At 46.1% G+C, this 277756-nt stretch overlaps 3 protein-coding genes and 1 long non-coding RNA gene across 7 annotated transcripts; 2 read left to right on the forward strand and 2 right to left on the reverse strand.

Moving 5' to 3' along the window:
- Positions 1-50683: 50683 nt before the first annotated feature.
- On the reverse strand, positions 50684-58302 carry LOC115320219. 2 transcript variants are annotated; one of them, XM_029980337.3, is made up of 3 exons: positions 58186-58302; positions 54334-54720; positions 50684-50912 (listed from the first exon to the last, which is right to left on the reverse strand). In XM_029980337.3, exons 1-3 carry the CDS (start codon positions 58223-58225, stop codon positions 50698-50700), a joined length of 642 nt encoding a protein of 213 aa, XP_029836197.2. In that variant the 5' UTR covers positions 58226-58302; the 3' UTR covers positions 50684-50697. The 2 variants fall into 2 exon arrangements, with proteins under 2 accessions (XP_029836197.2, XP_040357880.1); XM_040501946.2 differs by lacking the exon at positions 58186-58302 and adding an exon at positions 54804-54909 and having other exon boundaries at positions 54334-54744.
- A 7905-nt stretch (positions 58303-66207) lies between these two features.
- On the forward strand, positions 66208-175035 carry LOC8035163 (pyruvate dehydrogenase phosphatase regulatory subunit, mitochondrial). Its single transcript, XM_029980335.3, has 19 exons — positions 66208-66458; positions 68449-68624; positions 71900-72030; positions 85236-85317; positions 87249-87330; positions 91774-91855; positions 111200-111318; positions 122979-123093; positions 125475-125609; positions 130870-130994; positions 131917-132109; positions 137440-137607; positions 146070-146206; positions 147316-147464; positions 150761-150968; positions 159693-159782; positions 160738-160917; positions 166164-166358; positions 174642-175035. The coding sequence occupies exons 1-19, from the start codon at positions 66450-66452 to the stop codon at positions 174831-174833; spliced, it is 2568 nt and encodes an 855-aa protein (XP_029836195.2). The 5' UTR covers positions 66208-66449; the 3' UTR covers positions 174834-175035.
- On the reverse strand, positions 68539-79943 carry LOC115320223. 2 transcript variants are annotated; one of them, XR_003918613.2, is made up of 3 exons: positions 79730-79943; positions 71815-71974; positions 68539-68610 (listed from the first exon to the last, which is right to left on the reverse strand). It is a non-coding gene; the product is annotated as an uncharacterized LOC115320223 (long non-coding RNA). The 2 variants fall into 2 exon arrangements; XR_005715882.1 differs by having other exon boundaries at positions 68606-68678.
- Positions 175036-178370: 3335 nt separating the features above from the next.
- LOC115320217 (tRNA methyltransferase 10 homolog A) lies at positions 178371-188975 on the forward strand. Of its 2 annotated transcripts, XM_029980334.2 has the most exons (7): positions 178382-178719; positions 179486-179636; positions 179703-179774; positions 181010-181081; positions 183873-184019; positions 184895-185000; positions 188476-188975. In XM_029980334.2, the coding sequence occupies exons 1-7, from the start codon at positions 178511-178513 to the stop codon at positions 188610-188612; spliced, it is 894 nt and encodes a 297-aa protein (XP_029836194.2). In that variant the 5' UTR covers positions 178382-178510; the 3' UTR covers positions 188613-188975. The 2 variants fall into 2 exon arrangements, with proteins under 2 accessions (XP_040357882.1, XP_029836194.2); XM_040501948.1 differs by having other exon boundaries at positions 178371-178719; positions 179486-179774.
- Positions 188976-277756: the final 88781 nt, after the last annotated feature.

The raw sequence follows: 277756 nt of genomic DNA on the forward strand, positions 1-277756 counted from the left end.
GCGATACACTTTTACAGATATATTTCAGTAACAGTACTTAGGCACTATTTTAATGTATCCCAGTATTTGTATTTCCAAATACATTTTTGAGTATTTCTGCCCAACCCTGTATCCAGACATTGTTATGGCTCGGCTATTGTCGTCGTTGCAGCGATTGGACACGGGCCACTACCCGAATGTATGTCGAGGCATCGATTGTCATGAGCCCAGATCGAACGCGTACGCAGTCTTCGCGTCCACCGTGTGAACAGCATTTGAATACCGTCACAGCTAGGATCGTAAAGCTCAATGACGCATCCCGGGGATCGTACTGTTGCCATTGTCCCCACAGCTCCGTCGTCATATTTCGCGAAGGGGCAAAAGGCGGCTTTGGAAGGAGAGACTGAAATAAAAGCTTTGCTTTTATCCTTTGAGTGATGTGCGGAGGGGGGGAGGTCGACGCCTTGTCAAGCATTTAGCTGCCTTTTGCGACGGCCCCCTAGACAACTGTCTGATGTATGTTTTCTGAATAAAACATTGAATGAATGAATGAATGAATGAACGAATGAATGAACGAATGAATGAATGGATGAGTTCCGCGGCGACGAAGACGCTTCTTGGTCAGTGGTGTTGCGTTCGAGTGTTCTTGGGTCCCACTAGTGCCAGGAAGCTTGTGTAATGTAAGAAATATTCCTACCCAATGTCGTTGAACAGCCCCTTTAAGAAGTTCCTAACCTTCAATTAACTGTAACACCTTTTAGTTTTATCACTAAATTAAAACAAAAAAATATGACCCAGAAGAAACTAAAGTTGAGTGTCTCTCAAAATTAGAGCCTGACCTTAAGAGATGCGAGAATTATGTCCAGCATTTAGGAAGAAACGTCACTGCAATGGCTGCAAGGGTTGACGCCCTTGAAAACCGGAGCCGGCATAACAACCTCATTATTTACGGTGTGGCGGAAGACTCTACTGAATCACCCGTTTCGTTGAACCAGAAAGTGGTTACCGAAATTTTTGACAAGAAGTTAGGCGTGAAGGTATCAACGATAGAAAAAATACACAGGCTCGGAAGGCATCTGGACAATAAAACACGACCAATATTAATACGCTTTTCTTCTCTAGACGAAAAAGCTGCACTTTTGAAGAACGCGTTTAAATTAAAGGGTACAACGGTGTCTCTGTCGAACGACTACTCAATAGAAGTAAGAGAAAAGCGCCGCCATCTTTGGACATACGCAAAAGCTAGAAGGGAAGAAGGTATCAGCAAAGTAAATCTAATGAACGATAAGCTTGTAATTAATGGGAAAATGTTTACTTGGAACAGTGAAAGAGAGGAGGTTGTACCTGTGCAACGTAACTGACGTCAAACGAATTCAAAGAAAGCGGTGCAAAAGGATATCACTGTGATGGTCGTGAATTGCAGAAGCGTAAAAAATAAAGTAGAAGAATTATCGGGTTTAATCCTATCTGTTCAAGCCGATATCATTCTCGGCACTGAATCATGGCTTGACGACTCTATCTTAGATCATGAAGTATTCCCTAGATGCTTTAACGTCTACAGAAAGGATAGGTCGTTACACGGGGGAGGGGTTTTTCTGTTGGTTAACAATAATTTGCAAAGCCACCAACTCGATCTAGCTGAAAACATAGAATCCGTATGGTGTCGGGTCAGGCTGCCCAATAACCTATGTTTTACCGTAGGAGTTTTCTACAGGCCTCCAAATTCTGATTCTACTTGTATAGACACCCTAAACGAAATAGTTTCTAGTGTTACCAACGAATGTGTGGTACTTGGTGGCGATTTTAATCTGCCAGACTTGACATGGAGCGATGACGGGTGTGCCTGTAAAACAATGACTCGACTTAATATTGATATGAAGTGCATGGTTGATAGTCTAGGTTTTACCCAGCATGTACTTGTACCTACGCGCGGACACAACATACTCGACTTGTTGTTGTGCAATCATCCCGACATTGTTAAACGAATCGATGTCATACCGAGCATAAGCGACCATGACGCTGTAGTCGCGACGCTTCGTTTTCAATCTGCACGTGTAAAGTTGAGTTCAGATCGAAAGGTGTTTTTGTATGAAAAGGGAAATTATGAAGGCATTAGCTCTGAGCTTTCTAGTGGCTTTCTTTCGTTTGAATGCGTTGCCGAAGAAACAGATGTGCACAACACGTGGTTACTGTTCAGGCAGAGAGTGATAAAGCTAACAGAGAAATACATACCATGTATTGACGCATCCAAATTAAAAAATAGAGCCAAACCATGGATCAACGTAAGTGTTCTACGATTAACAAAAAAACGAAAGCGTGCTTACGCACGGTACAAAAAGAAAAAGTCAGCAGTAAACCATAGGAAACTGAAAGAACTGACGACAAAGTACAAAGTCACCGTGAGGAAAGCAAAAGGCGATTACCTACAGCGGCTCGAAGACGGAATGAAAAATAACAATAAACAGTTCTGGAAGTTTATGAAACGTTGCGGAAATGACCAGATGGGAATACCTGACCTATTAGTAAATAACGAACTAATTACAGATGCCCGTCAAAAAGCTTGCATCTTTAATGAATATTTTCAATCGGTATTTTAGCCTGCGAACAATATAACGCCAGTAACGCTTACAAACAGATACGATGATATGCCTCCAGTTGAGGTTGGTGTCGAGGGAGTCCTAAAGCTACTAAAAAATTTAGACGAAACTAAAGCGATTGGCCCTGATCAAATTTCGCCTAGGGTTCTGAAGCGCTGTGCTCACGCCATTGCCCCATATCTTTTTATAATCTTCAACCAGTCTTTGCTTGAGGGGTCATTACCGAATGATTGGAAAGTAGCTCATGTAATACCAATACACAAGAAGGGACCCAAAAAAGATGTTACAAATTACAGGCCGATTTCTTTAACATCAATTTGTTGCAAACTACTTGAGCACATTTTGTACAGCCAGATAATGCAACATCTTAGTTACCATAATTTTTTCATAGATTCACAACATGGATTTAGGAGAGGTTATTCTTGTGTCACGCAACTAACCGAGCTCTATCATGATCTTGTCATGTCCGTAGATAAGGGTGAACAGACTGATTGTGTTTTTCTTGATTATAGGAAAGCGTTTGACACAGTGTCGCACTCGTTCTTACTTCACAAATTGAATTGTTTGAGCATAGATATTACCACACTAAAATGGATTCAGTCATACCTGAGTTCGCGTCAGCAATGTGTAATTTTAAACGGCGAGGCGTCTCATTTTGTTGAAGTTACGTCTGGTGTACCACAGGGGTCGGTTCTGGGGCCATTGTTATTCTTAATATTTATCAATGATATTCATGTCAATGTAACTTCCCAGCTGAGATTATTTGCTGATGATTGCGCTGTGTATACGCGTATAAAGAACGGGGAGGGTTCCGGACAACTGCAGGCTGACCTAGATCGAATAGAACAATGGTGTGGTGAATGGGGGATGCAACTTAACGTAAAGAAATGTGTTCATGTTAGCTTCACACGTAAAAAAAATAAATTTGACACACAGTATTATTTAAGCAATGAGCTAGTAACGAATGAGAATAAAGTAAAATACCTCGGAGTCATTTTGTCATCCGACTGCACGTGGGATTCGCAAATTGATGATGTCATTATGAGGGCGGGTCGCGCACTGGGCTTTGTCCAAAGAAACCTAAAAAACGCTACACAAAAAATAAAAGAACTAGCATATCTTGCCTATGTAAGGCCACTTCTAGATTACGCATGCACTGTGTGGGACCCTTCCAAAAAAAAATCGCATTGATGGCTTGGAAAAAATACAAAATCGTGCCGCACGCTTCGTCCTGGGCCAGTACGACCGTTTTTCTAGTGTAACTAACATGAAACAATCACTAGGATGGGCGTCATTGGATCTTCGGCGAAAAAATTTACGGTTGAAATTTTTATACAACATTTATCATGAAGCTACTGGTATTTATAGCTCATCATACCTCTTAAAACCAAATTATTTTTCCAAACGTAATGATCATGTGCACAAGATACGCGAATACTGTACTAGGACGGAGCTCTGCAAAAATTCGTTTTTTGTGAGGACGGTCAAGGACTGGAACGCTTTACAGGAATGTTTAGTTTGTGCTGCAAATGTTGATATGTTCTTTTCGTTATTATTCGCCCCCTGCAATAATGCCTTCTGGGCGCTGCAGGAGTTCCCTGAATAAAGAATAAAGAAAGAAAGACGAAATGTGTTTTGCACCACATGCATTTACCATCCCATCTATTATTACAATCAAGCATTAACAACCGGAAGACTATGAGGAAACTGAAACCTTGTAAAAAGGCATTCAGCCTGATAATATATAAACATGAAACTGGACAAGAGCTAGAGACAAAGTTCAGCTGAATGAAAACTTGGGTAGGGCAGAACGCGTATGCCCAAGTGTAGTTGGCCTTTAGACCCAATCTAGTTTACATATTTTAAGTGAAGTGAAAGATGTCATTTGAGGTTTTACCACTGATCTCTACTATTGGGGGCTGGATGGCGCTTAGCTGCTCTCCGAGCCTGGCGCAAATGAAGCCACTGGAAGTTCGATGCTTGTCCCGGAAGTCGGGCGTGCGCTGGGCTTCCCAGTGCGTTCAGTTGAAATTTGGACCATGTTTTTTGTGTCTTTGATTGGGTTCTGGATTAAATCCCTAGAATGAGGCATTTGAACTTGGGACATATTCACAACTTGATCAACTAGAGTCTTAAAATGTTTACATTGAAGGGTTTCCCATGATACTTCTCGGGTCCGCATGTGCTCTTACTGCGCAACAAGCAGGCTTTCTTGAGGGAACAAGCGAAAATCCAGCGCCCTTGACGCTTTTCGAACCAGCACTCAGACCGGTTACAAAGCCTGCCAAGCGCTCACTTCCGGTGGCTTCAAACCTGCTTGCTCAATGCGCCATCCAGCCCCTTCTAGTGGAGATCAGTGGGTTTTACTGATAGCATATAAAAATAATACATCACAGGCACTATAGCAGATGAACGAACTCATGCATGGTGAGATGCCTTTGACCATCTCGAAGATGTTGGGATATCATCATTGCCACCGCCGCCGGGTGAGCCTGGGTCCTGCCCGCCGCTTCCGCGTGCGAACCCTTTCTCCACCAGATCGCAACCAGACATGGTACGACGCATACCTGTATTGCTATGCTAGAATAAACCTACACAGTTCAAGTCAATCTTATCTCGACGACGACATGACTCAGCAAGGAAGACAGCACTGCTCAGGTGAATACACTCCTGTACGCCATGGCACGCGAGGCAAAGGCCGCTTCGGCCTCTCTTAAGCTCAGTGACGAACACAAGCTCGACTACGACTGCATGAAAGATGTCTTTGAAAATAATTTTCTCCCGCTGCGAAACACTATATACGAACGTGCTACGTTCAACCGCAGAAGGCAAGAGCTTCACGAGACAGTCGAAAGTTTCTTTGCCGACCCTTCAAGCAGGAAAAGAGATGCCAATACGGCGCCATGAAAGACCTCAAGGGGTCCGCCAGTTCTAAGCAGTCGCCTGCGAACTATTCCCAAACGGCCTGTTGTTCAAGGGCAATTGACTCGTAATACGGGAAGCCCTATGTTTTGAATTCCTGGAGAATCTTCACACAGGTCACCAGGGTGTGTGCACATGCCGCGCCAGAGCGCTATAATCAATCTGGTGGCCAGGCATTCGCCTCCACATCGACAGCTTCGTCCGAAGGTGCCCCGTTTGTCAAGACGAACGGAAACCGGGCACATCGGTTCTCGGCCTAAATGTTAAGAAGAAGAAGAAAAAAAACACTATCGCCTTTTTGCAAATAATAGTCGTTCTGTACACATATTAAACGGCCACTGACAACCCCAGCATCGAAATTTTTTATTGTTGCGAACTGCTTGAAATAATTCGTAGGGGTCGTCCTAAATATTTTACACGTGAGAAATTTCAATTTTTTAGAGAAAATATATTTAATGCCTGATTTTTAATTCTTTCTAAAATCTATGTCGTACAGGTCGAAACGGTGTACTCCTTGCCTTTTTTATTTACTTCAAAAAGGAAGTGTTGTTTAAAAATCTTCCTTTTCCTCTCTCCATTCACGGCAGTCACGAGCGCTCGCGTCGGCCAACCAGCCATTCAGCGCCTATTTGGCTGTGCGCTTAATTACCACGGCACCTCTCTCTGCGTGCAGACTAGGGGGGCCCAGTGGCCAAGTGTGTTACCGCACCACATTTCGGAGCGCGTGTAGCGAAAGCTTGCTATTCAGGGATCCCGGGTTCAATTGACTTCTTGCAAATCATAGCAATCCTAGTGGCATTGTGCCGTGCAAAGCATATTGTCACCCCCTTCGCTACATTTTCGATTTCAATGCGAAAGCATTAACTGTCCCATGGAGCGAACCGGCAATATCAGCTTTTGAAGCTGCGTGCCAAACGGCTCCCTAATTCCCCGTTCCCAACGGAGCGAAGCCTGTTGTCTGTGGCAGCAATCTGATAGATAGGCTCCCATTGGCTGACGCGCGTCATAGTTTCAAGGAACGAGGCTCCCATTGGCCGGCGCGCGTCATAGTTTCAAGGAACGCCACCCAATGGCACTGCGGGCCTCGCGCCGGCAGCGCGCCGCGGTAAAAGGAACACGGTGGCGCGCGCTCGGCCTCATCTGCTCCTCTCGACGCCGACGAGCATGGCGGCGCCTCAAGCATCTACATCGTCGGCGGCCGCAACCTCGGAAGTAGTGAAACCTGCCCGTCTACGCAAGTACACCGCGAACGAACCAAGAGAGCGTAATAACGCAGCACAACGAGCGAAGGGGCAGGCAGCGAAATCCACCATCGTTGTCAAGTCTCCGAATACACAGCGGGCAGAACGAGAAGCGGTGCAACGTGCTAGGAGATAGAACAAAGCCTTCCGAAAGCGTGAGGCGTAAGCGGATTGCGATTCAAACCGTCTCATGCGGCAAGAGGACGGAGCCCTTCGACAACACGAGGTGGAAGTATACGTCGCAGGAGGCATGCTTTCGCATTCACAACTCAGAAGAAGAGCTTAGGCCTCCTCGTACTTTTTTTTTATTTGCCAACCTTACTTCACGAAATCTTGCCCTTACAAAATACAGTGCTTGCATTTTCAAATATGTGACCTTCGTTAAATTTATGATACTGTGGGTGCTTCCTCCCACTACGGTTAAAATGCTGGGGGACGTTTCTTGGGGGGGGGGGGGGGGGGGGGGGGCGGGGGGGGGGGGGGGCTCTTGACGCGCCAGTGTCTACGCATGTAAACATGACTACAAATGCACATGCAAGACGTGTACTGGGCCAGTCATCCTTTTCACCTCCTCCTAAATGGGCTTCTTAATTGATCCGTGAGCCGGGAAGGTTCTGCTACCCTCAAGAATAGTAGCCGAGGTCGCCAGAAAGGTATGGGAGGCGGCCGGCCGTACTCCTACTCCTGTTTAAGGTTGGGCAGGTCCTTACGGCCGCTGGAGGTCCGTGTTTCCACGGGGACTCTCACCAAGATGAATGAGTGCAATGCGAGCTAGTGCTGACTTTATGCACTGCTGAAATGCATTACTTCGTCAACGGGGCAATCGAAATAAAAACCAGGCCACTCCTCCACATGGCCAAAGAGGTCCCATAATGCAGAGTTCGCAGTGTGGCATGCAGGTATCTTCGGAAGTTGTCTATCTTCGAAAAATATGTTTTGATCTAGATGAGCATCATGCCGGCGTGTGGTCGTGTATCACCACGGCGTCGTGCAAGTTAAAGTCTCCAGGCTAGCGGTTGTAGTGCACCAGCTAAATTTCTCATCGGCAGCTAAGAGACAAGTAGCCTATCTACGCAGACTAACTTCGGGTTGCCTGGACATAAATATAACACAATTACTTACAATTACGGGTAGATTAAGCGTCAATTTTTATTCCCATTTTTTTTTTTTTGCAATGTTCCGTTTGGGTGTCTTAAGTGCTTCTTACATCAGTAAAGAAGAAATGGACGTACTGCAAACTGCGATGAGCGACGAGAAGGATAATTCAAACTTTTTGATCTCTCGTCTAATGCTCTTTTGAAGTCTGACGAGGTTATTCGACGTCGAATGAAACAACTCGTCCGAGCCTTTGCTAACCTACCCATTGTCCTTATACATCCTAACGCCCTCAGTACAGTCACCGAGTGCCAGCATGTTGGAAATAAAAATAACAGCCAGAAGACGGCTGATGGATCGTCACTAGAACTTCCGGCTCTGAGTTGTTATATTTCGAAGTCACCGGCACAGTGCGTTTACAATTCTAGAAGAAAGATTTGTTGGGAGTTGTTATTAATTCTTAAAGACAACATGCAACTCGTAACGTCACTAGATCTTTAAAAAATGTACTTGCCAACTGCGTCATCGAACAAAATAGCAACTTTGATATGGGTAGCTCAAGCTATCGCCGCCCTATCTGGCCTCCGTTCGTTCCCCGAGAAATCCCACGATCAACCAGATGGTAATAAACATTTTACCGTTCCTGGTGTCTGGTGTTCTTGGCCTTCCACGCCGGTCCTCGCTCGTCGTGGACAGCTGTCCTGGATACGGTCGCGTCGTCCCAGGCTCGTCTTCGCTGCTAAACTTGTCAATTTTTTGCGATTATTTTTTTTTTTTTACTGTTATATCACGCTCTCTTGAAATTTTTAAGACAGGGCTACAAGAGTAACCTTTTATTATTGCAGCAATAATTAACATCACATTCAAGGCCATACGATGGCTTTATACGCATCTTCCTCCAAGCCGAGGATGCCAAGGAGGCGTGTCTCTTATGATCTCGGCAGAAGTCCCTTTCATAAGTTTAAGCGCTGTTCTTGACTGTTCTTGACATACACTGTTCTTGATGTTTTCCAACTCAAACAAGTGCTACCAAAATGTGAAGAAACAATTGGCAGCGACCTTTATCTTCAAAGTCCTATAGTGTAAAAAATGCAGTACCAAGGAGCGATTGTTTCAATAGTTTAAAAAAAAAAAAAAAAAACGTCGTTTTTCTTTTTTTTGTGTGTGTTTTTTGTGAGGAATTTGCATTTATTAATTTTGAGAAAACTGAATTAGTGTGTCACGTGACCAGGAAGGCGGGGGGGGGAGGCAATTCATCATCACCTATACATGTTTGCAGGAACGGCTCCTTTGTGCTGCCATTTTGAGCGATGCAAGTGCCGCGTAACGTTTTTGCCAAGTTGGAGTGCGCTAGGGGCAACGCTAGGGGAACGTCATTGGGGTGCGCGAGGACAAGATGGCAGCGTCTGCTGCATCGCCGACGGCCAGCGTTAGTGACGCACTTACTGTTTCGGTACGTAGGAGGAGGTATCCACACAGAATCGTACCATCAACTATTGTAGGAGGCAGCATGTGAGCATACATCATAACGATCGCCGCCACTGTTCCAGCGCGCCATGGAAGCCAGAGCTGCCGGAAGCGCAGCCACAGTAGATGCAATGGCTATGCGGCCTCTGGCGCGTTCTGATAAGCGCTTTGAAACTTGAGATTTTTTATTTTATTTTTTTTACTGGTTTAGGTATTTTATTTTACCGTTTGTGTTTATTTCCCAATCAAAGACAACACCTATGTGTTTAAAAATTATGTTTAATTTCTTTCTCCGCTCACTGGTGTGTGCTTCACCAAGAGACAATTGGCAACAGTGTACTTACTACAAGCAGCGAACGAAGGCGGAGCTTCTAGTATAGTATGGTGTCTAGAACGGTGAATGTAACGGGAGCCTTATGCGCGCAATGATAAAAAGAGGGCGCGAGACGCGATGAAAATTTTGAGAGCCTAGATTGTGGGGAGGGTGTGTCTCGAGCCGTGGTGAGCGTTTGCATTTAAGGCGGCGGTCCCACCCCTGGTTAGTGTGATTCTGAACCAACAGATGGTGGTGGGATCGCCTTCTAGGCCTGTACATCAATGCGAGAAGTCGTGTGTGGAGGCGCTTCGATACAGTTGGATATTCTTCTATATCCAGAATTTGACATCCCTGGTCCCTTGCTTGGTTTTCTCTACACGAGCCTTCTTTGGAACGCGCTCGGCTGCGCCAGTTCTCGTGCAAGGGTGCCAGTTGCCATGCTCCGAGCTCACGTCTCCAGCAAATGTAGGCAGAACTAGGGTGCCTTCATGTGCGCTTTGCTTAAGGGCACAGGCAGAGCCTTTTATACTGGGAGAGTTCGGCGGTTCTTTGATCCAGCCGCCAGTCTGGCAGCACTGATCAAACAGTCTGGCAACTGTGCGCATCCGCCATGATGTGCCTTGCCGTCTAGCTTGATTGCACCTTTGCATTTAATTGCATTATAATTTTAACCTTAAATTGCAAGCTTCACCCTTGTTTGGTGTAAGGCTGGTGGTGGCTGATAAAACCCGTTTGCCCTACTGACTCGAGCCGGCAGTCGGCTCGCTAGAGTCCATGGAGCGAGAGACGACGATGAAAATGATCGTTCTGCGCTGCGCTCTGCCAGACGTTAGATGAAAAAGAAATGGGGGGCTGCAGTGCCGTTGGGTGCTCGAACAACGCGAAAAAGGGGTTCAGGATGTACCGGTTCCCGCAAGGAAAAGAAAACCGCGCAAGGCACAAGATCTGGGAAACCAAACCAAGAAGGGCTGACTGGAAGCCGAGTTCTCGATTGTGCGAGGTAAGTTTATGATTAACGTATGATTAACGTAACAAAATGCTTGATTTTTCGACTTTCTCCTTACGCCAACAGAAGCGCAAAGGGCAAAACCTACACGCGTATACATCGCATGTCAATGGGGACCCACTCGCCGGGAGGCACATCATGGCGGAAGCGGCGCCCGCTGAGTCCGCTAGACCTAGCGGGCCGTAAGCCCCTCCCACCCGCCGAACTCTCCCAGTATAAAAGGCTCTGGGCACAGGGTAAGGTAAAATTGAAAAAAAAATCGATTTTAGTTTTTTTCGCAATTTGAAAAGTTTAGTTCTTTCTGCACATTTTCCATTGTCCCAGTGTTTTTAGAAAGCTATATTTCGCGCTGAAAATCACTTCTTCCGAAAGCAAGTAGCAGGTGACCACGCCTCCTTCTGAGATACACTCCCTGTTTATCGATGAATTCTCCAACAAAACAAAATCAACACAAGACCTAAAAGCTTGTCCAGTAACAGATAATCTCAAAAAATTATTTCGCAACTATTGCATAGCTTTTTTTCAACCAAGACAATCACGAGACGCTGTGCACGTTTTTCCCAGGTGTGTACGGTGTGTACATTCAAGCGTTTGTATTTTCTTAACGACAAAATGGCGCCATTTAATGCTGTTCCTTTATTCAATGCTGGCAGCATTGCACAAGCCAATGTTTTGAAGTTTTGTGGATGGAACCCTGTTTGGAAAGCCATCAAGTGGCTGAGGGAAGTTGACGTCACTCGAATATACTTTACGGACCAAGCGACATGGCAGGTGACAAAAGAGGCCCGGCAAGCAAGGCGATAAGCCTAAAGGCGAAGACATGACTTTAGCAATGCCTTTCAAGCTGGCGGCTATTGAAAAAATGACTCTGAGGCTGTTGGTGCCAATAGAAATTCGTTATTCACCAGTTTTTTTACTTTAATCTCAATTATCTCAAAACAGTGTTTTTTAATACATAGGTACCATTTTGTTCTTAACCTGACATTATAGAGGGTTGATTTTTTATTCCTACCACATACATGGGTGTTCAAAAATACGGAACTAAAATTAAAAATGTGCACCTAGCAGTTTTTGAGTTACAAAGTTTTTAATAGATGAAAAAAACTAAAATTTCAGTACTAGAATAAAAAAAAATAAAAAAAAACTTATTTTAGATTAGTTCAAATAATTCTAGTTCAGTGGATAAAACACAATATTTTGAACAAAATGATATATACATGACAGGAATACTCCTAATAGTCACCGAGAAAAATGTTCCTCAACATGGCCTCAAATGCATGGGGAGTAGGGTGCCTTCATGCGCGCTTTGCTTAGGGTGGTGGCATCTCGCCATTTTGTCACACACGTTTATTTTTATTTTTTGTTGAGAAGCGCGTGAAAGAGCGTGTCCCTGCACGCGCTTGTGGCGCTGACTGTGCTATGGCGACATTTTTTTTTCGTCGATTTCTTTGTATTTTGCCCGTGAGCGCGTGCTGTCGGCATCTGGTACTACAAAGGGTGGCATCACCCTAAACAGAAGGACATTGAGGCACCCTAATGGGGAGTATAGGACGTACCCTGTGCCCTTAAGGTGGTGGCATCTCGCCATTTTGTCCCACACGTTTATTTTTAGTTTTTGTTCAGAAGCGCGTGAAAGAGCGTGGCCCTGCACGCGTTTGTGGCATTGACTGAATTATGGCGACAAATTGTTTTCGTTGATTTCTTTGTATTTTCACCGTGAGCGCGTGCTGTCGACATCGGGTACTACAAAGGGTGGCATCACCCTAAACAGAAAGACATTGAGGCACCCTAGGCAGTACAAAACGCGAAAGTCGTCCTGAGCCAATGGCGAGACATATGCAGAACAAAACTACCGACGCGTTGAAAAATATAAAATTTCTTGTGCGCCGTTATCGGAGATTTCAGAGGCCAATGACGCATATTACAATGTGATCGGATTTATACTGATACGAATGAAGGTGACGAGAGGACGAACAGTGGACTAAAAATAAAGGTTTAATCGGCGAACTTTTTCCAAACAAAAGAAAAAAGTAAACAAAGAGCGTCGAGGCAGCAGAAAAGCAGGCGGCGATTCGGCAGCGTAACAAAGAGCGAGAGCGAGACCGACTCGACAAGGTCGCTGGCAGCTGCTTATATATAGTGCGTCACGTCACGATCTCGAAAGTTCGGCAAAGAAGGTTCGAGCGTCGCGCGTTCGGGGCGAGGATGAACTGGCACTTTCGAGGACAAGAAAAGAGGGCGAAAGTTCCGTCTGGTACAAGAATGAACGCGAATCTTCCAGAAGTCCGTGACCGAGCGTTGCTTTCTCGGCTCTGCGGGCGGCAATATGACGGGCCGGCCCTGTTATCATGCATGTGTTTTGATCTTTGTGGAAAGCAAAACGTGATGACGTCATAGTCTGGTTTCCAAAATTCTAGCTTGAGGAATTAACTACCTAAAAGAAAAGACTATTTTTTGGGCGGTCAGGTGTCTCATTTAGGTAGCTGGGTGTTTATTTTGACCCAAACCACGAGACTGGAAAACAGAAAAAATGACACTCAGGCTTAGATGTTGAGTTTGGTAAACCCAAAGTAGGACTGGTGCGGGGGTCATAATAAAAAATGCCGAGGTTAAAAATAAACTCACAGTAATAAAGAATAATTATTAATTTTAATACGAATTCGGGGATAAATGCAATGACTGACCATGCAAAGATTCTGGGTCTGCTGATAGCTTTTGCACATAGTTTAAGCAACCTGCAGGGTGTCACAAAAAAATACAGGGTTTCTTTTTAGCGCAAGAATAAACTAGGCATCGCCGAACGCTCATTCTCCGCCCATAGGTAGCGCTAGAGGTACAACCAGATGTCAAAGTTTCAGCCCAATACGATAATTTCTTCAAAAATTATAAGTGATTTTCTGAAAAGTTCAATGGGAAAATAGCGGCCGACGAAGTTTTCGAATACATGGGGCTCTATGGCACCAGAAACGAAAAACAGGCAAAAATGGGCTCCATTTTTCCCATTGGAATTTTCAGAAAATCACATAACCTTTGAATAAGGTGTCCGTTCGGGATGAAACTTTGGCATCTGGTTGTGGCCTAGCGCTACCTTTGGGCGGAGAATGAGCGTTAGGCAATGCGTAGTTTATTTTTGCGGTAAAAAAAAACAACCCTGTAAATTGTTTTTGTGACATCCTGTGCCAGTCTTAATTTGATGATTCATGCGCGCAAGTAGTGGTGTGCAAAAATGAAAACGATGCAAACGGGTAGGCTTTGACGTTGTATAAAATATAGTGTAAGCACGCACATGGTACGCTGATTAAGAATGAAAGAGCCCTACGTTTTACACCAGCGTTGAGTGTGTCGAAAGTTAAGGGTGCATCAAAAGCTAAAGCTTGTACACATATACTGCTCAGGCCATTGTGTTTGAATGCTCCATAGTAATTTATTACCCTCAGATTTGGTGTAAGTTGTCTTCTGATTGCTTACAACAGAAAGAAGGAAACATTCTAACTCTGGGTTGGTAGAAAAACTCCACCTGCTGACGGCCACCAATCATCTCGGCGCCGATTATGAGTATTCACTGCATGCCAACGGTCGCGTGCTTAGAACGAGTTTTTCCCACGTGATTTCATACGATCGCAATTGTTCTTGACAAACAACAATGTTTAGTCAGGCAAGCGGTCATATGTGAAGCTTAGAATATTTTCTATTGGTTGTGGCACACGTAACAAGTTGCATAGTTTTTTTTTTTGTTTGTTTTTTTTAGAATCCGCGAAAAAGAATGCTCTTGGGTTAACTTGGTCTCTAATAATTCATATAGCACACAAAAGAGCACGAACTGAATTGCTGTGGGAAGCGAAAACAATAATGATAGACAAGCGTGTAATCACGCGAAAACTGAGGGCATTGCACATATGCAGAAGGTAAGCTTTGTCTCACTAAATACATTACCAATAAAGTATTTGGTTTTATCCTGCGACCGAAGCGGAACATGCAAGTGCGAGCATACTGTCCTGAGCTACACTTCCAGTGAACAAGCGCACCATCCAAAGCACCGAGCTCGCTTTTACATCGTTTGGTGCGCTCAACGATCCCCCACTGGAACAAGCGCGCCATCCAAAGCACCGAGCTCGCTTTTGTAGCGTTTGGGGCGCTCAAACCTTTGAAAACACAATTATAATCAATTCTATTATTTCAATTATTTTTATTAAGTGCGACTGCGTTTTTCTTCTTCTTTTTTTTTACTTTTACGTTCACGTGCCATTTTCTTAGTTATATTTTTCCAGAAGTCTGACAACTATAGTCTGTTTCCTTATAAGTAAGAGCCCCATAATCAAAGATGTAGAGAAAAAATAAAAATAAAAAAGAAGGCGAACACACATTAAAACTGCGATGTAACGGCGCATTCAAAATTAGTCGTTAGTTTTTTAGTGAGCAGCAATTTCGTAGGACGACATTGTTACGCGATGAAGGTTATAAAAAGTGCAGTGCAACTGTTAGCTCCGGGTCTTTAACGTGCATTGCGCAGTATATGTGATACACGATCGCACGACGGTAGGATGCAGATGGGCGACTGAACCCAGGGTCCCTGCTAAAGCCCCTTGATAAAGGCGTTTTTTACAAGTACCGCCAACCATTATTGTGAATACGCGCAAGACACGTGCCACGAGCGGGCGCTCCGCCGCCATTCGCTTTCAAGGGCCAGTCGTTATATACCCGTGCCCACGGTGCCCGTGCCACACGGGCAACTCGAATTCCATTTACAATGAATGACATTTGAAGGATCGGACAATCAGCGCGCGACACTCCGAGCTGGGGGCGTTTCACGCGCGACAGATCGCGAGCCGATTCGTTGATCACATGAATGTCATTCGTTGTAAATGACATTCGAGTTGCCCGTGTGGCACGCGTGCCACACGGGCAACTCGAACGTATTAGTGCTGCGTCGCGATTTGTGTCCAAGGGCCGGTCGAGACACGAGCCTCGTGCACTGGCACTTTTGAAGTTATTTGAAAGATCAACGCAAATACATCGAGGGGATTTAGTCCCTGCACGCTCTGCAGCGCGAGTTCCGTGCTTTGAACGGAGCCCACGCTCCAGCATTTCTCTACGTGCTCTGATCTGCGGTGCCACAACACACTCGGTCAACGATCCCCCACCGCACTTGATTTATCCTGTGAGCTAGACCAAATGAGCTACACTTAAAGTATCGGCAATTTTTCCCCCGATATTGTTTTGGGCGCCGCCATGTTGGTGGTTAGTAACAAATCAAATGCAACTGCCGGTCGTCATGATTCAAAAGTGCGACTTCCTCAGCAATAATTTCGGTGTCAGGAAGCTCACGTGATATTGCTTTGCTTTGTCGCCAACTGTTTAAACATTTGTGGAGGACGGAAAAGCGTTTCCTGTGATTTCAGATAAAGCTCCAGATAACTGACAACCATCATTTTAAGCATCCATATCTGTATGAAGCGTAGCTTATTTAGTGGGTCTAGTTTAGCCCGACCGCATAGGCACAGAAAACGAACGAACAGCTTAACTTCGCGCTCTTGGCGTTGCTTCAGTGGCTTCATCAGCCAGTAGCGTTGGTTGCGCGCCGAACTAAGGTAAAGCGAAGCAAATATTCAGATCTTAGGGTTTCACAAGCCAAACAAACAAAAAGCACTTAACACGCCCAAATAAAAAAAGAAATTATTGCTGGTTTATTTTGACTAACCCTAGATCTTTTGACGTGCAACCGAAATCTCAGATTGGCCTCCGTCGGATTGCGGGCACCTCGGCCGATATTTAAACCCGAAAAATATAAATTCATAGGCCAGCGCGTTGGCTGAGAGTAACTGAGACGTTTTAATGTCATTGCCACTTAAGAGCCACCGAGGTGGTTTTTGAAACAAAATATAGTCGAACCATTCCGACAAGCATAGTTTGATATCGTAAATGATTTACGCAAGTGATAAAAACATAAAATGTTTTCGCATACGTGGCGGAATCTGAAATGACAGAATGCATTTCATGGCGCCATTTCATTTGGATCGCGTCGGGCATGTGTACCGACGCACAGCAGAACGCGCGCAAAAGTAGCTGTGGTGCACCCGCAGCCTCGCGCTTGTTGTTCTCACATCTCTGGCTCGCTCACTGCAGGCATCCAGGCATGACACCCTGACATCTGGCGCTTTTTTTGTCTTTCACGTGGCGTTCCAAGCGGCACACGACGGAAAATGCACATCAAGCTGTTCTTGAACACGTGTCGCCATCTGTACTTTATAATAAGAAACTACAATTCGCCGTAACTGAATGGGAAACGTTTGAGGTGTTATAACATTCTGAACGTGTAATATATCGATATGGAAGTTCTGGAAAATGTAATATCGAAGAATGCTTCATAATTTAATGTCTCGTTATTTTGATTAGTTGACGTGATTCCGTTTTTATAGCGTCATAAAATATTACAATTTTAAACTTTATTTTTTATTTTAAAATATACATTATCTGTACAATTTGTTGCTTACTTTTTTATTTTATTGCATCTAACCGAACGCTCACGTAAAATATCGTGGACGATGGAACGTTATAACTCGAGAAATATTTTTTTCAATATTAGAGACTGTGGTCTATTAAAAGCCGAATATTTAACTAACAACTAAAAATAATCGTGATATCAAGACATTAAAGCATTGTTGAAAAACTGCTCTTTAATTTGACACTAACTTTATAATTGTAAGATGCATAGAAAGAAAGTTATAAGCCGTCGGAAAAGAACCAAAACGTCATGCACGGTGGGGTTGCACCTTAAGAGTACAGTGAAATGCAAGGGCCTCGGGCCAAAGGAGAATAAAGACAAGTTTTTCATCTACACAATGGTGTCTGGTGTAAAAGGTAAGCGATTAATTGGTCTAACAAGCAAGTAGATTTCACTTGTAGAGATGAAAAGCCTGTCTTTATTCTCCTTTGGCTCGAAGCCCATGCATTTCACTGTCCACTTCAGCGCGAATGGAGGTCTTTGACGTCATTTTCGTTGCGTGTGCTCGCGCACACCGGCGGCCGCTGGCTCGTGGAAAGAACGTGCGCCAGTTATTATGGGAATTAGATTCTTCGGATCAGTAGCATGCTCCTGGTAAACATAGGAACTCAGCATATAAAATATTAGAAATGCAACGCCACCCGTTTTCTTCTAAACACAACTTGACTGTGATAAAATTTCAAAGAATTCCCTTGACGCGTTCTTGGTTTTCTCAAACAGTGTGCAGGCATCTGATATATTATTTTTTTTTTAGTTGTATGCTAGAGGAACTGAGCTGGCTCACTATAGGTGTGAATTTTTTTATTCATATTTGTTTAAAATAAATTTAAATCATGGGACTATTTTGAAGTTCGACACTTTACGCAAGAAACCGGTTTCAAAGAAGAGGACAGCTCTTTAAACAACGATTCTTTAATTAGAGCTTTTATCGTTCCAATTAAAATCACTTTTTATGATTGTAAATTTTTTGAAAGCATAATAATTTTCCTAAATAATAAAAAGAACCTATGTTGTAGCAGACAACGCGCACTTGCGCCATCTTTTGAAATGTGGCTGAAATTCGAAGTTGAGAAGTTCAGGGAAAGTGGCGCTGATTCTGTCCCTGACATAGAGTTATTTAACTCTATGTTCCCTGATGCAGAGGTAGAGTGTACTATAAGTACCGAGTGGGGCGACCGGAGTGCTATTTAGGTACCTCCGCATGTGGAAAAAACCGGCTAATCTAAGCCACTTCGCTGGTAGCGCCCTTGTGGGCACTACGAGCGAAGCGGTTCGGATTAGTCGGTTTTTATGAAGAACGCGTTGCGTTCCAACGCCAAGATCGTTCCACAAGCGGTTGCGCCGAAAAAACGCTCCGGTCCGTCCCACTCATAGAGTTATTATAATGTACGCTAGAGGTTCAACTGGCGCTAGTGTGCTGCTGCAAATCGAAGCTGACAGCAACCAGTCCAAAATTGACTTCCGGTAATGCATTTCTATGGGAAAAACCGCACGCATTTTCTCTCTGCGCTCGGTTATATGAGCAAATATCACGAATATTTCGTACGTACTGGCACATTGGAACATTTCTCAGTCACGCAGACAAAATAATTGGTCAGTTACGGCGTTTTTATTTGAAATTCGTGGCATGAAAAGCGGTGCTAAAACCGCTTCGTACATGTATTTATGTGCACTGTCGGACACTGTTAGCGCGAACACGGGACCGGCGCTTTCCAAAAGACACGTGGAAAACCAATAGAGGCGGCAAGAACTATGCAGTAACACTGGATAAGTAACTCCTTGTGCATGCAGGTGATCAAAATAAATTTTGCAATAAATAAGTACTGCTTTATTCTTTCTGCTCAATAACATGTGCAAAGATGCATGTTCTGGGTTCCAATCATCAACCGCACGCCTGCGCACGCTCCAAATCTTTGCAAATAGGGAGAAGTCCGATAAAAACTGCCCGGCATAGGAAATAATAAAAAGGCACACCTTTCGCAGTCCACGTTTTTTTTTTTAACCGTCGTAAAGAAGCACGAAGGAGTCATTTTCATAGAGTGACAGGACGGGCATATTAGCAATAGATAAGCGCCACTGCAATGCTAGCGAACCTTGAACACACTCTACATTCTTTTCGATCGTTAGTTTTAGGGGTGTCGCGAACCGGCCGCGGTTCGAGTTCGACCAGGTTCGACTTTTTCGAACTTTTAGTGAAAAGGTCGGCGAACCTCGTATTGAGGTTCGACTCGTGTGCGCATGCGCGACAGACTGACCAATTGGCTTCGGATTGGATGGTGATGGCTGAGGGATGAATCAAGGGCAGCGCAGGATGGTTCTTTCAGTTAATACAGTACAAAAAAATAAGTTATTAGCTTCTTCAGTGATAAGAATTGATTTCTTTTAATTGCAACTGTTCATAAAATAAAATAACGCATTGCATAAAAAAAAATTCTCCAAACCTAGACATGCTTGTAACAAGGTCTGGCCACAGTGTCCACAAAGTCGAACCGGTCGAATCGTGTGAAAAGTTCGAGGGTTCGTCGACCGGTTCGACTCAGTCGAACCCCGAAAGTTCGACCTAAAAATCCGGTTCGACAAAAGTTCGCGACACCCCTAGTTAGTTTGCTTAGAATCGTCGCTCGTTTTTACATACCTGCCATGAAACATAGGTTTGGGCCTGAAATATAGCGAAGCTTAAAGCGCGATCCAAACCAACGCTTCTTTTTGCGCCTGTAGGTCGTGCGGCTGCGGATGTGACGTATTTTCGTGACGTCGCGCCGCTTCTTCGCTCCTTCCGGGCGCGCATAAAAAAGTTGGTTGATTTCAACTTCTTTCTCAACGCGCACAAAAACGCGCAGTGACGTAGTAGGGCGCTCCTGTGTCCCGGCCAATCGGTGGAGGGCAAGCTAGTTCCGGCTCCGCGTTTCTCGCCGTCTGGCTGCCCTCTCCTCCCCCCCTTTTATTCTCTTCCAACATGACAACGCATCTCTCTCTCTCTCTCTCTTTCTCTCGCCGTCTGGCCGGCCAGTCTGTCGCAGTTGCACCTTGCTTGTGCGCTCGTGCCTGCGTGCGCGCGTGCGCGCTCGCCCGAAGTTTCACCCGTCCAAACCAAAGCGCACGGTTCTGACTCAGAAAGCGCGCCCGGAAACAGCAAAAACGCCACGAAATGCGTCACATCCGCAGCCGCACGACCTACAGGCGCAAAAAGAAGCGTTGGTTTGGATCGCGCTTAACACCGTTCAGTGGTAAAGAAAAATGCTGTAATTAAAGCAATTACACTTTTACAATGTTAATAAATGTACACACTATCCGGTACAACCGAAATAATAAAAGTTATTTATGTTATTTTCCGGCGAAGAGACACATTTCACGCGCGTTTTCCCATAGGAATGCACAGGAGCACCGCAAAAGTAGACTGGTTGCTGTCTGCTTCAATTTGCCTCCCGGAAGTCGCATAGACACTAGCGCCAGTTGAACCTCTAGCGTACATTATAATAACTCTATGGTCCCACTCAGTCCTTTCTAGTACACTCTACGAAGGTGGCGCTGCGATCGAAGTGGCTTGGGTCCACCTGATCGCTTTCCACATTTTGAGGTACAACTGAAAGCATGAGCGGAGCCTGTAGCTCGTCCCACTCGTTCCTTCTAGTACAGGAAAAAAGAAGAAGTTCCTCAGCTCCGACGCATTTTACCCCAACGGCTCCGCGTATTTCCTCAAATACCGCAGGTCAAGAACCCGCCTCTCTCCGTAAACAGTCACGATCGACGGCCAACGACATCGGGAACCCGATGAACCCAAGTCAGCCCAAGGTGGGCCAATATTTGCCGCTTTTTGGGTCTATATCCATGAGGACCGACAGATAAGCCTAACGCTGAGGGCCGAGCCAAGCGCTGTGCGGCGCATCGGCGGCGGCGCTCCTCTAACGCGCCACTACCGGGGCAAAAACAGGAAAGGTAACGCTCCGACTGTCTAGCCTAACAATGCAACCGCACGCCGAAACCGAAAAATGGACGACCATTTACCGTAAGACGAATAAGACGACTACCCCCATCACTATTATTATACGACCCTCTGGACTGCAAATAAGCACTGTTATGCCCTCTCAAGTTATGCACGCCATCGCCACAGCCGCTAGGCTCACCCCCACCGAAACCAACGACACCATGGTGCGCCCGAAACCGCAACAAAACCTCATCACAGTGTTAACCTTTCGACAGTCCGCTCGAGACAAGATCCTGAACACCACAACCATCAGCATCCAAGAGAAGCTGTACCAAATCACAGCCTACGAAGCAGCATCGACCCAAACTTGCAAAGGGGTCAAAGGGGTCATTCATGGAATAGAACGCGGAACCCCCCCCCCCCCCCCCCGACGTTCTGATGCGCCATCTCATAACAACTGGAGCCCCGATCATAACCGCCAGAATGATGGGACAGTCCTTATCCGCTATCATCACCTTTGAGGGTACGTACGTTCCATACTACGTTCTCTACCAGCAAGCAGAGTACCGATGTCGTCCCCACCGCCCAAAGGCCCAAATATGCCAGCGATGCCACGGCATCGGACACCGGGCAGACATCTGCACCAACCAAAGTGCACCACCCTTCATATGTGAAAAATGCTCAACATACCTTGAAGAGCAGAACCAACCACACGACTGCGATGCAAAATGCAAAAACTGCGGAGGTCCGCACTCGCCATTGAACCCAACCTGCCCCACCCGCGTACAGGCGAACACTGCCGCGACGCAAGCCGCATACTGGAGGCGCCTCCGAACCCGACAGGACACAACACCACGCCAACAAGATCGGCGAAGATCGATGACCCCGCGCAGAAGATCTCGGTCCAGGAACATGACGAGGTCTCGCTCAAGAACACCGGCACCGAGAAAGCAACCCTTGCCTCTACCTCCATGGTCGAAAGTCCGCATAATGCAACGCCCAACCTACGAGCGAAGAGAAGTACCCCCTCCCTCCCCCCCACCCAAGGTGAGCCAGCCACCTCCCAGTCCCTCAACCCATTCCAACCCTATAACGACATCCCCATCATATCGCAATGCCCTAGCCCCCTCACCTATACCCTCAGACATTCCACAAACCATCCCTGAACTTTTTCACTTCATCAACAATAAACTCGACCGCATGATGTCGATCCTTCAGGACCATAGTCACAGAATTGAAGCCTTAGAACAGGCAATTCAGTCCCGACCACGTAAAATACCTAACCGGGTTATCGAACCGCAAGACACTTTTATCCCTGACCAATCAATGGACGCGCAATGCCGCGACGCCGACAACGACGTGGTAAGGGCAAGCCCAGCCTTATAGTCTGGCAATGGAATTGCAGAGGACTCAAAACAAAACTCGTATCACTTAAAACCCTAATCAACGTATCGCACAACCAACCTGACCTCATTATCTTACAGGAAGCACACCTCATACCGAGCATTCCAGGATACGAACCACACTACAACATTTCAGCAAACAACCGCCCCATCGTAGTAACACTAATTAAGAAGCACATAGCATGTACGATCCTCGAAGACCAATCCAAGAAACACGAACACCTCGAAACATTAAGTCTAAAAATAAAACCACACCCGATGACAAAGAAAGAAGTGGTGGTAACGAACATATACCACCGACCGAACAAACCCATACCCGAGGTTTCAAAATTATTCCCCCAACAATCCCGCAAAAGTACGGAATATTTAGTATTGGGGGATTTCAATTGCCAACACGTAGCCTGGGGGTATCACAATACAACCACCGCAGGTAGGAAGCTGGAAGAGGCACAACATCAGGCTAAATACTCTCTACTTAACGACATAACTCGACCCACCCGTACTGGCAACTCCGTGCAGCGGGACACGAACCCAGACTTAGCTTTCTACAGAGGTACGGCTAACCCGACGTGGGACAATATGGAGGAAAACCTAGGTAGCGATCACAATATCATAGTCATCTCAATACCCCTTACCACAACGGAAACTCACAAACCCCGACCAACAGCTATCACGGACTGGCACAAGAGCCGCCAGGAACCATCCCCAACACTGAACCTTGACAACCCGGACGAATGGACACAAGAAATCCTTGCACAGACCGAAAAACACACTACCTACATAAATACAACTCCAGATATCCCCTACGTTGACCACCACATCCTAACCTTATGGGAAACGAGACGGGCACTTATCAAGAGATGGAAAAAAAGGAAAACAAATCGGAACCTGAAGAAACGAATACGCCTCCTGACCGAACAGGCGCAAGAGTATGCCATAAAATTAGCGTACCAAAACTGGTGTTAACTATGCGACTCATTAAATCCCCACATGTCAACCAAAAGAGTTTGGTCCCTACTCCGAAGCATGATTCAACCGACAATCCACCGAGACCCGTTGACTAAGATCAAAATCAACCAGGATTTATCAGCAAAACACCTAGAACAAAAACTCAGGGAGACTTACTTTCCGGAAAGCACAACAACCCCCCAACCGGAACCCAGTCATCCTATCCTCCCACCGCATGAAATGGATAGCCCGTTTACTCCGATGGAACTCCGCAGGGCGCTGGCATCCATAAAACGCAGCACGACCCCAGGAAAAGACCTGATGACATACAAAGTCCTCAAAAATCTGAATGACGAAAACCTTACCAAACTCCTCGACTTATACAATCACGTGTGGTCGATCGGAAAACTACCAATGCAATGGAAACATGCCGACATTTGTTTCATCCCCAAAGCCGGCAAAACCCCAACAATTGAGAGTCTGAGACCCATCTCCCTAACTTCTTGCCTTGGGAAGCTTATGGAAAAAATGGTCTTAACTCGCTTGGATTGGCACCTCGAATCAAGAAACGACCTGGCCCCAACACAAACTGGTTTCAGAAAGCACATTTGCACGCAGGATACACTTATATGCATACAACACGACGTATACAATCCCAACACAGTTTCACTCAAAGGCATGGTAGCACTCGACATTCACAAAGCATACGATAACCTGAAACACGAAACCATCCTGTCCAAGCTCGCCAACAGTGGGTGTGGACAACGCATATACAACTATGTGCAGGATTTCCTCACAAACCGGACGGCCTCTATAAACATGCCCAACGAAACAACTCCCACCTTCTATCTCAACAGGGGAACACCGCAAGGATCAATTATATCACCCACACTTTTCAACCTCGCAATGGCAGATCTACCAAGATACCTAAACGAAATTCCCAATCTCCATCACTCAATTTATGCGGACGATATTACGTTATGGACAACACAAGGAAACCCCGGACAAATCGAAGAAACTCTTCAACGGGGCTGTGATGCGGTCGAAGTCTACACCTCCACAATAGGACTCACCTTATCTCCCTCTAAAACTCAACTACTGGTCACATCTTCCAAGAGAGGACCCGACCCCGACCGAAAACTTATCAAAATCAAGCTACAGGACAAGGAAATTCAACAAGTTGATCAAATCAAAATTTTAGGAGTAGTATTCCAATTCAACGGTAAACCGGAAGGATCACTCCACCGCCTTCACACCCAAATCAACCAGATCGCACACCTGATACAGCGGACCACAAATCACAGAACCGGACTCAAAGAGCATAATCTACTCCATATCATCGACGCCTTCGTCATATCTCGTCTCCTATACACACTACCATACCTCACGACAACATGTACCCAAATCAAAAAGCTCGAAGCCAGTCTCCGTAAACTGTACCGACTCGCCTTGGGAGTGCCGCGCCACGCGTCCAGCGAACGCCTTCTCAACACGGGAACTTTTAACACCATTACAGAACGCATACAAATGCACAAAGACGGGCAAATATTACGACTTTCTACCTCAAACCAAGGGCGAACAATTTTACAGACATTAGATATCAACACAGACTCACTTCCCCCAATCCCCATACCTCACCCTCCATGGAAAAGCGCCAACCCAAATGTTACAGTGGAACCACTACCGAAAAACATGAACCCCGACAACAACCCCGAGAGACGAAAACTCCGCGCCAAAGCCCACGAAAAGCGAATACGCTACCTACATGAAACGGAGCATGATACGTATTTTGCTGATGCCAGTCACCAGGTCACGCATGGCAAAATAGCTTTCGTCAACACACGCACTAAAACACATTACTTCGAAACCTTCACAGAACCCCCAACGATCGACGATTTGGAAGAATACGCCATCGCCAAAGCCATGGAACACGCAGCCCAACAACCTAACACTAATCCCACGCTAATCTTCACGGACTAACAGCGCGCCCTACGAAACTACACCGATAACACATTACACTTTATGACAGATAACCTAGTCCGTGAAATACATGTCCGCTACCCGGACAAAAAATTCCGCCTCGTATGGACGCCTGGCCACCAAGGCGTGGAGGGAAATGAGACAGCCCATCGTCTCACCCGCGAAAACTCCCCGGGTCCCGTCACGTCATGGCCGGCTATCTACTCGGTAGGCACAACAAGAAACGCTCACCGAGCCCTGCGGAAGTCGAGATTAAAAGAGCAACGTGAAGAGCGGACCATTTACCCTCACCCACCAAAGACCATGTCTAGGCAACAATCCTCCCTCGTCAGGCAAGCCCAGACCAACTCTCTTCCATCGCACCACATCTTCCACCACATCTACAAACGACCCGGCTCCCCCACCTGCCCAAAATGCGGAGAATACCCTTCCATCCCTCACACCTACTGGTCTTGTAACCCACCCACCCTTCCCCCAACCCTCTCACATATCAATTCTTGGGAGGAATGGCTGGCTCCACCCACGGGCACGGACATACCCACCGCACTAGAAGGACTAATTAATCACTCCGGTCCCCTCGCGGAATCCATCCGCGAGACGTGGGCCGGACGGGCCGTCCGGACCAGGACGTAGGCCCTTACAGAAAATAAAGTTTTGCTTGCTTGCATCTAGTACACTCTAGCAGAGAATTCTTTTCTCAAATATTTCCTCGCGCTATTTCCTCGTTCTTGAGTGAGTCACAGTTAATCTTGCAAGGAAAAAAACAACAACGAGAAGCGCGTCAGAAGGGTCACGAGCAAGTTCTCGAAAACAATGCTGCCCGCTATGTTCCGACACCACGAAAGGTCAAATACTGACCTCCATATGATAGTGGCGACGAAGGGGAATTTCTTTCCCTTTACTCCAAGGTTTTTAAAATACTTTTTTTTTTTAAGGTTCCAGCTTTCCAACCGCGCTGGTTCTGTTTGGTTCCCCATCGTTGAGGGATTTGAGATTTTCAGTTTTAACCATAGAGTTATTATTATAAACGCTAGAGGCTCAGCTGGCGCTAGTGTCTATGGGACTTCCGGTTGCAAATTGAAGCAGACAGTATGTAGTCTACTTTTCCAGTCTTTCTGTGTATTCCTATGGAAAAACGCGCTTGAATTTTGTCTCGTCACCGGAAAATAACATGAATAGCGCTTGTTATTTCGGTTGTACCGGATAGTATGCACCTTTATTACTATTGTGAAAGTGTAATTGCATTAGTTACGGCATTTTTCTTTTACCACTGAACGATGTTAAACTTCGCTATATTTCAGGCCCAAACCTCTGTTCCATGGCAAGAATGTAGAAACGACCGACGATTCTAAGCAAAATAGCGATCGAAAGGAATGTATAGTGTGTTAAAAGTCCGCCAGCATTCCGTTGGTGCTTGTATATTGCTTATATGCCTGTCCTCTCACTATACAAAAATGACCCCGTCGTGCATCTTGAGTGGCTAAAAAAACGTTTGAAACGTAAAGAATAAAGAAAATGGCAATGTTGTGTCGGCAACATTGCCATTTTGTATGTAGAGCATCCACACCGCGATAAAGATCAGATTTTGGGTTCGCAGCTCGCGGCGTACGCATCTCTTCTTCGTGGTCGCTATGCCGGCGACCAGGGCTGCAATATAATATTGGCGACGAGGAGAAAACCATAAAAAACCAACATGAACTTCGGGCTGACGCCGCCGCTGCCGTTTCTGCAAACGCCAGGCCAGCCTCCCGTTCCATGGCCGCAATGGGAACAAACGTTCCTCAGGTTTCTTGAGGCTACTGGCGCGGACGAGTTCAAGGCGTCGCGGCGTGCAGCCATCCTGCTTCACTGTCTGGGAGTGAAGGGACAACGGCAGTATAACGTCGTGGCCACGTCGACACCACCTCAGCAGCAGCCGACCACAGAGGCGGAAGGCAAGTCTGCGACTGCGGGTGCGACGGAAGAAAGCAAGCCTGCCAGTGGGGTTACCTCGGACGAGTTCACTACTACGCTGAAGCTCGTAAGGAGAATTTTTGCAGCCACAACTAACGTACTCGTTGAGCGACATCGATTCAAGCAGAGATTACAGCAGCCAGGTGAGCCGATGGAAGGATACATCACGAGCTTGCGCGAGATAGCCGCCAAATGCGAGTACGATAGCACCACCGACGTGATGATTCGGGACCAGCTCGTATCAGGCATTTCATCTGGCAGACTTCGGGAATGTCTGCTGTTTGAAGGAGCACCGCTGACACTAGAAAAGGCCGTATCAATGGCAACGCATTACGAGGACACCCAGCGCGACCTGAAAGAATTTGCAGCTGAGGGGGCGGTGCATCGCGTTACTGACAAGTATAAAAAAAATGAAGAGGAGGTGACGGAGCGTCGTTGTTACCGTTGTGGGTCGGCAAGTCGCGTGGAAAGTTCAGTGAGCTGCAAAGCGCGACGAGCTATGTGCCGGAAATGCAAAAAGACCGGGCACTTCGAGAAGGTTTGTAAAAGCACCACGACGCAGGACCTGGACGTGAAAGAAATCAGCGAGACTACGAATTGTGACGTCGTGCTTCTTCAGGTGAAAACTGACAGCGGACAACGTGGCATCTACGCCGATCTGGAAGTAGAGACAGTGAGTCTGCGCTTTCTGGTAGACACAGGCTCTTCAGTGTCCGATGACATTTATCGGCAATGGTTCCGCGAGCGACTGGCTTTGGCACCGCCGTCTGTCAACCTGCTGGACTATTCGGGATGCAAGATCGAAGTGAAGGGACGATTCCTCGCCAACGTTCGCTACAAGGAGCGTTCGACTTGCGTACTATTTTACGTGGTGGCGAAGGGGACGACCCTCATCGGATTAGATGCAATCTGCAATTTACAACTTCAGATTGAAGGAGGAACCTTGCAATGTCTGCACACGCGAACCGATGAGAACCCGCTACCTGCTGACATGAAGAAACAATTCTCACACTTATTCACCGAAAAGCTGGGTCTGGTGAAGGGCTTCGCTCACCAGGTCAAGAGGCGGGAAACAGTTAAGCCCGTGGCGGCAAAATTGCGGCGGCTGCCTTTAGCATTGCGGGACGCCGTGTCCGTGGAACTGCGCCGATTGGAGCAAGTTGGAATCATTGAACGGGTCGAAGCCTCTGAATGGATATCTCCAATTGTGGTCGTAAAGAAAAAGGACGGCGCTATCAGGCTGCGTAGATTTGCGCGAGCCGAACAAGGCCATTTTAGTGGATGGATTTCCACTCCCACATACAGAGGAGCTTCTTCACCAACTTGCAGGGTCGACTCACTTCTCGAAGCTAGATTTGGCCTCGGCCTATCACCAAGTTGAACTGACAGCAGACAGCCGGGAGCTGACGACATTTGTCACTCATGACGGACTTTTTCGTTTTCGAAGAGTATGCTTTGGGGTGGCGTCAGCTCCGGCGGCGTTTCAGAGAATGATGACCACGATCCTGGATGGCTGTAAGGGGGTGCTATGTTACATTGACGACGTGATCATATTCGGCAAGTCCGAAGCAGAGCACAGGGGAAATTTGTAGGAAGTTCTACATCGCATTTCTGCTGCTGGACTTCAGCTTAACCAGAAATGCGAGTTCAACGTGCAAGCACTCGACTTCCTGGGACACACCGTGAGTGCAGAAGGACTAACCCCTCTTCACTCCAAAGTAGAAGCGGTGGCAAAAGCTCCCGTACCAAAAGATGCAGCTGCTTTGCGGTCGTTCTTGGGACTTGTCGGATACTACGCAAGATTTTTGCCAAATTATGCAGAAGTAGTAGAGACTCTAAGGAAGCTGTTTCGTCAAGAGGTCCCATTTATATGGAACAAAGAAGCAGAACAGAGTTTCGAGCAAGTCAAGACATCGCTCTCAACATGCGGTGCTATTAAGATGTTTGATCCTGCACTACCGGTAGTTGTCACTGCAGATGCATCCGTGCATGGGCTCGGCGCTGTGCTTTAGCAGGGTGTTGGCGATGACTTGAGAACAGTGGCGTTTGCCTCACGAACACTCTCGCCGGCTGAACGGAAGCACTCTGTGTGAGAGAAGGAGGCCCTTGCCTGCGTGTGGGCGTGCGAGCATTGGCACGTGTTTCTCTGGGGACGGCGGTTCAAGCTACGCACGGATCATCAAGCGCTAGTAACTCTCCTATCCTCTCAAGGGAATGTCCGAAGGCCACTGAGGATCTCAAGGTGGTCATCTCGCCTTCTTTATTACAACTTCGAAGTTGCATATCACCGAGGAAGCGACAACAAAGTAGCAGACGCTCTGTCAAGGTTGCCATTACCTACCGGTGATGAAGAAGAGGAAGAAATTGTATCATTCGTGTCATCTTGCATCACAAAGCATGAACTACAAGAGGCTGTACAGACGGATGAGACATTACAACTTGTCATGAAGTACATTTCAACCAGGTGGCCAGACAAGAAAAGCTTGACTTCCAAGTTACTCGCATTCTTCCGAGTGAGAAACGAGTTGGCAGTGGTGGACAACTTGCTGCTGCGAGGAGAACGACTGGTCATCCCAGCGTCGCTGATGGCCACCATGATTGAGCTGGCACACGAGACCCATCCTGGCATTGTCAGGACCAAGCAAAGGTTGCGCGAGCGATATTGGTGGCCGGGTCTCGACCAACAGGTGGAGCAAGTCATCAGGAACTGCTGTGAATGCCAGTCTGCAGACAAGTCTGCCAAACCCGTCACAGCACCACTTCAGCCAATTCCGCTTCCAGAACGGGCCTGGCAGAAACTGGCTGTGGATATTGTTGGGCCATTCAGCAGAACTGGGAGTGGACACGAGTATGCCATTACCTTGGTAGACTTTTACTCAAAGTGGCCAGAGGTATGCTTCGCATCAGTTGTGACAACGCAGACGGTGATTAAATTTTTATCTGTTACGTTTAGCAGAGAAGGCTACCCAGATGAAATTCTGACGGACCATGGGTCGCAGTTCAAGTCGGCAGCCTTTGAAGACTTCCTGAAAGAACGAGGAATATGTCACCGCTGCTCGTCGGTTTATTACCCACAGTGCAACGGGCAGGTGGAGCGGTTTAACAAGGTCTTCAAGGGGTTCATCCAGACGGCAACTCTGGAGCACCGGCCCCTTGAAGTGGCCGTCCTGGAGTACCTGGGCGTTTACACGTGCACACCTCATGCCACAACGGGGGTGCCGCCTGCTCTGCTCCTGCATGGTCGAGTTCCTCGGTCGAGGCTGGACATTGTGGGGTTCCCGTCATCAAAGTTCTTTGTGAACCCTAGCTCTGAATTAGCTTACCTCAGAGCGCGAGTACAGCAGCGGCAGGCTTACAGCAAGCACTACACAGACTCCAAGAGGGGAGCAAGGGCGCCCACCTTCAAGCCGGACGATTTCGTCAGGGTTCGCAAGCCAAACATACCGAAGAAAGGGACATCGCACTATACGCGCCCAATGCTTATTACTGGTACACATGGACCAAGTTCTTACATCCTCAGCGACAACCGGACCTGGAATGCGTCGAAGCTTTCCGTTTGTGGAGAAGCGGGGAAGCGCCTGTCGACAGCATCACAGCAAGCGGCGTCAACGCTAGAGTCGGCTGATGCGGCTGTAGCCGAGATCCCAGAGACTGGTCCCGTGGCTTCTTCGGCGACAACCGAGACCGCGGAGATGGATTCCGTTTCGGCTTCAACGCTACCGGCGGTACCCGAGACCTCAGTGGCTTGTTCGGAGTCAGAGGCAGCTTCGGCCCAGGTCAATACAAGGACAACGAGAGCACCTCTGCTGAGGAGAAAGCTTGCCTGGCAGAGAGACTTTGTAATGAACTAACTATGTTTCTGTTATTTTTTTGCTATCAGTTGCACTGTTCCTTTTTTATTTCTTTGTATTTAGTTTCTTGGGTTGTTGTTTTTAGGGAGGGAATATGTTGTGTCGGCAACATTGCCATTTTGTATATAGAGCATCCACATCGCGATAAAGATCAGATTTTGGGTTCGAAGCTCGCGGCGTACGCATCTCTTCTTCGTGGTCGCTATGCCGGCGACCAGGGCTGCAATATAATATATGCCTGTCCTCTCACTATAAAGGTCTGTTCACACGATGCATCTTTTAGGCGCGCAACAGTTTCGCGACACTCAAGTTTCGCGAAATGTGCTCGTTCACACGTACCGCTTCACGTGCAACAACGATGACGTTTGGGCTCGCGAAAATAGTTTGGGTGTTGACCATAAAGTGGCGCTTCAGTTGAAAGCCAACATGATCATCATCACCGTTAGCCATTCAGCGTCGTGTTCTCCATTCTCCCGCCACATTCTAAAAACCGCCAGCATCGCCGGCAGCTCCGCCGCCGCTGGTTCGAACACTCCTCCGTCCCCGCACCGTCCCGTTTTCGGCACGGCGCCCACGGCGCTTTCGCCGGGACGGGGCGAGACGCCGGCTGTGTGAATGAGGCCTAATTGTCTTCGTCCATCGCTGGATTTTTCCCCGATATGCTACTCACTTTTCCTTCAGTGGTGCTTGACGTGCTTGCGGAAGTGCCGGCAGTATCCATCGTTCGTGGTTTCGGTTTTTTTTTTTTCGGATTTGGCTCGGCTACAACACCGGCAGTGAAGTGGTCTTCTCAAACAGCTCGCTCCCCCCTCAAAGGCCACGTGAGAGCGTTTCTGAGCGGCCATTGGCGGCGCCCTCAGAGTGATTGACAGGACTCGGCAAAGTTTCAGCAAAAGCTCGCTCCCGAAGCGAGGTGTGCGCGCAACTTTTTTTAGATGCGCGCGTCCCTTCCGGACTCGTTCAGACGGCGCAACCATTTCGCGAAACTACGTTTCGCGACACTAGATGCGCGAGAAAAATGCATCGTGTGAACGGGCCTTAATGGTCTGTTCACACGATGCATCTTTTAGGCGCGCAACAGTTTCGCGACACTCAAGTTTCGTGAAATGTGCTCGTTCACACGTACCGCTTCACGTGCAACAACGATGACGTTTAGACTCGCGAAAATAGATTGGATGTTGACCATAAAGTGGCGCTTCAGTTGAAAGCCAACATCATCATCATGAACATTAGCCATTCAGCGTCGTGTTCTCCATCTCCCGCCACATTCTAAAAGTCAAAACGCAGGCGAGCTGGTGAACAATCATAATTAAGAAATAAAACTTTAAGACAAGGAAACAAAAAGGGACATACACACCAACGTGTTAAAACCAGCACAGCATACAGCTGTCATTTACTTCCATTTACTTAGTTTACTCTTAAATTGTCATTTACTAGTTGTTGAATTGTCATTTACTGTCATTTACTTTATTTACTGTTGAATATGTATAATTTGGATGGAGGTTGACAAAGAAGAAGACTGTTGTGGAAGTAAATGAGAGCTGTACGCGGTGCTGGTTTTGTGACGGTACTGTGTACGTCCCTTTTTGTTTCCTTGTCTCAAGGTTTTATTTCTTAATTATAACTAAAAATAAACGCGAATTATCATCATCACCAATTACGTCTTCGTCCATCGCTGGATTTTTTTACGATATGCTACTCACTTTTCCTTCAGTGGTGCTTGACGTGCTTGCGGAAGCGCCGGCAGTATCCATCGTTCGTGGTTTCGGTTTTTTTCGGATTCGGCTCGGCTACAACACCGGCAGTGAAGTGGTCTTCTCAAACAGCTCGCTCCCCCCTCAAAGGCCACGTGAGAGCGTTTCTGAGCGGCCATTGGCGGCGCCCTCAGAGTGATTGACAGGACTCGGCAAAGTTTCAGCAAAAGCTCGCTCCAGAAGCGAGGTGTGCGCGCAACTTTTTTTAGATGCGCGCGTCTTTTTCGGACTCGTTCAGACGGCGCAACCATTTCGTGAAACTACGTTTCGCGACACTAGATGCACGAGAAAAATGCATCGTGTGAACGGGCCTAAACCCCCTTTGCGTGAAGTGCCCCATTGAAAGCGTTGCACATGTGCGAAACCCTCTCTAGGTCGTCTTTCTTCGGATTAATTTTTATTTCATTTATTCACATAAGAACAATGTCAGACGATCAACTTTCATGGTGTTGGTTTAGTAATGCAACGACTCCAAGCTTCCACTTCGCGCTTTACACCAACCACGGCTCTTGTCCTTTGCAACTAATTATAAGCAACCAGGGTAGCTAAACTCGTCGAGCACAACTTTGTGTCCGAAAGTTGCGGGACGCGCTAATTGGACTCTCGCGACGCTGACGTCAAGCCGAGCGAGGTGTCAATCATCCAAGCACTCTCGGTGTTCAAATTCCAGCGAGAATGTAGCGAGCTCCATCGAAGCGCGTGCGAGCAACACCGTGGTGCCAGGCGATTGAACGGCTGCACTGATGACGTCTCGCCCGAGTGTCCCTACATCCCTACGCCGCGTTAGAGTCAATGATGCGTAGATTGTACCTAGTCGGGCTGTAAATACTCTGAACTTTCTCGTCGCAAGATCGTCGTTTGTGGAAGTTATTGGTGACGACAAAGTGACGTTTCACAACTTTGGGAAAAAGTTATTTGAGGCCAAAATCTTCGCTTCGGAATCGAGACGAAGATTGAACTTTGTGATGTTGTGGAGCCGTGCGCGGTGTACGCGGGCGGCTTTATGGAGCTCATCTTCCACCACAATCAACAACGCCACCGGGGTCACCCACAGGCGGTTTGTGAAAAGCCGAAGAAAGGGAAATAAAAAAAAATTAAAGGCGTTTACAAATCTTTGTAATGCGAAATTAGAGCTCAACTCTTGAGGAGGAATAAGGGAGGGTACGGAGAGGAGGGTATGCCCCTCCTCCTCTCCTCTTTCTCTCCTCCCCTCCTCCTCCGATTCAGTTTCTCCGCTAAATTTAGCAGGGAATGACAATCTAGCGGAGAAGTGAATTGGCGTTGAAGTCATGTAGCTGGGAATGGAATTGGTGTTGAGGTCATGTGACGTCAATTTCGAGCTAAATTTAGCGGGCCGGTTACGCCGACGGCGACGCCCACGCCGCGAAACCCGGAAACGGGCTCCGAAGAGCTGCGCTCTAAAGAAAGAATTAAGGTACGACACACACACACACACACACACACACACACACACACACACACACACACACACACACACACACACACACACACACACACACACACACACACACACACACACACACACACACACACACACACACACACGCACGCACGCGCGCGCGCGCGCGCACGCACGCACGCACGCACGCGCGCGCGCGCGCGCACGCACGCACGCACGCACGCACGCACGCACGCACGCACACACACACACACACACACACACACACACACACACACATACACACACGCACACACACACACACACACACGCACGCACGCACGCACGCACGCACGCACGCACGCACGCACGCACGCACAAACAAATAGGAATCTCAGGAAGGGCCCTAGAAATTGTTCGGGAGAGAGAGAGAGAAGAGAAGAGTTGATGGGTGGTGAATAGGGGGGATATTCCTTCCTCCTAATATTTTATTATAACTCTCTGAAATTCTATGGTGGTTCGGGGCTGGGGCGATACCCCCCCCCCCCCCTTCCCCCTTCCAGCCTTATAGGCCTCCTGCGCTGAAGCTTTGAACAAACTGTGGCGCCCTCATTTTGGGTAGTACAAGCTCACCTGATTGAGCATAGCCCTTTTTATGGCACGTTGGTCGAGCTTTTTCAATTCTATGTGGTGCTAAAGAGCGAAGAACACCTTTGGACGCCAGAAATCGGCCAAACTCAATGTTGCAAGAGAATCGAAAGTGCCAAATTCATGACACCACCGCTAGGGCACGCGTCTCTTATCTCTGCGTGCTGACGTCACAACACCTGTGTCGCGACACTTTAATTTTTTTTTTCTTTTTGATGTCTACTTTGGAACGCGTGAAAGGGCATCTCTTGGCTCACGCTCTCAGCGTCTTAGCTTTGACGGCGTTCGAATTTTTGTTCTGTCTTTGTATTTTCATCGTGATCTCGCGCTCCGCACCAGAGCAGGCACGCTTCTGCATGCGTGACAGTTTGAGACGCTAAAATTTGTACTACCCAAAACAAGTCCTAACAAGTCTTATTCGCAGCACCCTCTGGGCAGCGCAGGAGGCCCATGCCCCTTGCCCCCTCTTTCGACGCAACTGGGGGAGGGGAGGCTAAATCCCCCCTCCCTTCCCCATCCTACTGTTTCGACGACCCTGCTTAGAGGTGTTCCAATGAGCAATGACGAGGAACAACACAGCCTGCGATTTTCGAAATAACGGTTCAAGAGATTCTGGAATTAAAACGGCCCGCGTTCCATGAACTCAAGAGTCGCCATGACAGACTTTCAAGCGAAAGACTCGTGCCAGGGTACGTATATAGTGTGCGGGCGCGTTCAGTGACGTGATTTTATAGTTGACACCTTTGACGATGGAGTCAGGATTATCAGTTGTGAACGACAAATTTGATGGTGCGTGTTCAAATCGACGATGTCAAGTTTAGTGTCCTTGCGTTCTTGAAGCGTCACCGCCAATATTGACAACCTGACATTACTTTTATTTCCTTATTTCCGTTGATAAACATACTTAATCCCAAACTGACTAATCTACGAATGTCGACCATAAAATGATTTCATCCCGCCGATGAAGGGACAACTGCCCGGAGGCGAAATTCGCCCAAAAGTGGACAACGGTAGTCGGCTGGTTGTGACCTAGCCACGTCGGGCTACACTTTGGCCAAGGCCGAGATAAATCAAAAGAACGGCAGGGACGCTTTTTAGTAAATTCTGCTTTTTCGGCGGAAATAAGAACGATAGGAGACTATCAACTTCGACGGTGTTGATCTTAAAATGCAATTCCCAAGCATCCATCGTGCTTTTTAGAGACCATCCGACATGACGGTCGCAACTGATAATCTTTGTTGTGACGTCACACGTATGAGCCACGGCCGTCTCCGCGCGCTCTCTAGTGCTGCTCTTGTTCGGTGCCTAGGGAGGCGTAGGGATTTTTTGTCCCCTCAACGAAAAACGTCACGAAGACAGACGGATCTGCGGGTTTGTGAGAAAAGAAAACTTCGCAGCAATCTTTCGGCTCCTCCCCCCACTATGTCATAACACAAAGAATATTTTTGTTGACGAGTTTAGCGACCCAGGTCCGACTGGCTAGAAACAGCGTCTCAGTTGAGGCTGTGGAAAAGAAAGCAATCCCAAAGCCAGCGCTCGATCTGAGGGAGACTCAAGCCGCGTCTCAAGACAGTCGCGCGCCCCACCCTTTGCACTGCTTTTTTTTCACTCAGTCTCAGCTGAGACGGAGTGAAAAAAAAAACAGTGCAAAGGGTGGGGCGCGACTGTCTTGAGACGCCGTTCTAGCAAGCCGGCCCAAGATCACAACTTGTAAAGTTTCCTCGCGCTTCGCTTTCGTTTTTGGGAACCCCGCAATGAGTGTTGCGAAATAAATCAAGCGAAATGCTCAGTGCTGCCCAGACATGTTCTTCCATGACCGGGCTAGAGAGCAGTTTTCTTGTGGCTTTCACTCTCGCCGAGGAGCAATGGGACTTCTGTAGCCGCGTGGGGGTGCGACCACACAATCATGCCCAACGCAGCCTGAGCCATCCCGAAGAACTGTTCCCCGACAACTGTGATTAAAAATGTGTGTAATTGTACTTGCTTGAAATAACTGTAGTGAGCCGTTTAAAATAGGTTTCGGCTTACAATAATTAAATGCCTGTCTATACAAACTAGTTTCTTAAGGAGACGAAAAAAAGACGTGTTCCGCATAAGTCCCTGAAGGCGGCCGGCCTCACGACCTGTAGGTCTAATTACTCTAGAAACATATCCAACTCAACCCCGGAGCCAAGAGGACAACTCGGTGAAGAGGACGTGCTTCTCAGAACCAATCATAGCGCTGTAGGAGCGGTAGGGTTACAGCTACCCCTCCAAGCAGGCACCGCAGGGAGCAACTACTCCCGGTGCAAAAGCCGTAAGAGATCGCACCTGCTCACTCTAGCCCGGCCATTGCTCTTCAAACTGCTGATCGAGGCAATGTCCACTCACATAAAGGAGCTTGCTCGTGTTTTCCTAAGTTGCGTTATAACTAGGTATGGGCACTTGATCTAATAACCTACCAATGAGTCAATTAATGATTTAACCGCGATTAAACTTTTAACCAGTGAACACCCGTTCAATTTTGACAAACAAAAAGGTAAAAAGTTAACGCTTTCACCACGCAGATGTGTATGAGTACACCTGTTTAAAAGCAAACTTTAGGTGAAAATTTGACCTAAAGTAAACTGTAGGGCGGGATGTGTGACTCGAAAGAAATGGAGAAGGTTACATGAGCCCCTAGCCACTTCAACGCCCAACCATTAAGGAGAATGCAGGGAATAGTGTTCCACGCACCGCACGTGCTGGCGTCTGCAGCAGTAACTGTTCTAAAGCAAAAGCCTAAAACAAATGGCACCTTGCACGCGCTTTCATTAATGCTTTATTTGGTTATTTATTTCGAATCTTTTATACGAGGAAGGCGTGCGCATGCGGTGAGTGTAACATCATTCCCTGCATTCTCGTAGATGCTTGGGTAATTTAGCAATAGGTCTATTGTGAACAATAAAAGGAGTTTCCTATTGCTTTAAAATATTAAAGAACGTGTTTGCTTCTGTGGCTGAAGTAATAATTTCAGAGTGTGGCTGTCTTTCGACTGTTCTCAAATACACATCAAATACACATCAAAAATGATGCACGCACTAGGCACACCTTAGTCAGCCAGGACCGTGGAGCTGTGGAGTCGGGGAAGCTTGCCCGTCTCGCACCCCGGAGGCCCGTGTTCGATTCCCATACAGACCGAAATGTACCAAAGTTTCTTTCCAGAGCCATTCATTTACTTTTTTCGCAGGAACCTTCGTGAAAATTGTGACGTCAATCCGAGCATTTCTAACGTGTTTTCGCTCTTTCCGCCGTCGGCCATTTTTGGTACCATCGCTCGGTTATGCCGCCGACGCCGCCACCAGATTTTCGCGTAATGGGGCAAATAATCTTTTCGCATTAAAAAGTCTTCTGACCAGGCCCCAGTGTCAGCATAAAAAGCAAATATAAATAAAGTAATCAAATTTACATTAGCTAAGCATCGTAATCACAATAATTAATATCAACATAATCAAAAGTTTCAAATAGAAATCATTCACATCGACATCATTGACATCACACTCCTTAACATACAATGTCAGCGCACGGCCGGACTGGAAGCGCGCGCTCTCTTTCTCTTTTTACGGCCTTTACAATTGGGGCAATCGCCACCTCCCGCCGCAATTCGCGGGGGCGCTGTCACCTCACCCCTGGTTAACCCCTGGGCTACCCTTTGCCGTTTGCAGAGAGCGCGTCTGACAGTGTATTTCAGCGCTGTCGCAACTTGCGGCCGAGATTTTTATAGCCTTCGACACCTGATCCTTACGTTTAGACCCTTAGCCACTATCTAATTCACTTCTGATGAGCCCAAAACCGTGAATATTCGACGCACATCTCCGAGAGATTCGTTCGGGAGTAAAAAGTAGTAAGTAAAGACAGCGAATGCAGTTGCGGAAAAACTATAAACGTCTTCACCTCCGGGACTTCTGTTGCAACTGAAGAACAGGAGGAGACGGACCTCTTGTGCGTGGAGGAACTTTAAATGATAAATAATTCGTACACTCTCGTAAAATGTAAGCAGGCCCAATCATTCTATTGCTGTGGTTTGCATCATCGTTTCATAGGCCGCACATGAAGTCGGTCAGCTGCTCTAGACGAGGGTGTAGTAGCCTGTACAATTTTCGCACAGTGCATATTACAGCCTAAAGTGCCTCCTCTTGGGCTTGTGCACATGTCCAGCTGATTTTTCGTTTCTGTCCGTGACCGTCTTTGCATGGTTGATCAGAGGTATTCTGAGAAACCCTCGCCAAAACAACAACCTACGAAGCTCGAACAACAGCGCAAAGCACCTCGAAGGGACTCTCCGAGTGGGGTGAAGTGGGGCGAGGTGGTTGCGCCCCTGGCGGCAAGAAAGTGAACTACATACGGAGAAAAAATGCCATTGACACCCGGGCGATTGCAAAGGCCGTAAGAAGAGAAAGAGAGCGCGCGCTTCCAGCGGCCGTGGACAGCGTTACTGTAAAATTCTTCATTTCTGCTGCATTCAAACAGAATGCAGTAGAAATGCTGCATGCTTCACGGTGATGAAGGTCACCGGACTCAGCACGCTTCCCTGAGGCAACCCTCTGTGGAGTACACTTGGGGACGATACTGTGCATTGTGCAGAACAAACTTGTATTTTTCGCCCTGTCAAGAAGTTCGCTAGGAAGGCTTGGTTTTTGCCTGTAAGCCTCGCCTCGGTCAGTCTGCGGAGGATGGTGGAAAGTGGGACGCCGTCGTAAGCCCGCTCCACATCGAGAAAGACTGCAATCGTCTTTCTTCGTTTATTCTTGTTTTCCTTTAGGTCACTCGTAAGGTCCAAGATACTGTCCTGGGCTGACAGACCTCTCCTGAAACCAGTCATGCACTCGGGGAGGATACAGTGTGCATCCAGATACCAGCGAAGGCTGGTATTTGGACCACTCTTTCAAACACCTTGCTTACGCATGACGTTAGCGACACCGGGCGGTAGGACTCCGCCTTGCCTGGGGGCTTTCCTGCCTTGAGTAGGGGCACTACGGTTGCCAATTTCCATCCATTGGGTACGTCGCCAGAGTTGAAACAGGCGGCGAGGACTTCTTGTGCATCATCCGGAAGGTTCGTGAGTGCTTGGTATTGGATTCCGTCGGGTCCCGCTGCACTCTTTTTCCGGCATCTCCGGAGAGCATTCTCAAGTTCCTGGACGGTAAAAGGTGCGTCTATAGGGGCGCAGGGGATAAATTTGGAGCTCCCGGTTTTCCTGGCGCTTCGGCAGGGGCGTACAGAGCACACATTCTTTCTGTTGCCAGCAGCTCTGTTATGTTGGCCGCGAGTGCTAAGACCTGCAGAGCGTGCCTTGTTCTGCAGCTTTCTGTCATTGCACCTAGGACTCTCCAGGGTTTGGGCAGCGATGAGTGAGTGTTGATGTTCCTGCACATCAGCTTCTATCGAGCTCTCACCAGCGTCTAGGCGTGTCTTCGTAGCTTTGCCGACACTCTGTTAAATTGGGTCTTGTCCTCCGGGTTCTTCGTTCGTCGGTACTTTGGTCGAGCCCTTGTTCGCGCCGCCTGCAGGTTCAGGAAGGTGGGGTCGGAATTTGGCAGCCATCCAGAGATGCACGTCGTGAGTGTTGCTTCCTGCAGAGCCTGAACGATGGCTGTCGCAATGTCTGCACGGCTTGTGTCCAACGCTACGCCGAAAACGTCCCAGTCTGTGCATGACCGCACGACCTTCCTGACCATCTGGCACCCCTTGACGTTGATGTGGATAGGGAAATAGTCGCTCCCTCTGGTGTCCGGGGCAGTTGCCTATGCCAGCTCGAGTGTTTGTGGATGCGCCGTTACATCGATGGCGCTATACGTGCTGCGAGGCCTGAAAAAGATGGGCCCTCCGTAGTTTGCCACGACCAAGTCAAGCTCCTCCAGCATTTTTGTGACGGCGTCCCCCCGCTTGTCCGTTTTTCGACTGCCCATGCTTCGCCGTGCGCATTGAGGTCGCCGTACAGAAGTAGGTCCCCGTCGATGTTATTGCACCATGTCAGAAGGTCATCTGTCGGCCACTCCGTGACGTCCGGACGCACGTACGCCGCGAGCACATGGAAAGTCCTTTTGCCGATGCTGACTCTTGCGGCCACAAACTCCTGCGACAGGCTACACAACTGACTGGTGTCCACTTGAAAGTAAGGCACTCCTTGTCGTATAAAAAGCGCCTCACTTCCATGGGGAAAACTGGGGATGGATCGCGTAGTAAGCTTCACGTACCCAGGTAGTGTCTGCTTCTTCAGAAGGCCGGTTTCTACGAGTGCCAGCACTGGGCTTGGGTAGCGTTGCAGATGCAGGGTTAGTTCGCTGTGTCTGGCCGTAAGTCCCCGTCAATTCCACTGTAGCACGGTTGGTACGTCTTGTCCCCCCGTCCTATGGCTGGGCTGTCGCCCTTCCTCCAATGTTGGGGTACTTGTCGAGTTATCTTGCGTCTGTCGACTCACGATACCCGGCTTAGGCATTCTGTGTGATGATTCCTTCGAGACTCTCCCCGACAGCATCTAGTGCCTCCAGGGCGAATTTCGCTTCCGGTGTGTGGCGCCGTGCTTGTGCAAGTTGTCACAACGCCCTGAAGAGACGTGAAACCATCCGTAGGGAAGCGTCTGTAGCCTCTCCCATCGATGGGGTCTTGTAACGTACATCTCGTGTCACGTGGGCAAAAGACTGGCGCCTCTCCACCTGCGCTGTTCCTTCTGGTTGACGTGCTCGCTTGCTTTCCGTTGGTTAAGAGCGAGTTACGTCTTTGCGCCCCGCCATCTTCTTCGCCCCGGTTCGTCGCGCTACTAGCGGCGGGAAATCGTCGTCTGGCAGTCTTGACCGTCCCTTCGAACTCTGAGCTCCTGAGGCTGCTGTAGGAGGTGCGCCCCGCCGGCTGGCTACTTTCTTCGTGTTTTGTTTTCGTACCGCTGCGCTCGCTTCCGTGTGGGTGGAGGCCGACTTGGCGTGCTGCTTGCACACTTTCCGCTTTTTTTTCAGGACGGGACACTCCGAGGATGTGGCGGCGTGGTCTCGCCGACAGTTGACGCCGCGAGCGGTGTCGCTCTCGCACGCCGATGTTTCGTGATTTCCTGAACATTTCGCGCACGTTCGTTCTCTCTCACAGGCCGCGGCGATGTGGCCCATTCTATTGCACCGGAAACACTGCAAAGGACGAGCCACAAAGAGTGCAACCGGGTGACGCACGTATTCCATGTGGACATATTGCGGAAGGTCCTTGCCTTCGAAGGTGACCCTGACCGTCGTCAAATTCCCCAGGCGCCGCACGCCGAGGATGTGGGCTGGGGCCCGCATGATGTTGTAGATGTCTTCCTCGGACAAGCCTTCATCTACGTCTCGAACAACTCCTGCGATGTGATGTGTCGTCCATGGTACGCGGGTCTCGACCGGTATGCCGCCGAGCTTCTTGACGAGTAGAAGTTTAGGCACAGCATCTTTCATGTGATCGTCGACCGCTATCACGTTCTTTCGGCCGTTGACCCGTATCTCCTTCACTTGGTGAGGAGCGATGACGTCGAAATGAGCGTTTAGCTCTACCCTGTCGAACTTCCGGACGTTTGCTTTGTCTGTCGGCCAGAACAGCACTGTAAGCCGGGCTTCCGTGTTTCTGGAAGCCGGTCGCGACTTTTTGGAGACTACTGTGTCGCCGCTGTTGGTTGAGCCCCGTCGACTTTTCTTCGGGCCTACGAGGGTGAAGCCGTCGTCTCCTTCGCCCTTGTTGCTGGCATATGCGTTCGTCCCTTCTTCCAGTGCCGACTCAGCCTCGGAGGAAAAGGATGCTACTGACGCATTCGATGACGGAGCGGGGCTCAAGTTAATAATAATAACTTTATTCACCATATCACATATGGTGGGAGCTGGAGAAAAAAGCTGACAAAACAGCTTGACGGGTCTCCAGCCTCCTCAACAGGTACACAGCGGGGCCAAGCTTCATACAAGCAAGAAAAAAGCAACAGCAAAATGAAATGAAATTGTTCTGCCCAAGTAGCCTGTGTCGAACAGCATAGCCCCCTCCTAACGGTTATTTCAATTATTGTACTTAGACTAATTATCGCAATAAATTGTGTCAAAAAGTAATTGTTTTTCTGATCCTGAAATTTAGTGGTTTTACGAACTTTTGGGGGTTGGCAGAACTGTTTATAAAAACTTGAAAACAGCGCAAAATAGATGAAGGACAAGAACGATAAGTGAACAAACACAACGCTGACTGGAAACTGAAGTTCATTTCTGCAAGGAACAGAAAGGAAAATATAAAATATAGGCAATCATACACCTGACCATCGCTTAGGTAACAATAAAAAACGCTATGTCAATTTCTCTTGTCACTTTGTTGTGGTGACGAGCCGAAATCTTAATTTCCGTGAAAACCAGACAGCACATACACCTATCACAATGAACTGCAAGGTGTCCCGACGGTGAAGAAAGGAGGGAAATGGAATGCTCCCTGGTTCTAACATTAACACACCACCCCGTCTGACCTATTTTCACCCTCCCACACGACAGAGGGATCAGATACACGACGTCCGTCGCGCACAAAACTCACCGTGTGTGGTGGCTATCCACACACCAAGAGCCAGACAACCCGACACGATTACCTGCAGCACAAAGACGGGACAACTTCGAAGGAGCTAAGAACACAACAGGTACGTCAAACTTCTCAGCCACCTGCTTGATCCTATGCGAAAAGGTGTGTGCCTACAGAAGAACGGCCTGGAGGACCCATCCTCCTTTTTTCCTTCAAACTCGAAAGGCCACTAAACACTTTCAGAAGTGATTCCGCAACACCCACGACCACAGCCAACGAGAAGCCAGCAGAATGCAACCTGCTGGTCTGAGACAGAAAACGTTTTCCGCAGTTTTGGTGGCAAGATTTCACTAAAGAGGAGCGTAGACAAGGCACGGCAATGGCCCTTTTAACAAGTTTGGAAGGGGCAGAATCATACCCCAACAGCCCCTTCTTGAACCAGGGTTCATATGACCAACACAAATGCGAGGCCTCAATCCTAAGGGACAGGTCCGAAAATTGCATAGCGCCCTCAGAGGGAGTCTCTGGCTTGACCCTCAGGCCCCGTGAACATCCCGAAAACAGGTCGACCATATCCATGACCACCTCCATGTGTTCATCCAAAATTTGACCAGGTGCTAAAACAATAAGGTAATCATCCTCATGCCTAACCTTCAAAATGGGCTCGTCTTTCTTCTCAGCAATAGCTCGATCACACTTTGCCGAATAAATGGTGCTCATAATCGGGGCAACACTATATCCGTTGCAAATTTCGCTCTTTTGCAAAAAAAAAATATATATATATATATAGAACTCTCAAACGTGACAGACGTTGAATCAAGATAAAAGCTCTACAACTCTACAAGGGAATCAATCACAATCCCCGCTGAGCTCGACAAGGCAACAGACCCGCATATGTCAATATATTCCTCAACAGCCTGCATACGTTCACCATGAGGTATCGTATAAAACATGTCCTCTTCATCCAAGGACATAAGGTCACAAGGTCCCGGGTTCTCTTTTAACAGAAACTCAACCACAAACTCAGAGTTACCACTCATAAAAGGATCCTCTAACCTAAGAGACGACAGGCGGCGCTGAAGTAAAGATGACACAAGAAGCTGCCACGAATCCTTTTGGGTAACAATAGGTCTAAATGTCATCAACTCTTTATGCGTCTTAACCTTGAAGAAAACATGCAGACACAAACCCTTAGCCAAGAACCCGACCTCCTAAGACTCCCCAGACAAAAACCTTCCCAGAGTCTAACAGCACGAGCAGTGGCCTTCTTCAAGTCTATCCCCGAAAAAAGCTTAAAATTCTTCAATACTGCTTGTTTGGCTCGTTCACTACACATGTCTTCAGGTACCACAGCAAATCAACCCTCTTTGTCGAAAACCGGCAGCTTCAGATTGGTCTCATTGAAGAACGATACCAATGCAACAAGTCTCATCCTCCGCATGGGTCTTCTGTCCCCCTTCATGAGTCCGTCCAAACAGCCGTTCTCTGTTAGCAGGTCTTACTTTGTCGGAAACCTGCCGCACAGGCGCCAGCATCTCAGGTGTCTTGACCGAAGGCTCCGTAGCGAACTTCGGGCCCTTTGCCAAAATGTTCACCACCGAAGCAGCAGCAGATGCCTCCCCTGGGAACACAACATTCCCGTCTCCACTTTGTACACCCCGGGGATTCTTTGGAAGCGAGGCACAGAGACGCTTCCAGATCAAAATCGTGACTTGGGCAGACTCCCTTCCACACCGCTGAAGCTTCTCAGCCGCGTACTCGCCTCGCGAAGTCCTGTAGCACCAAACTTTTAAACAGACTTCAAGAAGCCTAACTTTCCTCAATGATTCGGAGCGAAGGATCTTTCATAACTGATTATATTAGGGGTGCCGCGAACTTTTTTCGAATCGAAGTTTCGATGATCGAATCAAGCGGTTCGAAAGATTCGAAAGATTTCGATTTTTCGAATTGTCTACATCGTAAAATTCGACGGAAGTCGAATTTTCGAACTTGTTAAGCTAAGAAGTTCGACGCTTTTCGAACCGTCGAACTTATTACGCAAAAAAATTCGATCTTTTTCGAACTTTCGAACTTATTGCGCTGCAAAGTTCGATGCTTGTCGAACTTCCGAACTTGACTGACCAAAAAATTCGATGAATTTCGAACTTTCGAACTTATTTATCAAGAGAATTCGAAAAGTTTCGAACTTTCGAATCCTGAAAAGTCAGAAGGTCGACGAACTTCGAACTTTTAGGATAAAAGTTCGACGTTCGTCGAACTTCGAAAGACCGGCGGACGGTTTCATTTGAATTCAAGTAGTGAGGTATATTCGTAATTTTTTTCTTTTCGATCATTTACACGCGGTGCTGCGTTCCTTACGAAAGACAATGCCGTTTGTTTCAATGTTCTGGCATGCTTAGTTTTAAAGAAATAAATTCCCGAAGGGGCGAGGAAGGACGACGGGTTTTTGACGATCGTCGTTTGTGCCAGATTTGAAGCGCGCTGTAGCCGAAGCTATTTATGGTAGAGGTGTTATTCAACGTGAGTTTTGAAGAAATGTCCAAACATGTATCTACATGCAATTATGCCCTAACTTGATATTTATTTTCGTCTAAGTTGTTTGAGGTATCGCATTTAAATTAACACCACGGACAGTACATATCATTGCCATCTGCAGAATACAAAATAATGTATTTTTTGTTTTTTTTTTCACGTAATTAACTCATGGGAGAAGATTTCTAATAGTGTTCAAGTTCAGCACGTCATTAAAAGAAAACTTTTTTTTTTCGCTTCACGTTCCTGGGAAGTATTTCTTTTAGCCCGTACACATTTTGGTAAAAGAAACTTGTTTCGAAGTTCTGAACCTCTAAATATGCAAGAATACAACACTTCCGGTGAATTCGTGATAGTTTTTTTTTTTTCAGCTTTTTATCTCCGCATTTATTTTTATTTATGTATATACTTTTTTTTTTTTTTTACTATTGGCACAGGTATTTAGGTTGAAAAGGCATAGCTTTGAACTTCCGAACCACTAAGCATGTGACGAGTAGTGCCTTCTGACAACTAGTTTCTAACCACTGATCTCAATGACAATCTCAATCTCAATGACTGTCATAGAGATCAGTGTTTCTAACAATGACCATCTACGCAATCTTTTATGCAATGAAGAGCGACAGTAGCTATACATATGCATAAATAATTTCAGATTAAAATTAGCTCGACCACGCCCTCTTTCCCCGTATTGTTTTCTTTTTAACAGTCCGAAATATCTAGAAGAAAACCGAAGCCCCCCCCCCCGCTACCCTCTTTTTCCCGTTTTTCCTCTTCCGACGCCACTTGTATGGTAGAACGCACCTCGACCTCGAGTTGTGTCGGCTTTTTGCGAGGCGATTGCTCCGTTCCTGAAAATAAACCTCCAGGACAATTACAAACTTAACTTACTATATGCCAGCGTCATTCGGGCGGCGTTCGATCGGATTACTACCAGCGTGCAAGGGGTGGCGAGGTAGTTTGCCAGGTCGCTACAAGGTTTTTCTAAGCCTCAACCAACTGTTCGCCCCTGGCCGTTTCGAACTGGATGAGTCTCGTAAAACAGTCTGTTCGTGTGATCACTACTGCGTGATGCAGGTTAAAGTCCCCCTCCCGCCCCCGGGCTGGCGGTCACAATTATTGATCTATGGTCACACGTCACTCTGCACTGCCAAATATTCCAGCACCATCTGGGACACTCGTCGTCTCATCTAATTGCCTGACCAACTTCGCAGAATCTAGATATCACACCCTAACTTTTCTAAACTTGATTTTGTGAAAACCAGCGAGTTGTGAAAACGTTATTTGAAACAAACTGTGGAGGAACTTGAAAACCGGACTTCGAACTTTGAAAACTTGGACTAGAAAGAAATTCAAAATCTTTGAGTTTTTTTTTTTTTTCGAATTTAGCGTTAAAAGAGAATCGAAACCTTCGAACTTTTCGAACTTTATGCGGAAAGAAATTCGAAATCTTCGAATTGTTCGAACTTCATGTCTATAAAAATTCGAAACGTTCGAAGTTTTCGAATTTTATTCCAAAGATTTTCGAAATCTTCGAATTTATCGAACCTGAAGTAAAAAAATATTCAAAATATTCGAATTCGAAATTTTAGAAACCGTGAAAGCTGCAAACCTTTCGAAATCGAAACTCCGCTGAGATGGAAAGTCGCGAATTTTTCGAATTCGAACCTCGGTCGGTACGAAAATATCGAAATTTTTCGAAATCGAACCTCAGTTCGCTTCGCAAATATCGAAACCTTTCGAAATCGAACCTGGGGTGGTTCGCGACATCCCTAGATTATATGCAATGAATGCAAAGGTGCAAGCGAGCTGGACAATAATGATGAAAATACTCCCTGGAGAAGGGGAACAGGGACAAAGGACAAACACAGATCTCCAAACACAACTAGGTGACTGGTGCGCGACCGAAAAAATCCGCCTGGTCGGGGTATCGAACCCGGGACCTCTCCATTACAAGTGGAGCGCTCTACCGACTCGGCTAACGAGGGGTTAGACGTCAGTAGAGCAAACGGGTTTTATCAGTTTTCAATTAAATGAAAAAGTGCAAGCGAGCTGGACAATTATTGTCCAGCTCGCTATTGTCCGCCTGGCCCGGGTTCGATACCCGGACCAGTTGGATTTTTTCGGTCGCGCACCAGTCACCTAGCTGTGTTTGGAGATCTGTGTTTGTCCTTTGTCCCTCTTGTTCCCCTTCTCCAGGGATTATTTTCATCACTACTGTCCAGCTCTCTTGCACCTTTGCGTTTAATTGCATATAATCATAACCTTAAATTGCAAGCCTCGCCCTTGTTGGTGTTAGACTGGTGGCGGCTGATAAAACCCGATTGCTCTACTGACGTCTAACCCCTGGTTAGCTTAGTTGGTAGAGCACTCCACCTGTAATGGAGAGGTCCCGGGTTCGATACCCGGACCAGGCGGATTTTTTCGGTCGCGCACCAGTCACCTAGCTGTGTTTGGAGATCCGTGTTTGTCATTTGTCCCTCTTGTTCCCCTTCTACAGGGATTATTTTCTTCATTTCATAACTGCTTGGCATGTCGATTGGACGGGGCCACCAGTCCGAAGAGCCCCACGACTTCCGTAGGATAGTTACCTTTTCTGGCGGTATATCCAAAGTGTCGAGCCTTACAGGTGCCACATGCGATGGCGTTGATGTAGAAAATAACTTGTTAAGGTGGACTTCAAGAACACATAAAAGGGCCCGATGTAAAAGGAATTAACTGCAACAAGGCATTCCCATTTCTTCCGTTCTTCACCGTCGCGACACCTTGCAGTTCACTGTGATAGGTGTATGTGTTCTCCGGTTTTCACGAAAATGAAGGTTTTAGCACGTCACCACAACAAAGTGACGAGACAAATTTACGAGGATTTTTTTTATCACTTGCTACCTACGGGCGCGCACTTGTGTGGGTTTGACTTTGGCGAACGACGAAGTTGCTTTTATCAAGAAATTCGGCAGATCTGTTTAAATGTTTGCAGGCGTGCATCAAGGGGTTTGATTATCTTTTATCTATAATGTTTGTTTTAAGTTTTCCTTTCTGTTTCTTGCAGGTATAAACTTCAGTTGCCGGTCAGCGTCGTATTAGATCACTACTCGTTCTGTCCTTCGTATATTTTGCTCTGTTTTTAAGTTTTCATAACGCACCGACTAGACCAACTTGATGCCTTGTTGCATATCTATTTATTAGTCTGCGTCCAATGAAAGTACGGCAGTGACCGATAAGAACGCCAAAGAGCGAAAACGAAGGGACGTGAACATGATGCGCCTTACGTTTCTTCAGCGGTCAGTTGTTAGAGATTATGTTCGACAATATATATATATATATGGTGGAAAATGAGAAGGTGAGGTTTTCTCTTTACACTAAGCAGACTTTAAGACAAAAAGAAACAAGATGCCTCACTTACGCAAACATAACTAGACGAGGCTTTCTGCCTGCATGGCTGTCCTAAAACTCGGTGTTCAAAGTGATAAAATTTAAGACCACGATCGCTTCTTCGTAAATATAGATTAAATTTTGATGACAAGAATATCCATATATTTATTCAGCACATATTAATGTCAAATTACAGCCATGTGGGGGTTCATACCCCCCATCCTTCACGCCGCAGATGTGCCAAGCGCCTGCTTGCTGCCTTTCTCCTAGGCATAAGTTTCTTCGACCAGTTTGCGCAAACCGTATGACACGCACTAGAGTTTTATGGAACCGTTTTTCCTCTACGATCGCTCCCGATACAATGGCCAAACGGCGTGAGAAAAATATGCCCTCGTTTCAATCACAAAAATACGACTTCGCTCTACGAAACAGGACGAAGAGGCTTGATGTATGCGCCAAATGAATCGTCTCTCCGTACGTGAGTAGCGACCTGTGAAAGTTTTGCAGAAGAAAAGTGTAATAAACAAAATTTAAAAAAAAATACAGAAAAGTCCTAAGCCTATACTAAAGTGGTTCATATACCCCCTGAACCGATTAAGATGCTACTCTGGGCTGGCAGCCCGACGACAGGGATCGAGGTGTACTGTGTCAAGTCAATGAGTGTTAATTCTAGGGTGCCTTCATGTGCGCTTCGCATAGGGTGATGCCAACTACCTGTTTCCCTTTCCCACACCCTCGTCCACCGCCATTTTGTTCCTCATTGTTTCCCCGTGCACCGGAAAGTGGCCTTTGTGTCCATCGGTCCTCCCATCCGAGGGGGAAAATGCTTATCCTCCCTCCGTGGGTTCCACAACGCTGCTCCGAACTTGTGAGATAAGGTGCTTGTTTCCGGGATCCGAGGGCCAAAATGGCTGCTGGTTTGTCGGCGAGTGGTATTACAAAGGCTTGCATCACCCTAGCAAAGCGCACATGAAGGCTCCCAAGTTAATTCCCAGGTCTAAGAAGCTTAGTTTTTAAGTTGCATTTTGATTTTTTTTTATGTTAAGACACGGTTAGCGCACAAGAAAATATATACATGTTGGGTAAACGAAGATGTCCATATTATCGAGCCATCACTTATTTTAATATAATTACACATTTTCTACTCATCGGCCTCAAGTCGGAATACACATCACTAAGTACTAACCTCACTTTTGCTTCGGTGGTTAGTGGAACTAAGACAGGTTTGTTTTACATAAAATACAATGTAAAATTTTCTTTTAAAAAATGACAACGTACACCACATATAATTATTTATTGCGGTATAGGCAAATAAATTTTAGAAAAAGCGACAGTGAGTACGTTCGGAATAAAATGACTCACAAGAAAGTGCTTTAGTATAGATCGAGCAGTGCTGACCAATTGTTGGTCGTAAACAGGCTTGGAAACATCCTTCAGGTGAAGGTCTGTTGAATAAACGAGCACAAGGTTCAGGTCGCCGAGATCACATTCCGCATGAACATGTCCTCCTGGAGAATAAAACAACAAAATTTTCTTTAAAAAAAAGCTCTGCGATATAGATTAGAGGCACCCTAGTAAAATTCAACAACTAACTGATGAACAAGAAAGAAAAAAAAAAGGTTCCCAGATGTCAATTTTCTTTACTACGAAACACACAAGTACTCAACCGTGCAATGATATTGACTAATAATAGTGTGTCTTAGTCTATATAAGCTCATGGGTACTAATTGTACCCACGTATACTCAGTCTCGCTACCGTCCAAGAAGTTTCGTTGCCGCCGCGAAATGGATCCTTTTCAAGAACCCTCAAGCAACATTGGCCTTCGCTATCTCTCAGGGAGTTGCAGACGAAACCAAACGCGGCAAATCCCGTGCGTTCACATCGGCGGTTTCGAGAAAAAGAACAGGAGAGAGAGCGACATTAGACCGGAGAAATAAAGCGGACGAACGGTTAGGCGTGTTCGTTTCGCCGCGACGAGTTAAAGTTGCTCCCGCGTATGTCAGCTGTATTTAGTTGTATGCAATACCCGATTCCGGCGTTTTTAGAGTTATTTCGTAGACCGCGTTTCCCCGTCCTCTAAGCCCTCCGCAACGAAGAAGCCTCTACTGCGCCTGCGCGCCGATGGCCTTGACTGTCGAGTTCCGGGTGTCGTAGCGGGTTGCGGAAAGCGTTGCGGGACGGCGAAAACGATCTGCGAAGACTCCCTTGGCTTCAAAGAAAGAAATGTGCATACTTTAGTGCATACTAAGACGTCGCCAGCGATATGGGCCCATCGGGACCGCCAATGTCCGCGTCTCTATCCCGCCGTTCCCAAGCGGCCCCAACGCATGGGACCTTTCCCTCTAGGTAATTATACTTACTCTATGCCATTTCTTGGGCACGAAGCGTGTGATTATATCAGAGTCCCTGCCGGGCCCGAATGCAGGCCTCGTATACAGTGCGTGCATACGTGTCCAAACAGTGGTCAATCTTCCCCCTCATTGGCCTCCTGTAGGTATCTACAAGATATAGCACTACGGCTTTGTTTCAAAGATTACGCTTGGCTATGTTACGTTGGCTGTGCTCCAAATCTTGCTCGAGTAGATCCGAGTTACTTCCGCGGATCACACAACGTGATCAAACATAGGGCGACGTTCTACTCTTAGCAAAAGCTAAAAGAGCGACCCCCGGGCTTCCCGTTAAAAGACCTCAAAAGAGAATGACAGAAAAGCTAAGAAAGAAAGCACACAATAGGTTAGGCCTGTACAATTTGCTGCTACAAATGATTAAACAACTTGTTAACTTTTTTTTTTTCTTTTTGGTATTTACGGTGCGCGACGCCGGTATTTTTCTCGAAGATAAAGCTCGAAAACAACTGGGTACAGACCTTGCATGTAGTGATGTATCGCTGCTTCATCGTGTATATTAAACCGCCTAAAATTGTAATATAGCGCAGAGCATATATATCTTCGTGCTGCTTCACATTCTGTCTTATCAGTGCCTTCGCACAATAGTGCAAAACAAATCGAATACATTTTATGAAACACAACGGTTCTTTCAATTTGGATAGGACTGCAGTTATCCCAGCCGTCACGAACCGTTATCTTATTTTTAGTTTGAATAGGTGTTATAATGCGACAGTTCTAGTTATGATCCCTGCACGGACCTTGTTTGCTCGTGGTGGTGTTATCGCACCCTAGCAAGGCCGTGGGAAGAACATCTTGGGAACATCAGCGCCGTCCTGTCCCTGTTTGTTCCTTTATTCTTCGGAGCCGTCCTGTCATGTTTGTTCCTTTGTTCTTCGGAGCCGTCCTGTCATGTTTGTTCCTTTACTCTTGTCCAAGTTTCTTTGCCGCTGTTTATTACCAAGATGTTCACCTCAAACCAACTAACCCAACACGTCACATTGTTGCCGTGGGAAGAGAGTTCCAACTACGGGACAGAACTGTTTATTTCACGTCGTAGCGCGAGCGACCAATGGCGTTGCGCCGCGGGGAGTAGAAAAGGGGGGGGGGGGGGGGGGGGGGGGCGCTGAAACTACCCCCCTCTCTTCAGCTATGTAAGAATGGGAGCTTTGTAGTAGGATAACAACAGCGTATTATAATAATATTCTAGCCGACGCGGAGCTATTTTACGGTCAGATTGTATGATCGACATTTCAGAGAAAACTCCGTCATCGAGAGCTCTTTGTTGCAGTAGGGAATGTCTAAACCGAACAATTTTTTTAAAACATGTAATGCTTCTTAACAAAAGAAAATGAATTCCAGAATTTTGCCTGTCGATCCGTCCGTCCGTCTATTTCCCTCTAAATTTAGCGTTGGAATAAACGCCATTAGACCTATGTACTCGTTGTCACCACGAGAGCCGTAGTTAAAAAAAAATTGGGCTCCTCAGAGAGGAATAATTCCCCATTAATGTGGATAATTAAGTTATATGTAGGTGCATATATTATTCAAGTGTGATCTTAGCTTATCAATACGTACACTTCTCAAACGCTTAAAATATAGGTTCTTCCTCCGACAATCAAACATTCTAAGAACTACTTCGCGTTGCGTACGAACAACGCGCAAAACTTTTTTTTTCTCTCTCTCTAGATGACAACGAGTATAGACCAATTCTGAGTCATCTCTATATCTTGCGAAAACATTTACCTCCCGTGACCTATAGGTAGGATATTCCGTGTTTTCGGAGTTTCTTTCTCTGGAAATTCTGAGGATGTTTTTCGGCGTTTATTTTTCACTAATAATTCGGGGCTTATCGCAGTTTATCTCGGTTCGATTCCCAGTTCTTTGAAATTCTGAGTGAAATTATACAGTGTTTCCAATTTTAAAGCTTCGAAAACAAAATGAGTAAAGTCCGGGACCATGGCCCTTTGTCCTGAAAGAAACTCTCTCTTGTCGGTAGTTCAAGATTTCAAAAGAGACTGATGTGACCTCTCCTCGGGACCAATTACAATGTTCTCTTCTAAAATAGTAAAACGCCGTCTTTATTTTTTTTATTTTTTTTTTTTTTTTGTGTGTGTGTGTGTGTGTGTGTGATTTTAAAATTTGGAGTTTTTTTTTTATTTAAATAATAAATTTGAATTTGCGGAAAATTCACCGGTGAGTGTTTCTCGTAATTTTTCGGATCCATGCAAAACACGGAACATAGAACAGTTCACTTTCCTTCTACATTTAGCGGCGAAATTTACGTCACGTGACGTATACAGCAATATAGTTTCCTAGATAAAGTTAAACGGAAAAAATGGACATCACGTTACAAAATTCACCAATTCAGTTTCCCCATTAATTTTAGTGGGGAAATTATGAAACAATACGCGGTACTTCTTCACTCCGCGAAACGGCTGGTATAATATCATATCAACAAATTTAAACGTCCGCTATCTTAAGAGTGCATTCCCCGCCAATAAGACTTCAAAGATAAAGGTCGTGAGCACATTTTTTTTTTACCTTTCTTTTCAGTGTGAGTCAGAGAAGCGGATGAGTTGCGCAGCACCAGCCCCAGAGCTACTTCGCGTTCCGCCGTCAAGTCTCGTCCACGAGCGTTGCCCTGGAACGCGAGCCGCAGTCCGTCCAGGTCCAGGCCGCAGCGCATGGTCAGGGCGCCCGCTTCCCATCGGGTCGCCTCGCAGTCTCCCCGGCGTTCGATGAAGCTGGCGAGACCTTGCAGGATCCCCGACTCAAACTGGACGCGGAAGTCCCCGGTCCTGTGTTTGACCGTGAAGCCCGGCAGGGGGGCCAGGCTCAAGTTGGCCTTGCCGACCTCCAGCGGCAGGACGACGCCGAGTACCGTGTCCAGGTAGAGGTTAGCTTCGTACACCGACTCGCGGCAGGCACCTGTTCCGGGGAAGACGAGTCGCTCTACGAAGCGCATTCACAAAGTTTGTCCTTACTCCTCGTCGAGCGTCAGCGCATTTTACCGCTTGGGGCGGACGGCGGAATCCACAAACGATGACACGAACGGGCCTTGTCTGCTAGGTGGTACTGATTGGCGTCGCCGCCTGCTAGCATCGCACACTCGTGGGAAGACGCTGCAAGACCAACGTCTCTCCTTTAGATCGTAAGGCCGTAGCGCAGGACTTTCAAAGTACCCCCCAGGGGGCGAGCATGGAGAGGCACAGCAAGGACACGAGTGCATGCTGTGTCAGGGTTCGGCCGGGATTTGAGTTTTCACTCACTGCGTTTCTGCCGTGCGTTGACATAGCATCCGTGACCAATCCGTGCCTGCCGTTGACCCGGAAAGGTGACAGCCCGTAAAGGGCCTGCATGGAACAGGCTATCGCCCTTCCGCGGTGCCACGGCTTTCCTGAGCCAATGGGGATTACTACTATTACGCGTATGGGTGGCTTCAGAATGCTTCGGCTTCTGTTAGATATGGGTTGCTGGCAAGACGCGCTCGATACGACGCAGAGGCAAGATAGGCGACGCTGCAGGGATTCATCATGCATAGCCACAACGAGTTAGAGGGCAATAAACTGATATCCCGGTCACCGGGCAAAAGTGACCCCCACTTGGTTGCCACCATGTTGTACTACCATGTTGTACAATTTTGACCACTAGGCACGTGACCGTACAAAATCCTGAGGCTTTTACGAAAAACTGAGCCGAGATTTGCATTGCGGTCGCTGTAAAAAAAAGTTATAAGTGATTTTCTGAAAATTTCAATGGGAAAATGGCGGCCGATGTAGTTTTCAAACACATGGCGCTCTATGGCACCAGAAACCGAAAACGGGCAAAAATGGGCTCCGTTTTCCCATTGAAATTTTCAGAAAATCACTTATAACTTTTGATTAAGTTATCGGATGGGGCTGAAACTTTGGCATCTGGTTGTGACCTCTAGCTCTACCTTTGGGCGGAGAATGAGCGTTCGGCGATGCCTAGATTATTTTTGCGGTAAAAAAGTCCGTGTAAATTTTCTTTTGTGACACCCTGTATAAAGGAGGCTATGGCAGTAGTAACTGTTCAAAAGCAAAAGCCTAAAGCAAATTTTGCCTCTCACGCACAATCGTCAAAGCATTATTATGATTTTTACTTGGAATCTTTTATATGGGGAAGGCCAGCGAGGGCGCGGAGCGTAGAATTACACGATCAGCATTCTCCTCGGTGCTTGGGTAGTTCGGTAATAGGCCGATTTTCACTGGAGCCGAATTACACTGTCTTCAATTTATGATGGTGTTATATACGGTTCTTACATGCTGGCGGGCGGTACACCGGCGGGGTGTACTGCCCGCCTTTAGCCGCTCGCTTCTGCCTCATCGTTTCTAGGACTGAAATTCGTCGTCCCCTTTAGAACTTGGAAGGAAATTTCAACCAGGCTTGTCTTCACTTTAGACAGTCGAACACTTCAAAATTTTCCAAACAAGGGTTAATTTAGTTTTACCTTACCCAATATTTTTACTACGAGCAACAAAAAGTTTTCCTAAGCTCAAATGTATGCCGTGCTGCGTCGCGAAACCCGCGCGCGTTCTTCGGTTCCCGCTTTTCGGGATTTTTTACACAAAAGCCACTTATATTCGCTACAACCTTTAGGTGACACCAGCTACAACCCCATAATAAACCACGAAGCTATCGCTCATCCAGCCCTCGTCAAAATTGGCTAGGTACTTGTAGGTGCCTAGTAGGGAAGGACGGTTAACTTTCTACTGCGGTTAAAGTTAACCGGTTTCCAGCAAACAGGCCCAGGTACACATTCAATACTTCTTTGTCACCCCTAGGAGTAATGCCATCATGTGAACGCATTATTTCTTAACAGAAATAATCTCAAATTATAGTAAACCTGGCGCCCTCTGGTTTATATGTGCAAGTCACGGCTGTCGACAGGATCTGATTCTTCTCGGATGGTGGGCGCCAACGCTTGGAGAGACAACCGTGTCAGGGGTGCTAGTTTCAAAAACCCAAAGCCCTTTCTCAGACACCCAGTTAGGTCAAAAGCATTCAATGCTTTCATTATTTGCGTCACAACCATGCCGAGCTAGGTAAGAAATATTCCCTGCGCTACGGACGACGCAGCTGAAGCGAGAAGCGTGTTGACACGCGACGCGACAGCGTGGCATTGACAAGAAGCAACGCAGCAGCTGGTCTGAAAGGACAATTCAACTTGACAGTTGGCCAACTCTGCGGCAACTGCCGTTTTCGAAACTCTTTTTTCGAACACTTTTTCACGCCGAAGGCTAAAGCCACCAAGAAGGAAAGATCTCATATTTTAACGCTACCAATGCATAAGCTCACATTTGCCTTCCGCCCCCACCGTTGCTCTGAGGGCTGAGTGCTTTACTGCGCGTATACTCACTCATAAAAAACAGACATATTATGATAGCCCTTTGTAGGCAAGGCGCCTGGATTTTATCCTGCATTATGACATTTCAAGCCCTCAGGATATGTTCACTGTTCGGCGTACAACGTTGCCAAGTGATGACTTTACCCAATATTATTTAGAAAGTGCCTATTACAGCCTAGTCTCTTAGAAGACGAAGTCACTGAGGCAGCTTATCTGCTAAAATGCAAAATTATATATATTCCAAGAATTAGAGTCACTGAGGAATTATAGATGTGTAACCGTTCAAAGTTCTAATGCTAAAGTGATACTTTGTTTCTTAATCCTAAGTGTAAGAGTGAATATATTGCCTCACTGCACCCAATTCAGCGCCCTCGCTGTGTTATTTTATTCTCACGCAAAAGCTAAAAACAACAGTATGGTGAAAGCTCCGTGGCCGGGAGCGTGATGACGTGCTGAAAAGAGGCGCATAACTGGTTCAACGAGGACGTGGCTTCCACTCTAATCTCAGCCTAGGGATGAACGGAGTATAATATACTGTCTAATTTGAAAAATAGATGCGATATTGTGTTACTCAGTGATGTTTGTATGCACTTAGCCCCAATGTGTACTGAAATCAGTGGTTTACAAAACGCAGCAACATGCCGTCATAGAATGAAGTAAAAAGCATGTGGGCATAATCAATCTTCTTGATTCCATTTACCGCCAAGTCATAGCACCATCTTACCCTGAAACAATATCTTTGTTCTTAGGCTAAAACAGGCTTGTTAGTCTTGGGATAAAATTATTCATGCATTTTTTTTTTTTTTTAGCCAGATCGACACTAACTAGGTAAATTAGTACAGTGATATCTCGTTAATATGGACACTTCCGCTCCCCTGAAAATTGTCCATAATGTGAGTTGTCCAAAATAACGAGACAAAAATACACGTAGTTTCACAGTTTGTCCCCGAAAATGGTGTCCATATAGCGGGGTATCCATATTAACGCGGTTTGTTTCTATTCGCACAAAAAAAAAGTGCACCTACCGAAAGAGAAAAACCCAAGCAGAACCACAAGGATATTCATCTCAGCGAAGCAAAGTAGTGGGTGGTTAAACGGACGAACAGGTGAGTACAAGTGAGGGAAATCTCACTGATTTCCCTGACTCTTATAGCGGACGCAAGCAATGTGTGACGCGTTTGAGTCCAAAGACCTGCCATCTGGCAGATATCATCTGGCTCCGTGAGAACGGCCACTGCTGTGGTGGCAAAACCTTCTCGCCAAGGACACAATTGAAGTGCAGTTTTTGCTTGCGGTCTCACATCGCACGAGTTAAGTAAAAAACCCGAGTCCCTGGTTAATTTCACTCGTTTCGTGCGTTTAGTCCGGTGGTCCTCAAATGGGGGCCCGCAGACCATTCGGGGTCCGCGAAGGCATTCTAGGGATGCGCGAATCCCAGCCTTATCAGTCAAGCCCGGAAATGAAAGTTGTCTTTTCTCAGACTGAGAAAAAACTTTCCAATTTTCGGGTGCGTTTTCTTGTATATACGTCAATAAGAGAAGTTTACTTTCCACTAGCCCTTAGTTATATCTGTGTATTAAATCACTATCATAATTAGCCTATACTTTCCCATCCCCACACCACAAACGGGGTCCTCCATCATCTCCGCCGATCCACAAGGGGTCCGCGAAACATCGATGATTGAGAACCACTGATTTAGTCGATAAGCTTTCAGAGCGTCTCCGAGTAAAGTCTGCGCAAATTAGCGTGTTTTTTTTTTTTTTCTTCTTCTTCTTGTGGAGAATTTTAACATTTTTCACAGGCGCATTGTCGTCTCACACGGTTTTGACAAAGTTATTTATGAAAATTGAAGCGAATGAAACACCCCACAATATGAACGCTATCTGTTAATTGTCAATGAAAGTACAGCATTGTGAGCTTTAATTCGCTTTAATTCGATAAATCCTCCAAAGCACGAAGTCACTAGGACTTCGTGCTTTGGATGGTTTATCTTTCTTAAAACTCCGAGCCGGGGGGGGGGGGGGGGGGGGGGGGGGGTGCGGGGAAGGGGGGGGGGGGGGATATCACCACCTTTCCACCTTTTTGCAGGTTCGGTCCTTTTGTGTACCTGATTTTAACGTTTGCCAAAAACGGACTGTTTTATTTGAGCTTCAGTTCAAGAAAACAGGACCTGACCACGCTATTCCCCAACGTACAGGGAACATGCGACTGGCTTGATTACTTGGAGCACATCCACCGATAAAAGAAGGAAACTAGAGAGGGGTTTCCCAAGAAGGGAGCAACCTCGCAGAGCACGGCCGGCTGTGCTCCGGGTCATCAAAAAGAAAGCTGTAGCTAAAGACATATTTCTTTCCGTAAAGTTGTTGTTTTTGTTTGTTTGTTTGTTTTTTATGCAAGGGTAATTCTAAGTAGAGGTTTTCGGTGTTCCTTGATTTACTTGAACTCTCGGGGATTACTTTTTGGAGTACATCGTTATATACCTCAGGAAAAACAAAAAAAAAGAAAAGAAAAGGAAGTTTTGCGCATTGTTCATACACCGCGCGAAGTAGTTCTTACAAGAATTGGTTTTTGGAGGAAGAAGCAATGCTTTTGAGGTTTGAAACGGTGGACGCCCTGATAAGATAACATATATCGATATAAAAGTCGGCGGGAAATCCGGCGGCTCTGATTGGCCGGTGCCAAGGTCAAGTGCGGCGTTGGCCAATCACGGCAGCTAAACATTTCTCACCGACTTTTTCACCAAGTGTACAGATTAGGGCCTCAGATCTCGATCCGGATCCGAGAAAAGTCGCTCCGTCGATGTCGGCGGATTCGACCGGATGCCAGCCTGCCAGCCCCAGGCGCGCACACGTGACTTCCTTTCTCGCCGGGCATCTCTCCTCGGAAGAATTCGTAATGGCCGCTCGCGAAGTGCCACCCGCTTTACTGCTGCGTACTGTTGCTATTGCTTGATGACAGTTCGTTGCCAAGTTGCTCGAGCAGCTCCTCCAACAGTAGCGGCTCGAGTAGCAGTGATGGTCAGGATTGCTCGTATGTCTCGCGTGAATTCGACTGCCTTTTCGGACCTCCACGGAAAAGGCCGAAAATCGGGGCGTCCATCCGATGAAGAGGCAAGTGGGCTACGCTGATGCACATCGCTTATCGACCGGCACGTTTCACGTCATGATTAACCTCGCTCGTGCGTTGAACGCAAGTTGAACACGTGTTGCGAAAAAGTATGTGCTTCGAGATCCGGGACCGCGGTAAGGGAATTCCAGGAAGGTGAATGACGGAAAGGCATTTGCCAATTCCGGAGTAGTGGCCATGTTCCACTGGGGCTCCGGAAACGGAACGACTCTGTTTGGATCGCGCGCTCCATCTCGGATCTGGTCTACCGATCCCGGCCCGCGCCAGAACGACCTGTGGAATTCGCCATTAGAACCTGTAACCAGGATCCTGTGTAGCGTATATATTAGCGTACACACAGGATCCTGTGTAACCAGGATCCTGTGTGTGTGTGTGTGTAGCCGTATATTGGGAGAGTTTGGCCAGTGGGTGTGGCGACGAAGGCGCCAGAGAGGAGAAAAGTAAATGAAAGGGAGGAGAGCGCCGAAGGAGCGAAAGAGTAAGAAGGGAGCAGAGAGGAGACGACCGCCATTTTTTAGCAACGCTGTCGGAGAATGGTCGGAGAAGAGCACTGCTGAGGCTACGCGTCGTCTGCTACGGGCCGACTTCTTTTTCGCCTGAATAAAAGTTTGCGGCCATACACCGAAAAATCTTCATTTATTAGCTTTTTAACCCACCGAGGGATAACAGAAGGTAATTTTCTTGCAGAGCCAGCGATATAAAAGGCAATAATCGAGATTTAGATGCCGATCCCACGCATTCCGCCGGGAGAATGATCGAAGATGGCGGCCCTTCCCACCCAGGTGGGAGCAGCAACGTTGGGTGCAGCCGGGAGTTCACGCGCATGCGCTCATGCCTCTTGCTCTACGCCGCGTGCTGATTGGCTCACTTGAGACGAGAGCGTTACGGCGGCGAGATCCATACACTAACCAAACTCTCCCCATATACGGCTCTGGTCCACTTTGACCTTGAGCGCCCCCGTCGGCTTCCGCGACGAAGCATCTCCGTTACCGTGCTTATCTTTGTGTTTTATTTCTGAACGCGCATGCTTACATTTAGGTGACGTTTCGCTCAGCCAATGGGAATGGCACATGACGCATTGCAGCCACTTTAATTACCGTTTCTCTGAGGGAGGAAATTTCGCAGTCGTTTTTTCGCGGTTACAAACTTCCGGCTGGCGTTCCATGGGACAATCAATGCGGAAGGCATGCGTCCACTTTTGGGCTGTAGAGTTTGTTTCCAACTGATTACAAGCAGTTTCATGGTGTCAAACGAATGCTTGGGAAGCTCACTCCAGTACCCGCGCAACGGCTCTGAAGAAATGTTCGTCATAGACCCTTTTTTAGACTGTCTGCTCGACCTGCAAGCCTGCCTGCCACTGACATCATGGCACTGAAAAGCGCGGGAATATTTTGATGCTGGTTTTGGCATAACTTTCATTTACCGATTTTGTTGTGTCTTAGAAGGTGGACGCCAGCCTAGTGGTAACACTAACAACAACTTGGGTTTATAGACCCCTTTCGAAAGACTGCCCTTCTGTTGGCAACTTTGCGATCCCTGCACAATGGCGGACTAAAACCGCAATGTCACGGCAAACTTTAAGTGTTTTGTTAGAAGGCTAAAATGCACTCACGGAAAAAGGTGCCGATTGCAGTGACGTTGCACTTTCAACGCTGTTTGATTGGTTTGTCGGTTCCTAGCGTTGGTCGTGCTCCTACGTTCGCTATCTTATGGAATGACTTGCACGTTCCAGAATGTCGGTTGTTCCGCCATTGTGCAGTGGTTCAGCCCTTCTAATAACCGGCACGTGACTTTCGAAAGGTGTCCATAGACCCCTTTCGAAATACTGTCCTCCGTTTGCAGCTGTGGAATCCCTGCACAATGGCGGACTAAAACCTCAACGTCATGGCACACGAAACAACACACCTAAAGAAAAAGGCGAGGAACGCAGAGACTTTGTACTTTCGACGCAGTTTGATTGGCTCGTTGGCTTGTTGTGTTGGCCACGTTCCGATGTTGCCTATCGTATAGAATGACTTGCACGTCCCTCATGCAGTTGTTCCGCCATTGTGCAGTGGTTCCGAACTTCTAATAATCTGCTAGTGAATTTCGAAAAGGGCCGGCCGTCAGACCGCGCGTCCCGGTGATCAAGAACTGCTCGTACAAAAAGCCATGAAGCGCTTATATCAAGATAAGAGCAGGAGGAAGGGGGGCGGCGCCCTAGCATAGACACGTGGCGATAACCTAGCTATTTGTTTATCGGAATACAAACACCACAGATTTCACGAAAACTATTCTAAATTTCGCGATACTAAACACAATATCGGAAAGAATAAAAGCCGGGGATCCAGAAAATATAGTTGGGGTAGCTCACATATTTGTCGGAGGACCCTTTCAACACCGTTTTTGATCGTGCAAGCAGCTACTCTTTTGACGTGCTTGCAATAAAAGAAACATGTCGGCTTGAAGTCACTCTATTTGCACACCTCTAAATATAGTATTCGTTGCGGTAATACTAAGGAGGACAGCTGGGTTTCCGATTTATTGAAATGTTTGAGGAAGCAAGATTGAACGACAGCTATCCAGCATGGCGGGACTCTGCTCTCTTGTAGTTTTATATCGTTAGAACCGGGCATAATATTATTCTGAGGGCATTAAGGTACTAAAGAAATCAAACATAGAGAAAATTAAGGAATCTACTAAACCCCAATTAGACGCACATCAGATGCAAGATGTTATGCTTGTAACATTAATGTCAAATTATCGTTAAATAAACTGCTCTCGGTCATAGTAGTATATGTGTGGGTAAGTTTGAGCTAAATAAAGTGACCCGTTACGTCGGTTTGTTGCTCTTTTCGCCCTGCAAAACTAAGTACGTATGACGCTTTTTTATGGCTAAAATTTATTATATGTCTGCACCTGTACATATACACAAAATAGTCAATATAATAATTTATGAAGCAGTCTTTGCGGAATAGAAGCGCAACAAGCATTAGCCATGAGCCGCAAAGCTTTTAGTAATAAATATTTATTTTTTGTAGATTCCAAGTTATGGTCATGCTATTAAGTCGTAAAAAATATTATTTTTACCCTTCCCAGCTCTACGTAACGGGGCATTTAGGAACCCCCTCGCCGCTATCCAAACATCTTTCCTTGGGTTTCAAAATTACGAAAATAAAAAAGACTACTGATATCATGCAGCACAGGATATCGCAGCCTAACATATAGACTTGCATGATTTCTTTCTTTTTTTCTTTTTTTAGTATCTGACGCGCGCGCGTGCACCACGGCGTTGATCTCCGTTAGTGATTTCCACCGATGTCGCTGTGGTAAAGCGAGATTTAGTGTTCACGAAGAATAGGTGCGTCCATTCCGCGGGTGTTGCTGTTCTGCAATGCACCAGTTCATGGAGAGAAGCGCACTCAACGGGGCTGACGCGCCCGGTCAATCCTACGGCAAATTCATTTTCTGAAATGCACGCGCCCTTCATTTTCAATTTTGAACTTTTATTTTAGATAGTGATCTCGCTGGTGAGATAGGAATGGCAAAGGAACTGGACGTTATGTACTTGTTCGCACACTTTATTGAATTTGATTGCACCTTGAGGAACAGCGGATCGTTGCATGGATTGCTCTTCGTCCACTCGCCATTAGCTCCGAGAATTTCTTTTTTTTTTTTAATTTATTTAAAACGAAAATAACAATGCACGTAATCCTCTGAGTACTGGGCGTCGAAAACCACATTTCGGGAAGGTATCACTATACTTCGTTTCAGCTTAGGTCCGAGCGCGGCCGATGTTATGAGCCGAAGGGCCAATCAAACAGCGAAAGAGGCACAACGTCATGGCGTTGTGCCTCTTTCGCTGCAGTTGATAGGACTAGCCGGTATTCGCCGTCTCTGTTGCCGGCTTGTTCTATCAAGCGCAGAGAGCACGCCATGACGTTGCGCTTTTTGCGCTTTTTGATTGGCCCTTCAGCTCATAACATCGTCCGCGCTCGGACATAAGGTGAAACGAAGTATAGATGTCGGCCGCAGTCCAGACATGGAGCTTTCTCTTGACGATCGTAGAGATTAATAGGAATCTTGGACAGAACTCTGCAAAATAATCACTCAATTGTTTTAATAGAATCCATATAGAGTACGCGTGTGTTTGAATTCATTTTGATGGTTGCAATTCGTTATGAACGTTAAAGATATTGTAAATTATAAACACACACACACACGCGCGCGCACGCACGCACGCACGCACGCACGCACGCACGCACGCACGCGCGCGCGCGCACACACACACACACACAAACACACTTGGGACCTTTCTGTTTGGGTTTGCATTTGGGACAGTTTAGTCCGGTGCCATTTTAGGAATCTTCGCAAGCGAGCGTTCAAAAAATGTTGCACATATGAATATTCGAAGGCGAATGTTCCGAGAACATTAGGCATACGAATGTTCGCCAACGAACGTTCCTAGAATGTTCTGAATGGTGTTTTTACGTTCATTCAACATTCAGAACACCCAAGGAATGTTCGCACGACATTGGGTGCTACGTGGGTTGTGTGGACCTCACTTGGTAACAGTCGGGTGCAGGAGAGCTAGTGGGCATCGATTCCTCTTCTAGTGCCCGAGACTATCGTACAAAATTAGGCAAAACATTTTCGTCGAAGGAAAGGACACATCAGAGAGAGGGACGTTTCAAACTCAGCTACTTTCTTTGCTTCCACGAATCCTCATACACCCAGAAATCTAAGGCCGACTACAGTCATCACTGAAATTCCACGAAGAGACCTACAGTTACAACAAAAGAACAGGTTATTAAATATCGAACACACCCTTGTATTACAAACATTGGTCACTTTTCACAAAAATAAACTTTTATTCATTCTCCCTTTGTCCCCCACCTTCAAACTGAACAACGAATCCAACCTTCACGAAAAGGGACTTGTAGTTTTCAAAACTGACCTTCCACAAGCTCTACCCTCTTCTCCACGGGCTCGTCTTGCGACAGCATCGAAAAGCAACTGTTAAGTTCAAACAAGGGACTTTGTTAGATTGAAACGAGTGAGGTTGTTGTAAAACGCTCGTACGATGTGGGGTAACTACATTTGGCTGGTCTGAATCGCCCGCCACAAAACATAAATATGGCTAAAAGCTGAAATTTTTTCGCTTGTTTTCGTTTCCTGGTGCCTTTCCATCACGGCATTCAAATGTGTATGTTCCCATCTAATAAGATGTATATACAGGGTGTCACAAAAGAAAATTTACACGGTCTTTTTTACCGCAAAAATAAACTAGGCATCGCCGAACGCTCATTCTCCGCCCAAAGGTAGCGCGAGAGGTCACAACCAGATGCCGAAGTTTCAGCCCGATCCGATAACTGATTTTATGAAAATTTCAATGGGAAAATGGCGGCCGACGGAGTTTTCAAACACATGGGGCTCTATGGCACCACAAACCGAAAACGGGCTAAGATGGGCCCCATTTTCCCATTGAAATTTTCAGAAAATCACTTAACTTTTGATTAAGTTATCGGATCGGGCTGAAACTCTGGCATCTGGTTGTGACCTCTAGATCTACTTTTGGGCGGATAATGAGCGTTCGGCGATGGCTGGTTTATTTTTGTGGTAAAAAAGACCGTGTAAATTTTCTTTTGTGACACCCTATATATATATAAACTTTCCTCGATTTATCTAAATATGGTAATAAGCAAAATACAAATGTAACGTATATGTAGCGATACGTTCCATTTCTTTAAACTGTAACGGGAACGAGTTCCAAAAGTCAGGAGAAAGGAGGAACGATTTTTCGTTCCTTTTTTTTCTTTTAGGAACGTGTACAACACTGTTCGAAAGTCGCGCCGACCAAACCGAACGACGGCGACTGCGGCGGCAGCAGCGGCAGCGCGCTCATAGCGCTGAAAGATGCGACGCAAAACGCTTAGCGGCGACGCGCGCGCACCGGCCGACGGTTATGTCAGAGCCAGAGCCATCGGAGAGAGCCGCCAAACCAAACTCGGTCCAGGTCCAGGCTCGGGAGTTGGAGGGGGTTCGGTGGAGAGGTCGAGCGTTAGATCGAAGCGCTGCTGGATACCCGGTCCCCGTCGAACATCGAACTATTCTGTTCTAACAGAAAGTATCAGTGCATTGTGGAGCTTTCGAGAAGAAGGCAACGAGCCATCTGCGCATAGGGATGGCCGCCGTAAGTAACGTCTCTGCGTCGTTTGGTCGTCTGCGTGATGGGCTCATTTCACGGCACGGAGTTTCTTCTTGCCAAAGTGTCATCGTTGTTGTTTCTTCTGAACGTTTCGTCGATTCTCTGGCGAAGTGTCGCGCATCTTGGCGAGCGGCATCTCGCAAAAGAGTCCACTGTCGCGGTAAACAACTGTTTTGTTTGTCGATCAATAAAAACTGATCAGCTTTGTGGCAACTCGAGCAAAACTTAACAGTGCGACTTGTTTACCAGTGTTTTATTCTGTGGAAGGTTGGCATGTCAATATTGAATTCGAATTGTGTAGTACAGTGATACAATCAACAATATAAAGTTTCGAAAATTCGTACATGGCTACAGTAACAGTCTCCTACAGTTATAATCCTGCAGTTATAATCCTGCAGTGTAACGGGTCGTGCATTATTAGTTTCGGTTTTGAGAAAAGATACACTTTAGGCGCAAGCTTGGTGCAAATTCGTTACATTTTGGTAGTATGAGAATATACAAAAAATAGACGGATCACCTTTCCCCAACATCTTGACGTTGCAACAGCGGTAACACTTTCCTTCTGCGTTCGCAAGCAGCAATCGAAAGCAGCAATTACTAGCTGAACCAAGGTTCGCTACGCTTTAGCAGCATTGTCATTTCATTTTGTTTAATTTTTTTTTTTTTTTTTTTGCGCTGTTTAGACAAAAATGTACCCGTCAATTATATTTTTTAGAAATATATCTTCAAATAGTGTTATGAGTAACAACTGATCTGCAGAAAACCCTGTTTAGCCGCAAAATTGATTAATTGCATGCAATGATTGGGGTACCGGTGGCTGATCAAGTTTGTTGGCGCACTACAGCTTGGAGCGTGTGGAACGAAAAAGTCACAAGTCAAATTGGACGTTTGAGTGATTTATACAGCGTAAGGTTGGTCTGCCAGTAGGGGCGACACTGGTTTACACTGTAGATGAGCAATTTAGCCCGTGGGGTACAACCGCTAGCCTGGAGTGTTTAACGTGCACCACGCAGTAGTGATACACGACCGCACGCCGGTACGATGCTCATCCAGATCGAAACGGGCAGGGGTGGGGCTCGAACCCAGGATCCCTGGGTTCGGCAGCGCGAGCTTTCGCTCTACGCACGTCGAGCTGGGTGTGCGCTTCAGCCCACTCGGCCACCGATCCCCCATGTGTGGAACGAAAACTCGCCCTGCAGAACACAGGCATCCTGGGTTCAATCCCCACCTCCGCCCGTTTCGATCTGAACGAGCATTGTAGCGGCTAGTGGTCGTGTATCGTGCGGTGCACGTTAAATGCCCCAAGATAGCAGCTGTACTGTACTGACTAAATTTCTCATCAACAGCTGAGACACCAGATGCTCACTGAGGCTATCTAAACATGCACTCAATTCAATTATTAATTATGCAATGAATCGATTTCGCAGTTAATCAACAAAGTCATACCTTGTGTCAATTATCATCACCACGACAAGGGGTACCATGAAAGGATCCTGTCCCTGATTGGTTGCTGCTGCTCCAAACGTTCTTTGAGCTCCTAGTCAGTTTCAATTTGGGCCTGTCGCTGTGCAAGCATCTATAGTTGGTGAAAGGCTAGGAATTTAGTAGAAGCTCTGCCTCTAATGCACACTCGCGGCCTTCCGACACTCTTTAGCTGCGGGTGCGGCAAAGTGTTGTTGAAGGCAGAAAGCTCGCACTGCAGGCGGAACATCTTCTAAATTCTTAACCTGTCACTGGCTACTTGGAACAACTCGTCAAGAGCCCTATTGCCGTTGCTGCATCTGACGCCGGCCTATGGCCGGCGTCAGATGCAGCAACTTTTACCACCCTATTGTCATTGTGACACCAGTGACATGGGCCTTCACATGCAGCAACTGCTGAAACTCGAATTGATGATTGCAAGAGGCTGCAAGCCTCGTGCAGTCGTCGGTTTACAGTGAGCGACATTGGTCTCTATAGTGACACTTGTGCCCAGATGGCCGGGCGGTCCCTGCTGCGTCTGCCGGCGTGGCCAAGCTGTCGTGCGGCATCCAGTCTCCCCCAGGAGGCCCGGGTGGTGGTGTGCGGGGGTGGCGTGGTGGGCTGCTCGGTGGCCTACCACCTGGCCAGGGACTTCGGCGTCACCGACGTGGTGGTCCTTGAGAAGGACGTGTGAGTGGGCCACCCTTCCAAGTTGTTTATCTATTTGATAGTACTACTACCCCACTGCAGGGATAGGGTATAGTAGGAGAAAAGTAGAGACAGTAGGGTATTTAGTAGATTGTTTCGATAACTTCTATGTTCGATAGTTCCCCGGCACCTTTGCGGATGCATCAGATCATTAACAGGAGTCATTATCGGCCAAATGATCTACTAAAACTCCCTAATAAGCTAACATTGGGGAAATTAATATGTGAAGTCATGGAAATGCTGTGCCATTTGCACCAAATTGCACCATAAATTGAAGTCTGCAACGTCTTGTATCAAACTTCCATTTCTGCTAAGAATTGTGACACACCTGCGCCAAGATGGGCCTGAAGAAAAAAAAAAAGTATGATTTGTTGGAATTGATTATGATATTTAGGGAAATAGGAGGGATTTCGAATGGTACAGATATGTATTTCACAATGCCTGTACACACTGCATAGTTCGTTTCGTCTTAAGTTTGAGCACAGTTGAGGGTTCGGGCAGATGCAATTAAGAACGCACATGCTAAAAGCACTAATCACGGGGCATTCGTGGTGCTTGATTGATAAGCCGGTGAAATAACACGTACAGAAAGTTGACGAATGCCATGATGTCGCACTTTTGACGTTGTTTGATTTGTCCCATTGGCTCGTAAAATTGGCTGCACTTTGACTTAACATCAAACAAATTAAACATAGATATTGCACTTCAACTGCGCTAACCCCGTCATCGTCTGAATTGCCAGACGACGTCGGCAATGTCAGAAACTAAGAGTCGCAAGAAAAATTTGCGAAATGGTGGGATTGCAACTAATGGGTTAAGATAAAACCAGGTTCCTTTACACCTGATGTGGTCACTTGATTATCACGTCTGCCACATGCTTTCATGCCGTGGCTACAGTGTACAGTGGCACTTGCGCTGCTCACATCTACCTTCACCATCTCACATCAGCAGGCGCGCGTTGAGCTTCACTGCTTTGCACCGGAGTCCTAGGAGCAGCGGCTGTCATGGGGAAGCTCTTGGGTTAGCGTGATTGGCTTGGAAATTATGCTCGATACTATTGCAGGTCTACTCTCTTTGGTTAATTAATATTAAGTTGACCTCTAACTAAAAAAAAAGAAAAGAAAGAAACTGTGCTGAAAAAGAAAAAAAGAAGATAAATGTGGGCTTTTATTTGAATAAATAGGAGAGTCACGGTAGTTGTCATGCAGCAGTTGATCAAGAGCAAACTTTGACTCAACTCTGGTTCCAACGCCACAAAAGTGCAGTGTCATTTTTAAAGTGTAAGTGTAGATTTTTACAATATTTGTGAGTGGTTGTTTTTGCAGTTTATGGTATTAGAATCTTGAGTTTGGTAGATTTATAAAAGTCGGGGGAACATATTTTTATTGTTGTATATTTTAGTGGATATGCTGGTTTTTGCCGGCATTTGACAGAAATTATATTTCCAGGCTAAATAAACTATGGGCATGTTGTGCTATGGTTCATTTTTCAACCGTTTTTTTAATACCCATTGTAAATGAAACTACTCTGACCTTATTTCTAAAAAGAAGGCTGTGTGTGTTCTTTTTGCATCCTACCTATTTTTATTACAAAATGTAATAGGTAATATGCTTCAATATCAAAGAGAAACTCTCACTCGTTATCAAAGATTGACTCCCACTGTGCAGCACAATCATCGTTGAATTTTCAAGTGATATACCATTTACTCGCAGAATGAACGCACTTTTTTTCCCGAAAAATCGATGCAAAGTTAGGGGGGGGCGTTCATTACGCGAAGTAAAATTTTTGCGTCCGTATTTACTCGCATAATGAACGGACCTTTTATCCTGAAAAATCGAAGTAACCTCTTATCTCTTTGCGCGGGGCGCCCGACCCCGTAACCAAACTAAGCTGTGCAAAAAAAAAAAGAAAAGAAAAAAACTTTCTTTTTTTTTCTCCTAGTTCCTTTTTTTTTTCCCGCCTTTCGCTAGCTGTCTTGTTTGCTTAGGCGAGGGCTCTCCGCTTATCTTTCTTATCTTCTTGCGCGCGGCGCGCGACGCACGACCCCCCCCCCCCCTCCCTTTAACCAAACTGCGCTGTGCAAAAAGAAAAAAAAAAAGCTCATCTTTTTTTTTTTCTCAGTTCCGTGTTTTTTTTTTTTGTTTTTTTTTTTTTGCCGCCTACTTTTTCGCTCCTCTTTCTTACCTCCTTGCGCGCGGCGCGCGACCCCCCGTAACCAAACTACGCTGTGCAAAAAAAAAAAAAAAAAAAAAGCTCCTCTTTGTTTTTGTTTTCTTTTAGTTCCCTGTGTTTTTTTTTTTTTTTTTGCCGTTTTTCGCAATATGTTTTGTTCGCTTAGAGCGCTTCTCTTTTCCTCCTTGCGCGCGGCGGCGCGCGAACCCAAAGTCCAGACTGCGCCGTGCAAAAAAAAAAAAAAAAAGCTCCTCTCCATGTTTTTTTTTCTTGATTCCGCTGGATCTTTTCGAATTTTTTTTAACGCCTTTTGCAAGGCGTTTTGTTCGCCCACGCTGCCCATGCATTCGCGACCTCGCTGCACCAGGATAGAAAAGTCCGTTCATTTCGCGCGCGTGGGGGGAGGGGGTCAACATTTTGACATCCGAGTTGGGAGTGCGTTTATTACGCGAGTGAAAAAAAAAGTCGAAATTTTGAGAGCCGACTTGGGGGGTGCGTTCATTACGTGAGTGCGTTCATTGTGCGAGTAAATACGGTACTAACAGATGTTGCCATCTCCTCCAAAAGCGTCAGTGGCTGCTCCAAACCAATATTTCGCCTGCTACGAAACTTGCTACAAAGGTCAAATGCTACCTCCTAATATAGAGCTGGAGAAAAAAAAATGTTTAAACAAGCGATCCGATTTAAACAAGCGAAACAAGTTCAAACAAACAATGTGCATGAGCGCACGGATACCTGCAGCTTTGGCTTCACTACCAGAAGACGTTATACCTAAGTATAGCTCCTATTTATTAACTACGAAGAACATATATCTTGACTGGGAGGAACGCACGAGTGTGCACATTCAGTGTTTATACACAGCCAGGATTGTTGTTCTTCGAATATGATAAACGGGAGCTAGTTCTGAACATGCTCTGGGAGCCACGTCCAACAACATGGCATTCCGCGAATGTCCCCCGTAGGATGCTAAACGCACTAGTTGAAGACACGATCTAGCCACCTTGGTTCCATTGCTTGCCCGTCAAACAGTCGAGCCAGAAACGTGTGGCAGGAAGCGGGGAATGACACGGTGCCTCTCCATGCAGCATTGGGGGCGGCTCCACCCGACATGGTGCTGGCATCCTAAGCCAGATCAAGGCGACCCCCCTCGAGAGCCGGGTCTGCAAGTACAGCATTGCACTCTACAAAGAACTGCAGGGCAGCAACTTGGAAACAGGTACTGTTCGCTTCTTGCTGCCCCCAAGGAGTGGTGCTATCAGCATGGGCGGGCAGGGGTTACGAACTGTTAGTTTCTTTGTGCGTGTTGCACCTCAAAGCGCCTTCTTTCTCTAGTCGGTCGGCTGAGGTCATTTAGAAAAGGACAGCTGGCTCCAGAGAAAACGCTTAACGCTCATTGAAATGGTTTGCATCGGCCGCATTTGTGGCGACCAAAATGACAGCAATGACGAAGTCACCATGCTTGTCGTACAAAACTTTGTGTGTTTATGTTTAGACAGCAGGAAGTTAGTTGGCCCCAATGAGCGTCTGTTGTGTCCACTGTAGATGAGGAACCTAGTCAGTGCAGCACCACTACTAGCCTGGGATCCTGAACGTGTTCCACACTGTAACACACGACCGCATGCTGGCACGACGTTCATCCAGATTGAAATGGGCTGGGGTGGGCATCGCTCAAACTCCCTGTGTTCCACAACGCGAACCTTCGCTGCACGTGCTTTGAGCCCCGATGCTCAACCACTGCTTTGGGAAGCAGTCGGGGGTCGCCATTGTCCCCGTAACCCTGTTGTTCATTGTCGTTTAGGTCCCTACTGGTGCAAACTGTCGACCAGCCTTTACCTTCATTTCAAACCTGTTCTCTCAGTCTTGCGCTAACCCTCTTCCTCTAGACAGTCATTCCGTGTCAGCCACCATTTGGTATAGTATTAAATATGGTGTGGTGCACACAAAACTAGAGCGTTGTCTTAAACTTTTATTTCTTTTGATTTCTACACCAAGATGTGAAAAATGATAGAGGTGAATAGGGCCTCTCTGTGTGCAGACCATCCTGGAAAAGAGTTGAGGCTCCCAGCGACACGAGTCAACTTGAACGATAAATACATATCTAACTTGCATTCCACTGTCGGGACTTACGGACATGAGCAGGATACCCTCTTTTCCGCCTAGGTAGTTGTACAGCCTGGTTTTTTGAGGATCTGTTGAATTCAAAAAAGGCTTCCTATCGGCAAACTTTTACTATAGTGGTTGAAGTTTACGGCGAAAATTTTTGTTTTCTGGGACCTGGGACGTTGGCTCACTTCCACTCAAGGTGCCACAGGTGGTGGAACTTGTTTGAAAGTTGTACGTTGCACATCCACTTGAGTCATCATTTCATTTATTTAAAATACTCTTCCCAACACAATGTGCTCCTGATCAAGATCAAGTGAGAATGAGTTGTTTGAACATGAATTGATCACCGTGTGGCATCCGACATCAAACAGGCTGGAGCACAAGTATCATGCCTTAATTATGGTCTTTAGATGGCTGCTAATGCAGAAAGATCATAATGGCTAACTAATTGTAGCTTGTAAAAAGTGACAGTACACTCTAAAGTCTGGTTCAGACATCCGTGTCAGTTGCGACCGAAAAGACAGCAGCGACAGAGTCACTGAGACAGGTGTTCACTGTAGACCGCATGGCAAGTGATGCAAGAGGTGGCTTTGCAAGGCTATCATGAGTCACGGTTGTTCCAGTGTTCTAATTGTCTGCCGGTTGGGTTGCTGCGAATGTAATCATAGTAAATGTGTCGTCACAGCCCCTATGAACCAGCATTCTCCGCTATTCTACAATGAACTCAAATTGCGTCGTGCGCACTCATAGCTGAACCACCTTCTCCAAGAGTCCCAAACGAAACCCCATTTTTCGTCGGTACTTATTTTATTGCAGAATGCTCTAAACTTGCGTTTCATGGCACAATCTGCATTGACATTCCCCTACAATGTTGACGAAATCTCAACCGAAAAGTTCGCGAGCTTGTTGCTCTCGTTCGAAGCGCGAAAATTATATTACCCTGGATGCTAAAAGGTAGCATAGTTATTATCATTACCTACTAGTAGTCATTATTTAAAAGCTGGGTGACGCACATGTTTGACTTGATTAAGAAGCCATCAAGATTGGCAGTCGTATACTGTATTGTCACGGAGAGGTAGACGAATGTAAATGTGAAAACAAACCTTTTGATGGGGCAAACTTGCACCCAGAAAACCTGAACACTAAAGTACAACCCATTTTGCGTCACAACGGTAGGGCTACCTACCCGAAGCGGCAAGTTACGGCTGCTTTGTACACGCAGTATGTTTGGGGTTGTTCCAAATGAGAATGCACGATGACAGCCGAGAAAGGGCTGGAATGCTCCGGAAGAGTACAGATTAGTAAACTTAAGAACCGGGTTGAGCGCGGTTTTAACCCCCCTTCTCTGTGCGTATTGCCAACTGTGCCATGCGTGCTGCAATATGTGTGTCGATGCATTCTCAATCAATGCCACTGTCGTAGAAGAAAACTTAGCTTTCAACCTCGCAGCGTTCACGCCAGGCAACAGAGCTCCGAATATATTCACCTCGAGATCGAACCTTGTCGCCGCCATGCGGCTGAAATGGGAAACATGCGAAAGCGGGGATACCGCTGTGCATCGGCTGCTACAGGCGCACATTCAGAAGCACATGGATCTCGACGACGCACGCCCGTTTCCGGCTGAGCTGAGCCCTCCTTATTAGACGCTTGTTGTTTTTGTTGTCGTTTCTTCCTACTAAATGTCGTGTTGTATCATATCACATGCGGGGAAATTCGGCAAAGCGATTATTAATTCGGATGCTCCCATAATCTTACTGTAGTGTTGTGGTTTGCATCCAACCGCTGGTCGCAGGTATTTTGTTACCTCGCACAAACCATAGCTCTCATAAATTAGTGAATGTTGATTGAAGCTGTGGTTTTATTAAAACATTAATTCAACTGATCGCTACCCTTTAATAGACTAATCGATAAATCCGTTAGTTGATTTTTGGCTGGTCATATATGACCGGTGAAAAATCAGACGTTAAAACTACACTTCATTTTTTAGGGATTGGCGAATATTCTGTTATTACGAATAGCCAATTGAATTCTGTTCTATTCGGCATTCGCTTCGAATCGAATTTAAGTATTCAACAATATATCGAAATATTCAACAATATAGAATTATTCGACCTTTCTAAATACAGTCAAATCCGACTATATCGAACCCGCTTACATCGAATCATTCCTTATTCGTGACTCCAGCAACTTATAGGGGGCGCCACCACCAAACAAACATGGCGGCTGAGCCCAGGTCGCGTCGGCTCGGCCGCGCCGCCTGAATGGGTGGCGCATTCAATTTAACAAATTTTCTTTTGTTGATTTCCCAATTTTATGGGTATTTGAACTGAGACAGTTAAGTGTAGCCGGTGCGCATAAACTTGCCGAGCATAGTTTTGTTTTGCCGGTGTTTTTTGTTCTTTTCATGTCAAACTTTCGTTTCGGAGACTTCAATCAAAACCGAAACTATGGGCTCCGGAGAGACGGTAATATACTAATCAGTTTTGATCATCTAAGAAAAGCGGCGATGACTATAAAATTGTTCCACAGAGAGTAACTTTTCAGCTAACTCGCATGCCTCAACCATGTGACTTATCTGTCCGCGAAATTGAGTTTTTGTGCCTGTTCGCGTTTCAAGAAACAGGTCTAGTCGTGTGCTCGGTCAAGAACACAGGCTGCAGGAAAATTACAAAAATTAAGCAAGCGCTTCTTGAGCCAAGGAGCATGTCAACTCGCTGGCGCTTCACTAAGCAGCTGATACTCATATTTCAATTCAGGTTTTAGTAGCAATCGAGAAGTCATTTTGACGAATATGCGGATTATGTATTATATTACATACTATGTCCCACTAAAGCGATATTAGTATATTCTTCGGGTTGAAATATGAACTCGGTTAACTAACTATTAGGTGAACTGCTGAATCAAAGTATATTTGACAGACAGAGAGATACTACTTAAACTTAGCCAAATGGTTCTAGCCGGTAGAACGGAGACGAGTGCGGACAAACTGAAGAGAGTCTTCATTGGAGATTCACGCAGAACCTCTCTGCATTGAACTTGACCTCGAATCCTGAACGGATAAAATGAGTATTTTTTTGTGGCCGGTCAACCTGAGCAATGTAGACGTATATTGCTGCTGGCTTCGACAGGGGTTATAATATAAATATTGGAGGCGCGATAGATCCTAATGTCGTGACAGCTTCTAACTTTGCGAGACACGTCCCCCACCTTTTGAAACCAGATAATTTCCCTCGTTAATCATATGCAGCGAGCAGGCTTTCTGAATTAAGTAATTGCGAAATTAGCCCAACTCCTTCAATGTAGTCTTTTTCGGCGAAAAGCCGCCAAGATGAATAGCCAACGCACCGGCCGGCGTTAGTGGCTAAATTAACTTGAAGCTAATCGAGCACAACCAAACTTAAGGAAAGCAGCTATCGAACCTTCCCATTCACTTGACTGCAACATTGGTATTCTATCCAGTAAAACACTTCGTCTGTCGACCTCAGTCCACTGTTCTACATCCTTATAAAGAAACCACTTATCAGTTACCAAGCAGTCGTCACTTTGAGTGGGATTAGAGACAGATGAGAAATCAAAACGTTTTTCCGTGATTCCTCCTCATCCAAAGATTGAAAGCACGCGATCATGTGTTGTGGAGTAAAACGGGCTTTCAAACACGTGATGGAAAGAAACAATCTACTGAGGCTTCACCACACTAATGAACACTCAGGCAAACTTAAGAAATTTTAGGACCTTCGTCAAATTACATTGCTCGCCCCCGCGCCGACAGCACGTGTCCGCGAAAGCCATCAGAGACGCGGCGGGGCGCGGAGCGACCTGGACCAACTGGTTCCCGGTTTTCCCGCTTGGCGGCGTCCGTTTCGCTGGAGTCGCGAATATGGAACAATTCTTTTGCACAGTAATGTTACAGTGATAACATACAGCAAAAACTATGGTTACATCGAACAAAAACATCAGCCGCTACCGATATATTGAACTGCCAAGAGCGCCGTTTTGCTCTGCAAGCTGGCTTTGCCCCAATGCGAGCGGCCGTATTGGGGGAAAACCAGCTTGCAGAGCACACTGTTTTTTGTTTTTTTCTTTCTGGGCAGTCACGTTGAACGTTTGTAAGGAAAGGAAAAATATCTCTTGCGGAGGGAGCGGAGAGAGGGTGCTTCGTGCTCCCTCTCCCCGCTCCGTCTGCAAAAGAGAACATTATTTTTTCTTCCAAGCGGTTAGCGCAACCGCTCCCCCCCTTCCCCCCCCCCCCCCCCCCCAAAAAGAAAAAGAAAAAAAAACAGTTTGTTTTGCTATTTGGCTTCCAACACAGCCACCTGTCTTAGGGGAAAGCCAACTTGCAAAGCAAAACGGCGCTCTGCAGGAGAAGGTGCTCCTGCTCGGACGTACTCCGTGCCAGGGCCGTAACCAGGGGGGGGGTTAGGGGGTTCTGACCCCCCCCGAAATTTTTTTCTGGGTACGGCCCTGGTCGGTGCACTTGCAGCCAGCCGATTTTAATCTCCACCACTGCGCACGCGCAGTGGCACCGGTCGGCTACCGGGTACCAAACCGGGACCGGTTCTTCGGTTTGCTATAACTCTCCATTATATGCCACCGATGCACATGATTCATAGGCGAAAATAAGACAAAATGGCCGCCGTTGTCCCCGAAAACCCCCCCCGAAATTTTTTTCTGGGTACGGCCCTGCTCCGTGCTCTCGGCATAGTTCGGCGCTAATGCGTGAATATAGAGGCAGCTGCCTCAGCATTTTGTGTCCGTCGATAGCGTAAAAAATATCGTTATCGCGGATGCAATGAAGAAAAAATAGCAGAAGGTGCAAGACTACTTCATTGTGTAATATTTCAGCAGAAAGTGGATTTTTGAGTCAAACTCATTAAAACTTTTATATTGAATTACCCGCTATATCGAACTAGTAGACCTTGTTTGCGAGTTGAGTTTGACTTACTCTGGCTTAAATTTCCAGCCAGGTGGCGCAAGCTTCCGACCATTTTGACCATTTCCTGCTCCCGAACCCAATGCACTTGAAATTAAAATTTACGGTACTTCTAAAACTAAATAAGGGCAAATATAAAACTATAGTTTAAACATATCTTGTGGTATTTGTTGCTTGTACTATTTGAACTATTCAATTCGCAATTATTCGACCAAAATCACTATTCGAACCCAAAATCCTCTATTCGCCCATGCCTGCTTTTTTAACTATTTCTATTATGTCATAAATGGCATATTGCATTCCCCTTTTAAACTTCACGTTGTGACGACTACAGTGATATGAACACGGGAATCTTTTTAAAGTGAAGTATTAAGTTATTATTTAAACAGTATAATCGCCCTCAATGACAATCACAAGCATGCTGAAGTGGTTTGCTGTGCAAGCTTGTGTCCTAAAAAAAATAACGTCAAAAATATTAATGCAGGAATTTTTTTTTCTGGCCTTCTCCAGCACAAGATTCCAATTAAATGGAAAAAAGAAAAAAAAAGATATCGTAATTAAAGCATTATTTGAATAATCTGAAGGTTAATCGATTAACTGCCCAGTCCCGATATGTGTTTGAGGGCGGAGGGTGATCGGAAAGTCTTGTGAGAGTTGCTAGCCCTCATCAGGAAAAAAGTGTCGCTGCAGCTGATGCCGTCTGTGTTGTGATGCGAGTCCTTTGTTGGAGTTTCAGAGTCTACTATGTTTGAATAGAAGATTATTTAGCCAGAAATTTATACTATCAGTCTCTTGACATTCGCAGCCCTCACCGAGAAAATTGAAGCAGGTGAACCTACACTACCGAGAAAAGCATCTAATAACACACACGCTACTGCATTGCTTGGTTAGACCTGTTAGTTCCACTCGCGGCAGATATATTAGAATAGTTTGTTTCACTTGTCTCAGTTGTTCTGCCAACATATATTTCCTGGATCGTAACTAAAAGAGGAACTTTCTGCTCATCGTAGCGTACTAGGATCGTTCTGACTCCGAAAAACTTACCCACATCCTGGCACAGTAAAGGGAAACATTGGCTGCAGCGGAGCTGCATATAGCATGGTAATTTCCAATGCAGCACTAACTTCTCTCCATGCTTAATATTTATAGTACTGCAAAAGCTAAAAGTTACAAAAACAAAAATGCATAGAACCTGCAATTTCACAGTCCACAGTACCTTTATGCTATCCAGGTTGGAATTCACTGTTTTGTTGAATTCTCACGCTGGTGGACCAGTGTTGGAGGCATTACCGAAAGAAAGTAATGAAATACGTTACTCGTTACTTGCAAATAAAAGTAACGTGTTACCGTCCTACATTACTTCAAAATAAAAGGAATGCATTACCGTTACCGATAAAAAGTAATGAATATTACTTTTGCGTTACTTTTTTAGTTATGTATTAACACATTTTACTGTTTTGACGTTACAGGTATGCATAAGCACCATATTTCAAGAAACGTTATATCTATGCAGATACTGAACATAATTACTTTATATTTTTTATGTTTCACTTGAATACTCACAAAAAAAAAAGAAAATGAAGAGCAATGCAAAATCTAATAAATCCACATGGCTTGCTGCCTAAAAACACGAAACAAATTGAAGTGTACCTTTTTTTAAGCCTTGGGAAGGAAAGTTACGGGTAAAGTAACTCCGTTACCCGTTGCTCAAATTAAGTAACGTAAGTATGTTACCTTTACTCTTTCGAAAAAGTAAAGAGTATGTTACGCGTTACCGAAAAAAGTAACCTATTACCGGTAACACCGTTACTTGTAACACGTTACCGCTAACAGTGTGGTGGACTGATACATCTATTTTAAAAGAAACAGATATATAACATACATAGTGCAGTTCACCCGGAGACGGGCATCCGTCGTGGTAATCCATGCTTCCCAGCAGATGACGCATCCACACAACTGATTATATAAATTTAAGCCGTACGCTGGTAACACGATTTAATCTTCACTGAAGCACCAAACGGTACCGCACCCTTTTCTGCTAAAATTGTTTTCCCTTCGATAATGTGCAACAAAATGAATGCAAGAATCTACACCGTCTCGCGCACGAACTTGGAGAGCCTATGGGGCCGCCACGCTTCTATCCCCGCTCTGATGATGAAGAAAGTGTGACAGTAGCGCCACCTCTAGGTCGATCTTGAGGCTAATACTGGCTGTTGTTCTTGAGCGCTGTTCAGGCGTAAAAAATATTTATAAATAATCCAATAAACTGAGTGCAGTGAAGCTTTCCACAAAAGTGTCTTTAGGTGGTGCCTTTATCATACTCAAATTTTACGAGTGGGTTTCAGGAAGAAATATTTAGGCCTAAGAAAAAAAACTGTTTTTCTCTCTGTACAGGGGTGAAAATGGCAAAAACTGTCTGGTTGACCCTGCTACTTGCAGACGGCACGACATAAGGCAAATCTTTTCAGGCTTAAATTTTTTCTCTAAGACCTATACTCATAAAATTTGAGTATGATACATGCACCACCTTAAGACATCTTTGTGTAATGTTTAATTGCACTCTGTTTATTGGCTTATTTATACTATTTGTTTGAGGGCTAAGTAGCGCTTGAAAGCACCCCGCAGTTGTTTTGGACGAGTCAGCGAAAATGGCTGGTTTGTCCTATATAGCGGAAATGTTGCGTGCTCCATTTTGACACCTCGGTCGTTCTACATTTCAGTGGCTTGCAACTAAAACTTGCATTTGCCGACAATGTGGGCACAGCCACTGCAAATAAACTAAAAGATTTTGGTTTGCCTCCGTGACCGTTGGTGCATGTATGCAAATTCGCTTAGCTCTATGAGTGGGTACAGTGTGAAAACCACTACATCAGTAATTCTTAGAGAGAGTTTGAGTGCGTGAGGAGCGCAGTAGTGCGCTCAAGTTACCACTCGTGCAGCAGCAGCAAGGCTACCAGTGCGATAACGTGCTCGTGCGAAATTACTGTCTCCTATCATAGTCCCCACCCTTGTACCTGCTTCATGAGTGGTAACTTTAGCGCTGTCTTGGGTAGTAACGCGTTACTAGTATTGCGTTACAGTAATTTCGTTACTTTTTTGGTAACTTGTAACTGTAACGAGTTACTTTTTTAAAATGTAACTTGTAACTGTAGTTCTATTACTTTTTTCTGAGGTAACGATGAAAGTAACGACGTTACTTTTGTCGTTACTTTCCAGTGTTTTATGAATAATATATCACTGAACGAGACTCAACGTACAATTCAGATTTTCCTTGCACTTTTCAAAACGTCTATTCCGACATTTCGAGTGTGAAGTTTACCTTGCACAAACTTGTGAATACGTCCTTTCTCACGATTCAAGACCCGAATGTAGCCATGTTTAGATTTCATGAAAAAAAATATCTAGTTATCATTACGCACGCGCTTGAACTTTGTAACTGAACACTTAAGGCTTGTTCACACAGACCTGTTTTCTTACGTTTGCGTTACGAAAAGTCACCGGAAAATGCGTGCTTCGTATTAAGCGTGGCTAGCAATTCAAGGAGATAGCCTGGCACGCGACATTTGAGACACGAATGTTTAGGTGACTTAGATGTAACGTAAGAAAACGGTGCTGTGAGAAGTTGAACCAAGCTCAATTCCTTACGTTACGTTACAACGAGCCTTGTGTCCTTGGTTGCCACGGTAACTCACCTTATACCTCTTTTTGCAATCTAGTCTTCCTAACTGGGGCCCTAGAGAGCATCAAAGTAGTCGTAGCTCGTCGTCACCAAAAAATTTGTGTCGAATGCCGCGTGCCAGGCTATCTCCTTGAGTTGGTAGCCACGCTTAATACAAACCACAGATTTTCCCCTGACTTTTCGTAACGTAACATAAGAGAACGGGTCTGTGTGAACCAGCCTTCTGTGTGAAGGAGCCTTTACATCTTAGTGTCTTGAAGCACTATCTACGTTGTGGTTTTTCTTTTTTTCTGTGAAAACGCTTTTTAATCGGGTGAATCAACCGTGAAACAACAGTACACGCGAAGGGCACTGCGCATGTTTCGTATTTTGATTAGCGCCAGTACTCCGCACTGCGCATGTTTTTCGTATTTTGATTTGCGCCACTACTCTGGCGTGGAAATTTTCAAACACTAATTTCGAGAAGCAACTTCTACTAAGTTACAATATGAAGTAAAAAGCATACTTTTAATTTGATGCAATAAAACTTGGTGAAGGGCGTTTTCTAGTTTTTCCTACTTTTTTTGTGTTATAGAAAAGTAACTGAAAAGTAACGTCGTTACTTTTTAAAAGTAACTGTAACTGTAACGAGTTACTATTTTGTTGCGGTAACTGTAACGGTAACTTCACTACTTTTTTCTGAAAATAACTGTAACTGTAACGAATTACTTTTTAAAAGTAACTTACCCAAGACTGCTTTAGCGCACTACTGCACTTCTCACGCGCTCAGTTTTTTTTTAAATTACCAATTTAGAGCTTTTCGATGACTCTGGGCAAGTTTCTAATTGGAACCATGTCTATTGTCACTAATTAAAAGAAGTTAATAAACAAATTTTACTTAATTAACCATGTGATTGTTACGATTAGCCCTCATACTGTCCCCCTTGTCCTATATCTCGCCTTCACAAACCGCACAGGTGTAGCTTTCACAACTTTTTTTATACAAATTCGTTAAAGGGGTACTGACAGGTCAAAATAAATTTTTTTTATTATCCGAAACGATTGAAAACAATGCCCGGACACTACCTTTAAAATTTGAAACTTTGGAACTCGGTATCTATGAAGTTAAAAAACAATTTTCCAAAGCCGAACTTGAAGTTCCGGTGCAATCCGGGCCAATGCAAGGACGTCAAATATTGACTCTTTTTGCAACTCGAGTTTTTCTTACGCCTCCGAACCGACGTAAAGTGTCATGTTAGCCCACATCCCACTATCAACCACTTGCATGCCGCCTATCACTGAAAGCAGATGAAGCTGCACTTTCGAGTTTGAAGTTCTTTTAGCGCTCTTTTAGCAATCTTAAAGTTTTTGAAATGGTGTGAGGTGGAAAAGAATGCGCAGTGGACTTTTGTGAGCGACATGAGGGGCCACGTTGCGCCGGTTCTGCATGAAAAACTGCCTCGGTGGAGTTGCAACCAAAACTACAATACACAGACACCAAACTTAGTTGTTTTGACCGTTTGATGATTTACTTTCTAAATCTGAGAGGTTGTCGGGAACCTAAACAAGAGCACTTCGTCCGATTCCCCGACTCACCGATCTTCCTCAATGTTACATATGCCGTCCAGGCGGCGTCGTCACTCCAGACCTCGATTTCCGGTATTTAAAAAAAAAGTGCCCTAGTGCGTTTGCACTTGCATTAAAAATAATGTTTTACGAATGCTGTTATTAAATATTATAGAAATGCCACTTACAAAGCTTTTTAAGTGTCATCATTTTCGACATCACAAATTAAAATAAGCGAGGATCTAGAAGGTGTGCGCACCCATGGGAGATATTTGTCGCGTTGTGGTATTTTTTTTTGCGTGTCTATGGCTACAACTTGCATGATTTTGGCAAAAAAAAAAAAAAAAAAGACCTTTGAGGTGTCAGTGCCACTTTAAGCTTAAAAAGAAAAGCACCTTGTATAGTATATTGCAGTCTTGGGTAAGTTACTTTTAAAAAGTAATTCGTTACAGTTACAGTTACTTTCAGAAAAAAGTAGCGAAGTTAGTGTTACAGTTACCGTAACAAACGAGTAACTCGTTACAGTTACTTTTAAAAAGTAATGACGTTACTTCTCAGTTACTTTTCTATAACAGGAAAAATTTAGAAAAACTAGAAAACGCCGCTCACCAAGTTTTTTTGCATAAAATTAAAAATTCGTTTCTTTACTTCATATTGTATCATAGCAGCAGTTGCTTCTCGAAATTAGTGACTGAAAGTTACCCTCGTTTGATGGCGAACACGTCCCCGCCCCTGCTGAACGAAGCCCGCGCAACAAGAGCAACGAGCAAACCCCGCGCAAACAGCAGTAAATTTTGCCTCGACTTAACACCACGAAGGAGTGTGGTGCAAATCAAAACAACATACATGCGCAGTGCGGATTAGTGGCGATAATCAAAATACGACACATTCGCAATGCCCTCTGTGTGCGTTGCTATTTCACGGTTGACTCACCCGATTAAAAGTGTTTGTGCAAAAAAAAAAGAAAAAAAAAAAGAACAGCCGCAACATAGTGTTTCAAGATACTAAGATGTAAGTGTTCAGTCACAAAGTACAAGCGCGTGCATAAATATAACTAGGTTTTTTTTTTTTCATCACATCTACACGTGGCTATTTTCGGGTCATGAATCGCGAGAAAGAACGCATTTACAAGTTTGTGCAAGGCCAACTTAACACTCAAAACGACGGAACAGGCAGTTTGAAAGTGCAAGGAATAGCTAGATTGTGCGCGTTCAATCGTATATTTTTAATAAAAAACTGGAAAGTAACGACAAAAGTAACGTCGTTACTTTCGTAGTTACCTGAGAAAAAAGTAATAGAATTACAGTTACAAGTTACATTTTCCAAAAGTAACTCGTTACAGTTACAAGTTACCAAAAAAGTAACGAAGTTACAGTAACTCGTTACTAGTAACGCGTTACTACCCAAGAGTGGTATATTGCAGGGCAAGGTCTTCTCCCAAACTCACAACTAAACAAACAAGGTAGTGGCGAGTTCAGTGTTTTTAATTTTTAGGGGCGAAGCTCTTTAGGGTCTAGCCTTGTCCGTCCGGCATCCATGCTCACATCAATCTTACTGGCGCTCGTGATCGTGCTCGTGAGCTCTCGTGCTCACGTGCTCGTGTAGGGAAAAAAAAGAAATGTTTCCGCAGTTGACAGGATTCGAACCTGTGCCCATCTATTGGGGAGACCCCAATGGATTTCTAGTCCATCGCCTTAACCACTCGGCCACAACTGCGGGACGAGTAGCGGTCTCTTAGATATGGTAGTAACTCAAGAGCTGGGGATGTCATAAATAAAACGTTGAATGTAGCCTCTCAACATCTATACAGGAGAGAGCGCTGTGGTCAATTGCGTATATAATCGCGTTAAACTTTGCATGCATTGGCTCAACTTTTATAGACGAGAGGGCGCTGCGGTTTAAATGCTCAAATGCGTATATAACCACGTTCCATACAACACATTCTCTTTCTGACATGGATGAAAACGAACGAAAGGCTCGGCATGCTGTGGCTCAGCGTCTACGCAGACAAGCACCACCAGAGCTTCGCCCCAATCAACATCATTTACTACGTGGAGATGCGGTCATTTTTTTTTCGGGTCTTCACGCTCTTTTGCACGCCACATATTTTTATGTTAAGCGTGAACCGACTTCACTTTGACATGGAGTGCTGCTTGCCCCTCAGGATGGAAGCAGTGTGGAAGTCTGCTGCTGGCCAGGACTCGTGAGCGTCTCTTTTCCTTCAGGAGACTGGCAGCCATGGCAGCGTGAGTGGTCGCTCCAAGGGGTCTAGGGGAGAGTTTAGGAGCGAGAAGTGGAACCCTGGGTACGGCACCTGGATTGTGCTTTTGATCCATGTGTGCAGCACCCTGAAAGGGTGTTTCACAAAATGCCTCTTTATTTCCAGTAAGCCGCATTCCGTCACATTGACAGGCAGCGTCCACTACTACTTTCCTCGTATTTTTGCGTGCAGCCGATCTGTTCTCGGCATCACTATTAGTGTTTATAAAATGCTCAAGCATGATGAGCGGCTTCGTCTTGACAGAACTCGATTAGTACTAATATCAGGGGCGTATTTGGGCCACGTAAATGTCCGATTCTTTCCCTTTTTTTTTACAGCGAAGCTGTTATGTGCTAGGATCTGGGAAAAAATGCGTCCACAGATGTTGACAGAAAACTCCCCATTGGTCGTGGCAAGTATCAATAAATAAACATAAAAAGAGTAGGCAACCAGCATGAGTCAGCTGTCCTTGGCTTTATTAGATAGTGAGGTCCTGATCCCTTGTTATCATCGCCAGACATTGTCCTCGAGGTCGTCCTAGAAGTCGTCCTTGAGGTCGGCCTAGGCGTCGTCCTCGAGGTCATCCTAGAGGTTGTCCTCGAGGTCATCCTAGACGTCGTCCTTGAGGCCGTCCTAGAAGTCATCCTCGAGGTTGTCGTAGAAGTCTTCCTTGAGGTCGTCCTTCAGGTGTTGTCCTCGAGGTCATTCTTGAAGTCGTTCTTGAGGTCACCCTAGACGTCGTCTTTGAGGTTGTCCAGAAGTTGTCCTTGAAGTTGTCCTAGGAGTTGTCCTAGACGTCGTCCTCCAGGTCGTCCTAGAAGTCGTCCCAGGTTGTCCTAGAAGTTGTCCTTGAGGTTGTCCAAGAGGTTGTCCTCTAGGAGTCGTTCTCGAGGTTGTCCTAGACGTCGTCCTCTAGGCTGTCCTAGAAGTCCTCGAGGTCATCCTAGAAGTCGTCCTTGAGGTCGTTCTAGGCGTCGTCCTCTAGGCATCGTCCTTGAGGGGTTCCTAGAAGTTGTCCTTCAGGTCATCCTAGACGTCGTCCTTTAGGCATCATCCTAGACGTCATAAAAATAACAGCTTCGCTGGTCCTCTATCTTCACGTAAAATAGAAAGGCTCTACAAATTTTTTTTTTTTCTGAGTTGCCTTGGTGGCATTTACTGGGGCCATTTTAGGCATCGGTTCGCCTGCACTCTGAATAAAGGCCAGTTGTTGGCTTTCCTCCGATTAACGAAACTTTTAGGAAAATTCAAAAGACTTTAATACTGGAAAGTAAAATTAAAGTTACACTTGCAGCGAATGCACACTTGCGTGCCGCCATGTTACCCGCATCCCTGGCTCTCTGCCCAATGTTGCCTTCCTTCGTTTTCTGATTCAGCTAACATGGTACATATGAAAATTGAGTACCAAACGATTCTTTCTTGTGCCATTGATTACTCTGGCAGACGCAGTTCGTCACAACCCAAGTGACCTTGAGCAAGCTGGAAAGCACCACCTTCGCGCATAGAAATGCGAGGGGCGAAGCATACCGTCGTGGATTCTGCTAGAGTTCAAACCGTAACTGTGTCGCACGAAACTGCCTTATACCGCCCATTAATCGAAAACAGCATATATCCTGGCGGTTGGCCGTAGAAGCTCCAGCGAAAGGAGACGAACGGATGCTGGTGTCGCTGTTGTCGCAGCATTCCAAACTAAAGTTTCTATGGTGGATTGTCGAGCTGGAAAGCAACGAGGCGAGCAACTGCACGATACAAGTGTGATGTCGTCGGGCCGATATCGAGGGATCGAAAATGAGGATGCCATAAGCACGCCGGCTGGAGAAGCATCCTGAGCAGCGTAGGTTGGGTTGAACTCGAGGAGCTGGCGTTCCAGCGTCGTTAACCAGTCGCACGCCGCTGACGCCCCACTCTGGTGCGCAGGGCGTTCAACCTGGAGTGCGAGCTGTGGTCGCCGGCCGAGGCCCAGCGCAGGGCTCCCAACATCACCACCGACTGCCTGGAGGTGAGCATCTCTCGGGGCGGACGTTTGCGGGCATACCTCTGTCTCGGGGCTTGCAGACGCTCTGTCCATACCGTTCAGCATACTGGGCTTGCATCTTTCCCCCTCCAACATTGTCACCAGCAGGTCCACACGGCACGGTCTAGCCCGCGTCCGCACCCCCGCACACGGATCTTGCGGCGTCTCGCAACAAGCTCAACACTAGCAGACGGTGACACCGAGTTTTGGCTTTGCGGCATGCTTTCGTCAAACTTCTGCATGTTTGCCGCTTGGGGCTAGTTTGGGCTTCACTAGTGGTGAAGTAACGTGCAGACCTTGTCTTCTATTAGCCCCAAGAGGGAACACAAGCGTCTTGGTCGCTGCATCTCGATTGGGTGAGCTGTACCGTGACGTCAGGCAAAGGACTCTGCTTCGCATTTTGGCGTCCGGCTCGCTTCCCTGTGCCCGTTTCCTCACGACCGTAGGGTTTGTGATCATGCTGACTTCTTACTGTAAAACCCTTAATTTTTGTGAATTGGTGAATTGAAAAGTTTGCAAAATTTAAGGGTGGGCAAAAATTTCGGTCTTTAAGAGTTTCAATGCAGGCTTCTGGAATTCGCGAAATTGAATGGCCGCGATTATGTTCCTTGTGACCGATTCATGAAAAATAGGGGCCACCAAAATAAAGGGTTTTACAGTATTCAGTGCTTAGTGTAAATCCCCAAAAGAAGTCTGTGATATCTTTCACCACCCAAAAACGTCGAAGTTAAAGAAAGCACAGACAATTAAACTAAGGACGGGAAATGCACCGTCAGTGTCTGCCGTCGTTTGCCGTAAGCACTTCGAGGAGCAGGACTTCGTTTACCCGGCGTACAAGATGCTGGGTGGGACCGATTCCGACGGGCTTTCCGTACCTTTTCTAAACGCGTTTGTCACATTTACCATATTTTCCGGACTATAAGTCTCACATCTGTATATCATTGGCCGTTTTCCTGGAAAAGTTGGTATATAGGTCGCACCTTTGTATAATTCACACCTCTTTGCATGGTTCACGCGATAAGCTCTTTAGTTTACGCGCATTGGTATCGCTAAATTGGAGTTTCGCACAATTGCTAGATTGCACGTACCATTTGACGCGCATTTCGACTCGCGAGGAATGCCCATAGTATGGTGCTGTCTGGCGGAGTTGATAGAGTGTTTCGCAGCAAAAGGATGTAAAATGCGCAAAATGAGAGGGTAGTCGACTTTGTTCAAGCGGACGCATGCCGAGCGAACGAAAGTTTAAGGAGCTAGGTACTCGCGAACCAAGCTTTGGAGCACTAGGCCTAGCCTAGGCCAAGTCCCGGAGACGACGCGAGCATCTCTGCACAGGCAGAAAGATAAACCTTGACATACTTTTTTTTGGTACCTCTAAAAGATTGGCTAGCCACAATCCTTCCTTTTACATGTAGCAGCACGGCTGGAGCAGGGCACAAAAAAAAACTGCTCATCAACTGGAAACTAAGAAAGATGTGAGAAAATATTCTGCAATGCATGTATACCAGTCCACTTACTTTTCAGTGTTACTGGACTGAAGCAAAAGAATACGGAACCATGGCTGAACTAGGCAACGTCAGTCACATGCTGTATAAGCTTTATTCACACTGTCTTGCCTATCCACACTGAGCCGCTTCGGGGAAACCAGAAAAATTACAATATCTCGAATTCCGAGTCAAAATAATGTAGGGAGGCTGTAGTGAGGGTGGGCGCAACTCAAAACCTTAGAGCGTTTGCAATATAATGGCGGCGCCTGAGGGAGAGGATTCGAGAAAGGATATGCGCCAGTGTTGCCTGCACGAGAGCAGGCGCCCGCTCTGTTGCAACTCTGTTGCTCCATGCGCCTTTCCTCCTCTCGCCTCCCATTGCAAGCAACGAGCGCCTTGGCGCAGCCTCTCTCGCTTCCTTCTCGCTCCGAGAATTGCAAACGTCGAGCGGAGAAAGCAAAGTTGCCAGACAAGCAGCAACGTCCAAGGTGGCGGAATTTACCATTTTTCGCGTTAAAAAAATACTTAACCTATCGCAACAAAACTGGTGGCTATGGAAAAGTAATCACTTATACCTTGTGTAAATTATTCAACCACCTTAATGGGCTTTTATGACCCGAGTTAGGAAAGCAAACAACCTTTTGCCCCATAGACTCCCAGCAAAATTTAGCAATTAAATGGCGTCCATGTCCCGTGATCGCCGATCTAGCAGTTGCACCCACCCTCACTTGAGCCTCCCTAAAATAGTGTGGCGACAGCAGTGCCCCCTGGAGAGCGAAACAGCACCTATGACTACGTAGTTATGGTTTTCTACGAAAGATGGCACGCAACTTATAAAAGAAAATGGCGTCTCACCTCGCAAAAACAAAAACAAAAACAAAACTCTTATATAAGTTGCATTGTTTATAAGTCGCACAAAGAGAAATGTTTGAAAAAAAAACGCGACTTATACACCGGAAAATACGGTACCTTTTTAATTAGGTTATAAAAAAAGACCAAAAGCTGTCGGCGGAGGCAATTCCGTTGATGAACCTCCCCGCCCGTCCACACGACAGAAGGCAATCGTGCGAGGGGTCGACGAGGTGGCGGCGTAAGTATTTAAAGCGACACTCACACCCCCCGAAATTTTTGTTGTATTTCTTGCCAGGCGATTTATTATGGTGTCAGAAATCTACCCAATCAATAAATTGCTACAGCATCACATATTTTTTTTTAACAAAGTAAAAAAACTCAACTGCTCGAAACCAAAACTGACTGGGGAGGGAGAAGAGATATTAGAGGAAAAAAGAATTGGCAGAAGTCACATGGCTAATCAACTTTTTTTTTCTTCAATCAATGAATTGGTGGCTTTTTAGAAGCCACAAAAAATGTGTATCATATTTTGCTTCTATTTCTAAAATTGAATGTTGTTTCTTAAAATTAAAATATTTGTTCCTTGCTTCGATATGAAGCAAGGAACAAATAATGTCCAGGCATATCTGTCATGCAATATGAGTTAACAGCAATTCGTGATTGCTACGAACTGCAGACAATTACGTGGCTGCCTAAGGCTTAGTAGCATAGCATACTGGGGCACATGCAGTGTTAGTTAATTGACATCGAGGACATTGACGGCCAGCTAAGCACACCTACAGTGAATGCTTACCTGGCTTGGCAGGTCCACGGTCCTTAGGTAAACTATGGACTTTGAAAATTTTGGCGGTTTCCACTCTAGTAAATTTCGTCACCTAAAAAAAACACAATTTTTTTTTTTCAGTAATTTTGTTAAAGCAGATGTTGCACCCTTTGCATGGCGTTTCAAGTATTCCGAAATTGTACAACATCTAGGACTCAAGTATAGATGGTGTTTCCAATCATCCATCTTTTTGACAGGTGCGCAAGGTTTTGCGAAAGAGCAGATGCACCGGGTGACGACATATTAAAAACAGCGCACAAGCAGTGAGGAAGAGAAGAGAAGGAGAGCACTGTGTGTTCTTTTCTCTTTCTCACGTTCTTAATATGATGACATCTTACCAACTAACTCAGCTCTCTACTTTACATCAAGCGACTTCCCTCACGGTGGCTTGTCCAAACCCCCATCCATCCGTTAGGTTCTCTGAGCGACCTGATTGGTAGACTCCCAACACCGACAGCGCTCCTCCCTTGCTGCACTTTGTTTCTAGGGAAAACTTTGCCCTAGTGCACAAGTTCTTATTGTGGGTTCCCAGGAACCCACCGGATCCTCAGAGTGCCTACACTCGGGCTTTTTTTTTTAGCATCTCAATATCCTCGACCGTCCCTCGCCCCAACTGGCGTGTTTTTTTCAGTTTAACTTTAGCAGATCTGAGCCACCCGTTGATGCCTAACTACGAGTCTTGCAAGCATTCTCTCGTTTCTGCATTATCGTGCGCAAGGTCTGTAGGCTTCTGCACTGCCTTATGCGGTGCGCAAGTTTGTCTGCTTGTTGCACCAGGGGTGGCGACGTCAGTATGTCGAGCTCTTGTTGGCTGATTAAAAAAATAGTGGGTAGACCTCAAGGCATCTAGCATTGAGGTCTACCCACTATCCTTCCAATCAAAGCCTATCAGAGCTCGGCGTCATTCTGACGTCACCGCAACTCCTGCGCAAGAAGCAGACGACTTGCTCTCCGCATTGCATTGATGCTAAGGCCGTGAGTGGTTCCCCGATTGACGCCCAAGGCGGGTAGGGGATCCTCAAGATCACAAAGTTTGATAATCCCCGCCACGGTAAGACGAAAGGGTTCCGGACCGGTTAATCTTAGGACGTGGCAGAGCCTCCGTTGCTTTCTGCAACAGTTGAGTCCCTTTCGATACAAGAGGTAGCGCCACAGGCGGCCGCTTGTTTGCGTACACATCCCGTCCTCGTTGCCTTTCCGCCGCGTGGTCCCCGACCCGTCACTTTCCGAGCGGCAATCGGTTTGACCTTGTGTCTTCCCTCCCCGCAGGGTGCCCTGTGGGTGCCCGGAGACGGTGTGGCCGACCCCTCCCTGGTGTGCCAAATCCTGTCCTCCCAGGCTGCCGAGATGGGTGGGTGACCCCCTTCTTGCACGACTCGCTCACTCTTTTTTCTGTTTGATGCCTCGTTTGTTTCTTGTGACTAAGGTTCCTTTTTTTTTAAAGCTAATCATTTTGCAAATTTGGGGCTGTTTATTAGGGAATTTCTTTTTTCCTTCAGATTACCGTAATAACCTGAGTCTTTTTGGGGGAATATTGATTTTAAAAAAAAAAAAAAACGGAGAGTGATTGTTCACCACTGCAAATACCCCAACGCGCACTCTGCAATCCACAAACATTCATCCTACCCGAATGACATGGCCATGGACCTTCAGTTGGAGGACGTCCATGACAAAGTAAAACGAAGGAGGGAAAGATACTTCTCTTTGTTCGTGCATTTCCTCACCAATTTCGGTTACACGAAAGTAATATTGTAGATGCGTGCGAAAGGAAAAACAGTGGAGATAACAAAATGAAACTTTATTTTGCTTACAAGGTAGTTTGTTGAGACAGAAAAACAGGGTCCGAAAGATAACACAAGCAGTAACACGTTTGGGGATTGCGAGGTCAGCAAAGTGCCCCATATCCTGGGATGTAACCGTGAAGTGTAAGGTCAAAGTCTGTCCCCACACAAAGAAGGTCACCGCAGACCCCCTTCTTCTCACGGAACGTTACGACCGGAGTTTGTAAGGTTGTGCAATGTTTGAGACAAAGCCAACGGGTAAGTAAAGATTTGCTTGAACGCCGCACACAGACGTTTGTAGAGCATCCCACTTCAAGCACCGTGTTCGTGATGCCGTCCACGCCGCGCACAGATGCAAACATCATACTTAGATAGTAATTCAATTACAGTAATTGAAGTACTGTAATTTATTTACTTTTTTTTGGTAACTTGAAATTGTAATTTATTACTTTCGGCTAAAAGGAATTGCAGTTGTAGTTTAATTACTTTTTAGCATCAGTAATTGCAAAATTTCAGGCACAATTACAATTACTTTTGCAAGACTGCGGCACTAACGGAAACTCTGAAAGCCTAAGCTTTCGCACAAGCGGCCCAGCTCTCGGCGACACACTTGCACATACGGAGACACACGCACACGAAAGCACAACAAGAATAGCTTTGCATTGTTTGTTTTGTTGTTGTTTACACCGCGGGTTTAGAGAGAATCCTTTTTGAAGCCTACCTTAACTGCGCCGTGTAGCGCCATCTGCGGTGAGCAGAAAACAATTGCGTGAACATGCCAAAATATAAAAAAAGCTTCTGTTATTAGCTGAGGCTGGAAAATTTAATTGTCTATAAAGTTTTTTTGTTTTTTTTTTGCCAGTTTTTTACATTCCTCGTTTTTTACTGTCGCATATTTGTATGTTTGTATTATTCTGAAGTTTATTTCCTGTTGGTGTTAGTTCGGATATTATTTGCATAAGCATTTTGGAGACTGACCTCACACCTGTGTATATGGTCACCATTGATTCAGGAGCCACGATTCGGTTCTTATATATTTCTGAGCCATTATCATTTCAACTCAATGTAAATAATTTACAATAACATGATGTTTGTATGTGAATGTGGTCGTATTAGCGTGTGGGAATTTTTGTTTTATCTTAACACTTGTAAAATATTCCTATATGACTAATTGCCGCAGTTTCATTGGACTGGCTAACAAAAGTCGGTCAACCCAATTTTTTCTTTAGCAATATGGCATCTTCCAGCGTATGAAGTAATTTATTATTTAATAAAAATATAAAAATGTAGTACTTCATTGTCCCAAACTGTCAAGTTCTATTATGAATTCAGCATAATTCATAAAAGGATAGTACAATATGGGACACCTATGCTTAAGCCTCCTCAAACATTGGGGTAATGAATGAACAAATGTGTTGCATTCTTTTAAAGTTATGTGGCCCAAGTCGGGTCGCCGACAGAAATAAGTAATTGTAATGTAATTGCATTACTTTTTATTAGTAATTTCTAATTGTAATTAATTACTTTTTATGTAGTAGTAATTGTAATTGTGATTAAACTACTCTTGCAGGAAAGTAATTGTATTTGTAATTAAATTACATTTTGGAACTAATTTACCCATGTATGACTCATGTATGCGCCGAACAAGGAAGTTGCGCAAGAGCCTGCGCCTTGCGGTTCACAATGTGCCCGGCTTGGCCCTACGCCAAACTATTTGCCAACGCGATTGCCGGCTTTCCGTCTTCCCCAACATCCCTCTTCGTCACCTCCTTCGTCCGCTCGCTCGCTCGTTGGGCCTGGTTAAATTTTCTGTTTTCTTGTTGACTTTTTTTTAGGTGTTCATTGTGCATATGCATGCAACGGACTTTGCGACAATAAAACATTCTTTCAATGAAACAATGAAACTAATTTGTACTTCGAGTTTAATCTGTCTCTTGTGCAGCCGTGCTAGATGCGTACAGAAAAATGGGATTTTTAATTTAGCTTTTTCTAAACTTCTTGTGCTTACCCAGTGAAACAACGCCCACCCCAACTTTTTTTTATGAATTTCAGGAGGCAGGGGAAGGTGGGCGATGATTCTGGATATTACGGTAGGGTATTTTTCGGCATTGATTTTCGGCTTCGAACAAAATAATCAGCGTTTAAACAGGGCTTACGTGTAACAAAACAGGACACAGTCGTGAGACTCCCCGATCTCCACGGAATGTTTCTGTGACCCGAATCAGTTAACCCCTTAATCGTTTTGGAAGAGCCTAGGTCGGTCAGCTTAAAGCCGTCCCCAAACTGTTCAGGACAAGTGTAGCTCGTCTGCTTTCCTCGGTTCACTCACTCAACCGTTTTAAACGGCTCTGCCAGGAAATGGCAATGCTGAATATTTTAAAATTTTGCTCCCATTTTTTGTTTGTGGCTAAAACCTTTATTTGAAGGCAACAAATGTAATTTTTAAGACAAGTAAGCAGTTCAGGGTGAGAAATTCCCCAAAACTAAAAGCGGTTAAGGGTTTAAAGAACATCTCGGTTCCAATAAAAACAATTAGCAGACCTGTGTCAGTCCAATGTCCAGTCACAGCGGCAGCTGCGACGAGACACGGCTAAGTCGTCAGACAACAGCGTCGCATTCGCCCGCAGTGGGGTGCGTGAACAAAAAGCACTGAACAAAAAAAAAACATCTGTCCCGTAGAGGGCTATAGAGAAAACAGAACCACACAGCGTAACCATTTGGTCAAGACCCTGCATTCCATTTTGTGAACGCTGGCAGGCGTGCGCAAAGTTCCAGAGTGCGTGAAAGCTCGTCTCCCTTCATGAGCTCTCGGAATTGACGTTGCCCCAACGGCACCTTGTCATCGGCCATTCCTTTTTCCCGGAGAGCGTGCGCAGTGAGCATCAGGTACTACAAAACCCCCAAGTTTAAAGCGACTTGTTAACGCTGTGGCGTAGTTCACTGGTGACGTCTCTGCTTTGCAAGCAGTGGACCGATGTTCGATCCCCGCGGGCAGCGGCGGGCAATCTTTTTTAAGGATTTTGCAACGTCGACGAGGGACATCCTACATCGCCAACTACAACATCAACAACGGATGTCATTTTGAGTGGCTGGAAGAGCCGATAACAACTGTCTCCGTAAAAATAAAATGCAACAAGGAGTGTGGTTCTCCCCCCAAAAAAAAAGGCAATCTCGCTGACAGTTTATGCAGTGCAATCTGTGTTCCAGGTAAACCCAAAATGAGGCTATAGATTAGGATATCATCCCACGAAGCTTGGGATGGGATTTCCTTATTCGGGGAGAGCCCCAACTTGGGGATTTTCAGCTTTCCCCAATTTTCGTGAGACCGGCTCGGGGGTAGCTTTCCGGGCTTGTCAGTATATACCAGGGGTCTCAAACATGCGGCCTGCGATTAGCTGGGTCGCGGCCCGCAGGGAACCAGCTAAGAGTCCCGGTTCCCATGTCTCGAGCGCACTCGCCATCGTGATCTCATCTCGCCGATTCATTTTTGCTTGAAAAGTCGCTCCGCTTTTTTAACGTGTTTATATAGTTTTTACTTGTTTTTGTCCATTTGCACTTTGTTTCGCTTTATCATTTGCTTCCCAGCTTTTTGTATTGACAACAATTGTGGTACTAGGCTGCAAGGGCGAGCTCCTGTGAAGGATGCATCTTGGATGCGCAAAGTCTAGATCAGTAGGAGCAACTGCCAAAGATGAAGCTACGAGCTCAAAATTCTCGGCTTAAAAAAATATCCCTATTAAAAGACAAGTGTGGGTGATGTAATGAAATCGTCAGGAAAGCAAGAACTGTCAAACAACTGATTGTTTTTAGAAACATGTTGAGCTTGGTTAATTCTTGAGTGAATTGAGCAACGAGAACGACAGTGTACTTGCTTTCTTGTTCTATTAAAAATGCGAGCACGTTGGCGGGACGGTATCATTGCAATTATTGTTATCACATCAGGTCAGGGCCCAAGGTAGTCTTATAAACAAATCAAACATAAAATGGGCACTGGCAAAACTGAGTTTTGCCAGTGCCCGACCTCACTTCACGACGTTCCGTTACTGCCAAGTGCTTACATTCCAGAATAATTCGACTTAAATTTATATTACGATGTAGGCGTTGCCTATCGATACGGATAAGATGCTGGGGCACGTTTCTCGGGAAGCTCCTGACGTGCCAGAGTTTGTGCGCACGAAAACAGGACTACGAAGGCACGTATGGTAGAAAAAGTGTAGCGGTCCAGTCATCCTGCTTTATCTCCTTAATGGACTTCTTAAATTATCCGTTTGCCAGGAGGGTCATGCTTCACTCCGGACTGGTAGCCAAACCGCAAGAAAGGTGCGGGACGTGGCTGGTCGTACTTTAACTCCTCATTTAGCCTAGGCAGGCACTTACAGCCGCCAGAGGTTCATGTCTCAATGGGGGCTCTCACATAGATGAACAGATGCTGTTCGAGCGAGCGATGACTTTACTTTCACACAGTGTCGCAATACCATATACCACTTTGTAACAGGGCGATCAAAACCGAAACCATGCCGCTCCTTTCCGTGGCCAAAGAGGTACCGTAATGCAATGCACGCAGCGTCGCGTGCGAGGATTTTTGGAAGTAGTAGTCTATCGAATCCCCCGACGCTTGACGGCGGTGCTAAAATCAAGACTGTGACGTATCGAAACCATAGGGCGGCACTATCTTGTTTGGGTTTGCGACGGGTTCAGTGCGTAGTACGGCTCCGCTGTATTGAATGGATTCCATTTCGTTGGTTTAGCTCGTTGCTGGGTTTTCCTAAAGCCATTTTATATGGCAGCTTTAGCTGCCATATACAGTGGCTCTAGGCTCCTGCAGTTTTGTGTCTTGTTTTCTTGTGCACATTGAAGGCACGCGCAATAAAATACACAATGGTCGTTCTTTTGTGCTTCCTATATAATAAACAGGATGTCGGCAGAGCGTCTCACGAAAATTTTCTACTTTAGAGTCGGCATGGTCTCAGCTTGCGAAATACACCGAGCTTGACTGTGCAGTGTCGCTGTCTTCACAGACTTGCCCAAGATTATTTGGGACTCTCGATTGACCACACAGGGCTGCAGCCTTCACCGGCTAAAACAGGAGGTTTAATTAAAGGCCCCAGCTCTCCAAGACACAAAGGAGTTGCAAATTATTTTTGTGCCTCATCAGCTTCTGCGGAATATTTGCACCCGACCTGTCTAACGTACCAGAGTCTTTGGATAGGCTAGTAAGAGGAGGAGCACGTTGGAATTATTCTGGAGAGCAGGAGAATGCCTTCCAGAAAGGAGCTGGTGATTTCAGCTGGTGTTCCAGCGATACAAACCACCACAAGTAGAGCCGTAATGCTTCACCCTGTGAAATCTGAGCGGTGCCGGTGCACCGGAAATCAGTGGGTGAAGAGGAGCCCATTGGTTTTTTATTGCGACTGTTGCGATGGCAGTAAAACAAATCTACCACTGTGTTGCCTTGCACCGATGTTTGGTATAACCAAGTTCCATCAATACCTTTGAAATAGACTGAAATTGAATCTACTACAGTACACTCTCGATAATTTAAACTCTCTTAATTTAAACTAACATGCACGTCCTGTCAAAGTCCTGTGTATTTGATTAGGAGAAAGCTCCCAGTAATTCAAGCGCACAAAAATCTGAAATTGTTCAAACTACACGCTGCCATACATGACTGGTTTGGCTGCACTGCCTACCGCTAGATCGCCCATCTCAAAAGAGTTCTGCTGTATCTATCTATTAGTGCTGTGAGATTCTTTGAGATTTCAACTATAAGTTTTGGGAAATTCATCATTCCATATTCGCTTTGAGATGAACTGCACTATTAATATTTTTTTAAGTGTTGGTCATGGCAGGTTAGCCATGTTGAGCGCGCTTCTTACCGAGCACTGGTGCGCTGCAGAGAAGAAACACTAGAAGAAGCAAGCTTCGGTTTTTTTATATCGTTTAGTTGTACTATAAGTTTACTTCATGTTGAAATATAGCACAATAGCGTTAAGGACAGGAGTGGAAGCGCTGCGCCGATTGTGCCATTGTGCACCAGTCTACTTTTGCTGCGCCATCCTGCTCCCAAGCGTAAATGTTGCGCCAAAACTAGCCAAAAACATTTTTTTTAAGATTATTAAAAGTCGATTTTTGCTTCATGAAAACAGGTGTCAAGTAGAATGATCATGATTTATTCTGAACCAGGTAAAGAGACTTCCGTTCTGTTTAATGGTCTCATGTTAATGATCTGTTAAACGCCAGCGGCACGAGGGAGAACCGTGCGAGTTGGTAGTTTGTTTCGAACGCGAAGAAAGGTAAATGCTTTTATTGTTCAGAAATATACCGTATTTAAATGAATATGAGCAACACACAATAAACGTTGTGTGTGTATTTCCGATCCCATATCAATGCCTTCAAAGCACTTCTTTGAACGCGTTGCTTTGTGCCATCAGTGCCACAGCTCAGCCAATAATGGAGTGTGGGTGTCTGATTTTCGAAAATGAGACATGCATAGGTGGATTTGTCCAAAATACTAAAGTATCAGCTACCTTTGGTAGCTGATGCCTATGGTATAGCTTGCTACATTTTAGACAACAAAAAAAAAATATGACCTTCGGGGTGTCAGTGCTTTTTTAAGAAAAAACGAAACTCTGGTAAACTCTCGAACAAAGGGCTTTAACTCTATTTACAATCTAACATAATTTTCTTCGAAAACACTGGCAACGATGGCATACTCGTATATACTTGCGTATCGGAACTCTCCACAGAAAGCCCCTCAGCTGCGAATTAAAAGTTGTTATCGTTCCGCACTGCTAAAACAACAAGACGCATCAACTAGAACTGAAGCGTATGATTGGGCTGGTAACGCGGCGCGTACGGGTGGAGATTGGAAAAGGTAACCGGGAACTAACCTTAGTATGGCTCCTGAAAAAACAGGACGCAGGCCAATTACTGCCAGCCATACCTCGGCAAACCTGCACTCATGAGGGCCCTCACTCACCCTCACTCACCCTCATCTTCACAGGTGAGGTGAGGGTGAGTGAGTTTTTGAACCAGGAAAATTCATGAGTATGAGGGTGAGTGAGGGCCGTGAGGGCGGTGAGGGCCGTGAGTGCGTGAGGGGCGTGAGGGCGGTGAGTGGCGTGAGGGCCATGAGTGCGTGAGGGGTGTGAGGGCCGTGAGTGTGTGAGGGGCGTGAGGGCGGTGAGTGGCGTGAGGGCCATGAGTGCGTGAGGGGTGTGAGGGCCATGAGTGCGTGAGGGCCGTGAGGGCGGTGAGTGCATGAGGGGTGTGAGGGCCATGAATGCGTGAGGGACGTGAGCGCGTGAGGCCCCCTTCAGACGCAGCATCTTTCTCAGCAATTTTGGTGTTGATGGCGGGTTGTTCTCTAGCTTTCCCTAGATCAACACGAATTGCTGAGATGGGGTCTGGCTCGAAATAATCAAGCAACTCGGAGCAATTCGAAGACATTTGAAGCGGCTGCATCCAATCAGGGACGCAATATTTTTACGTGATACGTCGTGCCGGAGATGATGGCACCGAAGGACTTGGTTCTGGTTTGAAATCGATCGTTTTCGGAAATAAACTGTTTCAGAAAGGTACATTAGTATTCTCAACGAGATTTAAATGCATAAAAACACGTTTATAACGCGTAATTGTGTCTAAAAAGTGCAAGAAAAATCAAATTTTATGATGATGATGACAAATTGCAGCAATTGGTTGCTGCGTGTGATCGCGGGCGGCCCGTGTTGCTGGTATTGCGACGTCAAGTTTCTGGACGAAATTGCCCCATCTGAAGCGGGCCTGAGTGGCGCGAGGGCCATGAGTGCGTGAGGGCTGTGAGGGCCGCGAGGGCGGTGAGTGCGTGAGGGGCGTGAGGGCGGTGAGTGGCGTGAGGGCGGTGAGTGGCGTGAGGGCGGTGAGTGGCGTGAGGGCGGTGAGTGGGCGTGAGGGCTATGAGTGCGTGAGGGCGGTGAGCGGCGTGAGGGCCATGACTGAGTGAGGGGTGTGAGGGCGGTGAGTGGCTTGAGGGCAGTGAGTGGCGTGAGTGGTGTGAGGGCGGTGAGGGGCGTGAGGGCCATGACTGAGTGAGGGGCGTGAGGGCGGTGAGTGGCGTAAGGGCTATGAGTGCGTGAGGGCGGTGAGGGCCGTGAGGGCCATGAGTGAGTGAGGGGCGTGAGGGCGGTGAGTGGCGTGAGGGCCATGAGTGCGTGAGGGGCGTGAGGGCCGTGAGGGCGGTGAGGGGCGTGAGGGCTGTGAGGTTCAGTGAGGTTGAGTGAAGGGCTGAAGGTGAGTGTGACTGTGAGGATGAGGGTGAGTGAGGGGCTGAAGGTGAGTGTAGCTGTGAGGGTGAGGGTGAGTGAGGGGCTTAGGTGAGTGTGGCTGTGAGGGTGAGGGTGAGTGAGGGGCTTAGGTGAGTGTGGCTGTGAGGGTGAGGGTGAGTGAGGGCGACCTAAAATGCCGACCTCTGCTGCCAGCAGATGACTTAAGGGGGGTCACTACCTTGAATTGCACCTTTTTTTTCCAGAAAATGCATATTCAGAATTGCAGAGTTTTGGCATGTATGGATAACAAGGAACACTCTCACAAAGTCTAGTCAATGTGCACTGACAAACCATATCAAAAATAATTATTCTTTATATGTTGGTGAGGCGTGCTGCACTGCGTAGCACTCGTCATCCGCAAGTGAAATTAGCTGAAAGCAATGTCAGTATATCAGGAGAAGTTTGAGGAAGACATCACCTACTCTGCTCGAAAGAATTTTCGACATTTAACAGGGTGTCTGGCGACGGGGAAAACCGGGAATTGTCAGGGAAATTTTAATCACTGGGAAATATCAGGGAATTCTTAGGGATATTGCCGAAAAGCGAGCCCAGTCAGGAAAAATGAGCCAGAAACGCCATTGAGTACCCTCAGCAAAGACTTGAGGACTTGGGGGCAGCAAAATATGCAATAAATTGTGCTAAGAGCCGGAGCGCGGGCTTTGCTCACCACCCAATGTTTAGTGTGCTGCGGATGCAAAGTGAACAGCCGATAAATCCAGTCCGAGCCTCGGATTGGATTGGGTTGGATTAAGGGTGCGACACTAGGTTATATGCATTTAGAGCTACTGATATAGCACCAAATGGGAAAGCCGCAGACCCCAATCCAAGCCTTAAGCCGAAGGTATTCGAAAGCGTACGTCTGGCGGTCATGCTGCTATTCGGTTATTGATGTATGTGGTTGAGCGTCGGGTTTTCATTGTGTTTACGCAAGTGACCTCTTTACTGACGATGTCGGCGACAAGAAAGTGCTTGTTTAATCTGAACTGGGCGAACCCGAATATTTCGGAATACGTAAGTTGGATTAAGCCAATGCAAAAGGATCCTCACAGTGCTCAATGCTCAATGCCTTGTGTTGTAATGTTCTTATATATTTAACCGCCTCTACAGTGGTCAGGGAATTTCACCTGAAATTGTCAGGGAAAACCTGGAAAAGTCAGGAAATTTCAAAATAATAATTTGCTAGACACCCTATTTAAGATGCAAAAAGAAGTTTTTAAAACTTCATCTTGAAACTTCAAGTACATGCATTTATCTCAGCTTCAGTTTTTGGCAGCAAATTCCGCTTAATAAAACTATTGTTTCAGTATGAAATTACCGAGAGACTTGCAGTGATGTGATTGCTGTGCCAATTATGCCAAGTGGCTAACCTTTCTACATCCTACTATATTTTGCCAAAATATGAGTAATCTGTGCCAAGCCTGCACCAAAAAAACAGTTTTGGTTGCCTTTTGAAACCGAAACTAAGCTGTGTATCGTAATTGAGCATGCGTGTGTTTTGTGGCGCAAGCGGCCGCCCGACACAAAGTACCCTGCATCACTTGTCTATCCGGTCTTGCGTGGTTTTCCCGCCGTCTCGTGTTTCGCGCTCTCTTCGTTTCGTATCGTGGGACTCGTCTCACGTCTTTTTTTTAAATATTTTCAACAATACACGCAGGTGTGTGCGGACGCTTCAATGCTAGCGTGCCAGGTACCAGCCATGCCGTCATGCTGTGAAACGAAACCACATGTTTTTGCACGGCAGGAGTTATTTTATGAACTGAAGCACTCGCTCCTGAAAGCAATGGCCGTGGGAAAACTATATTTGGTCCCTGCCTTCCAGTCACCGGGGTCGCAAGACGGTTTTTGACGCATTTATATTTATGTTGGAGCGACAAGATTTATACAAAAATTACCGTTTATCGAGCAGGTATTTGCACAACTTCCTATCTTTTTACAAGTTCCCTATTGACGTCATGCCGCACGGCTCTCATGGCCGCCGTTCACGGCTGTAGGTCGGGAAATATTATAATTTTTGCCTCGCGATTACGCAACGGAATCGCAAAGTTTTTAAGGAAGGAGATGTGCTTTCTGTCCTCTGTGACAAGATAAACAATGTCAAAAGTAGAAAATGCAAATTTTTTGAATGGTAAAATTGTTGCATAGCTTCTTTAACAACTTGCTATGTAGATACTAGAAACTCTAAAGAATACAGTGTTTGATGTGCTTTAGAGGGTGAAATTTCTAGTGCTTTTACAACACATTGAAGTTCAGTGTTCAGTGTGTGTCTGCCGGCAAGTAATAAAATAATGGAGAAATTAAAACTTGGCAAAGGCTACATTCACGTGCGGGGACGTAGCGAAATCAGGAGCAAATAAGGCTCCATCCATGCAAAAGGTCACGTGACTTATAATATAAGGACATTATTTGTTTTTGTGTACATATTATGCTTTCTTATAAGTAAATATAGGATATAAAAATAAAGAGGTTACATTTTATTGTTGTTTTAAAGTTAATATGTCACGTGACCTTACAAATTTTTAGACAATTTATAAATTTTTTACTGTTTTCTAACACTAACAGCAAATCTCATGCATCATAAAAATAGTATCAATAGATACCTTTATAGTTGAGTTGTTTAGCAGTCACACATGCGAGTGGGCGGCGTGCGTGCCATCCGTGCGTGTGGGCATGCGTGCGTGCAGCTATGTGGTGCAGATGTGGCCTCCGGGCCTTCGCCCACACGTGCATCGATGTAGAGGAGAGGCGGTGGGGCTTTGACGTGTGTGTGGTTGGCATGGTTCGAGGCGTTTTAGTGTGAGCTTATGTGCATCAAAGGAACAAGTGCGAGCCCACCGCTCCGTGCGTTGTTGACTTGCGCGCACGCTCGCAGTCTCACAAAAATTGTGAGAGAAGGGAAAACATGCATTAGTCCCAGTAATAACAAACATACTGAGAGCATTTCATCGAGGAAACTGCTTAAAAGATTTTAAAAACGGTTTATTCCATGACAAATAAAACAGTAGCTGATGCAAAGACGCCACTTGTCCGCGGGATCACCGATGAACACGAAGCCCTTCTTGCGGCACAGCTCCTGCAGGAGCCAGGTTACGTCTCTGTTACTATCATTCAACGCCTGGTTCTCGGCACTCTGACTATGCTGACACTGCAACGAAGAGAACCTGTTCTCCCGCCTCGGAAGGACGGAAGAAAAGGCGATTTGCATCGTCGGATTCCGTTCCAAGATCTGAGCGGCCAGCCGACGATACTTGTCAATGTATGCGCTGGCACAAACGCTGGTGTTGTTTGTGTCAACGTGCAAAATGGCAGCATAAAAATTGGGCAGGGCGTCAGAAACCTTGAAAAACGAAACCTCGATCCTAATGCCACTAAACATCCGCACTTCGACAGCCACCCGGTTATTTGATGGGAAATACTGGGACAAGTATTTCACCATCGAATCCCCGGCAACCGAAATTCAAGGTATGTCGGAAGCACGACCATGCTAATACGCAAAGGGCCAAACCCCTTGACCAAGAAAACAGCAAAAATAAAACGCTCCCGAGAAATTCAAACCCACTTGCGGAAAACCAGGCAGGAACAGCAGTCCGGGCAGGGCAGGAACGCTAGGAGCAATGGTCGCCGACCACATGGCAAAACAATGGGAGGCAAGACCGGAAGTTGGGAGGCAAGGCCGGAAGTTTATTCCTGCATGGACGGAGAGAAGACGGGAGGAGAACTGCCTCCGTCCACGCAGGAAGTGACGTAGTGCGTGGATGGAGCCTTCTCTCCTCCCGGCTTGGCTACGTCCCCATGCGGGGATCTAGACACTTCCTTAAAATTTTCATATGAATATCTTAAAGAATCTGTTTTTAACATTGTATGATTTTCCCTCTTAATGTTTTAACAATTTTATTTCTGTCTGCCCTAGGTGCTGAGATATCCTTCCTTCAAATTTCCTAAGAGTCAAAAATGGGTGTTGAAAAAGACCATTTTAGTATAAATTTTAGCGCAAATTCAGCCTGCATTGAATATATTATAAATTGATATTATTGCTCAAATATTGTTATAAAAAATAAGAAACTTGACAGATCAGAAGAAAAATAGCTGCAAATTTCAATATAGCAGCTTGCACAAAAAACAATTTTCTATGGGGTTTTTGGTGTCAAAGATCTATGTCTCCCCTTACGCTCTAAAGATGCTTCATCATCTCATGTGATGCCAACACTTACCTTGTCAGGACACTTGTGATACTGGTTGTTTGCAGCAACTAGACATGCAATTTTAATTAAGTCATACTAGGCAGCTTGGCCGGGAGAGCGGCATGCAAGTTTGTGTAACGCGAATACTTGCACTTAACTGTACTAAGCTGAGGAATCTTGGAAGGATACTGTGTCAGTCTGCATTGCATAAATACCTGGAATGATACCATGTCAGTTTGCATAGCATGAATACCCGCATGGCTGGGAAACATTGGGTGCGGAATATTTTTGGCTTTATGAAAGCCCTTTCCCCTAAAATGGCTTTTTATGGGAAGGAGCTTGGTAATGGCCTTTACCTACTAAAAAAGCTCTCAGCAGTAGGCACAAGTTGATTGCTGGTATATATATATAATGTAACATACAATATAAGTAATAAGTCCATCCTCTACCAAAACAATCGGTCTAATCCCTTTGTCTTTTTCTCCTAATCTCTATCTTCTTAGTTGTCTTGGGTGCACCCTGGTCTATGTCGCATTTTGTGCCATTAAACACTTTATCATTCTCATCTTCTGAATTGTTTCATTTCAGCCATCGTGCACTAGAAGTGGCTCTCCACTTTTGCTGGTGTGTATACGTGTACCATTGAAGGTACAATTTCCGTTGCGTCGAATGGGCAGGAGAGATTTGGTACCCCTGACCATTACAGAATTCCGGCAGATCTTCGAGGAAGTGACGGGACCTACACATCATTTAATCTCGTCGGGTCCTCGGTAATGCGGAACCAGCTTTTCTCCTTCAGTCTGCCAAATCACGGTCCATATGTACCGGTGTTGTCGCATTGCACTGGGACCCGCCTGATCGCACCAATCACGATTCCATAAAATGACAAGTCAACCTCATACCCATGCACGAGACATTTCGTGCGTATACTTAGAGATGATACTCATTAATTTGACTGTCTCACGGACAATCGAAGCCAGTTTTTCCGGGGTGTGCGGAAGTTCTTTCATAAATAATCCGAAGTGGAGTTTCCTCGCTGCTTTTAAATGCCATTTTAATGATATACCAATAGAGCATCCAAACCCCGTCCACTTGATTTGAAACGCAAATCATACAAACACTGTTAAAGCAAAGAAATTGAGAATTGTAAAGAGTCTCCCCATTGAGGAGATATAATCTTGATTGCATCTGTGTGACTGCTAATTAAGGTTGTCCACTGAGGTTACCTTGATGGAGTCGGCTCAAAATGCTAAGCGAAATCCCAGGAAAAATTAAAGGAGAGCGGTTGTGACGGCGAGCAACCGAATGCCTTGTTGAACCCCTTTACCGCCGGCAAGGCGAAGTTGCACAGCATCTTGGAATGCCTCTGCAGCCTCGCCAGATTGCTGCAGGCAGTGAAGCATTTGACGAGGAAGAATAGCTGATCGCCGGGAATACCTTCAAAGCCCTTGGGTGCGTACGTGGCCACCCCGACACTGGCGTTGGTCGTTGACAAGCCGTGGGCAGAGAAAGCCACTGCAGTTGCGTAGCTTTGCAGGACGATCTCTCGCACCCGGTTGTTCTGAAAAAACCTCCCTATAATCAGAACTTCCAGTTGTCGATAAATGGTGACCACATCTCGTAGATATTTCCCGACTCCAGTCGGTCGTATATCTGTTTCGTTAAGCGCTTTGAAGTTTGCATCGTAGAGGAAGCTGTATTCGAAAGCCTGTAAAATATCCAAGGCCAGCTTTGTCCCCATCACGGCAGCTTGCACCGGGACTGGATGATCGGACAGCGTTACGGGTGGCGCCATGAGATAAGAAGAGACAACAGATTCTCGAAGCACCAGCATGCGGTATAACCTGATCGCTGAGACGCCCTGCAGGTGAACGATGTTGTGCTGAGGTGTGAGCAACGAGTCCTTGAAATAGGCTGTGATGTTGGAACTAGCCTTGAGGAAGATGACGAAAAAGGACCCAGACTGCGTGATGTCGAGAAACTCATACATTTTGTCCAGTAGAGCTGAGGTGGCGCTTGAGTTGAAGGCATTCACCATGATCTGCTTCGCTGATTCTTTCAAGACCGACACGACTTCCTTGCCATACCTCGCACTGTGCCTCTCTATGGCCCTCTGAACAAGCGCTAGCTCTCGAAAGATTGCCGACTTGTCTTTAACCAGGTCCGATTCTACTTTCCACGGGACTAGTGGCATGACCGTCTGCAAGGCAGCGATACAGCGCCGTGTTACGTATTCTTCTTCGATCTCGGAGTTTTTCATGTCCGCCAGCATGTGGACAGTCAGGTGGCGGTACGCCAGCGGGGACAAGTCCCAGACTACAAAAGCCCCTACGTAGAGCTTGAGATCTTCTCGATCCGCCGCCGTCTGCAAGAACGTCTCATTGAATGCTTTGAATAGCTTGGGCTGCAAGTTGACGATCTCGTCCGTCGGCCAAAGCTGGGAATTGTCGGGAAGGTGGCCGTTTATCGCGCGGCGCAGTTCGGCATCGCTCAGGTTCATGTAGGAGGGTTGCCTGAGCGGGTTGTAGTGTCGCGCCTCCAGCCTGAGAAATTTCTTGTGGACCTTGACGACGTCGTCGATCATGCTGCTGTAAGACTGTCCTGTGCCGCCGAGTATTTCTGCACAACGGCGAAAGTACCGACGCACGCTGCCTTGTTTCTGCAGGGCATCTAGCGTCCTGAAAAACTCCCCTACGCTAGCCGGTAGTTCCAGGTAGAGGGTGTTTTCGGACGGATTGAGCGGGTGGCGTCCCACGTAGAAGGCCCAGATGGCCGGCAGTCCAAAGTCAAGGGATGCCTGAAGGAGGATGTCCAAGAGCTGCTGCCTGGAGGTGTGGGTCTTGTGTGGCCATGGCAGGCGCAACGCTCCTAGGTACGATGCCAGCTGGCCGGCCGTGTCCAAACGGGAGGGATTGTGGAGGCAGCGAAGAAGTAGGAACGACGCCTTGTCCTCGCTCCTGCGTGGATACGGCGGAATCTTCCGGTTGAGTAGCGTCCTCACAACCCGATTTTCGAAGGATGCCTCATATTTGACGAGCGGATTTGTATGCTTGAGTGCCTGGGACCCGTCCCAGCCGCTGCACACGTGTTCGTAGAAGTCGTCGCAAGGGTGCACTTCGGCATTGAGGGACGCGACGAGGTCCTTTTCAAGGGATGTGCAGAGCGAGCTCTGTCGGCAGGTGCCAAGCCTCCTGAAGATTGCCACCGGCGTGGCTACCAGGGAGACCGTGAGAGCAGCCAGTCCGGCCACAACGAACGTGCCGTAGGGAAAGGCGGACCGCAACCGAGATGTGTCTTCAGGGCACGGCCAATGGCCCTCCATATCCAAATGACAGGAGAATCAAACGCTAGGGCTCTTCCGTATTGCGTTCTCACGTTCCATCATCGCTGGCTCTCTCACCTGCATGTGATGCATGCAGTTTCTTCTTCTTTGTTTTCTGTCTGTTGGATGCTATTTGACAGTTTTCCAATCAGCTTATGCCTGTCTCTGTATTTATTTTTATTGTAACATACATTAAAAAGTAATAAAAGTTCATCTACCAAAGGAATCAATCTAATTGTTTCTTTGTCTTTTCCTAATCCCTTTCTTCTTCTTTGTCTTCTGCCGTTTCAATGTGCACAATAAACTTGGGTATCGATAGCTTGTGAACTAGACTCCCTCTTTCCAAATTTCTTGTTTTTTTTTAATAAAACGGCGATTTCTCGCGTCCTAGCTTGTGGACTTCAACTACGGGAATACAATTTTATATATTTTTGAGGTCTCTGCAAGTGGACTATAATTTGGTGTATCTCGCAATCACCAGGGGGGCTATGTTGCGCTTTTTGCACTCCCAGGAGACTAGGGAGAAGGAAGTGACGTCAACAACACAGCAAATGCAGATTGGATGTTGATTTTGTTTTCTTCAGTCAACATCCAATCTGCGTTTGCTCTAGTCGTTGACGTCACTTCCTTCTTCCAAGTCTCCTGGGAGTGCAAAAAGCGCAACATAGACCCCCAGGCATACCTCAAGATTTCTGCCAGTTATGATCTAAAGCAGTGTTGTATAAAGTACACCTAAGAAGTACCTCCTTGAAGCAAAGTACATAGTAAATGAGAGGTTATGCACTTCAAGTAAAGTAGTAAGTACACAGGGCACAATGTACTTAAAGTATTATAAATGCCATGTACTTTCAAAGTAAAGTACAAGTACTTTTTAACACAATCCTTTAAGATGTCCTTCCAATTTACTATGCAGTGTTTTTTTGTTTTTTTAACTGATATGCAGAGCCCTGCGCAGATAACAGTTTGATCATCCGATCTGTATCCACATCCGCCAAATTTTTAAATAATTGTATCCGATCCGCATCTGCAGACTTTGTATCCTCATCCGCAAAATTTGGAACAACATTCTATCTTCAATCCGCACATTCATTTTATATCATAAAATCAAACATAAATCAAAATGAAAAAAAGAAAAGCATCTGGATGGTATTTTATAAGCCGTCTGCTTACCTTTGTGCAAAGAGCTCTTTGTGTTAGAATTGCTGTGAAAGCCATTTTATCGTATTTATAAAATAAAAGCTATAATCCTTTATCCTTGTAGAGACACTTCCCATTGCTTGAAAGATAATTGCAGCTATGAGATCATCTTGGGAGTCTGTGACACTGACACGCTGTCCAAAAGATGCGCTCTAAAGGAAGGAAATTGTAATATTTATTTTCCTTTCATTTTCCATTGTAATATTTATTTCTGCAACAGTCTGCCCTTTCCAAAGGGCATACTGTTGCGTCATTTTATTTAGGCCAAACAATAGAAAAGTGTGGAGAGGAAAGGCACTCACTTACTGCAGCAAAGTACTCATGTATATGCGGTAAGGCACAAGTACACCACTGGAGAAAATATCACAATGGCAACACCTTCATTGAATCATTCATTTATTAATACTGTCAGCCCATACAGGGCTCTTACAGGGTGAGACAAAAATACATAATGAACACATACAGATCGCTGGTTGAAGATTAGAATTTTCCCCTATCAACAAATACAATATAATGTAATATGGAACAAGAAACAAAAACAAGTACCGTAAAATGCCGGACAAACGCCCACTCAAACTTTGTAGATAATTTCAAAAAAATGGGGGTGGGTGCTTGTCCGGTCATCAATTTTACATATAAATGTACCGTGCATATTTTCTCTGATCTTACAAATTTGGGGATGGGCATTAATGTGGAATGGGCGGATGTACGGTATTCTACGGTATACATAAATTATACTCCAAATGTACATTGCTCAAAGATCGGGAAGAATCAAAGGAACACATCTCCACAAGTTGATAGGTGTAGTGAAATTTATTAAATGTAATGAGTAGCACATAAAACAGATATTTCAATCATTTTAAGATATGAACTTAGTGATACTGATGAAACAGTGGCATTCGGTAGCATGCTCTATTTGTTTATGGCTCTAGGAAAAAAACTTAATTTAAAACAGTCATTTCATACAGACGGTCTTGGAACAAGGAGGTTATAGGTACTAGGAGGGGGCACGTTGCAATATTGGTGAAGCCTAGTCATAAAAAGTTCAAACGATTTTGTGGCCAACGTGACTGTAGATCTCTCTGGCAATTGGTGCGCATGACATGTCACGTGTGAGATGGATGGTTTATTGTAGAAGGATTCCTTGCAGGCTTGCATGCGTGCCATCTGGTTGGTTTTATCAGATCGAAGGCTAGACGAAGGCTAGCTACGGTCACGTGATGTGGTCACGTTGGCCTGATAAGTGAGGAGAGTAAGGAGGAAAATGAGAAAGAGGCGAGGCGTCAAGGGAGCATGGCTTGTGGAGGCTACGTGGCTGACGTCATGCCCTCTCCTACCCTTCTGTACATGTACATGGTGTGGCGGTGCCTTGATGATTCATTGGAGCAAATTTCGAAGTAATCGGAATGACTTATTTTTACTTGATTATAAATAATCTGAAAAAAAAAAAAATTTCATGCGGTCATATTTTGTTCTAGATTCAAAATTATGGAGCTTTGCGAGTGCACATAGTTCAGTGGGAGAATAAGCACAAAACAAGCTCCAAAGCGGAAACACGAGCCAGACTCATAGTCCGACTTCCTGGTACATAATAGACGGGACAAGGTACTCTCGTACGTGATTAGTAGCCGAAAAGTGACGACAAATTGCGTTACTATTTCTTGAACGTTTTGAACTGCTAGTGGTCAGCCATAAAGCAGTCATTGTCACTGGTAAACGGCATCGGGGCTCCTTTAGCCGAATAGCTTTTATCGGAGAGGACGCTTGGGAAGGTAGACCTCTAGGCCGTCGTCTGACGTGGGTTCAGGCTGCACGCTTTTTGGTTGTGGCTTCTTTTTCACTCGCTCGGACCGCCCCGGTTGCAGCAAAAACGACTTGTGGCGCAAAAATGGGCATAGGATTTTCCTGTTCCAGGTGTCCACGTGGTTGAGGGCTGCTCAGTGGAGAAGACGCACAGGCGCGGCCACGGTCACCTCGTCCACACGAACCTGGGATCCATTGCTTGCGAATATTTCGTCAACTCCGCCGGCTATGTGAGTCGCCTTTTCTTGGATGCATTTGCAACAATGGTGGTCCATCTATCATGTTTCTTGTAGTTTCCCACCAACCTTGATTGTAAGCTCGAGACCTGAGATTCTCAAACTCTTCTATCTTGAAGAACCCTTACCTGCCTCGACTGAGAGCGGGGAACCCATCCCGGTCTTGACATTGATGCAGTGAAGCAGTTCAGAAGCTTTACAGAGCTTGCCAACAGTAATGATTATTCTGGAGAGTGTTTTACTCATAGTCATGCGTCAGCGGATGACTTAGCTCTGCTGAGTAGTAGTGCTCGAACTGGGAAAACACTTTACTTAGGGGCAGGGACGGTCAAGAAACCTTGGCCTCACTAGGTCTTTGAGGACTGTGAGTCTGGAGAACCCCCGTGTGGAACCTTTGCTCTAGGCTCCAGCCCGCTGGCCAAATCTGGCCCACAGAGGTTTTTTCATCGGCCCGTGGTTGCCCGGGGTACTCCCAATGAAGCCCAGCCTTCGACCCTCTTTAAACAAGCCCACTGCTACCGCAGTGCAAAAATAAGCGAGCATAAAGGAATGGTGCCGCAACGCTCACCAGCTGCATAAACAGAGAGACAAAAAACCAAATGTAAGAAAACTGCCATCGTAAAGCATGTCCTCATTATATGTATTATTCATTGGACAGTGTCATCATCAGCATCATTATTCTTAGTCCCCTGTTTCATATCTCGGTAACTAAATATGTTAAAAATTTCCTTTCACTCTGGTGTATATTGTGCTCAGTGTCCTGTGTCGTATCTATTGCATATTGTCAGCATTAGTTCTCTTATTCTCTTTAGTCTTCTGATGTGTGGGAACATGCCAAAGTTCCTACTTTAATTTATGCCTGATGAGTAGTTCTTGAGTCCCAAGTATTGTGTAATGTCATGCATATTTAGCTAGATATTGGTTTTCAAAAATAGAGTATATGCATTCATCCACTATTGATTTTTTTTTTTTTTTTTCACTCTAACTTTTAATTTTGTATTTATATAGTTATCTAGAATTATTTATTCAATTTTTTTTCTCATTCATATTAGCTTATTTACTTTCCAGTCATCGAGAGAGTGAAAGATTGCCAATCCCAACCCTTTAGCCTAAAAAGTTTGGAGACCCCTGCTCTAGATATTGCATTGCGGTCGTGGCATTAAACTTGGGACTCAACTTGCTTCGCTGTCCAGTTGCAGAATTTTTGCTGCCTATTCCATCTACTGTTTTATATTCTTTTCATTCCTTCTTTTATACCAAACTCCCTTTTCCTGGTGCTGACAGTTCTTATGCCTTTTTTGGGCTCTCTATAATGAGTCTTGTCACTTTCGCCCTGTGCTGTGCTCTTTAAAGGGACACTGACAGGGTATTTATGCTCGCCGAGGTTTTTAGTTGTACGTGACATACGAGAGCTCAACTACCCAGAACACAATTTGCGGCTCGAAATTCGGTTTCTCTCTGCGACGAAAACCGCCGATCAAGAACTGGCCGGTTCGAGTCTCGCTCACTCTCTTTTCCGCGGTCACGGGCCGTTTTCTAAGGTATCGATGCGACCACCAAATTTAAACAAAGTCGTGGGTTACTGAAGGCACACACTCAATATTAAAAATAGAAAAAAATATGAAACCCATTTTTTGCGGCTTCTAAAAAGCTGCAAATACGTTGATTGAAAAAAAAAAAAGTTCCACAGACAGCCGGAAGCATTCAGTGCGTTCGTCGTTTCGCGTATCATGGGACTCGCGGGGACGGCGATGGCAGCGGACGACGGTCGTGGGACCTCTATTTCAGAACTGTCGTTCGCGGTACCGGCGAATTCTGTCTACCTTTAAAGAAATTTGGGACTGATCAAAAGAATTGGTATTCATCCCGTACGACACGCCCGACCACCAAGCCGATTTGCACGAAGACGTCGCCGAGCCGTCGTTCCCTTCTCGTGGCTGAAGACATCGCTCGCGCAAACGTCAAGCACGACGTGTCTACTTCGAGTTCAATATGCACGCGTACGACTTTCTTTACTAGGTGCGAATGTCGCCAATGCGTGGTGCTTCCCAACTTCGACCCGGGAGTGCTTTTGCTAGAGGAAAATCGGAAGCAAAGTTTTCAACTTATAGTTTACCGGCTAAAATATTACTAAGGAAAGAGATACTCCAGTAAAGTGATGCCCCAGTAGCTCAGTGGGAAAGACGTCCGCTTCACGCGCGGTAGGACCGGGTTCGATCCTGCGAATGATTGAAAAAAAAAGAAAAAGGTAAAACCTTTTTTTTTTTCAAACATTTTTTGATGTGTACATATCTTTTTTTTTTTATTTCTACAATTATCACTGGAAGAAACAAAAAAAAAATAACAAACAGATGTTGTGGACGACACTTCGCTGAATTAAATGGTATGAGATTTCCTTTTTGACACCTGCGAACTCAATGTAATCACTTTCCACAAAATGCAAGGAGCATATAAATCAGGTACCGTCCGCTTTCCGAGGTGCCTGTATATGTTCTACAGGAATTGCAGCCAGCCATTGGTCCCGATCGCGTTGATCTTTCAGAAACTTTGTCGCACAATGCCCCTTTTTTTTCGGACGCAGGACATGTGAGCCAGCTCTTCACGCAACATCATGGGTGTATTCTTTTCGGAGCCGATCAAGGAAATTCACCACGGGCACTCACTACTCATCTCCAACTCCTCAATATACAAAACAACTTATCTTGGAGTACAGAACAACGAGCGGAACAAGCATAACTGCAAAATAATCGCACGGCGAACAGTTCCCGTACGCCGCATGTCGTGTTGTCTGCTACGGAGAGGAGAAAAAAAAAAAATGCACGGTCGGGTGTAGCCACGTGACTTCTGCCACTCACTCTCTTCTCTTCACTTCTCCGATCTCCGTTGGGTTTCGGTTTCGAGCAGTTGCGTCTTTTGGCTTTATTAAAAAAATACGCTACTCTGTTGCAAAATATTAATTGGGTAGTCCTCCGACACCATAATGAAGCGCCTGGCAAAAAATGAAAAAAATTTTTTGGGGGGTGTCAGTGTCCCTTTAAGGGCAACTCCACTCGATTTTGAAGATTTCGGAATAATGAGTGATTTCACATTAAACGGCCCTAGTAAAACACACTGCGTCATCGGCTTTGGGAAAAATGGGATATAGTATATTTTTAGACCTAATTTTAAACACGAGCCGAAATCGAAACCGAAACTTGACTCTGTCCGGCAACGTTGGCCTCGGGCCGCCAGGAACATGGCTATCATGTAGTGTGAGATGTCACGTGGTCCCCTGTGCAAGGACGGGCGGGATTAGAGCAGGCCCGTGCCAGGCGCCAGTGTCGTCTGCACCACTGCGGCATTTGTCTGCGCACGTAATATCCGTAGTGTGGGCGAAACTCCAAGAGACAATAATCACAAGAGGTGAGACGACAACGGCGGTTGTGACGCCGGAGATGGGGTTAATGACAGGACCATGTTGGAGCGGCCGAACGGCGCCCAAGAAACGCGCTGCGCAGGTGCGTTACGCCAATCACGTGGACACCGATGAGCGCCGAGAGGAAACGTTGCTGACATCACCCGTTACGCTTGCCTGAAGAAGTAAAAACAAGCAAAAGAAGGTAATGCATGTGATGGACGTTTAGCACAATGTTGGCTACGCCCACGCTGTAGCGTTGACTGCGCTGTTGGTTGAGCCTCGATGCGCCTGCTCAAGTCAGCCGATTGTGGCAACTTGGCGAGTTGCAAAGTTTGCGGACTGTTTAAGGGGGGACACTACCCGGAGAAAAAAAGATTCTTCAAAAAACATTGATTTTGAAAAATTACATATTTACATCCATCTACATCCAGAGAGTAGTACTCCCAGAAATTTTCACTAGTTTACACTGCATAGTTAATTTTTTATAAATTATTTTCTGTCCACCAAAGCTAAAGAAAAGGTAGGGTTTGGAGCACTTTGAACACATTTTTCTACGTTCCACCTTTTTGTGTAAATTCCATTTTAGTCAATCTATCGTTTGAGAATGGAAATACAGGCAAGGCTCATTCTTCACTTTTCCTGACTGAAATTTAGTAAGGAATGCGCCTATGGAGTTTGTTTGTCACTTTACGGATCTCTTTTATAAAAAATGTTGACATTTTGTCGGAGACACAGAAGACCAAAAAGTTGACCAATTTCGCAGAAGAGAAAATTGATAGAAATCAATTACTTTTTACAAAAGCCTTTCTATAGGCGCACCTCCTAGGCATTCTGTTACATATCTAGCAAATAAAAATCTTTAATATTGTGACAGTTTTCTGACGATAGATTAACTAAACAGTGTAGGGGTGTTGCTGATAGAAGCTGCCCTAATTTCCTTCCCACTCAACCAACAGACCTAAAATTTTGTCATGCACCCTGTAGCATGACCACCAGCCTACCCTGTAAATTTCATTAATTTTCAGCCAAGGGTTCAAAAGTTGACCCTCCCAGGGGGTGTCTCCCCTTAAGAAACATTGAGACAGAACTACGTCGTAATATCTGATGTGTCGTCTTCCTAGGTAATACAAAAAAAAACGGCATTGTCTTTAAAAAAAAAAAAATTAAAGACATTTACAATTACCTGTAATGCTGAATGAGAGCGCAGCTCCTGAGGATTAGGAGGGGAAAGTACGAAGAGGAGGGTATGTCCCTCCTCCTCATCCGTAACCTGTCCTCCTCCTCTCCTGCTCCCCTCCCATTTAGTGGGAAGTTTTTGCTAAATTTACCGCTATATTTAGTGAAAAAAATTCCCTGCTAAATTTAGTGGGGAATTTTTTTCGGTAAATTTAGTGGGAAATTTGTTTCGCTAAATTTAGTGGGAAATTTTTCCCGTCAAGTGTAGCAGAAAATTTTTTCCGCTAAATATAATGGGGAAAATTTAGCGGGAAATTTTTTCCATTAAACATAGCAGGGAATTTTTCCCGCTAAATTTAGTGGGGAATTTTTCCCACTGAATTTAGCAGGGAATTTTTTCCACTAAATTTGGCAGAGAATCTTTTCCACTAAATTTAGTGTGGAATTATTTTCAGTGGGGAAAATTTTCCACTAAAATTAGCAGGAAACATTTTCTGCTAAATATAGCGGGAAAATTTTTCCGCTAAATTTAGCGAGGATTTTTTTCACTAAATTTTGCTGGGAAATTTTTTGTTAAATTTTACGGGCAAATTTATCTATAATGTAACACACAGGGACGTCACATGTGACGTCATTACGGAAAATGTTCCATAATGCAACCCGGGGCTACGTCGACACCGCTTAAGCCAGAAATGGGCGCCTAAGAGCTGCGCTCTGAAATGAAGCGGAGTTGTCCCTTAAAGGGATACTTCAACAATATTTGAAATATTCCCGTCGTGTTCAAAAATAGGTTGAAAATGATCCACAATATCCGTAAATGACAATCGCACGTTTGTATTTTGAGTCTGATGGCTGTATTTTTCGTTATAAACGGCCCACTCTGGCAAGCGCTCGGAGAAGGCCCAGTGGAGACCACGTGACATCCAACGCAATCGTGACGTAGGTCGTCTCAAGACGAGCAAAGCTACGGCAAGGCTGACGTCGAGAGGATGGCCTAGTCGTTCCAGCAAATTTTGAGTGACGGGTTAATCTTCTGTAATCTTGTAGGGGGACAATAGCGACTTCTGCGACACACAAAAGGCATTCTCGGGAAGAGGGGAGTTCCTCCTGCCCCTCTTCTCTCGTCGTGGCTGGAGACGAGACAACCTCCGTCACTAGCTGCCAAGGTTCCTAGACGGGCATTACAAGCGAGGCGTTGGCGACATCCACCAGGTGCTCTTTGCTAATCGTTTAATTCGTTTTAAAATTCCTTTTCGTGACTTTTTTAACAAGATATTGGTATGTTCGATGTGATGCTGCTCCTTTGAACATATATAGACCAAAAAATAAGCGCCGAAATTTCGTTGTAGTATCCCTTTAATGGAGCAATGCGCTATGACAAACAGAGTTAAAAAGAGAGAAAGGCATTTTAATGTTTTTTCCTGCATATTTACGAAGGATATTTGCCACATTATACACCAAGACATCTTTTACGATCTTCTGATCTTCTACCGTTTCGTAGTGCCATAGAAAACCCCAGCAGCACCTGAAGACGGCATCTGCTACTTTGACAGTAGCTGTTGCTTCAGTAAACCACTCGCTTTTCTCAGCAAATGGCTACGAAGCAGACGAGCAGATGTCTTTGTTACTTCATGGTTTCACATGATAGCAAAGCACAATGACCTCACGTGATCCCTGGCATGCTGATGCCGTCACGTGACCACTGTCCGCTAAATTTGGTGAAAAAAGCATTCTGCATATTGCCGCGCGCGCAGCTGACCAAGTAGGCAGCGCGCGCGTGGCCTAACGGTTATCGCGCGTGCTTTCCACGCTGAAAGCCAGGGTTCGATTCCTGGCCGCGGAGGCGCATTTTTGTTGACTCTGTAAAGTAATATTCTGGTAAATTCGAGAACCATGTTGCTTGTTCGAGGTCAGAATGTTCTACGCGCCGAACCTTCTACGCCGAACGATCCAGAAACCCACGAGGGTACACAAGGGATTCCGCAAGGCGAACGGAGTCAGTTTCGCACCAGCGTTCGACTCTGCTGCTACGCCGACTTCGACGCCCGCGACGCTCTATTATTATCTTTTGTACTCGTTTATTTTTGGCACAAGTTCGCTACATTAAACGTTTATTTCTTTTTGTTTATTTCCTGTTTTTTTTGGTCACCACCCGTGACATTTTGGTGGAGGTGCGGATTCCGGGTGTAGACCTTGGGTGCGACGACTGAACCGGATCTCGGAAGTGCTTTCGTCGGTTCTTCGTGGGCTAGGCGTCGGACTTGCACTGCGGGCCTTCGGAGGGGTACGCGGCAGGGGCATGCGGTACCCCGCTCAGTATTGAGTGGGAGGCTCTCTCGCCACCTTCGAAAAGTCACGACGCCGTGGGATGGACCGCAGATACGAACCGCCGGAGGACACCTCATCACGCCTGTCGGAAGGTGCACCGCTCGCGTCGAAATTCACGGCGAGACGTGTCCTGTGAAATTCGTCATTCTACAAGACTGTTCCAGAGACGTCATTCTCGGCATGGACTTTTTGTGTGAATACGGCGCAGTCATCGACCTTGGAGAAAACAGACTGACGCTGCGGACACCTGTTCCGCCTTCAGAGAAACTCCAAACTGCGTCAGCCGCCGTCCGAGTCGCTGCCGACCACGTGAATCTACCGCCGCGATCAAGTGTTGTCGTACCCGTCGTGACCGATGCAGCTACCCGTAGCGAAGTTCTTCTGGAAGGTAACCTCCAGTTGCTCCTGGGAAGAGGAATAGGCGTCGCACGAGGAGTGGCTGAACTTCAGGATGGCCGCACTGTGGTCCTCGTGACGAACTTCCGGAATGAAACGCAACACCTCACAAAAGGTGCAGCCGTTGGCCACGTCGAGGATCTCCGAAACTCCGCCGAAATCGCTGCCATTACTGATGAATCCTCGCCACCTCAGCAAGACGGTACGTCGCCAGCGCAACTTGACATCGACCCTAAGCTTCCGGACCCGAAACGACGGCAGCTGATTAACCTCCTCGCCGAATACCGTGACTGCTTTGCGACATCGTCGAAGGTACGCCAAACAGCCGTTGCGAAGCACCGCATCATTACCGAGGACGACGCGCGCCCTGTGCATCGATCACCATACAGAGTCTCCGTTAAAGAAAGGGAGGTGATCCAGGAGCAAGTTCAAGAGATGCTGAACGACGACATAATCCAGCCATCAAGCAGTCTGTGGGCCTCTCCGGTCGTACTGGTTAAGAAGAAGGACGGAACGCTTCGGTTCTGCGTGGACTACCGGCAGCTGAACGCGGTGACGAAGAAAGACGTCTACCCACTCCCCCGAATCAACGACACGTTAGACCGGCTGCGCCACTCTCGATACTTCTCATCGATGGACCTGAAGAGCGGCTACTGGCAGATCGAAGTCAACGAACGGGACCGAGAGAAGACAGCTTTCGTCACGCCGGATGGGCTGTACGAGTTCAAGGTAATGCCCTTCGGACTATGTACGGCGCCAGCAACTTTCCAGCGTGTTATGGACAACGTACTGGCAGGACTGAAGTGGCAGAGCTGTCTGGTCTACCTCGATGACGTCGTGGTATTTTCCAGCGACTTCGACGAGCACTTGCGACGACTCCGAGCTGTTCTTCAAGCCATACGGACCGCTGGACCCACCCTCAAGCCGTCAAAGTGTCGGTTCGCCTATGACGAACTGAAGTTTCTAGGTCACGTGGTTAGCAACGAAGGCGTGTGCCCAGACCCTGAGAAGACTCGCGCCGTCGCGTCATTTCCAGCGCCGACAGACAAAAAAGCCGTGCGAAGATTCCTTGGACTTTGCGCCTACTATCGTCGCTTCGTTCGGGATTTCGCACGGATTTCCGCACCGCTCACAAACCTCACGAAGGACGCCGAGAGGTTCGAATGGGCCGAGGAACAGCAGCTGGCATTCGACGAGCTGAAGCGACGACTCCAGACGCCTCCGGTTCTTGGACATTTCGATCAGGATGCGGACACCGAGATTCACACTGACGCAAGTAACGCAGGACTTGGCGCGGTACTAGTTCAAGTACAAGAAGGCACCGAACGAGTCATCGCCTACGCAAGTCGGACACTGTTCAAGGCAGAGAGAAATTACTCCAAGACTGAGAAAGAATGCCTTGCGGTCGTCTGGGCAATCACGAAATTTCGTCCGTACTTGTACGGAAGCCCGTTCCGCGTAGTCACGGACCACCACTCGCTCTGCTGGCTTGCGAACCTCAAGGACCCGTCAGGACACCTCGCTCGATGGAGCCTCCGGCTACAAGAGTTCAACATGACTGTGGTTTACAAGTCAGGACGCAAGCACAGCGACGCTGACTGCCTGTCCAGGGCCCCTGTCGAAACACCTTCCGGCAGCAACGACGACGATGATGACGAGTGCTTTCTAGGGGCAGTGAACACCGATGACATGGCACGACGTCAACGAGACGATCCGGAGCTGCGAGCCTTAATCGAGCACCTGGAAGGGCGCGGCGGTACCGTACCCCGTGTTTTCTCACGAGCCGTGCCGACCTTCGCCATTCGACAAGGTGTACTCTACAAAGAGAACTTCGGGGACAGCAACTCGCCGTGGCTGCTGGTAATCCCAACCGACCTTTGAGGGGAGATTTTTCAAGCATGTCACGACGACCCGACGTCCGGACACCTTGGATACAGCCGGACACTGGCCCGTATTCGTGAAAAGTATTACTATTACTGGCCCAAGCTCCCCAAGACCGTCCACCTGTACACACGATCATGCCACGAGTGCCAGCGACGCAAGAAACCTCCGACGAGGCCGGCCGGACTCCTGCAGCCTATTTCTCCTCCAACTGCACCCTTCCAGCAGATCGGAATGGATCTACTTGGTCCTTTTCCGCCTTCGACGTCGGGGAACCGCTGGATCATCGTCGCCACAGATTATCTCACGCGGTACGCCGAAACGAAAGCTCTTCCTTCGGGGACTGCTGTGGAAGTTGCCAAGTTTTTCATTGAGTCCATCGTCCTCCGGCACGGCGCTCCAGAAGTTCTGATTACAGATCGCGGATCATCCTTCATGGCACAACTGACCCAAGAAATCCTCCGACTCAGTCACACCAGCCATCGTCGTACAACTGCGTACCACCCGCAGACCAACGGGCTGACGGAGCGACTCAACAAGACAATCGCCGATATGATCTCTATGTACGTCGACGTAGAGCACAAGACGTGGGACGAGGTGCTGCTCTACGTCACGTTCGCCTACAATACGGCGGTTCAAGAGACCACTGGATTCACCCCTTTCCAGCTGGTACATGGTCGGAAGGTAACGACCATGCTGGACGCCATGCTGCCCCATGAGCCATCTGGCAACGAGAGCGACGACGCCCAGGCGGTTGCTCAACGCGCCGAAGAAGTTCGCCAGCTTGCCCGACTCCTGATTCAAGACCAGCAACGCGTCGACGCCGGCTGCTACAACCTTCGTCGCAGGGACGTCCACTTCCAGCCCGGAGATAGGGTGTGGGTATGGACGCCCATCCGTCGCCGCGGCCTCAGTGAGAAATTGCTGAAACGATACTTTGGACCCTACAAAGTGCTTCGTCGACTCGGGGATCTGAACTACGAGGTGATGCCCGACGGAACAAGGACTTCGTCACGCCGCCCTCCACGACCGGAAGTCGTCCACGTCGTGCGACTGAAGCCGTACTACGCTCGATAGGACTGTGGACCTTATGTGACTCTTTAGTTTACCGTTCTGTTTTATTTGCTTCATTTTGTTTTTGGGTTGCATCGGGACGATGCACTTTTTTAAACGGGGGAGTAATGCCGCGCGCGCAGCTGACCAAGTAGGCAGCGCGCGCGTGGCCTAACGGTTATCGCGCGTGCTTTCCACGCTGAAAGCCAGGGTTCGATTCCTGGCCGCGGAGGCGCATTTTTGTTGACTCTGTAAAGTAATATTCTGGTAAATTCGAGAACCATGTTGCTTGTTCGAGGTCAGAATGTTCTACGCGCCGAACCTTCTACGCCGAACGATCCAGAAACCCACGAGGGTACATAAGGGATTCCGCAAGGCGAACGGAGTCAGTTTCGCACCAGCGTTCGACTCTGCTGCTACGCCGACTTCGACGCCCGCGACGCTCTATTATTATCTTTTGTACTCGTTTATTTTTGGCACAAGTTCGCCACATTAAACGTTTATTTCTTTCTGTTTATTTCCTGTTTTTTTTGGTCATCACCCGTGACAACAAGATATTGGTATGTTCGATGTGATGCTGCTCCTTTGAACATATATAGACCAAAAAATAAGCGCCGAAATTTCGTTGTAGTATCCCTTTAATGGAGCAATGTGCTATGACAAACAGAGTTAAAAAGAGAGAAGGGCATTTTAATGTTTTTTTCCTGCATATTTACGAAGGATATTTGCCACATTATACACCAAGACATCTTTTACGATCTTCTGATCTTCTACCGTTTCGTAGTGCCATAGAAAACCCCAGCAGCACCTGAAGACGGCATCTGCTACTTTGACAGTAGCTGTTGCTTCAGTAAACCACTCGCTTTTCTCAGCAAATGGCTACGAAGCAGACGAGCAGATGTCTTTGTTACTTCATGGTTTCACATGATAGCAAAGCACAATGACCTCACGTGATCCCTGGCATGCTGATGCCGTCACGTGACCACTGTCCGCTAAATTTGGTGAAAAAAAGCATTCTGCATATTTCTGACATTATGCATTGGATCAAGAAGTTTTGTACAGCTGTGCTGCCACCTCACTTCTTTCTCACAACGTCTTTCTATCAGTTTGTGTACAGCTCGTTGCCATTTTTAGGCCCATATGTTCCCTCAGTACTCGTTTGTGATTCCTCGAGTTAAAAACAGCCCAGACCTTACGGAGAAAATTTTGTGCTATTACTCAATTAATGTAGGAGCCACATACACACTTGACTGCCTCATTCCTGCAATACAACATTTTTTAGGTTCATCCCTTGCTCGACGAATTCATTCCAATTGACCTCAGCCAAGCCAAAATCGTTTAGAGTCCCACAGATGCATACAAGAATTGCTTGTTTGTCGAGGTTCTTTTGCATGCGGCTTACTCGATGATTCGACGGGTGCAGCTGGGGCGTCACGTGGGGAAGATGAACCAGCCGGAGGTGAAGGTGCCCCTGTACCCCTGCGAGCACCAGTTTCTGCACACCATGCCCGTGCAAGGCATCGACCCCGACATGCCAGGTATGCACCACACAAACTTTTTGGCATCTGGCCTATCTATGCCTATGTGCCTTTCCCACGCGGGCGTCGCCATCCTAGAATGCTGAACAGTGCACCCTCTAGGCATTCGTGTCCAGGGCTTGAAACCTAGCGCCGCAGTCACCCAGATCGCTTCCCATCATCATAGTCATCGTTCTCATCGTCGTCCATGACACTGGTATCAGCATCATGAACAGCTCTGTATCGGCACCGTCTTGTGGAGCTCTGGAGGAGCTCCATACGCTCCTTCTGCTGGACAAGCGAGCGTTTGGAAGGGCCGGAGGAGAGCTTTGCGCGCCAGAAATCTTGGAGGCCACGGCTGGACCTTGCATCTGCCCAGATTGTCCGTGTGGAGAGCCAGTGTACAGCCTGCCCAGCTGAAAATTCCCATTAGGTCCAGTTGGAATTCTAACTGGTTTTAATTGGAACCAATTGGTTTTAGCGGGTTCCAATTGGAAGCACACTGGCCAATGGGTCTCACCAATTGGAAAACATTTTCCAGTTGGAATCTTAATGGGTTCCAATTGGTTCCCATTGCAGTGACCAATTGGTTGTCCCAAAACCTAGCTGGTACCAATTGGAAATTCTAATTGGAATCTAATGGGAATTTTCAACTGGGTGGGGTGGGGGAAAATTCCTTGGACTTCCTTTCTTTCGCAGCTGCACAGACTCTCTAGAGCAGAAAACTCCTTACAATTTAGAAACTATTCTTTAGGGTTTGGATCCGAGATCTCCCCCTCTTAAAATTAAAGGATCTAAAATTATATGATCCCCATGGACAGACCATGAGAATAGCTTCAGTGCAGTGTCATATTGGGAATGCATCAGTGAGGCTCTTTGGACCTGCGTGATTACAAGCTCTTTTTGTTAGAGTCTCAGTGCCTGCCTCATTCTGCCGTTCACCCATGACACGACGCATGACATGACAGCGTAAAGTGTCACGCCAAAGTCTATTATCCGCGGTAAGCTTTTGATTTGTTTTTCTTCCTGCTCTTTGAGGTCAATGAAACTGCTTAATGTCGGCAAGTGCTCCCAGCTCTCGCCTGTCACCCGAATGGAACCGGCATTTAATAAATGGCATTTTGTCACCTTCAATTGATATGTTTATGCTTTAAGTTATCTTAAAAACCTATCTCGAGAGATAGCCCACCTAAAATCGAAAGCAAATAGGCGGAAAATATGGAGTGGCCTCAATGTACAATCGAGAAAAGTTGGAAAAAAAATATTTTTAGGTCGCGTGTCCCTGCCAAACTTGTTATCGCGGCATGGGACAATGAAGCAAAGATGACTGTACTTCTCTATCAGCACTGCTTGTTATATCCCACCATAGCTAACTAGCCGCATTTACAGCAAGTCCATCATTGATCTAGACACTATGACTGCTAAAAATGGGGTATCTTTCGGTGTTTAAAAGAAAATAGCAAATCGAACCAGAAATAGGGGGTAGTTTATCTTTCAGGGTGGGGCATCTCTTGGTACGTTACGGTAGTTTTATCAGAACTGTAGTAAAATATGTGATTCCATTTTCTGTTTTATTTATATCACACACTATCAGTCCTATGTAGAACTATAATAGTTGGGGGTTAATAAATAATACATAAAAAGAACTACCGTAAAATCCCGAGAGATAGCCCACCTAACATCAAGAGCAAATCGGGTGAATATATGGAGTGGGCTTACTTTCGGTGTATTATCAAGAAAAGTTTAAAAAATTGCTATTTTTAGGTTGCGTCCCTTCCGGCAATGAAGCAAAAATTACTGTACTTTCGAGTCAGCAATGTTTGCTTATATCCCGCCATAGCTAACTAGCCGCATTTACGCCGAGGCCATCATTGATCCCAGCACTACTATTACTAGAAGTGCGGGGATCAATCTTTTGGTGTTTAAAACAATATAGCAAACTGAGCTAAAAATAGGGGTGGGCTATCTTTTTGGGGTGGGGTATCTCTCGGGATTTTACAGTATACAACGCATCATCACTCAGGTATTACAATAATTCCACAAAGTACAAACATTTAGCGACAGTGACACACTTCTGCATTTTTCTGCTTGTACACCAATGCCTCGTTAATATGGTCCACGTTTATATGGATACCCGACTGCATAGACAACATTTCCAAGGACGAACTGGGTAAAAGTCTGCATATTCGTCTCGGTTATTACGAACAACTCACATTATGGATGGTTTTGGAAGGAACGGAGGGGTCTAGTATATATATTAAAGAGACATTACCATAACGTCGGAGTATTTGATGCGTGCATGCATGCGTGTGTTTCTCTTTCGTCTGCGTTGCGACGCACCACTGGGAAGGCACGTCGCCGTCAGTGGGCATCGATAATTAAACACAAGCACCCGGCCGCAGTGATTCACGACTGTGATGGCCACTTCTACCTGCGCGTGCGCGGAGGCGCCTACCTGGCCGGGGGCTTCGAGCCACGGGGCAAGCCCGTCGACCTCAAGGACCTGGGCACCCTGCCCGAGGACTGGGACCAGTTCTGTGAGCGGCTCTTTCTTTTCCCGCGAAACTGGAACCCGGGCGGAACCCGGAGAACGGATTGCGGCTCCTCAGGCTTGCGGAACAATCTGCGGCCCTTCTGAGGCTGTTCTGCGGCCATCGGTGTTTGGCGGGGACTCGTTCGATCAATGAGGACACAAGTGCCAGCCGAATGCTGGTGTAGCACTCGTGTCTTTGTACGTCTCGTGTCGGTTTCTGGTTGGTGATATAGAAAATCCAGCATCATGACCTAACTCTGGAAGGCAACACCATGAACTAACTCTAACTCCGGGAGGCAGCCTCAGCTATCCAGACTTTGGCCCACGGAAGCCTCTTCGTTTGCCATCACAGTTAAGATCCAGCTCCGTTGCAGACTCCACTGGAGCACCACTCGCTCCAACGGGTCAAACTTGCATCCAGCGGAACAATTTTTGGTTGCTTCTGAACGAAGAATGTTCATAAACAAGCACCGAAAACCTAAACTGCCCGATCACGCGTGTCAATAAAAAAAAAAAACATAGTTTGCGCTCCAGCATGATCTCGATACTTGATCAAACAACGTGCGACCGTGAATCGTGTGGAAAACTGCGAAAAGAAGCCGTAGGGAGTGAGGCGGGAAGTTGGGCTGTTCCAGCAGCCATTCTGGAGTGGCTCTTCCAAGTAGTGGCGGCACCCGCGGGAGTTAGGCGCACTCTATTCTGTTCCCCGTCGTGCATTCGGGCTAAATTGCGAGTCGCAGTAAATAATACTTGTTCGTGCAAATTTACAAAAAAACCTGTAAATCGATATCTGTCGAGACGAGAAAGCCATGTTTCACAGTTCGAAATTGATGGCGCTATCACAGTTGACCCAGAAACCATATCTTCAGGCTTCAATTATTTTTTTCAGTCTGTATTTTCTAGAGCCCTCGAAGATGAATGTGAACCAGAAAATATTGAAGTGCCTGTAATGCCAAACTTGGAGATTACTCAGCCCGGAATCCTATCGTTACTACTGAATCTAAACGTAAAAAAGTCTGCTGGACCTGATGGAATCTCTGGCACAATTTTAAGAAGATATGCAGAGTGGCTCTCGCATTATCTATGTCTAATTTTTGTTGAGTCACTGCGATCCTCACGGCTACCGGATGATTGGCGTTGTGCTAAGATTGTCCCGATTCACAAGACAGGAAATAAACACTTAATCACTAACTACAGACCCATTTCACTGACAAGTACGACAAGCAAGTTAATTGAACACATAATATGCAAGGCGATAACTAAACACATAGAAGAAAACAATGTTCTTTATTCACATCAACACGGGTTCCGGGCAAGATTGTCTACGGTAACGCAACTCCTAGAGGTTACCCACGATTTTGCGCTTACTATTAACGATAGACAACAAACTGATGCCATTTTTATAGACCTATCAAAAGCCTTTGACCGTGTGCCCCATCAGAAATTAATAAGTAAGTTGCAGTCAGTTGGAATTAGTCATGCTTTGATTTCCTGGATTTATGGTTACCTTGTCAAACGCAAACAGTATGTTACACTGAACGGTAGTACCTCTGGGATGCTGGATGTGTTTTCCGGAGTGCCACAGGGGTCAGTGCTTGGCCCATTGCTATTTTTGATTTATGTAAATGATTTGCCGGCTTGTGTTGATCCAACTGTGAAAGTGAGACTCTTCGCCGACGATTGCGTCATATATACAACCATAGCTGGACCTGAGAGTCAGATAATTCTTAACAAATCATTGCAAAACATAAGCCTTTGGTGTAAGAGATGGGGTATGAAAATCAATCACGACAAAACTGCTGTTATCACTATCACTAACAAGAAAAACCCGTTAGACTTCTCATATATGTTAGATAATAAAACTATTAATAAAGTAAATGAAATAAAGTACCTGGGAGTTACAATATCCAGTAACCTTAAGTGGGAGACACATGTCACAAACGTATGCAGTAATGCATTTAGGAAGTTGGGCTTCTTGAGAAGAAAATTAAAAAACTCTACGTCTGCAACTAAACTGTCAGCATACAAGGCACTGGTCAGACCAGTTTTGGAATATGCCAGTATTATCTGGAGTCCGTATCAGGATTACCTTGACAATAAGCTGGAAAAAGTTCAAAGGATCGCAGTAAGGTTCATCTATTCTAATTACTCATGGAGGGCTAGCGTTACCGCTATGCTTGCGAACGCAAAGTTGGACACCCTAAAAGATCGAAGAAAAATTGCTAGCCTAAAGTTTTTGTACGCACTGTACCAACAACAAATAAATATAGAACAAGAAAAATACCTCAAGGCCCCCTTTGTGCACTCAAAGCGAACCAACCATAACAAGACGATCAGGCCGTATTCAGCCAAAAACAACTTGTTTAAATATTCCTTTTTCCCCCGCGTTATTGATGATTGGAATAAGTTACCAGAAGAAATCGTAAATAGTACATCAGCGCAGTCTTTTGCCGAGACTCTCACTTCTATGCTCTAGCATAACATTCCGCCTATACGTTTTTCTTTTTGTGTCTTTTTTTTTATCGAATGTCTTATACCGCTGTAGTGCTTCTTGTTTGTACTAATGTCCACTTCTGTATGGGTCTTCAATGACCTACAGTATTGATAAATAAATAAATAAATAAATAAATAAATTGAGCGCATAGAATAGCGCAATGCTACAGGTACAGCCGGCTGAACTCGTAACAAGTCAAGGTGTTTTTGATATCGCAATTGTTTTGTTTTTGTCGGTTGTGAAATGTGTTGGTTCGATTTTAAGTCAACCCACCACTTCAGATTTTAAAAAAATTTAGAAATGGGTCGACCTACATTTGTGTAAATACACTAATACCATCTTTCTGGCTATTTGTTTAGAAAATAAAACTCTATCTGTCAGGTGCATTCACGGGGCACTAACACACTTTCCGCTTGCTTTCTTATACAGAATGCATCATAAAATTCTAAGGCATTTTTAACTGCATATTTTCCGAGAATTATTGTTTGCTCTAATTCTGGGTCCCATGGGCACCTATCCCAGTCCACTGCCAGATTGCCCATCAGGGACTGTTTTACTGACTGTGCATGTTATCTTGCTTGCTTCTAGTCTTGTTATGAGTGGCCCGTGGAATGATTTGGCGGGGTGCCGAAAAAGGTCCTCGTCGATACGGAGCGCAGTCGACGACGCAAAACCGCGAAAGTGTCCCACCAACAGTTATCCCTGCAAAGCAGCTACTTCGGCAGCTCAGAGGTCCCGATTGAGATGGACCGCTACAACGGAACGAGTGCTCAGGGAGATTCCGGAGAACGGAATACTTCGGCACCCCCTCCTATGTCTCGTGCCCGGTAACCTTACACTCTTGAGCTTATGTGTAATGGAGTGGACATAAATTATAAAGCAAATCCCAAAACAAATCAAAAAACTTTCCTTTTCCCGCCGCTCTGTCAGGCTGTGTTTACCTTTTTAGGCACTCTCATCGAATGCTGCTTTGTTTTGCAAAGACATAAAAATCTCTTTTTGCCTGGTGCAGCTATTGTAGCACCCTGGCACACAACGGGTCGAGCCACCCATTGAAAACCGTGAGAAAACACCCCATTAAAAGTCTCGTGCTAACCCGAAAATTTCCGAACCCGTGCACACAACGCACACTGACACGGACGGAAAACAGGAGAACCTCAGGCACCAGAATGCACCGCGGGAGGGGTTGCGTCGCGCAACTCCCGGTGAGATTGATCTATTGAGGCACTAACATAAGTTCTAAAGTTTGGTGCCCGCTATTACCTTTCCAACGTAAAACTCGAAAAAGCGCCGATGTCGTGTTCGCGCTAACATTGTCCAGCAGTGCGCATTGTGAACTTTGAACGTTTTCCTGTTGCTTCGATGTCAAGCTTGTGTGTTATTAAAACAAAAGTCTAGCCACAAGAATAATGCACAACGATCTGTCAGGAACCGGTCTCGGAAAAACACAGAATCTCAAAGCGCACACGTGTGCTTCCTGACCATCATGTCGCTCGATGGCTTCGTCAAAGCCTCTCGGCGTGACGACTGTCCTATATACTTAATATATACTTAATGTAAGGGTGCAAACGAGCTGGTAAGTATTAAGCACGACAAAGAAACTCTGAGACTGCGGGTAAAAACAATGCATACACTAAAAGGTCATGTTTATAGGGGGATCGGTGGCTGAGTGGGCTGAAGCGCACACCCAGCTCGACGCGCGTGGAGCGAAAGCTCGCGCTGCAGAACCCAGGGATCCTGAGTTCGAGCCCCACCCCTGCCCGTTTCGATCTGGATGAGCGTCGTACCGGCGTGCGGTCGTGTATCACTACTGTGTGGTGCACGTTAAAGACCCCAGGCTAGCGGTTGTACTGCACTGGCTAAATTGCTCATCTACAGCGTGTGACTCGTCGCAACTTTAATGGCTGACCAACTACACGCTGTATAAATATCCCCACAACCCAATTTTATTAGGTCATGTTTACCTGCAGTCTCTGGGTTTTTGTCATTGCAGACATAATTTACCTGATTTTGAACCCATCACAATTCAACTAACCATACACAACAACTGTTGCGAATCGCAGCTTTGACCACTAATGGTGGTCGGAAGAAGATTTCTCTTCCTGGGATGCATCGCCTCAAGCTAAGTAAATACCTTCTGTTGTGCACAGGTTTGAGTAGAAGGTTGTTCTTCTTTCCCGGAAAAACACCGTCTGCTGTGGTGTGTACTCTACCTCGCTAGCTGCGCGCTGCGTTGCCGAAGGTACGGAAGTGAGAGCGTTACCCGCACAGTTGGAGAGGAGGGGAAGGAAGAAATCCCTATTTTTGTTAACCCCACATCGTTTTGCTCTCCCTCGGAGGTTAGCATATCACTCAAGATTCCTACAAAAGTGGCTTTTCTCTCTCTCTCTTGCCTGTAGCTTCCACAGTACTGTGCCCAACTGGTAAGATAGAGTGGAGGTGCTCAAAGTGGGGCCACAGGGGCCTAAGGAAGCCGAGCCGCTGATAACTTTGATACTGTTCTAAAGGGGTGCAAGGGAGATGATCACCAGACGGCGTTCAAGTGTTTTAGGGGTCGCAGGCCTGAAAAGTTTGTGCATCTCTGAAATAAGGTATAGTTTCGTAACCTGACCGGCTTGTCCAGAGTTCAGCAGTTACCAATGCCTCTGCCAGACTTTTTTTATGAAAGGGGCAAATTTTCATCAAAGACAGTCATCCCGATCGAACATGGACCCTCTTCGGGCGAGCTCTGCCACTCCGGCCGTGACGGCCAGTGGCCTTTCTTCTACAGACGTGCTGCTGAAGGAGATGCTGTTCCGGGTGCCCAGTCTAGCCAACGTCCAGGTGGACAAGCTGTACAACTGCCCCGAGAGCTTCACCGCCGACAGCCGCTGGATCATCGGAGAGGCTCCAGAGGTGCGTTGGTTCTCGGAAATGTGATAGCGGGTCGAGGGCTTGCCATGCTGACTGACACAAGCAATTTAGAAGAGTGCAGAGTAGGCTAGACATGGCCTGTCTGGATTGCTGCTTCAGTAATCCATTTCTATATTTTATAGTTTTCTCGATAATGCTTATCAATTAACGAATTTAATATTTTATGTAGAGGTTGCTGGTTTTGTGTCAGCAACTGGGCAGCAAATGGCACCCTCTTGTATCTATCTATGTAGTACAGTTGAACCTGGATATATTGAATTCAAAGGAGATAGTAAAATAGATTAATATATCAGTAATTTGATATACAAAAATATGTTCACTTAAACTCCATTCAAAGGAGATAGTAAAATAGATTAATATATCAGTAATTTGATATACAAAAATATGTTAACTTAAGCTCCAGATGAAATTTCCGAGCGTCTTTGCTAATACCGAAGGCTGCGACAAACGGGACCTTCCCAAATAGAGCCTCTAAGAGCCGCTAAATACAGTAGAGCTTAGCTGGTGAAGATCACAAACACCACCCTATTTACTTTTACGCAGCGCCGACAACAAAATCCCTTCTATCCTTGGTATTGGTGCAGTAAAGCAATGCAAAAGTCGAGAGATCTCGTAAACAATATTGCATGTACCATATGGAGTGTTTGATTCCTATAGTGGCGCATCAGTGGGTGGCAGGCCTGCTTATATAGACTTCAATGAAAAAAAGCAATTTGCTTAGGAGCAGGAACTGTCGAGGAGATTTGGGACCTTGGAAACCCAGGAGGGTACTCTGCGGAACCCATGAGGGTACTCTAAGGAACCCACAAGACTACTCTTGGAACCCATTTTGAGGACCCATGCTCTAGAGACGAGTGGACAACGCCGTGCGTAAAATAAAGCAAACGTCTTTGGGTGTACCCAGGTGAAGAACTACTTTGTGGCCTCCGGGATGAAGTCTGTGGGCATCGAAGCGGCAGGGGGGCTGGGCCAGGTGACGGCCGAGTGGATTGCCAAGGGGGAGCCCAACCTGGACCTGTGGGATATCGACATCCGCCGCTTCATCGGGACCCACAACAATGGACAGTTCCTCAGAGACCGCATGACCGAGGTCCCCGGTGAGCCCCTCTCTCCCCTTCCCTCGTATACAGCTCCCTCCTGAATGGTAGGTAATACAGTCAAACGCCTTTATAACGAACGAGGCGTTCGTTATAAAGGCGTTTGACTGTATTACCTACCATTACTACGAAAACACCCATTTAACAAAGTAAAATAGAATACCAACCTAATACAGTCAAACGCATTTATAACGAACGCCTCTACTACGAAAACACCCATTTAACAAAGTAAAATAGAATACCAACCTAATACAGTCAAACGCATTTATAACGAACAACTCTACTATGAAAACGCCTCTTTAACAAAGTTAAATAAAGTCCCAGCCTAATCTCATGTTCAGTGTTTTTCTTTGACTACCACAACAAATTCCTGTTTGACAAATATTTCTGTTTAACGAAGCAATTGCGCGACCCCCCAAACGAAGCAATTGCGCGACCCCCCAAAGGCAGAAATGGCCGATATGTCAAATTTTCTTGGTGAAAAGTATTCAATTTCACGTAAATTGTCACTCAAGTGACGTGCATAGAGAACAGAGATACTGTGGCAGCGACGATGGTCAAAACCGCCGCTGCAACGCCTTCACCACCGTCGCACGTTCTCGGTTTTGGGTCAAATAATTTTTTAGTGTGCAACCTTTTGTCTAGCTTGTGCTAGCTATATGACTACATTGCTGCAAAATGCCAGTGTGCTCTTGTGCAAACTTTCAGTTTGCTCACACTGTTGAGTGCATGCTACTCCGCTCCAAGTTTATTTCTTTTAACAGCAGTAGCTGTTAGTGCCTCTTCCTGGAAAAAAATGCTCATGTACAAATGCAATACTCCACTCTACAGCAGAAACACTGCGCTCCCGCTTCTCATCGTCCCTCGCACATACACGCCAACTGGGGTAAGGCTCTCTCTCACTTCCTTTCCCCCCTCCCCTTCCCCCTGTAGGCCTCCGCTATTCCAACAAACCCATGTGATCACGGGAAGAGCACTCTGCACCTTCCTATCGTTCCTGCTACATCCATGTACCCTCAGGTGATGCTCTCCCTTTCCACTTAAATACCCACGTAAGGGTATTTACCCACATGGTGGCAGCTGCAAAGCTGCGTGGTATTTTGAAGCTGCTGTTCCAAAATGCCCACATGGTCGCACTGTGCAGACACGCGCTCCCTCACCTCCCCACTGTTGTCACCCAGGTTCCATTCCCGTGTCTCTCTGTCCCTGTACAGAACAATTCGCATACATACTTTCACTTCTTCCACCACAGGGGCAGTGACGGGTGCCCCCATCCTGAAAGAATGTTTCAACAAAAAGAAAAAGGCTCGAGGTGCACCTAAGCACTTCTTATGAGTTGTGAATGCGAAGGCATGCACGCCGCTCTTCCACTCCCTTCTTTCATCTGCGGCATACTTCCGTCGACGATCAAGAGCGCGCGCTGTCCTCGGCGTACTGACCTTGGGCATGGAGTGGTGGAGCCTCTGCCTCAAAAGTGCCATGGGGTTGCAGTCGTTGAAACTGACGTGCTGCGGCCAGTGGTAGCCTCGTCGACGCCCGCCAGCCAATGGGACTGAAGCCAAAATCCATCAGCTTTGCTCCGCTCTTTTGAGATCGGTGAAATTAGGTGCCATTTGACTAGGCTTTTCGCGTGGTTTCGTAACTGGGAGCTGCAGCTTCACTTGGAAAAAGGATCTAAGGTGCCAATTGGCGCAGCTTCAAAGCTGATGACGTCGGCTCGCTCCATGGGGCAGTTAATGCTTTCGCATTAAAAAGACATAACTCTGTGTCCTTTTTCAACACATGCAACATTTCATGCTGTCGTTCCACCGAGGCACGCATCTCAAATGCGTCTCCTACAAATAAAATATTTTCCTTATTCGAAATGTATTTGATTCGAAAATTGCATTTTCGAAAGTTCCCGAATATTTGGCCAAAGCCGAATATTCGGGAAAGACGGCAAATATTCGCACAAACTATGAATATTTGAGCAAGTAATGAATAATCTGCTTGCCACGCATTCCCCTATGACTATGTTTATTCACTGAAAAAGGCGTATGATGCTTGCGTTTTGGTCTGCTCCGTTTCCATCTGTCCGATGGCAGCAAGACAGGATCAGTTTCGGTTTCTTTTTCGCCAAGCCCTTTGTTGTGTGGCGCTTTTATAGTAATATGTGATGTAATTGCACATTCTATAAATTGATGCAATAACATAAACCTCTAGAGTGAAATATAAATATAAAATAAATCTTGGGAGTGTTACCTAATTTAAATGTTTGAAAATTAAAAAGAAAAGAAAAAGCTAGGTGCGAGCAGAACATTGCATCGCCATCGACAACTCCTGCCACTTCCGCGCAGTCCAAACTAGGGATGTCGCGAACCTGCCCAGGTTCGAGTTTGGCTAAGTTAGACTTTTTCGAACTTTCAATGTGATGTTCGACAAAGGTTCTACTGAAGTTCTACTTTCGTGCGCATGCGGGAAAATTAAAAAAGAAACTAGTTGACACCTGGCAGAGAAAAAGTGCAATATTTGTTGGGTCTATTGGCATCACTGGTTCACATTAATAACTAATGAAGGAGATAAAAGCGAACATTTTCGCTTTTATGTGGTGTAAACAATGGTAACCATTTTATAAAATATAAAATAAACTAGTTTTTAAATTATGTGTTTCCCATAATTCGAAATATTCGTTTAGCAGCCGGGAAATAACACTGTCCATAAGTCAAACTTCTTCGAACTTTGGTGACATTTCGCAGGTTTCCCGATTAAAGGGTCTTTCTACTAGTGGAAATGTTGTCACGGCACGTAGGGAGCGCTTACTTTCTGAACACGTTAAACAGTTAATTTTCCTGCAGGATAATTTGTAATAAGTGCACTACTAGAAGCATCTTTAGCCTGCTGCAGCCCGGTAAAATGCAGTTGCATTGATTTATTTTTAAAAGGCAATAAAACCGGCTGTTACCTCTTGTTTTGCAATTTTGTGTTACAAGACAGATATTCGATTCAATGCTCGAAGCCCGTTTTTTGTCTTATTCGTATTCGATTCGTATTCGAAAATTTCAATATTTGCACACCCCTACAAAAAGCCCATTTCAAACATTATATAGTCAAACCCGTATATATGGAATTCAAAGGGGATCGTAAAATAGTTCAATATATTAATAATTTGATATACAAAAACATGTTAACTTAAGCTCCAGTTGAGATTTCCGCACGTCTCTACTAATACCGAAGGCTAAGACAAATGGGCCCTTATAAGAGCTGCTAAATACGGTAGAGCTTAGTTGATGAAGATCACGAACACCGCCGCATTTACGCTACAGTGTTTGCAATCGTTTACTAGCCAGCTGCATAAAAAGAAAATCTAGATCCATGGAATAAAGTTAAGCAAGCAACAAAAAAGAAACCTCACTAAATTCAGGCAGCAAAAAAAAGGAAGGAAAAAGAAAAAAGAAAAATCGGGCAAAGCAAAAACGGCAAAAGAAAAAGTTAAACAAAGGTAAGGGGTTCAAAGTGTGATTGCTCAACCATTGTTGTCAACACACTCAACTTGACGAAGACATATCTTTTTTTTTTTGCTTATTTCATTTTGGGGTTAAGGAGTCGCGCAGCGACAGTGGTGTTCGGGGAAAGAGCACATGCTACCGTTCCAACAGCAGGCACTCCCTGCCCTCTCTATGCGCGCGCGTGCCCTTCCCCTGCTTTTGCCATCCTCCACTTTTTTCTTTTTTTTTTTACAACTGCTCTTTCACTGCATATCCCCGTGCGCATATGCTGGCTTGGCAGTTTGCCAGCCCCGCAACGCGAGCTATGTACTTTCCGCGGCCTGCGCAATCCACCTCAATCCACCGCGGGAGAAGTGGCAGGCACCCGTGCTAGCCGCCGTGCTTTGTTCTCTAGTTTGCTATATCGACTGTCCCCGCCATGGGAGTTTGGTACACAAAAACAACGCTCCTATACTATTACATGTGATTTTCAAGTGATGTTTGGACTGTTCGATATAAACAATAATTCGAAATACCCCATTGTGACATAACCGGGTTCGACTGTACAGCACACTGGCTGAAAGCAAATCTCCTTTAACGTGCCTTTTCACAACACAGCAGCTACCGCTGTCAATCGCACCGCACTTCGCCTGGTCATTTGCAATGTTGTTTTGTTTCACATACAAATGGTGTGAGCTTGGAATGTATTCTTTCGTTCTCTGGGCGTCCAGGCGGAATTGGTGCATGCAGATATCTTTTGAGACTTCCTTCTATTAACAGATGTGGAAATTTTGAACACTGAAGGCACATGATGCTCAAAAGGCTATCGCAGTGCTTTCAATCTCCGTGCCCGTCGTGTGATTTTCGCAGTTCTGCACGCACGAGTGACTTGCCCCGTAATGAAGGCCCACACCTCTCCCTTCTATCCCCTTATCCAAAAGAAAAGAAATAAGGAACAATAACAAGCAGCATCTGCATTGTTGCGGAGCCATGGAAACCATTGAGTTTGGCTTGGCTTTCAACATCAAATACCAAAACCAAACCAAACGGCAGCAAGTAGCACTGTCGGGTGAACCTGCGTGATATTTCTGATTTGGTGATATCGATGGTATATGGTAAGATATGCGAGTCGTGATATTTTGTTACATTTTCAATCTGTGATATCGGTGATATTTCATGATATTTGGGAGTTGGTGGTATTTGTGAGTCAGTGATATTTGGTGATATTTGAGTCGAGGATATTTTATGATATTTGTGAATGTGATAATTCTTGATATTTGTGATTCGGTGATATTGCGTGGTATTTTGAAGTTTTACTTTGGTGGTATCGACGATGTTGTTGATGGAAGTCGCAGGTGATGTGAAGGGTCGTGAGTTTTTCTATCTTGATAACCTCTGTGATTTGAGTGGCGGTGACTTGAATCTTGATGGACTTACCATAGTATGACTGGTGGTGACATTTGGACCTTGGAAAAATTTGTGATACCTGTGTGAATGAATTCTGGAGAAACTTTGTGAATGTGACTCGGATCCAGAGTGCCGACCTATGACCACTAGTATAAGGGTCGCTAATCGAGTGTATAGTTTACATGGTACATGTACTGGGTTAAGGTTTCATAGGAAAATGTTCCCAAAAAATGTAACACAAAAATGTAAGAGAAATGTAACACAAAAGTGTAACACATGATTTCCCCACTACATCTAGCTTAAAAATTTAATTGGTTTGCAAATATACACCAATTTAATTAACTCACCATTGGAATTACCTATATCAACTGGAGTGTTTGATCTCCAATGAACCTGTGGCCTCGTATAAGGGTTTTTATTTCAACGTTTATTTTCCTTCATTTTTATCATGTTGTGCAGGCATGCACTACAAGCTGTGCTATCCCTTTGCGGAGTTTGAGACTGGCCGGGATCTCCGGATGTCCCCCATCTACCCGCGGCTCAAGCTCGCCGGGGCCGTGTTCGGGCAGACCATGGGCTACGAGCGGCCCCACTACTACACTTCGAGCGACCCCTTCTTGACGCCAGGTGCGATCTTCCGGCACAAACGGACACCAGACCGGAGTTAGCTTGTTGCTACGCACAAAGTCTGAATTGACGTAGGTATGCCCAAAACCTTTCTGATCACAAAGCCGTAGTGCTTGATTTTCTACGGGGCACAGATCGGGCACGAGTGCTGCATTAGCATTTGATTGGGGCTCATGTTTGATCAGCGAGGATGTGAGTCCCAGCTGAGTTTTGATGCTGCTGTCATATCTGTTCCCGATGCTGGCTTCCAGTCTCCAGCACTCTCGCATTGTTATCAAGGGGGCGTTGAATACACCTGCACCTCATTGTAGACTTTAAAAAGATGTAACAGAAAACTTTTATAGTACATTTTGAGCACCAATTAAGTGAAATAATTCTCATCACCTTCAAAAAATCTAAGGGCGCCTCTTCTACTTTGCGTCGATCCCGCTTGAACTAGCACTCCTAAATCTGTTAAAATGGAGAGGGTGAGCAATGCCATCTGTATGTGCATCATTTCGCTTGGCAGCTTTGCTCCAGTGATCGACCATGTTGGTCCACTGTTCTGTGTAGAGACCAGTGCCAGACAATCTCAGCTGGGTCGGATGGGCGAAAACCCGCTGCAGGCTTTATTCATGACCCATATACAAAATGTATCAGTGAGGCGGCGCCCTCTATGATATTGTGTTAGAATCAGGTTAGTATTGTTAAGAGAGACACCTGCCGGTAACAAACAACACTACATTCTGCGTCGTGAGGGAGCGAATTTTTGCGAGTTTCATCGAAACCGTGTCGTCTTTCTAAAAAGCCATTTTTATTCCTGCTGATTGGTGGTTTGCTCCTAAAATAATATGATACCACGAAATGTGCTTTGTGATATTCTATTTTAGTGATACTGTGACTTTTCTTCAACCGAACAAGTAGGGTTCTATTTTTCCTTCAACACTCACTGTTATACTGGCATCTGGATGGCTGCCACGGCACATGAGGCTGCCAAATCTCATGTATCACCAAATGCCTTTATAAAGACATTTTCTGGACAGACGAAAATGTTTGTACTATAGATCTCTTCGTTGTACAGTCAAACTCACTTATAGCAATCTATCGGTTATAACAACCAGCTTTTAGAAAATATATGAATTCAAGGCCCTACCCATTAAAATTGGTCCAGATAGAACGACCGTTTTTTAAAGCATCATACTGTTACAACAAACACTCCAAATCCGCTTTCAAAAAAAAGAAAAAGAAAATCCCGCCCGCGAAAGGGAAAAAAAAAATTAAAAGAGCCACATTTTGGACGCGGCACTCCGGGAGATGCTCAAGGTCATTTCCACAGCTGTGCGGAAAACAAAACTACAAAAGCAAAAATGCCCTCCTGGGTCGCGTAGGGAGAAGAGGGGGAGAAGGTGAAAGTCAACTCTTGCGGTGCTGCGTTCGTTCCTTCGTTCTATGTAACTCAATGCTTGGTATAAGGTGGCTAGCCCCATCACCATCATGATTGTTTGTTTACGTTTGCCATTTTGGTACCCGTATCAACCACATTCTCTGGCGTCTACGGACTCGTGTCTCTTTTTAAGATGGAAAAAAAAGAGAAATCCACTATACTAGTTTTTATCTCAAGAACCATAGTAACTTAATAGGTGGGAACAGCGCAGGAAAAAACCGACGAAGGACGAGTAGAAGAAGTGCACAGACACAGCGCTGACTAACAACTGAATGTTTATTTTCAAGCGAACCAGAAAGTAAACACTGGGTGTGGAGAGGAAAAAACACAGAAGCCAAAAAAAGGAGGGAACCCGATAAAACAAGACACTACCACGCCATATCACTATCACACACGTCTGCCACAGTTCTTGATAAAAAACACTTCGTCAGCCCCCAAGTTAACCGACGGAGCACTGACGCATTCTTCCTCCCCCCTTGATAAAATATAAAAGGCCTCATCAATCTCCCGGGCAGTCTTGTTTTTGTTGCGCGCCAAGATCGTCAACTCATTGAACAGGGGAACGCAGCCGCACCTACTACAATGTACCGCAAGGTGGCCAGAGGGTGAGGAACGGAGAGCAAGGGAATGCTCCCTCGCCCTCACGTTCACACACCTCCCTGTCTGTCCAATGTAAACCCGACCACATGTGAAGGGGATCTGGTATACAACCCCTACTGCGCATGAGACAAACGGATCGCGGTGGTTAACATCACAGTGGTTATCCCTGTTCAACCCTCGGTTAACGGCGGAGCATAGTTGAGATAACTTCCGGGGCGCCGAAAACACCTCAGGCACCTTATACTTGTTGGCCACGCGCTTGACTTGATGTGAGAGGGCGTGAATGTAGGGCACCACCACTGGTCTGGTTGTCGGTTTTTGCCTCGCCTTAGGACTGGCTCTACCTCCGAACACCTTAATAAGGGACTCAGCCACTCCCACAATCATCGCCACCGGGTATCCCGCAGAGGTCAGCCTAGACACCTGTGAAAGCAGGCTGTCCTCACACCTATGGTGGCATGACTTGAGCAAAGGGGCGCGCATACCCGACGTAGTGATCGCACGCTTCACAAGCTTTGAGTGCGCGGAGCCGTACGGCAAAAGCCTCTTCTTAGAGCGTGGCTCATAGGCCCAACAGGTGTGTGACGGCTGAAGAGTGAGCCTCAGGTCCAAAAACTGCAACCCCTCTCCCGTAGGTGTCTCGTACTTAAACGATAACCCGGGGGAGCATTCCTTAAAGGAATGCTCCCCCGGGTTACTTCCATACACACACTATCCCGGTTGGGGCCCAGGCTATCTTTAAACACAACAAGGTAGTCGTCAACATACCGAAAAACTCTCAAAACCCGACAATCCAACGACTCCGCTATGGCTCTATCACACCTCGCCAGATATAAATCACTAAGGATAGGCGCCACACTCGGATAAAGGTTGTCGGATAAAGAGGGGGGGTTTGTTGTGGTGCCTGAAGGTATGTTTCAGGAAAGAGCGAGACAGGCGGTGCTTAAGAATTTCAGAAGTGTGTCGGGAGTGGAGCTGAAGAGGGTAAAGGCCAGGGCAGTGAGGCTTTGCGGTCAGCTTGGGTTGGAGGGCCTCGGGAAGTCTGTGTCGGGGGCCAAGGGCCTCAATCTCGAGGTGTTCTTCTCCGTGAAGACCCATAAGGAGCTCAGGCCTTTTAGAGCTATCGTTACCCAGAGAGACTCCTGGCAGCTTCATGTATCTTCTTTTCTTCAGCGCCACCTGTGTGTGCTCACGTTGGATGACCCTTTTCGTATTTGCAATTCTGAGGCCCTTGTGGATTACCTCCGAGAAGACAATCCGGGAGGGTGTGATTTAGTGTCTCTGGATGTCGAGGATATGTTCTACTCAATACCCCATGGTGAATTGATGAAAGCGGTGGAAGAGTGCATTCAGTCCAGTGGGTCGGTGGCTTTTATGAACTCGACGGGTTTGGCGGTGGAATCCTTTTTGGAGTTGTTGACTTTTTACTTGAGTTCCACCTATATCACGTTTGAAGGCGAAATTTTCCTGCAAAAGAGTGGGATTTGTATTGGGTCGAGTGTGGCGCCTATCCTTAGTGATTTATATCTGGCGAGGTGTGATAGAGCCATAGCGGAGTCGTTGGATTGTCGGGTTTTGAGAGTTTTTCGGTATGTTGACGACTACCTTGTTGTGTTTAAAGATAGCCTGGGCCCCAACCGGGATAGTGTGTGTGTGGAAGTCATGGCTTCCTTTAAGGAATGCTCCCCCGGGTTATCGTTTAAGTACGAGACACCTACGGGAGAGGGGTTGCAGTTTTTGGACCTGAGGCTCACTCTTCAGCCGTCACACACCTGTTGGGCCTATGAGCCACGCTCTAAGAAGAGGCTTTTGCCGTACGGCTCCGCGCACTCAAAGCTTGTGAAGCGTGCGATCACTACGTCGGGTATGCGCGCCCCTTTGCTCAAGTCATGCCACCATAGGTGTGAGGACAGCCTGCTTTCACAGGTGTCTAGGCTGACCTCTGCGGGATACCCGGTGGCGATGATTGTGGGAGTGGCTGAGTCCCTTATTAAGGTGTTCGGAGGTAGAGCCAGTCCTAAGGCGAGGCAAAAACCGACAACCAGACCAGTGGTGGTGCCCTACATTCACGCCCTCTCACATCAAGTCAAGCGCGTGGCCAACAAGTATAAGGTGCCTGAGGTGTTTTCGGCGCCCCGGAAGTTATCTCAACTATGCTCCGCCGTTAACCGAGGGTTGAACAGGGATAACCACTGTGATGTTAACCACCGCGATCCGTTTGTCTCATGCGCAGTAGGGGTTGTATACCAGATCCCCTTCACATGTGGTCGGGTTTACATTGGACAGACAGGGAGGTGTGTGAACGTGAGGGCGAGGGAGCATTCCCTTGCTCTCCGTTCCTCACCCTCTGGCCACCTTGCGGTACATTGTAGTAGGTGCGGCTGCGTTCCCCTGTTCAATGAGTTGACGATCTTGGCGCGCAACAAAAACAAGACTGCCCGGGAGATTGATGAGGCCTTTTATATTTTATCAAGGGGGGAGGAAGAATGCGTCAGTGCTCCGTCGGTTAACTTGGGGGCTGACGAAGTGTTTTTTATCAAGAACTGTGGCAGACGTGTGTGATAGTGATATGGCGTGGTAGTGTCTTGTTTTATCGGGTTCCCTCCTTTTTTTGGCTTCTGTGTTTTTTCCTCTCCACACCCAGTGTTTACTTTCTGGTTCGCTTGAAAATAAACATTCAGTTGTTAGTCAGCGCTGTGTCTGTGCACTTCTTCTACTCGTCCTTCGTCGGTTTTTTCCTGCGCTGTTCCCACCTATTAAGATGCTTAACCAACTCGCCCAACTCTCTGCCGTGTTGAACCATAGTAAAACAAGTCAGGCTCCTCACGGAGCATTACTAATTTCCCCCTTTATGTTGATAATTAAGATATATGTAGGTGCATTTTAGATTAGATATATGTTATCTTATCAAGGCGTACACACTGCAAACGCCAGAAGCACTCTTACATGTGCAGGAAGCGCGGCTTTTGAAACGCTTCAGACCAAAGCAAGTATTATATACCTCTGTGGACGGCAAAGAACCATCGTCGGACTAGTGCACGGCATTTATTTTTGTGTTGGCGTGCGTTTCATAAAATTTGTTCTACAGTAGACTCTCATTAATTCAAACTCCAGGAAGTCACAGATTTTAGTTTGAATTACCAGAAGTCTGAATTATCAGAAATTCATCTAAATGTGATACTAGACAACATTATGATTTGTTACACATACAAAGCAGATTTTTGCCAGTTTCCTCTACATAGGCCTAATTACAAGCAAGTACAGGTATAACACGTTGGTGAAAGAAGTGTGACGTTAAGTTCATTCATCCGGCAAAAAAGTTGTCGATTGTGGACTGTTTAGTCAGTGCATGAGATCCCAAACAAAATTTTCAATACCAGCCAACGCAAGTAGCTCTTTACGGGACTCTTCCTTTGCAGACAGAAACTTCCGGAGCTGAGCGATGTGCTCAAAGGCCTTTGCGGCTGTGACAGTTGGTAGTCGGTCATTTCTTTCTTCACCATCATCTTCACTCTCACTGCTGCACTGTGCTGGCATTATTTCCTTATGTCCTCTAATGAGTCATCACAACAAACACACACATCGTCGTCAAGACTAGCATACTCCACCAGCTCGGCGTTCACATTATGTGCTTCATGGCCAGAAAGCATGATGCCAGTGAGCTGTTCCTCATCCTCGATGTCGTCTTGGTCATCATTGCTGGTCTTGAAGCACATAATGTGAATGCCGTTTTTCACTAATGTCTGCCTGCTTCAGCGCTGTTGAGTGCGCTTCTTTCCGAGCACCGGTGCACTGCGGAGAAGCAACACTCGCGAAAACAAGCTCTGCGGGTATTGCTTCTCTGCGGTGCACCGGTGCTCGGAAAGAAGCGCACTCAATGGGGCCGCGGGAACAAAAAAGTATGAATTAAAGGGCAACTCCGCTTCATTTTTGGTTTCGTAAAAACAATGCAGTCCTCTTCAGTATCGCCTAGGAAGACCACACGTCAAATATTACGACGCAGTTCTGTCTAAATGTTTCTTAAACGGTCCGGCAAACTTTGCAACTCACCAAGTTGCCGAAATCGGCTGACTCGAGCGGGCGAATTCAGGCGCGACCAACAGCGCAGTCAAGGCTACGGCATGGGCGGAGCCAACATTGAGCTAAACGCCATCTACATGGCCCCCTTTTGCTTGTTTTTACTTCTCCGATCGAGCGTAGCGCGTGACGTCAGCAACGTTGCCTCTCGGCGCTCAGCGGTGTCCACGTGATTGACGTACGCGCCTGCGCAGCGCGCTTCTTGGGAGCAGACCAACCGCCCGCTGTGGTCCCGCTGTTACCGCCATCTTCCGCGTCACAACCACCGTCGTCGTCTCACCGTTCGTGATTATTGCCTCTTGGAATTTCGTCCATAGTATGGACACCACGTGCGCAGAGTCCCAGACTTATGCCGCAGTTGTGCAGACGTCGTCGAATGCCGTAGACACCAAAACGTGGTGAAGAGTGCGGTGCAGACGACACTCGCGCCTGCCGCACGCTCGCCCGCCCCCATCCCGCCCGTCGTTGGGCCGAGGATCACGTGACCTCTCGTACCACGTGATGGCCATGTACTTGGCGGCCCAAGGCCAATGTTGCCGGACGGAGCCGAAGTTTCGGTTTCGATTTCCGCTCGTGTTTAAAATTAGATTTAAAAATATATATCCCATTTTTCGCAAAGCAAAAGACGCAGTGTCTTTTACTAGGGCTTTTTAATTCAAAATCACTCATTATCCCGAAATCTTCGGAATTGAGCGGAGTTGCCCTTTAAGCGAAAACGCCGTTCGAATTAAGCGGCTTATAAATACATTAAAAACATAGCGGGACAACCAAAATTTTCAGATCTGTTTGAATTAACCGGAAGTACGAAATATCCGAGTTTAAATTCTCGCGAGCCTACTGTAAAAGGTATGTGGTAAATCTTCATTATTTTACTTGCGCAATAAATTTGACAGCAATTTACTTTTTCATTATCTGAAAGCTAAATCCGCTTGCACGTTAGAATTGGGGGCGCAGTAGAATCATGCAAGCAGTTCCTTTAAATAAAGAGCTGGCAGAGTGAAACTACCAATACCAGCTTCATTAGCCTTATTTATAACATGTTTTAAAGGTAAGTCCAGATATAACGAACAACTGATAAAACGATCACTTTTCATGGAACTATTGCATTCGTTATCAGTGGGTTTGACTGTAGTTAAGCACGAAAAATCTAACATGCAAAACCAAGTCTGAGCCATGATGTGCCTGTGCAGCATTTGAACTGTTCTAGGAAATGCGACAGCGGCAAATTTAGTATGAGTGACGTTAGAAACAAGGCTAATTGGTACATTTAGATCTTTTTTTATCAAACTGTTATCTTTCGATAATCACTGTACCAATAATTTTTTAATCTGTTACTTTTCCCCTAGAGAATTTGTAATAATGTTCATTTGTGCCTTGTGGAACTGTGCATTTTGTTCGTTAAATGAGGATTGTCACAAGATTTGTAGCATACTAATCATGGTAAATAAAAAGATTGAGGTACACCTAAGCATTTCTTATGAGTTGTGCATGCGAAAGCATGCAAGCCGCTCGTCCGCTCCCTTTTTCGCCTGCTGCGTACTTTTCGTCGCGGGTCGGCGCGTGTGCTCCCCTGGTGACCTTGGACGCTCCACGCTGATGGACACGCAGCGCCATGGGGTGAGCGGTCGTGGAAACTAACGAGCACAGTGGCCAATGGGAGCCCTGTCGACGCGTGCCAGCCAATGGAACTGAAGGATCGGGGAAACTATCTGCCGTTTTGGCGCTTCAAACTGATGACGTCAGCTCGCTCCATGAGACAGTTAATGCTTTCGCATTAAAACAGACGGGACCATCGCAAGAAAATAAACAACCAGTAAATCAAAATATTTACAGCAGAATATGAGCAGCGTTTGATGGATTGTTCACGGTCCTTGGTTGGCGACTTTGCTATGCTGATGGTAGTTCTTCCGACCTGTCATCTGCGCTTGCTTGCTAAATGTGGGAGCGTTGTGGTAAAGCATTGGCATTTGGATCTTTAGGTTGCACTCTTCGAGGGCCTTATTCGCCGGACAGGGATATTCGCCTTGAGATCGAACCGTGTTGCCACCGTGCAGACGAAATCGGAAACATGCGAAAGCGGGGTATTCGTCATAGGGATATTCATTCATCATCATAGGGATACTCATTAAACAGAAATTTTTTGTAGTGGTCAAAAAAACACATTGAACACTTAGCAAATCAGCCGTAATTTTCGTTTTACTTTATTGAACATTCATTTTTTGTACGTAGTACGGGAATTCGTTACGAATGTGTTTGACTATAGTTTTACGATGGGCCCTTCTAGAAATAGTTGCTTTGTTTCTTCTTACGCTGCCTCGGAAGTGTTTGGCAGGGCAGTGACGATCGCTGTCGTCCGGTGCAGGTCCGGACGATGCCCCCCCCAAGGTGGAGGTGTACGGGAAGCCTCCCTGGTTCGACGCAGTCAAGTCGGAGTATGAGGCGTGCCGCGAAAGGGTGGCGCTCCTCGACTACTCTTCTTTCACGAAGCTCGAAGTTTGGGTGAGTGGAGCAACACGCCGATTCGTCGGTTGGGTCGCACGAAGGCGCATATCAGCATGGCGGGTTTCGTGTCCAGCGTTGGCAGCCGATTCATTAGTAGTCAAAATCTAGGAAAAGTTTCAATCGCTGTAGTTTTTATACCTGATAACAACATGTTCTAATCTGAAAAGTACCGTATTTACACGATTGTAAGTCAGCTCGATTGTAAGTCGACCTCCGCACAATGCACATCAGCAAAAAAAAAAAAAAATCTTTAGATGCGCATTTTACTGCGAACACGGGAGAACGGCAAAGTATCTGTTTCGAAAGCCGAGCCTGCAACACGCGATCGATGCCTTCTGGCGTGCTTTAACTGTGCATGCACGCGCGAGGTGTATGCAATGCCCAGGCGTTATCGAAACTAGGAAGTTCACGCTGGAGGCGAAACAACTGAAGCTGTTTCAATATTATGATATAAATATAAAGCAATATTATTTGTTTTTGCGAAAACTATTTGTGAGCCGAAAACAGGATTGCTATACAGTCGAGCCCGGATATTGTTAAAAATCCAAAGCGCAAACATCAAGAAAAGATGAGGGGACAGGGTGGAGTGCTTACTCTAACTGAGTGTTTAATGCATTCCTCGAGGAAGACATACACACAGTTACAATGTCACCTAATTCGCACCTCGCCGTAACCTCTGGTAGTACTACACTGTATGATGGTAACCGCATGACCGCAGGGCATCCCTTTGCAATCCATGGCCTTGTCGCATTCTAGCACGTGCGCAAACAATTGCCGGATCTTTGCCAAACTTTCCTTCAAGACTCTTAACTTCGGCAAATTCGGTCCATCACTAGTAATAGAAGTTCCGGTCAAAAGTGTCGGCCAACACTAGTGTCGCTGCCGTAGCTTCCGTGGACTCTCAAGCTACCGATTTACAGTGGAACAAGCATCAGCCCTAGTTACTGTGCCACCTCAAGGATCACAGAAGGCAACAACACGACAAAAGTGTGACGTCATCCGGCAGAGATTGAGCGACTCCGAACGAGAACGCGCTAAACACGCCAGCCGGAGATGCGTTCCGGGTACCATACCAGGGCTCAAACCGGGCTGTCTTCTGCTTCCAGTCGCCAGGCAGTGAGGTGGTGGACCTCCTGCAGCACCTTTGTTCCAACGATGTGGACATCCCCGTGGGCTCCATCGTCAACAGCGGCATGCAGAACGAGTGGGGCGGCTATGAGAACGACTGCAGCCTCATCCGACTCGAGAAGAACAGGTATGGACTGGATCCGGATTCGGTTTGAACGAGCGGGTTTTCGGTCGTGCGCAGATGAAAAGCACATGCCGTCGAGGTACAGTCACACAGAAACTAAATAGCTCCAAGTGAGTGGGTGTTCTCCCCTTTTCAATTAGACCACGCTGAGAGTATGTGGATGATAACAGCTGTTTCTTTGCGTTGATGGGCTCCCCCCTGTCTGCTTCACATGGGCGAGTCCTGACGTCAGCACTAGTACGAAGGAAAACTGCCAGGATAGCGCTCCTAAGAAAACAAACGCTCGCTCGCTTGGAGCTATTTATTTCCTGCGTGACTGTACCTCTAAAAGGTGTAGTAAGTTGCGAGTAAACAGTGAATTTTAAGGTTTTGAGCAAAATTTGTTTTTGATTTTTTTATACTTTTTTTTTGCAATATTTAAAGTACCATATATTTACTCGCACAATGAACACACTTTTTTCCCCCAAAAATTGGCACATACTTGGGGGGGGGGGTTCATTACGCCGGGTAAAATTTTTGCATTTACACCCTTCGTGCAAGTGTCATATTAGGTGCCAATATGGCACGGCAAGGTACGTGCCACATCTCCACTGATGGAGGCGCACCCGCAGCTGGTTGGGGGCGCGCCATAGTAACCATGCTTTATAAATTGCAAACCTTTTTAGGACACTTTCGGCATGTCTTTTGCCGAAGGAAAAGCGTCCTACGAAGCTCACTCAGCACGGAAAAAGACGCGATCGTTCTTAGGCTTAACCACTTTTATGATTTCACTGTCCGAAAGCGGACCATAGACGACGGCGTGTTTGTTGACATCAATGCATGCGATAGGCGAAGAATGTCCGAGGCTGGGCAATTCCTCGACCCAAGCTTCGTCAAGTGTGCACACCTCTCAGTTTCGTGGTTAATCACTTCCTCAACTTCGCACTTGCAGCCATTATGAGAGCAGCTTGGCTTGGCGGCAAACGAAAATTGGCTCGATGAGTTGGGTGCGATTCGAGACTCGCGGAGCCGAAGATTGGAGGCACGTGCATTCATTATGGGAGATGAAAAAAACAATGTCCAAATACTGGTACCCATTGGGGGGGGGAAAGGCGGTTTGCATTCATTATGCAAGTAAATATGGTACAGTTAGCTCAACCTAGTCGATAGACTACTTCCAAAAAATACCCGTAAGCAACGCTGTTTGCGTTGTGTTATACGGGATCTATTCGGCCGTGGAGAGAAATGGCATGGTTTCGGTTTCAATTGCCCCAGTGACGAAGTGGTGCACCTCGGCATTACACGAAAATGAAGTTGGCGCTCTCTCGCATTGCACCCATTCATCTTCGTGAGAGCCCCGATTGAAACACGGACCTCGAGCGCGGCCATAAGGACCCACCTAAGCTTAGCGAGAAGTATGAGTACGGCCAGTCGCGTCTCGTACCATTCCAGAGTCCTATGGCTACCACTCCAGAGTGCAGCATGATTGACCCTACTCATGAATCATTTAAGAAGTCTCGGACATTAAGACAATGGAACAGGATGATCGGCCCAGAATACTTCTTTATGTGTTTACCTGTGCACAAACTCTGGCATGTCGGGAGCCTAAGAAAACATGCCCCCACATTCTGCCCATATTGATGGGCAACAACTACAGCATTATAAATTTAAGGAAAGTCACATATTCGAAAATGCTAACACTTTATTTGGTCGGGACGGAATGACGTGAATTGAGGTTGGCAAATCGAAACTGAAACCGCGACCAATGGGCTCCCAAGATGCTTTGTGCGGCACTATGTCGCTAAGATAGCTTCGATTTTGCGAGAGGCCTAATAAATAAGCTTATTCATTCTCTTGAGTCTCATGCTCATGTGTATTCAGGCCGACCAAGGCGGCGAAGTGCAGCATATAGTTGCTTGTCACACTTCAGGCAGAGCACTGTCGTCTTCTGCTCGTCTCTTGAGATTGTTTGCTGGAAACACTGCCGAGGTGCCGTGTCTTGGTGACACCGATCGCATCTTCCGACTCCGCGACGCGACGCTTTCGTTCATCGCCGAGTAATCTCTCCCATTCTTTCTTACAATTATGATAGACACCACATTTTCGACCTACTGCGCTTGGAAATACTACTTTTTACGACAGGTCACTAACCCTAAAGCTTCATGGGTCTTCCCCTTGACTCGAGGGAGTCTTCCGAATAGAAGACTCCGCCGAGACACCTCGTACTCTGGTGTCACCGGCGTTAGTCCCATTGCTCCAGAACATTGATCCTAATGCACCCATTGCACGTCCTTGTTTTGCGAGGTTTTAGGTGTGGCAGTCGCGCTTATTCATTCCGTTTTATTCGTGTACAACTCCAAAACTTGCCGTTTTTATCTGCCCGAAAGGCTAAGCCGTTACAGTGAAAATTACTTACGGGTATATTTCTTTCACCTGCAATCGGGTTATTGTGATCCTTTGACATCCATGAGACTGCAGCTATAGTCCATTCACCACCGTGGCCAATGCTACAAGCACGAGAGCACAAGGTTGCGGGTTTAAAACACTCTTCTGCCGAAAGAGCACTCGCGCCAGAAAGGCACATCTCAGGGCCAGGAACACAGCTCGCACTTGCAGCCTTGGTCGCAGTCTCAGCGCAATGGTTAACACGGTATAGTTGTTAAAGAAAAAGTATGCCGCCTTATTTGCCAACATTGTCTGCACTGCCTCGAAGAAGCGAACTAGCCGTGACTAAAGTCACTGTATAGTTGATAGATTATCGCATTTGATAGCGTCCGCTGTTACTGTTCAATTATAGCTTTGATCGGCCATTTTGGCACCGAAACATATATGGTGGAAGGGGTTTTAGGGATGCCAACCCTCCCCTCCCAAGTGGACGCGCTGCAAATTACCACCGAAGTTAGGACGCCCCCAAGTCGGGCTGGGCTAACATAAATCACCGGTGAGACATTGTTGTTTAAAAACAATATTAATTGTGCTGCAAAACCTTGTAAACTAGAATTTTATGAAAACAATGCTCTCCCTTCATTTTTTACTGATCTCCAATAAAAGTTCCTACAAAAGGAGCTTTTTCCTTTTGTTTTTGCGCATTGTTTTTGTGCAAAAACATGCTTTCTAAGCACTCATGTTGACCGCAGTAAACATAAAAGATTGAGCCACCGTCTTGGCACCTTGAGCCTGGGAGTTCCGGTACTCTGGGAACATTCAGTGACCCTAGCCGCGACCTCGCCTTATACCGTCCCCGAGCACGCACCGCGCGCCCGCTTTCCGCGATCTGCGCACGTGGGATCGACACTTCATTGCGAGGAGGTGTGTGGCAGGTACCTGATCATTGCGCCCACCAAGCAGCAGATGCGGTGCCAGACGTGGATCCGGCGCCATGTGGCACCCGACAGCCCCATCGTGGTGGCGGACGTGACATCCATGTACACGGCCATCTGCATTATGGGCCAGTGGGCCCCCGACCTGATGGCCGAGCTCACAGACTGCCCGCTCGGCTCCAAGGACTTTCCACTCTTCACCTGGAAGGTGGGTGCCCGAAGTGCACGGAATGGGATGCGTCGCCAACCAGTGGAATTTTGGGCGTCCTGTGCAGCAAAAGGGGTCCCGAGATGGCAACATACAACATAGTGAAACAACGCATAAAGTTGGGCGAGTTGGTGTGACATCATGATAGGGGAACAGCGCGAAAATAAACGAGGGACAAGTAGAAGAGGTGTTGACAGACTAGCAACTGAAAGTTTATTTGTGCACAAAACACGAAATAAACAGGAAAACACACAAACAACCCGTCAAAACGGTTCCACGCAGACACTTATCTGCGATCGAACAAACTTTCCACAAGTCATGATAAAGTTCACATCGTCACTCTTTAAAACTAAGGATGGCGCACTGATGCACGCTTCCTCTCCTTTCACAGATATAAAAAAAGCTTCATCAATTTCCCTCACGGCTTTGTTCCTGTGTCGGGCTAAAATTGTGACATCATGGAAACATTGCGTCAGTGCGCTGTCCTTAGCTTTAAACAGTGACGAGGTGAACTTTATCATGATTTGTGGCAAGTTCGTTTGATCGCAGATAAGCATGTGCGTGGAACCGTTTTGAAGGGTTGTTTGTATGTTTTTTCCTGTTTATTTCGTGTTTTGTGCACAAATAAACTTTCAGTTTCTAGTCAGCGCGGTGTCTGTCGTTACCTCTTTTACTTGTCCCTCGTTTATTTTCGCGCCGTTTTTCATAACCCAGTTGTGGGATGGTCACGGATGGTGGTGACCGAAGGGTTCAGCGGCGGTCTCTATTCGGAAGACGCTAAGCCTACTCCCACACTCCGCAACTTTCTCTCGAGAACACCGCTACGGGCGGGTCCGAACGTCAGCCGCACAACTGATCGCTTCTCTAAAAAGGAGGAGCACGTATCACAGTAGGACTGGGTCCAACGGTGTTTATTGGAACACCAAAAGACACACTGTCCCCAAAACCCCCGCGCCGACAAGGTCAGATTAAAGGCTCACCCTGTCGACACCGTCCCGAGAGTGCAGTCCAGAGCGGGCAAAGGAAGTCCTTCGCGACACGTCCGATCTCTATCGCATCCGCGGGAGGAGTCCCCCACATTCCCGGTGTTGGGAAAGCGCGTCGACCTCCTCCCCCCGCGGGTGTCGTCCTCACCCAAAACAACGAGGTTCCCGGATGAGCGGGGGGACGGAAAAAGGTCCCCCCGGGAGAGAGTGAGGAGGAGAGCCCCCCCGAGCCAGGCGGCTTTCCTACGCTTCACGAACAGGTTGGAACTCACGGCACCCTGGCCGCGCGTCCCAAACCACGGCCGTTATACCGGCTATTGGGGAAGGGCGACCAACGGTCCCCACACAGTGAAAGCAGGAGCATGAGACTACTGAATGTCTCGATCCTGGCTATTGGGCATAGAAATACTGGAAAAATTATGCGGACTTGACCATGCTTATGATAGACCTAAAAGCGCACAATATGTCCCACAAAATAAAAAAAATAAAAAATATTTAGTGGGCCTGCATTAATTCATGGTACGATCATAGCGACAGCAGCGACACGTCACGGTGAAGTCATTGGGCCTCGACATCACATTCACGCACCATGGGGAGCGTGATCAAAAGCGTTTGGAATGAAATATGCATCTAACCACTTGGTTCCGAGCGTTTTAGTAACTTTTTCGTTCCGCAGTGCATGAGTGCAAATCTCCCAGCACGAGCTCTTTGCATGACAGTGCTAGGATGGCATGTTTCGTTGGCTATTTCTCTGTACTTTTCCAGAGAACACATGCAGTGGGCATCGGGTACTACAAATTCTTAACGCTTTTGATTTTTTTTTTATTTTCCGGAGCACTTGAAAGCACTTCTCCCTGGCATGAGCTCTTGGCATTGACAGTGCTACAACAGCAGTTTATCAGCTATGGTTTCTTTTTAGGAGAGCGCGTGCAGTGGGCATTGGGTACTGTAAACACCCAGAATGTAGAGGGGGGTATTAACGCTGTGGCGTAGCTCAGTGCTAACGTCTCCACTTCACACACAGCAGATCCAGGTGCGATTCCCGCAAGCAGTGGCAGGCAATCTTTTAGAGCGCAGCTCTTAGGGGCCCGTTCCCGGCTTGAGCGGCGTCGGCGTAACGAAGGTCACGCGACCCCCCAAGGTCATCCCAAGGTCACGTGGCCCCCAAGGTCACGTGCCCCCCCCCCCCCCGAAGTCACGTGACCCCCCCTCCCCCCCCCCCCCCCGCCGAGGTCACGTGACCTCCCCGATGACGTCATCGTCACTGATGACGTCACCGGCATCCGCATCGTCATCGTCATCATCACTGATGACGTCATCAGTGACGTCACTGATGACCTCACCGGCATCCGCATCGTCATCGTCATCATCACTGATGACGTCATCAGTTACGTCACTGATGACGTCATCAGTTACGTCACTGATGACGTCACCGGCATCCGCATCGTCATCGTCATCATCACTGATGACGTCATCAGTGACGTCACTGATGACCTCACCGGCATCCGCATCGTCATCGTCATCATCACTGATGACGTCATCAGTTACGTCACTGATGACGTCATCAGTTACGTCACTGATGACGTCACCGGCATCCGCATCGTCATCATCACGGATTACGTCATCAGTGACGTCACTGATGACGTCACCGACATCCGCATCGTCATCGTCATCATCGCTGATGACGACGTCATTGGAGTCCGCATCGTCATCGTCACTGATGACCTCACCGGCATCCACATCGTCATCATCACTGATGACGCCATCAGTGACGTCACTGATGACGTCACCGGCATCCGCATCGTCATCGTCATCATCACGGATGACGTCATCAGTGACGTCACTGATGACATCATCAGTTACGTCACTGATGACGTCACCGGCATCCGCATCGTCATCGTCATCATCACTGATGACGTCATCAGTGACGTCACTGATGACCTCACCGGCATCCGCATCGTCGTCGTCATCATCACTGATGACGTCATCAGTTACGTCACTGATGATGTCATCAGTTACGTCACTGATGACGTCACCGGCATCCGCATCGTCATCGTCATCATCACGGATTACGTCATCAGTGACGTCACTGATGACGTCACCGACATCCGCATCGTCATCGTCATCATCGCTGATGACGACGTCATTGGAGTCCGCATCGTCATCGGCACTGATGACGTCATCAGTGACGTCACTGATGACCTCACTGGCATCCACATCGTCATCATCACTGATGACGCCATCAGTGACGTCACTGATGACGTCACCGGCATCCGCATCGTCATCGTCATCATCACGGATGACGTCATCAGTGACGTCACTGATGACATCATCGGGACCCCCTAGTACCCTTCTCTCCTCCTCCTCAAGAGCTGCGCTCTAATTCGGTGTTACGGGGAGTTGTAAACGGTTTTCACTTTTTTTAAGGATTTTGCAACATCAACGACGGGCGCCCTAAATCGCCAATTACAACATCAACAACGAATGTCATTTACAGTAGTGGCAAGAGCCCATAACAGCTATCGCTGTAAAAACACGCTTCATGTGTGGTTTCTGCTAGAGTTTTCAGTCTTTTTGTTATATATATATTTTACTTATATACTTCTTTATTTGTTTTAATTTTTTTAGTTTTGTTTGTCTTCTCTTTGTTATTCTCAACTTTTATCTTTTGTTTTATTTTTCTCTATTTCATTGTTTTTTTGTTATTTATATTTATTATTTCATTTAGTTTCAGTATTTTATTATTTTTATTTAAAATGTGTTGTTTGTGCCTTTGCATTTAGGTAAAGTCACTTACCCTTCCAGAGCAGTTGTGCTCGCAGCTCAGTGTTTATGGTATCCAAATGTACTGACCCAGGTTTGATACCTGCTGAGGTGTTTCTATCCGATGTTGATTTGATCTGGGCTTTTGTAACCTTTATACAGTGTAGACCGCATAAAACGTATGTCGCGGGAGTCGTGAAAATCTGCACTATAAGCGGTACCGCGTTATAACCAAAACATCAATTTTTCAGGCCAAAATACATGCCATGAGACAACTTACCTTTGTAAAATAATTAATTTTATGTTAGATGAAAAATAAAGCTTAGTTTGAAGAAAGTCTTTATTTCACCAGACTAGTACACTTCTCTCTCAAGTGTGTCACGCATTTCGAAAGAAATGAGCGACTTTTGCCTGGCGCAGCCTTTTAACGGCGTCGCGGGTTGCGGACAGACGTTGCGAGCGTTCAGGATTGCTAGCCCTAATCACTTTTCTCCGGTGATGAAAACGCGTGAAAATTCGCATCCTTTATATGGTACGCGCCAGTAATACCTTCAACTTGAGCACAGGCATGAAATGCTCCAAATAAGAAATCCGGGCGATGCTCGAAAACACAAATGCTTAGAAAGCACCACTGTAGTCGAAGTAAACAAACACGACGACACGGGCGTTTCTGCTGTCTTGAGAGCGCCGCCACGACATCGCCGCATGAGTAGGTGGATCTTCCTTTCTAGTACGTGCTGGGTTATCATAGCGACACACGACGAAAATTCACAGTCAAGGATAGCGCTTTTACGCGGAAAGATGAGCTTCCACAACGCTGCCTACGTCGACGATCACAACCGACGCCATATTTGCGGATAGAAGAAGCCGGCCTGCGACCGGCATGCAACGCGCACAAACACTTCTCCTCGACCTGCGATTGGTTTGTCGTTGCGGTTGTTTCCAACCTTCCCAACGCAGCGGAGGGACGCACGCACGTGAACGACACGTGCGTCCCTCCGTCGCTGTGGCAACTGAAGCCTCTTTCTTCGCTTCTCCCCGCTTCCCCGAGCAACCTCCTTGCCCCGCGAGTGCCGCTTGCGGCTAGTGCCGTCATCTAGTGTCGCACAGGGAAGCGTGCTCGCTGCGCTGGTCGGTCGGCGCGGTCGGTGGGCTGTTCCAGAAACCGCGCTATAACCGGTATTTCCCTTCGCGCCTCTGCATTTTAAGCGGTATGTAATTACATGGAGTTCTATGGGAGGCGAACCGGTGGTTTAAAAAAGCCGCGTTATACCCGGTCCTGCACTATAAGCGGTTACGTTGTAAGTGGTCTATACTGTATAGGGTGTTTCCGAAAGTGCGGGGTAAAATCGCTCCTGAGAAAACTATGCCTCACACAGAAAAGAGGTTGATGGTGTAGTGGCCTGTACCAAAGGGCCTATTAAGAAAAATGATAAGCCTTCGCCATAATTTGGTAATTAATTACTTTTTAGTAATTAAAATTTAAAACGACTCACTTGATGTGAATCGTTAAATCTACTAAATCCACTCGTATTACAATAATATAAGGCACGTGCAGTATTTTACGCCATTCCAAGAAATTGCTCAATGTGGACGCGTTTTTAGGTTTCGTTTTCTTATTGGACCGCATCTTCGTGCCAGCAACCTTGCCCGCCCCTCCCCTCCATAGCCAAAACGTGCATTGTGCATGCGCTGCCATGCATCACACTTAAAGGGGTACTCCGCCGATTTTTGAGATACCTCAACTAACTATATTTTCTGACTCCCCGGCCTTTGCCCTTTCTGGTATGCTATTTAGTATCGTGAAATTCATAATAGTTATTGCGGAATCGGCAAATGAAAATGATGCAAAAACAAACATTCAAATATACCCGCCCTTTTCAGGGCCGTGACGTCACTGGAAGTTTAGCTTGCCAGTCGGGAGAGCAGTCTAAAAATAGAATATGATAATCATTTGTTCCGTGCTGGAGCGCGGGGACTGGAGCGAGCTTCCAAAGCATTCATTTGACACCATGAAACTGCTTCGAATCAGTTGGGAACAAATTCTACAGTCCAAAGAGTGAACCCCTGCACTTCCAATGACGTCACTTTTTCATTGTTGCCAGTAGAGACTTTCAGTTTGAAAAACACGGTGAGGACTAAAATTGTAAATTCAATAACTTCGTGAAAAAAAATTTTTTTGACCTAATATTTGGGATACTATTTTGGCGATGTTGTTTGGCGAGTTTAGCAAAATTTCAAGCAAATCGGGGACCATGAAGAAATCGGCGGAGTACCCCTTTAAGGGTGCATCTTTACACTGGCACCGACGCCAAAAAGGCAAACCTAAAATGGCAGTGCGGAGGCTTTCTAATCTAGCCTCTTCTCCTGGGTGTCTCAAGTAGTGGCCAGGCTCTTTCAATCGACCGCAAAAATCGGTTTCTTAACTGTTGCACTACGATTTTGTGCAGCATTGCCCACAGATGGTGCATTTTTTCTATGAAATTTGCAAAGAGCGAACTTACCTGAGGAGAACGTAAAGAAAGTAAGAAGGCTTAACTCCTAAGGAAATGCAGCGAAGTCACCGGTCTTCAAACAATAGGGCACCATATTGATTGAAGGCCGGTGGCTTCGCTGGGTTTCCATAGGAGTTAAGCCTTTTTCTTTTTTTACTTTTCCTTCAGGTAAGTTTGCTTTTTGCAAATTTTATAGAAAAGTTTTGCACCACCTGTGGACAACGCTGCACGAAATCGCAGTGCGATAGGTGTAAAAAATTATTTTGGCAGTCGATTTAAAGAGCCTGGCCACTATTTGAGACACCCGATAGGTGCGGGGCTTGGCGGTGCACATAAGTTGTGCGTTTTGGCCTTGGGGAGCGGGATTGCTAGTGCACAGATCCTCTCCGGTGAGAAACGAAAACCTTGAAACGCGTCCAAATTGAAAATTGTCTCGGAACACTGTAAAATGCTGCGCACGCCTTATAGCGTTGTAATGTTGGTGGATTTGGAAATTTTCGTTGATGTCCAGCAAGTTTATAATTAAAACCATGCCTTCCAAATGAATACAGATAAGTTTAATTACTAAAAAGTAGTTAATTACCTAATTATACCGAATGCTGATAATTTTCCTTAATGGGCACTTTGGCACAGACCACCGCGGCATCCACCTCTTTTCTGCACGATGCGTAGCTTTTGCAAAAGCTATTTGGCCCGCGTTTCCGGAAACATCCTGTATCCTGTATAACCTTAACTTGCGTGACCCTCGCAGCGCATTGGTCTTTCCCGACGCTCGTTGTTGACACTCGTCCACGGCGCTCACCCATGACGCTCGTTCATAACTATTTTCTCATAGAAGACGGCGCATAAAACACATTCTTCATTAAAAATCACAAGAGAATGCGAGTGTTGCCGTCGTTGCGGCATCCAAGCTTTCAATTGCCAAAGCTTCCGTGGACTCCCAGTTCAAAATTCTCATTAGGTTCCAATCAGAATTTTACCATGGTACCAGTTGGATTTTCAGGCAACCAATTGGTTGCTGCCAATAAAAATTATTTGGAATCCATTGGGGTTCCAACTGGAAAAATGATTACAATTGGTGTAAACCATTGGCCAGCTTGCTTCCAGTTGGAACCCACTACTACCAATTGGTTCCAATTAAAACCAGTTGGAATTCCAATTGGATATAACGGGAATTTTTAGCTGGGCTATCAGGCTACAGAGCCACCTGCGGCAGAACAGGCATCCGCCGCATCCATCACCGCTGCTGCAACACCTCCGGCATCACGGCCGACGACGACATGATAATCCTGTGAAGTCGTCGGGCAGAAATTGAGGGACCACTTTCGATGAAGCGGCAAACACACCATTTGAAACGCGTTTCAGGCACCAAGCAGGGAGCGATCGTTGCCCGAAAACCTGAGTTGAGGGAATATTCGACACTCCGAATAATTAGCAAATAATGTTGCCTATTCCATTCGATTCGCAGCACACTTTTACTGTTCGACGTTTTCTATCGTTCAGAATATTCGAAAAATACGAAATAGCATCTTCAGAATTCCTTGGTTTCGTGCGTCGCGCCTTGCAACTTCGCACCGGCGCCCTAGCATCGAGCTTCTCCGCTTCTTGTCGGCTCACGCGCGTTTCAAGCATCGCCGCTTTGTGCCGGTGTACTAGGAGAAACTGTCGACGCGTCGTTGCGTCTCGGTTCACTTTGTAGGCTTGAAAGCCTTGCTCGCTTTTGTAGGTCGGCCTTTTTCGATCACGACTATACTAGTTCAACCCCCGTTCTAATTGTTTTTTTGTTTAATACGCTCGTCGACAGCGCCTCGAAGTGTAGTTGTTCACTGAAGAAAATGTAAGTAGTACACAATATTTTAGAAGCACTATTTTTTAGGTTCGTCGGCCAAACGACGCTGAATGAATCCGGCCGGTGCTTAGTTACTCTACGTTCTTGCCATCCGGAGTAACGACATTTCAGCCATTCTGCTTGCTTAAAGTTATGGTTTCCATTTATTCGAAGCTTCATCTAAAAGACAGGATAAGCTCCAGAAATGTTACAACTGTCCGTGAAAGAGTAAATGGACATCTCCGAGCTTCCTAGCACCGTGTCTAAAGCCGAGGAAGTGGCATTTTCGAATCGCACCTATCGCCAAGTGCTCCCGCTTCTCCACCAGCCAACAAAATGGTGGCACCCACGAGACAATCGGGTAGTGCAGTGTTGATACTCTAAAGCGAAGGTTATTTTGCGGCTGTGGGTAGGGCCAGTTGTCAAGCTTAGGAAGAGGCGGGAGCGAAGCCAGGTCGGCCGGACTCTAGAAAGAAAGGAGGCATCAAGCAACCCGAGAATGTTCCGACGGCGGCGGTGAATAACTTCCTCGCTCCGTCACGTGGCCCTAGCGTAGCTCGGGACTTTGTAGCACTGCCATAGACAGTTCCAACGGGATGCAGCTCGAGAGCAATCTCGGAGGTGCGCAACTGAGCGGGCTGTTCTCCTTCAGGAGCTGGACATTGGCCTGGCCAGTGGCATCAAGGTCTGCCACATGACCCACACGGGCGACAGGGGATGGGTGCTCTACATCCCCAACGAGGTGCGTGACACGCATTTTCTTGTGTGGAGAGAGCACTGGACTCTCTCTCTTTCTCTCATATTTTTTTTTGCATGTCCTCGCATGAAGAGTACTTCCCTATCATATTTTCCAGTCTATAAGTCAGAGTGCTGTGTGAGTTGCTCCCCCCATGAATGGCCGTTTTCACAAAAAAGCTGTTATATAAGTCGCAGCTTTCTAAAAGTCGCATTGTTTGTACGGTTGGTGGAGTCACTATAATTGCAGAGCTATGGCTTCACCTATGTCGTCGAGCCATGGGTGGGTGCTCTGCAGTTCTTTGTCATAAATGTCTACACGGCCGACTTACCAATCCTTCAGAGGCCTCTTTCAAGGGCATTTCATGAGGGGGGGAAGGGGGGGGGGGGGCAACACAGTAAATTATACAATCCAACAAGAAAGAACAAAAATAGCACACACACTCGTGAGAAAACTGAAAGGGGGAAGGGACACAAAACATTACAGGTCTACATAAATTTAGCAAAATTCCGTAGAATTTGGTTCTTAAAAGATTGTCCAGCTCACAGAGAGTCATTCACATTCGTGCAGTGATGTTAAGGCCGGTTTACATATTTGCCTTTAAGTGTGGTCGACGAGAGAACACACCTCCACCGTTTGTCGGGTAGCCCCGGAACATTGACTTTTTACGAGTCATCCTTTCACCCTGCACAGTAAATAATTCTGACAATGTTATAAGGGACTATTTCTCATAGATGGGGCCTAGATTTAATCTCGCAACTACCGCGAAACCTTCAATCTAGTTATAGGCAGATCAGGAGGGTTCTAGGATTACCCAACGGATGGCGCCAGTCTGCTAGCATTATCTCGTCGTAAGCAGTTAAAAGCAAGCACAGTGCACTCAATCACACTCGGATGCGAATGTAGGAAGCAGCCTTTAGCAAGCACAAACGCCAAAGGTGGTCTCGCCATGTCCTCGCAGTATGCCCTGCACGTGTACGACCGCATCCTGCAAGTGGGGCTCAAGTACGAGATCCAGCATGCGGGCTACTTCGCCATGAAGACGCTGCGCATCGAGAAGTTCTTTGCCTTCTGGGGCAAGGACCTGGACTGCACCACCACACCCTTCGAGTGCGGACGGGCCTTCAGGGTCAAGTTTGATGTGAGTGCTACCCGGCATTGGAGGATGCAAACTGGCCTATAGTCTACTGCAGGGTAAGGAAAGCAGAATGAGCTCTTTCCACTTGAGCGCAGCGAATGTTGGAGAAAAGCTGAGTAGACTCGCCTCCTCTTCAGCATTTGCTCTGGTAAAGTGGAAGGAGCTTGTCCTGCTTTTTAGAGCGCAGCTCTTAGGGGCCCGTTCCCGGCTTGAGCGGCGTCGCCGTCGGCGTAACCAAGGTCATCCCAAGGTCACTTGACCCCCAAGGTCATCCCAAGGTCACGTGACCCCAAGGTCATGTGACTCCCCAAGGTCACGTGACCTCTCCCTTAGGGTCACGTGACCCCCAAGGTCACGCGACACCCAAAGTCACGTGGCTCCCCAAGTCACGTGACCCCCGATGACGTCATCAGTGACGTCACTGATGACGTCACCGGCATCCACATCGTCAGCGTCATCATCAATGATGACGTCATCAGTGACGTCACTGGCATCCGCATCGTCATCGTCATCATCACTGATGACGTCACCGGCATCCGCATCGTCATCATCACCATCTGCATCGTCATCATCGCTGATGACGTCATCAGTGACGTCACTGATGACGTCACCGGCATCCGCATCGTCGTCATCATCACTGATGACGTCATCAGTGACGTCACTGATGACGTCACCGGCATCCGCATCGTCATCGTCATCATCACTGATGACGTCACCGGCATCCGCATCGTCATCGTCATCATCACCATCCACATCGTCATCGTCATCATCGCTGATGACGTCATCAGTGACATCACTGATGACGTCACCGGCATCCGCATCGTCAGCGTCATCATCACAAATGACGTCATCAGTGACGTCACTGATGACGTCACCGGCATCCGCATCGTCATCATCACTGATGACGTCACCGGCATCCGCATCGTCATTGTCATCATCACTGATGATGTCATCAGTGACGTCACTGATGACGTCACCGGCATCCGCATCGTCATCGTCATCATCACCATCCGCATCGTCATCGTCATCATCGCTAATGACGTCATCAGTGACGTCACTGATGACGTCACCGGCATCCGCATCGTCATCGTCATCATCACTGATGACGTCACCGGCATCGTCATTGTCATCATCACTGATGACGTCATCAGTGACGTCACTGATGACGTCATCGGTATCCGCATCGTCATCGTTACTGATGACGTCATCGTCATCGTCACGTGACCCCCCTAGGTCACGTGACCCCCACCCAAGGTCACTTGACCCCCCCCCCCCCAGTACCCTTCCCTCCTCCTCCTCAAGAGCTGCGCTCTAATTCGGCGTTACAGGGAGTTGTAAACGGCTTTCACTTTTTTTTAACTTGCAACGAACTATAGGCCAGCTTGCTAAAAACTTGCAAAATACCATTCAGGGTGTGCAGCTACTAACAAGGGCAGCGGTTGCATTGTTGAAAGATGTGCTTTGGAACGTAATGCTTTAGAAGCTTTGCTGTTAGTAAAATAGTTGTAGGATATGTGTGAAAGGCGCCTAGCTCTGTCTCTAACTAAGTCTGTAGCCAGTATTCCTGGCCCTCTAGGCACTCCAAAGCCCTTGAATGTAGCCTATTAGTGCCGAGATGTTTCGGTGGTGCCCTCTTATGTTTCCTGCTCGTGACATCACAACCAGAATATGCCTCACCGTGACTTCATAAGTCGTCTATTGTTTGTTACTTATCATCAGTTGCGAAGTATAAATTCGATGGTATGCGTAAAAATAATGATAGAAGCTCGGAGTCGTCGCTTTCTTAAACCAACATCGTCACAGTTCAAACTCTCACAATGTGCCGATTTCCATCAATACAAGAAAATTGAATCCAAATAAAGGCATCACAGTGAGTGCTTGACCAATCACAGATTGAGACCATGGCAATGCTGCTAATAGGCATATGACAGTATTTCACACATATGCTTCGGCACTCCGAATTGTGATACCCGTCCGTGCAGAATCACACGCGAGGACATTCTGTTAACTCCTAATCCTAGGAGTAAGCTCCCCTAGGAGAGACAGAATATGCAAAAGATTTCGAGCTACAGTGAAACCCGTTTAGAACGAACCCACGTACAGCGAATTATTGTCGATATCGAACTCACGGAAAATTTAAATAAAACTGCATGGAAAAAAGTACTTTTATGACGAATGACATATTGGCTATATCAAACTTTTTTCCCCCTGGAAGATTTTTAAATGCGCGCAAACAATCGTTTTCTAGCCTGTCCCCCCCCTCTATAAAAAAAAAGGTAGGAAAGAAGGAAAATTTCGAAAACTCAAGCCGGGAACAAAATTGAGCGAATAGAAGCGATTCAGAAGGGAAGAAAGCTAAAAAAACACTGCACACACGCAACAGCGATTCAGGAAAGGAAATAAGCTAAACAAAAAAAAAAAATCTGCATGCACGAAAAAAAAAATTAAAAAATTAGCGTTTTGTTACAAGGTGGAAGCAAAGAGATAAAAAAGAAAGAGAAACTTTCGCCTTACAACGAACGCATCGGGGAAGTTCGTTGTAAATGGTTTTTGCTATATCGAACTACTTGCTATATCGAACTGATCGTAGCGTTTTCTGCTGTTCATTATAAACTGGTTTGACTGTACATTGGGTTTTTATTAGTAATACTTTGTTATAGCGAAATCGTTTTTTTTTAATTATTGCTTTTATCGAAGTTTAACGTGGTCCCGACCGAAATGCACGCATTTTTAACCGGATTATTCAAAGTCTACCCACGGCCAACCACTCTTATTACGAAGGTCGCGGTGCCGAAAGTATGCAAGCCTACGCGGGGATGCACGGAGACCCTTGCGTTCTCTCCCCCTTTTCCACCAAGGCAAACAAGAAAACAGAGTAAACGGGTGACAGAGGGCAGGGCACGCAGAGCTCTGCTTCCGATGCAGATGTGCCGTCGCGGGGACGCGGGCAGGGAGTTCCGACGCTACTCACGGCGCCCGCGGCCGACGCTGCCCGACTCCTGTCGGAGTCATGTCAAGGGAGCGATGGAGTTCGCAGGAGATCATCTGTTTGGGAGCCCCCGACGCACATGCCTGCGGCATACTACACGTGCACGTGCGTCGTATGGCAGATTGGGAGTGTTTACCAAAAGTTGCTTAGATCAGCGAGGTTGAGAAAAGTGGCCAGCCCAAGTCCGAAAGCGCCAAAGAATTCAACATTCCGACATCGGCTGTTTGACACTGTCCACCATTTTGCAGAACAAGCGAGGTATAAAACGGGTTTGAGAAGTTCCTTATGCATAGAGAAAGCGCACCCGCAACTCGAAGATGAAAGGTCGCCAGCTGCTTTGCGAACGTTGGATTTTTTCTCGCGAGCATGCTGCCGAGCCGGCGCAAGACTCCTAGGGCTACAACAATCTCTAGAGGAGTGTGTGAAAACATGTTGGAAAAGCCACTGAAAATAACTGATTCGTTCGCGCTTGTCGATGCGGTTGTTGCTCTTGCCACGGATGCTGCTATCGTAGACCTTGCGTGCTGCCAGGGTAAACACAAAGCGACGTCGGAGAGGCACCTCGGGAAACGCCGACGGCTGCAGAGACGTGAAACATCCTACGGCTGCTTTGAAACAAAGTGGAATGCAGCGATTGTGACTGTGTTCTAGCGATGCTTGGAGCAGCTCGAGAAGAACTGATGCCCAGATGAAATTATTATTATTTACTCGGTGAAGCTGCCGCGAGATGTTTATAACCAAGGTTTGTTGATTTCAATCAAATTTGCATTGGAAGTTTATATGAGCAGCAAAACCATCCTTGCCAAATTTCATTGTTCTATGTCAATCCTGAAACTTGTTACGATGTGGAAGTCAGTGTTTCCTTATAAAAACTATTGTTTTAATATAAAATAAAAATGTGTGATTTTTACGTGTAATATAATCGTAGGAATACCCATAGCACATACCCAGCTTGTTATTTTGCTATATTGCATTGTGTTTCGTAAGTATAACTCCATAAGAAAATTAAAAGTGTCTTTTCATGTGTGCGCTTTTTTACAAATGTAGGGTTTTAGCATAAAAGAATGTTAGTGTAAGAAAACTAACTAGCCAGGCGTGTTCCTCACATAATTATACCCCAGAAAACCATCTAAGAATAATTCTCCATTGTGTAATAGGAAAACGACAGTTTTCCCAAAGTGAAATTTATTCCAAAGAGTGGAACATAGAAAAATGCGTTCAAAGTGCTTCAACCTCTACCTTTTCTTTAGCATCGGTGGGTCGAAAATAATTTATAAAAAATTAACTATGCAGTGTAAACTAATGAAACTTTCTGAGAATGCTCTCTAGATGTTGGTGGATGTAAATATATATGGCATTTTTCAAAATCAACTTTTTTTTGCAGGAATTGTTTGGGGTAGTTTCCCCCCTTAAATATGCGGTCAGAGTGTACTGTAGTGTTCTCGTCCACCTTCTAGGCTGCTGGCACTGGTTTTTTGGCTCTATCGCTTTTATCCAATTACTGCTTATGTCTAATTTTTTTGCCGTCCCATCGAGTTCATCAATACCGAGGGATTACTGTACTTGGCTGTTTGTTGCAAATGTTTCAGGCTCACGTAATCGGCTGGAATGCTTACCTACCTCTCCTGCCCACGCAATAAAAATGGCCTGGAGTGACAAGGAATTGCGTCACACGAGCCGGCATGTCGTGCCGTCAGATGTCGCAATTCTGCCGGTTGGTCATAGAAATGCCGACAAAAAAGCCGAGCGGACGCTAGAGCCGTCATCATCGCCGCAGCGTCCCGACTAGCTTCTGCTTCGGTTTCCGTGGACCGTTTGACTGCAGAGCGACCTGCAGCAAACCGGGTGTCTGCCACGTCTTCCTCCGCTGCCATGACCCCGTGAGGGGTCATGGCAGCAATAGCAATGGCAATAGCAATAGCATAGCAATGGCAATGGCAATAGCAGTGACAATAGCATGACACACTAGTCGGAGACATGCTTCAGGCTTCATACCGTAGAATACCGTGCATCTGCCCATTCCACACTAAGCGCCCACCCTCGAAATTTGAAACACCTGAAAAAATATGCAAAGTACATATATATGTGAATTGATGACCTCACATGCGCCCATCCCCTAAGTTTTTGTGATTATCTTCAAATTTTGAGTGGGCGCTTGCTCGGTATTTTACGGTAGTTGGTCGCGAATGTGACGGCTGTGAGTGCAGCTTTATGAAGTAACAAGTGGTAGAACCCTGCGGGACCGCCGTTTTCTCTGCAGAAGGACTTTGTGGGCCGGGACGCCCTGTTGCGGCAGAAGGAGCAGGGGGTGCGTCGCCGCTACGTGCAGCTGCTGCTGCAGGACCACGACCCGGACTGCGACCCCTGGCCCTGGGGCAGGGAGCCGATCCTGTGGGAGGACCGCTGCGTCGGCTTCACTTCCTCCACCTGCTACGGGTTCACCCTCGGTGGCCAGGTCATTGCCCCGACGCTCCTTTTGTTCGCGGTGTTGACTCGTGGCTGAGCCTGTTTCCTAGTTTCTGGTCAAAGTTATTTTTTAAAAGATTTTTTTTTTCTTGATCTGCAAGCCACAAACAGCATATATTGCAAGTTCGACACTCAGGAAGTGCACATTTATACGGTTACACGTACTCCGAGTTTCTTATCCAGGCTGTGCGCAAACATGTTTTAAAGAGCTTTCTTTCTGTTTTTTCAGAGTTTGTTTTCTCATCACTACACAAAGTTTTGCCCACGGCATCTTTGGATCTAGAACTTGGACTTGAACACTTTTTTAGGGGTTTAATGTCTTATAAATCGGAGAGTTCAACAAGACTACTATTACTGGAAAACATTAACTACAAAATGTTCTAATTGCTAAAGACTTTAATGAGTCGTTTCTAATTATCAGCAAAAAAAATTTAGCTTGCAATATCATTTTTGAAAATGATGCTAAAATCATAGCGATAGTTTTTTTGCACTCTCTTTTGTTTGTAGAACATACTTTGTGCCACATTTTTTGATGGTGCATTGTATAAAGCTTGGACAGAAACATTTGTGATAAAGTTGAGGTTTTCTTGAAAACTAGAATTGATAGGGAAATAATGAGCTAATGCTTTTGCTTAGCATAAAATCTCGTAGCAGATGTGAAAGGTTTACTATACATTGCATCAGAAATGAGAGAAAAATCTTCAACACCAGTCTTCCCTTGAAGCAGTGTTAACATCAGGGTGTCATTTATTTGGAAAAAGAGGAATCGTCAGGGAAGCCGGTGGTCTAGTAAGGTCCGGGAATTGCCAGGGAATTTTGGCTTTAATCAGCATCAATCAGGAAAATTGAGCTCTTCTTTCTCTGAGCAACAGCAAAAAACGTGTGTGTTGTGTCACACGTTGCAGGCAACTCGGCCAGCGTGCCGATCGTTCTGTCCTTTAATGGACTGTTCCTGCATACTGCACCTTTGCCAAATGACTTCATGACACGAGAACTCATCTTTCAAGCTTTCCCGCTCGCCCCTAAATGACCTGTTTCTACAGACTGCCTGCAGTATGACAGTTGAGTTCGTTTCTGCTGCTCGGGCGAAACCATCTTGAAGCTAGAACTGGGGAAGGCATCAACTATACCAGTGTTTTCACATAAGATCTGCACTTCAGACACATCCTGTCCTTTTAGGGAATTTCGATAAAATAGTCCGAGAATCTGAAAATGTAATTTTGGTTAACACCTTGTTACATGGGGAAGGAATCCACGGAGGTTTGCGTGACGTCATCAGAAAGTGGAATCCCCTTCTCGGCTTCGTCATTCACACGGAAGAGATGCCAATAAGAGGTATATCAGCACTAGCAGTCTAATTTAATGGTTTCTGCACTTGTCACTAAAGCCTTCGACGACAAAATATTCTTAGAAGCAACCTGATCAGCCGCCGAACAGGAATTGCTTCTCTCGCACAAGCGATCCCTCCGCTGCAGAGGTGATTTCACCACACCGCATCTCAAAAGCGAGACATGATGCACACTTCGAGGACTAATCTTGGAGATTTTTACCCCGTGTGAATACCGCTGTTGCACTGGAATATCGGTATTTCGAGGCCAAGGCCTGTTGCTCTCCACTAGAGCCAACTACAACTTAGAGGGATTGTCTGGTCAAATTTTGTGTTCTAGAAAATGATTGAATATCATTGTTATTGCCTCGAAATGCATCGTCCATGCAATATCCGAATTTTATATGCCCCTCTGCATGAATAATTGAATTTTAAACTGCTCCAATCGCATCCTAGCGTAAACAGTGCTCTTGTTGGCAACATTGAAGCTCTGACGTCACATACTAATGCAAAGCAATAATTTTCGTCTCGTCGTTTGCCTGCGAGTGAATGCACCAGCGTGCTTCATTTCTGTTGTGCTTGACTTGTGTCGTGGATGGGTGGGATTTGTGCTGTGCGGTTGGGTGCCACAACCACTGCGCAGCACCTGTGATCCGCAAGAGGCGCAGCGACGACCAAAATGGATCGTCGCCGTGCGTAGGGAGCATTGGGTTCCCGTCAAGATCGAGATCACACTTATGCAGCAATCATTTCACAGAAGAGAGCTACGAGCTGAGCTCTAAGCGAATAGAAAACTCGTAAGCAAGGGTGATGCGACGCCAACAATCTTTAACGACGTCCTCCCACCCCTCGCCCTATTTGTATCAGTCGATTCAATTATGCAGCGAAATAACTGAAACCAAAAGCTAACATCTTGAAACGATGCCAAAACTTATATTTAGCACGCGTGCAGCCTGATTCTGTTTGACCCGTCTGTGAAAATGGAGCGTGGTTACGATTCACTACTCGTCCTAGTCAAGTCACGATCTAGAAATGTTGCATACATTTTGAACGATTCGCCGTTTGCCTTACCCGTGGGCGTCGCCTCCGTGGGCACGACCCGCAGCCGTATCACCGATCCAGTGGGTCCGGCAATATGTGGACCCAGACGCCACTTCAGAGGCCAAGTCTGCATGCTTCTCTTTGCCCAATCGGTGGCCGTCGCAGTTGTGTATGTGCGAAAAGTCATATGTTTGCTCAAAGCTAACTGCTGTGTTCGACTAATATCCTGCTGAAAGGTGCAACTTTTTTGCACGCGCTTGGTAAGTGCAATAACAGAAACATATTTCAGTATGGTACAGCCTAGGAGACTATATAATTTGAAACAAAATACAAGACATCCATCGACCAGCGCTTGTTATCCCAAAAATCCTTTGCTTTATGCCACGTCACGCAGACACTACGGATGTCAGCCATTGGCACTGGCGAGATTCAGGGTGCAGTTACAAACACGTGCTCACGACAGGTTTAATTAATATATGGACATCATATATCAAAATAAAAATTATGTTTGTCTATATGAAGGCTCCTTTGACGTAACAGCGCAAAAACTTTTAAGTACTTTCGGTTTTGACCCGACAATCCTATTAAAATACATATCAGATGCACAATTTTAGAGGAACTCATCTCTTCTCTCAGAAAACAAACCATGCAGCAAACTCATATTTTACTCGGATTAAGCTTCTCAAGTCTGCAAATTCTCAAATTGGTTAGGGTCGTTTTTAACATGAAACATTCTTTGGCTAGTTGCTCCGGATTTCGTGAAGCCGCATTTCGTGAAGCCAGATTTCATGAAGCCGTGGCCTGTCATGTCCCATAACGCAACACGTGCAGTGTTGCATTATGCAACATCGCAGACCAACACACCAATTCAGTTTTTTTGCTAAATTTAGCGGGGCAGTTGAATTGGTGTATAGATCTGGGACAGCCAATAACTAAACGCATGCTGTGTAGCATTATGGGATGTCACAGAACTACACACTAATTCAGTTTCCCCGCTAAATTTAGCGGGGAAATTGACGTCACATGGACATCAGGTCACGTGGTGCTAAAACATTTCACGTAATGCAACACGATTTTCCAGCAATTTGCCATACAATATTTCTTAATCTGTTTAAAAGTCCTTTGTAACCAAAATACAAGCTTCTTAAAAAAAAAAAAAAAAGATTGGTCCTACATATTTGAGCAGACAACAATGCACATAAGGGCTGGTTCATACATTTGCATGAGGTTGTGACCGACTTCATTATGACTGCAGTGCTTACGACAACATAATGCAATGGCACAGTTTGTCAGGTAGCCCAGCCCACTTCCAGTCTACATGAGCTTCAGTGGCGTACCAACTTGTTTTTGAGTGGGGGGGGGCAAACCCGACCCTCTTCCCCCCCCCCCCCCTTAATCGAAAATTCGGCTCAACTTTTGTCGAAGTTTTCTAAAGATGTGGCAATGATTCGGCAAAATTACAACGTTACCAGACTTAACATTGATATTTTGTTTTTTCTCACGAAAAAAATTTTGCTTCTTCTTCTTAAAATAAATACAACTTGTAGTGCCTATTGAAACAGTTATGATTAAATAAGGTGATATTCTATAAGATAATTGTATCGATGTCGCTTTTGTGTGTTTACTGGCAATTTTAGTGTTTGCTTGCAGAAAGTGGCGTGACAACGAGGTTGGGTAGTAGCCGGAGCAGTCACGAATCACACTACGAGAGTTTTGATTTTGAGGCTTCATCAGCGCACGCCTGCAAGTGTGTTTACATTGTTAAAATAAAGACAATCACTGCGTTCTTACTTTCTCTGGGAGTCACCGTCTCGTGCGCGAAAACGGATGCAACGGTTGTTTAGCCTTCACCAGAAGAGATAACAATACTGTAAATATGCATGTTTTTCGATTTGAGTCACTTGACGTCAGCTTTGCATGAAAGTGCGCGTTCCATATTCGCAACGTGCCGTTTTTAACCTTTAAAATTCCGGTTTCTGGTGTTAGGACACACACGGACGTTTAGGAAAATGGGGAGAGTTAGGAATGTCGGATGTGCAACGTCGAGCATGATAGTTCTGTGTTTAACGAATACTTTTCATCAGTGTTTACTAACGAGTGCTTGGTCTTCGTCCCCACTCTCCCTGAAGAGCTTTACGAGCGCATGCATCCTATTAACGTTAACTCCGCTGGTATTAAAACATTGATTGATAAACTAAAACTTACTTCGTCCGCTGGAACCGATAACATCAACCCTAAAATTTAAAAGAAACACCCGTGTTATTTCTAGTGAGTATTTGAAACTCATCTTCATTCAGCCCTCATCTCAAAGCTGGCTTCCATCTGACCAAAAGGTGGGAAGGGTAATTCCCAGTCTTTAAGCAGGGCAGCCGCTCTTCCGCATCTAATTATCGCCCTAATTCATTGACTTCAATTTCTTGCAAACTACTTGAGCATATCCTCTACTCCAATATCATGAGGCACCTATCATCCCATTTCTTTTCTTTAAACAGCAGCACGGTTTTCAAAAGGTACTTTCCTGCGAAACGCAACTCTGCGACTTCATCCATGACTTGCACACTAACCTTGAATGTCAAGTCCAAACTGACGCAATTTTTTTTTTTTTCAAAAGCGTTCGGCCGTGTCTTTCATCAACGCCTTCTTTCTAAGCTATCATCTTTTTGCCTCGACCAATAACCGTTTGCATGGATTCGTGACTTTCTTTTTTCCCGTGTACAGGTCACGTCCATGATGATCATGAATCTTCCTTAATAAATGTATCTCCTGGTGTTCCCCTGGGGTTCGTACTCGGGCCCTTACTCTTTTTAATATTTATTAATGACATTCCCATTGGGATTTCTTCAAAAAAACGCTTTTTCGCCGACGACTGCGTCATCCATAACAAAGTAACTTGTGTGCAAAATAATAACCAGCTTCAGGAAGATCTAGATAAAATTAACAATTGGTGCAAAGAGTGGATTATGTCACCAAACAAGTATAAACGCAAACTAATCCACTTCCCCAAGAAAACAACCACTCTGTCATTTAATTACTTCTTGGACTCCGATCTGATTGAGACCGCTACTGTGTATAAATACCTTGGTGTAAGACTAACATCTGACCTTCCCTGGAATAACCACATTGAAGTCATTACCGCCGATTCATCTGGAACTCTTGGACTAAGCAAACGTAACTTAAAAAATCGCTCCACCCTTTGTCCGTAAGCTAACCTTTAACACGTACGTCAGAACAAAAATAGAATATGCTTCAACCATCTGGAATAGCCATCGACTGTACCTCATCAATACGCTGTAGAGGCAGTTCAGAACAGAGCTGCTCGCTTCATTTCATCCACTTATGACTTTTCTTTCAGTGTCTCGGCGCTAAAAACTGAACTAACCATGTCCTCTTTGCAGCTTCGCAGGAAAGTCTCTCAGCTGTGCCTTATTCACAAAATCTACTACCACATTCCCGACCTCAAAACCACTTTGTTATTACCCCTCGACCGAACATCTTCTCGCCTCAACAACGTCTGCACCATCAAACACACTTCTGGCTCTACGAACGCTTTCAATTGGTCATTCCTTTCTCAAGCCATCAGCCACTGGAACAGTCCCCCATCCTCCATTGTCACCATCTTGGACCCTGCTGATTTCTCCTCTGCAGTAAAACTACACCTTTCTTGGCCCATGTGATGGTGTGCGGGGCTAGGCAGATCAGTGAAAACAGTTACGCAGAGCGCTTGCCAGGCCAGACTTGTACGTAGTTCAACTACTTTACTCAAGTTACTGTAGTTTAACTACTTTTCTGGGTAGTTTAGTAACTTTTAATTACATTTCTATTCTAGTAATCAGTAGTTTACTTTAACTACTTTTCCGAGTGACTTCCACTCAAATTACAAATTACTTTCTAATTTTAGTGGTTGTTTTGCCTATCAACAGAGAACAGAGGTCGGAAGGTCAGCTGATATTTGCAGAGGGGGAAGCATGCGGAGTAGAAAAGGGGGGGATGGGAAGGAAGAAAGTGATTTAGATAGTCCAAAAAAACCCAAAATTTTAACGAGCCCCCACTGCAACAACACTGCAACGAGGCGCGGGGAGCGAACAGACACGACGCAAGAGAGGTCGAGTAACTGTGGGATTAGCTCCGAATAGTGGCGTTTCTTTGTATTCCGAAGCTCAAGGAGACTTGACGCATTTGAAGAAAGGGCTTGTCCCCGCTTCTCTCCAATGTAGGAATTCTTGCCCACTACAGGAGGTGCACACACTGCTCCTTTTACGGTGCAGGCGATAGAACCCCTAACAACGACGCTCACGCCGGATGGGCTGCTCGTGTATCACTCGAAGCGCGTTAACCCACCCCCACGCCTGCGTTCACGCCGCTTCGCGGTGACGGTGTGCGGCTGCTAATTACAAATCTATTAACCCACCTAGCCCCCCCACCCCCCGTACACGCCGCTTTGCGGCGTCCGGTCGGCAACCCAAGCCCCGCTGCCCCCCATGCACTTCCGTAAATAGAGTCGATACGATTTAGTTTAGCGATGTTTCGTCAACAACATTCGTTTTTTTAGTGTTAATGGTAAAAAAGAAATGTAAATATCGCCAAATGCCTCGACAAAACAAAATGTTCGAGAAAAAAAATAAAAAGAAGTAAGCCGGCCCACACCATAAATAGAACCCGGGTCTGACACGTATGAGGCAGACATCTCACCACTAAGTTACGCTACCTCTTCGGAAACTCGCATTGCATCCGCTGCCTATGTTGACGGCGGCAGCGCCTATCTCCAAGCAAGCAAGCAAAACTTTATTTTGTGTAAGGGCCTACGTCCTGGTCTGGACGGCCTGTCCGGCCCATGTCTCGCGGATGGATTCCGTAAGGTTACCGTGTAGCCTTGTTCGTGGAGCAAGGCTTTACGAACCAGCCAATCCGGCGTGCGTGAGCACCGTTGCTAGGGTTTGTATCGCCTGCGCGTTAAAAATATGCCCGCGCGGGTCGGGTGGCAGTGCCCTTGGTATTTCTTGGGCGCCGCCGGCCTGTGTCTGCTCTGCCCAGTGGCGGCCGTTTCAGGGGGGGCAAAACGCATGCCTTGCCCCCCCACTCTGAGAACTGGGGGGGCAGGTGCCCCCCTTGCCCCCCCGGTTGGTACGCCCATGATGAGCTTCCTAATTTTTACAGATCATTCTTTCACCGTTGGCTTTCAATAATTACGACAACGTGATAAGCAACCATTTCTCACTTATAGTTCATAGATGAGATCTTACACATACTGCAAAGCCTGTTGCTAGTTCAGGAAACGTATGCAGACCAGAAGTGGGTCAGGGTTGCACGGTATATGGCGCCACCATGTTATGCCATCGTGAACAGTCGGTCACACCCAAACGCAAATGTCTGAGCCAGGCCTACTAAGTCTTTAATGGCCTATTTGCTCTACATATCTTCATCTTTGAAAAAAGCGAATATGTCATAGAGTTGGCGAGGAGGATACGCTGTGAGAAGGAGTAGGTGGTTCAGAAAATCCGAGCAAGCACAACGGAGTCGATTGTTGTTTAGTCGGCTGAGTCTTTCTTTGCATGACCCTGCTAACAACCTTTGGGGACTCATCAAAAAAAAAAAGGCAAGGAAAAAGAAATCGGAAACAAAAGCACTTTCCCGCTCCATGTCGTCGACTGTAATCCTTTCCCGAAGGGAGGACCGGTCACTCCAACGAGATGACAGATATCTTGGAAACCGGGCACGGGTTCTCCGCATATTTGGAGAATTAGCGAACGTCCGTGACGCGGCGCACGTCACCCCAAACTTCATGACGTTTAATCCTCTTCTTGGTGAAAATTTGTGTCACGCGAATACACCATAACGAACCAAATGCCACGGAGGTGTCGAGCGATTCCCGCCTGCAACCGAGCGTGGCCACTGCTCCCTGTGCAGGTCTGCCTGGGCTTTGTGGAGAACAGGGACGAGAAGGGCGTGCCCCAGACAGTCACCAACGACTTCATCCTCAAGAACGAGTTCACCGTGGACATCGGCGGCCACAAGTTTGCCGCACGCGCCAACATCCACTCGCCATCTCTGGCCTACAAGACGACCTCTCCTGACCGCCTTTACCTGGCCACGAGGTGAAGACCGTCTTCCAGGGACGTCGAGCTAGACCAGACGCGGGTTTCAAGCATCCCCGGTGGGATCCCGTCGTGTAGAGTAGAGAACTAATTTATTTGAGCTTCCTCCCCATGGACTCTGTGCATTGGCCACCCGGAAGGTGGTACCTTTCCTCTCAAGTTTGCAGTGCTGTCTATTTCGGAAAATAAAATGATGCCGACATCCCTGCCGTCGCTACTCTGATACTTGACGAAATGCGTAAACATTTATCGCGGGGGTTTCTCAGGCGAAGGATGGGAACTCCAGCTTTGCAGCGGTCTGCCTACTATTGTGTTCGAAGAATAAGTCTGTTCTCCCTGGTGTCGGCGGTTTCAAATGCAGCCACCGCAGCTTCCCTCGGATCGCTGCCTACGGTCTGCATACTGTTGTCTTCAAAAAGCCAAACTTTCCTCCCGGGCGTCGGCGGTTTTGTGCAAACGGCGGCGTCGCATAGGTTGTGCATGTTGAGGAAACGAAACCATGTGCCTATGCCCTGGTGCCTTTTTAAAAGCAGTACGCGTCAACAGCGGCACGTCATTGGGAGTGTGCGAGAAGACTCTTTCCCTCTTATGTAAGAGTGAAAATGTACGTAGCGAGTGAACAAACGAAGCAAAAGAGCACGGCGGGAACTGTACTGCGGCCTTGCAAAACCACTTACCAGTCCAAACCAAAGACGGCTGTGTGCGCCGGGGCAATAAATGCTCGCACGTTAAGAAGACTCCAACTACTGTCCTCCTTGAGCGGTTTCGCCAGTTGAAGCGTTTTATCTTTGAAATGCCTCATATCACCGATCTCATGTCAAGTGGCGCATCAGCCGGTGTCATTGCTATTTCCTTAGCCTGTGCGTGACCAAGCACACATCCGTGGGCCATTGGCACACCTAAATAAAGGTTGGTAGCGAGTGGATTAGAAAGGTGGATCATCTTGGCACGGAACCTGAGGGGGCACTGTCCACTACGAGGCTTTACATGTTGCCATTACTTGCAAGTGCAAAACATGAATCCCTTGTGCTACTGTCACATCCATATTCCATTCACCCCTAAGCTGACAGTGCAGCGAATTAACTATGCACTTGCTGGATCAGTCGCACGCCTATCTTTTGCCATGTGCACCCTTCCACCCCACGCGCAGAGCGAGCGGGGTCAAGTGGCGAAAGGGAGGCGGCATAGCTCCCACTGCACTGTCAGCTTCAGGTTTAACGGAGTGTAGGTAATCACAGACAAAGTGAATAAGGATTGTCAACTACTAGATTTGGAAGGCGTGCAACCGACAGCTACGTCCTGACATGCTCTAAAATATTTGAGGGGCCTTGTTCTTGTGTCAATTACAAAACTGGGTGCCACTGCTATACCTGCAGTCACCTGCGAGTTGCCAACGATGCATCAATGGCCACTGGTGCAACTAAATGTTGATGAGGCAAGCAGTGGCTGCCAGCAAGTATACTAAAGGCTCGTTCACACAGTTGCATCAACTGCGTTGTGCTGTGTTGTATTGTGCAGCACGGCGTCTCCCCATTGGCTCATTGCAAAGGTCGCTATAGCAACAGTTCGATGCAAACGGTCTCAATGCAGTCAAACGCAACTGTGTGAACGAGCTTTAATAAAGGTTGATCACTGGTAGCTGCAACCCAGCATTCTGCAGAGTACCTAGGGTGCAGCTACTACCGTATTGCTGGGAATCATTAACAGTTTTCTGATGGCCAATCTATCACTTGGAAGAACTGCCACCCCCTGTCAGAGACTTCGTTCAAGTATTCTTTGGAAGGAAATTCGGGGAAATAAAGGTGCATTATTAGGAAGTGGAGCGACCAAGGCAGAGATGCTTTGTACAAACTGGGAGGAGGTGTGTGTGTGTGTGTGTGTGTGTGTGTGTGTGTGTGTGTGTGTGTGTGTGGGGGGGGGGGGGGGGGGGGGGGGAAGATGGGAGCCCAATGGAGCGATAAAAGGTTAAGGATGCAGTAGATGCTCAGCTTCCAGCACAAGTTTTCAGCGTTTGATAAACCCACACATAGCCAAAGCCTGCGGTCGGCAAAAAACTCGAATCGGGAAGTCGGAAAATGGATTGGGACGTGGGGGACCTAGGGGTGGAGAAGGACGTTAGAATGTCGGCGGGGAGTCAAAGCAGTAATTTACAAATGATTGTGATTGTTTATTTGTCTTGCTATCTGTTCTGTTTTTTTGGCTATAGCTGTGCGAAGAAGTACAGTGATACCTCGGAGGCGGCAGCTTTCTACTTTGACTGGGCTACCTTCTTGGAGCCTGATGCTTCGACCCCAGTGAGCAATCGCACCGCCATGCTCCGGGGGCTCCTTTGTGCTACATGCACCGATCGAACGCCGTGCCAGATCCCAATGCCTCGCATGCTGACCCTCCTCAACGAAACCTGGACATATGCAAATCGGAGTGCCATCCTCCGCCAAAACAGCAATTCATCTCGTTGTCATCTTGCATGTATATACTCATTGCAGTATCATGTTCATGTTAGACGCGGCACCGCGGGCCTCCATGGTACAGCTATTGTCTCTCTGCGCTGCTACGGTTCTCCAGAGCCAAATGCTCATGCCAGGCTCTGGCTCATGGGGCTCATGCCTGCCGAACGGAGGATCAACTCCATCGTCACCTCCTCGCAGCTTGTACTGGGGTGCTATGTTGCGCTTTTTGGACTCCCAGGAGACTAGGGAGAGGGAAGTGACGTCAACGACGCAGCAAGCGCAGATTGGGTGTTGACTTTGTCTTCTTCTGTCAACATCCAATCTGCGTTTGCTCTAGTCGTTGACGTCACTTCCCTCTTCCAAGTCTCCTGGGAGTCCAAAAAGCGCAACATAGCACCCCAGGAAACGCGACCCAGAAACCACGTGACTATGATCGAGACGTTGGAGACTAATACGGGCTCTCAGGAGGCTAACGCCGGGGCTTTGCGCGCGACACGTCGTCTGCAGGTTAGAAAGTATTCCAAGTGCTCGATGGGGGTCACGTAGTTTATAGGCCGCATTTGCAATACAAGCTGCAAGGAGGTGAGAAATATGTGGATCATCTGCAAACGTCTCCGCTTTTCCTCCTGCTTTCAACCTCGCCACGCGAAAACGCAGTGCATGCACTTTCGACCAATCGCCGCAGGAGGCGTCCGCCATTAAATTGCAAGCCGCGCGTTAGAAAAAGATGAGGAATTACTAAATACGACGGCCTTGGTAAGCGCCTCCGGAAGTCAGAGAGTATACAGGAGGCGTCGCCAAAGCCCAAATAAAGATATTAATATTATAATATTATTTCCGCGTGCAGCCCTGTCACTGGTATGTAGGCATCGCTTCAGGGTTCGAAACCGAAACTTATGACAGTTTAGCATTTTGTCTTGGAGAGTAATAGTCTAATTAAATAGGCAGTCACGAACAAATATTTTAAAAATTTGTGCTTGTGATTGTTTCTTTTGTGCTCGCTTACCGAGGTTAAGTTCTCTTGCGACCGTTGACTTTTATCGCTCCTGCCGTGAATTTACTCACTGAAAAATGCAGTCGGCGCTAGCCAGAACCTATCCGAAGCCTGCCCAGCCAGGCGTCCCGTCCACGCGCCCATGCTGCTTCATGCATTCGAGGTTTTCATCTGTGTTGGTCTTGTTTTGAACCCGAAGTGACGGTATCCGGGGTATACTTACAATTACTCGCACATATGGCTGAACAGACGACGAACCTGCAGGCTAGTTCCGGTGGAAACGGGGGAGATGACAGCAACCAGCCGGCATCCAAAGAAGTTTTTAACAGCATGACACTGGACAAACTGCAGACGTATCTAGCAAACAAGGGGGACGACATCTCAAAGAACCAGAGGAAGAAGCTCATGCGAAGGATAGAGTGGCTCAAGCACAAACCCGAACGCAAGTAAACCTCGTTCTCTGGCCCGTTTTTCTAAGCCGGCGAATGCTAGAATGCTAGTTCGTCGAAAGGCGCCTAAGGGCGGTAGAACATATCTGTCGAGACTGCACGCGCTCTCTGAACACCCCGGGGAAATGTGGAGGAAGTAGATGTCCCGTACGTTTGCGTAGGAGTCTGTCAACTCTATAACGTGGCCGGATCAATCGCTCGCGCTCGAAATGAGGTTGCCTTTCTTTGGATAATTGCTCAGCTAATCATTGAGGATCTGGTAGCACAGAGCATTGTTCGGGGAACCTGGACGTCAGCGCACAACTTTTGCAGCGGCGAGGACCCGAAAAATGTTTTCAAACCCGACGAGAAAAGAAGTGGTAGCACGAGGAGCACGAGTGGACATTCCATCGCTCGGGAGAAGTGTGTTTCACCGTCTCGCCACAGCGGGGCGCCCGTCACGTGGCTCCTCTCATCCGTTGTCTGCCGCTCTACCGTTTCAATTTCGGCGGCCGCTTCTCGTGGCGATCTGCCAGGCTTTGTCAGTATAGTGGAGGCTATGGTTCGAGGCAATATTCTCGTGCTTGTAGCTTCGGCTTTTCTTCGCACATAAAGTTTAACATGAGCGTGAAATCCAGGTTTGTTGGCGTAATTGAGCACTCTGGTGGTCATTCCGGTGTGGAGGTGCCTAGCTACCGCTGAAGCAGTTGGTGAACAAGCACTTGACAAATTGGGAGGGTTGTCGCAGGGTCTGCTTGGTTGACTGACACACGCATTTTGACAGGGCACAGCAGAAAGAGAAGCGTAAGCGTAAAAAGGAGGCCACCAAAGAGACCGCCGACGTGAAGAGGCCAAAGATCACGAAGATGGAGGAGTCGAGCTGTAAAATCAGGGTTGCCATCGACCTTTCACTGGACAAGCTCATGACTGAGAAGGTCGGATTCTTGCGGCATCGGGAACAGGCCGCAGAAGTATGCATTGTGGTGCTTTTTGTCTCGCAGGAAAGGGGGAAGAGCCTGAAACAGCTGCAGCGCTGCTACTCACTCAACCGCAGGGCGTGCAATCCTGTCCGGGTAGGCGACATTGTCCTCCGACTTGTTCATGAAGGGGGGCCGTGCATCCTTGCTTGCCACCGTCGACTTTAAGCAGTGTATGAGCGAGCCAGTTGTAAACCGCTACTCATCTAAACGAGGGAACTTCAGTACTGTATTCACTTGAAAATTAAGTGGCCTTCTTGTGAACAAAACCTGCACATCTGCTTTTGCTGCACGCCATGTGGAGAGCCGATAATTGCAATTTACGAATAGAAGCAGACGAACGACGAGGCATGGGTCGCGTTTGAACCTGGAATTGCGACCCAGGCTGTGGTTCGGAGGTCGTGAACACTGTTCAGTAACCCTGTAGAAGTAGTTTTTTTTTTGTGCAGATGTGGTGTGTGTTTTCTGATTTTGTGGTCTCCCATAGTTTTCAGTGATTGCCTTTCTCTCTGCCTTATGAGAGAGTAGGCATGCAGACTTTGTTCGCGGACAGGTTGCCCTTTTCTTAAATAAGTGCTGTGATCTGCACTACTGTACTTTGAACCCGGGAAGATCGTTTTGCGTAGTTAGCCTCCCTGCCTTCATTGGCTTACACCTCGCTCTTTTCAGCAGATGGACGTTGAGAGGTCTAGAAATCCATTCAGGTGCACATCATGTGATGATGCAGGGCATTTTAGTTGCTATTTTATACATTGTATGTTTGGTAGTTGGGAGCTTTGAAAGTTTTGGAATTCTTTGTAGTCCGTAGTTGCTTTAGCAGTGCTTTGTAATTGATCAATTTAACTAACTTCTTGCACATATGTGCAATCATCATTCACTTTTGACCAGTACTATTACAATTACATGATATGCAATTTTAATATCGCAAAATTGCAACATACCGTCCTTTGACTTGTTTAAAAGTGTGGTGACTGCTTACTTATGTTAATATTCTTCTTTGTTTGTTTGCTTTGTTCTATAAATTTCTTAACTTGTTTGCACATTTTTTTTTACATTTTAGTGCTTGGCTTTTAGTGTTTGTATACAGCTTGTATTCCAAATTTGTCTTGTACCACTCCCTTCTGTAATGCCCCAGGGCATTGAGGGTACTGGGTACTGAAATAAATATTGCCTATCAGTGCTGCATTCAAATGACTGCTGTACCCAAAAAAATTACCAATCCCTAGAGATTTTTTTTTTTTTTTTTTTTTGAAGCAAATATTGTACCACAGCTTAGGAACAGTTCTCCTTTCACCGTTATTTTATATTTTCCTCTCTTTTTCTTCCTGGAGCTATACCTGACAGGGATTGCAGGATCGTTCAAGCAAAGTGCAGCCCTGATCAATGGCTTCAATAATTGGGACGTGAGTAAGAGTGGACATTTCCCATCTCTTGCTAGGCTAGTTATGGTAGATCTCTTGGCACCCTGTTAAAATCATGCTTTTAACAAGTATGACCAATTTATTACCTTCCACTCACTTATTTGTACAAACTGTAACATAGTATTTTGTGCCCGCTTTAGCTGACTTTTTTTTCATAGAGCTGGTACTTGCTCAGAACTTTAACAGCATCTCACCGCATTTGCTGTTGTCGTTGATCTCTTTCAGTCTATAAAGTTGTTGCAGAGTGTCACAATTGTTTTCGAGATCTGTACATTTTGTTTGTCATGTTGTTTCGTTCAGGAGGAGGCTTACATCGTCCACTTTTGTGCAGTCTATGCACTCAGATAAACAATGCGAATATTTCCATGTTCTACCTGCACCATCAGCAGTCAGTATATGTGTTTTTAAGTGAAGACATGCAGGCAATGCCTGTATGTTAGTGGTGCAAAACTATCGGTGGTCGATTATCAAGAAACTATTGATAGTACTATTGATACTCGACTATCATAAAACTATCGATAAGACAACTGTCGTGAAACCATTGATAGTCGGCTATAATTGAGGCGATCAATAGTATACCATCGTCTGTCGACTATTGTGAAATTATAAATAGCCAACTATCAGAATGCTATTGATAGTATTTTATTGGGTGACAAAGAAGCTTAAAAATCCATCTCAGATATTATGTGAAGCTTGGAGAAAAACGGACCTGTAATGAGAGATTTCCGCATAATTATCGAGCAGTGGCATAGCCCGGGGGGGGGCTTATGGTGCTACAGCCCCCCCCCCCCCCCTTCCCTTTCCTGAAAAAAATTCCTGGCTATGCCATTGTTATTGAGGACCATTGGAAAACGGTGGAAATCCTTTCAAAAACTTTTGACTATAACCTGTTGAAAAACTATTGATTGTATACTAACTATAAGAAACTGAATGAAATATATTGGCAGTTAAATATCTGTATTTTTCATATAGGTTTTTGAGGGTTTTCAGCTGTTTTTAGTTTGCTTTCTGGGAGTTCACATTTTGCTTTTATAAACAGTTCAGTCAGGAAAATAAAATTCCTTCGTCGACCCTGACCTAGATGAAAAGACATTTGTAGTGTTTCTTTCAACCAAACAGCTTGCGAGAAAGAATGGGAACAATATTGCCTTTCTGAGTCACAAGCATATTTTCACTGAGATAATGTTCTGTTCACAGCAGTTTCGTTATTGAATCACGGGAAACTCGTTTTGTATCTTTTATATTTTATCTACTTAATGTCATGTTCCCAAACTTGTGGTATCTGAAGAATGGAAAAAAAAAATACATCAGTAACTAACAATGTTGGTGTTATAAGTTTTTCTTATTCCTTGTAATGTTTAATTTGAAGTATCCAGAACAAAATTTTTTATATCTATTGACTTAAAAATATTAAGTTATTCATTATCAGATGGGTCCTACATTTTTATGTTGTATTTTATACCAACAGGTAAATCTTTTACCAGCTGCCATTTTCAAAATCTGCCAAAATAGAATGGAAGAAAAAGTGGCAATATGTCATGGCAAACAAGACTAGTAACTGTTTTTGTCAACAGCTAATTCTTGACTTTTGGGAATTAGCTATAAATAGTCATCAGCAAAAAAAAAAAAAAAAAAGTATGATCCCTATCAGAGTTTTTATTTTCACCTGTCAGTGATCAAGACAATGAGAGGTAATGGGTGACAATTGATGAAACAAAAGTATGAAAAAGCTAGTCAAAAGCCCCGAAAATCTAAGACAAACAAAAAAACAATGTAATTTTTATCTTTTTTATGAATGGGGGCATACTACAGTGCGTAGCCTGACATCTGAACCACAGGAACATACAAAAGCACAGGAAAAGTAGCACAGTGCCATATCTCTTTTAGCACTAAAATTATTCTATGAGAATGCAACTTTATGCTTAGTTTCCTTTCCATTTCATGGTCTGCTCAGAGCCCTGCTTTATCTGCCCATCCATATATGTTGTTATCTGCCTTTTGGGCTGCGCTCTCATTTCTTGTAACACTGAAAACTTCTCTGAAAGTTGACTTTCGATATTATTGATAGTGAACCGAGAGCCAGCTATTGATAGTCTACTATTAATAGTACTATTAACAATCCACTATCAATAGTGTTCGACACTATAGACACTATCAATAGTTTTCGAAAAACCATCAGTAGTATTGATAGTAAATTTTTCTATAGTTCTGCACCACTACTGTTTAATAATTATCATCTAATAATAATAATGTTAATCTTTAATGACTCAGGAAAGCCACGGAAGCGCGACAGTTCAAACCACACAGCCCGCGCCATTGGACAATGGGGCTCTGAGTGTGTTAGTGCCCCGTCACTTGCCTTGACGGAAAAGGAGTGTATTTTTCTACTCAGATCGGAGAGCAACGGCGCCTGCAGATGACTCTAGGAACACGTGTAGTCCTCCTCTTGTGTTTTTTTCTTGGCTTTTGGGCCGGGCAAATTGTGTATTTATACAGGTTGTCAGTGCCAATAAAGCTCAGTTGTAAGTCAGCGCTGTGTGTGTCTACCGCCTTCTACTCTGTCCTTGTCCTTGCGCTGTTTGTTTTCCGCTAATATGGGTGCACTAAGGGAGATTTGTTTTGAAATTGTTCATTGGAGGCAATGGGGCTTTAAGCATTCTCCTGTGATGGTTGAGTATATGAACAATAGCAGAAGCAAAGTATCTGGTCACTTGAACTTTTCTTGTGGAGTGGACTGGATTACACGGTGGTGACTTGCCTGGTGTCTCTACAGGTTCACTTCTCTGAAGGGGACCACCTGAGTTGCTTCGGAAAAGAAAACGTGGTCTATCTGAGCAGCGAGTCTGAAAACGAGCTGCAAGAGCTGGAGGAAGGCAAGGCGTACGTCATAGGCGGACTCGTTGACCACAACAGGTGCAAGGTTCGTGTTCGAGCCTTTTGACGCGCGGGATGGCCAAGGTGCTGTGGCTCGGGTTGGCTAGAGCCACTAAATAAGCCACGCTTTAAAGCAGATGTCTCCATACTTTTTTACTAAGGAACCGGACTGGGGATTAGTCGACGTCTCGAGGGTAGGAAAATAAATAAGAAAATGCAAAAATAAGAAAAAACTAAATTTATAGTTCTTGTTTTTTCAATATGTCCGTGGCCGCGTCGGTTGCACATCGCAGCCCCGTTCCTTTATGCATGCTTATATTTGCGCCAATAGCAGGGGGCCTGCTAGGCCGTGCCTCATGCAGGGGCTCTGAGTTGGGCACTTGGCGGGAAAGTCGGCTAGTTCACCGACTGCCGCAATTGGTCAGCACCGTGCTTGAACTTGGCACTGGCCAACCGCAGTGGTCGGCGATATTGCCGACTTTCTTGCCGAATGTCCAGGCTTAGAGCCCCAGGGCATTCCTGGAACGAGCGCGGCCAGCTGCGGGCCGGTTGGAAGGCCTCCGCAAGCTGGAGTTTGGAGACCCTGCTTTAGAGTAATGGCATGGCAGCCATCTCGATCCTCAAAATCTCGGTTGCCAGTTACCTGAATCATTATCTGGAATTGCAGGACACGCTTTTCCATCCTCCAGAAATATTGAAACCGTTTGCAACAGAGGAAAATGATATCGCCTGAGCTTTCTGACACCCTTTTGAAAGCTCGGGGAAATATGTTTTCAATCGTAGCAATCGCCAATTGCGCGCGCTCCGCACTAAGCGCCAGAATGGCGGTGCCCACGAGAAAATCATGAATTGAAGTGCCTACACTCTGATCGTATCTAGTGACTCAAGGTTTGACCTGACAGAGGAGATGTGACTGTGCAGGGCCTGTGCCACAGGCTGGCCGAAGAGCAAGGGGTGCAGCACGCCCGTCTCCCGATTGACAGCTACCTTGTCCTGAAGACGAGGAAAGTGCTCACCATTGACCAAGGTCTGTCTTCCCTTCTTTGAAAGCAATAAGAGAGTAGGGTTGAGGTACTCGTTGGTGGAGTGCCTACAAAGGCTAGAAACAAATCTCATAGATGTACTTTTCTGGAAACTCCCAAAGGCCCAAACAAGGCACGCGAGCAGTGCATTCACCAACAGTATGTTTCATGCTTCCAGTTTTCTTTCCAGTTTCGCTCTCGCTCGCTTATACTGATAACTTCATCAGTTGTTCGCCGTTTTGCCGGCATTTGAATAAGTGGCACGGCCCAAGACGTCATAGGCTATGGATCTTATTGAAGACTAAAGTTTTGCTCCGCTTCTGACTCCATTGTAAACCTCCTTGTTGCGCTGATTTCACGGAGTGTTTGCGACACTTAATGTATCGCTGAATAAAAATGGGACAGAGGAATTGAAAGAATGACACTTCAATCACTAAAAGCTTTGTTACAATGATAGGCAGGGTGCTTTCAGTTGGTTGGTTCGAGCATGAGCTGGCTGCCTTTTGTAGTGCATGCTTAAAGCTTGTGCTACGCCAAAGCACGGAGGAAGGTAGGCGCTTGTGCTGGGAGGCAATTTTCACCAATTTTAAAAAACTGCAGTAGTATATTGGTTATGGGGCACTGTTGAAGATGCAGCGTTACCAGTATAATATTTGTTTCTCTGTATGAGAAGTTTTTACCAAACTTTTAGGTCAGTATTGCTCATTCCTCGTTACTATGTCAATTTAAATTGCTGATTTCCCATATTTAGAACATGACTCCAATTAAGAGAAATTTTAATTTTTTTTTGTCCTCTACTTTTTTCAGTTCATTGCTGTTATTTTGCACAGTATGCAGTTAAGTTTTAAGAAAAATACAACCTTTCCTCATAAATGTGTTCGACATCTTTGCACTGCTAGTGAGTGTATGCACTAGGTATTTGTATGTACTACTAAAAATATTTATGACATAACTAAATAGTCAGAAATTCAGCTGTGCAGGCTAATGAATCAAACCCTGTCTAAATAAATTGCACCACTCGGCTTTGTGCACCAGTACACTATAATTTATCACAAAGGTGCAGTTAGGTGGTCAATTTATTTGCAGAATTATGAAATGCCCTAATGTGATCATCGACTGATAGGAAGTTAAGGAGATTTTATGTCAAATTAAAGAAAAAGTGCTCCCTTTGTTGTTTTGTGAAAACAGTATATGGTATAGACCAGCATTCTCAAATGGGGGTCGCAAAGGCAATCTAGGGTTCTGCAAAGCCCTGCCTATCAGTCAAGCCCGGAACTAGAAGCTGCATTTTTTCAGAGCGAGGTGAAAGATTCAAATTTTCGGGTGAGTTTTCTTGTAGGTATGTGAATGAGAGAAGACTACTTCATATGAGCCTTTAGTGTATCCATTTATTAAATCGTTATCATAATTAACTTATACTTTACCCTTCCCCTCACCACAAACGGGGCCCTCCATGATCTCTGCCGATTCACAAGGGGTCCGGGAAACATCAATGGTGTAGAACCACTGGTATAGACCTTTGCAGAAAGAGCTCTCTGGCCGCCGCCATTTTGCGAAACGAGCGACCCCTATCGGCCGGAAATTTCTGCCACCTGCCTGAGCTGTGGAAACCCGGTCAGCGCGACCCCCCTCTGCATTGTGCATTCGGGGTTCGCCAGCTTTTCTTGAAAGTTTTTACTTTTTTTGCCTGTTCAGGATGCTTACCCTTTTTATGTTATTTTTTACTGTGAGAACCAGGGAATAGTAGTGCTCGTAGCCTGCTCGGCCTTCGGAGGAAATGAATGAAAAGAGCGAACGTGAAGCAGCTCGCGACGCGGGCTGTTCGACGTCCTTTGAGGATTATTTCCGTTGACATAACCTCCGAAAAGCGTACTCGGCTATGTTCCCGGTCTTCGCGAAAAATAGCTGATAGGGTCCGGGGATGGAATAGACACATTCTTCCATTTGCTTTGGTGCTGTGCAAATAAACAGCTCTCCTCAAAACAAGCCGGATTCCATCCAATCGTCTTGAAGTGGCTGTCATCGACACTGTGTATTGGATATGCTGTGTTTTTTTAAAATTCTCAAATCCTCTTCAGATAATGCCGCACCGTGTGGTATGTACAATATAGGCGTATGTTGTTCGATTGGTGAGGCTCTTTGAATTTCATGTTTTAAGGGCTATTCGGCTAGCCTGTGTGGTCAAATATTTTCGACAGTTAAGACCTTTTTAGATTGACGCGGCTGAGTGCATGGTGCCGTGAACAAAATATTAACATAATATGACCCAAACATTTCTGTTGCATTTGTTCTGTCGTGCACAGACTCACAAAAATAGCTTCATTTGTTTGTTTTTGTTTTCAAAAATAGTACAATGCTTTCCTGAAAACTTTGAGAACTTCTCTTTGCCATAGAACACAAACGAAACAATAAAATGCGGCAATTTTGTCACTACTCCGGAATTGCGCCTATGCAGGCTGCCACAGCCCACTGACGAGAAAACCCACAGCCCAGCGCAGTCGGGCAACTCTGACGTACACTCTCAAAATCAGATTGCACGCTGTAAATCGCTTCGCTTGAGACTGACGCTGAAAGGTCTAGAGGGAGGAAAATTATTCTTACTTTTGTTTAGTTTGCTGTTCTTTTCAATTCTTGGCTTATTGCTATCAAACATGTTTGTTTGGAACATATTACTTGAAGTGTGACTTCATAAAATTCTGACTAATATCCCCTTGCATATTGTCCAATAGTGGACATTCAATGTGTTCTGCATCAATAAATGGTCCAATAACCTCCAGCAATGTTGTTTTTTTTAGCATGAAGAGGTTTATATCTGTATTGAACTACAGAAAATTGGTCTTGGTTACAGCAGAGAAGATAGTTTGGCCAGTTGGTTCATATTGACGTGTAGTCTTTGTTAGTAAATTTTGGTTCTTTCTACATTTTTACAAAACAAATGCACCATCTAGTCACACCAGTTGCAACACCACATGATGTAGCTATGATTAGGCAAAACTGACTGTACTAAGGGAGTGTTCTACTGTGCAGTAAAAATGGGATTAAAGTAATGTTGCACTACTGATAACGTAAAAAAGTTGCTTATGTAACAAAGTATTTTTTTTTAATAACTTCACTGCGGAGAGGTTTTGTTTGTAACTAGAGCTTCAGCTTCAGAGTAGTAACAACACTTTAGCCATCCTGTTGCTTAAGATCATTGTTGCCAGCAATCTCAAGCATTATCCGAAAACTCGGGCCACATTATTTTTTTATCCACCATAAATGTTAAAAACAGTCTGCGACAGAGCAAAACGCTGTTGCCCAAGATTCCTGACTCCGTGTCTGAAGCTGAGGAAGCCACATTTTTGGATCGTCACCAGTTCCGCCTTCTCTGCACAAGCGCCTAAGTGGCGGTGCCCACAAGATAATTGGGAATGGAGTGCCAATACCATAAGTGTTTAGTGACTCTGGTTGTAACCAACGGGACCTCTGTGTGGCTTGCAGTATTCCAGATCCTGCTCAAGGTCACAGAGGGGCTCTCCTGGAAGGACGCCTTCTTGGAGACCATTCCCCAGCGGAAAGGAGCTGTCGCTCTTGACGACAAATCTGAAGATTCCAACGAGACCCCGCAGCTCAGCTGACAAGGCCTCCGGGCCGCACCTTGAACACCTAAGCAAGCGAGCTTCTTTGTAAGTTGTGCGAGAAGATTTCGCAGCAGCTTGAAGTTCAAGGCCCTAAATAAAGACATTCCCGTATGTTGGGGAAAGCATTCAGCAGTGTAGGGACTGTAAAGGGTGGGGCACTGGCTGAAAGGTGGCATCTGTGAGAATCGGACTACTATGTGGAATGTCGTGATGGTGACTAGCAGAAGACACTCAAGTTAATGCAGGCGAGTTGTTGAAACGGTAATTATCTCCGACATTAGCTCTCGGATATATGTCTTGTTCAGAAAGAAACTGAACTTCCAGAAAATAAAAAAATTAACTAGTATGTTTACCAACAAATCAAACTTGCCTCTTTTAAAATTGTACTTATGCAGTACTCTCAGTGGTTCTTCCATTTCAGGGATGCACCGTGGAAATCACTATCTGGAATGCGATGCATGTCCTGCAACAAAGTTTCTTTTTTGGTGTCTATCGTCTGAAGTCAACGACCCTTTAGTGTCGATTTCAGCTTCGGAAACAGAAAGAACTCGACAGTGACCTAATCGGGGGGTAAGGTGACTGTGGAATTATTCCACAAACCTGGAGTGAGGCATGAGTGGCTTCATTGTCATGGTGAAGCATCCACTTCTTGTTTTTCCACTCATCTGGCCTCTTCTGTCGCACTGCTTTTCAAGCGTTTGGAACATGGACATGGAACTACACATTGGCAGTGTAGCCACATAGAAGAAACTTGTGACAAATGACACCCCTGCAGTAAAGAAGCACAACTGACACAACCTTTACATTGGATCAACATGGTTAAGCCTTCTTCAATCGAGGGGCTGATTCTCCCACTTACTGTGAGGACTTTTGTTTGAATTTCTTATTTATACAACCAGGTTTCATCACCTGTTACCACATTTTTTGGGAAGTTTTGATCTGCACTGGCACAGTGTGACAGGTCACTGGCTCAATGTGGCACGTGTCCCGTTTGGCTCCTCTGTTTGGATTGGTCGGGACATGTGACCAAAACTTGGCAGCTCCACGATCCATTTGCAGTTTTCAAGTGTGACATCATTTATAAGGCCACCAAACCGTGAGGTTGTGTGTGCAAGTGTTTAAAATACAGTGACTCAATATCAGTGGTGCAGTTTCGAAACCATTATTTGACTTCTTCCTGCCTCGTAGCGTTTTTTCGGGATACTTGTTCTCTCCCCATAAAATTGCTCACTTTTAGCATTAACCAATCCAGTGGTCCTTATTCCCTCATCTTCAAAAGGAAAAAAAGTGCTAATCAGGTAAATAATATTACCGAGAGAAACTCCGAGGCAATCATATGCAGAGGTCGGCATTTTAGGTCGCCCTCACTCACCCTCACAGCCACACTCACATAAGCCCCTCACTCACCCTCACCCTCACAGCTACACTCACCTTCGGCCCCTAACTCACCCTCACCCTCACAGTCACACTCACCTTCAGCCCTTCACTCACCCTCACTGAACCCCACGGCCCTCACGCACTCACGGCCCTCACGCCCCTCACTCACTCATGGCCCTCACTCACTCATGGCCCTCACTCACTCATGGCCCTCACTCACTCATGGCCCTCACTCACTCACGGCCCTCACCGCCCTCACGGCCCTCACCGCCCTCACGGCCCTCACGGCCCTCACGCACTCATAGCCCTCACGCCACTCACCGCCCTCACTGCCCTCACGGCCCTCACGGCCCTCACCGCCCTCACGGCCCTCACGGCCCTCATGCCACTCACCGCCTTCACGCCACTCACCGCCCTCACGCCACTCACCGCCCTCACGCGCCTCACCGCCCTTGCGGCCCTCACACCCCTCACGCACTGATGGCCCTCACGCCACTGAGACCAGCTTCAGATGGGGCAATTTCGCCCAGAAACTTTACGTCGCAACACCAGCAACACGGGCCGCCCGCGATCACACGCAGCAATCAATTGCTGCAATTTGCCATCGTCATCATAAAATTTTATTTTTCTTGCACTATTTAGACACAATTACGTGTTACAAACGTGTTTTTATGCATTTAAATCTCGTTAAGAATACTAATGCACCTTCCTGAAACAGTTTATTAAAAAAAAAAAAAAACGATTGACTTCAAACCAGAACCAAGTCTTTCGGTGTCATCATCACCGGCACGAGGTATCCCGTGAAAATGTTGCGTCCCTGATTGGATGCAGCCGCTTCGAACGCATTCAAATTGCTCCGAGTTGCTTGCTTATTTCGAGCCGGACCCGATCTTAGCAATTCGTGTCGATCTAGGGAAAGCTAGAGAACAACCCGCCATTACCACCAAAATTGCTGAGAAAGACGCTCGATCTGAAGGGGGCCTCACGCACTCACCGCCCTCACGCACTCATGGCCCTCACACACCTCATGCACTCACCGCCCTCACGGCCCTCACGCCTCTCATGCCACTCACTGCCCTCACGCACTGATGGCCCTCACACCCCTCACGCCACTCACCGCCCTCCCACCACTCACGCACTCATGGCCCTCACGCCACTCACCGCCCTCACGGCCCTCACGACCCTCACCGCCCTCACAGCTCTCACGGCCCTCACGGCCCTCACTCACCCTCACGGCCCTCACTCACCCTCACACTCATGAATTTTCCTGGTTCAGAAACTCACTCACCCTCACCTCACCTGTGAAGATGAGGGTGAGTGAGGGTGAGTGAGGGCCCTCATGAGTGAGGTTTGCCGAGGTATGATCATATGTGGTGTCTGCGTGTGTTTGGAGCTCGGAAGGAGGAGGAAGCGGGAGGGGGGGGGGGGGGGGGGGCGCATGGGAAGCCGCGCCAGAGCTGAGCAGCCGCGTCGAATTTGGGATGGCGTTTCGCAGTACACCGGTGCCGAGGCTGAGCGGCGCTAAGGCGGCTCGAGGAACAGTAATTATAACGATGGGCGGCGAAGCTCGGCGTACAGTCCGGAGCAGCATGGTGCGAGGGTTCGGCAAGCAACGCGGTCTACTCGGTAGCTACGAACTCAAAGGGGCACTCGGTCTGCCCAAATGAGAGGTATACGTACTTCATGTAAAGTTGTATAGTTCACTGGACGCAGTGTACTTGGAAGTAAAGTACCGTAAATACAATGTACTTTCAAAGTAAGGCACAATCACTTTTGAACACAATTTTTTGTTATGCACTTTCATTGCCCCATACAGTGTGTGTGTGTGTGTTTTTAACCGGTATGCATTGCCCTAAGGCTTAATCGGGGGTGAATCAGTTATTTTCGAAAATAGCGGCGAATGTTGGATGAAGTGCACGAAAGCACCCAATGTCTAAAATCCCCGTGTGAAATGCCCCGCGGTAAGCGCCCCGGCCTTGTTGCCCCGCGTTCGATAGCCTATGACGCGAATCCCCCGTGTCAGATGGCGGGCCTCAGCGCGACGGAAGAGTATTCTGCTTTTAACTAAGAGACTGTGTGCACGCAAGCTTGTGGAACATAATCCATTTATTCAAGTTCCCTTAAAGGCCCTCGTTGAGGGCACTACATAAGGGGAGGGGTACATAACACAAGAGTATAAAACAGTAACAACGACATATATGCGAATACATCCATGGGGTGCTGCAAAACAATGTGGCATCGCCACGAGCAACGGCAATACACAAATTAGTCTGGGTACATGGGGATGTAAGGGGATGAAAACATTGATACAGCCAGTAAAGCACAAGACAAACAAATAAAAAAGGCACAGTGGGACTAACAGAAATGTGCACAAAGAGCGTTGCGAAATGCGGTGGGATCCGTCTGGGTCACAATAAGTGAGGGGAGGTCGTTCCAGTCTACAATAGTACGAGGGAAGAAGGAGGAGTTAAAATAGGATGTGCTGCCTGAGATGCGGGAAACGTGAAACGGGTGATTTAGCCGCGATGAAGATCGCCTGGGGGGTAGGAGGAGCGGGTCTCGGAGCGCAGGGAGGTAGTAGTAAATTTTGTGAGACAGAGTCGCGCTATCTTACGGTGGACGTTTAGTAAAGGAAGGTTCAGTTCGCTCTTTAGGGCGGATACACTAACCGATCAATCGTATTTCTTCAAAATAAACCTGGCAGCGCGGTTCTGGACTGCCTCGAGATGATTTAATAAGTATATTTGGTGAGGGCTCCAAATGGCCGCAGCATATTCCAATTTGGGTCGAATGTGTGTCTCATAAGCCAATTTTTGCACGAATGGGGGAGCCGATTTCAGGTTTCGTCTTATGTAACCGAGGCAGCGAGACGCCTCGGCGCATATAAGTTCGATGTGAGCGTTCCAGGTAAGATCTTTAGTTAGAGTCACACCGAGGTATTTATAGGACGGGACGTCTTCGACTAAGTTATTTTCTAACTTGTACGAGAACTGAGATGCCTGCCGTTTTCGTGAAAACTGGACTAACTTGCATTTAGATTTGTTTAGCGTCATTAACCACCTGGTGCACCATGCCTGGATTTCGTCCAGGTCTCTTTGAAGTAAAAATGGTCTTCAAAAGAAGCTATTCTTCGGTATAGGACGCAGTCGTCAGCGAAAAGGCGGATGTTAGAGGAAATTTTGCCTGGAATGTCATTAATAAAGATCAGAAAAAGTAGGGGACCAATAGCCGAGCCCTGGGGAACTCCCGAAGTAACCTCAGCGCGGGATGAGGAGCTATTAATTGTGGTGAATTGAGAGCGAGAGGAGAGGAAATCCTGGATCCAGGAGAGAATGAGAGGGTCAATTCCGAGGCATGAAAGTTTGGCAAGCAGGCGACAGTGAGCAACGCGGTCGAAAGCCTTTGAAAAGTCTAAAAATAGGGCATCAGTTTGGTAGTTGGATTCAAAATTAGTGTATAACTCGTGGGTGAATTCTACGAGTTGCGTCTTACAAGACAGACCCTTACGAAAACCGTGTTGCTTGTTGTAAAAGAAGTTATTACTACACACACCACAGCGCACTATAGCAAACAACACTCCCACCTTTCACATGAAAAATAAAGCAAAATTCAAACAAACAGCGTGGTTTGTTTGAATTTTGCTTTATTTTTCGTGTGAAAGGTGTGAGTGTTGTTTGCTATAGTGCGCTGTGGTGTGTGTAATCATGTGCAACCAACTCGCCCAAGCTGCTACGTTGACAAGTTATTACTCTCAAGATGAGGTACAACGTTTGAGTAGATAATATGCTCTAGGAGTTTTGAGGCTACGCAGGTTAGAGATATAGGGCGGTAATTCGAAGCCGAAGAACGATCCCCATTTTTAAAGACCGGAACGACCTTACCCAGTTTCCAGTCGGATGGTAGGCATCCCTGCGATAAGGACTGCGAGAATATTAAGTAGAGAAATTCACTGGATATTGCTTTGGTTTAATGAAGAATTTTGGGGGTGATGTCGTCAGGTCCTCCAGAGGATGTCAATTTCAAGTTGTCAAGGAGTTTCGCTATTCCAGCGCATGAGATGTCAATAGGTTCCATTGACTCGTACAATAGTGCTGCCAATATAGGGACGTCGGCGTCTTCTAATGTAAACACAGACGAAAAATAGTCGTTTAATACTGTGGCACAGTCCGCTTCAGATATCGGGGACCCGTCCTCGTCGGTTAGCTGGATAGAGGAGGAGCGAGAGTTGGGGGATATTATCCTCCAGAATTTTTTAGGGTTGTTACGCAGGATACCAACACGATCCTCAAAAAAAAACTTGTGTTTAGCCAGACGAAGGTTCCGAGTGTAGGTCTTAAGGCACAAAAAGTATGCATCCCAGGTATCGTCGCAGTCTAGATGCCTTGCTCTTCTAAACAATCGCTTTTTTTTTTTTATTAGGGAGTTTTAGCGAGTCGTTTTTCAAGCACACGGTTCCGAAATCACGAACGGTACAGCTGGTCCGTTCCGTGAAACCGTACCTCAAATTTGACATACTTTAGCGAATCGTGAAAATGGCGCAACCGTGTAAACGATGATGATGATTGGGCTTAACGGTGGCGCCATCTTCTAGTAAACATGTGAAACATTCTACAACGTGTAAATCCGTGGCGGCTCGTGTTTCCGGCGTACGACTGATGTAAACAAGACGGCCGACGTAACATTTGCCGGTCGGAATTTCAAGAACTGCGAAGCTAGATCGAGTAAAAAGTGTCTGAACGACCGTAAAGGTATGTGGTGTGTCTCCGTCATCTTCAACTTGAAGGATCGTTCACGTTGTGTGCCGTCGAACCAAATCATTTCGTCTGCTCGCGGTCGCCACGGCAGCTAGTCTGCCCGCAGATCGCAAAAATTTACTAGCATGCACAGTTTACAGCATTCACGATCGCTTACCATTGTGAGCAGTCCTCGAAATGATTTGGTTCAACCTCTCAAATGAAGCAGACGAACAGGACGGCAAATCGCCTCCCGCTGTCCTAAGCCTAACGCTCGGCTCGGTCGGCGAAGGCGGTCGCCGAACCGACCGCCATCTTTTTTTTACCCGAGTCGTGAACGGTGCTCGCTGCGTTGCGGTGACGACTCCAGCGGCTGGAATGGGAGAAACGAACGAGAAGAGCCTCCCGACTCCCCGAACGACTCGCGCGCGCATGCGCAGTGGCGTCGCGGATACGTTCGAGGGTGAACCGTTCGTGTGGAAACGACCTGCTAAAACTCCCTATTGTTAAGGGACCTTAATGCTTTGTTATACCATGGGTTGCAATCATCGCTCCGTATATGTACAGAGGGTACAAACAGGTCAACGAGATTATTTAACTTATTCTTAAAAAGTAACCAGTTCTGTTCTATGGTCCTAGAGTAAAAACTGGCGGTATACAAAGGAAGATATGCAGAAAGATTGCTGTTCATTGCGTCAAAATGGGCTTTGGAGTAGTCCTTGATCATTTTTGAGGATGGGTTTCTATAATTGATGGGTAAAGATAACTCCACGGTCAGCAGATTGTGGTCGCTAAAACCTTTCCTTTGGCAAATAGATGTCACCAGGTCTCGGCACGTCGTTAGAATAAGATCAAGGATGTTGTCTTCACGTGTAGGTTTGTCGACGACTTGGGTGAGATTATGGTTTAAGCATAGATCGAGAAAATCTCTGGCTTCACTGGACCCACTAGTTGTTAGACTAAACCAATTTATGTTAGGGAAGTTAAAGTCGCCAAAGACTAAGACATTTGATCTTGGGTACCGCTCATTGATTTCAAGCAGCAGAGAATGAAGCTCGTGGCAAAACATGCCGCTATAATTCGGAGGTCTGTAGCAGACACCTATAATAGTTTTTGTGCAGGACGATGTAACACAAACAAAAGTAGCCTCGATATTGGAGCTGGTAGTAATATGAAAGGAAGAAATGCATTTTTTACCGCTATTAGCACACCACCTCCTCTCTGTGCGGACCGATCACATCGGTAAATATTAAACATTAAGTTAGGGGGGGGGGGGGGGGAATTTCGCTGTCACTTATCTCAGGCTTTAACCACGTTTCTGTAACAATGAAAATGTCAGAATTATTATCTTGAATAAAACCACTGAGCTCCTCACGTTTGGGAAGGAGGCTACGGATATTAGTGAATGTGACTGTATGATTCCAAGTCTTTATGCGTCGCGTAGTAGTGGGCGGCGGTGACCGATCAGAGAGAGGTCCTCGCTGCTATCTAGGAATCTCTGTGACGGAGTTGGTCGTAGAGTCATACTGGAAACACCTGTCATTGACGTACAGTTTGTCAAAGCGAATTTTGAAAAGGGAGTTCAGTGATTTGCCATAATGAAAGAGTTTAGTGCGAGCCGTGCGTACTGAAAGCGAGAGGTCCTCACGCACCGCGTACTGAGTTTCCTTTAAGCGCGAAACACATGTACGACGAAATCTTACGATCCGACGTGCGGACTGCCGGAATGACCTTGGGGGGAGAGGGTTTTCGTAGCATCGGAGAGCGTTGAAAACCCTCGCCTCCGACCGTCGTATTGCCTGGTCGGACGTCGGATTGGACGGTTTCGTCGTACATGTGTTTCGCGCTTTAGTTTACCTCCAGAGAACAAAACGTTCTGCTTGTCCTTGAAGCGCAAGAATCTCACGATAATCGGTCGGTTTTTGTTAGCCGAGAACTTTCCCAGCCAGTGGGAGCGTTCAAGGTTTTCGGGGCTTATCTCAGACGCCTAGGTTGTGTGCACAAAGCCGGATTACCTTCTCCTCCGACTGGGTCCATGTTTCAGTCTGCGAGTCCGGAATGCCAAAAAACAGCAGATTTGACCTCCGCAGTCTATTCTCTGTGTCGTCGCATCGCGAATTTACCTTGTAAAGTTCCGACACAATACCGCCTGAGGCCTCATGGTCAAGAACGTCGCGGATGGGAGAGGCCTTCGCTGCGGCAAACTGGGCCTCGAGAGCTGTAACTCTATCGGAAAGTGCACTCACATTTTCGTCGGTAAACTTTTGAGCGCTCTTAACCCGCCCAAGCTCGGCAAGCACATCGTTCCGGCTCTTTTCAATCCTGGTGATAATTTCAAGAATACTACCTAACTGCTCCTCCACAGTGGGGCCTGGGTTTGTCTCAATGTCACCCGACATTTGCAGTAGTAAAAGGGACAAATAGCGAACATGAATGCACTTGACAAGGAACGCGAGCAGATGCTTTACGACAGTCAGGGAGGTCGTAGGGGCACGACATCGCCATCAAACACAAATCGTTACTACGATAACAGGCGGCATTAGAAAGGGAACCAACCTGAACAAAGGATAGGGTTTGCATCGTTTCTCGAGCGATGTCGTGCCCCAAATGGCCGTCCCGCGTGGTGGGCTTTTGTAGTCCTTCGCGGAGGCAGGGGTCACGTGATGCCGTACCCGGGACTCAAGTAGGCAATAATTGGATAAAGCTTCCCGTTCTTCAGGCTTACTCTATGCACACGTCTTGTGACGTTACAAGTGAGAGCAAACAGAAAATATCAGTCACTGGCAAACCATTTAAAGTTAGTTTATATGAATAACCATTGAACCAAAGCATTTGTCGACTCTGAAGTACGCGCGGACTAACGGGACGTCCTATGTCCATACTAAGGCCATTCTATTACAACTGTGTCCATCTTATGGATTTCTGTAGAGTTTATGGACCGTTTAAGCACAGCTTATTTGCCATAGAACGTTCATAACGATATAAGAAAACCCCGATATAAAAAAAAACGTTTTTCATTTCTTCCTATTGCCATTCTATGGCCCTGGTGAGTCTATGATCATCCTAGTGCCTCTCTATGGTGTGAGCTGTAAATTGGTAGATTAATAAAGGGATGCCGGGTATATGTTTTCGCTAGGTGTAGGAAGGTGGCCGAGTTAAAGAGTTGTTAATTAAGCGCCGGGCATCAATATGTTACATGGGCGTCTAGAGACATGTCCAACCTCAGGGCATATTCAACGTGGTGGTTGAAGTGTCCAGCATGTACCGAAATAATTCTTACGTGCTGTTATCTTATTCTGTTGTCTTATTCTAAAAAAAACGATAACAGCGCCACCCTTTAGTGACGAGTTAAAACATAAAAGTTGCTTTCTATGGCTATTGTTAGAGACACTGAATGTTCACAGTCTCTCTCCGTGCAACACTAATGCATTTTTTATTCATCCATTCCGCGCACTTCTGTAGAAGGGAACCACCTTCCTCATGACATTGCCACCATTGATGACCTATGCATTTTTAAAGATGCTCTATCTAACGTTTTATTTTTTTTTATATATGACTGTGCTTATTTTGCCTGTTGTTATTTCTGTGTATTTCCCACTCCCCTCTGTAGTGTTTTCGGACCTTTGAGGGTAAATAAATAAATAAATAAATACCGAAACTTCCAGGCTAGAGGTGCCAAAATGGCGGCTCATTCTTTTTTCTTTACTGTGGTAACCATGAGCTTTTAGAAAGCATATTTTCGCGTAAAAACAAACGGAAAAAGGCATTTTTGTTCGAACTTTTATTGGAGATTAGTACAAAATGACCGAATCGTGGTGTGTTCTAAAATCTTTAGTTAACAAGGTTTTAAAGCGCACTTTACGTTGTTTTTATACAACCATGTCTCACCGGTAGTTTATGGTAGCGCTACCTGGGCTCGTCCTAACCTCGGCAGTCATCGCGGCGCGTCCGCTTGGGAGTCGGGGGTTTGCATCTCTGAAACCGCTGGATCGCGCTTCCCGCTTCCGCAAGTGAAGCCACCGCAACCTCGCTGGGATACGATTTCCGGTTTTGCTAGCCTTTTGCTGCGGTTTTCCAGCGTGCTGTAGACACGTTTTCTACTAGTTCGTCGTCATTCGCCGAAGAAGTTTTTTGAGACTCTGTGTATTGTTGAGACTTGCCGTTGTGAACACGTGGAAAATTTTACGAAAGCTCAGTGTCGCAGGAAAAAGGCACCACTCCTCGAAAGCAAGGGTCTGGCGGCGTGTTCAAAGCTTCCTTGGCACGCCAAAGTGCCGCGTCTCTGTGCCTTCGCGCGCTTGGATACCGACCAAGAATCGACGCCGTGTGGATGTGTTTTGCGAGTGCAATGTGCTTGAAGCCGTACCAAACAGTACAACTCGTCAAAAACAAGTGTCGCCGGTCTCGCGGCGTCGTCAAAGCTTCCTTGGCACGCCGAGTGTTGCATCTTTGTGCCTTCGCACGCTTGGATACCGGTCAGAATTGACGCCGCACCAAAGTTCTGAACGTGTGTCGCGCGTAGGTGCCTTTAGATCATTTATATATATCGGCCACGGTGTTCTGGATCGTCCAGCTGTTCCGGTGAGTTGCTATCAATAAAAGGGGGGAGATCTGTACGTGTTCTCCTGTACTATTAACCATGCATGGCTATGTTCCAAATCTACTCTAATGGATTATGTGGGAGGCAACACTGTGGAGCAAGGAGGGTTTTCGAAAGCAAAAGTACAAGACGGCGAGAATGAAAATCTTTGAAGTGCGGCCGATACGGTCCTGTGCAATCTGTTGACCAATTACAATTAGGCGAGCCGCAGTCAAACGTCAAGTGCAATTAAGTAGGTTGATAATAAGCCAGCACTGATCAGTGTTGAGGAGCTGTTGTGCACGGTATTGTGTAAATGGTCTAAGGACGAAAAAAAGACGTACCTTCCCCCCATCTTCCGTCGCTAGTGGACGCTGGATTAAGCTCGTTCCTAAACCGCGAGGGCCGAGTAAAGTAAGACGCTGATCCAGAGGCACATACAGCTTCACGCACATTGAACTCGCTAAACACATTCACACGGCGTCGGTTCTTGGTCGGTATCCAAGCGCGCGAAGGCACGCAGACACGGCACTTCGGCGTGCCAAGGAAGCTTTGAACACGCCGCCAGACCCTTGCTTTCGACGAGTTGTGCCTTTTTCCTGCGACACTGCCCTTTCGTAAAATTTTCCACGTGTTCACAAAGGCGAGGCTCAACAATACACAGAGTCTTAAAAAACTTGTTCGGCGAATGACGACGAACGAGTAGAAAACGTGTCTACAGCACGCTGGAAAACCGCAGCAAAAGGCTAGCAAAACCGCAAATCGTATCCCAAGCGAGTGAAGTCCGGTGGCTTCACTCGCGCTGCAGCGAACAAGCGGGGATCAGTGCTCGGTGCATTTGGCGGGTTCGTTTGAGTCCAGTTCTCCGTGCAACACTCTGCGAGTGCGATGCATTCTGGGAGAGAACTCGAACGGTTCCAGTGCGTGTGAAACGAACTCGCTATTAACCAACAGCTTATGGCGCAATCTATTCTTACGTCATTCTAAAAATATTTGTATCCATCTATGTAAATAAAGTCTAGAATTCTATGTCTTATGCCCGTGTCCCACTAGAGCGACAGACAGAGACAAAAGACAGCGACAAGCCTCAAACCCATGCAGCATGCTCGCGATGGTACCTTTGGCAGGCGTTTAGTCGTTCGGTGCTCGTGAAGTAAGCGCGAGCGATTGCAAGCCTGCCAAAGCTACCCTCGCGTGCATGATGCTCGTGTTTGAGCATAGCCTCCTTGATTCTACAAAGCCTCTCAAATTGCGAAAGACTCTGGTTTGAGGCTTGTCGTTGTCTTTTGTTTCTGAATGTCGCTCTAGTGGGACACGGTCATTAGTGCACCCAGTGGAGTGCATCGCTGGTTATGCGGATTTATGCAATTGGCCACTTGTACCTCCAGCGACGTCACTAGGGTCAGCGGCACCCGGGGTGGTAGCCCTCCGCGTGGTAGCCGCCCCCCCCCCCCCCCCCCCCCCCCCCTTCCCGCTCTTGCGGCGCGAGGAGAATTTGAGAGGGATGTCCTCGCGCCCCTCTCGTGCTCGTGCCCTTTTGGCGCGAGGAGAGGGATGTCGGGACCTCCCGTTGGCCATGCCGCACAAAAAGAGCGGAGAGCGCAGCCCTGGGTACCGCCAATAATAATAATAATTATTATAATAATTCATATCATAAACATGTTACATATGTAGGCCCGCGACGCCAGGTCCCGCATGCTGGACGCCAGGTCCCGCATGCACATGCGGAACCTGGAGTCTGCAGCGGGCTGCTTACACTGAAATCCTCCTATTGTGTGCATTACTGGCGCACACACACAAAAAAAAAAAAAACAGACAAGAAGAAAACAGACAAACTAAGTGGAATGCTAAAGCAATCAGTGACTTCATGTTATGGTAAGTTTCTGGAAGCCTATTAAAATAAAATGGGACATATGCCCATTTTTTCCCCCATAAATTGTATAAATCTTCGGAATAACAAAACTTTCTATGCGCCTCAGTGTTCGTTCCTTTTTTTTAATACTATTTTAAAGTTGCTCTTATAATAGTGCTTTAGTAAAATAACATAGCAGTGCAGTTTTACTGTGCATAACAACTTTAAGACATACATTTTCTCATTCATTTCCAACTCTGCATAGGTTGTTCCATAAGTAATATTACTTACAATTTTATGTATCATTTCGTCGAGTTTTTCTTTTTATTATTAGAACACAAACCATATAAAGAGAAGTGCACCATAGACCCTCCTTAATGACATTGTCGCTACACTACGCATCCTGTACAAATAGACCGAGGCGGCAGGCATTCTTTTGATAAGATATTCTACATGCTCATTCCACAGGAGAGTCTGATCTATATAATCCTAAGTATTTAGTTGCTGTAACATAACTTAAATCTACACAACTGCAGCGTTTGCATTTCTATGAGTGAAGAAATAACGGAGTGCTAAAATGTAAATGTTTATAGGGACTACGGAAACACATCAATTTTATTTTACTGGAATTAACAAAGATGTGATTGACAGAAAACCATCTCATTGTTATTTCAATATCCTTCTGAAAAATGGACAATACACTTTGTTCCTCACTGTGCCCTAATATCAATGCAGCATTGTCCACATACTCATACAATTGAGATGTACTAGGTAGATTTCCAAGTTTGGTTCACATAAATGTTATATAAAAGGAGTCCCAGTCTTGACCCCTGAGGTACTCCCAAGTTAAAGGGATACGGAAACAGCAATTGAAATATTCAAATATCGTTCGGGAATGATTCAAGCATGACGGATAATAACCGTAAATGATAATCGCACGTTTGTATTTTGAACGATTGGCTATATTTATCGTTTCAAACGGTGCACTCGAGCAAACGTTCGAAGAGAAGCGAACGGGGTGCGTAATGCGTCATGGGATATCCGACGCAAACAAAAACAGGAAGAAAAGATTTCCCGCGCTCGTGATGTAGCAAGGCTGGCGTGATTATGAGCTTCGCGTTGGTGGCGTTGTCAGCGTTGTGGTGAGCGTCAACGCATTACAACCAAGCCGTTCGAAGTAGACGTGGGGTGACGAGCGTGTGGATGGCCTAAAGAGCACGTAGCTTCCACAACACTGTCAGCTTAGGGCTGAACGGGTTGGGGAAAGCAACTTTTGTCCGAGTTTCGAGCGACTGGCTAATCTTCTAGGGGGAGAATGGCTGCATCCGAGTGCACAAACGAGGGTCCGACAAAGAGGGGAGTCCCCCCTTTCCGTCTTGGACTGTTTGGTACAATGCGCGATTTGTGAGTTGAGGAGGAAAGCTAAGAAGGAAAATGTTGAGATTCCAAAGAGCGGCGCTGCTCCGATGAAATTTGCTACGTCATGACTACGTGGCAAGTTCCCCAACGTTGCTAAATTACCTCCCAAATAGGCTCCTCATGCATCCACCAGGTGCACATTGAAAGGTTGCTTAATTAGCTTTAAAATTAGTTTGCTTGTGCCTTTCAACGCAGGACTGGTGTTTTTGAGGTTATGCTGCAACATGCAACACATTAAAGCTAAAAAATGAGCGCTGGAATTTCGTTTCCCTACCCCTTTAAAGGGATACTTCAACGAAATTTGAAATATTTCTGTCGTGTTCAAAAATAGCTTGAATATGATCCACAATATCCGTAAATGACAATCGCACGTTTGTATTTTGATCCTGGTGGCTGTATTTTTCGTTATAAACGGCCCACTCTGGCAAGCGCTCGGAGAAGGCCCAGCTTAGAGCACGTGACATCCAACGCAATCGTGACGTAGGTCGTCTCAAGACGAGCAAAGCTACGGCGAGGCTGACGTCGAGAGGATGGCCTAGTCGTTCCAGCCACCGAAGCGGCTGCTTTTGTGCAAATTTTGAGTGACGGGTTAATCTTCTATAATCTTCCAGGGGGACAATAGCGACTTCTGCGACACACAAAAGGGATTCTCGGGAAGAGGGGAGTTCCTCCTTCCCCCCTTCTCTCGTCGTGGCCGGAGACGAGACAACCTCCGTCACTAGCTGTCAAAATTCCTAGACGGGCACTACAAGCGCGGCGTTAGCGACATCCACCAGGTGCTCTTTGCTAATCGTTTATTTCGTTTTAAAATTCCTTTTCGTGGCTTTTTTAACCAGATATTAATATATTCGATGTGATGCTGCTTTTTTGAACACATATAGACCAAAAAATGAGCGAGTCATACTCACAAAAGAAGTACCTCGACGCGCCTTTTTTTTTAATTTTTGGCGTCCTTCTTTCCCTCTTCTCACCTCCTCGCTGATTTTTATTTGGGACGTGAAAAAATATAAAATTAAGAAGCTTTGTAAGCGAAATTTAACTAATATTTAATAACGGCATTCCTAAAACACGTTTTTTTTAACGCAACTGCGAACGCACTACGGCCCGTCTTTTTGAAATACGGAAAATCGGAGTACGGAGTTACGTCGCCTCCTGGCTTTTTATCCTCCATCGGAAAACATGGCGGCGCTCGGCACATGCAGTACTGAGGATAATCGATAAGTGGGGAATCGGAGAAAGTTCTCCTTTTTTAGGTGCCAGACGACCTCCTAGACTTCATAAAGAAAATCGTAAAACGGTCAAAATAACTGGGTTTGGTGTCTGTGTACCGTAGCTTTGGTTGTGACTCCGCCGGGTAACTTTTCACGCAGAACCGGCGCGACGTAGCCGCTTACGTCGCTCACCAAAGTCCACTGTGCTTTCTCTTCGACCTTACACCGTTTCTAAGAATTTGAGTTCACTGACAGAGTTGGAAAAGAACTTCAAACTCGAAAGTGAAGCGTCGTCTGCTCACAGCGATAGGCGGCACGCACGGAGAAGAGCTGTTGATCTCGGGACGCGGGGCGAACACGACACTTCGGGTCGGAACGAAGGTGTGAGAGAAACTCGAGTTGCAGGACGACTCAATCTTTGACGTTACTGCACTGGCGCGAACCGCACAGAAACTCCAAATTCTGCTTTAACAACAACAACAAAAAAAAGTTTTACTTCACAAGTACTGAGTTTTTAAGTTTCGAATTTTGAGGGTAATGTCCAGGCATCGTTTCCAATCGTTTCAGATAATAAAAAAAATATATAAATTTTACCTGTCAGTGCTCCTTTAAGCTTCACCTTTAAGAGTGGAACCCGATAGCGTTATCGGGCCCCGTTCGCAAAGTCTTCTCACATGAACCCGCGCTCGTTCCCAAGCCCTGCAATAGTGTGTGCGTGGTCTAGTCGGCAGCGTCACGTGTCACGCGACGTCACATGACGTCACGTGCAACATAATGTCATGTGACACGTGACGTCACACGTATCTGTGACGTCATGACCCTACTGACCCGCTAAATTTAGCGAAAAAGTTTCAGCTACATTTGTTGTGAAAACGTTCAGCTAAATCTGGCAGTAAACTTTTCCGCTAAACTTGGCAAAAAAAAAAATGTTTCGCTAACTTTTAAAAAATTCCCGCCAAATTTAGCGGGTTCATAGGGTAATAAACCTTAACAGCCACGTGGGACGTCACACGTGCCTGCGCGTGTTGCATTCTGGGACTTTTTGGTCCCACCGACGCTGGATTTTTTGCGACACGGGCTCCTAAACGCTATCGCGTTATATCAAGGGGGGCATGTAAACCCTCGATAAATTGCGAGGACGCTGACATCAAGTTATAGACATAGTATTAGCGGAAAAAATGCTGAGAAATTCTGACATTTTATTTGCCTCCTTGGTTATTCGTAGAACGATTATAACAAATAAATACATCATGGCACTGCATAGAAACTACAACATAACTTTTCTTGCTCTCGGTGAAGCGAAATGGCCTTCAACGTTATCAAAGTCAATTTGCTCAGTTTCTTTCTCAGCAAAGCGAGAGCACCACGTCTGTCTGTCTCGGTTTAGGAAGCTTTCAAATACAAAAGTAATAATTTCGACCTGCTGCGCGACCTCTCACAGCCAGCGATAGAAGCCGATATATTTGTCGGGATATCATCATCATCGCCACAGCCGGCGGGTGACCCTGGACTCTGCCCGCCGGGCCGCCGCTTCCGCGCGCAGACCCTCTCTCCACCAGATCGCGACCAGACACGGCACGACTCACACGTACCTGTATTGCTATGCTAAAATAAACCTACGCAGTTAAATCAACCTTATCTCGACCACAACAATAGTCAGCGCTATCTGAATGGCGATGCGAAGATTTGAAAAGCCTCTCTCATCTCCATATACGGGACAATAAAGCGACGCAGTTTTTAAAGTTGATAATTGGCATTGTAATCATAACCTTAAATTGCAAGCCTTCACCCTTGTTGGTGTTGGACTGGTGGCAGCTGATAAAATCTGTTTGCTCTACTGACGTCTAACCCCTGGTTAGCTCAGTTGGGTTTGTTTGTTTTGTATGCTCCACTGGAAATGGAGAGGTCCCGGATTCGATACCCGGACCAGGCGGATTTTTTCGGTCGCGCACCAGTCACCTAGATTTGTTTGGAGATTTGTGTTTGTTCTTTGTCCCTCTTGTTCCCCTTCTCCAGGGATTATTTTCGTCATTCTTGTTCAGCTCGCTTGCACCTTTGCATTTAATTGCGTTATAAGTTATAACCACTTCCAGGTCAGCCCGCTTTGAGACCAACAATCTGCTGTCTAAAATCTCTTCATACAGATTATGTGGGTCGACGTCACAGCTTTAAAATTCTTCCAAACTGCAGCGTTTGTCTTTAAGTGATCCTTGTCGGTACCATATCATGGTCCGTCGAATTCAGGAGGGAGGTAAACTTCGCATTTCTATGTGAAGACGGTCAAGTGTATATTGCATTGCCCTTTTCGTTTCCTGCCCTGGTCGTTAAAGGCCGACGACCAGACACGAGATTCTGCAAGGCAGAAGATCCTCCTCACCCTGGGGGAGGAGGAAACAGCCAACAGTGGACAGGGTAGAAGGGGGGAGAGGAGGAAGCGGGGGAAAAGTGGAAAGCGCGACCTGGTCGTCGGTCTTTAAGCCGTCTCCTCTCAATTTTTTTCATTCATTTGTTTTTTTTTGTTTTTGTTTCAGACGCCTTTCAACATAAATGCTACACTCTTCGCAGAGAGTGTGACTTGCTCACCCTTCATCGTGTGACGCGCTTACCAGAGTTTTTCTTTCATCATAAAAAATATCGTGAAGCGCTTTTATGTCTATAAAGCAGCATCGTGAAAGTAAACTTTTTGAATTTTGCAGTCTTTTTTGAACGTGACCTTTGCAAGTCAGTACCTTGTTCTAAAAGCCGAGCAAAATCAGGAACTCAATCGTAACTCAGCATCCGGCTTTACAACAGTCTTTCGTCACTGTACCTTTCTGTCTTTCTAGTTTAATTTTCATTATTTATCATTCCCTGTTTAGCTTGAAGTACCGTCTCGGATATCGCGACTAGGACTTGGGCTGTCTAAATAAATATTTCTCTCTCTTCTCAGAAATACAAAAAGATAGCAGGCGCCCGCACTCTTGTAAGGAGAGGGTCTGCGGATGCGATCGCTTCTCGCTTTTTACAAGCAACGCCAGTAGTGGTATTGTCATTGCCCTTCCATAGTTATGCATTTCCGCCTTTTTGCACTATATTTTGTACGAAGCTTTTCAAGTCAGCACACCGTTTGTATATGCTGGCGCCACCCTACACTGCGTGGTGGCGCCAGCGTATAAAAACATAACGGTGCCCATGAAACAGAAAATTCTGGTCTTTTACAAAAAAAAAAAGAAAAAAAAAGAAAGACGTTTACAATTCTCTGTAATGCCAACTTGGAGCGCAGCTCTTGAGAAGGAGGAGGGGACGGGAGAGTATGCCCGTGTGATTTCACGAGGGTGACATCACTCGTGACTCTCGTGACGTCACACGTGATCCTCGTGACGTCACACGTGATGTAACTGGTGACCCCCGTGACGTCACTCTTGGCCCTCGTGACGTCAGTGGTGACCTTCGTGACGTCACTGGTGACCCTCGTGACCGCCATAACGTCAATCGTGGCCCTCGTGACGTCACTGGTAACCCTCGTGACGTCTCTGCTAACCCTTGTGACGTCACTGGTGACCCTCGTGACGTCACTCGTCACCCTTGTGACGTCACTGGTGACCCCCGTGACGTCACTCGTCAACCTCGTGACGTCACACGTGATGTTACGCGTGACGTCACTAGTGATCCTCGCGACGTCACTTGTCACCCTCGTGACGTCACTCGTGGCCCTTGTGACATCACGTGGTTACGCCGACGGCAACGCCGCTCAACCTTGAAACGGGCGCCTAAGAGCTGCGCTCTAAAACAAACAAAAAGCAATAGAGCAGAGTTTCCCAAACTGTGGGTCGCGACCGTAAGGGGTGTCGAAGAGTGGTTCGGGAACTTGGAAAATTGTAGACTTGTCTTCTCTGCCGTGTCGTCGATGGAAACAAAGTACAGGTCGCAGCCCAACATCTAGCAGGAACTGAGAGTCGCGCATTCCAAACTCCGCCCTTGTTTTGGGAAACTGTGCTCTAACAAACATGCTGCATATCGACACTATGTACAACGCTCGATAGCGTTGTAGTGTCGATATTCAAAACTAGTGTTGGGCTTCTTTATACCAACAGTGAAACCGCAGCAACCCGACGAGACAGGGCGGAAAGAACATGCAGACAGGCCTGCTACAATGTCGAACGTGATCTCCAGCAGTACACAAGCCTACTGTAGAGGCGGCCAGAAAAAAGCTTGAGGACTGGTGGAAAAGCTGACACTGCAGCCAATGCAACAACCACGAGCTAGCCCGCACTACTGACTTCCAGACGTGCTTTTCTAGTGCGAGCGCTCAGTTCTGCAGAAGAGTGTCTCCAAGCCGTGACCTCGTGCTTGTCGCATTGACTGCAGTATCAGCTAAGTCACTCTGGCGGCACCATTACCATACATTCAGAAGCATATATAAAAAGGTAAAATCGGTTCCATCGGGTGATATTTACGTGATCGACATATCAGTTCGCAACTACGGCTGCGTTTACATGGATGTGACAGTAGCGCCTCGAACCGAGTTAGCGTATCGAATCGCCCCATGTAAACGCCTCGATTCGCTAGCCAAGCGCATCGAATCGTGCCCGATCCGATCCGTTTGAAGAGGTCGGTTTGAGATTTTCAAGCCGAATAGAGAGCTCCATGTAAACTCTAGCGAATCGAATCGGGTGTCTGAAGGACGGGGGAAGGGTGAGAAGGAGGGATGAAAGAAGGGCTAAGATGTCCTTCAAGCTTTGCTCCCCTCTCCCTCTCCGTTTTGTGCCACCGTCCAGACCGCGTAGTCACCAATAGACTCCACTAATCACCCCCCCCCCCCCCCCCCACTCCCCTGCAAGTCACGTGGGGTGTGCCGTCGACGTGAGGTGTCGCCACCGGTCGATTCGAATCCATGTAAACTCAGTGGTCAAAGTGAATTCAGTACGCTAACTCAATTCGTTGCGCTACGGTCGCATCCATGTAAACGTAGCCTACTGACCCGGAGCGTCAAGCGTGGAAGGCGCTGCGCCCTGCCTTCTTTTCCCAATACCACTTCCCGCAATAGGCGGTGATAAGCGTACACATAGGGTTCCGCGTTTTCGGTTTCTATTTTTTGAAAATTCAGTGTACTTTTTTTGGTGCATATTTTAAAATTCAATTTTCGGTTTTTTCGGCGTATATTTATGCCCAAAAAAGTTTATCGGCTTTTTTCGGTGAATATAAAATAAACACCAACGGACACCGGATCAGATGATCCTTGTCGCTCTGATATTTGTGATCACTCAAAGAATAACGGCACAGATATACTGAAAAAGAAATGGGCCCGTTAATTGGAAAATGTGTGCAACTGTAAAAGAAACTAGAAAAAAAAAACACGCAAGTACAAACAAGTCAGATATGAAGCCTATGCCCAAAAAACATGGAACTTCACATGTACATCAGGATTGCGGGATCTTATTATAGTACACACACATGTACTTTCCCAGGTTCTCCTCATTGATCCGCACTCTTTCTTTTCTGTAAATATGACCCTCAGCTTCGAGAGTGCCCTCTCAACGCTAACGCTGGACACTGGCAGGCTGAGGAGATGGAGCGCTGCCTGAGCCAAAATCGGCCAATCAACCAATTGTGACTGCCAAAAGAGACGCGGCGCGGCGTTTTGAAGCACAACAGAACATGCAGAGCTTGCATCAAGTCAGGCTTCCTTACAAGGAGTTTGAAAACACGCTCGTACATAGCCAAGTCTTGGGGCATTTCGGACTTCACGTTCCGATCGATGATGCGCACATTAAACCAAAACGTCGTGATGACATCCGAGTATCGCCTACATTCAGACACGTTTCGATCGACACTGTGTTCCATTTTTTCGCCATGGCTCTTTGGTACGACTGGAAGGTCAAAGTGAACTTTTCCGGTTAAAACTGAATTTTAGAAAATGAATTCGACGTACTTTTATCGGTTTAAATCGAAAATGCCGAACCTAAAAAACTGACCTTTTTCAGTTAAAACCGAATTTCCAAAAATGGATTTGGCGTACTTTTATCGATGTTTATCGGTTTAAATCGAAAAATCCGAACCCTACGTATATACAACAAGCACAGCTGCAAACTAAGTCGGTTTTCATTTTTTTCAACACATTCTCTTACTCCGCACTGCGCCCGGAGTTGCGCGCGCTGATTGGCCAATCGCTCAGACGTTAGTCAACCGAACTGACATAATATTTTGCAGTGTAGCAGGGGTAGGAGGCAAATTCCTTGTTCCAAATGTCTCAATTTCCGTAGTTGTGAAAGATGAAAAAATTACGGATTTATAATATGAAAATACTGTTAGCCATTATTAATTCGTTGCAAAAGAGACCCAACTTCGTCGTTTGCCTCCCGTCTTCCCGCTCCCGGACGAGAGGCGCTGCACCGGCCTTGGTTCCTTTTTTGCTTCTCTCCAACTTATCGTCTCATCGACCGCTCGTTCCTCGCATCTTCTGCGACAGACGTCTCTCGTCCACTCATTGCCGGCAACCCTGAGTCTCTCTGCCATTTCCGTTGGGCCATCGAAGCCTGTCCTCCGAGATTCTGGACGAGACACTCCTTGGGAGGGTCCACACGGCAATCGGATAGCTGGGGCGTCTCCTTCCAGCTCAATGCCAGCCGCGGTCCAGCCATCGTCGGGACTTCCGATAAACTAAACCAACAATTCCGGAGAGATGTCAACGTCAGTCAGACCAGAGGTTCAAGGACCTGGCGCCGAAACTTGAGAGGGCTTCCCTCTCCGTTCATCACTTGTCGGAAACGACTGCCATTTCCGGCACCCCGCCTGTGTGCGTCTCCCTTCCGACGTAACGCGAGGAATTCACTACCGTGTGGACGCTTGATCAATACACGAGCAAAGACAAATGCTTTCTTACGCAACCAGATCGATTCGTACACCGATAGATGGGTGATACTATAGGGCCACTAAATAAACTAAGCATAGAGCATCGGCACTTCATGCCCTGATTTTCTTGCGGGCGCTGCTATTTTCAGCACGTCTACTTACCCGCAAAACCCTCGAAGAGCCAATCTCTGAGATCTACGAAATCACCTCAGCTAATGATGAGGCGGAACATCTGTTTAGACGAAAAAATAAAGTCTGCGCTGTGGCATTACGCAATGCAAGCATGACGTTTCTCATTGCGTAATGCCACAGCGCAGGCTTCATTTTTAGGTTAAAATGGACGTTCCTCTTCATCATTCGCTGAACTGATAACGTAAACCGCCAAGATCGGCTCTTCGAGTGTTTTGCGGGTAAGTAGAGGCGCAGGCATTTTTTAGAGTGTAGTACACAGGTGGTACAATTAGCGATCGTTAAATATTAAAAATGCGACTGCCTGAGCTTCAGATACGGCGTCAAGGAGTTCAGGCGATTTCGTTTTCTTTTTTTTTTTTCTGTTGCGGACTGTTTTAATATTACTGGAAGGCGGAAACGTTTCCTGCAATTTCAGATCAAACTTTAGAATACTGGCAAAAGTTGTTTGAAGCGCCGAGCGTAAATGTAAAGGAGCAATGGTGCCAGGACTGTGTTTTGTCAATGGGGTACTGTGTACATGTATGAGATCAGAGGTTCAATCAGGATTGGAAATTCGACGAAGGTCCGTGGGCAGGTTGGCATTGGGAGCGCGTGGGAGCATACTATATAAGGGAGTGCAGGGGGACTTGGGCTGGCCGTATTTTGAGAGCAGAGAGGCAATTATAGTATAGATTGAAATTCGCACGGTTAGCTGAAATGGATGATGCCCGGTGGGTACGGAAAGTATTCAAGCATTTATACGTGAAAAGTTTAAATACAAAATGGACAAACCAACCAGAAAGCTGACATTTAAATACCTACACATAGTGATGGAACTAAGCAGACTAGTTCAATGAAAAAGGGAACGCAAGAGGCAGAAAGGAAAATGTGGGAGAGAAGGATGCAAGAAAAATTAGCTTAACGATCTACGGGTCACACAAACAGGCCATAAGAAAGGAAGACAAAAATGTTTGATAAGTGTCGTGGAAGTTTTTTTGCTGTTCGAGGCGAGTACAGGAGTGTTAAAGGCACACTAAACCACTTTCCGCTATAGTTTATTCATGGTCATACCTTAATCTATGGGCTCTAAGCATAAAACAAAAAACAAAAAAACATTACATTTATGCGTGACCGACTTCTCTATTGAAATCGATATCAAAATATAAATTACCTCGAAACTATCGTAGACCGTCGCACGAGAAAGGGGCGGTGTTTTGCCCTTTCTCGTCCGATGGCGTTATCTGGCGTCGTTCTTTTGATACCGATTTTAATAGAGAAATCGGTCACACATAAATGTAATGTTGTTTTTCTTGTTTCCTTTTTTTTTTTTGGTTGGGGGGGGGGGGGATGTTTAGAGCCCATAGATTGAGTTAGGAGCATAAATGGACTATTGCCGAAGGTGGTTTAGTACCCATTTAAGACAAATATGTACAGGGCTAAATTTCAAGAGATAGACACATTTTGTGCCGTATGCCGTAGTGAGACTTTTCTTGGCATTTGCGAGAGGAAGAGAACGCGCACACAGCCTTAATCAGTGCTATGCCAAATCCCCTTTCTTGGCATAGCCAAGAAAGGGGATTTGGTTTCGAAGTGCACTGGGCTTCACTCTGCTTTCCCTGAAGGGATAACGGATCTGGCGGGGGCGCTGGGCTTTGATTGCGAGGAGGGAAGAATGGAGAACAAAAGGGGTACAGTCACAAAGAGGAGGTTAGAAGAATGCAAGAAATTATCCAGGGAAAATTGAATGAAGTAAAACTAACTAGCACAGCTGGGGACAGGCGGGACTGACGAAAATCAAGACTCCTTGCGTGGCTCCGGCCCAAAGTCTCAGGCATGTCTTCCAGTGGACCCGGTGTTGGGGTAGCGCCGACTAGGTTTGACAAGAGCAACGTTGGCGACTCCCTCGCCGGGGGGAGAAGGCGGGGATGATGTTTTTAACTTTTAGCCCGATTCTAAAAAGTTTATTCTTGCGATCGATGTCCCACACTGCCTGGTGGTAGTTACAAAAATGCAGAAGAGAAGCGAATTGGCTTAGAAGAGCGAGGGGAGGAATCATACTTTTGGCAAATACATTACTAGGGGGGATACACCCTACTCCGCTCATCCAATTTCTCCCCTGGCGGCTTGGGCGTCTCGCCGCGCCGGTAAAAAACGTATTTTTGCTGTAAATATGTCTAGAGAACAAGCTACGACACACATTGAGCAAACACTTTCATCGACCGCGCGTCCTCCGGTGCTCCTTTCGCTCGGCGCAAATGCCTGATTACCGCACCTTCTATAGAAATAGGTGGCGCATCCCACCACTCCCAATTCAATGCGGAAACCCCCAAGGTGTGCTTCACACTTTAGATCTTTCTGTCTCCCGGGTTGCGCGGTCGATGAGCAAGAGCTAAACAAGAATGCGCGATATTCGCGTGTGTGCTTTAGAGCATGAGCTTGTTTTAAACGCAGTAGGGAGAAAAACAGTTAGCATGAAGAGGTCATTGTTGGACTTTCCTGCTTGGGCTTAGAACCGAACACTTAAAGAGACAAGCGGAAGCATCTGGTGCTCCTTGAAACTCTGCTAAAGTAAAAAAAAAAAAAAAAGACTTAACTCATGTCGGGTTAGTATTTTGTGTCGCAGTGTACTGTGCTCGTAAAAACTTATACCGCACCAACATGTCCATGAGGATCCACAATTAAAAATGCTCAGCCGTGTTTTCTGAAATGAAAACAGCAATGAAACGTTCCCATACAACCGTTGGAACGAATGTTGTCGCGTTGTGAAGCAATATACCTAGAGCACAAGTCTCCTATGCGAAGAGAATCTGAGAGAGAGGAGGAAACGAGAGCGCGCGGGAGTGTCAAAAAGTTGAGCTCCGGTTGGAATGATTAGTGGACGCAAAGTTAGCTACCCTTCTCTGTACCCGCTCTTCGAACGCGTTCGATTGCCGAACGCCAGCTTCCGACGTTTGGCGTTGCGCCTTCGAACGTGTTCGAAGAAGGAGTAGAGACATAGCCTCCTCTATACTCACAAAGCCTGGCAGTTCGACGACGGAGAATGTCCGTTTGCAGATTTGGACTGCGAGGATCTGGTAGCACTTAGCGTCAAAGAGCCATTTCTTGGGGAAACTGGATGTCAGCGCACAGCTTTTGCAGCGGCGAGGACCCGAAACACACTTTTTCGCTCGGGAGAAGTGTGTTTCGGCGTCTCGCCGCAGCGGGGCGCCAGTCACGTGGCCCTCCTCTCATTCGTTGCCTGCCGCTCCACCTTTTCCATTTCGGCGGCCGCTTCTCGAGTCGATCTGCCAGGCTTTGTCAGTGAATAGGAGGCTATGGTAGAGTCAAAAGGCAACTAGTCTTGAGTCTAGCCACTAATCATTCCAGTCAGAGCCTGGCATTCTTACCGTCCCCTCTCGTCTCCTCCTCTCCCTCAGGTTCTCGTCGCATAGACGCATTGTGGTGAACCGTTGTACGGCACGCGAAAGACTATCCAGGATGGGAAGACAGCGTTCTTATTGTTCTAACAATTTGTGATTTCAGAATGCAAAGAAAGCAAAATTAAGGGAATTAATAGACCTGTGACACGGACACACTTAACTGCAGTCACGCTAAGCCCCCGTCAGTTGCAACAATTGTTGCCGGTTACCAGAAAGAAAAAAAAAAAAAAAAAGGAACTTTATGAGTCTCTGACAGGGTATTTATGCTCGCCGAGGCTTTTATTTGAACATGGCTTATGAGAGCCCAACATACCCAGAACACAATTTGCGGCTCAAAGTTCGTGTTCTTTCCGCCCGAAAACAGCCGGTCGAGAATTAGCTGGTTTCCGTCGCGCTCACTTTCTTTTTTATGGTCACGAGGCGTTTAATCTATGCGTACGAAATATATTCAAAGTCGTGGGTCATCTAAGGCGCGCATTTGGCATTGAAAATAGAAACGAATATTAACCCCATTTTTGTGGCCTCCAAATAGCTCCAAATACTTTCATAACAAAAGAAAAAAAAAAAAAAGAAGTTGCACAGATCGCAGGAAGCACATGCACTAGCACATGCACTACGTCATTCACAGTATGACGACGTACCGTGGGCTAGACGACGCGATGGCGGCGCACGATGAACCAACGTTGCGACGGACGTTGGGCCGCTAATTAAGAACTGTCGTTCGTTGTACCGGCCAATCGATCTTCAAGCGCAGAACATCGACGACAAACGGTGCACGCAACTTCCTCGTCGTCCTCGTTGTCGTCGTCGTCTGCTTCACGCACCGGAAGCGGAGAAAAAGAAAACGCGGTCGGGTGTAGCCACGTGACTTCCGGCAACCCTTACCTTTTCTACATTTGCCCCTCCTCTTCGGTAAACATCGTCCACATGGCACGGCGATTAGCTCCCGTGCTTATGTTTCGGTTTTGATTTCGAGCAGTTCAGTTTTTACAGCGAAGCTGTTGATGGCTGCTCTCCGCTGCCACTCAAGAAGGTAGGGCGAGGGAAAGGAAGGCCGGGGAGGAGGAAGCAGACGGAACGTTGAAGAGGAGAGGGGGAAACCTGCTAATCTCTTTAGCGTCCTGCCTGCTTCCTGCTCCCCGGCCTTCCTTTCCCTTGCTCAACCTTCTTGAGTTGCAATTTTTCATGTGCGTCGCGTCAACGAAAACTCGGGTCCCGATTTTGATCCAAAATCGCTTCATTCTCTACAAAAGCTTATACGTCTCATCACTTGTATAAGCATTTTCAGTAGATTAGTTTTCATTAGGCACCATTTTTAAGATCAGTAGACTCTCAGGTAGATAAGAAAGGTTTCTTAAAGATTTCCGCTGTGCGACCCGCGTCGGCCATGTCTACGTTAGCACCGCCCTCTCTCTGTCGTTGTTCCAAGCCCGCTTGCGTGACTAGTTTCCTTTCCTTCCGCTCTCCAGGGGTGGCGGTCCCGTCGCGCGTGTCTCGTTTTCTCCCGCTCGTCATGATGACCACCGATCAAGACAATAAATGTGTTCGTACCTTTGCTCAAAATTTTGTTTCGTGTCATGTGCTAAACAGCTGCGCTGGTCATCCACGCTCAAAAAGTGGAATGGCTCATGATGTTTTTGGCTTTATTAAAAATATACGTGACTATAGCAAGATATTGGTTAGGTAGTTTACTGGACACCATATTAAATCGCCAGGCAAAAAAAAAAAAAAAAGTTCAGGAGTGTCAGTGTCTTTTTAAGAAGAGAACATAAATTAAAGAAGTTTAGAAATCTCTGTAACGCGAAATTAGAGTGCAGCTCTTGAGGAGGAGGAGAAAATTGTGTGGGAGGGAGGGTATTCCCCTCCTCCTCCGTATCCTCTCCGTCTCCCCTCCTTTTCTCCTCCCTCTGTCCTCCTCTTCTCCTTTGCTCCTCTCCTCGTCCTCTTTTCCTTCTTCTTTCCCCTTCACCTACTCCACTTCTTCCTCTTTCCTCCTCCTTCTATCATCCTCCTCCCCCTTCTCCTCCTCATTCTTCCTTCCTCCTCCTCCTCTCTTCTCCACCTTCTTTCCTGCTCCTCCTCCTGTGCCCTCTTCCTCCTCCTCCGTACCTTAACGTTAATGTTCCCGCTAAATCTAGGGGAGAAGCGGAATTTGTTTATAAGTGACGTGACACCAAGTCATGTGACGTCATTTTCCCCACTAAATTTAGCGGGAAAAATGAATTGGTGTTGAGGTCACGTAACATCAATTTTTTCGCTGAATTTAGCGGGGAATTGAATTGCTGTTGCGATCACGTGACGTCAATTTTCCCGTTTAATTTAGCGGAGAAAGTGAATTTGTATATCGGTGACGTGACACCAAGACATGTGAGGTCATTTTCTCCGCTGTATTTAGCAGGGAAACTGAATTGGTGCTGAGGTAACGTGTCGTCAATTTTCCCGCTAAATTTAGCGCGGTTACGCCGACGGCGACGCCGCTCAACCCGGAAACGGGCGCCTAAAACGTGCGCTCTAAAATGAAAGACGTTTACAAATCTCTCTAATGCGAAAGTAGAGCGCAGCTCTTGAGGTGGAGGAGGGTAAGGTATGCTACTTCCCTCCTCCGTACCCTCCCCTCCTTCTCTCCTAATCGTCCACCCAACGAAGTGTTGGACCGATCCTCCCGTATAGGTCCGGGCATGGGCTGCACGTCGCATACACGTCTGCTCTGAATCGGCCGGACGTCGATGAGCCTGCTCTGTATCGGCCATTGCGTATCAGTCACATGCACGGACAAGCGGAATTGTTTTCGATCGCTCCCAGAAGTTTATTACACCACTATCGTTTACACGCAGCTTATTCTCGACACATTTACAAAAGTGATACTTCTATGTGAAAAGAAAAACAAATTAAATACAATTATACCGTGGTCATGCCAAGCAAAACTCGTAAATCAAGCACACGAGGTTGTGAATATTGAAAGGGAAGCAAGACTACAGTATAGGCCACTGGGAAAATCGCCTTTCTGCGCGCTGCCATCTTTGTCTGTTAGACTGTGAAACGCCTTCTGAGCATGCGCTGCTGATCTGTTGCGCGGCATATCAGACGCTGAGCATGCGCCCACAACCTATGTGACTCGGCATTTTTCGCCCGGGTGATAAGAGATGGAAAGTCGTATTCGCGACTCCAGCGATCTATAGGGGGCGCGCTGGTCAAGCACAAAGGCGGACGAAAGGAGGTCGTTTTCGTCGTTGAGCACGCGGACCGCCATAAATTTCTTGCCCTGCAGCGTAAAATCGGTGTTACATATGAAAGCAAAGCGACTTTTCGAGGGTAGAAAGCGTAGGAAAGACACGGCAGAAGCATAAAAATAATTACTGGAAATAGCGTTTGTTTCTAAGCTGCCTACGAGAGCCAAACGGCGATAGCAGACGGCGGAGTCGAAACGACCTCCTCTCCTGAGCTTCTCGGCGTTGCCGCTACGCGGAGTCGATTTCGCTGGAGACTGCAATACTATCACAAGTATGCTTGCAATGCACTCAGGAAGAAAACCGCAATGTCATAAAATCCGTGATATACGCATAAGCGGAATCGGGCAGGGCAGCATAACGATAACGATGTCGAGAATGAAGGGGCTAATGAACAAAAAGTAAGGGCGCAAACGAGATGGTGTGCATTGCACATGGTTGAAAAAACCCCGAGACTGCGGGTAAACGACACAACACTAAAAGTCTCTAACACAGCTGAAATTTTCATTTTCCGAAATCTGGTTATATAGGCACTTCGATACAAAAGAAAAAAGGGGGAGAGGGTGAGAACCCCAAAGAATGCCCCTTTCCACCAATGTAACCTTTGACTAAATACAAGGACAACGGTCTCCGAGTCATGCACCTCTCTTATATTTGACCCCTCGCTACCCGACCGCCAAACACACTGGAAAGCCTGAATGGGCTAGATGAAAATTTTAGTTCTATATTTGTTTATTATGGAGCATTCAGGAAAGTGACCGCGTTGTGAGATGTGCATGCACACTTCGTGTTATATTTCACACATGTCCATTCGTTTCGGCCACAATTAAGTTGATGGTTTAGTACTTCCTTTAATTTGAACTGCAAAATATGACGTTTTAAAACAAACTATAATACGCACTGCGTTCTAATATAAACACAATCTTATAATATATCTAGGTAGGACATTTTAAAACATTTGCAGCAACCTTTGTTGCCTCATTTCCTAATTCGTCTGATAAATAATAGTTTTTGCTTGGCATATAAAGCTCCAAACACCAACGGGACCTTTTAATGTTTTCACTTGAGGAGCAAAGTCTGCAAACCAGTTGTGCCGACTGTCAAAGTCAGATACTAAACAAGTTATTGGTATCCGACTAAAACATATAAGCAACATTAAAGTTACCGGAAAATGTAACTACATTGCCTTTCTCTAAAGGAAAATGTTGATAAAGTCATATATAGGTTTGTGCAACTTCCATGTAAACCCTATTCTTTTTCCGGATATTGGCTATCAGAAAATGTTTGTTTGTCGTGTTCAAGGCGAGAAATAAGTAAAACTTCCGGTATATTTCTGATGGTAGTTCGACATAAGAAGATTAGTGTTTTATAGAAATATTTTCCCTGTGTTAACACCATGAGAGTGAAACAGTTGTAGAAAATCAATACGGAAAACTTTTGGGATCTTTCGTTGAAATAAATGCAAAAGCGTGCGAGTTACAAAAAGAAAAAAAGGAGGCTATGGTGAGGAGGACTTGCGCGTGCCAAGGGTCGGCTTGCGAGAAACAGCATCTCAGGTGATACTAGGTGAAAGAAAGCACTGCCAAAGCCAGCGCACGATTTCAGCGGGACTAAAACCGCGTCTCAAGACACTCGCATGCCCCAGCCTTTACAGTGTTTTCTTTCACCCTGTCTTAGCTGAGGCGCTGTTCTAACATGCCGGCGCGGGACTTTCATAGGGAAATGTCCAATAAAATTCGGCTTGCCATGATGGCAGTCTCTTAATATCGTCCAAAGAAACACGACGCAATTTGAATGATGATAAAAAAGAGAAGCTTTAGTGGGCACCACTAGAAAAATGGCGGTGCTTATCTCCCAATTTGGATGACCCAGCTCTCGCAGGAGGCAACCGAAAACCCGACGGCACACCGTTCGCTCGCAATCTCAGAGGCCCCGGCGTGTCTCGGGAACCACGCTGCGCTGCCCAGCGCCGCTCTTTCGGAGCCCAAATCTGAACTCTGCAGCACGACCTGCCTTTTGTTTTCGTTCGTGGGCCGTTCTGGCGCGCTTGTTAAGTTGCTTCCGGTGTTTCGTCGGCGCACATTTCTGAATGGAGCCTAGACGAGTAGAAGCGGAACGGCCACTCGGCTCTTTTGTACGTCTTTCACTCCATTTTCGCGAATCGCTCGAATCCAGCGTTTATATCTATATACATCTTTTTCATTTTATATATATTTTTCGGAGGTACAGACACGCCCGACTGGCGTATTTCAACGATAACGCCCGGCATGAGAAAGAAAAGACGTGAAAACTGCCAGTCGGCCGGGGAACGTGCCTTGGGTCGTTTAACTCCCTTTGGTTTTTTCGTGGGCGGCATCCGACGTTTTCCTTGCACAGTTCTCCCCTATAAAAATGATTTTTTGATTCTTTATTGAAAACGTGTTGACTTCTTGTTAACTCTGATTACTTTCTTTTGACTTTGAGTTTCTGTTCACATGGCCAACAGAAAGTTTGTAGATTATGTGTCGAAACTTTTCTGATGATTTCCTTCAGCCTGAGTCAAAAGTAAGGCTGTTGACTTTCTGTTAACTCCACGTTGATTTTTTTTCCGCTGACCTCCTGTTGACAGTGTCATCAGAAAGACCAGACGTTCTGTTTAATTCGTGTTGAAAATTTTCAGTTGACTCTCTGTAGCCAGTGTCAAAAGAAAAGCTACAGAATTTCTGTTGACTTTTTATTCAGCATAGTACACTTCGACTAGATATCTAAAGTCATTAAGTTTCTTAATAGTCTCTGAGAAGGTGAGAGCGGTAGGGAGCAGCTTCAGTTGTCCCGCCTCCAGCGCTAGCCTACCCTTGACATCGCTTCGGCGTTCGTGCACCTCGAGCACGCGCGCGCAGTCAAAGCACGACGGAAGGCATGGGGCGCGTGCTGCATGCCATGCGTTCGGAAGACCCGCCCTGCCGTTCTTACTTTGTAAGTGACTATAGTGACTTAAATGACCCTATTAAGGCCGGTTCACACATACAGTGGAGCGCTAAGTTAGCGCTACGTGAGCGCTCGAAGGAGCGCTCATGTTGCGCTTCCTAGCGCGTGATGTAGCGCTCGGTTAGCGCTTCAGCAGCGCTCTGTTAGCGCTACAGAAGCGCTTTGTTATCGCTTTCACGCTCCCTGTGCCGTGCTTGCTACTGCGGAATAGCGCGTGTACGGCGATTACTTTGTTGTTGTTTTTCCTTTGCCATTGAAAGAAGAGGAAGTAAAAAAGCCGTTCTCCAAGCAAAGGTTTGGGCAGGCGATCCAAGTCGTGAACTCTGAGCGACTAATTGATTGGGTACGACCTCATCGCTTCCTATTCGATATGCGTGACCCTGGTTTCAAAGACACGCAGTTAAAGATAATCGCCTTCGAAAGAGCTCTGTGTCTCGATCCCTCAGCCTAGGAAAAAGGTTCGCCGGGTACCCGTCGGTATCTCGGTGGCGAAAGATTTCGCGCATTCAGAAGGCTCTTCTGGATGTTAAGCCGTCCACACACATATGCGCTAATCACGTATCTAAGAGCATTTGTCGCATTTCTATTTCAGCATCCCACATGTCCGCCATGGTGCTGCTGATGCACACCTAACGACAGCAACAGGAACTGCAGTGCACGCGATAATCCGCAGCACCGCGGTACATGTGCTACTGAAGCGCTACTGAAGCGCTAACACGGCGCTACTGAAGCGCTAACAAGGCGCTACTAGAGCGCTAACAAGGCGCTACTAAAGCGCGAGTCACGCGCTATATTAGAACGAAGTCACGCGATAGGAAGCGCCACATGAGCACTTCTTCGAGCGCTCAAAAAAAATTGGGTTGTGTGTGTGTTTATGCAGCCTAGAACTTGGTCTGCCTCACAGGGGCGACGAGTCTCCCAGCTGTAGATGAGAAATTTAGCCAGTGCGGTACAACCGCTAGCCTGGGGTCTTTAAAGTGCATCACGCAGTAGTGATACACGACCGCATGCCGGTACGATGCTCATCCAGATTGAAACGGGCAGGGGTGGGGTTCGAACTCAGGATCCCTGGGTTCTGCAGCGCGAGCTTTCGCTCCATGTGCCTTCGAGCGCTCACGTAGCGCTAACTTAGCGCTCCGATGTATGTGTGGACATGCCTTTAAACTAGTCAACTAGTAAAGAAAAGCAAACTAGCTACTTTAAACTTCAGAAACTGCCTTGACTGGCTTCGTCCTGAGTGGTGCTATGCAGAGTAGCGATAACATTTCTTCTAGGAGCCGTTTTTGTGGATGTTGTTTTAGCGACTGCGCCGAATTACTATTAGTCGTACCAATGCTTTTCAGTAAGAGATTTTGGACACGACCTTCGAAACACTGTTTCCCTTTTGACAGACTCCCGAGGAGAAGATCGAATAGGTGGTCACCGGCCAAATGATTACCTTCAATATGTAGGCTATATAAGGCTCTGGAGCAGTCAACGGGACTGTGATTGAGGTGTTCAGTGCATGGTGTTTGTGTTTGTGTTCGTTTATGATGTGTAGTTGTGGGGTGAATGTAGCGCTTTGAAATATATCACAGGACACTTTCAACATTTTAGGCGAAACTCCGGGACTGAAGGGAAAGGAGGACAACATAACCCGAATATTGGAACCTTAATAACTTACGGTCTTGTGTTGTCTTGTGTTGTGTCCCAGTCTCGGAGTTTTGCCGAAAATGTTAAACCTTCACCAGCTTGTCTGCGCCTAACGTCTTGTCTGTACAGGGACACTATTTACTATCAAAAGCCTAAATAAAAAAAAAAATAAAAAATCGCGTGTTCTGTTTTTACGTTATTTTGCTGCAGTGAAATGGGAGTAGAGTGGAAAGCCGTAGTAAGCCTCATAAAACTTTGTTAAATAAATAGCTAAGCTGTAAAGATTTTTTTTGTTTCTAAACGGCTGTAGCTTTTTAAAAGAAAAACTCTAGAAAAAGTACCATTGGAGGCGACAGAAAGTGTTGACTTCTTTTTATTAAAAAGAGCGTCAGTATTCAAAAGAAAGTCAACAGAAAAGCTAAAGAAAGTCATATGAAAGGCTATTGGCATTTTATATCCTCTGATGACTTTTTTCAACAGCCTTTCAACAGCAAAGCATCACCGTTTTTTGTAAGGGCTTTCTGCATCTGAATTCAGCGCTTTCTAAAGTCCAGTGGAAGAGCTATAATTTGCCCCTTTCATACTGTTAAGTGTAATGCGTATTCGCTTTGTTCTAGCCCTTGGTAATAAGTAATACACTGAAAAGTGTATTACCGTGTTTGGAAACACCAACGCACGCCCAGAGGCGACCCCGTACATCGAACTTAAGTTCGGGGGCACAGTCATCACCGCCACAAACGTGCTGCGTGTTCTTGGTGTCGATTTTTCCGCACACGTGGCTGTGACGTGGCTGAGCAAAACCAAAGCCTCCGTAGGACATATGCTGCACGTTATTCGTCGCACCACAGCTAAGGACTGGGGCGCCGACACCCACGCATTACGCATGCTCGTCAGGAGCCTCATCCAAGCCAAGATGCTTTACGGGGCACAGCACGTAGGCATCACCAGGAAACAACGTGAGGCCCTAGAGGTCCTTACCTCTAGGGCCTCACGGGCCTGCCGAACTTCACGCCGGTTGACACGCTGCAGGCCCATGCTGGACTCAACACCATTGGAGACCTGTTACACGAGGCATGCCTCGGGCAGCACATCCGCCTAGCACGGTCCAGACCGGGACGATCCATTCTCGGGTTGCTGGGCTTGCGACCCGTTGAGGGAGTTCCACCACAAGCCACACCCCCTCCACCTTGGAATCTGCCATGCCTGACCTCCGGCAAGCCGACGCCATCCCATGCTGGAGGCGGCCATCCGGGCCGCCGACGATCCCAAGCTGCGGCGCACGAACGTGACGTCAACGCCGACGGCCCCGAAGTACGCAGATACTACTGTGACGCGGCCGCGGATCCCGAATCCGGATCTACTGCCGCAGCTGCTTGTTGCCTGTCCTTAAGATCGACCACTGGTGTCCGGCTTCCACCGGGGCTTGACTCGCTGAAGGCTGAGCTGCGGGCGATCCTGCTGGGAGCGGAACTGGCGCTCCGCGACACCGCCACCGGAGGGCTATCTCCCACCGAGATCTTCCTGCACACAGACTCTGCGGAAGCGGTCAAGGCATGCCTTTCTTCGGCCCCCCCTCGCTCTCCAACGGTCTGCTCCATCCGGGCGGCTGTAGCGGAACTCGAGTTGGTCCTGGGATCGGCGCACACATCAGGGTCGTTTGGGTTCCGGGCCACGCGGGCATAGAGGGCAATGAAGCGGCGCACCGGCTGGCAAGGGCGTGATTGTCTCTCCCCTCGGCCGGTCAGCCGCTTCTGCGACCCTTGGATGCACCGTCTGGCTCCGACGCTAGCACAAACCCTTCACCACCACAGCACCCGCGCACCGAAACCAAGCGGCGCCTGTCCACCCGGCTGCCTGAGTGCCCGACCTCCATCCCTAGGGGATACCTGCGGGCGGCCGAGGTCCGGCTACGCTGAATCGGAACCAGCTGTGCATGGACACCGTATCGCCTGGCCCGCTTCAGGCTACGTTCGCCAGAACATGCAATATGCGACCGGTGTAGTTCGACACCTACATTGCCACCTCAAGCCAATCAAAACGCCGGCCTAATCCCCGATACTTCCATTAACACCCAGTCCTCAGCGCATCTCGCCACCCTGCGCCACCTGCTCTGGGAGTGCCCGGCAAGGCGAAAGGAGAGGGACATAGCACCCGCGCAGCTCGGTCCACCACCACAAATGACGTTCGAGGCCTCGACGGCACCGACAGGCCCCACAGACGTCAAGAGGCGGGTTTTCAACTCACTCTTGGCTTACGTGAGGACGGCCGGTCTGGCCGGCCTTCTGTAAGCCCTCTCCCCCTCCCCCCCTCGCACCGCCTCTCCCATTCCTGCACCCTTATACCCTTCCCCTTCACGACAAGGCATAAAACCGGTCGCGTCGTACCCCTTCTAAATATGAATAAAACGTATCCAACAAAAACAACTAGAAAAAGCACCCTTGGAGGCGACAAAAAGTGTTGGCTTCTTTTTATTAAAAAGTGGGCCAATATTCAAAAGAAAGTCAACAGAAAAGCTAGAGAAAGTCAGATGAAAAGCTATTGACATTTTATATTTTCTGATGACTTTGTTCAACAGCCTTTCAACAGAAAAGCATCACCGTTTTTTGTAAGGGCTTTCTGCATCTAAATTCCGCGGCTTCCAAAGTCCAGGGGAAGAGCTATAATTTGCCCCTTTCATACTGTTAGGTGTAATGCGTATTCGCTTTGTTCTAGCCCTTGGTAAAAAGTAATACACTGAAAAGTATGCTTAATTTGTACTTTTATTAAACGCCTCGCCAAGTGTATTGGACGTATATTTTTAGTTTACTATCGGTATATTAGACATATGTTTTCCTAGTACACCTTAAATGTCAGACTGGGTCGATAAGCGAACCTCATCATATTGTTACGGTGCTGAGAAAAAGCACCGAAACGGACATCTGCCAAGGTGTGTTTAATTCTAAAAAAATTGCCCGCACTGACCGAGCTCGCGCCGTTGCGCGCCCCGGTCATTTGCGAGGTGCGCTTTCGTTTTCTTTACTGTGACCAAATTCAGTTGGAATGTTTTATCACTGTACACAAGCTTACTGGCACTAGTGGGACCTAAGTATATACTCGGACGCAAGGCCATTGACCAAGAAACCTCTTTGCTGCTGTGTAATTTCAGGAATAAAAGCGAGCGTTTTGTTCAATCCGTCCTTCGCAAAACTTGATGACGTAGACTGGAGATCGCAGCGTTGGCATAGTTCCCCATTTACGATATTTTAATGCGGCTCATAGATTGGACTCGAGCTTTGCGTGAGCACTTAATTTGGGCTCGCAATAATCAATGGCTGGACAAGCATTCGGGTAGTGGCTCGTGTCCAATCGCGGCAATGACGACAATAGCCGAACCGTAACAATTCCTTGAACTCAGTGCGCGTCCTGTGCTTTGCCAACACCAGCGCGTGGCTATGATTAACATTGGCGTCTTATAATCGGCTTCAGATCACGTGACCGCTTGTTCTGCCTGCGAGTTGAGGGAAAAATGTTGGTCGTTTTTTTTTTCTTTTTAACGATTGTCATTACACGAGGAAGAAAGCTAACGCGTGTTTCATAGGTTAATAATATCAGAGATTCATTCTAAGTGGTATTTACGCAAAGTACAAAATAGCTGCATTGCCGATTTAAAATGTATTTTTGGGTTTCCTACAATTAAAAAAAAAAAAGAAATACTATATTTAACTAGGGTACGCGAGTGCGATCGTGGGCGTTTATTTGTCTGAGCGATAATAGAGAGTTTTAGAATAGGGGGCACCAAAGCTTGGGGGCCCAAAAGAAATAGGGCTCACCACTGCGCGTACGCCGAACCCAAACTTCGTTTTGGGTTTTGGGTTGGCGCTCGCCGCTAACGCGAAACTCGAGAGATAGCGTGGCGCCCTTATAACCCGTATTTGCTTGGGGCCCGGTTGCGTTGGCAAACATGGCGGCGCCCTTTCCGCTCGCTTCGGAGCGAATTCGTCATTATCACTGCAGTATTAGCCACTTTCATTGCCAATGAATGGTGCAATCGGCTTTCCCTTCGTTTTATCTCACTCAAGTCCCAAAACACGAGTGGTGGGCTCGCCCCATTTTAAAGATCGTCCCTGATTCTGGCCGTTCCTAACCCTGAAGAGACGTGGTAACCGTTGACATGGCAGCGTATCGCTACTATGTGGCTCCGAGGGGATTTCGTTCGTGCACAATACCTGCAGCTTAAAAACAATATCTGCATTCACTAGGCTGTTTAACCACTGATTAGCGACGTCATCGACTAAAATGATCACGTGGCGAGCGATAGTCACCGCTAAGTAAGCGCTTGGTATTCACCGGTCGTGTTCAGGGCTTAGTTGCCCCGTGCGACTAAGAAGTCTACTAACAAATCTAACAAACCAGCGCTTGTCCTGTGCTCTTCTCTCGTCGTCTTCGTCTTTTTGCGCGCTGTTTTCCATTTCAGAAAAACAAATCTTAGTCATGGGATAGGGCTAGGTGATTAGCGGGTGACTAGCGGCTCAGCGCCATGGCCGACTCGTATCACCGCTGACCGCCAGCGCTAACGAAGCACTGTCTCGGAACGCTAGGGGACACATCTAGAAAAAATCGGAGGTGGAAGTCTTGTGTAAATAGCCATGTTCAGCGGCCAGAGATACCGCTAAAGAGATCTCAGGAGGCGCTGGACGACGAGAAAAAAGTATTTACGGGCGCATGGATTGGATCTTGTGGCTTTTCCATTTCTAACGGGTGAGCAGAGTCCGTGCTCCGCTCTAGCCAGGTTATTCCCTATTTTTCCGCCACCACTCTTCTAGTCTACGCGTGGTGCGTTCGATCACCCTTTCGGCAGCTTTGGTTTCCTGCCCATCTGCCGCCGGGTGCGAAAAATCCTCGTCTACCTCTACTGCCATCGTGAAACCTAGTACCTCTAAGATCGAATCCGTTTCCGGGTGTGGTGTTAGATCGCGGCAGGCAACCACCATGTGGTCGATTGTCTCGGTCTCTCTCCCGCAGATGGCGCAGAGGATCTCCAGGTCTTCGATGAATTTTGCTCTCCGTGTCCTTGTTCCTAGAGTTCCGGCCCGAGCCTGGAACAGCAGGGAGCTTCCTCTTGTGTTGTTATAAATGTTCTCCTTCCTGATGCTTTCTTTGTGCAAGCTGTACCTTCGTAGAGATGGTTTCCGTGTCATTGCGTCTCTCCAGTGTCGCTGCTCTTCCTCCTGTACCAGCCCCCGCACCGCTTTGTCCGTCTGTCCCCCTCATCGCCCGGCTCCGCCAGCAACTGGACCGGGATGTTATGGCGATACAAGAGTGCCCTTGTTTTCTTTCTCCATCTTGTATTAGGTAACCGGACAAAAGCTCACCGGACAAAAGCTCACCGGACAGAAGCTCACCGGACAAAAGCTCATCGGACAAAAGCTCACCCGTTTTTTGACAGACCCGGACAAAAGCTCACCTCGATTTCTTTTTTTTTTCCTACCCGGGCGAAACACGGGCTGAAATAAAGTGCGGACGCAATGGACATTGGACCATTTTTAGGAGAACTTGTACCTCATCCACCATTGAGTTGCGAATTTTTTAAAAATACTTTGAGAGAACGGGAGTTCGGCCTTTTGGAAAAGTGCAAGACAGATGACCAATTTAAAAAATGGTGCGCGATTTTAGATAGGCTCGGGTTTCTTCCACCACAGCTTGTTCCACAAGAACTAACGACCAGGGAAAAGTCTACCGGTGACATCGGCTACCTGCTGTACTATTTCGATTGCACGTATTTCAACGGCCGCTTCCGTTATGCTTCTGTTACATCTGCGGCGGCACCCAGAGCGAATTCTTCCCTTCGCCTGACTCTGCGCCGACGGCGACCGGAGTTTCCCCCGGTACGGTGGAATATGTACGACACCACTCTTCAAGATAAAGACCGGATGAGCAACACCTGCGAAAGATAGAGTACCGGGATCCAGAAGCTCGTCCGCCACGCCTGTCCAAGCGTCTTGAGGCTGATTGAATGCCTACAGCAAAATCAGGCGCTCGTTGCCACGGCATTGACAAAAGCCCGGAGATGTGAGCCCACCGTAAAGCGGGTGCGAAAAATTACTCTGCACCTGCAGAATCGACTTAGAAATATTTGCGAAGGCTTGCATGTACATCGAGATCTACCAAGACTGCTGGAGCTAGTGGGGCACTGGATTCGCTTCTAACCAATCGATAAATAAACTTGTTTCCACGCTAATCAACAAACCATGCGCCTGTCAGATTTAATTTATCGTTGCCTTTTTGTGTCGCACGCATGCACTTAAGTTGTCCGCACTCGTGTTAAGACCAACATGAAATTTTCTCGTGGTGAGCTTTTGTCCGGGTCTGTGAAAATATGGGTGAGCTTTTGTCCGGGTCTGTGAAAAATTGGGTGAGCTTTTGTCCGGTGAGCTTTTGTCCGGTGAGCTTTTGTCCGGTGAGCTTCTGTCCGGTGAGATTTTGTCCGGTGAGCTTTTGTCCGGGATTCCTTGTATTATGGTACTTGTAAATCGCATATTCCCGGACCTTGTGGGCCCATCTGGCCTGGTTCATTCCGGCCAGGCGTCTCTCATAGCGTGCTTTGGCCACCGTTTCTCTGGCCATAAAGGTCGACCTGCCCAGGTCTCCCTAGACTGCTTCATTGGGGCTGCTCGACGGGGCCACCAGTGCAATCCTTCTGGCCTCTCGCTGCATCGTCTCGGTGAAGTTGCGAGTGCTCGACGACAGACACATCACCTAGTTTCCAAAGGTGATGCCCGGGACCACCACCCCCTTCCACAATCCCCGCATCACCATATTTGTTTATGTCGCTGGCAATGCGGCTTCTGTGTATCTCCCTTGCGTTTTTTTTTTAAGTTTTCTTTGTAAAACCTTTTTTTTTGAACAATTAGTCTCTCATTGTAACTTTATTTTTTTTGTGATAAGCATTTAAATATTACTTTTTATACGATAAAATACCCATTTACGCAGCGACGTTTAAGTACGCTTATGCGTGACCTATCTGTTTATGTCACTTCCGCTTGTTAAGTAGTTCTGACTAGATAGCCCGCTCGCTTCGCGCTCGTGAATACCGCGGAACTAGTCGATTCTTAGTCGCTGAGTTTTTTTTTCTTATTTCACGACTACTTAGACGCAATACTAACTTTAAAACAGCGTAAGTTAGTCACGACTGGTGAATACGGCTGAAGTATTTCAAGGCTTCAAAGTCGCTCCCTCTAAAATCTAAATAGAGCAGCTGCTCGCAGAGTATGCTCGCTCACGTTCGTCTCAGTTTCGGCATAGCTCAGGGCATAAATCTTCGGCGACAGACGGTCAAAGCGCACACGAATGCCCGAAAAATCCGAGAACAAGCGCGAAATTAGAGCGCTACAGATGGGATTGTTTTGCAGCCAACAACATTAATACAGACTTTTGATTGTCTCTTGTTTTAGCCGGCTTGATTTGGATTTACCTTAGCTAGTATTTGTAAACAAAAAGTACTTGCTAAGCGCATAAGCTTTTTTGTTTTTTGATATTTTCTTTTTTGATTATTACGCTCGTTAGCCGCATTGGCGCTGCAAGCGGGAAACTTAAGCGCGCCGCATTGCGTTGCGAAAGCACTATTCTATAAGCCGTGGACGCCAATCTTGTTGCATTTGGGCCCCCCAATTTCTTAGGGAAACCAAAACTTTCTAATAGAGAGTACAAGAATAGGGGGCCCTAGAGCCACTAAATGAGCTGCATAGCTTATTTAATGGCACTAGGGGGCCCCAACGTTTGGGTCCCCCGAGCAGCTCGAGGCACTGCAGTCCGGATGCGCAGAAGCGGTGCGCATCTTCTGTGCGACGCCCCAAGCTGCTCGGGGGACCCGAACGCCCCCTATTCTAAGATTCCCCTATGTCCTTGCACATGCTGTGCTCTTGTCCACGTGCGTTAACTGTATCGTGCTTGCTTGCGCGGTTTTTCGATGGTCGATGCTCGGCGTCCTGCTCGCTTTTCGACCGTGCTTCTTGGCTCGTTTGAGGAAGCAGAAAGCGCGTTCGCTCGATCGATTTCGACGATCGCCTCTAGCCTTGACTGTATATTTTATACGTGTCTCGGCACAGCGTACGTCTAGGACCAAGTCACGTGACGTCACCTAACAGGGTCATATGACCGGTAATACCACAAACTATATGTGGCGACGTGACACCTAGTAACTGGGAATTAACGGCCCAAAAACGTATTTCAAGCGCAATTATCTCTCCCCCTCTCTCTCTTTCTCTATGTCTGTATATATATATATTAGCACGGAATGGTGCTTTATTGGCTAAAGGAGAAAATTGTCCCTTATGTAGCTCTGTAATTGCGGTTGAGAGACGATTCACTGCGTTTTGTCGAAATAAGTTTGACCGCACTTTCTATTGAACGATACGTTGTCGAACAACTTTTTAGCGGGCAACAACGTACCATTCTCTTACAGAATAATTCCATCATTTTAGCGATTAAAAAAGCATCGCCTTATTACGGTGACAAATTCAGTAAAGCGTCAAACAGCAATTTAAAGACAGTGCAAGGATTTCTATACTCTCAGTAAATATACTTCATAGAATTAATCCTTAACGTTCATAATCAACGAACGCGCGTTAGCTTTATCCCACAACGCAATGGCAGTCCCCCCAAATAAAATATAAAAGAAAAATGAGCAACCAGAACACATGGTCACATCATCTGGTGCCGATTACAAGCCGCAATGTTGATAGCCACGCGCTGGATTGGGCAGAGCACAGGGCTGAGCTCCAGGCATCATTAGGATTCGGCTGGTTTCGCCGTTGAAGCGATTGGACGTTTCCAAAATCCTACAACAAGGCACATTTCGCCAGTTTTTACGTAGAAAATATTGCCATATTAAAACAAACTTATAACAACTAGATTCATGCAGAAAACACCACTAGAACAACGTCGTCTATCATCGAATTAATGGCACCTCTAAACTACTCCCCCCCCCCCCCCCCCTTCTTTCTCTCTGTCTTACACACACACATACACAAAATAATTTTTGCGTATATTTACGTCGCAAAACTAATTTTAATTTCGATGTGATTAGAAAACATGCTCCTATTTTGTGGTCTATGTCTCAACAGGAGGTAATTAAAAAAGGTCTTTTGGTAGTATGGTATTTGTTAAAGCCTTCAGGAGATGGATGTGTTAATAAAAGTTTCCCTCGCTCAAAGTAAATGGAAACGAAACGAGTGCTACGAATTTCATTAAACAACAAAGATAGAAGCACGAAACGAGAAAAGCTTCCTCGGCAGATGAGCGGGCTTCCGACTCGAAACGGTATTTCCCCGCGAAGAGCGCGGTCAGGAAAGAATTTTGATTTCTCTAACTACGCGACAACCTCCCGAATTTCCATCTTAAAAATAAGCCCAGGGTAGCCAACAATGCACGTGATGCGGCACCATGCACACAAAGAATAGACATCATTAGTTTTCTTCTTGTTTTGTTATTTTTCTCAATAGTGGGTTCCCTTTTAAAGCGCATCGATTTAGTGAAGAGGGCAAAAGTGCTCTCTGACCGATCGGAACGAAAAAAAGAAATCTGACCTACAAGCAGAATGCAACCTCAACAGCAAAGAACACCACACAAAAAATGGGGCGTCCCTTGGTAAAAAGTAATGAACTATATTTGACCTTGTAAGACACACTTCCTAAAGTATAGTGAAAGTATATTTCGAGTTTACTTAGGGTATATTGAACGTATATTTTTAGCATGTAGATTTGAATGGCCCGACTGAGTGATGCAGCTAAAGTTCTAAGTACACTAAACGTATATTAGAAGTATACTCCAGATATGGAAACTGTACTAAAATATACTATACGTTTACATTTAGTTTTATAAAAGAACACAATTAGTGCACTTTTAGTTATTGCTTATTCACCAAAGGAGGCCACTTAATGAGCTGACGTTACATACGCCATCGTCCTGAAAAAGACGTGCTATTCTTGAAAGGCCACTGACTAATTAAAGGGACACTCACAGGGCATTTATGTTCCTCGTAATTTTTATTTAAGCATGACCTATAACAGTGGCCTCAAACTCATTTGAACGTGGGGACCAGATAGACAATATTGGGAAGGCCGAGGGCCAACGTTAGACGGAAAGGAGGGGGGGGGGGGGGGGGGGGGATCAGAAGATATAATAGAGGAGACCTTGTACTGTAGGCTTTTTGTGAACTCCGTTTTGCCAGTGTTTGCCAGTGTAATTTTTACCTTTGATTTGTTTATATGACTACTTTGGGCACTGACCTGATGTGATAACAACAGTTAAAATGACACCGCCCCGCCAACTTGCTTGCCTTTTCATAGGACAAGAGGGCAAGTACACTGACGTTCATGTTGCTCAATTCGCTCAGGAATAAACCAAGCTCAGCATGTCTCTAAAAACAATTAGTTATTTGACAGTCCTTAATTTTCCGACATTTTCTATTACCACACCCATACTTGCCTTCTAATGGTTTTTTTTTCTTTTATTTTTAGGCGAGAATTTCGAGCTCATAGCTTCATCTTCGGCTGCTGCTCCTGCTGATCGAGGGTTCGCGCAGCCGCGATGCATCCTTCAACAAAAAGCTTGCACATGCAGCTTAGTAGCGGAATTGTTTTACGTAACGTAGTACGTTGTACTTACGTACGTTGAATGTAAGCTGGGAAGCAAAGGATAGAGCGAAGCAAAGCGCCAACGAACAGAGACAAGTAAAAAGCGTATGAATACGTTAAAAGAGCGGAGTGACTTTTCGAGTGAAAATGAATCGGCGAGATGAGATCACGATGGCGCATGCCGTTTCTAGCGCTCGAGACATGGGAACCGGGACTCGTACGAGGTTGCCTGCGGGCCACGTTCCAGCGGCCCGCAGCATTGTGTTGCGTTGCGGCCCGCAGCCTGCGGGCCGCAACATGCGGCCCGAGGGCCTCGTGTTTGAGACCCTTGACCTATAAGATCCCGACTACCTAGTACACAATTTGCTGCTCGAAATTCGTTTTTTTGTTTCCGCCCGAAAACAGCCGGTGGAGAATCGGCCGGTTTTAGTCCAACTCACTTTTTTTTTTTCATGGTCACGTGGCGTTCAAGCTATAGCATCCCAAATATATTAAAAATTCTGGGTCAGCTAAGGCACACATTCAATATTAAAAGTAGAGAAGAATATGAACCCCGTCTTCGTGGCCTCCGAAAAGCTACAAATGGGTCGATCGAAAAAAAAAAAAAAAAGACGTTTACGCATTTTTGTAATGCGAAACTAGAGCGCAGCTCTTGAGGGGGAGGAGGGTGGGAGGGTGCGGAGGGGAGTATGCCACCCTTCCTTCTCGCCTCCTTCTCTCCTCCTTTTCTTCCCTCCTCCGCCTCCTCCCTTCCTCCTCTCCTCCTGCAGCTAAATTTGTTCATGGGTGACGTGACATAAAGTCGTGACGTCATTTTTCCCGCTAAATTTAGTAGGGAAACCGAATTGGTGTTGAGGTCACGTGACGTTAATTTCGCCGCTAAATTTAGCGGGAAACTTAACCCGCTAAAGTTAGTGGGGAAATTGTCCCGCTAAAAATACGGGAAAAAATTTTCACCTTAAATTTAACGGGAAAATTCCCCTGGAAAATTTAGCGGGAAAATTTCCCCGGTAACTTTAGCGGAGAAATGTCCCATAATGAAACGCGCTCCGTTACGCCGACGCCGATGCCGATGGCGACGCCGACGCCGCTCAACCCGGAAACGGGCGCCTAAAGTTGCGTTTAAAAAAACAAATGTTGCCCAGATCTTAGGAATTACATGTACACGTCATTCTCAATATGGCGACGTGGCGCAGGCTGAATGATGCAATGACGGCGCACGACGGACTAACGTTGCGACGGAAGTGGGGCAGTGACTTCGGAACTGTCGTTCGAGGTACCGGCCAATCGATCTTCAAGCGCAGAACATCGAGCAGAAGGGATATAAGTGCGAAACAATCGCACGACGAACGATGCACGCAACTTTGTCGTCGTCGTCGTCTGCTTCACACGCCAAAAGAACGTCGAAAAAAAGAAAAAGCGGTCGGTTGCAGTCAGGTGATTTCCGGCCTTGAGCTTTCGTGCTTGTGTTTCGGTTTCGGCTTTGAGAAGTTCAGTTTTTTGGCATTATTAAAAATATAGGTGACTCTGCAGCAAAATATTGATTGGATAGTCTCTTGACATCATATTAAATCGACTGGTAAAATATTAGCAAAAACAGTTTTGGGGGTTTCAGTGTCTTTTTTAAAGACAGTTATGCGTGCCTGATTGATTATGGCAACAAACCACGAATGTCCAACAATGTAAACAAACAAAATTTTTATATCAAAAGCTTGCTTTGATTTGAGAAACAAAAAGAAACCGCCGGACGAGATGATGTCAGCCCAAGCTTGCCGGATCCTTTGACCAGTCACGCGCCATGACGAACAACGGATATCTCTTGACCCCGAGTGATGCCATTGCTCCAGACAAGCTGGTCGTTCTGCCGCCGATTAAACATTTAGATTCATGAAATATGTATTTTGCGACATGACTTTAGTTTACTATCTTCCGTTGATCAATATGCAACTCATTTGTTATTTTCATAGAACACGCAGCCGAGCTCCCAGATGTTTATTTACATCGTTAACGACAAATATTGTATACTCTGTCTCATCCTACGATGGACTAAAGGCCAAAGCCACAGGCCGCCAGGTCCAATCACGTTCCACGCTATACTATGACGCGCTTAAAGGGGCGGTGCAACGATTTTCGGACTTCGGTCAAAGATTTCTGGAAGTTGCCCCCTGACACTTATGAAGTAAAGAACAAAAAACCGATTTCGCCTGCGTGTCCTAGTTGTTGCGTAAAAAAAAGATAAAGATTGGCATTTCGGGCACCCCTCAACTCACTCCCAGTCTTCAGGGTCACACCTGGTCGCACTCCCAGTGACGTCATTCGGAGTGCCGTGTAGCTTCCCGTGTGCTATCTCGGAGGATGCTTCCCCTCCCTCTCTCTGCGTACATTAGCGGGCGCTATGCTGCAGCTTAGAGCCGAGCGAGGTCACGTAATCTTTCCGCCGTAGTTCCTTCGGCTGCCACTTGGGGCTGCAGGTGGGGGGAAAAGCTCGACTTTTGCTTTGCGATTATGCAGCGGAATCGCGACATTTTTAAAGAAGGAAGTGTTTTCTCTATCCTCTGGGACACGATAAACAACGTAAAAATGACGAGATGCAAATTGTTTTAATCATAAAATCGTTGCACCGCCCCTTTAACATTGATTAGGGGTGGACGAATGATGCTCCGAATCCAAAAGCGCCGCATCATTTCTACAGCTTCGACGCCGCAAAGGGCCTAATGTCGTAGCTTTCTTTGCGATGTAAAATTGTTGAGTCACTCTGTGCTCTTCGACTCGAACCACTGTCCACCCGTCCCCTCATCAGTGATCAGAGACGCGGGCCCCGATACGTGCATCGAAGCGAAATAACGCACAATTTCTAAGTGGCTCGTGATTGGATCTGGCGGTTCGTAGCTTTTGCCTTTAGTCCATCGTAGGGTGAGACGAAGTATAGAACGTACTCAAGATTAGAGATGCCGCGAACTTTTTTCGACCGAAGTTTCGACCATCAAATCAAGCGGTGCGAAAGGTTCGAAAGATTTCGAATTTTCGAACTTTCTATATTGTATAATTCGACGGAAGTCGAATTTTCAATTTTGTTAAACTAAGAAGTTCGACGCGTTTCGAACCGTCGTACTTATGACGCTAAACAATTTGATCCTTTTCAAACTTTCGAACTTTTTACGCTGCGAAATTCGATGCTTGTCGAACTTTCGAACTTGATAAACCAAGATATACGAGGATTTTCGAACTTTTGAACTTCTTGAACTAAAAAATTCGCAGCTTTTCAAAATTTCGAATATCCTACGCTAAGGAAATCGATAATTTTTGAACTTTCGAATTTATTTATTAAGAGAATTTGAAAAGTTTTGAATTTTCGAATTCTGACATGTCAAAAGTTTCGGCGAAGTTCGAACTTTTAGGGTAAATGTTCGACGTTCGTCGAACTTCGAAAGACCGGCGGACGGTTTCATTTGAATTCAAGTAGTGCGGTACATTCGTAATTTTTTTCTTGAATTTTTACATGCGGTGCTGCGTTCCTTACGAAAGACACCGCCGTTTATTTCAATGTTCTGGCATGCTTAGTTCTAAAGAAATAAATTCCCGAAGGGGCGAGGAAGGACGACAGTTTTTTGACGAGTGTCGTTTGTGCCATATTTGAAGCGCGCTATAGCCGAAGCTATTTATGGTAGCGATGCTAAACTTTTTAAGAATGATCTATGTATAGCCTAGGTAAGTGTCGTCTTAAGATGTTATTATTGTTATTCAAGATAAGTTTCGAAGAAATGTCCAAACATATATCTACGGGTAATTATGATATAAACTTGGTATTTTTTTTTTGTCTAAGTTGTTTGAGGTATCGCGTTTAAATTAACACTACATACAGTACACATCAATGCCATCTGCAGAATACAAAATAACGTATTTATTGTTTATTCACGTTCAGGAATAAATCAACTCATGGTAGAAGATATCTAATATTGTTCAACACGTCATTAAAATTAAACATTTGTTTTTTCGCTTAACGTTCTTGGGGCGTGTTTCTTTTAGCCTGTGCCAATTTTGGTAGGAGAAACTTGTTTTGAAGTTCTGAGCCACTGAATGTGCAAGAATGCAACACTTCCGGCGAATTCTTGATAGTTTTTTTTTCTCCAGCTTTTTATCCCCGCATTTATTGCTATGTTTATTTATTTATTTATTTATTTGTTATCAATGGCACAGTTTTTTTGGTCGAAAAGACATAGCTGTGAACTTCCGAACCACTAAGCATGTGACAAGTAGTGCCTTCTGACTCCGAGTTTTCGAGAATGACCATCTACGCGATCTTTTATGCAGTGAAGAGCGACAGTAGCTATGCATATGCATAAATAATTTCAGATTAAAATAAGCTCGACCACGCCCTCCTTCCCCGTATTGTTTTCTTTAAAAGTCCGAAATATCTGGAAGGGGGAAAGGAAAGCTCCAGCCCCCCTCACTCTGAAAACGGGGGGGGGGGGGGGGGGGGGGGGGGGGGGCACAGCGGAGTCACTCGGCTGCATTACACCCGTGGCCGCGAAGTACCTCAGGCTGCCTCCGTCGCGCTACGTGTCCTCTCGCCCCTTCGCCTGTATTCTGAATACGCCCATGTTTTCCGTGTGGCCGTCCAAACCGAGACGAAAACTTTCTCTTCGTATTTCGTGCGACGGAATACGTATTTTTTTACGTGTTCCGGCTTACGAATCCGGGACACTTGTCGGTTTGGACCGCGCTTAACGTCCGGTCCTGGAAACATTTCGAAATATCTGCTATAGCATGCCGTCTGCAACAGTTTGAATCATTTGTATAATGATACGATCTTGATCTTGTATTTATTGGGAACATGGCAGATCTAAGAAAACTCGTCAGGTTTATAATAACGGATTGTACATGCGTGCGATACGGGATATTGTCTGACGAAAATCATCCCCCGTATAGAAATCTGCTGAAATTATAACGAGAGAAGCATCCGTTAAGAACATGACATAGAAACACCGTCAGGCCCTATCTTTGCTTTTGCAGTTGACGTCCATTGTAACGGAAAATAAATTATTTGGACTCTAACATGAACACTTCGATTGTGAACCCCAAACTTCGTTTTTCGGGCTCGCGGTATTGGTATTATTTTCTTACTTGCCTGTAATTATCGCGCTGAGAAAAAACTCTTGCTGATTCTTCCGTTTTCTAGAAGACCCCGAATAGCGAAGGAGCTGGGTAATAATGTCAAGGAAGTTATATCCATATACTATAGACGTATTCTGTTTCCTGTCGTTCTCGGTTTACGTGCGTTCGGTGTCTGGTATGCGGGACGAAAAAATAAACATTTCAGCCCGGAGTATGCGAGAAACTATAGGTGAGGTTAAACAAGAACGTGTGACAATCACGCATTTGTCGTAAACACCTTCCAGCGGCGCGGAGAGATTGAAACGATGTTTTACCACATACCAGAAGTGAAGACATTCAAGATGGCTACACCCTTGGGGAAAAGATGCACATTTGTTACGGAGAGTTCGTTTGATAACACAAGGGTTCACTGAAGCAGCTTCTGTGCCGGCAGAACTTGAAACGTGTGCTGGCCTGCACTTAAACGTTAATACACTTCAGGTCTTCGTCGTACGGGATTCGACTACACATTTTTTTTTTTTTAACTTTCTCAAATATTGCGAAAGCGAGCTCCACGGGCAGATGCTCGCGCGCTCGTGCATTTCGAGCGTCGATCGAGGCTGTGGAGGAGCACTCTTCGCTTCTGAAATCCCACATAAAGTTGACCCCTAGAATAGAAGTTTCACCGCTCGTCACATTAATATCAAGCAGTCACGTACTTCTCCAGAAAGAACCACTGAACCCGCGAAGCAATCGTGTCGTCTGCTAGCAAGGAAGAACCAGTTGGGAGACTTTATTACGGGCGTTTATTATCGCTTTATGGCGCTCAGACGACAAAAAAAGCCTTAATGATTAGATATTAGGTAGACATGCACAGGGCTTACAAAAATGTACTCTTTTATCAGACGATTTCTAACCTCCCGTCGAGCCCCCATGCAAATGTTCATAACAGCGGCCTTAGCAAACGGCTTGCCTGGAGCGCAGCGCCATGTTGTGACGTCATCACTTACGGAGTCAATGTTCGAGAAGTAATTTGGCCTCTACGGCACACTCTTGATAATTCTAGGTTATTTGAATCCTTAAAAATAAGGTGTATGACCACTAAAGCACCGAAAAGACTTTGGTTTAAAGGAATTTCGAACGCATATTGTTGTGAGAAGTGAGGCAATCCAAGAAACCATTGGCAAGTTCCAGAGTCTGACGTCACAGTTCTTCCTCCTCGCTGGTCATCTGGGTTTAGATTGAATTTTCTCGTTTTTTTGTTTTTTTTCAGGAAATAACGAGACTCTGTTGCGAAAAAAAAAGTTTTTGGTTGTGGCTTAACGCTACAAATCTTGAGTCAGGCAAGAATAGTATTTTCTAAGAAAGATTTGATCAGGATTAAAGCAAAACACGAAAAGCCATATCACTTCAGATATACAGTTCTTGTTATGGGAAGATAACACAACCCGATCATACACTTGGGTTATTTTGATTGGCAACAGAGTTAATCATAATTGATTAAAAATGCGCATGATCTCAATAGGCGATGAGAGATTTTATCCTATTATTTCGACAATGTCACCTGGTTTGACAAATTTGTGATCTCAGTGTCAGAAAAGATATGCTCTCTCAAAATCTGTTGGAAGAGTTTGATTCGTCATTATCAGGCACATACTCCTATATGGAAGTTGATCCACTGATTCTCAAATGCGAAAGACACCGATGACTATTCGACAAGAATAAAATGTCGTTTTGGACGTATAAATAACTTTGAAGTTTTCTTTAATTTTTTTCTTTAGACATGAAGGAAGAAGCGCAAAAGACCTGCCAACCAATGTTTCTGCTTTAGTCTAAGCAAATTCTTAAATAAGATCACTGAGGACTTGTTTTCTCAACTAGAGATAGAAGTCGCTGTACGTTTGAAGATAAATGGAGAGAAAATCGAGGAAACGCTGGAATAGACAGAAAAAAAAAACAACAGCGTTCACTTGCTTTTTTCTTTTTTTATTTTCAAACGTTCAGCTTCTTCTATTTCTAATCATGACACAACTGGCGCAGCTCTAACTCGTCTTGTCTTTTCTTCATTCGTGAACATGCTGGTAGACTAGGTGTGACAAAAACGAAGTCCTGTGCGTCCCCGCGGTTATAGTCGCTTATCGTCTAGAAAAGGTCGTGTTCGGTGAACACGGAAAATAACAATTTTAGATTTGATTACGTGCCCTTCACCAAGAAAATGTTTTCAAAATAAAATTTACTTCAGCCCCAACGATTCACATCTCTTTTTGTTCTACTCCTCCAGCGCCCTTCCTCAAATTACTCGGTTTCTTTGACGTGAGCCAACGAACTCGTGACGAAGTCAAAAACTACATAAAATCGAGAAAAACAAAACAAAAACATACTGGTTTATCGTAATAGAACTGTCGCCGCCAGACACTCGAACACACAAAGATGATGAGAGAGGCCTTGCGCAAATAAAGTATATCTACCCGACTGCGGAAGAACAAGCAGAGAAAGAAGAGAAGCGAAAGAAACCACTCAGCTTGAAGACGGCGGGGAAGAAAAAGGACAGCAACTGAAAAGCAAAAGTTGCACCGACAAAGACCTTGTAACCTAATCTAGTGTACAGATGTTTTTTTTTTTTATCGAGCAGTTGATGCGATTAATGCCTTTCCGCCGTTCTTCTACTCGTGTTAGTCGGGTAGATTCATTTCATGAACTTGTATGAATGGCTTCTTTCTGCACAAGCGCGGTGATTAGTTCCGTTCCACTCCTAGAAAAAAAAAAAAAAGACTGATAAAAAAAAAGACAAAACAAGCTACACGTTTTAGAAAACGCAATCCCGTGAAGTACACTTTTTTGAACCGGCACTGCGAGAGAAGCTAACGACCGCATACTTGCTCTTGGAGTTCCAGTCAAAGAATTAGGACACTGTGAGGACGTGCTCGCAGTCGCTTGGAGTTTAGCCCGTTTCTCGTCTCGACTTTATCGCGCCTAAAAGCATCGGCTTACGGATTATATTATACGGAGACAGGTAAGAATGGAAACAAGAAACGCTGACAAGTGCACGATACTCTATCGCATTTACACTATACAGGCAAGAGCGAAAAAATCCGGCTTGGTATAATGTACGAAGGTTTCCCCAAAAGAATGCTTTACATTTTTTTTCGAATAGGCCAATCAAAGTGTATAAAATCCACACACAATATTTTTGCGAATTTTCTGTGCGCACACTATTCTATGACAAAACCTTCACCCAGTTTTACGGGCTCATGCCGGTTCAAAACAAGGGCATGCTTGAATGTACCAGCTCGTTCACTGCTCACAAGGTCATGCCTTACTCCACGAATTAAGCTCTCGTTGTTTGTAAATCTTGATGCGCACAACTAACCGTGCTTTTGTTTACTGATACATTTTCATATTCAACACGACAGCGATTGTGAATTTTCGTACAGTTACTTTTTTGTTTGCCGAGAATTTATTTACACTTGTTTGCCTATGACGCATTTTAGAGACATACGTCATGTTAGCGGACTACTACACCATTGTCCTTTGTGCAATGATCTTTAAAAACAGTACACGTATGCAAAAAATGTCAACATGGCGAGCTGTAAACTTTTATGTCCCTATATTTATTTGTGAATGTCAAAAAATTATGGCGAATCGTTTAGCAGCACGTCAAACCTGTTCAGCCAGACGCCTACGTTCATGGCGCTCTTCAGAAGATAATTTAACATTTTTTTAAATGTTAAATTAAATGTTAAACTTCAGAACAAATTTAACATGTGCGCACTTAAAATGATAAACCTGGTAACCTTCCGGAACCTTTTAACCAACTCCTCCTCTCCCACCTCGCCTCTTCGCCTACCTCTCCTCCTCACTTTACCCCTGGTCACATGACCCCCTCTTTAACCCATCAGCAACGAGCACCTCACTCCTCCTCTCCCACCCGTCAACCAATCAGTGTCGAGCCTCGCGGCCACGCTTTTATCCAGGCTTCACTTTTGGGTTTCAGGGAATGCCAAACACACAGCCGAAGGAGGTTTTACGTTGAAAAAAGGAGGGCATTACTTTCTTAGCAGCTTGCATAACTAAGCAAACCAGGCGAAAAACCCTGCCACGTGAGCGCGTTGGCAAAATACATAAACGTGAAAAAGAATGAAGCGTAGAAGGACGGAACACGGACAGTACATCTTTCGACTGTCAGTAGAAACATCTCCTGTCTGTCTTTCATCCACCTATTTTTAATTTTTGTTTTAGTAATTTTACCTAGCATATTCGCAAAACACAATTGTTGGTGAGTCAGCAAGATAGCTGGTCTCGCTGAATTGTGATTTATAGGTTAATAATCTAACGCTACGTGTTTTCGAATAGATAAAAAAATCCCCTGAACACTCGCCGGTTACGTTTTTATTGATTCGGATAATTCCAATGAACTCTAATTTCCGAAGTCGCGATGGTCAAAAAGCAAGCCTGGGTGCTTCGCACACGAGTGGTCAGGGTACAGAGTCAGGAATCCTGGCGAACGGATTTCAAAGTACTTTCTTTCAAATCGAAGACAATTGACAAAAGGTGGGGTCTATCTCGCCAATGCCCATTCAGGAAACGGATGATCGTATTTATTGGCAGCGACTGAGGTCAATATAAGTCTGTTTTGAAAGTCACTATTTTGGTTAAGAGTTTAGGGCATAGAATAGACCGATCACAACAAGCGTTTAGCTCTTGCGTGGGGTTGCCATAACTTTAGTCTACAGGAGAAATGCAGCAGTACATGAGAAGGTTCGTGCCGTCTCCAGCGAGGTTGTCGGACGTGCGGAAATATCAATGTTCCCTCGATGGATTGCGCCAGGTCCGCGTGGCCAAACTGGGTGGTTAGATTGGTCGATTCGCGCTTCTTACATACAGGTTGGGTAGTGATTTTATAACGAAAACTACAAACCGCTAGATTTTGTGGGAGGGGACCCCTGACACCCTTCTTAGCGCTTGCAATTGTCACGCTCGTCTCTCATTTCTACCCTTTTCCCGGCGAATGCCACGGCCAAGCTGGCTTACCCGCACACCAAACCTCACTAAGGCCAAGCCTCCTTGCAAAATCTAAAAAAAAAAAAGAAAGCTGGGTTTGTTTATGGAAATATTATCGCGAAGCCCTTTCTCTCGAAATCATTAGAAAATCGTCGTGGGCTATTCTGGCGTTTATTATATTAGGAAAAGCTTCCATCAACGCCAGGCACCTCTGTACTTAATCCTAGCGCGATATCTATGCAGTCCCTTCAAACGACCATCAATCCCTTTGACCCACGCGGTAGTTTCATTGTTTATTTAGGCGAGAAAAACAAAACCAAAATGTTCAATAAAATATAAGAAACACGTCTGTAGAGTCGCGTGCAAATATTGTTTTTTTCCCTCTCTTTTAAAGGCAACAAAAAATACGCATTTGCTGAGGTGCATTTGCTTCAAACTAATAGAACACGCCATTTATAGTAATCTGATTGCGCATTTAAACGTCGAACGTTTTTTTTTTCGAGACCAACACGAATTTCCTACTGGAGCATCCTGTAGCCCGGTGTTTGTTGATGTCTTTCATTTTCTAGCTGGAGCCATTAAAGCTAGAGACAAAGTGGATAGTTTGCTCTTGGATTTTAGAAAATCATTTGACCTTGTATATCATGATCTGTTATTTTATAAACTTAGCTTATTGCTACTGGATAGCAATGTGCTGGCTTGGATAAAAGATTACCTAAGTGGACAAGTGCAATGTGTCGTGCTCGGTGGGGAAAAATCTGAGTATGTAAAAGTAGAGTCTGGTGTCTCCCAGGGCTCGGTAATAGGTCCTCTGTCCTTCCTGATTTACATAAGCGGCATTATTTATGGCCTTCAGTCATATACTCGATAATTTGCAGATGATTGTGTTATTTATGGAATAATCAATGATTTCAACGATATTATTAGTTTACAAAGTGATCTAGAAAAAAATTCGGTATGGTGTAAAGATTTGAGAAGGAAGCTAAATGTTAAAAAGTGCGTGTATGGTAAATTTACTAAGAAAAAATCTCACTGCTTTCGCCTACATGATAAATAATGAAATAATTAAACCCAGCTGAAATGTGAAATTCTTAGGTGTTATGTTATCTAGTAATTTAACGTGGACGGGATACGCTGAAATGATAGCCCAAACAGGCTATAAGCATGCTTAATTTTGTACGGAGAAATTTTTGGCAGGTCTTGAGGCAAAATCGAAAAATTTTATACTTTACATATATCCGCCCATGTATGGAATACCCCTCAGTTGTCAGGAATCCACACCAAAAGTATTTAGCAGGCTAACTTGAAAAGGTACAAAATCAATGCGCTAGATTTGTATTAAACTATTACGAACTTGGAGGCAAGTGCCACTAACATGAAGGAGGCCCTACGTTAAGAGAAACTCTGTGAGCGTAGAAAGTTGTTTAGGTTGAGATTTTTAGATGATATTTACAACAATAGACTACTAACTAACAGAGATACCTTTTACATTAACCATTGTATGTTTCCGAAAGAGCGAACCACCCGAAAAAAAAGGACCATACTCTTGCCGCACCGACACCTTTGCTTTTTCTTTCTTTCCGAAAACCATCGAAGAATAGAATGTGTCGACGAAAGACGTGCTTGCGGCAAATTTCTTTTTTTTTTTTTAATTTTTCAATCGTATAATATTTTTTATAGACAGTATGTTTTATTTCGTTTTATTTTATTTATATTTGTTCCATAGAAAAGCGCTTTTTGTGTGAGTGGGTATTACTTGTGTTCTAAAAAATGATCGCATGTAACCCTCCCCCTGCAATAATGCCTCACGGCGAGGCAGTTTTTTTGTAAATAAAACAAAATAAAATCACCGTTCGGATAGCTCGCTGTGAGTGTGAAGAAAACCGAGCAGTTTATTGTTACCCTGACAATGTTAAACAAAGAAATACAACGTTTGAGGCAGGAAAAACTAAAATGCACAAGTTAGATGACATTCGATATCGTAACGAATTTTCTAACAAAGGAATCGGAACGCAGGAGAAATCTTAATCGAAATCTTGGTGTGCCCAACGAACAATACTGGTCGCTCGTACTCGACGATTATTAAACATAACCTGTGAAGCGTAATGCATTTTTCGCTATTCGCAAGAACGCCGTGAATAATAATGGCAGACATACATTTCATGAATAAACCCGTGCAAAGGGACCACAGTCCCAGAACGGCCCAGTGCGCAACGTTTCAATGAGAAAAGAATATGAAAACAAAAGGAACAGATATATAAGGATTTGTATTTATTAGCCTTCTGGTGAGACGTCTGGAAAAAGAGCAGAATAGAAACAGCTGACAAAGGTCCCGTACACTATTCAGGTTTTTGGAAGCGCGACATATACATAAATCTTTAAATAAAAGAAAAAAAAAGAAAAAAAAAAGGCCATGCATTTTTATGTTCCGGCAATGAAACAGGTTGTTTTTTGCTTGTTTGATAGATCTAAATAAGCACGTGGCTAGTTTATTATTTGGGAGATTTGGTGGGTTAGATTTTACTCACCTTAGTGTGTACGTGTTTTTGTTGTAACGTAAATAATAAAAAAAAATAATAAATAAAAAAAAACTTTTGTACAGGAAACATTAGTTAATATACAATGTTTCGGAAAATAAGCCGCTTTATCAACCTAATTTAAACACACGATACATTGAATTGCTATTCTGTAAAACTATTAACTTCTCCATATCGGTTTTTAGTTGCCCAACCAATTAACAATAATGTAACCTTCGAAACGTAACCCAGCCGTTTTATGTGGTTATTCATTTTCCTCTAGCTCTTTTTTTCTTTGAGCGACAATTAACATTAACGCGCTAGAAAGGCCAATGTTCCCTGTGGTCACACACTCTAAGCTCGGCAACTTATAATGTGGCTTCTAAACCGAAATAACCTATAACGTAAAAGTTACAACGACAGTCGTTTTAATTTTTAAATTATTTTCGTCAAGACGGCACCAATTGAAAGCCACGGCCCAAACTGAAAGACACAAACCCGATCTAAAATTTACTTAAATGCCAACCGACCTGGAGCCTCTATTTATAAAAAGCGCGGTAACCTACATAGCCGTCGCTAAAACCTTTACACAAGTGTTAATAATTTCTTCCAAGCAAAAAATAAAAAAAATAAAAATAAACCGAAGTAAAATGGGGAGAAGGCGCATAAAAAGGAGAGTGAGTTTAACGAATTCCGAAACTGTACTCACGTGATTACACACGTGATCTCAGCTTTCTCGACTATCCTCGACAGAGTCGGGGCCTCGGAGCTTTGACGGGTTGACCGTTGAGACCGTTGGTCATGGCGGTCATGGCGGTGACGACGCTTGATGTACTCCGTTCTTTACTGAGGTCCTCCGTCATACTGTGCGCTCCTGGGGTTCGCCAGGGTGGGTCTTATAAACAAGGACGGCTGGAGAATCTGAACGCATGGACTATCTCCCATAGGCGCCGACTATGGGGGGGGGGGGGGGGGGGGACTTGAAGACCCTTCCTCCCCCCTCTTCCCCCCCCCCCCCCCCCCCCCCCTCCCGGCGATGCCGGGCTGCCCCCCTACCCCCTGACCTGTCCCGAGATATTCGGCAAAGCAAGTACCATCGCCTCCGGAACCTCTGGGTGCACCTCTTTAATCCCATCTGTGTGCCCCGGTGCCTGCACATATCGATAGCTGGCGCTCACTGAATAAATAAAAAAAATTATGCACTCACCAGCTATGGCTACTAAGTGAGCAGAGCTCTTGAGTGGATAAAGTTTTCTAACTATTCGCGCAGTCCTGTTCGAAGACGCTACGTAGCATTAGCAAATACGACAGAGGCTAGTGCTGAAAATTTCTTCGAAAGCCATTGGAAGTAGTTGCGAAGTTACCTAGCAGCTTGATTCTCATTACCCCTGTTGCAGTGCAAAATGATTTATTTCGAATTATTATTCGCTAGACGAAATGGCACTTGTAACGTGGTAATGCGTTTTTGCGGGGGGGGGGGGGGGGGGGGGGGGGCGTCGGGCTTTAACCCCCCCCCCCCCCCCCCCCCCCCCCAATTAAAAACTTTCCGCCTATGCTACCTTCGGCAAGCTGCTTCGTTGGCACCTTGCTCCCCGCTGCTGAAATGTGGCTGTTGTCATCATGGACTATCGGCGGACGCAAGTTAGGGCACCTTGGCTGAGAGGATTTTTCGTTTTCTTCTAAGATGCGATAAGCGAAAGTTACTTTTTACGCTCCGTCTAACGGCACATCGGACGTATTTGTCCAAAAAGTACGTAGGACGTAACCGTAACGTGGAGCCTAAAGATACGTTGGACGAACGAGGAGTCGGGGTCCTAAACTAAATCGGACGTAACCGCGATTTGGAAAGAATCGTATCAATGTAGGTCATAACGCGCCTTCCTGGGACCCCACTGACAATTTTGATCCTTTCTTTATTTATCAATAGGGAGTTTTCCTAGACCGTGATATTCCACCTCCGCTACGCTCTCCAGAACAAGGACGCCACTGCTGCGCATGGGCGGCTCTAGCCTTGCTTGAAGAGTCCCGGATCTTGTAGCTGGTTGCGAAAAACGTTGCGGGACAGCGGAAACCGAAAGCTCCCTATTACTATCGTAATCACTCGATTCTAAGCAGCCTTTTTTGTCACACCCGCGATGTTCAAAGAGGGGGAGGGAGGTGCATTGATTCGAAAAGAAAAGGTCTAGCGGGAAAACATTCCCCGCTAAATTGAGCGGAAAAATTTCCCCACTAAATTTAGTAGCAAAATGCCTTGCTAAATGTAGTGGAAAAATTTCAGCACTAAATTTAGCGGGAAAATTTCCCCGTTAAATTTAGCAGAAAATTTTCACCGGTAAATACTGTGGAGAATTTTTTTCTCCTGAATTTAGCGGGAAATGTAGCGAAAATTTCCCACTAAATGGAAGGAGAGCAGAAGAGGAGGAGAGGAGGGGTGGGGAAAGGGGAAAGGCATACCTTCCCCTCATCCTCCTCAAGCGCTGGGCTCTAATTCGGCATTACAGGGAGTTGCAAACGTCCTTAATATTTTTTTCTAGACGTTTATGTTTGAAGTAGGGGGAGGGTACTTAGAATGAGATGATAGTTGCGATTTCCATGCACTAAATGTGCTCGCAGATTTGAAAATAACGTCGAATTCGACCGTAATTCTGCCGGATCGATTTTGTCCCAGGTATCTTTAGACCACTTTTCGGAGACTTCTCAGGAAGTCACCTTACGATCCACAGTGATACGACTCTTCCCCATCGCGACTACGTCCGACGTATCTTTAGACTTCCGGCTCCGCCTACGTATTTCTTTAGGCTCCGGGTCCCGCATACGTCCGACGCACTTTTAAGTACAGCGTACGTCGCTAAGCTTCTGGAGGGCAAATGTTGATCTGCAAAATCATAATGGGATATGGCACTGCTTCAGCTTGAGGCTTATGTCTGGGGCGAAGACCAGCTTCAGACGAGGTCCTCTTTGTCGGCCCTCACTTTTGTAGCCGGCAAGCGAGAAAATTACGGTTCAGGATGAAAGGTCGGGAGAAGTCGCGCTCGGAATGCTTCATGTACCCTTGATGAATACATTGTGATGAGTGATGCAGTCGATTACGTCACGAACTTCCACCTCCTTTTCGATGCTCACCTATTGATTCTACCTCAAGAGCTCTTTTGCTCTAAATAGGTTGCCCCTAAATATTAGTAAAAAGAGAACCAAATATTTTCTACGTGGTGTGCTATAGGCAGTATTACTCCCAAGGACAATTTATCAGCTACTGTTCGTGTTACGACTTCGTCGCTATCTGTCACGCTGCCGAGCGCGCAATCTGCGCCACGCGCAGGGAAACAACCAGGCTGGTCGGTGGCAGGTGCATAACGTGTTTATTGCGTCGAGCCCCTCAAGATATATCCCGCGCTTCGCAATCAACGGGGTTATCTGCTTGATTACAACAAGTAACACTTAGATTAAAATCAGCAAGTATCATTATTGGTTTCCACTGGAATGATGACGCTGCAGCATTCCTTCTCCTCCTAATGATTGCAATAGCTGGATTTGATTGCGGGTCAGCATGAACCGACGTAATGTTGGTAATTCTTGACCGCCGGCGTCTGGTGGAACCTCTGGCGGCCTTGCCGGCTCTTTAAAGGTCCGTCGAGCCGTCCTCGCAGACTCCCTGGGTGTCCACCGGCCATGCCTGGAGCGAACCTGGTCCAAAGGTCGACAAACCGTTTCTCTGAGAGTCTCGATCACTAGCATCGTTGAGCCCAGGTTAGACGTGACAGTGCCGGGTGAACATCTTTCGCCTTTACCTTACTTTCGGAACCATACTTCTGCTCCGAGCTTTCCGGATTCTACTTCGTGCATATTGTCGTGAAAGACGGGGCGTGATGGTGCACACATATTGAAGCGTGACCGAATTTGGTACCATAGAGGTAGTTCCCCCAGGGATTTGCTACATGTCCTGCGCTGTTGATTTAAAATTGTGCCAGCCTTTTTCTTTAGTTTCTATTTGGTATCCTCACGAGGCCGTTCTTAATCGTTCTAACGGCACGTTCAGCTAGGCCGTTAGATAGGGGGTGATATGCTGCACAGCGAAGGAGGCATATATTACTTCCGTTTGTAAAGTTTTTGAAGTGTTGGCTAATAAACTGGGGTTCATTATTTGAAACGAGGGTTCTTACACTGTTAGAAAAACTCCTGTCAAAATATGGGACACATACATGCTAACCTTGTTGCCACAACATGTACTGTATTACCGGACTACAGAACATGTTCCATACTTCTTTAGTACGGGACATGTTGTTGCTGTATGGGCAGCCACAACAAGTTCCATACGCCATCATCACGGAACAAGTACTGTATGCTACAGGAAATGTACCATCGTGGCACACAGCAGCACATGTTCTGTTGCAAGCCATGCCAGAACATGTACCATTTTTACGAAGTACATTACATGTTCCAATGCGTCCAAAACGACACAGGTTACATTTCTTGTACGTACGGAAAAAGTTCAGTCTTGTTTGTGATAGTACTCGCCCCATTTTATGTTACTGCCGCTATTCATGAGTACATCCGGGCTTTGTATGTCACATGCCGAGCTCCTCCTTGAAAAAGTTGATATGCAACATGCAAAACAGGGATGTCCTGGCAGTTTGCAGGCGCAACTTGATGCACGTCTTTGCAACATAAAATTACCTGCAATGCGCAAATGTTCCCCAAACTTGTATGTATGGAAAATTTGAACTGTCGTATCTAATGCGAGCACTATCCTGAAAACAGAACAATGAATCTGTGACACATATACTTAGTAGAACAGCCAGGAATGCCATGAGAAAGAGTTCACATGCTACGTCAAGTTTAGAGAGCATTGTACATGTAGTGACGGGGATAAAGGCAGATAAACATTTGTAAAAAAATCGTTATCAAACTAAGTTCACGCTTGGTCCTTTTGGTTCCAACCCATAGCAACGGACCCATGGCAAAGAAGACTGAACAGTTTGCTGCTTCAAAAATATTTACATTTATTTTTCTTTTAAATGACTAGAGCAGATACACAATAAAAAAAACACAGTTCATGCCGCAAATATTTTGGGGGGCAGCTCAGCCATAAAAAAAAAATATCAAAGTGAGCAGTCTCCTAAAAAAATGTGACCAAAAATTATGCTGACATGCTACATCTCAAAAAGAACCATCTTGGCCTATACAACAAACTGTAATATTAACAATAGAAAAGAAAGATTAATCTAAACAAGCACCGAAGTTTCTTTCCACTTCTTTTGGAACTTCGAGAACTCTAGGAGGGTTCCCTGCGCCTTCAGATGCACCAGAGCAACTTTTCTTGACGACTGCCGGGACCCCTCCTGCGGGTTCATTGCCACAAGTCGCCTGAAAAAAAAAAGATAACATAAATAATGGGTGGTATTTCTTAGAGGAGGATGTATAACAGAAGCTAAGGAGTTCCTGGCTCCTTCTTTAACTTCTCTATCGGTTAGTAATCCAATCTGGACAAATTCTAAACCTCGTCTATAGTATACTTTCAAGCCGAGACACGCCCTTAATTTGGACAGTCCGTGCACACACCATGAGCCTCCAAGTCTGATCCTTGCATCAAGACGAAGTGTGATTGTACACAAAAAAAAAAAAAAAACGATTCAGCTTACTGGCATCAGTTCTCAGTAATAACTGGACACATTTCGGATCTTGTGTCAGCACACAACGCTAAAACATTTTACAACCCGAGACGGAGGCTACAAGGAAGGACGAACAGATCCGTCTCAATTGAAACGTATGTCTTCGAAGCCTCTATCTCGGTTTGTAGAATGTCATATTAACTAGCTCGCCTGTCTAGTAAAGTTGTACCCAACGATACTTCGGTTAAAAAAAGGAATTCACAGTACCAGTAAATGCAATATTACAAAAAAACTTGCCTGAAGTGCTTAAGCAGAATATTCTGGTTATTATTAGAGGGAGTTTATCATTTGAGCCCGTTCTCGTTTCGCCCTTCTCACTTGGCCCTTCTCAAAACAACCATTCTCAAAAAGAACTTCTCCCTTGGACCTGGCGCATTTGGTCCTTTCCCGTATCGTCCTTCGCATTTCAACCCTCATTTGAGTCCGTTCTCGTTTCGCCCTTCTCACCTGGCCCTTTCGAAAACGGCCATTCTCAAAAATATCTCGCTTTGACCCGTCGCACTTGACTCGTTCTATACGAAAATCGTTTTTTCTTGGGGGGTTATATTAATAAGTACATTGATATATTTTGTGCGTGTGTGTGTGTGTGTGCCACGCTACAGGCATACTCTCTCTGCCAAGGATTTTAGCGGTGCGTCGAGATCGTCGTGAAAAGCTACTAGCTGACAATAAAACAGACCAAGTATTTATCGCAGCCAGATCATATTCCAAAATGTCACCTTTTTTTGGGGTCTCTCGACCTGGGACAATGCCACCACTTCTATATTGCAGTGTTTCTCAAATGGGGGTCGCGAAGGCATCTATAGGGGTCCGCGAAGCCATGTCTTATCAGTCAAGCACGACAATATTAGTTGTCTTTCTTCACGTCGTTAAGAAACGTTCCAATTTTTGGGTGAGTACTCTCGTGCGTGTGTCAATGAGGTAAGTCTACTTCACACTAGCAATTAGTTATATCCATTTATTAAATCATTATCATGATAGCCTATACCTTTCTATTCCCCTCACCCCGAGCGGGGTCCTCCATCTCCGCCTTTCTACAAGGGGTCCGCGAAACATCAATGGTTGATAACCACTGCTAATATGTATGCTATTTCTGTTCAAACAAAGTTTCCAAATTAAATGTTCATCGTTTTTTTTTTTTTTCGTTTGCTTAGAGGAAGGGAAGGACGCGTCATTGTACGATTCTCAGTGCGCACCTCTACACATAACATATACCTAATGGTATGTTGGGGGCCCGAGCAAGGTAAGGCTCATCAACAAAGCCGCGAAGGCATAACAACGTTAGAAGCATGCCGAAGTAATGCCATTCGGTCGTAGGGCGAACGGGCAAAATGAAAATGGGCCCAGTTGCGAAAAACACGATTCGGATCTTATGAGAAGGTTCAAACGAGAAGGACCAAATGAGAATAGGACGAAATGTGCAAGGTTCAAATGGGAATGGGACGTTTTGAGATACACCCATTATTAGAATGCTGAACATTCATGTCTTTTGGTTCATATTACTTATTCTAACTGATAAGCATAGCCCGGTCACAGGTATTTTCGTGTGCCCCTGTAGAACAAGGGCTCATGTATTTGAAGCCGATCGATACTAAGGCGGATTAAAATATAAGTTGCATGCTCCGTAGGATGCACAAGTTCTAGTATTGGTTCTAAATGACAATGTATCTGAATACCAGATTCATACTAATTCTTTCATTATATTGCAACATAATAATATGACTTACAGAGAAACGGTCCTCCCAAGCAGGTCACGCAGTTACTGCAGCACATCCAATTAATGTGAGCAACGAATATTTTCAAACGAATTGTGAATAAGGGTGTCTAGAAAGCAGCACGTTAACATCAGGCCTTTGCCTTTCTTAGTTCGAAGTTTCAACAAAAACATGGTACAACATGTTCCAGGTTGCTGTTGAACGTGCCAAACAAACACAAATGCTAACACTAATATGATGCTCTACAAAACATAATTCTTTCCGAATTGCTGCCGAAAGTTAACACTTTGTTTAATGTAATTGACAATGCCTCAGCGAAAGTGTGACCAAGCTGAATGAAACCCTTAATATCTACATGGGAATACTGCAATACGCTTGAGGAATCGTTATGCGTCTGCTACACCGAGCGTTTTTTTTTTTTCTTACAGTTTTGTTTAAAAAAAAAAAGCCATGAAAGCTACACTTATCCGATTTGTGCGTGTGAGTTATACGCCCAGGGGGCATTTAAGGGTGGTTAATCTTCGCGATAAGTCGGCTAATTAATTAAAATTCGTTAATTAACTTTTTAATTACTGAAAATAGTCATATGGTTCCAATTAGAAATTTGCTGAGCGTCGTCCAAAACCCCTAAATCAGTAACTTTTAGAAAGATTTTGAGCGCGTGAAAAGAGCAACAGTGCGCTGAAGTTACTACTCGTGGAGCAGGTACAAGGCTGGGGCTAAATAAGAGACAGAAAAATCGCACAGGCGCCTTACCGCGACAGCTAGCTTTGTATGTGCTCCACGAGTTGTAACTTAAATGCACTACTACGCTTCTCACGCGCTGAAAGTCTTTCTAAAAATGACTGATTTAGTGGTTTTCGATAACGCTCAGCAAGTTTCTAATTGGAACCATATGTTTATTTTCAGTAATTAAAAAGTTATTTAACAAATTTTAATTAATTAGCCGACTAATCGCAAAGATTAGCCACCCACATAATGTCCCCATTGGCGTATAACTCACTCGCAGAATTTGAATAAGTGTAGCTTTCATGGCTTTCTTTAAACAAATCTGTAAGAATAAAAAAAAAAAGCCCTGTAAATGTACAGTACTCACCAAAGGAACACGCTACTGTATTACCTCTGGAGGTTACATCAATCCATGACGTAGCGCACAAAATTGTTGCATTAAGCAACGTGTTATAGTTGTCGTTCGGCCACCGACAAGTTAGAACTTTTATGAGGTAATGAACAGTTGGTGTGTTCCTATAAGTTTCGGAAACATTGCACATTGCCAAATGTGCAATGTGCAATGCACAATACACAATGCAGTTTGTGCAATACACAAACTAACAGACAAGGTACGTTCAAAGATCATGGAGAAGTTTCGAGAAGCGCACAGAGGACTGGATTTTACTTTTGAGTTACCTGAGAAAAGCAGCCTTCAGTTCTTGGACATCCACATGACTTTTGATTACAGACACACATGCTGGATGTATAAAACTAGAGGAAAAAAACGAGTTCTGCCGTATGACTCTGGACACACAAAGTTAGTAAAGAGGAGTGTTGCCTCAGGATGCATGTGGCGAGCAATTCAAAAATCGTGTCACCACAAAGTCTCAGAAAGTTTACAGAGGCAGACAAGCAGACTACACACAAGCGATTATCCTGAACCCATACTGGTAGCTGTCGCAGAAAAATGTATTTCCACGCTCACAGGAAAGTGCAAAACCAAGGAGAAGATCTTGGACAAAAGACCAATGGTGATACTGCCATATATACACAATTTTTCACACAGGATAAAAAACATCGCCGCAAGGTACGGAGTCAGAGTGTCACCATCTGCCCCTTTTAGGCTCAAAGGATTATGCAGGAAGGTCAACAATCAAGTGGACGAGACTAACAGCGAGGCACTGTGTCAAGTGAAACACAGGAGCAAATTTGTTGAATGTGTCGAAGGTGTGGTATACAAAATACCACTGTCGTGTGGAAGATCCTACGTCGGGCAGACTGGGAGATGCCTTAACGAGAGACTAAGGGAGCACAACCATGCATGCGGACAACTGCAAGCACCTGGCAACCTTGCAGCGCATTGTTCAAAATGCAACTGCAAAGCTCTCCTTGACACTACTTCCATCTTGGCCAGATTAAAGGACAGTACAAAGCGTGAAATAATCGAGGCTTTTCACGTGGCCTCGGGTAGACACGGAGCGTGCGTCAGTGAGCCATCATTAGCTTTGCGACAAGAAGAAATAGATCTAGTCAATAAGATACCAAACTTGTCGGAGCAAATATCAGGCCCCAGGTAAACGCTACAAAAACACACCATCCAGTTCGTATATCAAAGAGGCAGCTACAGCAAACACCATCAAGTTCAGAAGCCAACACATTCAAGACATCAACCATTCGTTTTCTTAGCCCCAATTTCGGAAATACGGGTCGGGGGAGAAAAAAGAGAAAGAAATTAAACAGTTGTTAGTCTGCGCCAATTCATACGTGTTTTTGTCTGTCCTTCTGCATTAACTTTATTTCTCCAGTTTTTTTTTCGCGTAACTACGCAGCGCAGCATACCATCAAAAATAAGTAGGGTCGGGCAGTATGCCGCCCCGAATCAGGAACTATAAAAGGCCTAGCTTTATGCAGCTGGGAAGACGAGACGCTACACGCTGGGCATCCCGAACTTGGAATATACGACACCCTTATAGTAAAATAACACTGCGTTAAGAACAACTTAACGTATACGTACCTTGGAAAACAAAGCCGTCTACGCACCGCTGAACGCCTCTGACGACGCGATAACAACGTCGAACTCGCCTTCCGAACGGGCAGCAGCACTCCGCAGCTCGCGGGCCCACGCCGGCCGGCAGCGGTTTGCGCATGCGCGGGTGAGAGATGTCTTCCTGCGCGCGGCGTAACACGGCTCACGGGCACTGTACTTCCGCGGTCTGATAGAGTTCCATAAAAATTGCTGGATATCCGGCACTTTTGGGCGCGTTCAATTCGCTTATACCAGTTGAACTGGCTATAAACTGTAGTCTTGTAAGGCTTTTTTTATTTGTACGGATAAGCTCATACTTATTGCCTAAATAGCTCATTTCAATGCATATGGTACAGTTCCCGTTTCTGAAAGCAAACAGCACATTGTATGCATTTCCAGAAAACGGGACATGTTCTATTCGGTTTTTCCACGTAGATTGATGGAATTTTCTAACAGTGTAGGAGTCCAAATCTGCCAAAGAGTTCTCGAAGCTGGTTCACTGTGGCTTTGTCAGGGGTGGTTCCCATAATACAAGCTTCAATACACTTTGAGTGTAAGTCGATTGCAATAGGTTAGCGGCGTTTGGAAAATTCCGGGTCGTTAGGAAATCTTTTTTTTTACTGGTGACAACCGATGGAAATGAGCTACGAACCTGTGGAAGCATGGTTCTGAAAGCTCCCGACTGTAATTTTCAGAACCATGCTTAAGCGGGCTTGCATATTATCGTCGTCGTTTGTCAAGAGTTAAACAAAATTTCTTAAGGAACCGGAATTTGCCAAACGCCGTTCACCTATTAATAGCATTTTTTCGTTAATTGGCCCCGAAAAAATTATAAGCAGTCTCAACCATATTTTTTTCGTGTCTGGTTAAATGACCGGTGAGCACTTGGGCGGCATTGGGCAGCTTGTATACACCCTCGACAGCTTCTACTCAGTAGTTCCACCTCATCTTCAAGTCGGGGCCACCAGAACAATGACCAAGTTTTCCTCTTCATGGCCGCGACCCCCTGGTGGGATTCGTGTAGCAGCATCAGCATATCTTGGCGAGCCTTAATCGTGATTACTAGGCGCCACCCCCATTAGAGCACTCCGCGACACACTGACATTTTGAGCTTCCTGGAAAAATAAGGTTGCAGGTATTACCGAATTTCTGGCAACTTATCAGGCCAGCCGTCTTACAGATACTTCGTGGTCTGTAACAACGTGACGTCCGTTCTTTCCAAGCCTTCTTACCGCTGTGCGGAAATAAAGGTCTCGTCTACCTGGCTCATCGTTAACATATGCACTGCAAGTTCTTCTTCACCGAGTGGTCCCTGCTGTGGCGTTGGCAACCGACTCAATGCATCGCCGTACGCGTTCTGTTTCACCGGCCGAAATTCTACAGTGTACTGAAAATCGCTCATCAACAAAGCCCACCGTCGAATCCTCTTAGATGCGAGCAGCGGAAGAGGCCTGCCTTCTTGTAGCAGGCCCACTGTGACCAAGACGAATTGGCAGCCCAGCAGATAGTCTCGGAATCGGATGACACAAAAATACTAAAGCCAGAGCCTCCTTTCCCAGTTTTGAATAATTTTTTTTCCGCTGGCGTGAGCGTTCGGGATTGAAACGCTATCGGATTAACGACGCCTTGAACCCTGTGGGACAGGACGGCTCCTACTTTGGTGGGTACGCGTTACATTCTAATCTGAGAGGCAGGTTAGGGTCGAAAAATGTTAAAACCGGTGACCATCAGCAAGACCACTTTTGCCCGTTTCGCGGCCTCCTCCTGCCGCGGTCCCTAGCGCTACTTCTGATCTTTCCCGAGCAGCTTGTACAATGGTGCTAACAAGTTAGCCATGTTAGAAAGAAACCAGTGGTAATAGGTTTGTAGCGCCAACGAAGAGCGCAGTTCGGTTGCATTCGTGGGATTCGGGGCCTCTCTGATGGCTTCCAAGTTCTTCTCCATTGGATGTAGCCCGTTTTCGTCAATCCTATGACATAGATAAGTAATGTCTGGCTTTTTGAACTGACATTTCGACCGCCAAATCTTGATCCCCATGTCCCGGAAACGCTGCAGTACCCGCCTTAAGTTTTCGATTTCCTGTTGCTGCGATACCAAAACATCGTTTAAGTATGTACACCTGTACTCCCTCCAGACCTGCTAGCATGTTCTCCATCTTCCTTTGAAATAGTGCCGGCGCCGAGGTGATCGCCAATGGCAGACGATTGAAACAAAAAAAGCCCTCGGTGCGTGTTGACTACTGTTTGTTCTTTGGTTCTTTGTCTAGTGCCACCTGGTCGTAGGACTCGCGCAGATCTAATGTGCTGAACACTGAACCGCCGCGCAACGAAGCAAACATATCCGCTATAATCGGTAGAAGATATTGTTCAGTATTACATGCCATGTTCGCCGTGAGCTTGATATCCCCACACAAGCGCACTTAACCATTCCCCTTTTGCACCGGCACAATCGGCGCTGCCCACTCAAAATGACTTACAGGTGAATGCACTCCTGTTTCTACTAACCGGTCTATCTCGTCGGGCACTTCTTCGCGAAGAGCGTAAGGAACTGGCCTTGCCTTCAGAAACTCACCGCTTCTTTCACGTGGAAATGCACGGGTGCTCCCTTGATGGTCCCCAGTCCAGGCTCGAGTAGGTCTCGGTACTCGAACAGCGGGCTCTAAACGCCGCCCGATGGTCCTGAAACAACACTTGACACTGTGGGGTAGAGCAAGCAAAACTTTGCGATCATGTCTCGACCGTGCAGTTTGACGCCGGTGCGACGACATCTTGGATGGCCGCTCCCATATGTAGTTCCCCGATGACGTGTACACACACAGCGAAAAAGTACACCCCTGGACGTGTAAACCGTTGTCCCAGGGCGGACTCCCCAAATGGTGTTCGTGTTACACGCGAGGCTCGGTGTATTTCGTTTGCACTCGAGGTCTCGTGTAAAATGAACATCTTTGAGCGTGTATACTTCGTTCTGCGATCACACGTCTAAGGGTGTTTTTTTACAATGGCGGCCGTTTGACGTAAGACGGGTTCTACACACACAGCGAAAAAGTACACCCCTGGACGTGTAAACCGTTGTCCCAGGGCGGACTCCCCAAATGGTGTTCGTTTTACACGCGAGGCTCGGTGTATTTCGTTTGCACCCGAGGTCTCGTGTAAAATGAACATCTTTGAACGTGTACTTCGTTCTGCGATCACACGTCTAGGGGTGTTTTTTTACAATGGCGGCCGTTGGACGCAAGACGGGTTCTACGAGCGAGGCCCAGCGCTTTACACGGCTTTTCGCCGCAGCGAAAGCGTAGTTTGCACGTGTTCGTTCGTAATCGTCCATACGTGCTGAACTACCGCAAGCATTCACCCCAAGCGCCGACGCCGTATCCATTACGGCGATTACGCGACAGTGGGAGCGACCATCGACTGCATCCAGCAGCGTGCTTCCCCATCGAGCAGGTCTCGTTCGCGTGGCGGTTCAGCCGATCGCCGAGGCCTCAAGCCGGTTGCATTGTCACCGACGCCGGGTAATTTCCACAGCAGTTATCTTTTCGCGACCACAGACATGAACTTTATTGAAAAAGCCCGTTTGCCGCGAGCGACGACGAATAGCTCCGACACCGACCCGACCCGACCCGACCCTACCCGACCGGCGTTACCGACGTCCCGCTCACCTCTTTACCGCGAGCAAAGTTGTACGCTACGTTTCGACGTATCCACTCATATCTCGTGTGTACGCAAATTTTGCGGCTTTCCGGGTACAAATCGGCTACCGAAACGGCCAGCGAACGAAGACGAACTGAACGCCGGCGCTATGCGCCATTTAAACACACGGTTACTTTTCTACTAGACTGTAGCTATGTGGTGTGGTTCCTTACACATAAATGGACCACGTACAAACAAAGCTAAAATAAAATTAGGCGGCTGCTTGCGCCACCTAGTGAGTATGCGGAAAACTACAAAAATGAAGGACATTTCGGGATTTGTGGAAGTGGCACGCTCGAACACGGACGGCAGCATACAAGCACACACATCAGAGCACATACCACAAGATCAACATACAGGCATCTACATACACAAACAACGAACAGAGGCACTAACAACCCGACACTCCTACTCAATTGTAAAACCCAATCGGTATATACAGCAGACTTTTTGTTTCAGACGAAGGTCCGGTGACACCCCCCGTATTTTATATGAACGTAACGATATTACACAATTATTACATATATAGTACGGCGACATAAATATAATTTGGGAAGGTACACATTTCTCTTAGTCTAGATTATAGCTAAAAGACACCCTATATTTTAAAAAAAAATGTTTCGAGCTAGCCAAAATGTAGCAAAATCTGGTTTCGTTTTCGGAAGTTCGAGCGCTCAAGGCTGGAATGCGCTAGCGAAGTGTGTGCTTGCTTCTGTCAAACCATAATCCATTGTATGACGCTCTCAAAGCTGCTGGCTGCAGCCCCCGTCTTGGTTTAGGGTTTGATTTACACGCGCTCCCGTGGAAATGAAATTATGCGCGCTCGAGTCGATATTATTGACAGCGTGAAGTATAAACCGAATGTAAACGATTTTGCGAGCGACGAGAACAGCGACGGCGAACCGCTTCGCCGACGCTCGGTCACTCGCGCGACGACGCAAGCCGCATGAAAGCGGAACGATGTTTTCTAGAAATCCAAAAACCGAGTGACGCGACGAGCGATAGTAAGAAATCTTCGTAATACGTCGCTGACTCGTCGCTGTCGCCGTCGCTCGCTAAATCGCTTTATGCAGTCTGCATTACCCGCTGAGCCCAAGCAAGCGATAAGGATATTCAAATATGTCACAACAGTGGCGTGCATGCATTCGCTAAGAAAACATATATCTCAAATTCCTGCAGTTTGACGTCGGGATCCGTTACTTGTTCTGCTGTCACCTTGGCGAAACGGTCACTAAAGAGAAACTAGTCAGTTTGTTTTATCAGAAATTATAAAAACCTTATCTAGCCACTGTTATGCACAAAAGCACTCTGGAATTTCATACAAATAGTTTAGAATAAACCGAACACAATCGGTAACTTAATTTTCCAAGCATAATTATAAAAAAAAATCTTTGAAAACAATGTATTTTTAGGTGTTTCAAATAAAAAAAAACTGAAAAAGGAGCCTTATTTCAGCTGCACTATCACGTAAATACTTTGGGAAAAAAATATCTATTGAGAAGTAGGTTTTGCAATCTCTAATTTGCTTCTTTCAACTTTCCAGTTACTTTATGCGTACTTGCAGATTGTATTTTGACAAATCTAGACCAAATTGTATAAAAAGTAAGTCTATATAAAATTTATAGCTTAATTAAATTCACATTTGTTTGATAATGTTCAATCTTAAATATGAGTCTTAAATTTCACATCTATTATTACAAATGATTGAATTACATGCTGTGCCGCCCCCCCCCCCCCCCCCTTTTAAATATATATCCTGTATATTTGCTGGTTAGTTGTTGTAAACCTCTTAATGTCGTGTTATTTGTTTGTTGTTGTAGGTGTGTGAATGCATATGTTGTACCCCACTCCTACTTGGGCCTTCAATGGCCAGTAGTATCCTCTAAATAAAATTTAAAAAAACAAGTGAGCAGTAAAAATCTGGAAGACAAAAGTAAACACAGAGCCGTGCAAAAAGGCATTCAGTATATGAAACAGATACAGATATGGGCCTCTGGCGGTCCATCGGTTCAGCCTCCACACCGCCTAAAGACGGCAGTGTTGCAATATTACGAACCAGCGCACAGGTAGACAGTTACCAAAAATCCAAACACAAAAAACTCACATCAGCGCTGTGCAAGTGTATATTTTTGTGTATTTGGATTTTGAGTAACTGGTCTACCTGTGCGCTGGTTCGTAATTATGCCGTACCGACTCGCCCAATCTGCCGTATTAATAGTGTTGCAAAATACTTAGATCAACTATAATGCTAATGAAGTGTATAAAAGCAAGCTGCTCGTCGGAACGAGCTTGACGATACGAGAATAAAGAGAATGTTTTCACAGTTAAACTCAGAGTCTGTTGCACCGTCTCTTCCGTCCTCAAGATCGAAAGTGCTACAGATTGGTGACCTGGACATGATGATTGACTCCGAGCACCTGCTATCCAGGGGAATGTTCTTCGTGGCCAAGGGCACGGCAATGGCTCTGTCTTTTCGGACGAAAATGCAGTAGGCACATATTCAGCTTTCTCAGCCTCCACATCTGCAGCGCCTCCACAACCACCTCTGCTCTGTCGCATCTAGCACCGGCATCTCCCAGCAATGGGCTGCGACCACCTTGCTTGCCCCACCGGCTTGGCAAGTGAATATTCATCGACATCTTCACACTGTTCACAAGGCATGTTGCTAGCCGACCAGGGTCTCCTCATCGTTGCCATGTCAGGCATTCGCTCTCAGTTCGGTTCCTCATCTTAGGGGATGTTGCATCGGCCCCGCAGTCAGCCGGCATCCCCCTTTCAGTCCGAGGCTGTACACTCCAAACTGATCGAGCCGGACTGAAAGCACGACAGGGTCGATTTCCCCCGTCTGCTGCCTCATTTCCTGACCTCGGCGTCAACTACCATGCACGGCTTCCAAACGCTCTCTTTCCTGCTATCTAGTATGTCATCCTGCTTGCGGTACATGTCAACAGCAACGACACCTCCCTGGAGCCGCAATCACTTCAACAAAATCGTGCCATTCCTCACAGTGCAGAGCTGAGGGCGATAGCTCTGCGGCAGTCTATCGGTTCAGCCTTGGCATCGCCAAAGATGACAGTGCTACTCATACTCGTCACCACGAGCTCAACGACATGAGAATAAACAGAATGTTTTTATTGCTCGGAGTCGGTCGCAGCATCTTTTCCGTCCAAAACATTGTATACTCTATAGGTAGTAAGCAAGAGACACACTTCAGATGAAAAGAACAAATGCTCAGATCACACATGCCGCGGGTGTCCAAAATTATCCATCATGTTGAATATTGTTTTGGTTTTTTTAATTCTAACAGAAGACAAACATGATTATCGCGCAATCAAAATGAATACTTACAAAACACCTAAGTCGCAGTGTAAGTGCTCATCGCTGAGCTGCAGCTGTGGCATATATGTATTTATTTAAAAGTGCACCGATGATAAAACCTTCAGTTTTGGCAACAATACCGAGATTACAACGGTTGTTGTCCATTATAAAATACAAAAGAAATAAAAAATACCGGAAACAATGCAAGGTACAAATCTGCACAACAGGCTTCCGAATTCAACTACTTCGTCGTACTGGAGTTTGTTACAGTAACAACAGCTTTGGATGGGCTGTGAGGACAGCATTCACACTGAACTGGGTGCCTTGGTGACTATCACCAGTGTTGAGGAGTTGCCACTCCAGAGTTGGAACGATTCCGCACTTCCACAACCCTGGAATCGAATGCAAATAAAATGGTGGCAGCACTGGAATGGAATGGGAATGAAATTAGTAGTTACATTTTGCCCAGAATAGAGTAGGAATGGAATAGGCTTTGTTCTAATGCGAGCTGCTTAGATGCCGTCAAAGGGGCTTTCGAAACGGCATTATTGCACTTAGGTAACTGACGGTTTGGTTATCTGACTGCTTTTTGTTCCTTCGAGGATGAAAGTGGCAACCCCAGTGAAGCAACCCAAACTGTAGAGTTGTAGGCTGACAAGGGCAATTTACTCGATCTTAATCCAGGGTAAGGGTTTTGTACCTCAGCGTTCCAAAAACTACCCGTGCCCAGCACTTTTCAATCTGTGTTGTCACGTGACACGACCCACCGGAGTAACTCGGATCTATTTGGGTAAGATTTGGAACACAGCCAAAGTGTCGTTCCTGGTGCTGCGAGATGCAACCATAAGGCTGTTGGGACCATGTGTGATTACAGCACCAGTTGCAGGCCACCAGGCAGGGACAATGTCACACCGCCCGCACTTCGTTAATACACGTGACTCCTCACTTATTATGTATCTCGTAAAAGTGGAGGACATATACGGTACTTTTGTGGAAAAGATGGGCGACTTAGTTTTCCTCTCTGTTACAAGGCTTTTACACCTGGTGGTGCGATCAATATCTGCAGTGCCCCCATACCAATTGCCACTAGTGCTATGTGCGACCAAAGCTCAACTTAGTAAAATCAATGATTGCGGGTAGGGTTTTGAATTTTGCAGTTGTCTACGCATTTCACAACGCCAGCTTTACGCCGACGTTATTTTCCGGTAACTTAGTACTAGCTGTCAAGTGCCATTTTCACAATTGGGAGGGATTGAGAGGAATGGAATGCAGCAGTTCAGCCATTCCAGGAGTGGGAATGGGCCCAGTTCTTCCTTTCCAGGAGTTCAAAGGAATGGAATTAGTATTAGAAAATTCCAATTCTCTGCAATGGAGTTGGGTGGAATGGGAAATCTTTTGTTTGTTTGCACGCCTAGAATGTTTGAGATGACTCGAGAATCTTGTTTGTTCGAGCTCGGAACCTTCTAGACACCTACGGGCTTACAAAAAGAGCTTCGCATGGCTGCTCGAGTCAGTCGTCCTTTTGTCGCTGTCAAAGTATGTGCGGTCTTTGTTACTTTATGTTTCTCGGCACAAGTTCGCTGCATTTAACATTGATCTGAAGTTTTATTAATCAAGTTTGTTTTTGTTCATGACATATTGGTGGATGTGCAGGGTAACGCAGTCTATGCCCATAAAGCGTACCATCTGTGAACACAATAACTCTGAAGACGACGATCGTGAAGGCGACGTCCTTGAAATCATCCGAGGACGACTCCAACTCTGACACCAACGACGACCTCAACTATGGCCTCGGAAGCGACCCGGACAATGAACTTGACAAAGCCCCTGGCTACCACACTTAGACGAAAACATCATGACGACTTCTACGCTGATGATGAAACGGACGACAACTCCAAAGACCAAACCCGGCTACAATGTCAACAACCAACCTGACAACGGCCTCGATGACAAACAGTCTTCAACCGTGGTGATGAGACTGATGACGACACTGATGATGACCCAGGCGAAGACTCAAACAATTTCATAAAAGACGATCCCGACTACGGCTTTGACAGTTATCCAAGGACAATCCGGACGATGACTTTAAAGGGCAACTCCGGCCAAAACTCGAAATTAAAGAAATTACTGGTATCGCTGTAGTGACACAAAATACGACCCCAGCCAAAATATTAAGTCCGTGGGATGCCGCATTCTCAACTAATGCCGATAATAAAAATGTGACCCGCCGCGAGCCGCTGCACCTTAGCGGTCGGCTAGCGGGTTGCCGATCACTAAAGCAACATTGGGCCGTGACGTCAGTATCGTTCTTTTTTTCCTCCAAGCGTTACGCGGAGTGCGCTTCTTTGAGCCGCTACCACCGCTACTTGGACTTGTGATTGTCATGTTTAGCCATTGCTTTTATCTGTAGCCCGTGTAGCTTCAGTATAGCCTTTTGTTTATTTGCTTGTGAGGACTCAGACTGGTTTTAGCGAGCAACTCGTAGCGCCCAAGACTGCCCAGCTGTTCCTCGAAGGATGCCGAGTAGAACTTGTAGTGCTGTGGGCTGCTCAAACAACCCGCTGCACAACCCGGAGGTGCTTTTTCACAAGTTTCCAACGCACCAGAAATTGAAGAAGGTGTGGGTAAACGCTGTTTGACGAGTGGACTTTGGCTTTTACGCGCCCAAGGAAAAAAGAATGCAAAAACAGACATGTACAGCCCTAACGCAGCAGCCCGTGCTGGAAAGCCTCAAAGCTTCGTGTCTGTTACTGACCCGCAGCGCGAAAGCGAGAGGGCCCCCAGTACTGTACTTCACTGGCAGCGCGTCGTAGAGCAACGCCGCTCCATCCACGGAGCCCCGATGACAATTTAGGCCTAGCGACAGAGTACGGAAGACTGCACACACGGCGACAGCCGCTGAGTACGGTACTGAACGAGTTCACTCGTTTTCCAGTCGCTACCTTTTGGGTATACTAGCGACAAGTACGGCATGGCACACGCACGGCGGCAGCGGCCGCCGAGTACGGCACTGTACGAGTTTACGGGTTTTCCAGTCACTAGCTTTTGGGTATACGCACTAACTCTTCCTACATGTGCTGGATATCTACCACATATACAGAATTAAAATAAAATCAGCTTACCTCCTACCTTTAGACGGCTAGCGCAACAGAAGTAGCTGCTGATCAACCTGCGTACTCGTTGAACGAGAACGATCCTGACGTCACGTTCACATAGCGGCTGATTTCTAGTGCTGCCAGGGCCTCGAGCGGCTAGTTTCGGTTTTGTTGGCCGTGCCCCCAAAAAAACTTTGAGGCGTCCATATCTTTAAAACTACGCACAATAACGAGGAAAAAATTACACCTTGCAATTCAGGGACGCTTACTGCACTAAAAACAGTCATAATCCCAAAATTGAAAGTATGGTCCGGAGTTGCCCTTTAACGACAACCACGACTACAAACTTGACGGCGACCTTGATGATGAACCCGATGACAATACCTACGGCAAGTGTGGTATCTGTCACGAAGACGAACAGGACGACGACGCCTGGTATGTCACTCAACGAACGGAGGAAGTTTGCCAGCTTGGTCGCATTTTGATGCAAGCCACAACTTCCTGACGATGACTGCCACAATCTTTGTCACCACGACGCCCAGTTTCAGCCTGGCTACCCACTGTGAATCTAAACACCAATTCATCGTCGCAGCAAGGATCTGTTAAAGTGGTGCTTCGACCTCAAGGTTATTCGCTACATGAGACCCAAGTTGTAAGTCGTTGGCCAATGGCACATCAACATTGTCACGCTGCCCTCTGCGACCCGTAGGCGATTCACGTCTTCCGACTCAACTGAACTAGGTATGCTCGGTAGGACTGTGAAAATCTGCTATTTACGAGACTCTGTATTTTGACCTAGTCTTGTTTAAGCTGTTAATTTAATTTTGTGTTGCATAAAGACGATGAGTCTTTCACAAGAGGGGAGTAATGCCACGTGCAAATAGCCGAGTCAGCAGCGTGATCGACTCACATGCCGCTGACCCCGCCAGCGCACGTCCTTCTTTCTTTTGTTTGCGTGACTGGAATGATGAGACGACTCTAAATTTTTTTTGTTCGAGCTCAGAAACTTCTAGATACCCACGCGCTTACAAAAGTACCTTCGCTTGGCTGCTTGAGGCAGTTGTTCTTTCGACACCATCAAAAGTCTTTGTTAATTTATGTTTCTCAGCACAAGTTCGGCGCATTACACACTGATTTTAAGTTTAATAAAGAAGTATGTTTTTATTCGTGACAATATTTAGATGAATTTTGATAATTCAATCTTCTGATATTTCAAACTAAAGTGTGTGGCTTCCAGCTCCCGTTTGCTCAAGCGCTAACCGCGGCTAAAGTTAACCGCAGTACCTAGGAGAGGGATTTTGAAATCACGTGACTGGCTCGGCAGGAATGCAGGGAAACATGGCGGTACCCCAGTGAGTGAGCGCCGCTCGCTTTGAAACTAATATGTCGTTGTAGCTGCAATATTGGGCGCGTTAGTCAGCAATGAATGGTGCCAGAGGCTTTCGCTTTGCCTTACCTCATTTAAATCGCAAAGCATGAGCATATGACCTCGCCGCATTTTTTAGATAGTCTTTCGATTCTGGCCATTCCTAAGCCTAAATGAACGCGATAAATGTTAGCATGGCAATGTCTTTGGAAAGTGGATTGCCTTGACTCAATCGGCCGGGTATTAATAGCACACAAAAGCAGACAGCGTCCCAATAGACCATATTAGACCTTTCTCTAAATTTCCCAAGCACCGAGGTGCATGCTACAAGTGTAGTTACACGCGTTGCACGTGCTGGCGTCTGAAGTAGTAACTGTTCTAAAGCAAAAAGTCTAAAACAAATTTTGTCTTGCACATGCGTTGGTCAAATATTTATTATGATTATTTACTTCGAATCTTTTATAAGAGGAAGGCCAGTGCGCGCGGACCGCAGAATTATACTTCCAGCGTTCTTCTCGATGCTTGGGTAATTTAGAAAAAGGTCTATAGGGATGCTGTTTGCTTTTGTGTGCAATCAATACCCGACCGATAGAGTCAAGACAATCCGCTTTCCAAAGATGTTGCTAAGCCGACAATTACCACATTCATTTAGGCTTAGGAATGGCCAGAGTCGAAAGACTATCTAAAAAATGCGGCAAGAGCCTTGCTCATGCTTTGTGATGAGTGAGGTAAGGCAAAGCGAAAGCCTCCTGCACCATTCGTTGCTGACTAACGTGCCCGGTATTGCAGCTACAACGACATATTAGTTCCAAAGCGTGCGGCGCTCACTCACCGAGGCACCGCCACGCTTCCCCGTATCCCTACCGAGCCAGTCACATTATTTGAAAATCCCTGTCCTAGGTACTGCGGCTAACTTCAGCCGCGGTTAGCGCTTCGAGCAAATGGGCCCTGGAGTTTGAAATAATGAGAGTCGACTGTAAAACACCATTTTTGCTACCCCAAGTAGCAATTTATTTTAGTGTAATTTCTGGAATCTTTTATTCAGACCGAACACTTCTTTTTCAATAAGCTTGTCGGCATAAAATTTAGATTTTTTTATAGCCTAAACGTAGCAAGCGTTCAAAACAAATACAACCTAGTGCATCAGATACACAGAAAACACAATATTAGCAAATGCTACTTTTATTGAACACATCTGGAGTTTCTGTTGGATACATACAGCGCTGAGAAGAAGTACACCATTCTTATATGAAAATAAGCTTCCCACCAGTGAAATTTCTCAAGTTGGACAGCCTTGTTGTAAAAGTCAGGCACGTTAAAGAGAACCCTGCCCAAGTTTTCATAGACACTCTTACAAAGTTGTTTCATCCGTACAATAGCGACTTCAAGGTATATGTGTAGAAACTTCCCAAAGTGCAAACATTATGTGAAGAAACTGCATTTCAAAGTTGACGTCCTCGCAACCCCCTTTATCGGTAGCCGCTCTACCGGCAACAATGAAAAGAACTATAGAAAGACCGCTGAGGCCACATAACGTAAGACATGGTGTCCAAGATTCGCCATGGACAGCATTGTTGGTAGTTGGACTTGTTTGTGCTCACTCTTTTACCCAGTCTGACGATTGACAGCTATTTAGAGTGCATGATAGGAACTATTTGTGCTGTAGACATAAAAACATGTACATGGTGCCCCCCCCCCCCCCCCCCCCCCTTTGAATCTGGCAGGCGAGACCACTCGAAAATGTTTGAGAGTAGCTGTGTAGAACTGACATGTTCTAACGTTCTGATGACACAATTATTCATATTAAAAGGTATGCTTAAAGGGAAGCTACGGAGCTTCTTGAAAAAAATGAGTTAGAAGTGAATTCTAGTGTGTTTTTACGCCGTGAACCCGAATACCCAAACCATTTGCTGCGCAAGTATTTTTAAACGCGAGAAAACGCGAAAGAAAGTCGCTGTCCGTGACGTCATCGACGGCTCTTTTGGCTTGCCAAGGCTAGGGAGGCGGGGCCTCAGCCCTATTTTGAAATTGCTCTGATGGCTCTCCGGCGCGTCGCATTGAAATACAATTTTGATATCTGTAAATCTAAAGGCCAAACGAACGCAACTCAAGCGTTTTTTCTCAAATGCAGAAGTGCCCCATCTTCCCTTGAACCGAAATTCGAAGCTTGCAAAACAACACTGGGGCAGTAGGCGGGACGCTGCAAAACCCCCAAAACATCACACATAGAGTATTATTTCTAACGGATGGCCGTATTTTTGGAAACATGTGGGATTCAACAAGGCCGACGAGACATGTGATGTCGCGATTCTCATTCCCTCTCCTCTAGGCTTCATACCCTTAAGCAGGTGAACCGAAGCGGGAATGAGAGAAGCGAGGCCGCTTCCCCTCATTCTAAAGTGTACCAGGAGAAGTATGATGTCACATTTCTTGTTTGATTGTGCCCTTTCCTTTCCAAGAATACGGCCATCCGTTTGAGATATTAATGTATGAGTGATGTTTCGGAGTTTGTAGAGCTCCCATTCAAAGCTTCCGCGGCCTTATTTTATGAAATCCAAATTTTGGTCCAGCATCCTTTTAAACAAGCTTTTTCAAATATTAGCATAATGAACATACAATTGGACAACTTGCTAACTCACAACAGCATCCTCCCGATGATGCCGTACAAAGGTTCTGTCACACGCACCAACCGAGGGGATTGCTGCAAGTCCATCCACCCTCAACTTTTAGTCACCTTTGAGACTGAAGAACTACTGTATGAGGCCCGTCCAGCCACTGCGCACACAAAGAGAAACACGGGAAATAACACTCAGTGACGAGCAAAGTCTCTGGGCGGAAAGCCCTCCATGACAAATGAGCACTGTTGGGTTACGGCAACGGCGTAATACACAGGTTCTGCTTCTTGGATGCCTTCACCGCTGCGGTGGGTGGTCGTAGCTAGTCGTAGCAGATAGTGTCACGTTTGTTGCTCATACCAAAACACCAAAGCCGTGTAGTATTCTTGTTGCCGAAGTTCATAAGCCTACGTTCCCGGTCTACACACACTACACAAAACCAGCCACGAGCAAAGCTAGCTAACCCCGTTTCTGCTTCGGCGACAAGCCGCCAGGGCGGTGACACCGCCGCTGAAACTTCTACCTCGGCTCTTCAAACCAGGGCCCCTCAGTGCACAAGCATGACACTTGCTAGGCTGCTCTGCCTGTACCAAGAGACACGCGCCCGCATGTTCCCTCTCATAATTCTTCTGACTGTACGTGCCCCGTATTGTACACGGCCATACTGTGCACATGGCGAAAGTTCCCTTTTGAAAGTGCTCCACGGTCGGCTTACAATGCTGCAAACACATAGCACATGACCACTATAGGTGACGACACTTGGGACACTTGCCATCCGTCGTTGTGGCGCAAAGTCGCTTTCTCAGTCGTCCTCACAAGGGGCAAGGAAAGGCAGGCACTGCATAAAAAATCAATACATATTATAACACTGGCTGTGGCAAACTAGTTTCAAAGATGATACAGTCATGTCTTCTTAATATGGACACCTCCATACTATAAAAAGAATTTTTTTCTATAATGTAAGGTGTTTATATGAGAAAATTAAATTTAAAACAAAAATTGGATAACAAGCATAACCAAACAAACAGTTTATTCAGCTAAAAGATAATGAGATGTGAGTTTGCTCTATCGCTTTAGAGCTGTTTAACATGTAGCACTACTGTCGTTTACAAGAACAGATACCCAGGCTGTAAAGTGATGATCGGCTGAATAGCAAAAGATGTTGCACTGTATGCACAAGCCGGATGTAATTGACACTTAGCTGCCGGCAGTTAGGATCCTATAATTTTATGATCGCAGACAGGAATTACATCTGGTGCCTACGGCTGGAATAATGTCTCGCTTCGTAATAGAAAAAGCACAAAAAAAACACAGGATGGAGAAACCGGGTGTCACAAATTCAGGCTTCTCTTCATTTTTTTAAATACTTTTATGATCTTTTTTTTGGACCACTTTAAGTGTTGGTACGGTCAAAAAGGGGGAGTGTGGTGCCACTTTTAATCTCAGTTCGTCCCGTCGTAGTTCCTTTCTAAGTCCCCAACGAATTTGCTCGTTTGCGGAATGGGTTTTTGTTAACGGGCGACGTAGATCATCCCAGGTCACAGTTTGTGGCTTTGACCTCGCGGACGGAGGGGTGCGTATGCTGGCTCGCGTATGGTGCCGATTTGACATGCAGGGGCGCCGCCGGGATACAAAGATGTTTACGCTGGCTAGCGCTTGTTGAAGGCGGCGGCTTTGCTCAGTCTGCCGCCTGTCGTGTTCTATGTATCGGCGATAATTGATGTTTTTGGACTCGTACGGGGGAATGGATGGGCACATATGTTTGGTTGTCTGAAAAATGTAATAGGTTTTGCCATTTGGGTCGTTGCTGTGTAGCTTTGTTTTTCTTGAAAGTTGACTGACCCGAAAGGCGGGGAAACGGGAGGTTGGTCGGTAGACGAGCCTATAAAAGGGGGTTCGGGAACAAAGAAGGTAGTCCAACCCCAGAGCTGGCCGGGTCGCTACTCAACGCGGTTACTCCCTGCAGATGAGTCTTGGAACGTGTAATTTTTGGCTTCTGCCCTGCCTGTCGGACAAGTGTTTGAGTTTGTTGTGCTGAAGCGTGTGTGGCTGTGTGGTGCGCGGTGTTGACCTCATCAAGCCTCTAATTGGACCGCTGGACTTCGAGACGCCGTTCTTCGGCCGACAACTCCAGACTACGGACTGCTCTGGACTCGGCACCTACCGGAAAGCTAAGCCTGGTTTTCTAGGACTTGTCTACTGCATTCTCTGGCTCTGAAGTACGAATTGTTGAATGTTGGGAAGATTTTTACACAGTGCTACTTTCTGTCGCGACTGTTTTGGGGGATTATCCCATGTGTGTAGCGGTAACGTTTGAGCTCCATCTCGGTTTGCTCTCGTTGTTAGTGTCGGGTTTTCGTCACTGTTTTGTTGGCTTATTCCGGTTTTATGAGCGTCGAGTCTTTTTAGTATTAGTTTCTGGCTCGCAGGGCTCCATAGCTTTGAGCTGGAGTGTGGTTTGTGTTGAGTGCTCTATTGCCGTGTACAGCTTAGTTTTTCACTTTATTAAATCTAATCTTTTGTTTGCTTATCCTCCCTGTGTCATCATCTTTCTCTACTGATTATACACCAGGCGTGGACCTAGCGCTAGTCAATGGTCGAACCTAGCTCTCTTGTTCTTTTCCCGTAATTTCTCGTTTATTCTCAGAGTGGATCATTTAATTATTTTTATTAATTTGAACCCCACTCCGTGACACCGAAACAGATGGGAAAGCACCACAACGTATTAAACTCGTCGAACATTAAATGTTCTTGAATTATACCTCACCCATGCTTGCTACGTGATGAAGCCCAAAGGTTAGTTCAACGCCAATCAATATTAAATGTCTTTAGATGGGCACCTGCTGCCCGATCATGGCCTTTATTGCAAAGCACTGTTCACACATTTGCGAGTCCTGCAGTGCCTTGTGGAATGGTGGGCGATACTTGCCGTTCCGCAAGGCACTGCAAGACAGATCAGGCTCAACTTTTGAATGCCGACGTGCTTACGGAATGCTGCAGCAAACCAATCATTCGCCGAGGGAAAAAGAAAGGAAGCTGCATGCCTCCGTGTGCTCATTGCCAGTGTTTTCTGCTCTGCTACGTACCCTGCTTGTGTGCTGTGATTTGCAAGCCAGCGCGGGATATATTTCCTTGATTTGTTTGTCTGTTCAGCTGTGCGAGGTTGTGATTGAAATAACCAAGAAGTATAGAACGCCATTCTTTTCATCAAGCTAAGGCTTCGCTCATCCGAACCGGGGACGATGACTGCTGTTGTTTACACGATTTTCGACAGCTATGTGGAGTGGCTTTGTGTTTAAAATTGCAATCCTAAGTGCAAAAAGAAGTTACCGCAGACTATATTGTTAAAGGTTGATTTCAACTGGCAGGCTCTGGCTACAACCACATTAATATTCATTCAACATTGTTTGCATTTCTACTTACCCGTGATCGCTTCATTTGCCAAACACGTTAGTGGCCGGTCACCTTACCAATGAAACTAATGTGCTGGTGTCTCCGGCGAAGAATTCCCTCAGGGCTACATGCAATGCACAACCCAGTTTGTAGCCCGTTGTGACTGAAAGCTTTCACACTGGGGAAACGTTGTTGTCACAAACGCAGTCAAAGAATGCGATAGGATTGAGGGAACAGGGGGATTGTCCAAGTTGACTGACTGCATGAGCATATGTTTCTATCGCCACCATGTTTGCTCCACGCAGGCGACGGAGAAAACGATATAGAGACTCCTCGCGCTTGCCAATGCCAAGTTTCTCTAAAACGTCGAAATACGAGACACCCAGCAGCGAAGTGTCGATATTGCCGGAGAGAGCGGCGGGACAACGATCAGCGCAGGATCGCGGCTTCGCCACTCTTATGCGACGGTGTCTTCGGTTTCCGCTCTCTGCAGCTTCCACCGGGACGCTAGCCGTGCCTAATTGTGCTAGCTTTGAGCACCACAGTTCAAGGGTTCACAGCAGGGCCGTACCCAGAAAAAAATTTCGGGGGGGTTTTCGAGGACAACGCCGGCCATTTTGAAAGTGTCTATTGTCTTATTTTCGCCTATGAATCATGTACATCGGTGGCATATAATGGAGAGTTACAGCAAACCGGAGAACCGGTCCCGATTTGGTACCCGGTAGCCGACCGGCGCCACTGCGCGTGCGCAAAGGTGGAGATTAAAATCGGCTGGTTGCCAGTGCACCGACCAGGGCCGTACCCAGAAAAAAATTTCGGGGGGGGGTCAGAACCCCCTATCCCCCCCCCTGGTTACGGCCCTGGTTCACAGCGCCCGAGCGAAAGCTCGCGCAAAAGAACCGGCGAGCAGTCGAGTCGTTTCCAATCGACGGGGTGGCTAAACGCCGGTTGTGTGAATCGGGCTTAACGCCTGAGCCGGCTTGCTCAAAGCAAATCTAACGTTCTTGAATGTCATGTAATAAAAATCTGAGACGTGCTACATTCTATACAAACTTGATAAAAAAAATCAAACACTCACCTTCGGCTGCTACGTCCGCCGTACCGCTTCAAGGCAGAAGCAACATGGCGCTCGACGTTTTGGGGTGTTGGGCTGGGGTGTTTTCAGTGTTGCTTACACGCCTAGTCGTGTAAACCGAGACCGAAACACCAATTTTTACTACCCCAAGTAATTTTTTGACGATTTATCACTAGCAGAGCGTGTAAAAATACGCTAACGAGTGAAAATGGGGTGTAAACAGGCGAAATATTACATTTTCGCTAACAGTGTACGAGCGAGGCCCAGCGCTTTACACGGCTTTTCGACGCAGCGAAAGCGTAGTTTGCACGTGTTCGGTCGTAATCGTCCATACGCGCTAAACTACCGCAGGCATTCACCCCCAAGCGCCGACGCCGTATCCATTACGGCGATTAGGCGACACTGGGAGCGACTATCGACTGCATCCAGCAGCGTGTTTCCCCATCGAGCAGGCCCCGTTCGCGTGGCGGTTCAGCCAATCGCCGAGGCCTCATGCCGGTTGCATTGTCACCGACACCGAGTAATCTCCACAGGAGGGATCTTTTCGCGACCACAGACATGAACTTTATTGAAAAAGCCCGTTTGCCGTGAGCGACGACGGATCGCTCCGACACCGACCCGACCCGACCGGCGTTTCCGACGTCCCGCTCACCTCTTTACCGCGAGCAAAGTTGTACGCGACGTTTCGACGTATCCACTCATATTGCTCATATCTCGTGTGTACGCAAATTTTGCGGCTTTCCGGGTACGAATCGGCTACTGAAACGGCCAGCGAACGAAGAACGAACTGAACGCCGGCGCTATGCGCCATTGAAACACGCGGTTACTTTTCTACTAGACTGTAGCTATAGTGGTGTGGTTCCTTACGCACTAAATGGACTACATAGAACCAAGCTAAAATAAAATTGAGTGGCTGCTTGCGCCACCTAGTGAGTATGCGGAAAACTACAAAAATGAAAAACATATTGGCATATCTGGAGGTGACACGCTCGAACGGACGGCGGCATACCACAAGATAAATCACAGCACAAATCACAAGATCAACATACAAGCAGACACATGCACAAACAACGAACAGAGGCGCTAACAACCCGACACTCCTACTCAATTCCAGTAGTAACCCGCTCGGTATATATAGCAGACTTTTTGTTTCAGACGAAGGTCCGGTGACCACAACCGTATTTTACATGAACGTAACCATACTACACAATTATTACTTTATAGTACGGTGACATAAATATAATTTGGGAAGGTCGACATTTCTCTTAGTCTAGATTATGGCTAAAAGACACCCTAAATTAAAAAAAAATGTTTCGAGCTAGCCAAAATGTAGCGAAATCTGGTTTCGTTTTCGGAAGTTCGGGCGCTCAAGGCTGGAATGCGCTAGCGAAGTGTGTGCTTGCTTCTGTCAAACTATACTCCATTGTATGGCGCTCTCAAAGCTGCTGGCTGCATGCAGCCCCCGTCTTGGTTTAAGGTTTGATTTACGCGCGCTCCCGTGGAAATGAAATTATGCGTGCTCGAGTCGATATTCTTGACAGCCGTGAAGTATAAACCACATGTAAACGATTTTGCGAGCGACGAGAAAAGCGACGGCTACCCGCTTCGCTGGCGCTCGGTCACTCGCGCGACGACGCAAGCCGCATGAATGCCGGAACGATGTTTTCTAGAAATTCAAAAACCGAGTGACGCGACGAGCGATAGTAAGAAATCTTCGTCATTCGTCGCTGACTCTCGTCGCTGCCGCCGTCGCTCGCTAAATCGCTTTATGCAGTTCAGCCTTTATACTCACGCTAGTGCCGACCTGCATTACCCGCTGAGCCCAAGCAAGCGATAAGGATATTCAAATATGTCACAAGAGTGGGCGTGCATTCGCTAAGAAAACATATATCTCAAATTCGTGCAGTTTGACGTCGGAATCCGTTACTTGTTCTGCTGTCACCTTGGCGACACGGACACTAAAGAGAAACTAGTCAGTTTGTTTTATCAGAAATTATGAAAACCTTATCTAGCCACTGTTAGCACAAGCGCTCTGGCATTTCATATAAACAGTTTAGAATAAGCTGAACACAATCGGTAACTTAATTTTCCAAGCATAATAATAATAAAAAAAATCTTAGAAAACAATGTATTTTTTAAGTTTCGTTTCAAATAAAAAATTGAAAAAGGAGCCTTCAGTTGCACTATCACGTAAATACTTTGGGGAAAAATATTTATTGAGAAGCAGGTTTTGCAGTCTCTAATTTGCTTCTTTCAACTTTCCAGTTACTTTGTGCGTACTTGCAGATTGTATCCTGACTAATTTAGACACCAATTGTATAAAAAGTAAGTCTATATAAAAGTTATAGCTTAATTCAATTCACATTTGTTTGATAATGTTTAATCTTAAGTATGACAGTTTTAAATTTCACATCTATTATTACACGTAATTGAATTACATGCTGCTTGATGCTTGCTGTGCGGCCCCCCCCCCCCCCCCCCCCCCCCCCTTTTAAATATACAGGGTGTCACAAAAGAAAATTTACACGGCCTTTTTTCCCGCAAAAATAAACTAGGCAACGCCGAACGCTCATTCTCCTCCCAAAGGTAGCGCTAGAGGTCACAGCCAGATGCCAAAGTTTGAACTCGATCTGATAACTTAATCAAAAGTTATAACTGATTTTTTGAAAATTTCAGTGGGAAAATGGCGGCTGACGGAGTTTTTGAACACATTGGGCTCGATGGCACCAGAAACAGAAAGCGGGCAAAAAGGGGCTCCATTTTCCCATTGAAATTTTCAGAAAATCCCTTATAACTTTTGATTAAGTAATCGGATCGGGCTGAAATTTTGGCATCTGGTTGTGACCTCTAGCTCTACCTTTGGGCGGAGGATGAGCGTTCGGCGATGCCTAGTTTATTTTTGCGGTAAAATAGACTGTGCAAATTTTCTTTTTTGCCACCCTGTACACCCTATTGGAAGACCCCAATATGAACAGCGTATTATGGATAGTGGTAAACAATATCTTTTTATTGTATTACAACACAATATGGACAGTGCATTGGAAAACATTACATTTATTGTATTGCATTACAATAAGGGTTTGTAATGGGATTCCAATATCCATAATACGCTAAAACATTGGAATCCAATACCGTATAAACCTTTATTGGATCCCCATGTGTCTATGGGGATCCAATAAGGGTTTATGATTCCAGTGTACTTAGCGTATTATGAATATTGGAATCCAATATATTATAACGGCTACCAATAAAACTATATACGAGTTGGAAAATCACGTTCAGCGCGACATTTCTCTGCAACGCAGTCTCTTCTTGTGTGTATTTCTGAGCGATAAAATAAAAAAAAAATGTTGCTGTTGTCAAATTATGAATAAAAAAGCAAAACACTGGGCTTATCCTTACCAAATATATTTAACATATTCCTGAACTGGAGGATCTGGCATTTACTGCAAAAGAAAGGTAATTGTTTAGAACCCTCATTCAAAAACTTGCTGTTTGAGAACAGAAGGTGAAGTCCTCACCTTTTAATGAAAACAGCACCTGCTAGCTATAGCCATATAGAAACTGCAAAATAAAAATTTGGGATTAGTCCGCAATAAGTAGCAATCCTTCACTAAGCCGGATAGATTCAAAATTATGCCTGCGTTAGCTTGCGGAAAAATAAGCTTCGATTCCACTGCCACGGGTCATTCTGAGCTCGGTCAATTAAATATACCTATCCGCTCGTCTGGCTTCACAGTTCCTGATTTGCACCTAACTCAAGTATCTGGAATGCTCACCTTTGAGGAAAAACAAACTGGTGCTTGCTTGCTTGTAGGCCATGGAAA

The sequence above is a fragment of the Ixodes scapularis genome, unplaced genomic scaffold (genome assembly GCF_016920785.2).
Source record: "Ixodes scapularis isolate PalLabHiFi unplaced genomic scaffold, ASM1692078v2 PGA_scaffold3__209_contigs__length_174095766, whole genome shotgun sequence".
Classification (NCBI taxonomy): domain Eukaryota; kingdom Metazoa; phylum Arthropoda; class Arachnida; order Ixodida; family Ixodidae; genus Ixodes; species Ixodes scapularis.

Excerpts from the sequence above, each read along its gene's own strand:
- LOC115320217 (XM_040501948.1), top strand. The coding sequence starts at position 178,511 with ATGGCTGAACAGACGACGAACCTGCAGGCTAGTTCCGGTGGAAACGGG. Across the intron at positions 179,775-181,009 it reads GGGCGTGCAATCCTGTCCGG|CTATACCTGACAGGGATTGC; the intron begins GTAGGCGACATT and ends TTCTTCCTGGAG. Across the intron at positions 184,020-184,894 it reads TTGACCACAACAGGTGCAAG|GGCCTGTGCCACAGGCTGGC; the intron begins GTTCGTGTTCGA and ends GTGACTGTGCAG.
- LOC115320219 (XM_040501946.2), bottom strand. The coding sequence starts at position 54,894 with ATGCTAGCAGGCGGCGACGCCAATCAGTACCACCTAGCAGACAAGGCC. Across the intron at positions 54,745-54,803 it reads TCCGCCGTCCGCCCCAAGCG|AGCGACTCGTCTTCCCCGGA; the intron begins GTAAAATGCGCT and ends TGCGCTTCGTAG. Across the intron at positions 50,913-54,333 it reads GACTCACACTGAAAAGAAAG|GAGGACATGTTCATGCGGAA; the intron begins GTAAAAAAAAAA and ends TTTATTCTCCAG.
- LOC8035163 (XM_029980335.3), top strand. Across the intron at positions 91,856-111,199 it reads CTCCCAGGCTGCCGAGATGG|GTGTCCACGTGGTTGAGGGC; the intron begins GTGGGTGACCCC and ends TTCCTGTTCCAG. Across the intron at positions 160,918-166,163 it reads CCTTCAGGGTCAAGTTTGAT|AAGGACTTTGTGGGCCGGGA; the intron begins GTGAGTGCTACC and ends TTTTCTCTGCAG.